Genomic DNA, 288,358 nt, shown 5'->3' with positions numbered 1-288,358 from the left:
AAGGTACTTGCATGACTTGCAGCAGTATTTGTATTATGAATTTGCATGCGTGGTCTCTATTTGGAAGTGTTGCTGCCTTTCTATGCCGCCACCTTTGCCAACCACTTTCATTGTGCTGGAGCAACTGCTTATAAACAAGGGCGTAAACAACAAACTCGAGTTCATTTAGATGGCAAAGGTTGGCGCGCGCTGAAAGGCAACAACCTTCAAAAAATGCAGGCTCGTCAATGCAACGCGGAGGTTCAAAAAAAAAAAAGTTTATAATTCGCGCCAAAGTGAACGTATGGGTGAAGTCATTTGACGTCATGGCCCCCCAATTTTCATTGGTCGCTGGAGCCCATGAGCCGCCATGTTTTGTACGTATGGGCGTCTATGGAGCCTTCGCTACCATAGTACATATACCTTGCCATGCCTAGGCGTCGATGCGTTGATGCATCGTCCAGCCCGCTCGCAGCGTATCTGCGCTGGCGCAGTTCTCTCGTTTTTCGCGCGTATACATTGACGAAAACTTTGTTACGAATGTGTCATGGAGCCTTTCAATTTTAGCTGGTTTTCCAGCCAAGACTAACCGCAAGGTATGTCCGAATTTTTTCACAATTTAGGTGTTGTGTTTACTACCGAAACGGAGTGTTGATGTTCTTGTCGCGTTCACAAAATGCGTTCCGTTCTACTTAGAATTTACGCATTGTGCTCGTGTAGATAGTTTGCTTGTTAAACAGTTCGAACGATGTTTCGTCACATTCACCTCTCGTGCATTGTGCGCAGGTGCAACATCACTTATTTTCGTAGTCAAGAAATTGTCTCCCAAGTCACCCACTTCTGTGCCTTTACTAAGGATGTATCATTAGCCCGTCAATAGAAAGAAATCGATCATCGGTAGTGTAGTAAAGCTATTAGATAGTTTTTGGGGTCCGGGCGCATGATAACGTAATCGCCCGCATACCGGCAAGCACAAGGAAAATGTCTGCGCGCAGCAGAGAAAATAAAAAAGAAAAGGGGGGGGGGGGCGGGGGGATTCAAGCCGGCATGCAAATAACATGAGCTAGACAGGCTAGACAGGGCAGAGGTGACGCGCGGCTCACGCCCCGCCGTTGCAGATTTAAATGTGCCGGTCAGCCGCTCAAATGATCTGGTTCATTTCAAACAGCTGAGCCGTTCCGTAGCGTTCACTGCAGTGAGCCGTCTTGCCCATTTCTAGTCTATTCGCTTCCGCCATCTTCTGCTGAGATTCCGTTTGCTTCCCATATTCGGAGAAATTGTCCGTGTACTTTGGGCGCTGTTATTGTTCGCTTTAAAATTGTGTGCATTTTTCTCTCGTTTCTCTCAGCATGCTCCTCCATTCCTCCTGTGACTACATTCCTCCTTCAGATTGGTTTGGTTTGGTTTGTGGGGTGTAACGTCCCAAAGCGACTCAGGCTATGAAAGGAGCCGTAGTATGTAGGACTCCGGAAATTTCGACCACCTGGGGTCTTTAACGTGCACTGACATCGCACAGCACACAAGCGCCTTGCTTTTCGCCTCCATCAAAAAGCGGCCGCCGAAGCCGGGACTCAATTCCGCGTCCTTGGGAACAGTAGTCGAGCGCCGCAACTACTGCGACACCCCGGCAGGGTTGCCTCCTTCATATGCTGTGCAAGCTCCGCGAAAAGCATTCCAATCTATGAGTTTTGCTTGTGCTATAAGGCGTGTTAGCCTGTAGAATGTTATTCGCGTCGAGATAAAAAGTGATCGCTGCAGAAGCTTTCGATTATATTTTCCCACCGTGGCTCCCTGTTCTTCCTTACGAACGTTATACCCGTCAAGTGTCTGTGATCACCCTATTCCCGATTCACTTTGTGTTCACACGCTCTGTCATTAGAATGCCGTCAAAATATTACTTCACATCCGCAAATCTTCTTCCCTTAATTAATATACTGTTTCTGGTATCTCCAGCAACTCTGTGGCGTAGAAATCTCCTACGATAATGAGTGGCACGAAGTTTAAAAAAATCAAAACGAAGGTAAAGCTGCCGTCCAGGTCAGCAAAGCCACCACTTCCATTAGGTAGATACCGTCGCTGATATCGACATAGAGAACGTGCTTATGGGAATCAGTTTTATTGTCCGGTTTCTAAGGATTCTTGTTCTTGCCAACTCGCGTTGGTCATGCTTCGAAGCATTATTCTGGAGAATAATCATTCAGAAGGGTAGATACTTGGGCTTGTTGGTAAATGATCGAAGGGAACAAAATGTCGAGCACCAAGACAAGGACAGAGAAGGAAGACACACACAGCGCTATGTGTGTCTTCTTTCTCGGTCGTTGCCTTGGTGCGCTACATTTTGATCCCTTCGAATAGTCATTCCTTGAGTTATGACTCGTAATTGTGCTTTTAGCTCTCGGTGAGACGTACCATGGAATGAGCCGCGGGGGAAGTCTTTTGTAACTGCCTCGAAAGAGTTTACATCGTATGCCTTCCCGCCAAATTTGAGATGTGTAATTCGCCGCACCAGGTCAGCCATTTACTCATGAGGGGTACTAGCGGTAATGGCGTTGGATTCAGTACGAAGCCTTAGGAGTAGTTCCTCCTGCTCTGATTGTTGGCCGCACGCAATTGCAACGGCGCACGCTCCATTAGTACTTTTTCGACCAAAAGTTGACATGGATGTCATTTTTGGGGAGTGGCGGCATTCTTCGTCAAGGCCTAATCTGCTGCCTCTGTCAATTCTTGTTGCAACCACTCACATCACCCGGCAATTTTATATCGTGAGATTAGGCGTCTGGCTCGGTTTCAGCGCCATTCCGTTGTCCTCGGTTCTGAAGCTTTTTCTGGCGCTTGGAATGTACAATCTGTGAGCTAGCAGCATTGTTGTACCCCATTAACCCCGACGAAGAGTCGGGCACCAGATTCCTACCTACCTTCCCAATTTGGCGTCTACTAAGTCGTCTTTATCCATCCCTTCGAAATAGCGTAGAGGGGAGCTTTAGTGACACACCCGTGGCTTGGCGCCACATGGCATGTTTTTAAAGCAGCGTCAACGCTAGGAGTCGACGTCGTCAATCGCTCTGCTGTTTCATGCTCTCCTGATGTCGAGCTGGTCTGCTCGTTTGGGTTAACGGGCTGGGGCCCGCTTTGCAACTTTTAAGTCGGGTAAAAAGCCAAAACGTGGTCCTACCGCTTCAAATTTGGCATCCACGTTATCCAGCACTTGAGATATCGAAGTTCCGAATAATATCAGGTGGCAGATATGAGTTGGTCCGGTGGAAACAGTGAAAAGTTGTAAAACCGAAGCGACTCGCGTCTGCTTACTTCAAACGCCATGGGCGAAAGCCAAGGTAATGAAGAAACAAAACAACTCTGGCCTCAACTGATTTGTTTAAGGGCGACAAGAAACAGCGCCTCTACCCACCACGGAGGCCGATTGGCGATGATGCTGCGCTTTGCCTGTCCTAGCGATGCCAGATATATAGGGCTACGAAAGAGTTGTACTAATTTATTTATTTATTCATTGTACCATCAGGCTGAAAGGCATTACAGAGGGGAGTGGGTTACATAGAATACCAAGGTAAATAAAATACAGTGAACATTATAAGAATTAAAAGCCAGTTTTCTTCAGAATAAACAAAAGTGGCTAGTGCATCGAGAAAAGTTTTGTTATCTTCAATGGTTGCAATGTCACAGAAAAGGAGGATCAACTCGTTGGATGTCCGGGGAAGGTATGACTGAAAAAAAGCTTTGGTACGGCATTCAGCGGTTCCAACCTTGTCACGATGGTCGATGCGACGGGAAATGTATTCTGGAGGTGAGACGAAGTCATCGTGTAGTTTGTCGTGATGATATATCTTGTAGAATAGATTTAAGCGATTGATTTTCCTTCGAGATTGTAAAGATGGAAGGGAAAGATTAGCTTTCATGGCTGTAATGCTCGCAGTACGGTTATAATGTGAGGGAATAACGTGAACAGAATTATTTTGGTCAAGTTCAAGAGAATGTATGCTAAATTATCAATTATCGTAACTAACCGTAACCAGGCGGTGAATTGAATTTTTTGCTGAATACCAAGTTTATCTATAATAAACCTCTGCTAGTTTATGTAGAGACGCGACACCTGGAAATATACATAAGCATGCGCAGAAGACCTTACGGGTTCGATTACTAACTCAAATTGCGTTGACCCCGAACTAGACTCCGCATTGTTATTTATAATATAAAACTGAATACCTCTGTTCATTTCTATACACACTCTTGTTATTTGAGCGAAAGACATAGCTACAGAGAAGTTGTGGCGGAAGCTTTAACTGATTTCAATCTGTGAAGATCTGCTAAAAATTGCAAAGAGAGAATAAGCAGGAAATAAGAGCTTGGACCACGACGCGCATGCGGCGCAAAATATTTCGGGTAAAAAGTATCATAAAACCACCAATTTTAATATCCAGAAAAAGGGAAAACCTTGTAAATTAAAAAATATTCAGAAACTTACTACGTTTAAAATGACAACACAACACAATTGCAACAGTGACAGCGCCCTTAAACAACCCCAGTAGTAGAAATTTCCAGAGATCTTCACTCCGCCGTCTCTCATAACCTGAGTGACTTTGGGACGTTGCCCGTAAGCCAAACTAAAATAAACCAAACTAAACGCAACCGTTGAGCGGTCATTCCTTGTCTCTATACATTATCCATGGTATGTGTGCACAGGTAGCGAATGCTCAATAGAGGGCCATACGTACAAAATATGGCATTTCAGACGTCTAGTAGTTGCGCGAACAAAGGCGCACACAAAACAGGGTACAGGACGAGCGCAAATCGCGAACATTTTATTGCAAGGAAGAAAAAGGAACATATATTTAAGCCCTCGGCCACTCAGATGTTCATAGCCTAATTGCACTCACCCCACCCGGTATCAAAATTCATCAGTGACAAGCCTAGACATGTATGACTAAACACAACAAGTTTAACGATAAATAAACAATACATATCTTAGCAACAACAGTCAATCGTAGCAAAGCAATATCAAGACTTCGAAGCAAAACCAGTCAAAACTAAAGAACGCAAAAAGTAAGAACACACAGCAAAGCAAAATCCAAAGGTAACTAGTAAAAAAACAATAGCAGTCAATCTCTCGTAGCAAAATCGGAGTCGCATAACGAAGCAAAAGGGCTGTGAACGCCTGAGTGGCCGAGGGTTTAAATATACATTCCTTTTTCCTTCCAATAAACAGTTGGAAGTTCGCGCTCGTTCGGTACCCTGTCTTGTGTGTGTCTTTGTTCGCGCAACTCTAAGATGTGTGAAGTACTGCACCAACTAGGCCGACTAGGACAACACATCTTACTGAAAAATATGGCAGCTCATGGGCACTCCAGTGCCACTGAAAATTGGAGAACAACTGAAGATAGTGCCATTGAATGACGTCATGACCAAATATACAATTTGTGCGAATGATAACGTGTCATTTTTCCGAGTGCACACGGCCGTATTTTCTATGCCGTCCTTTTGAAAGGCGCCTTTGAGCTCTCGCCAACCTCCGCCATTCTATTGGGTTCGAATCTTCTTTTTGAGCGCTGTTAGCAATCAAAGCTAGCGATTCCAATATTCCCATGAAGAGAGCAAACCAGCACCTCTTCCAACCAGGCAAGCCAACATGCTTGTACAGCATGACGGGCAAAGCGCTGATGTAACCGCACAGTTCTCAATAGAACGTCGAACAAGTTCACCTCAAAAATATTCCTGCTTTGTTATATCTAGGCCACAAATCAAGTCATAAATATACCACAAAATATAAAACCACCCTGGCCAATGTAAGTTACCAATGCGCACACGTAATGCAGACTACACATATAGACAAGAGTTCACGTGTAAAAGTCCGGCGCAAACCTTGTATTGTGGTACCGACGTTATTGAGTCCTCGCTGTTGCGTGCCGAATCTGTCCTCCGCATACCAGGAGCTTAATTTATTAAGCGCCAAGCGCTTTGTAAGAAACAAAAAGAGTGCCACAATAGCGTAACAAGACTTAGCGCTGGCCGCACGTAGACCAATAAATCGACGGCTTACAAATCTGGGAAACATCCTACCTAATAGCAATGACAGCGAAGCAACTTGGATGCAAAACAAAAACTTCGCGATCGCCACATTGCTCAGAGCGGGACCGCGTGATGGCAGCGATCAGAAACTGCTTCGTTGCTTCTTTGGCTGGCACCTAGCAAGACCTGCAAAGTCGCTCTAATGCCGTTGCAACAGTAATAGGGGACCTAACAAGACGGTTGTAATAAAAAATAAACGAAGTGTTTTAATAAATGACTTATTTCTTTCGTAAAAAAGGTAAAACATTTATTATTTTTATATTTGGCTGTACTTTTAAGTTTGGAGTTTATATTTCCTTTATTCTTTTGTTTGCCCCCCTCCTTCCCCCCCTATCTGTGGCGGTGGTGGAGTCGCGCTAACCCGCTTTCGGGCTCAGCCTTCGCAACCCCTTAGGTTCCGCCATGCATTATTTCCATGGAAAGCAGAAAGGAAGAACAATGCGCGCGTAACTTCAGTTTGCATTAGCGGGAGTCACAAGAATGCGAACTGCCGGCGTCTTCCTAGGAGAAATATATGTGACGCCAGTTAATGCTCTTGATATTTTGTAATTGACGGGATATTACTCGTACACAGATAAGCAAACTTCTGAAGATGGAATTAGTTCACCCCTGTAGCCAGTGCGAACCGCTAACCGTGCATTCAGGCCAAGAAACACGTTCGCCAAGCCCGGAGGCCAGTGGCTCAGGTTCACTTAGATAGCAACGATGCGACCGAGCGCCGTGCAGCGCGTTTTAGATGGGCTATAAGAAGAAAAAGGAAGCCTTGAGACTGCCCCCTTGAGTGATGCGCACCAGTGGGTGTGGCTGTATGCCCGCACCGACCTCGCGGTTTTGATTCCACACGAACGGCTATGACAGAAGTTGCCGCATAGCGACAGAGTCACATTTTATAAGTTCTAAAAAGTAGTGTGGCTATTACTAATAACCAGGTAAATATCTATATCTTCGTAGGTGCCTATTCGAAGTACTTAAAACGATAACTGAGAATTTAGTTGCCCAGTTTGCTAGTTAGCATGATTCGCCTGTTTTTGATGTCCGCCAACACTGGTATTTCTCTACAGCTAATAACATTTTACCTCAGGACACCTACTCTTGAAAATTAGTGATTTTCTCTGAAACACCTGGTATATACGTAGTCGGCTCATAGAAAGGTTTCTTGCCCCTCTTGCTTTGTGTATACCGAGAAAATCTTGTTTGCATGAATTGTGAATCAAGCTTTTGTTTCCTATCTGTTTTAAACGCTCTTTAACATTCTCGGGCGAAACCAGGATACCAAAAAGGTGACTTCTACGGTTAGTCACTTCAGTGTTTTCCCATGTCTTAGTCATTTGGTTAATTCATTGGTGAAACATGAGATTGTTACGTTTCAATCTGTAATATAAAAATTTCATTGTCGACGTAACAGATGCAGTGACATTTTACAAGTTGATGATTAAGAAGAAAAGGTACCAGATAATATAACGAACAGATGCGCATAGATCATAAAAGCGAACTATTCTTAAAAGCAGCTGTAAGGCCATTAGGGTTGACTCCCAAAATGGTACGTGCCATTAAAAATTCAAACAAAACACGTGCACGAATGAGCAGATAATTATATAGCTGCCACATGCGAACTCTTTGAAAGGAGGGATAAGCACTTGAGTATTTCAGAGAAATAAAAGAGTTTGGTATTTTTTTGAAACAGAATTTAAAAAAGCAGGACGCTGGATATTTCGGCGATGCCATGAAATTTGGTGCTTCAACTGCCATATTTTGCTTCATCTTCCTGATAAGTAAGTAGATGGGACCTTTATCCACGCCTGCTCTAATTCTGCATACTTACTAAAGGCACGGTAGGCAATCTACATGTCTGGTCAAACCAATGGGTGACAGAGAAGCGGCGTGGTATGCGCACATACTGCAGCTTTTAACTGAGCATCACAAGGCAATAGACAAGTCACGCACAGCGGAACAGGTCGACTATTTTATGCCTGATAAAATAAATATGTTTTTCAAGAAGCTCCTGTAGGCATGCATACCTACTTCTCAGGATAGGATTTTCATCTGGTCGGAGAATAACTGATAATGGCGCCTGTATATTTATTATGGAGGACGTTAAGCGGTGTAAACGTCATAAAAGTATATATACAGGAGCGTAATGTATCCTACCAAGAAACAAGGCTCATCGCATAGAAACTTTACAGGTTTCTCAATGTCATAGGGACAGCCGCTATGAGAAGGAGAACCCTATAAGGTTTTCTAAACTAATTTAAAGACTTGGAAAAAACAATTTCACGTAAGTAAAGTAGTGGATACCTGAAGGGGCTGAGGATGGCACATTGTCCGATCCACGTAATATTTAGGTTAAGAGAACTTCTTGTTGAGCTAGTTAGCGGATCACTGGAAATTTAGACAAGTCGACACACACACACACACACACGCGCGCGCACGCACACACACACACACACACACACACACACACACACACACACACACACACACACACACACACGCACGCACGCACGCACACACACACACACACACACACACACACACACACACACACACACACACACACACACACACACACACACACACACACACACACACACACACACACACACACACACACACACACACACACACACACACACACACACACACACACACACACACACACACACACACACACACACACACACACACACACAAAAGCGGTCTCTCCGCTTTCTTCGCTTTTGTGTGTGTTTGAGTATGGTTTTGGTGTCTTTAACTATATTAACTATGTGTGTCGTATGCTCATTCACCTCTTCGTTCTTCCAACGCTTTCAACAACGGCAAAGTTGTGAGTACATCGTAACGTTGATAAGAAGTTTTATTGCGAAACAATACTACGACAGCCAAAACGAGACCTCGGGTGGCCGCAGCTACACCATGAAGAGTCTCCTAAACAAATCAGCCTGCCGGAATTCGCGTTATCCCTATGCCACGGGCAGTAGCTGCCAGCTGGACTCGCTCCTTTTATGTGGAAGGGTGATATCACAATCAGCCTGCCAGAACAGTTCCCATTCTCGTTACCCCTACGACATACAGGCACGTCCATACGGCTTGGTTGAAGCGTGACTTTATATGTGGGCTGGTAGCTCACGCTCTCGCGTCATACCCTTGAAGGATGAGCTTAAGTGTCCCCAATAATGTAGCACCTACACTGATAGAGCGTGATAAGGCAGTAAGGTAGCCGGCAAAAAAAAAAAAAAAGCTTCCGCTGTTGTTTTCGCAATAGTGTTCACCAGAGCTAAACCACAGCAAACTTTTTGTAAAGTCTAGTTTTACAAAATTTCAAGGCACAGCTTAACACATATTTCTTTTACTTTATTTACATTAAATAACTACGTACTATGTGCATCACAGTAAAGTATGGGTAATAAAAAATGTGCATTGCTTTCTGGGTAAACAGTGGGCATTATGAAGGCGGTACCTCTCTCGTTTGTACACCTGAAATGTTGCTATACTTGCGGAAAAGATTTCCTGGCCATGTCAAGGCTACGGGGGCTGACCTTTCATCATGGGGTTTCTACACCATGCACTTTCGGCATGTCTGGACTCGGGTACGGCTTCCGTTTCAGTTCCGCCTTTGGTTTCCGAGACTCCAAAGGCACATTGTCTTTTTTGAGCCTACTTGAGGTCTAAGCGATCATATATTTGCTGTTAATGAATATCACGCGGTACGTACGTTGTAGAAACAGGCGCATTACGCAAGAGCACAGAAACCGACGGGTAGACAGCGGTAGCAGCCGACATTGTGATTTGGGAGATTCCCAGCAGATGGCGAGGCTATCTTCGTTGCACGGTAAAACAGAAGATAAAAATTGGATAAATTCAATGGAAAAGAAACAGCGTGTGGAATTATACCGAAAGTGGAAAATACAGATCAGGAAGGAAGATTTCTTTGATAACTCAAGAGGCAGTGCCCTACTTTTTGAAGCTAGATCAGGGTAGCTTAGAACACGCAGCTACAAGAAGAAATTTAACAATGGAGATGACGCATGTGCTGTATGTGGAAACTCCAGTGAAACCATTGACCATATTCTTCTCGAATGTAATGGTATTCATCCGGAAGTTGGTGCAGGCGCAATCACTGTTCCTGAAGCTGTGGGGTTTAAAGATAACAGTGGTCGGGTGAATAAACCAGCGGTGGAAACTAGCAAAAAACGACTGGAAGATTGGTATCTTAAAAGCAGAGAAGTGACATAATGTTAGTTATGTAGGAACAAAATTTAATAAATAGAGTGATAGTTTAGCTAACCATTCTAAATCAATAATTAAGATATAGGGTGAAAAATGAGCACGATAGCTACTGCTACCACCCCGTTTCAAAGGGGACGCTCCTATATTCCATCCATCCATCCATCCATCCATCCATCTACCCACACACCCACCCATCCGTCCGTCCGTCCGTCCATCCATCCATCCATCCATCCACGGTGTCGTGTACTGATTTTATATGCACTGCACTAACTTTTTACTGGCCTGTGCTGTAGTGCGATCTTGATGTATTAGTAAAATTGCATAATATGCAGAGCACGAGTTGCATAACTAATAATTTCATGATGAAGATGAGGAACTTAGGAGTAGGAGGACGAAAAGAAGGAGGTGTGAGTTGAGGTGCCGCCTGGCTTCTTCGCCTCTCCTTTGTCTCAGTAGCGTTGCATTATGTGATGATGTCAACAGTTACATTTCGGTGCAGAGTGGGATTTTGATCACACGGCATAACCTCGCGATCGACGCTCCACCGGAGCCTGGTCGTATCCGCAGCCTTGCTGGGTTCCTGCAAGTACTCATTCCCTTACAGCCGCTGACTCAGTCTAGCTCTGTGCTTCTCGCCACTTAAAGATAGACATGCTGGCGCTGCGAGTACTTACCACTGGCTACGCCACGCTATTAAGGTTGAGGCGCTACAATTGTTCAGAATCCACAACTCAGCTCGGCAACGTCGTATTTTCCTGACCGACGCAGCCCTTATCTGGTTCCTTAACCACGAGGACGTGATGACGATATAGGAATGCTTTATCACTGAAACAGTGTTTCGGCATCTTGTCAGCGCGCAAGGAACGTCCAAGCAAACCTTCGCCAACGTGCCCAACTAACTGGCGAAACCTACACCGCTAAAATTGTGCAAGACCATCGCCTCTCGCACGTCAGATAAGGGCAGTCAGGCAACTTGTTCTCGCCAAAGGTGATATTTCGTCTGTATTAAGTCACACCGCACTTTGGAAGCCCAGAAGACTCATCGAGTGACATCTAAGTTTGGAAAGCTGGCCAATGTGAAAACCGTCACTAGCTTTGACGAGCATGCCTCCGCGAACCTTACTTCAACTATACAGGAAATCATTTATGAAGAGCTCCGTCGACTGGATTCCTACAGCTGCGCGCCTCTCCAGTGTGCTTCCGCCCATTAGTTAAGTGCGAACTCGCCTACACGTGGCAATCTTAGACTGATATTCATCTTTTCACACAGCGTGCCCCGCCTCTTTCAACGTACGGTGGCGGGAACATTTCGCAAGCCAAGTTTTCTTTAGGCGTCTTGATCAGCGTAACGACCTTCTACAGTGAAGAATTAGGCAATCACTCCGGTTTACAGATAAGCGCTTCACTGATATTGAATCCTTTCAGGACCAACCCCTTCTCCACCGTGCTCCGTCTGTGACCGGTGCGGCATCCAGCTCCATTTTTCAGAACAATGCCGCCGTTGTCCACAATAGCGGTATGACCGACCAACGTAGCAGCCACAGCCAGTGATCGCACAATTGATGTCCCTCGGTACTCGCCAACTCCCCCCACCCCCTTCACGGCCAGTTTCAGCTTGCTAGCGTCGTAATCACTCCCCGGCTTCCGACCGAAGACTGACTCCATCGCTTGCATTTCGTGCCTGCCATTCGCCGTCCCCGCAGCGTCGCTCCTAGTCACCACCTCCAGAAATCTAGGCGCCATGGCCAATGAAGGTGAGCCGAAGGAGAACAATCGCTACTTGCAGAAATATTTTCTTCCGTTATTATACTCAAAAATGAGATCTCTTTGTCTGATCGCTGTATTTTCACAATGGCGTTAGTGGACACGGGTGCAACAATTTCTATTATATTATTATCGTTTAAAAACTGCTTGAACCGGAACTAGTGTTTTCTTGTGAACAAAAGGCAAATTTTTATAGCCTTAGTGGCTATTTGTTGTCCCGTGTTGCAGTGTGCAGTGCCAAGGTGTATCTCAGAGGAACCGCGTTTTCGCCGGAAATTATCGTACTGCCACACTCCACGCATGGTGTAATTCTTGTAATTGATTATCTGCGTGATACAACAGCGCAGCTAAGACGCGGAGGAGGAAGGAAACATTGAAACATGGTGTCTTAGCTGCGCTATTTTACCACAATGAATGACCAACAAGGTCGGTCATCCTTCTTAGTGATTCTCTGGGGATGTGTAGTGCAACTATAGACTGCGGCACTGGCGAGACCAGTGTTTAAGGCGGCCTTTCGCCTATGTTCCTATAGGGACATCTTGTTTGTGGTGGAGTGCTTTGCGTACTCAACGGTACCGTTGTGCCCCAGATGTCTGTGCAGTGCTTTCGGGTTTCCTGTTCTCGCCAGGCGATCAAAGCTTTTGATGCGTCCGTGACGCCCAATTATTCGAACTTGGTTCCTCATTGTTTTGTGTCGGTAACCCAGGGCTGCTTGCTATTGTGGACCATCATTTGCTCCATGCAGCCAGTTCTGTTAGCAGCTGGTATGAAGCATGCTTCTTATAGTGAAGACGTGAGACGTGCCAGTATCATTGGCCGTGGTTAAGGATTTACCAGAACTGCATGTCGCAGCATCCTCAGTGCATACTCAACTTCGTGGTATAATTAGCAGTTCTTGTAAAACCACAGAGGGTGGGGCTTTGGGAGACCTTTTATCGAAGAATTCTTCCGTCGTTGACTTTTTGAAGGCAACGAGCTCATGCTCTTTTCTCGAATCAGGCACCAATTATCGCATTTACACCGGATATGCGCCCCTAATTCGCCAAAAAACCGTGCCGTGTGGCGCCTTCTGAGCCCAACGTAATCATTGAGGAAGTTCGCGAAGTTTTGATGGAGGGTGTCGTGTAAAAGTCATGCAATGCTTAGAGGGTTCCAGTAAATGGTTTGCGAAATAAAAATGCCACATGCCGATTTTGTGTAGATTACCGCCGCCTGAATTCAGGCCCTAAAAAGGACGTCTACAAACTTTCACGCATTGATGACGTAATTCACGGCTTATACTCGACGTCATTCGTTTAATCTGTATACTTATGGTCGGGATACTGGCAGATGTTTATGCACGAGCAGGTAAGGAAAGACCGCCTTCATTACTCCCGATGGACTGTTCGAATTTATTGGTATGCTTTCAGTTCGTGCAATGTGCTTGCGGTATTTGAAAGATTCACGGATTCTATACTAAGTGGACTGAAATGAGAGGTCTCTATGTGCTATCTGGACAATGTAGTCATCTTGGCTGGACATTCAAAAAGCACGACGACCGCCTACTGCTTGTGTTGGACTGCTTCTGCCAAGGTGGCCTCATGGTGAATTCAAAGAAGTGCCGTTTTGGTGATCGACAGGCGTTGGTGCTTGGTCACCTCATCGATGGTGATGGTGTCCGGTCTGATACCAAGAAGGCCCTAGCCGTTGCCGCGTTTCAGTAACCTCGGAATGTGAAGGAGCTCCGCAGTTTAGGGGGGGGGGGTGCTTAGCTCTTACTTCCGAGGCTTCATCCCTCGTTTGCAGAGGTCGCCTGCCCACTCATGAGCTTACTACATAAACATTCTCCATTCGAGCGGACATCTGACTGTGACTCGCATTCCTGGCAGCTGAAGTTCATCTTGAAACAAACCCCATCTTACTGCCCTTCAACCCCTCTGATCCAATGGTATTGCATACTGACTCAAGTGGTATAGGCATCGCCGCCATCCTCGTTGAGCGCTATGACGACAGCGAACATATTATTGCTTACGCCAGTGAATATAAGGCAGACTGGGCGCCACTCCATTATCACAGAGCAAAAGTGTCTCGCGGTTGTTTTCGCCACGAAGGGGTTTCGTTGCTACTTGTACGAACGGTCTTTAGTAGTAGAAACCAATCCCCATTCCCTATGCTGGTTACTCGACCTCCGTGATCTGTCTGGTCGCCTGACCCGTTTCCCACTTCGCTTAGAAGAGTACGACTATACTATTTCATACAAGAGTGACCGACGGCACGCAGCTGCGGACTGCATCACCCGGTTGCCATTTGCCACAACGAAATGTGACACAGAAAACTTCGATCATTACATCTCTGCTTTATCTGGCGCCTTCTGAACTGGGCACCACAGCAACCAGCACCTGGAGCCGCTCTTGAATTCTGTGCAGGACCCACGCTGGTCCTGCATGGTATGCATCGTTTCCTGTTGGCAAGAAGGTTTGCGCAGACACCGACCATCGATTCCTGCTGGTAGTACCTGAAAGCCTCCGCCTTTCAGTTTTACGCGTCCTATGTGACAACCCAGCTTCGGGATACCAGGGTTTAACAAGACATTGCATCGCACTGAGGAGCAATACTACTTGGCCAAAATACGCCACACGATTGACCAGTATGTGGCGGGCTGTCCCTAGTGCCAGGATTATGACGGTGATGCTCGTGTATCCCCCGGAGAGCTCACCCTTTAGCGTCAGGAAAGCAAGAAAGCAATCTTTGAATTGTTCCATGTGTGGACCATCTTACTCGCTACTGTGAGACGTCCGCTCTTGCCGCTACAGCGTAGGATGTCTCACTCTTTATTCTGGATCCTGTCATCTTGCAACATATTGTCCCCAGAGTTGCAAAAAGTGGCAGAGGCCACCAGTTTACTGCCAATGTAATTGAAGAACTCCTTGTATGTGAATCTGATTTCAGACATTCTACCCTTACCCACCCTTAGACAAATGGATTAACAGAACGCGCCAACACAACTCTCACCAATATATTTGTAATGTACTTTGCTTCGGACCATAAAAATTGGTACTCTAGTTCCCTGTTCGTCACATAGGTCTTCAACTCTGCCAGGCAAGAAACAACAGGATACTGTCAGTTTTTCCTTCTTTTCGCCCGCACTCCTCGACACACCCTCGACACTATCCTACCGTTTTTCAATGACGACAACCCGTGCTTAGTGTAAACTCTGCCAGGCTAAAGGAGCGCGGTAGATAGCCCAGCTGTGGACTTTGACATCACAAGAGCGCTCAAAAACTCGCTATGACGACCACTATTGCCGAATCACCTGCCTCCTCGTTAACCTATTCAGGCTTTGCCAATTTACGAGAAAGCGTGGCTTGCACCAGAAAATGATGGCACGCTACAATGGCCCGTATGTGATTCTAGAACGACTAGGCGAACTAAAACACCGATTTAAATACCTTGTGGCGAGTAGATGACGTTCAGCGAAAACTTAGGTGATGCATGTCACTCGCCCGCAGAAGAGTAGTTGTCGTGACATCTGAATCGCCCGGATGGCTTTGTTTGGGAAGAGGGGGTTAGAGGTTAGGCGGATGAACAAGATGAGAAAATTACTGTAGGAGGTAGAAGAAGAACTGTGTAGAAGCTGAGGATGCCTTGCTAGGATGCACCGTTCTTTTTGTCTCAGTAACGTTACTTTACTTCAAGAGTGCTACACTTCAAGAGTGCTACAATACTTCAAGAGTGCTACAAGAGAGACACTTCAAGAGTGCTACAATAAATTATTGAAATCAGCTTTCCTCAAGCGCACTTACGTAATATGATATAATAAAAACATACTGCAGTCATGATAGTTTTGGTGGAGTTATATAGGTGTTTATTCCTGTGGAACGAAAGAGTCAAAATAACGAGTGTTTCTGTTTTTTTTAGACAGAGCTAGTTAGCCTAGAAGACAGGCGAGCCAACACAAAGCTAACCTGCCGTCCACCTAACCTGCAGAGCCTTGGGTCGAGCGTTTTGCTTAAGATCAGGGCAGCAGGGTTAGACACTTGCAATGTTTTGCAGTGGCAAAAACGATCTATTCCACCTAAAGTGAATACAGATTTTTCCCAAAAGGATACAGCATTACCTGGTCGTAAAGGTCCATTCCTCTGTGTCGAGAATTGTCCTCCATATAAAAAATTCAGTTGAAAACCTAAATCTCCATGACACCTCGAGTACAGTCCTTATATGAACAAAACGATATAAGTCAGAGAATCACCACAACTACCCTCAGAATAAGGACATCGTAGTAGGGGACTAAATATTATATAACAGATATAAAAGCGGCAGCAAATTACTGTCCTGTGACACTCCTGATGAAGATGTCCTGGAACACGATGAACGCTTTTCTGTTGGGAAGCAAGTTGTTCTAATGTTACGCTTTTTTGTAAGAGTTGGCGCACGATTTCTGCAAGAAAAACTTTCCCGAAAACTAAAATATTTAGGCTCCACTTGCCCTTACCAATTTATTATTTTTTAAATATATTCAGTGGTTCGCTGCGTCATTTTTAATCAGTCCATGCGAAAACTATGCGAAACATGTCCAAATAAGTAATGATTATGGAATGTATATTGTACTTACATTCTCGAGTCATTTCAAGCAGGTGCTTGTAAGCGAAATGTCCCGGTAGATGCCTGCTCGAGATGTATTTCTGCTTTTATGAATTCAAATTATTTGTTCTCGTTTGCAGGCTGTACAAAATTTGCCTTTGGTAAGTGATGGCGTCCGTACGTATTTCGGTGAGATATGCAACGCTTCAAATGGAATTGGTATGCAAGCATCAATCTACCTGCTGAATATTGTTTAAATTTAATTGTGCAGAAGATGCAGGTCTCTTCCCTCCTACAGTTGAGGGCTATTGAAGGAGTTAACAAAATTGGGAACTGCACAACTATCTTTGATGAAAAAGAAAAAGAAATAGTAATAATTTTCAGCATGGCCTGTAGTGCTTCTTTATTCATTAGGTTTGCTTTTGTTTGCACGGTTTGCACACATCTAATAATTGCAACAGACTTAATAAAGAACAGCTTTTCAGTTTATATATATATATATATATATATATATATATATATATATATATATATATATATATATATATATATATATATATATATATATATATATATATATATATATAAGATAATATATATAATGAAAATGTGAATTAGTTATAAAATTTTTAACTTCCTTTCTCAAGTTGAGAGGTTCTGCCATGTTCTCCGATTTTCAATAGGGCGATCGTGCTTTTTTTTTACTGCTAATCTCCCGCTCATTATGAATTATTTCTGAGGTAACTCAGATGTTTAGCTTTGCACCGTTGAAGCCATTGAATTTAAATATGGCCGATCGTGACAAGTATGATGAAAAGCTAGAATGCTAATATAAATTTAATAGTGCATGTTATAATCAGCGGTAGTTGCAAACGGAAGATCGAGCATTAAAATTGTATTAGTTGAAAAACTATCTTCCTCCGAGCTGCAAAGATGCTTTGGAACAAAGAACTTAAAATTCGATCTTCAGTTTTAAGCACAAGACCGCTTCTTCGCAGCATATAGTTGCCCCGAAGGTGTAAGTGACCGAGAAATCGAGCAGAACCTAAGCAGCATGTAATCTCTACTAAACGTGTGGATTTGTTTCCTATTCTGCCTTTTTATGCATACTAGATTTTTTTGCTGATAAGAAAATTTCATGAGTATTTTGGCGTCGATTTCTAGAATTACTTCAGTTTTGCTTTCGAATGCGTGATCGGCGTAAACGGGTGTATATCACTTCGTCTGGGCTTGTGGCGATTCACACTCCCATGTATAAATTATAAATAAATGTGCATCAAGGTTTGCCTAAGTTTCGTGTTTACAATAACGTAAGCCTTTCAGTGAGTTACATTTTTTAAGTGACTCAATATATGTTTGTTTTTAGGAATCATATCTTTGAGAGACTTATCTGCTATATTGTTTCAGTACATTTTAATGAAATGAACGGCTAACCTCCTTTCAAGTTTATGTCTAACCACTGAGAATCAAATAATTTAGCCTTTCAAATGAGTAAGTCTGTCATACCAATAAATCTTTACAGTCAGATCACTGCTGTATAATTAAAAGCGGCATTGATACATGATACACGGAAGCCAATATTGTTTTATTCTGATGGCGATTTTCTCAATAATGTTCACTACACCATGAAGCCCACGCTAATGAGGCTGCAAGCATGGATAAAATAAATAAATAAACAAACATATAACACAATAGCGCGCTGAACCTTTTTTTTATACATCCCTTCTAAAAGATGCGACTGAAACCAGTTTTGTGCTAAGCTTGTTCCTGTGCCTATGTATAAGCTTGTTTCCTTGGCATGCCTATAGATTTTGAGCGCAATGAAAATGTGATCATTTTTAATGGCTAATATATTATCAGTGAATTATATAAATGCGTACCATTTTTTGTTTCAAAGAATATCATGCATTTTTGTTTGATTGCAGAAAAATGTTTTGACTATATCTTTTCTCTAAAAGCTATATTTTGCTTAATTCCAACAAGTTATAGTACTAAATAGGATTAAGGAAATTAATACGGAGGTAGACGCTCATTCTCGTATTGAAGTCACGGTTCTGCGAGCAGTCGCATACACATTTGGCGATTTGGCACATATCGTGTGCAAGCTCATAACGATTCACTTTAAAAGACAGAAAAAAGGACGCAAAAAAAATGGGCCTCCAAGCATTCATCTTCCTAATATTATTCACTACACGTAGAGGAACTCAGGTTGTCGAAATTTCCGGAACCCTCCACTCTTGCAGCTCTCATATCTTGAGTCGTCATGGGATGTTAAACCAGATAAGCTAAAGGAGTCATATATATTTCGCAATTTGTGCAAAGGAAAGCCCTTTTTTGCATTTCACATATTAACGATAATGTGAACATTGAATAAATCGTCCCCCCCCCCCTCCCCCACCGGCTTCCTTGCTAATGTTGCTTATACGAGCTCTCGTAGACAATCGCAACAAAAGTTTTAAAATACACAGGCTCCAAACTAGGTACAATAATCGAAGTAGTGTTTATAGCATTTTCTTTATACATTGCAAAATACTTTTGAAACTGAAATAAATTTCATTCCTAGTTGCATTGCTATCACTCAAAGCAATGTAAATAATTACTCTTCCCAAAAATCAATAGCAACAATTATTCCTGCTTAGTGATGTAATTACTGTCGTATTACGTTATATTTTTCACGCATGCGAAAACTATGTGAACGCGCCGGAGCGATGGCGCAAACATTTGTGCGTCCGACTGCTGCACTCAAGAATGCGGGATTGTGTCTCGGCAGTGGCGGCCGCTTTTCGGTGGAGGCGAAAAGCAAGGCTCCCCTCTCCTGCTTGAATTTAGAGCACAATAAAAAACCGAGGTGGTCGAAACTCTTTTCTGCTTCCACTATTTCGTCTCTGATAGACTGAGTTGCTTTTGGAAGCTAAACACCATAAACCCAACTAAACCGAAAACTAAATACACCTGCAGTGAATAAAACAACTTCTCTCCAGAAGCGGCACGCACATTCATTTGGGCTCCCGCCAAATTTTGTCCCAGCAACTACTCTCTCTTTTCCTAGGGTATCGCCGTTACTCAAAAAGACAGCGGCAACAAAACAACAAAAGCAAAAGCGTGGTCGAATGCTTGTTACTTTCACAGCTCTGCGCAAAGAATCGAGCGGTGAGCCCAGCATCTTGCTGCAATGGAGCTATCTCCCCCATTTGAAGGCCGCGAAGCAACCGAGTTACTTATTGCCTCCGTGGTACCAATAACCGACATCGGCATATGGCGCTCAATAATGCTCGAAGAGTGGACCCTTCCATCTGTGTCCCCCCAACGCCATCTCTCTCTCGGCCCATCACAAAGATTGTAACAGGGCAACAATGCTCAAGCCGCCGCAAACAGGCAGTGCCTCAGCGCTCTCCCACATAGTTTTGAACTCCGGCCGTCTTGAACAATCGTTTCCTTTGGCGCCCCTGGACGTCTTACATCCTGCTTCTTGGGAATGGATAGCAGCAGCAAGTGCCCCAACTATACAGGACAGGACACTGGTGGTCTCAGACACAAACTTCTTCTCTATTATGTATTCTTTTGCCGATCTGTTACGTTGGCCCAGGCTTTACACACGCTGGGTTTAATGGGCGATGTTTCATCGTATTTTAAAACATGGGTTCGTTTGTTTGGACCCTTGCGTTTCTCCTGCTCAGAGAACTAATATGTTTCCCCGGAAGTACACGCTGTTGCTAAAATGGTTAAAGCTGGGAGAAATAGCTCGTGAGTTAAAAAAAAAAGACATTTGAGAGATGTAAGTTTTGTCCACAGATTTGAAACTGAGATTATTATTGCGAACAAAATAATTGACTCTCCGTAGCCGCCAACTATTGATTTTTTTCGATATCCTCGGGCTGGAAGAGCAATAATATTAAGCAGTACAGTAGCGCCACAGCCCGAGGCTACACTCAGTTCATAGTTTACAGTAAGAAAGCATCGTCATCATGTCTTAGAAACTTTAGTAGGAAGTAGTCAGAAACGTTATTCGGCACCCGCTAGATTGGAGTGTGAGGTCGAAGAAGAATGTATCTCCTCACCCGAACTAACGAGAAGAGTAGTTCAAAATTTGAATTCAATTATGGGCTGTTTGTAAAAGTTTGTAAAGCGTTGTGCTTATATATAGCAAGTAAAACATGCTCTTTTATAACCGTGATTCTGAGTAATAAATTATTACCGTTGTCGTTAATGCTGTCATGCAGCGTGCAGTACAGGGGAGCATTGCGTCATGAAAGGATACATATGCGTGCCTAGGCCCAGTTGTCCGAACAAGTTCAGGAAACCTTACGGCGGATGCTATGGAATATGCTGCGACATTGGTAAGAGCCGGTAGTTCGATTTCTACTGAAACTGAAAATAATAAAACTTTTACGGTACCTTTGAACGCGTTCGATGTATTGCGCTTCATGTGCTGTCTGGATTACATCAAAGCTCAAGACCGTGTCATTTCCCATGGTAATTTAATCGTGCAACGCGCTGCATAAAAGCAGTTGCATATATTAGACATGCTTTTGGACAATAGCGGCCCAGGGTTGGTACATTTATTATGCACATTATATGTTGTATGCCGACACATCTCTGCCCGCTTTCTTTTATTTTCCAAGATCTGCAGCCAGAGATGTCTTCGTGGTGGCTATCGCACTTCTACCACCTGCCACCCTCAGCCTATGGAACTCCACGTGGACCGCCCAGTAGCTCCCCAGCTCCGTGTTTCTGGAGTTTCTGGACTTAGCGCACTGATGTGTCCGTCAGTCTTCTTTAAAGCGAGCGCTCTGACTCCCGCTCAGTTAAACATGCTGCATCGTTGATGTCGGTGTCACGCTTGCGATCGAAAGATCCCGCGTACTCGAAAATGTTGATATTCGACAAGAGGAGTGACCAGTTGGTCAACTGAACAAGACGTCGAAAACTATTCATTAAATGTTCGAAACGCGACATAATCATTGCTGCGTCACAAATGCCTTCCATTGCCCTACGCTGTGCTCGCTATTTTTGCTGGCCTTTCCATGTTATTGGTCTCTAACGCATTTAACTCTTCTACTGCTTTGCGCCATGGTGAATGCCTCGGCAGTATCCAGCCAATTGCATCTCTCCTGATCTCTGAGCAACCTCACGACTCGCTGCACTCTGCTGTGACTGCGCTGAGCCCCCCTTCACCTGCGCCCGCTCCCCCCTCTACAGACTTGTTTCTCCGTTCCATTGACGCCGATCTTCCTCCAGCGCAGCGCACTCAGCTTTTGAATCTACTATATCACTTTCGCTTCCCCCTCGACTCTCATCAAAGTTCTTCGGGTAAAATGTCTACAGTCACTCATCGCATCGACACCGGAACCCACGCACCACTGCGACAGCGCCGCTCTGCAACCGAGCGCCAAGCTATTGAAGAGCAAGTCGACCTAATGATCGAGAATGGTGTGATTCAGCCATCAAGCTGCCATTGAGCCCTTGTTGTCTTCGCAAAAAAGCAAGATGGTTATATCAGCTTCAGTGTCGATTATCGCCGCATTATTAAGATTACTCGCAAGGACATCTACCCTTTCCCGCGCATTGACGACGCTCTGGATTGTTTGCAAGGCGACTAGCTTTTTCTTCTCTAGATTTACGTTCGAGGTACTAGCAAGTTCCCATTGAAGCGGCTAATCGCCTCAAAACTGCCTTTCTAACTCTCGACGGCTTGTATGAATTTACAGTTATGCCGTTTGGCCTTTGTAATGCTCCGACAACATTTGAGCGGATGATGGACACCATTTTGCGTAGCCTAAAGTGGAAGACATGCCTCGGCTACCTCTACGACATTGTTGTCTTTTCTCCTGATTTTGGCACACACTTCTAACGTCTGAAGCACGTTTTGACCTGCCTATCTGATGCCGCACTGCAGCTGAAGTTGAAAAAAAATGTCGTTTTGTCGCCAGCCAGCTCACCATTTTCGGCCAAGTTGTCTCCAAAGAACGTTTATCTCAAGATCCTGCCAAACTTCGTGCCGTAGCAGACTTTCCCAAACCGACGTCCATCAAAGATCTACGTAGCTTACTCGGGCTGTGCTCTTACTTTCACCGCTTTATTAGAAAATTTGCTTCCATTGCTGCTCCCTTGGCAGAACTTCTGTCCGGCAGTTCAGACCTTTCGTCGTGGTCGCCAACGTGCGAAGATGCCTTCAATGATTTACGGCGAATCCTCACGGCACTGCGTGTTGTACGTTACTGCGACCCCACAGCGCCTACCGAGGTCCACAAGGACGCCAGCGGTGTTTGTCTTAGCGCTGTGCTTGCTCAGAGCAAATCAGGCTATACTGAATACGTGGTCGCCTATTCAAGCCGTACACTCACTAAGGCTGAATCCAATTACTATGTCACTGAAAGAGTGCTTAGCGATTATTTGAGCTCTTACTAAATTCCGCCCTAACCTCTACGGCCGCCCTTTTGAGGTAGTGACGCACCAGCATGCACTTTTCTGGCTTTCTTCACTGAAAGACCCGTCCGGCAGACTGGCAAGATGGGCTCTTCACCATCAGGAATATGATGTCCGCGTTGTTTACCGCTTCGGCCGCAAGCATCACGACGCCGGTGCAGTTTCCCACTGCCACCTTACAGCTAATAAAACGAGCCTTTCCTCTTGCGTCGATTCTCCGCCATCGCTTCACATCAATGACATGCCGTCAGCACAGCGTCAAGATCGTTAGAAAAATTCTATTCTCGATTTTATCTCTAATCCTACAGCTGCTTCTCATCGCGTGTAATCTGCCGCCATGCTTCCCACTTCGCCATTCGTGATAACCTCCTCTACCGCCGTAACTACTGCCCAGATGGCCGCAAGTGGTTGGTAGTTATTCCCCGGCAGCTACTTTCGCAAATCTGTGACCTTTCCACGCTGACCCACAATCCGGTCACGCGGGTGTCTTCAAGATATACACTCATCTCCGGCTGCGTTACTACTGGCGGAGCATGTACACCTTCGTACTCAAGTACGTTCGCTCATGTCTCACCTGTCAAGGCCGTAAAACATCTCCTCAACGTTCTGCTGGAGAGTTGCGGCTGTTATCCAGCCCACCATGCCCTTTCAACCGCATCGGCATTGACTTGTACAGGCCGCTTCCCTACACTGCAGTCGGCAACCGCTGGGCGATCGTAGCCGTTTATCATCTGACGAGGTATGCAGAAGCCGCCGCACTTCCATCTACCACAGCGTCAGATGTAGCTTCGTTCATTTTGCAACGATTTGTTCTTCGCCACAGCGCACCTCGAGAGCTGCTCAGCGACAGAGGGTGCGTTTTCTTGAGTGGCGTTTTGAAAGCCTTGCTCACCAAGGGTAGCATTATTCATAAAACCACCTCCACCTATCATCCCCAGAGTAATAGCTTCACTGAGCGTTTAAATCGTACCCTCGGCGATATGCTCTCCATGTATGTCGCCCCCAACCACTCAAATTGAGACCTTGTCCTTCCGTATGTCACTTACGATTACAATACCGCAACGCAGTCTACTACTGGCCTGTCTCCTTTTTTTCTTCTCTAGAGCCGTCACCCTTCTGCTACAAACGACACTATACTCCCGTATCAGCCAGACATATTCGACTATACACATGAGTCTCAAGCAGCCCAGCATGCAGAAGACTCGACAAATTGCCCGCGCATTAATGCCCAGTACAGTCATACATCCAGCCATGACCAACAACACTCGAACCCAGACTTCTCGTCTGGCGTTCTCGTGTGACTGTAGATACCTTGCAATGCTCTTGGACTGCTTTGAAAATTTCTTGCTAAATACCATGGCCCATACCAAGTTCTGGAGCTCGCCTTTCCGCTTAATAATGTTGTGGAACTTCTTACGCCGTCTCATTTTCTAAGCCAGCTCGAATGCGAGATCGATCACGTCCAGCGCCTCAAACCCTATACGACCCTGCCGTCTTGCTCACGCCGTAAGTCGCCAGGATGTCTCTTCTTCGTCCCGCGGCTAATTGTGAAAAGGAAGAAGTGCACGAGGGACATTCCAGCTAGTGGCACCATGGTCGCTGCACGCGTTGGACCTGACTGTGTTCGCTGTCGCTCTTTTTGCTGCTGATCTGCCGAGTCCGAGTAGCTCAATAAACCCCCATCTTACAATGTATTCATATGGTTTGCGCTGAGAAGTGAGTTGGTGAAATTACTCGAGAATAGTGTCATGATTATTGGCTAGCTCGATGACGAACACTTCGATAGGTCGTGCACATATCTTTGCCTTCGTTAAAGGTGTGTGTGTGTGTGGGGGGGGGGGGTATATGAATGTACGCTGTGCTCTTTTTCATATAAAGATTAATACTGCTGAATAGAAAGTAGTATCTGTGCCAATGTGGGAAAGACGAAACAGCCTACGGGAGGCATCAAGGTTGTCGTGTTAACTTAAAGCGGATGTTTAGTGACCCCGAATATTTCCTTACTATCCATATCCAATACGCTGAAACTACTCGCCGCTCGACTCGCCATAGCGGTCGGTCCGCAATGTCTGGCCTATGTCATGTGTTCGCTCACATTAGCAGCAGTTACTTCACTACGTATCTTCAGATCCACAAAGCTGTTTTTTTTTTCCAATATAAAAGCTTTTTGTCTCCCCACTCGTCTAGCTCCCAGTTACGACATCAGACAAGGAGATGAAACATAACAATGAAACAGAATAAAATGACGAGGACAGTGTTTTGCAGGCGCACTTCAAGCTATGACGTTGCTGTGTGACTCTCCACAAATCCTGAGAGAAGGGAAAAAAGCATTGGTTGCTTTAACAAGTGAGACCTTATTGCGAAAGAAAAAAAAATGGAGGAGAAAGGTGCTGAGGATTGCCTCATAATTAAAAATTAACAAACTGCACAAGCTTGAGGGACAGTTATGGTCATTGAAGCGTGAAAAAGGTAACATACCAAATCATTTGCTTTCTTTCACCTTGTTCGCTACTGACTGCTTATCATGCTGCTTACTAAGACAGAGAGTTGCTTTAGTTCTTATATTGGGTCCGTCTTCTGCTATTAAATATAGTACATTATAACAGTGTAAGATTGCACTTAGGACACAGACATAAACACAGGGACACCACCGGCCCAACCGGCCTTCCCTTCTACCCGCTCTTGCGCCGCGCTATCGCAGCGCGCTTTATCTTTTCGTTACAGTATGCTTTCTAGCTACGGCCACTCAGTTTTGTTAGTAATTACTAACTTCTAATTAGCTTGCTCGTATTTGCAGTTATCCTCACGATATGTCTTCGGGATGCGGTGCTAATGCCTAAGCAACCGCGCATTCACTACTGCGCTGTTTCTCAAAAGCTTTTTATCCCTTATACTTCATGGCCTGTGTGCAGCTTTCCCTTCTCATAACAAAATTCTCTCGATATGACCACATATAGGCCTTTACAACATGCCCATTTATTTCTAAATTCGAATTTCAAAATAATTATATCACCAATAACGGATGCATTCTCAGGCAACGAGTACGGGGCAGGGATTTTTTGTATTTTTTTGTTACGGATTTTTTTGCTACAATGAGGCCTTGTCAAGCTCCCGCCATCATGTAAACGTTGATGGTCAATAAAGTTATTAATAATATTATTATTATTATGTTTATTAAAATAAAAAAAACTTGGAAAATTAGAGTTAAGCATTTCGACAGAGTGAATAATGATTCAACATACAGCGAAGAGAATGTGGGTGTAACGGTGTGGACAGAAATAAACGGAGGAGGCTATTTGTTTCTAAATTCTTTACATATGTTGCATAATTGAAACTGAAAATCATCGTATGTGCAGGCTAATAGTACACGTCAACGCACATTCACTTCGAAAATATTGTTTCCTTAACTTCGATAAAAAAGACGATATTGAAAATTTAACGGAAAATCGTACTCCATTTACTTATATTCGGAGGTATGCGAACCGTAGGCTTCTGCTCTTGTGGTGCGTTATATGTGCTACAAGATTTACTGTTATGCAGCCATTTATGTGTACATTAACCAGGCTTCGTTGCGAATGTGTGGCCGTGTTATTCCCAAGCGGCCATAGCGGGAGCTGGTTAGGTCGCCTCTGATTGCCATGAAGCTTATTGCTCGGGCCTTCTTGTTGCTCGGGCCTTCTCGGGCCTTCTCTGTGTCCAGTCGCCTATTGCAGGAGACACTGCAAAGGCACGAGTCCGAAGCGAGCTAAATTAGTAATTTCAAGGAAGGTTCAAGAAGGAAATAGGGCGCCAGAAGGCGCGGTTAACGCATTTACTCAGACACCTGCGCACCGATATTGCCTTCATTAGAGCCCTTCCCTCCATTTCTTCAGGTTTCGGTGATTACGATCCCGACTTTACCGGCTGATGGACTCTTAACGCTTCGGCAACAAACACCACTCAAGGACTGGTAGGTTCAATAAAATGATTGTTCACATTTTTCAATCATACGGTGTTAGCAAATTTTGCAATAAACAAACGTTCTCCTGTCCCTTGGTATTCCAGGCGGCATAAAGGAAGTACTGCTTGCCTGCTCCTCCCCGCATCCCTGCAGTCCTTTCTTTAAATACAGATGTACTAGAAGTCAGCGTGGTGCCGCTTCTTCGCTATTGCTGTTACGCCTGAGGTGTACTGGAGCTATAAGATCTTATGCTTCGAGGTATTAGTCGCCGAAGTTGGTACTTGCAGCTGACTGCGGCTGGGTTATAGCCGTCAACCCAGGATGACGTTGGCGTTTCCTTTCAGACCAACGTCGTCGTCTACGCCAACCAGCAACCACCTCATCGTCTACGCCAACTAGCCACTGATTGTCTCCGCTTCATCGTCGACTATAGTTTGTATCACCGCCGCCGATGCACCGAGACGCCAACCTGACAATCAAACCGGAGAAATGTCACTTCGGCTTTGAGAAACTTCACTTCCTTGGTCACATGGTTAGCGCAAAAGGTGTTTGCCCGGACCCTGGAAAGACAGCTACCGTTTCTGGTTTTCCGCGCCCAACTGACAAGAAAGCTGTTCGACGGTTCTTAGGTTTGTGCTCCTATTACAGACGCTTTGTAGGAGAGTTTTCGCACATCACGGAGCCGTTAACCACACTGACTCGAGATGACATGCCATTACTGTGGGGAAGTGAACAAGAAGCCACTTTCCTTGAGCTTCGCAGCCGCCTACAGAACCCCCCGATAATAGGCGATTCTCAAGAAAACGCCGCAGCTGACGTCCACATTGATGCCAGCAACATTGGTGTTTGTGTAGTACTAATTCACTGGCAAGATGGTGCAGAACGGGTCATCGCTTACACGAGCCGAACATATACCCGCTCCGAAACCAACTATTAAACAACTGAGAAAGAATATCTGGCGGTAATATTGGCCCTCACCAAGATCCGACCATACCTCTACGGCCGACCTTTCCGCCTTATAAGTGACCACCATTCATTATGCCGACTAAGGAGCCTCAGAGACCTCTCAGGACGATTGGCTAGATGGTGCCTTAGATTACAAGAGTATGACATAACAGTCGTATGCAAATCAAGACGGAAGCATCAGGATGCTGACTGTCTGTCGCGCTCGCCCATCGCCATATGTTCAGAAGAAACGGCCGATGATTTTTCCTTTCTGGGGGCTATTAGTACAACCCAAACGGCGCAGCTGCAGAGAATGGACCCAAAGGTAGCGCCACTCGTCGACCACCTGCAGGGCGTCGACGTCCGTATTCCCCGTGTTTTTCATCGTGGGCTTCAAACGTTCACTTTGCGTGGTAATGTGCTCTACAAGCGAAATTTTGCTAACCATGAAGAGGCGTTTCGCCTTGTTTTGCCCTCCGAGTTGCGCCAAGATATATTGAGTGCCTGTCATGATGAACCCACAGCCGGCCATCTGGGGGTGAGCCGTACGCTTGCACGAATTCGTCCAAAGTATTATTGGCCCAGGTTACTCCCATCGGTGTGGGCCTATGTACGCTCATGTTGTGACTGTCAACGTCGGAAGTCTCCGCCATTATAACCCACTGTATTTCTTCAGCCTATTGCTCCGCCAAAGACCCCTTTCCATCAAGTGGGCATGGATCTTCTCGGTCCTTTTCCGAAGTCCTCGTCTGGCAACCGTTAGGTAGTCGTCGCGACAGACTACCTAACACGGTACGCTGAGACCGCGTCGTATGTTAAAGGTACTGCAGCCGAAGTTGCTCAAATTTTCGTTCAGAGCATTGTCCTACGTCATGGCGCCCACGCTGTGATAATCACTGACCGCGGAACAGCTTTTACGGCTCGCCTAATCTGGTTGGTCATGACTCTGACTCACACTAGCCATCGACGTGCGATGGCGTGTCGTCCTCAGACCAACGGGCTGATTTCTATGTATTTGGAGGCAGAACATCGCACCTGGGAGGTGATTTTGCCCCTATATAACTTTCGCGTACAATACCGACACTCAAGAGACGACGCGACTGACCCCGTTCCAGCTTCTCTTCGGTCGCCAAGTGAGCACGCCGTCGGATGTCGTGATGCCAGTTAGTCCTTCTTGCGGCTCTGACGCCGAACGTGACGCCGACATCTTTGTTCAGCATGCTGAGGAAGCGCGGCAACTAGCACGTCTCAGAATTTACCACCAACAGGCGAGTGACGCTGCTCAGTATAACCTCGGCCGAAGAATCGTCACTTACGAGCCGGGCGACTTCGTGTGGGCGTAGACACCTGTTCGTCATCGCGGCCTATCTGAAACGTTACTAAGCCGGTGCTTCTGCCCTTACGAGATTGTTCGCCGTTGCAGTGACGTCACCTATGCCGTTGTTCCCGTAGCTTCAGCTCCATCCCGAAGGCCACAGCGTCCCGAAGTCGTGTACGTGGTTCGACTGAAGCCCTCTCATGATCGTGCATGACTGAACTTTTCATCAACGCCGCTGAGTCCTTGTGAAACTTTTGTGCATCCTTTCACTAGCTTCTTCCTAGTAGCACCGCGTCGCATCGAGTCGATGCTACAGGGGTGGGGCAGTGATGCAAGCTATAGTCGACGACGAAGCGGAGACAATCAGTGGCTAGTTGGCGTAGACTATATAGTGGTTGCTAGTCGGCGTAGACGACGAGGTTGGTCGCCTGGAACTGCGCTCAGACCGATGCTCGGACCGCTCTCAGACTTCGGCAGTACTCTAGGCTCAGGCCTGGACGTCTGGCGCAATATCCGTTACAATATGATCATAATGTTCACTAAATCAATGAAAATGCTTTTCTTACCATGTAAAAGAGATGCCTTCTATTATCTATCATTTCTTTTCTTTTATCAGCATACACAGTGAGCCGTTGTTAGACATTTCCCTTTTACTGGAATTCGTTTCTCATATGTTCTGCAGCATATGTATTTCTTATCCTTTCTCTCTATAACTGTTATTTCTCTTCTGCAAACACCTGTCAACGTTGAGCCTGTCTTTTGTAAAGATTCATCATGTTTTTTTTGCCACTATTAAGCTGACCGTAGCCTGTTTTTTTGTTGTACTTTGTATTGTACTTTGTATTTTGCAATATAGCCGGCTTTGCCCGCGGACATTAACGGTTCTCCGTTTAGATGTTAATCTTCACAGCTTCATATGAAGGTTGCATGTCACTGTTTCATAGCCTATGGCCACGGTGACTCACTCATTAAGGCGCGCGACTGCTGAACCCTAGGAAGCGGGATCGAATCTGTTCGCGGCAACCCAGCAATGCGCCCGTCTGCCTGCGATATATGTGTGCATTTTATGCTTCCATTTTGTTGAAATGTCCAGAACCCTCCGCGAAGGTGTCTCCCGTATCTCCAGTTATTTTGGGACATTAAAGTCAGTACACCATAAGAATCCTCATTAGACTTACCCACTCCCCGATCCTTCTTTTTTACGGGAAGCAAACTACTATCCCCCGTTTGAAATTACCGCACCAACCAGACAAAGAAAATTCGCCTTTTAGAGATACTGGCTAGCCACTCCTCTCTCCCGCAACCCTTATTGGTTGCTTTGACCATGAGAAAACTAACGATAGAATTAATTTTTAGTGCAGTGCAGGAATACACAATCTTCGCAGTATTATACCGCAAGAAAAACTCAAGGACAATATGTCTAGTTACAGTTTTTGTAAAATGTGTGTGTGTGGGGGGGGGGGCAATACACAGGTGGGAATTCATGACGAATAATGCGGGGTCAATCACATCTCCAAAACAGTTTTCTTAAGCTCCATGCTAACTAATGGGCGATCAATTTTTAATCTCTTTTTCATTGGAGTTTGATTTATAGCCTAGGCGGTGTTCATATGAGGTTACCGCTATGCAGATGGACCAAGCGCGCCATAGAAGTTTTTTCCGATATGCCGACGAATCCACAAGCCAGTCTAAATGTGAAGTATTAGCCGAGCCACAATTAACAGCCGGCACGTACTGTCCACCCAAGCACATCTGTTTTTCTTTTTGTGCTACAAAAACTACGCTGCCGATATTTTCCGCATGAACACTTTATGAAATTAATGATTGTTGCTTTTTCTGTATTGAAGAAAGTGTCTGAGGACGAACCAAAGCCTGCGTGACCAAGAAGGTATTTATTTCACTAAAATTAGCATGTTTAACGAGGCATCTGCAAGCCATATTTGCCAAACGTTGTCTAAAAGCGTGCAATACCAAGTAGATGCATATGTTGATTTTTGGAAATTATGTGTCAAGCTAGAATCCATAGTGAACACAGCATGCGTGTTATATGCAATGAAAATATCGTGAGACCACCTGTAACGGTCGCTGACAAACTGCTGCTTTACGAGTTGCTTATGAATGCCCAGAAAGCGTGCGGCACATCGCTTTCACCAAATCAAAAGAATATGCAAAGAAATAACAACTATAGCCTTTATAAATTGGGGATTGCCTTGAATGCTTAGAGGTTGCAAGGATAAAGAGATGTGAGCATTAATCTGACGCTTCATGAGGACATTCATTCTGAGGCGAAAACATTTCTAGGCTCATGGAACCAAATCCCGTCGTGAGTGTTGTGTGCGGAATCTGTGCACTTATGTGTCGCTTGCTAAAATGCATGCATGACGATGGAAAGTAGAATGGTAACAATTGATGGGTATTAGTAATAAATAAGATTTGATGCGGAGTGTAACGTTAGGCGATGCATGCGCTGATATGCGCATAAGAAGGTAAAAGAAGAATTTGAGTAGTTTTGGGCGAAGACGATGACGTTCGTGCAGTGTCGGCTGGTGCCTGCAGGAAAGGCCTTTTCTGTGAAAGCCTTGTGTCTCGTCTCCGCTCTCTGAAACCTCAAGCTGGACTACCCCGTAACATCTTGGTGGAGGCGCTTTCGATCCCCTTGCCACAGCTCCTCGTATTTCCGCGCTAGAAACCTGGATTTACGCAGTGGACGCCATCTCCCCTAGCTCACCCCACCGACTGCCACAGCAAGCATGGCATCCAAGGACGCATCACCAGCTACGCAAACTCCACCTACCCCCATGATCTTAGCCAAAATCCGCCATCCACCCATTTTTAACGGCTAAGACAAGACGGATGTTGAAGATTGGCTCGATGAATATGAAAGGTGCAGCAAGAACAAGCGGTGGGATGCTAGCATAATGCTTGCCAACATCATCTTCTACCTAGCGGGAACGGCGAAGACCTGGTTTACCAGCCACGAACAGGAGATGCCTACTTGGGACATTTGCAAACAAAAACTTCGGGACGTGTTCGGCAAGCCGATTGGGCGAGCTCTAGCAGACAAAAAGGACCTGGCTACTCGTGCTCAATCATCAACCGAATCATACCTCGCCTACATACAGGATGTCCTCGCCCTGTGTCAAAAGGTGAACACCTCTATGACCGAAGATGATAAAGTGGGCCATATACTTAAGGGTATCGCTGATGATGCATTCAACATACTTCTCTGCAAAGACTGCTCTACGATGGACTAAGTCCTACAAGTCAGTCGTCGTTTCGAACAGGTGAAGCAGGGCCGCATTGTCCATCGGTTTGAGCGCCTTCCCAACACGGCGACTACATCCTCATGTGAAGATCTGCCCACTTTGCAGCACCCTTCTAGTCAGAACAACCTCACTACTATCGTCCGCAGGGAAATCGAGGCCTTGACGCCTGTCCCACTTACATCACCTCCTCCAGAGCCAACAATAGCTATGATACAGGCTGTCGTCCGCCAAGAATTAGCGAACGTGGGCCTCGTCTCCAATCATACCACGCCACCCTCTGCACCACCGCCAATACCAGTGGTTGCTGCCGCTGCCACAAGACCGCCCTACACACCGCGCTACCCTACCCGCAATCCTGCAGAGTGGCGCAAATCTGACGATAGGCCTACTTGCTTTGCTGTCGGGATGGCCATACGTCCCGCTATTTTAGGCATAGACTTTTTAACAGCCCATTCCGCTCTCATTGACTGTTCCTCCGGACTTCTATGCCTAGTCCTGCCCCATTGTGTTCCCGACCTTAGTTCTGACCATTTCTAGCTTCGTCTTCGCTCCAGTGCATTTACTCGCCTACCTCCCAAGGCGGCAATATACGTGCCCATGTCCCCCTTTCCTTCCCTTCCTGACGGTGACTACGTTGTCAACCCCATCACCGACGTCACTCTACAGCGCAACATCGTCCTACCTCATATCATTCTACACGTCGCGAATAACCTCACCTACATTCCCGTACTCAGCTTCAGCATGCCTTCGCAAGTTCTCCCGGAGGGCATTTTTCTTGCCGAGCTATCACCTTTGCCCAGCTTTGCTATATCTGCAGTGCTGTCCGACCGTCACGCCGAAGTACCTGCCCAACCTGTCCAGTCACATAGTCCGGAGGACCGCATCTCAGCCATAGTTGCCTCTGACCTGGACCCTAATATGCCGGTGCCCTTGCCGGCCTTTTGCGGTCATACAGTGACATTTTTGATTTCGGTCATGGATCCCTGGGCCAAACGTCCGTCGTCATACATCGCATCAATACTGGAGATGCCCGCCCTATTTACCGACGGCCTTACAGAGTTGCTCTTTCCGAGCAGCTGGCCTTCAGTTGAACTCCAAGAAGTGTATAGCTTTGGTTGCCGGGAACTCAAGGTCCTGGGACATTTGGTCAATACCGATGGCATCCAGCCGTACAATTCGCGCTGTAAGTGGTTTTCCTACACTGAAATCGCGCAGCGACGTGCGTAGCTTCCTCGGACTTTGTTCGTATTTCCGGCGATTTGTACCAAACTTCGCCGAGATCGCCCGTCCACTTACGCAGCTTCTGAAAAGAAAGGTCTTTTCCTGGGGCCACGAACAATCGACCGTCTTCGCAGCTCTTACTGGCCACCTCACATGCCCGCCATTGTTGGCTCACTTCAATCCGTCAGCGGCCACAGAAGTACGCACAGACGCAAGCGGTCATGGAATTGGGGTCGTTCTGGTACAACGTCAGCTCGGTTCCTCGCGCGTCATCGCCTATGCCAGCCGACTCCCCTCTGCTGCCGAACAAAATTATTCTGTAACTGAACGTGGGTGCTTAGCCCTAGTTTGGGCCATTACGAAGTTCCGCCCTTACTTGCATGGCCGGCCATTCACAGTAGTCACTGATCACCACGCATTGTCTTGGCTTTGTACACTCAAAGGCCGCCTTTGACGTTGGGCTTTGCGCCTTCAGGAGTACAATTTTTCAGTGATCTATAAGTCTGGCCAGTTGCATCGAGATGCGGATCGCCTCTCACATCATCCAGTCGACCCGCGAAGCCAACCTGAATGTGACAACGACGCTTGCGTGCTCTCTATTTCTAACTTTTCCAACATTCGCCGTGAGCAACGCCAGGACTCTCAACTTCGCGAAATTATCAATCGCCTCAGCGCCGATCACCATGACCCTTCCCTTCGTTTGTTCACCACGACGGCACCTTATACCGGCACAATATGCGACCTGGTGGCCCCGACCTGCTACTAGTAGTCCCTCAGCACCTACGCACATCCGTCCTTGAAGAGCTTCATGACGTTCCAACAGCGGGTCATCTAGGTTCCTCTGGCACATACTACAGTGCGCGCCGTAGGTTCTTTTGGCTAGGCCTATACCGCGCAGTCCGCCGCTACGTGGCTGCCTGTGACCGCTGTCAACGCCGGAAAAAGCCATCAGGTTTCCCAGCTGGACTTCTGCAGCCGATTGACATCCCCATCAGTTCAGTTCAGTTCAGTCGTTCAGTCGTGTCCGACTCTTCGTGACCCTATTGACCATGTCACGCCACGCTTTCCGGTCTCTCACTATCTTCCTAACATCACATAACTTCATCTGCAGTGCCTCGAGGATGCCATCTAACCATCGCGTTCGCTGCCTACCCCTTCTCCGGCAACCCTCAACCTTTCCCAACATCAAATCTTTCTCCAGCGACTCCTCTCTTCTCATCAGATGACCAAAGTAGCTGAGCTTTAACTTTAGAATTTGACCCTCCAATGAGCAGTCAGGGTTTATGGTCGACAATATTGACTGATTTGATCTTCTGGCAGTCCAAGGAACTCTCAAGAGTCTTCGCCAGCACCACAATTCAAACGCGTCAATTCTTCGGCGGTCAGCCTTTTTCACAGTCCAACTCTCGCATCCATACATCACAACTGGAAAGACCATAGCACGAGTTATACGGATCTTGGTTGGCAGACTAATGTCTCTGCTCTTTACTAGGCGGTCAAGGCTAACCATTGCTCTCTTTCCCAGAAGCAGGCGTCTCCTAATTTCATGGCTGCAGTCTCCTTCCGACGTAATCTTGGAGCCCAAGAAGAGAAAATCTGTCACTGATTCCACTTCTTGTCCCTTGATGCTCCAGGACTTGATAGGGCAAGACGCCATGATCTTTGTCTTTTTAATGTTCAGTTTAAGCCCAAACTTCTCACTCTCTTCTTGTACGCGCATCAGAAGTCTCTTGAGTTCCGCTTCACTTTCTGCAATTAAAGTGGTATCATCCGCATATCTAAGGTTGTTGATACGTTTTCCAGCAATCTTCACTCCAGCTGAAGACTCGTCCAGACCGGCCTTCCTCATGATGCACTCTGCATATAGGTTAAATAGGCAGGGCGACAGTATGCAGCCTTGCCTCACTCCTTTCTCAATCGGAAACCAATCAGTAAGACCATGCCCAGTTCTGACTGTGGCCTCTTGCCCTTCATACAGGTTCCTGAGGAGACAGATGAGGTGAATTGGAACTCCCATCTCTTGGAGAGCTTGCCACATTCTGCTGTGATCTACGCAGTCAAACGCTTTCGCATAATCAATAAAGCAGAAGTAGATGGGTTTCTGGAACTCTCTTGCTTTTTCCATGATCCAGCGAAGGTTGGCAACTTGGTCTCTAGTTCCTCTGCCCTTGCGAAACCCAGCTTGCACGTCCGGAAGCTCCCGATCCACATACTGCTGCAGCCTACCTTGGAGGATTTTCAACATCACCTTGCTAGCATGCGAAATAAGCGCGATCGTGCGGTAGTTGGAACAATCCTTGGCACTGCCTTTCTTTGGAATGGGGATGTAAAGTGACCTCCTCCAATCCTGTGGCCACTGCAGGGTTGTCCAAATCTTCTGACATAATGTATGCAGAATGTTAACAGCGTCATGGTTGAGGTTTTGAAGCAACTCAGCTGGAATGCTATCAATTCCGCTAGCTTTGTTCTTAGCAAGGCTGGCTAAGGCCCATTCAACTTCACTCTTCAGGATGCCCGGCTCAAGATCAGTTATCACAACCGTCTTATGTTGGGTTTGCACATTCGAGTCCTTCTTGTACAGTTCTTCTGTGTATTCCTGCCACCTCTTCTTTATCTCTGCGGCTTCAGTGGGGTCCTTGCCTCGTTTGTCCTTTATCACGCCCATCTTAGCACAGAAGTTTCCTTTGATATCTTTGATTGTCTTATACAGAGCTCTTGTGTTCCTTAATTGGCTGTTGTCCTCAACTGCTTGGCACTGTATGTTCAAGAAGGCATTCTTATCTCTCCTTGCTATTTTCTGAAAATCCGCATTGAGAACCTTGTATCTTTCTTTTTCCCCCATAACTTTTGCCATCCTCCTTTCCTCAGCTATTTGCAAAGCCTCTTCAGATAACCAGTTTGCTTTCTTGCATTTCTTTTGCTTTGGAACTACCTTAGTAGCAACTTCTTGTATTATATCACGAACATCAGACCACATCTCTTCGGGCTCTTTGTCTTCTAGATCTAATTCTTGAAATCGATTCCTCACTTCCACAGCATATTCTAATGGAACTTGATCCAGATTATACCTGAAAGGCCTTCTAGTTTCCTGCGTTTTCCTCAATCGAAGCTTAATCTTGGCAACAAGAAGCTGATGATCGGTGCCACAATCGGCCCCAGGCCTTGTTTTTACTGCTTGTATAGCGCTTCTCCATCTCTGCCGGCAAATAATATAATCGATCTGATTCCTGTACAGACCGTCCGGTGAAGTCCATGTGTACAGGCGCCTCTTGTGCTGTTGAAAATGAGTATTCGCTATGGTCAGGTTGTTTTCTTGACAAAACTCTACTAGCCTCTGCCCAGCTTCATTTGGCTCACCAAGACCGAACTTGCCTGTAATTCCGGATATTTCTTCACTCCCTACCTTGGCATTCCAATCTCCTATGAGAAAAACGACGTCTGATGATGGGGTGCGGTCTAAAAGGCATTGTAGGTCCGCATAAAATCTCTCAACGTCAGCTTCTTCAGCAGTAGTGGTCGGTGCATAGACTTGGATAACTGTTATGTTGAAAGGGTGACCTTGGATCCGAAGTGAAATCATTCGGTCGTTTTTGGGGTTGTACCCTAGCACTGCTTTGCCCATTCTTCTGTTTACTATGAGAGCGACCCCATTCCTTCTCTTGGATTCGTGCCCACAATAAAAGACATAATGGTCGCCGGAGTTAAATTCTCCCATTCCGGTCCACTTGAGCTCGCTGATACCCAAGATATCAATGGTCGCCGGAGTTAAATTCTCCCATTCCGGTCCACTTGAGCTCGCTGATACCCAAGATATCAATGTTCAATCTGTCCATTTCTCGCTTGACGATATCCAGTTTACCTTGCGTCATAGATCTTACATTCCATGTTGCTATGTGATACATCTCCTTGCAACATCGGACTTTCCGGTCGCTTCCCGACACATCCACAACTGAGCGTCCTTTTGGCTTTAGCCCAGCCGCTTCATTCGTCCTGGAGCTACTAGGAATCGCCCTTTGTTCATCCCCAGTAACATGTGGGACGCCTTCCAACCTGGGGGGCTCATCTTCCGGCGCCATATCATTAATGGTATTGTGACTGGCCATAGGGTTTTCTTGGCAGGAAATACTGGAGTGGGTTGCCATTACCTTCTCCAGTGAATCACATTTTGTCAGAACTCTCTGCCGTGACCTGTCTATCTTGGGTGGCCCTACACAGCAGAGCTCACGACTTCATCGAGTTTCGCAAGCCCCTCCGCCACGACAAGGCAGTGATCCATGAAGGGGGACATCCCCATAGGCCCATTTTTTTGAGTGGCTCTGGATCTTTTAGGGCCATTTCCACTGTCCGCATCGGGGAACAAATGAATTGCGATGGCCACTGATTACACCACACGCTACGCGGTCACATGAGCACTACCAACCAGTTGTGCAACGGATGTCGCTGCTTTCCTCCTCAACGACGTTATACTTGTCCATGCAGCTCCCCGCCAACTGCTCACCGACCGTGACCGTTGCTTTCTTGCGCGTATAGTCGACGAGATCCTACGGTTGTGCAACGTTCGTCATTCTTTCACGACTGCCTACCATCCACAGACGAACGGGCTTACCGAACGCCTTAACCGGACACTAAGTGACATGCTGTCAATGTTCGTTTCTGATACAGCTCCGGGATATAACACTGCCGTTTGTGACATTTGCATACAATTCCCCGCGTCACGACACTATCGGCTACTCCCCCTTCTATCTTCTATACGGCCGTGAACCTCTGTTTCCTGTTGACTGCCTGTTTCCTTCTGTTGCCACTGCTAGCTCATATGCTCGTGACGCTATAGCACGAGCTGATGCTGCCCGCGTTGTTGCTCACAATCGACTCGCAGCCTCCCAGTACTCCCAGAAACGTCGCTATGATTTCTGTCATCGCAACACCCAGTATTCTTGCGGGTCTCTCGTGCTGCTTTGGACCTCAGCTCGCCGCGTCAGCCTCTCGGAAAAACTTTTGCCCCGTTATAAAGGACCTTACCGTATAATACGACAAGCGACACCAGTCACATACGAAATTGCGTTCTTGCTTCCCGCACGCCATACCTCTACACCACGCTCCGAGACGGTCCATGTCGCCCGCCTAAAGCCGTACTACACGGACCCTGGTTTGGACGCTAGTACGCACCCGGACGGTGCTTTTCAGCCGGCGGGGTAGTGTTACGTTAGGCGATGCATGCGCTGATATGCGCATAAGAAGGAAAAAGAAGAATTTGAGTAGTTTTGGGCGAAGACGACGACGTTCGAGCAGTGTCGGCTGGTGCCTGCAGGAAAAGCCTGTTCTGTGAAAGCCTCGTCTCCCGTCTCCGCTCTCTGAAACCTCAAGCTGAGCTACCCCCGTAACAATATTAATGAGTTAATGTATAATGATGATGAGTATTAAAATAATACTAAATTTACTAATATTCCTACAGAACAACCAATATGTCAAACACCAAATCCTAATGACACAAATGACTGGAAATGAGTAAGCATGCTTAGCTAGTGATTGGTAATGACTAAAGTCATAATCATCATCAGCCTGATCATACCCACTGCAGGGAGAAGGCCTCTCCCATATTTCTCCACTTAACCCGGTTCTGTGCTAGCTGCATCCACTTGACCCCCGCGAACTTCTTAACCTGATCCACACACCTAACTTTCTGCCGCCCCCTGCTACGCTTTCCTTTTCTTGGAATCTAGTTTGTTACCCTAAGCTACCATCGGTTATCCTCTCTTTGCACTACATGAACTGCCCATGCCCATTTCTTCTTCTTAATTTCCACTAGAATGTCGGTAATTTGAATTTGCTGACCCACTCTGCACGCTTCCTATCTCTTAATTTTACCTCTACCATTTTTCGTTCCATAGCCCTCTGGGTTGTCCTCAACTTAAGTAGAACTCTTTGGTTAGCCTCCACGTTTCAGCCCCATAGGTGAGTACAGGTGAGATGCAACTGTTGTTTTCTTTCCTCTTGAGCAATACCGGTAAGCTGCTAGTCATAATCTGCGAGTGATTGCCAAATGCGCTCCATCCCAATCTTATTCTTCTTGTTATTTCCTTTTCATGGTCCGGATCTGCGGTTACTACCTGTCTAAACTAGACATAATAACTTACTATTCGCTACCTAATGTAAACTGCTGTTCCTTCCCGAGGCTGTTGAACATTACCTTAGTCTTCTGCATATTAATTTTCAAGCCTACCTTTCTACTTTTCCTGTCTAGGTCATCAATCATTATTTTCAGTTAATCCCCCGAGTTGCTTAGCAAGGCAATGCCATCAGCAAATCGCAGATTACTGAGGTATTCTCCATCTACCCTTATCCCTAACTGCTCCCATTTCAATTCTCTGAATACCTCCTCTAAGCAAGCTGTGAATAGTACTGGGGAGATTGTGTCTCCTTGCCTTACACCTTTCTTTATGGGAATTTCGTTACTTTCTTTATGCAGAACTATGGTTGCTGTTCGGCCACTATATATATCTTCCAGCACTTTCACGTATGGCTTGCCTACCCCTGATTTCGCAATGCCTGCTTCACCGCTGATGTTTCAACTGAGTCAAATGCTTTTTCGTAATCAATGAATGCTATGTATAAAAGCTGATTATATTGCGAGAATTTTTCTATCACCTGATTGATGGTATGGATATAATCGATAGTAGAGTACCGTTTACAAAAAACTGCTTGATTGCAGTCTAAGGTTGCCCTGATTCAATTAGCGATTACCTTAGCAAATACCTTAAACGTAACAGACAGTAAGCTTATTGGTCTGTAATTTTTGAGGTCCTTAGAGTCCCCTTTCTTATGAATGAGGATAATGTTTTGCATTCTTCCATGATTCCGGTACCGTCGATGACATCAGGCACTGCGTATACAGGGTGGCTAGTTTCTCTAGCACGATATCCCCCCCCCCCCGTCCTTTAGCAAATCTGTATTTATCTGATCCTCTCCAGCTGATTTCTCCCTATTCATACTTTCTAAGGCTTTCTTGACCTCGTCCTTCGTCACTGGTGGAACCTCTGACTGTTTTTCCCTGCCGCTAATCTCGTTACGATCCTCACTACTTTGGCTGCTGTAGAGACCTGTATAGAACTCCTCGGCTACTTTGACTATCTTGTCCATTATCGCGATGATGTTGGCCGCCTTGTCCCTTATCGCATACATCTGGTTTTTGCTTACAGTGACTAGGCGTAACTCAGCATGAGTACAAAATGACCAGTATTTCAAACGACTACTTGTGGCCGCAACTGACTGGAAATAAACCATGCTTAGCTAAGAGTGGTAACGACTACGATGACTAGGTATGACTCACCATGATTGTGGAACGATCAATTCGTCAAGCGACAACATGTAATGACTTTAAGCAGCAGAAAATGTGTAAATATACTTAGCTTAGAGTGGCAATGACTAGGCATGACTCACCATGACTGCGGACCGTCCAAATTGCCAAACGATGGCTTGTAATGGCCCCAACTTACCTGAAATGAGCAAACATGCTTAGAATGAGTGGTAATGATTACAATGATGAGACCTGACAGCATAACTGCTGAACAGCCAGTATGTAAAACGACGAATTGCAATGGCTGCAAATAATTTGAAATGAATGTTTAGCTGGGAGAAGCAATGACTAAGCATGACTCAGCGTGACTACAGAAAGACCAATATACCAAAGGACTACCTGCAATGGTCCCGTTGACTGGAAATCAGTAAATATGTTTAACTATAACTGGTAATATTTGAGTGAATAGGCATAACTCAGAATCACTACGGTATAACCAAGAAGCCAAACTATGAATTGCAATGGCCGCAACTGTCTGGAAATGAGTAACTATACTTAGCCATGAGTGGTAGTGACTAAATAATTAGGAATGGCTCAGCATGGCTACGGAATGAGCAATGCGCCGAACGGCGACTTGTAAAGGTGTTAACTTACTGAGTGAGAGGAATATAATAGTTACGAGTGATAATGACTACCATGACTAGCAAACGATGAGATACAATGATCGGAGGTGACGGGCAAGCTTCCTCCGTTCTCCTCTTAAAAGACATCTAAGAGACTCTCTATTTGCTTTGTCATTTTCATTGCCTGCAGCTCATAATGATGCATTTTGGTAAACACCCAAGAAAACAAATGTGGATGGGCTTTTACGTAGGTTTATGTGGAATGCTTACGTGATTTGAAAAGAACCTACTGCACAAGAACGTTTTCAATGCTAGGAGGAAAATAAGTAACGTTTGCGGCGACACAATTGCATCATATCCGCAGAAAGTAGAAAATACATAGACAATTACTTCATACCATCAGAACAGCAATAAAATTACCATAACTGTGTTAAAGATCTCTGTGCGCTTTTGGCGCTTTCAAGCGCGGAAATGTTTGTGGGGAGGAGGCACAGGGGAGACCAATAGATTATTAGAATTAGACCAGTGAGAAAAATATTACATCAATTTAAGCCATTTCCGACTTTGCCACTCTGATATACACTCTGTTCTGAATGCACCCTACTCAGTATTCTATGCTGTAGCGAAATTGAACATTTCAGAATGAAGCAACTTGCAATAGTCGACGAATATCAGAAGTGGCGTACCTAAAATAGGATCGGTACTTTTGAGCATACCTATGTATACAAGCTCAAGCTGGAGCTATCGGGATAATTGCTACTATTAGAATACACAGTCCCTCTCGTGCTTTTTGCATTTATTGATCAAAATTACTAATTTAGATAAATACATGCTTGTAAAAGTAAAAAGCTTTATTTCTGCAACTTTATAACAGGTGACTATGGGATACTCAAGAGTCCTTTGTGCTGTAGTCTGTGTGTTCTAGCTGATGAAAAAGACAATGAGCTGTGTTCTCACTCAAGGATCTGGCTGCTCACAGAATACCAGATCCTGCATGATCAGCGACTCTAAGTCGTTGCGGCCCAAGTCAGGATCTTCATTATTCAATAAGAGTAATGAATTGAAGTTTTCAAGAGCGAAATGAAATGGCTTTGAATAGATGACTGCATCTAAGGAAAGGCACATGAAATAGAAGGGAAGGAGCAGACACGGGCAACACAGTACATTCGTGTGTTGGAAAGAGATGCAAAACATGACGACGAAGCTAAGAACAGTAAAGAAGAAAAAAAGTCGACCCATAAAAAGAAAAGTGGTGACGTGGACCACGGCCGGTTTGGAAGGAGAGCGCGCTTCTCTTCTCTTACGGCCTCTCCAATCGGGTCTGTTTCCACCGCCCGCCGCGCCTCGGTGGGGTCGCCACCGCCCCACTGCTTCTCCTCTGCTACAGCTGTTTACACGCAAGAGAAACGCGCGCTCGCTCTTAGCTACGTCCGCGTCAGTTGCAACTGGTAGGCAATTGCATTTCGCCCCTTATGGTTTATACAAAGGCCGTAATCAGCATCGAACAATTATCGTGCACGAGGAATAAAATACAGTCAACAATCCTCTCACACGCGCGCGCGCTTTCGTCAGTACGGCCGTGCACGGTCGAATGAAGCTTCGGTTACACTTGAACATTTTAACACGATAGCGTAAAGGAGCTCGTGTCGCAGAAAAGCCGCTGTCGTCGGCGTCGGCGGTGTTGGCTGTAAGCGATAACTCCCGGCATACACTTATAAATAAAAAGCAACTTCCAAGATGGGCTGGGTGGGAATCAAACCAGGGTCTCCAGAGTGTTAGACGGAGACGCTACCACTCAGCCACGAGTTTTTTTTCTTTATTGCCGACTTGGACATTGAAAACAAGACGATGAACAATAAAACGTGCCAGCACACTTTCGTGTGACACGGCGGGTTAAAACTTTTTCAGTTTTACCAAACTGCCAAGCACATGAATCTATTGTGTCTGCTCGGAGAGTGTCATATGCACTTCCCTGAACCGCACAACACTGTGTATGAAATGATCTCGTACAGGATTGACTTGTATATCGGCATTGTTAAACTGCATTCTGGTTTTCCACAAGCTGTGGAGGCCCAGGAGCATTATTGTATCAAAGGGAAACTCCTCTGTATTAGGCAAAGTTAAAAATCGTATGCCATATGCATCTAGAGGTAGCTCTTTTTTTAAACTTCTCTGAAGCACATCCCAGAAAAAATGGCATCCCAACAGTCCAAAAACACGAGTTCTATCGTCTCTGGTCTGTTACACAAGAAACATTTTGTTGACCAAGGAACAAACAGGCCTTTAGCGTGCATTCATATTTTGACTGATAATGTGCTAGTGTGGAGTTTAAAGAAAAATGATTTGACTGGTGGTGATATTGGCATCTTCTTAACTCTCTTGAGTACATCATCTCCTGGGCCTGGACAGTGCAACAAACGGTATATCGGTACAGGAAGCATTGTGTCCACTAGGTCCGCATACAATTTTTTCCGCTTAACACTGCACAAATACTCCAAGGAAAAGCGCACATGCAGCAATCTGTACGCGAGCACCACTTCTAGCAAGTACCCTCTTACTGTACCACCTACATTGAGACACGAACTGACAAGAAAATTAGGAAGGAGTCGACCAAGTCGAACTTGGATTACTGTTCTGAGGAAGACATCATTTTGGTCACGAAGGTACATGAAACGCGAGACAACTTGTCGCAAAAATAAATGCGCCAGACCAAGCCCTCCTTTTTGTACGGAAAGAAACAAATTTGTTCGGCTCGTCCTTTCCCAGGTCGACGCCCAAATGAAAACGGCAAAATCACGGTGAAGTTTTTGTATGTTTGTCCTCGAAGCATTGAGCCCATTCATCACGTACCACAATTTAGCAGTAAGGAACAGATTAAATATAGTGGCACGCGAGAACATGGACAACTGCCTTCCTTGCCTCACATCACTTTTTTCCTTGGCCCTCGATGTTTGGTCATGCCAGTACTTATCTGGGTCCCGGTAAGAATCAAGGGGCACTCCTAGATACAATGTTGGAATGGTTGACAAGCGCATCCGATAATTTCGGGTGTGACCTCCCAGCTACCATGCCAGAAACCGCAGCTTTTTCCCCGGTTTATCTGGGCACCTGTGCAGTCGCAGCTGAACTTGTACCACTTTGCACCTTGTACGAAGTTAGACCTGTGGCTTTCAGTGATCATGCCTTAGTGATTGCAAACTTTGGAAGAAAACAAAGCAAGAATCGGTTTAATTCGCATTTATGGAAACTTAATAAGTCGTTGGAGAACGAAAGCTTTTTTACGAAGCAGATCAAGAACTAAATATATTACTTACAGCGAAACCGTTGAGCTTCGCTGTAAAATGGGAGGATTTTAAGCAGGGGGTGAAAATGAGAGCGATAGAAAAAAGCACGAAATTAAGATACGTAGAGAAGCAAAAAGAAGCAGAGCTTCGTAAACAGCTCGAATTTCTGACGTGTATAGAAAATGCCCAACCAGGCGCATGATGTAATGAGATCAGGGGTGTCAAAGCCCAGCTTGAAAAAATGGACACAGATAAGTATAGTGCGGCAGTTATTCGGGCGCGGATGGAACAGCTGTGGGCGGGGGAAACACCAACAAAGCGTGCGTTATCAGACGAGAAACGATACGAGTGCCGAAAGGAAATACGAGAAATAAGAACTAGCACAGGTATTTCGGCGGACAGTAGTGTAATCAAGAATGCAATCAGTGACCATTTCGCAAATATGCTTTGTCAGTCGCGAAAAACTGAACGGGGCTTCTATAGTGAATACCGTAGCAGTCTGGGCGTGTTGGTTATTCATGATGGTAAAATACAGCGCAGAGAAGGACGAGGACAAAATGAAGACACATAGGACACACGAGCGCTGACTTGCAACAGTTTATTTCGAGCCTCAGAGCCTTATTATACAGATGAAACCCCCAACATCATACATGCGCAGTAGGCGATACATTCATATCTTGTCTTAAGTATATCAACTCCTTACAAGTAAGAGCGATAGAAGGCTTGGCTGTATGATGTATGATGTTGGGGGTTTCATCTGTATAGTAAGGCTCTGAGGCTCGAAATAAACTGTTGCAAGTCAGCGCTCTTGTGTCCTATGTGTCTTCATTTTGTCCTCGTCCTTCTCTGCGCTGTATTTTTCCTTCTATAGTGAATTCCTTTCACTTATGCCGAAATTGAGGAAGAAGTTAAAACTCGGCTTGAGCGGCCGGTTTCCGTGAAAGAAATTGAGGATGCAATAGATGCCCTGCCAGCAGGTAAAGCCCCTGGCCCTGACGGACTGGGTGCAGCTTTCTACAAAGTGTTCAAACCGGCAATAGCCCAGGCTGTGCTGAAGGTTGTTGACGAAAGCTATGAGAAAAAACGTGTTCCGCTGTCTTTCACAACATTCCACATAGTGCTAATTCCTAAAACCGATGACCCTGATAAGCGCCTGTTGGTAGGGTCTTATCGCCCGATAAGCCTCACCAACGTCGACTACAAAATTTTCATGAAGGTGCTAGAGAAACGATTGCAGGGTGTTATAACAACGCTCGTAGGCACGCACCAAACATGCGGTATAAAAGGGCGAAGTATCGCTACTAACATACATGCGGCACGATCCATACTAGAATGCTGTGACTCATTTGATGACCGAGTGGCGATGATACTAGACCTGGCAAAAGCCTTTGACCGCGTTTCTCACGATGTTCTGTTTGCCGTATTATATCATGCAAATGTCGGCCGAATAATATTAGAGGGCGTTAGAATGCATACAAAAACTGTACCACACGGATTGTTGTGAATGGAGAACTCACTGAAAGCCAAGTGCGATCTTCTGTGAGGCAGGGTTGTCCACTGTCACCATTGTTATTCACAGCCTACCTTGAACTGCTTTGCTTGGCCATACGGAATAATGAATGCATAACGGGATTCACGCTACAATCAGTGCATGTGAAAATCCTGGCTTATGCTGACGACATCGCTGTCTTTTGTGCAAATAGAGAAAGTATTTGTGAGGTGACGAATGTAGTACAGTTTCGTTGCCGCGCCGAACGCTGCGTTGCTCGGCGCTCTCCGCGTGATTCGTGAGTGCTAAGTCCGCCGCGGGGCGCCTCATCAGTGATTGCTGCGCCGTCGCGCATTGTCTTACTCTCCTTGGCAGGTCGACGGGTGTTGTATTGCAGGGCCTTGCGCGCTCGCTATTGAGACGCGTGTGATGGAAGCGGCGCCGTCTATCAGTGCGGGTAGCGCCACAGTGTCTTGCTCATCAGTGTCTTCCTCGCCGGCGAGCACTGATGGACCATCTCAGTCAACTGGTGTTCGACCACAAGGAAGGCCACGCAAGACGGAGGCACAGAAGGCGCAGACAACTATGTCTTGGTGTAAGTCAAGAGCATACCGAGCGAATGAGTGGGCGGTGCGAACGAGGTGCAATAACGCTATCGCGTTCCACTCTTGAAGGCGAAGCTTAAGCGTCCTCAAAATTTTTTTACCCTACGTTTTGCACAAAAATAAATTTACCAGGCAATGCAATGTGACTTTGAATGTTGTAAGCAGGTGTAGCGCGACCTGACGTGAGTGCATGGTGAACTGTTGGGTGGAGATTCTGCCAACCGCTACCGTTTTCGTTTAGATCAAAAGAGGCACCGGCGAAAATTCATGGCGCCTCTCAGATTCAGAGTAAAAAACCAACATCTACTCATGTAGTTAAAATTTCACTTGTGTAGTGGAGTGGGCTGTTCTAGCTTCGTTCAAAACATATCAGTCGGTTGAAAGACCGAAGATGTATATGCAGCCTTGCGACTACTTTTAATAAAGGAAATGGGCATAAACAGTTAAGCAGAATTCAAAAGAGCGGCAAACAATAAAAAAATTATCCGTCAAAGTTACACATTGCACTACATATTCATCAATTCATCAAAATGCGACCTGCGTCAAGAAAATTCAGTCTCAAACTCTTCCTGCACGACTTGTGCACATAAGGAGTTGGCCTGTCGTGAATATTCTTAATTCGTTAATATTCTCGAGAATATTGTTCTCGTAGAAGAGTATGCTACATGAGGCTGCTTCTTTCGCTAGTTTCAAGAAGAATAGCGCAAGCGTCACACCCGGAGTTCATTAACTTAATGTAACCATTGACGTAAGGTAAACTGGAATATGTGACAGTAGGAAATGGGATGGTAGGAGATGCCATCACTTCCTTCAGTTCCTCGGTTACTGATTGCGGCATAGCAGAAATGATTTTTTTTTGGCATCGACGCAAGGTGCCTTGATAAATTTGCTCTCAGATGAAACACTCGTCTTGACAATGTATAGTCAAGTGCGGCTAGATGTTACGGCCCTCGCATCTAGCATATGTCGTTCCCTTCCGCACATTAACCTTACTTTCCCGAAGAGAGCCGCAATGGGTCGCTTTATAGGGCTTGAAATGAGTCTTTAGTGAGAGTGTCCTTATTTAACGCATTAGAAGTTTCTTGAATACTTTCGATATAGCAGGTGAACTCATTTGTACCCAAGCAGCACACCAGCATTGGTCCAACAATGGTTCATCACTGGAAAAGAATGCCATCAATATTGGACTGATATTGGCATTTGGGCATTTTACTACATTCTCCATTCTTGGCCCATCTTTCGTTCCAAGTTTGGTCCAGTGTTAAAACAAACTGGAGCCACCAATGTATGCACAATATTAGACTTTCCATTCATGCACCATGATTCTTGCCAATACTGTCCAGCATTATACCATCATTGTATTACCAATATTTGTTTAATACCAGCTATTCCATTGATGGCCCATTGTCAATGCCAATATCATACCAATGGTTAGCCATTGCAGGTGCACTGGCTACTCCATTCATGCCGCATATTGTCGATACCAATATTAATTCAATGGTTTATGGGTACACCGGCTACTCCATTCATGTGCCATTGATGATGTCAAGATTACACATTTTGTGGCACTGCCTGTGCAGGCCATAAAATGCAGCCTTTTTCATTCTAGCCATATTCGTGAAAGCACATCGAACTTGCTGGGACAATAATGGCCTTTCAAATAGGAGTGGCCATATAAATTCAAATTGTTGCTCATGAGCAACCAGTAGATATTCACAAAACAAGGGCATGGTTCACAAAAAGATAATATTTATTGCAATTGTTACTATAGACGGCAGTTGTTACTAGCCAGCGCTGAGGGCACACACAGCAGCAGTTAGCGGGGCAGTGCCAGGGTTGGTCAGGGCAGGGCGGGCTCTCGGGAAGTGGAAGGGGCCAGGGAGCTGGAGGGCACACTCATAGGCGTAGTGAGGGGGCTGACCCTGCAATTGCATTCACAGGTGGCATGCCTGGTTCGCCAGGGGAGGTTTCAGCATAACGCCTTTTTCTTCCACCCCCCCTGTCACAGGAACCAGGCAGCCACCTGCGAATAAATGCGTGTGCCTCCAAATCGTCCACCCCAACTTTTTCGCAAATGGCACCTGCACAAAAACAATGAGGAAACAAAATTTACAACACTATTACGAGGCATATAAAATCGCGCGCATTATTTTAGGAAGATGTAGAAAATTCCAGGATTCATGTACCGAAATTTATGGTCAATGAGAAACACTATACTGATGAGTTCCAGACTAGTTTCAGCTGCCTTGGGTTTATTAGGATGAAAGACGCACATACATTGCATAGCATGTGCCCTGTTGCAATTTGATCGCCTCCACAGCAATGCGGCTGAGACAGCCAGTGTTTCATCCCGCACTAGGAATTAGTGCTTGATTATCGGCTGTCTCCGCATATGACTGGCGCGCTAGTTTTTTGCCGCTCCTACGCTTTCTGCGATGTGCAAACAGTTTATACTAATAATCGTTACCAAGAGAATGTTCGGCGGCCATTTTCATTTTTTTTAAATGGCTAGATATAATATACACAAGCGATCTAAGCCCACGACTGCTGCACTGGCCGCTGGTTAGCTGATATACGCTTTTGACTGGTTTTGTGGGTAGTTCACTTAAACGGGAGCTCACTTAAACGGGTAGCTCACAGGTGCATCATTTTTACACATATACTGGTTGTCCAAGCAAATTTGATCCAAGGGATAAAAAAAAAACATTTCGGAGGCAGCCAAAGGAAACCAGATATATATTGCTGGAAGCTACCTTGAGCCCCACAGAAAAGGTTTTGTTTGGAATCCTTATTGACATTATTTACCTAAATTACTGATTAATGACTTACACAATAAATGGTGTTGATACTTTGAAGAGTACCGGCACAATCCACGTTTGATTATTTGTGATAAAGAACCCTCACGTCTGCATTTTGAACGCCAGATACAATAGGAAACCACTAAAATACAGAAATCTGATTCCCGGACAATACAATTGAGGACTTGGCTTGGCTCGACAGCCCTGTGTAGCGTTAGACCTACAAGTTGCCTATGGTTTCTTCGTCCGCGCCAGCACATCGTCCAACAAGACTGCATTTGTATTTTACAGCTGAAAAATACTGTTAAACTCATTTATATCCCTACCGCTTTGTAGTCATTATCCGCATTGCAAAGTTCGGCGCGCTCATTGTAACTCGAGCCTTCATGTGCGCCAAAGGGCCGACGCGAAGCAACCATCGCCAGCATATCACCCTTACTCATGCATGGGGCTAGCAATCTTAGCGGCAGGTTGTTTTGTCAGCTCAAAATCATGTTGTGAGCAGCACAGTTGAGGTGCGCGAATGGGCTCGTAACGGTTTCGGTATCTACATAACCCGGAATTTATCTACAGCTGGAAAAAAAGGTACACATGAGGTTTCTAACCGCAAATATTGAAACAGGGATTTCCGAACGTGCTCACCGACTCTGTAAGTCCTATTTATCGTCTAAAGTGAATATTTAGTACTTGAAGCGAATAACCTGACTTCCCCACGTACAAAATAAAAATTTTCTGCGCTGTCCTAAGTGGCTGCCAGCAATGCACCACCGGTTTCCATCGTCTGTTTCTAATGGTTTATTTATAACCCTTGGCTCAAGCTATGGGGCGCAGCAGGTGTAATGTAGCTTGAATAAAACCTGCAAGAGATCATATATATGGGTAGATTTGTAAGGTTTACAGATTTCACTTACAAATTCTACAGGAATCGCGTCACTGCGGCCTTTCTTTAAAATTGACAAGTAATAGCGCTATATTCGTGGCTAAAATAAAGTAATCAACGCATTAATTCAGCTTAGCAAATGCAGCTGTAACAGAAAGTGAGGGCTGGCTACACCTAAGGTGTGCCTAGCTTTCTAATTTTCTTAGATGGCACAACCGTTCGAAATATGGAATATTAAAAAAAGCCCTTGATATTGGCTTTCTTACAGCGTATTATGGGTGCCTTAGATAAGAAACATAATCGAGGTCCCATGGCCATTTTCCGTTTCCAATGAAATTCTTATATGTGGTGGGCAAGTATCTAGACACAAAAGAATTAACCTTAGTTTTTCAAGATACGCGTAGTTTCCTCGAAAAAAAAAAACAATTGTATGGTATATCTCTAGAGGTAGAAAACGCTGTTTTTGCCATTTCAAAATGTTGCAAGTTTGGATGCCATGATTTTGTCATCTGCTCTTTTTTACTCACTAAATATATGCAGGTTTTATATTTACAAACACTATTAGAAACCTATTTTGTTTTTGCAGTTGTGTTATTAAAAAATCGCAAACTTTTCTTCAGGAGCGATACGCTGCAAAAATATTCATTTTTAACCTTATGTACAGGCATATGATGCATTAGGTTGGTTGCACTAAATATGTTTTCACTTCCTGACGCATGTTCTTAATTCCAGGCAGTATCTGGAGCTCCAGACCACTAGGTGTGTTCTCCACAACGCATCAAAATTGCTCAGAATTCGAAAACAGCAGTAAAGGGCAAATTTGCTGCAATTAAAAAAAGATCATCTTCGATTTTCATTCAAATCCCTCTCAAAAATCTTCAGCACCTCAAAAAATCACGGACTAAAAAGTGTTGCGTTATACTGTTTAAAAATATAACATTAAATATTAAACCGAGTGCTTGTGCTGATAATGGCCAAACTCAGCCTGCGTTCTTGCAAGATTCAATAATATCTTGGCACAGAAGCTATTTTTCTACATTATCTAGGTTCCATTCTTTATTTCTGAAAAAATTTGAAGCTCTAGATTTGTGTGTGTATCTGCATATTATTTTGAAATTGGACAAAAGTAAGAAAATGGTAAAATAAGTAAAACTGATTAGAATTGAAGAAACGGCCGCAACATCAATTTCATCAAAATCTGTGGAAACAATGCAAAGTACTTTGTTAATTTGAGTCAGTAAATATATTGAATTCTGCAAAATGTAATATTAGAAATATAAAAATGCTTGTTTTTGTTCTATAGATGTGCTTATATGGCTCCCCCTTATGGAATAGGCATCAAAACTTCAATTTAGTATTTGCTTAATTTAGTTACATTTTACCTTAAGTAAAATTTAAAACATTGTCAGCGCTTAACACCGTTTTTCTTCTTCTGGGACAAATACTTAATATAGCTTAAAATGGTATTAATTCACTATTTCTGTCAATTTCATGGCAGAACGCAAGTGAAGGCTGAACTTTTTCTCTGTCCTGCATTCTTTTTTATTGCTAGGTGCAATAGTATTCAATCTAGGTTATTAATATATTATTCCATTTGTCAGCTTTGACCACCACTAAAAATACTATATTTTTCAAGATGATTTTTCAATGTGTAATTTTTATAATTACAATCTTAAGCAAATCGCTTTCCAGCATAATACTTTTGGTGGCGTTACAGAGAACACACATAGCAGCTTAGAGCTCCAAATTCTGCCTTAAATTAACAATATGACCTGCGTAATAAACACAGAATATTTTAGTGCAAACAACGCAATGCGTCACGCCAGTATGTAAGGTTGAACATTAACATTTTTGTAGCGCGTTGTTCTTGAAGCAAAGTTTGCGATTTTTTACTAAATCAACTGCATCAATGAAACACACTTTTAATACTTCTTATACAAGTAAACGTTACCCAAATGCGGTGAGTAAAAAACAGTGGATGACAAAATTTTACGCAACCAGCCGGCCTCCAAACGTGCAACTTTTTGAAACGACAAAAACGGCGTTTTCCAGCTTTAGTGATAAGCGTTTTTTTTTTTTTTTGAGAATACTACGCCGCATCTGGCAAACCTAAGGGTCATTCCTTTGTGTCGAGACATTAGCCCACGACATATGAAAATTTAATTTAAAAAATGGTCATGGCACCACGATTACTGTTCCTGTCCGAAGACATCCATATTTGTTTTCATTTCGTCTCTTCAACAGGCTGGTTTAGCCAATGCGGTGAATAAAAATATCATCGCATATATTAAAGATTTTCGCGCTATATGTTATACCTAAAGCTACCTATATTGTCACAACTGTCATACATTATTTGTAGCTGAAACATCACAAAAGGGATTCTGTTGCGAATTGTTCGCTAGTTAAATAGACGTACGAGATGACACACGTATACTCTGTAGAATACAATTTAGGAAAGAGCAGATACAAACTACAGGCGAATAATGCTATGATATGGAGCATATGTATTACTCCGGTTAACAGTAAAAAAATCAACTTTTAACATATTAATATATTCGACAAACTATTGCATGCTCACATAGGAACACAATTAATGAGCTCATCCACGCATCTAATGTCTATGGGCATTAGACGTGTGGATGACTTCGTTTTATTCCAATTCGTGCGTCACTCAAAATAACTGAACGAGAAAAAAGTTAGTCTACACAATTTTCAGTGAGTATACCACAAATTATACTAAGGTGCTTCATATATGTCGCATCACCTAGCAAGTGAAATGGGATAACAGAAGTAATCAGACTCTAACCCTGATCGGCATTTCGCTTTTGCGCCATCTTTGTAAGTTTTTAGGCAGGCTTTTCCACTGATTATCCTCTTCTTTATACCCCTGCCACCCACAAGACACAAATCTTCTGGGGGTACCGAACTGTTGGTTTTCGCACCAGTGATACAACTTAATCGATCCATTTATACGTAGAAAACACTCTCGATGCGCACCTAAAAATAAATGAAAGCATGTATGTGTAGGCGAAATCATTCACCGGCGATTTAATAATATGATTTGAACAATAAAATCAAAGGATCACAGTCGAAGTAACAAAAAAGTGGTGGAGAGATAGGAATTGAAGCAATGAAAGGCGGTTGCTTTCTGCAAAAAGCCAATAGCAAGAGGTCCACCGTCTATAAGAATAGGCAATAAAAATAAGACATATTTAAAGGTGCATGCAGCAGTTACAGTGATGCAGTGCTACCTTTTTTTAGGCAGGCTTTTCCGCTGATTTTCTCCTTCTTTATTGCCCTTCCAACCACAGGACACATCTTCTGGGGGTTGTCGGTTTTCGCACCAGTGATACAACTCAATCGATCCACTTCTACGTAGAAAACGCTCCCGATGCGCATCTAAAAAAATGAAAGCATGTATGTGCAGGCTAAATCATTCACACATGATAAAACAATATGATTTGAACAATTAAATCAAATGATCACACCCAGAGCAACAAGAAAGTGGTGGAGAGATAGAAATTGAAGCAATGAAAGACGGTGGCTTACTGAACAAAGCCTATAGTAAGAGGTCCTGCGTCTATAAGAATAGGCAATAAATTAAGGCACGTTTATAGGTGCATGCAGCAGTTAAAGTGATGCAGTGTTACCTTTCTGTTTCACTGCAGTGATTGGTATAAATATTACAGCAATTGCTAGGCATCTCAGGTAACCCCATTGAAAACTTCATCCAAGGTACCGAGGAGCAGTGGCGTGTTATTTGCAGCTGTTAACGGAAAGACAGGCTATCGAGTGCATGCGCATTTCCTCCTTTTTGTATACTTGAATAAAAGCGACTGAACAGTGAGTGTTGTAAGAGGTGCAGCGTCCCTAGGAATGGGGAACAAAATTAAGTTTTAGTAAACAGAGGTAAAAAAAGAAGCAAATATGCCTGCAATAATAGCATGATGGCCTACCTTTTGATCAACAGCTGTAAACAACCTGTCACTGCCAGTCGGTTCTTTAGATAGGCTTATCAATGCCAGAGCTTAAAGCTAAGAGCAATATGAGTAATGTTTATTGCGGTCACGGCAGTAAACAATTCTAGCGGAACACTCCATTACTGTAACTATTCAACCGTCCATTTATACATATCGTTCATTAAAGAACCATGCACATCATATTAAGTTGCTCTTTTCTACTCCCAAATGATTTCCTATAGAATTAGAATACGTGGATCGCTGCTTCGGTTTCAACATTCTTGCACGATGGCTATGGCGTGCACTTCATGCATACGGTACGGCACATGAGGTACAAAGAGCTGTAATTGCCGAACAGGTGGACCTGACGTCCTGTCCCATTTCGCCTGAAAGTGCGCGCCGTCATCGAGCGCTTCGCGAGCAATATATTTCGGACGATATGGTTGCCTCATACCGGCCGTCAATGTTTTGTACATTGTGTCCCGCGTACACGTTGTTTACTTTGCAGTGACAGGGACGCAGTGCACACACGGCTGATGTGCCTTTTTGCTTGTATTGTTATTTTCCCCCGCCCTCGAAGCGCGTCTGCGAAATCGCTCTCCTATTGTCGCCGCTTTCTGATAACGCCCTCACCTGAAGGCACGTGCTCAGAAGGGGGGCGTCGATTAAGAAAATTTTGAAAAGGGGCTCACTTGCGCTGTTCACGGCTTTCAATTCCTCAATATGATATTAACCATTATAAAAGTGGAGGTTCATTATGACTTAATTATAGCCTAGTCATCAAGCAGCATCACGCACATGTCTGCCCCACTGTAAAATTCGCTTGCACAGACGGCACGAACAGTTTTCAAAACTTCGTCTGTACATCTGAAAACAAAAAACTGCCCTTAACTCTTGACAAAATCCAAAAACTGTGTGAACATGGCTTCCTGCGCGCAGAAGAGAGGCTGTCCAAAATATATGTACAATGCCGGGCGCATAGTATCTGGTTACTAATTGATTGCGGCGCGCTGCACAGTCAAAAAACTGCGCAAATGGCTGCCTGCAGTGTTCTGTCACGTGTTGGTGGCATACACACCTGTTACGCACGGCTCCTCTATTTTCGGCGCAAATGCTATTCATATCGCAGCCAGCAAATAAGTCCACGCACTTGCTTGCATGTAACCCGGACGAAAATTCGCTTAGTTCTTGAAGTCATGCTTCGCGCAGTTGTTTCGAGGAGAATAAGGAAAGAGAACATTTGGGACTGGTAGGAGATTATATAGAACCAATTATGAAGCAATGGCATGCTGCAAAGATATATACTCACGGTCTAAGATGACGGCGTTCACTGAGTCTGATAATGCCGATGGTACCCCGCCGTTGCTGTAATCCGTACTCCGGCGACATTTCACAGCTCAGCTATTCACTGATATGTAGCAAGCACCAACCGGAGCACATGGACATGTATATGCGCAAGAGAAAATTATGCACAGCACAATGAAAAAGAAAATTAATGAGGGAAGAAATTAAAGAAAGGTTTAAGAAGCTGTCATAAGTCTTGTAGCGTCTCCAACAAGCTCTGAAATGAACGCTTCGGGAGGAGGCCGCGCAGCAGCGCAGCTGGGGATGCTGTCTGTTGTGTCATGCACGTAGATGCGTAGGCGAGGGGGAACAACGACCCGCTCAACCAGCGTGTGATTCCCGCCGCGGTGTTGTGTTCGCAAGGGCTGCGCGTGGGAACGAAGGACCAACGACCCTCTCAACATTCCATTCCTCCTTTACCCAGCCCTCTTCTGCTTGCACCGGCCAGCCGTGACTTCGGACCGTGCCGATGAGCGGCCGCCGCGCGCACCGCTCGAGTCGAGTTCTAATAAATAGTTTTGTTTTGTGTGTTCGCAAACGCATTGTTTCTTCAAGCCAACCACGGACAAACATTTTCTAAAAAAATAGAAAGCCTCCCCATCTACCATCCACATTCTTGCGTAAATCCATACAGCTGGTGCATCGACAAATGCGCGCGTCCCCTCCCTTTCGCCACCTATGATCGAACAAAGGATGGTCGTTCCACCTTTTATATTTACTTCAAAATATTATATACTGTTGCGTGATGACTGATTAATAATGTCAAAGAGGCGGAGTTCCGAGCTTCTCTTCTATTCTGGCCAACTTTGGTTATAGATTGTACAAATTATGCTCAAGTTAGCTAGCTGAAAATTATCCGACTAAATATATACATGTTTTTTATTTGTATTCAGTTAATGTTCGCTTTTCGGGTATGAGTCGATGTTTTTATAAAAATTTTAAACATCGGCCCACGAAACGAAAATTTTCCTAATTTGCAGGCCTTTATTTCAGAAAAGGTTCATGGTAGAGCAGCAATAATTCCACAATATATTCTCAGCATAATTATCCGCAAACAGCTAAAGCTGATATTTTTATGACATTTGGATACAGAGATACGATCGCGCTAATTTACAGAAAACAGCGAACATTGAAATTTTTTGCAAAACAAAAACAGTTTTCACATTGTTTAAACTTTTTCCACCTATTCTACACTACCTCAGCTTTCAAAACCATTAAAACACCTTGCATAATTTTGTTGCGCAAGTAATTATGGCCACATCGATAAAGCCTTTGTCCAATTATAGCGCACCGCGCTGTTCTGAACATTCTACGGAATTTGTTAATTGTTCAAGGTTTTTAAATTTTGGCATATAATTTTGTAACAGGGAGAAATATATTTACAAAAGAGGATTAAAGATATATACATTGAGGAACAGCCAAGGAGCCAGGCTACGAGGGCCGCCCATTCGACGCACTTCTTTTTCTTAATCTTCCACAAACGAGCGCGCCACTTCGTCCCCATCATTCTCCAGCTGTAACAATATTTCTTCGCTCATGTTTTGTCTCGACTTCGCAAATCGACGGTGACAGACACAGCAATGAATGATTCAGAATCAATTTTGTGCGCGTCGAGGTCCTGAAGCGCTGTGGCATCAGGCAATACACAGACGTTTTTCGCAATCACCTTCACCTTAACGCGGATTGCACAAAAAGACGATAACGTTCAATGAGCAAGCAACGTATTCCAAATCATTTTAGTAGAATGAAAGAATTGGAAAGGGCATGGAAAACTGCCTCATTAAAACAGTGTTTGTAGGCTGCATTCGTTTTTTCGAATGACTCGACAGCGCACATTATTTTCATTCCTGTACAGTTTTTTTTTTTATTCCTTTGCCACCGCCTAGCGCGGTTGGAATGGTCAAACTCTAAACTAATAGGCGGAAAAAACTATTTTTTTTGTTTATTGGCGATATATATGTTGTGCGCCATATAAATGTACCGGGGCCTTCATGCTCGCAGTCTGTGCGAAAAACTCATTTTTTTTACCACCGTGTGAAGGCCCAAAACTAAAATGGTAACCTCGCGAGTCTTCCGTCTTTTCATTTTCCAGTGATTGCGTCTAGAAAGTACACACATCGTATTCGGTCCTTTCTCCAGGTAGACAGACGATGCTGCGCGTAGTTCCTTTTGGATAATACAAAAGCATTAGAACAAAAACATCGCTGAGAAAATTGTCATTTGTTCCTTCAACTTGAGGCAACGTTTTCCTTCTCGGCAATGAAAAAGCTACCTTCTAATCACTAATTTAATGTCACATGAACATGCTATGGCGACACGATTTCGTTTTTATGCGCGTTCTCACTGACAACTGGATTTGTACTATAGGTTACGTATAGATGCAGGGATGTAATCGGCGTCCAATACAGGCATATTGGGTCGTGAGTGCTAGCCGGTCTGGGGTATACATATGTGGTCGCACGGTCGTGCTATCATTAGATATAATTGTGCGACAAACGTATGCGCCTGCGACGAAATCTGCATGCATGCCAATAGGCTAAAACCATAAACACATATAGCTGACCCCCAAAGGTGCGCCGCATATATGAGCGCACCGAAAAGACGAATCGAGACAGTTGCAGCGGTACGTGCTTGAATGCGTTATAGTAATTGTCGTCCCGTACGTGGTACTTGGTGAGGTCCGAACGATCGGCTGAAATGTCGGAATTAAATGCCGCGGTTTGGCGTCCAGCGCACGTGTATTCAACCATAAAAATGGACAATTTGTTTTGATTGAATGGTCAACAGAAAATATTCACTTCGGCAGCCCATTAAAGCTGCGTTTTTAGGATGGCAATGATATTTGCGAGATCAGGGGAAAAAGTGGTCCATCGTGGGCAGTTTTCATACAGGGATAGCTAATACTGGAAAAACACAAGACAAATTGTATAAGTCACTGCATCGAGTATCACCATCATTTATTGGCCTGTTTTTACCACTTCGAGCACAAGTGGTGTCATGAATATCAAACCATTTTTATTGTTTTAATAATAAGAATAATATCATATAAAAATTTCATTAAAACAACTTTTATATGCAAAATAAAATAATGTTTATAATACCACACGTTGGCTAATATATGAATTGTAATAACATTTAACCCTCATCTCTACAACATTTACTTTGACTGTTATACTAATACTTTATATCATGCAAGCATTTTGCAATTTACATTACATTTTTATGAAATTATTTTCATCTTCGGTGCTACATGGATGGTTTCGCATCTAGCGCTGAAAGACGGTTTTGCTGTTGCAGACGAGTTGCTGTCATGTTAGCCTTGAAGAAGCTTGGATGTGATTGCTGCTCATTGTTTTTTTTTAATTCCTATTCTTGTACACGCTTGGAAAAAATTCGGGTTAAAATGGACAAAGGTAGCTACCATGCCACAATGTATGTCATGCTTGTCGAACGTTTGCTGAACCACAGTGTTTTTTATATCCGTTCACGTGTGTAGTACATTGACGACATGCCGCTGCTGCGTCTACCTTCCGTGTTTTTTTTTTTTCATTTCGGGGCTGCACTCACCACGAAAGTCGCGAGCGAAAGCCCGAAACCAAGCAAAAGCCACCCGACGCCACTGAAGCAGACGCGGAGCAATGGATGGATGGATGGAATGGATGGATAGAATATAGGAGCGTCCCCTTTGAAACGGGGTGGTAGCAGTAGCTATCATGCTCATTTTTCTCCATATATCTTAATTATTGATTTAGAATGGTTAACAAGACCATCATTCTGTTTATCAAATTTTTGTTGCTACATTACTAACGTTATGTCACTTCTCTGCTTTTAAGCCACCAATCTTCCAGTCGTTTTTGCTAGTTTCCTCCGCCGGCTTATGCTAGTTCCATCGCAGCGAACAGTGAGCAGGTCGCGCCCCTTGCGGCGGTGGTGAGCGTGACTCAAGGAGAAAAGTTCCCATTGTTCACGCGGCGATTGAGAGGGCCGTAAGAAAGAGCGCGCGCTCTCCCTCGAGACCGGCCGTGCGTGGACAAAGTAGGACCGGTTTACGCGCGGCCGTCGCTTGCAACTGGTGTTCAACCATGGGGAATTTCGGTCAGCCATTGAATGTGCCTTTCGTAAGATTCACTCTTTGTTTCCTCCCTCGCCCACTTTACATGTGAAATTAATCCACCCTTTGTTTTTCATAAATACTCTAAAGCATCATCGAAACATCTTTCTATGCTTGCCAAGGGGTGTGACATCAGGGAAATGCTCCCATTTTATGCATCCAGCATGAAGGTGTAAAGTGTGGCTTGATCTACTTCTGCTAGAAATTTTGCCAGTTTGAATGGAAACTGCTTCTCAGAGGTGGGTTCTAAAGGGGGTGCTCTAGCATTTGAGAGAGTGGTGAACAGGACGAGAATAACAAGTAGGTATGATTCAGTTTGATTGATAGTGGGAAATAATGAATGTTTCATGATTCCGTTTTTTCTGCAACAATAACAGCTAATGTTTGAGGTGTTGAGATGGCTAATGTGTAAAAATTCCTTGTTCAGTTCAGTTCAGTTTGTTTTATTCCTTAAAGGAATAAAACTGAATGTTTATCGGGAATAAAAGTAGAATTCAGAGCATAAGCACTGATAAGCATGGTCAGAATGGCTTTTACTCTCTAGGGGAGATTCTTGGCCTTCGCTTCTCAGCGTTTAGGCTTCCATGTTTTCGCTTCGCAGCTGCTTCTCGGCGAGCTATTTTGGCTGGATGACCGCACTCCGCTTCACGCCTGCTGAGAAGCGTTGACCCACTCAAAAGGGCACAGGGTACGCACCTCATGAATGGAGATAGGGCAAAACAGAGCTGCTCCACAGCAGCTGCTTAACCCAGCTTAGTACCCTGGTATCGTTACGTCTCGAAGCATTTTAAAGATTATTTGTTATTTTTGAACCGCCGCTAGTATGTGTTCTAATCTCATTGCACACGGAATAATTTGAACTTCATGTCCGGGCTCATTGTCGCCAGAAGGTGTGTTATCATTTTCTTTGTTTAACAAGATTCGCAGTCCTGTATCGCGAAAAGTCTCAGCAATGCACTTCTATTTCTACAATAATCTTCTTTGGGCTAGTAATATTTCGTGCCTTTATCTAGGTGTTTCTGAAGCGGCTTTAAATTGAGCCCTGACTACCGAGCATTCATAGTCGGACGGCAGCCGAGCACTCTTACTGCCATCGAAGCTGCCATTGGTCAGTCTCATAGAGTCAACTCCAGTCCTACACATGTCGGTCAGTTTGTCTCCCACCGCAATGTCACCAGCACGTGATATCTAGTGGAGATTCTGGCCTTCATGTTAAGGACTCTACAAGCCGAGACAGGATCCCTGTTCCTCTGTCCCGAGGAAACTTTCGCACAGCCCAACGAGTTCGAAGCCAAATCCAAGCGCTACCGCCTGATGACGGGTACCGTTGGGATCTCACTTGATTCCCTAAACATGCCTCAACAGCAATGGTCCAGATAACAAAAATCTGTTCCGCGGATATTCAAGCTGCCCATCATTCACTAATATTCAGTGGAGCACAGGAAGAAGATCCTGAATTCTGGTTAGATAGATACGAACGGGCTGAGTGTGACCGTTGATACGGCACCTCGTTGTTACAAAACGGGTTCTTCGAACTAAATGGGACCATTTGAACTGAGTATTAAAACCAACAGTCCTTCCTAACAACATGGAGAGAGTCAAGAAGGAGTTATCCCAGGTGTTTACCAGGGTTATGAAGATAGAGAGACCTGAACTGCTCCTTCAGTCAAATGTACCACTCCCTATTGAGTCAGTACTAACTTCAGTCAGTAGCTTTTTTTTTGTCCCGCGGATCAGTACAATTATAAAGAAAGAAAATGTGCACTTTCTAATCCGGGGCGTCAAAGAGAAGTTTTGACCGCCTTGTCAAACAACCACGCCGAGTTCATTAAGGAAGCCTAAACCATGGAGAGGATCACTGACTCCCGAACTCAGCAGTACAACTGCTCAGCTCATATTTTATCATTCCACACCGCCTTACCAAATGAACTAGCAGCAGTTGAGAAAAACCTCCTCACAAGGCTGTCTGCCAGGGCTTCAAACTCGCTCGGCCTTGTCTTTATTCCGTGAGCTTCGGAGCTGGTCAATCGGAGCTGTCGTTCTAGATGCCACCTGTTATAAAGCATGCATAGTGTTAGTACAGGCCTGTGCATGCAACCAGATGTCGCACATTAGGTGTAAAGTCTCTACCTTTGAGGTGAAGTAGAAGAGAACATTGCTGCTCCGCCTCGCGGGTAGTCAAACCCTTTCTCGCTTGTCCCGGAAACAGCTCGAGTGTCCGCTGTTTACGTATGTCTCTCTGTGCTGTCTTCTACAAGAACGGCAGATTGAGAGAGTTGGTGACGATACATAACAAGAGACCTGAACTGCTCCTTCAGTCAAATGTACCGCTCCCTATTAAGTCAGTACTAACTTCAGTCAATAGCTCTTTTTGTTTTGTCCCGCAGATTCGTAAAATTATAAACAAACAAAATGTGCACTTTCTAATCCGGGGCGTCGAAGAGACAAGTTTTTACCGCCTTGTCAAACAACCAGATAGCAGAGTTCAGCCAGGAAGCGCAAACCATTGAGAGCATCACTGACTCCCGAACTCGGCAGTACAACTGCTTAGCTCATATTTTAATATTCCACACCGTTGAAACATCTCTAAGCACTGACAACCTGCGGGATATCATCCGCGAGGTGGTCCGAGCAAAACGCCGCTGGTGGGTGTTCTCAGTAACAAAGCCCGAGTTAGCGATGCTCGCGGATGTCGTCTGTGAAGTTCAGCAGCCACTTGGTGTCGCCCAACAAGGGCTCCGACACAAGAGCCCATTGCGATTATCTACGCGGCTGCGTTAAGCAGATCCCCAAGCCCCATTGACATAATAAATAAATAATGTTTATTTGAGTGTGCCTCAACAGCAAAGTGGCCTAAAGGAGCGCACACTAGATAAGATACATCAGAACACTTAATAACATTTAAAACCAGGCATGAAAACAACAATTAGGTAAATATGTCCGTGTCAATAAGCGTTTTGTTATACAAGATTTGTTTACGAGTCATTGGACAGTTGGCGTGCAAATCTGGATAAAATGTGTCAAAACATTTTGCAGCCTTTGCATGCGGCACACGAAAATTCAGTGACATCAGTAAGGTCTCACAGTTAATGAAACCGCGTACAATTTTTTGCAGAAACTGCATGTCACGTATGAGTCGCTTGTCGCCAAGATTACACATTTTGAGGTCTGCCAAGAGAGAATCGTAGTCGTAGAAACGGCGGCGTCCAATATATCTGTCATAAAAGATGCGTATGAACTTACGCTGGACATTTAAAATTTTTGCGCAATAGGTGGCTGATAAGTTATTCCAGGCTACTGACGCGAACTCAAGACGCGGTCTCACAAGGGCACAGTATAGAGTGCGTAGACATTCGTGCCGTTGAAATTTTTTTGTTTGTCTAGAAATAAGACCGATATGTCTCAATGCGCGTAACAAAATTGAATTTACATGCAATCTAAAGTCAAGCCTTGAAGCAATAACAACACCAAGGTCTCGTACATGGGCCACACGCGAAATATGATCCGCCAAAAGTGTATAATCAAACAAAACTGCGTCGCGTTTCCTAGTTAGAGACAAGACGGAAGTCTTCTTAACATTCAACTTTAAGCGATTCAACAAACACCATTTCTCGATGTTGTTAATGTCAGCTTGCAATTGGTGGCAGTCCTCAATATCTCCAATATTACGGAATAATTTGAAATCATCTGCGAAGAGCAAAATTCTCGAGTCCTTGACATGTAACGGCAAATCATTAACAAACACTAAAAACAACAACGGTCCTAAGTTGGAGTTTCGAGGCACTCCCGAAGATGATAGAAATTCGTTGGACACACAGCCGGAAAATCGGACCATGTTACGGCGGCTGCCAAGGTTGTTTTTGAGCCACCTACAGTACATCGGGCAAAGTCCGTATTTTTCCATCTTCATCAGAAGTGCCTCATGGGAAACCGTATCGAAAGCTTTAGTCATGTCAAAGTAGACTGCGTCTACCTGACCGCGATTAAATACATCTGGGCCAGTATAATCAAGAAAGCTGCATAAATTCGTTTCCACAGATCGACCTTTTAAAAACCCGAACTGCAGAATGGAGATCTGCTTAAAGTATGAGCCCATGCGTTCGTACATAACCATTTCAAAAACTTTCGCAAAAGAACAAATCAGTGACACAGGTCGAAAGTTGTTCACATCACAAGCACCGCCAGACTTGAATACAGGAACAACTACTGACAATTTCCAATGACAAGAAAAAACACCAGTTCGCAATGAAAACAGGGCCAAAATTGTCAGCGCATCCTTTGATTACGAGGCTGTTAATTTCATCAACTCCTGTTGAAAGTTTTGGCTTAAGTTTCTGAATCGCCAAAAGAACCTCATGCTCGGTAACATTATCATAAGCCAAACAGTCAGCGCTGTCTTTAGAAGTGATAATAGCAGGTGCGTTATCATGGCGCACAAAATAAGAGCTGAAGTGATCAGCAAAAGCTTGGCACACATCTTGAGGTTCAAAACGGATACCATCGCGCGTCTTTATCACAGCAGCACTAACCTTATCATTTCGTTGCTTGCGCATAAAATCCCGAAAACTGTTTGGTTCCTTTTTGAAGTTCTATTCAAGAAGTTTGTGGTACTCGGCTCCATCACGTGCAATCAGTTTTTTCACAATTTTTCTGCACAATCCTATACTCACTTTCTGATTTCACGTAGAGTTTATGATACTTCTGTTTTTTCTTCAAGTAATGTCTCAAATCGCGCGAGAACCAGCAAGGAAATCTACACTTCGATTTACGGCGTGGTATACATGTTTTCATTATACCCTGTACAACTGATGTAAGTAGCTCGACGCCTGTGTTTACATCATCAATATCAAGCAATTCTGACCAGTCGTAGGCCTGAAGATCATTGTACAGCTTCAGGTAATTGCCATACGCGTATCTAAATTTTTCTGGCACCATCTCACGCACTGGACGAAAAGACAAAAAGAACGACAAGGTAAACGGGCAATGATATTTGTCTATCAGAACAAGAGGAGCGCGCCGCTTGCACGCCGAAAAGAGGCACATTAGATAGAATTAGGTCTAAAATGTTTCGAGCACAGTTCTTCATTGAATTGCATTGATGTAAACCATGGAAATTACTAAAATCTATTAAACATTCGGCTTTTTCTCGAGTTGCTGGGCAGTCACTAGTGACCAAACCAGTGGACCCATCGACCTTAGGAAGATTAAAGTCTCCGTAAATGTGAACCTTGTATTTCGAAAAATCGATTTTTTCCCAATATCTAAAAAATGATCGGAAAAAACGTTAAGAGCAGAATTTGGTGGAAAGTAGTAACAGCCAACTAGATAGTGCGATTTGTCACACGTTGGAATTTTCAACCACACACATTCTTCGTATGTCTCCAGGTCTGGTCTCCTAAATGCAATTAGCAAAGAACGGCAGGCTATCAGAACTCCGCCCCCGTATTTAATCTTGTCAGAATAGAACCTGTCGGCCCTGAAGACAGCATACTCATCTGTGAAATAAGACGCACTTGAGCATGATGAGTTTAGCCACGATTCTGTCAGGCATTAATGTCATGCTCACATTCGTATGCATTCGAGAAGAGAGCTTCCGTTTTAGTTCGCAGCCCTCTCGTGTTTTGGTAATACAGCCTAATTTCCTGTGCCATTTTCGGACGTAGCTAGAGCACCGTTAGGGTCATCGAAGCGCCGTGAGGACCACAGCTTTCCATAGAAAGGGCGAAATACACAACCATCAGGCCACACTTCCGTATTGTTCACAAGCTCAAATAAATGCTCATCCAGAGAAACGTGACTAGAGCAATATGTATCGTACTGCGTTTTGAGTTTCGCGCAAGTAACAACTTTGTCACCTATTCTATTCGACAAAAGTTCCTGTATGTCCGACGCCGTTGTTGTCGGGTCCAGGCGAGAAACAAATAAGCTTTTCTTCGCCGGTAGTTTGGGCGCTACTTTAAGCATTGGTTGCTTAGATGTGCCAAACGTTGCTCGAGGCCGAGAGGGTTGGCTCACCGCTTTCAACGGGCGTGGCAGATGAGTACTCCGGTCCTGAGCAGGAGGCTTCGGAGGAGGGGCCGACATTCCAGCGGAAAGATTTACCGCCACAGCTGAAGCGTAGTTGCGAGATTCCGAGCAGTCAGAATTCGAACACTCACACTGGCTGGCGGTACGAACAGATGCACTCAGGCCACTCAAAGATTCACGCAGGAGCGCGTTTTCCGCACGAAGCCGTCGCACCTCATCCGTCAACGCATCCATTCGAATAGCCATTTCCCGTAGCAATAAAATAACACTCGAGGAAGTCCTGACGGAATCTGAGTCTTGAAAATCCAGGAAAGAGCGTTGCGTTTCGGGGGGCGTTTCTGTGTTGCTAGTGCCGCAGATAAGCCCCTCCGCCGAAGGATCACGCCGCTTCACGCAATGAACACATTTGCACTTGCTGGCCCCGGATTCCATTAGGATGTTGTATTCCTCGGCCTGTATGTTGATGCATTTGCAGTGAAAACGCTGCTTGCAAGACGCGCACAGGCTTTTTCTGAAAGTCTCTTCTCGGCCTCCATTCCACGGTCAAAAGCCGTACCGTGTGTCACCATCAGAGCGTAAGATCATCACCGAGCAAGTCCAAGACATGTTGAACAGGGGCGTAATATAGGAATCCTCCAGTCCTTGGGCTGCTTCCGTGATATTGGTGAAGAAAAAAGACGGCACATGGAGGTTCTGCATTGACTATCGTCGCCTCGACTCCATCACTAAAAATAATGTGTATCCTCTCCCACGCATCGACGATGCCATAGATTGCCTTTTCTCCGCGTCTTATTTCTCTTCAGTTCATTTGCGATCGGGTTACTGGCAGATTCCGATGGACCCTGCTGACAAGGAAAAAACTGCATTTGGTATGCCGGACGGCCTTTTTGAATTTAACGTGATGCCCTTCGGCCTACGTAATGCGCCGGCCACATTTGAAAGATTTATGGACACAATGCTTCGTGGCCTCAAATGGGTAATCCGGATGTGCTATTTAGACGATGTTATTTTTGGCCGGACTTTTACTGAACATAAGACGCGACTCGCTGTTGTTTTAGATTGCCTACAGAAGGCTGGCCTTTTCCTGAATTCCAAAAAGTGTCGCTTTGGTGAACGTCAAGCGCTGGCACTCGCGCATCTCGTCGACCGCGGTGGAGTTCGGCCAGATCCACAGAAGACTGCAGCAGTTGCAGCATTCTAACGACCACAGACTCAAAAGGAGCTCCGCAGTTTTCTGGGCCTGTATTCCTACTTTCGACGATTCATCCCAAGGTTTGCCGACGTCGCCTACCCTCTGACATCCCTTCTACAAAAGGACGTCCCTTTCGACTGGACCTCAGATTGCGACTCGTCTTTCCGTCAACTAAAGTTTCTGCTTACGTCACATCCCATACTTCGGCATTTCAACCCCTCCGCTCCGACTGAAGTCCACACTGATGCAAGTGGGATTGGTGTTGGCGCTGTGCTTGTGCAACGTTCGACAACAGGCGAGCATGTAATTGCGTATGCAAGCCGTTCCCTCAGCAAACCTGAGCGTAACTACAACGTTACGGAGCAGGAATGTCTCGCTGTAGTTTTCGCTGTTCAGCGGTTTCGGTGCTACCTATATGGACGCCATTTTACGGTTGTGACGGACCATCATGCCCTGTGTTGGCTTGTCAGCCTTCGTGATCCATCTTGTCGTCTGGCACGTTGGGCCCTTCGTCTGCAAGAGTACGACTTCACTGTTGCGTACAAGAGTGGCCGCAAACACGCCGATGCAGACTGTCTTTCACGTCTTCTTGTTCCTACGACCGAATGTGACTCTGGTGATTTCGATCATTACATCGCCTCCGTCGTGCCCAAGTTTCCCGACGCCTTGGCTCTGCGGACTGCGCAAGAGACCGACAAGAGCCTCGAGCCACTGCTTGCGGCGGCGCGGAATGCCACAGCTTTCAGCCCATTCTGTCTCCGTGATGTTCTTCTTTTCTAAGTCTTATTCCAGCCCGGCACGAATTTTCTACTTGTGGTTACCCAGAGTTACCGTTCGTGCATCCTGTGTGCAATGCTACGACGACCCCACTTCCGGTCACCTGGGCTCCGCACGAACCCTCCACCGTGCCCGCGACCGGTTTTATTGGCCGAAGATGCGCCAGATGACTGAGCGATATGTGGCGAGCTGCACTGAGTGCCAACGACACAAACGCCCTACGTTCACGCCACAGGGCCTGCTGCATCCTGTGACTCCTCCACGTGGAGCATTTTAGAAAATCGGAAACGAGCTTATGGGTCCCTTTCCGAAGTCATCCGACGGAAATCGTTGGATAGTGGTTTGTGCCGACTACCTCAACCGCTACTGCGAAATGGCAGCTCTTCCTTCAGCCACCGCTCACCACGTGTCCCTGTTCTTGCTCCGTTCTGTGATCCTCCGCCATGGACCTCCGCGAGTGATCATCAGTGATCGAGGTCGCCAGTTGATGGCAGATGTTGTGGAAGAGCTTCTTCGTTGTGTGCGTCGCATTTTAGGCATTCCACACCATATCACCCTCAAACCAACGGCTTGACGGAGCGCACAAACCGCACACTCACAAACATGCTATCTATGTACATCGCATCTGACCACAAGAATTGGGATACTATACTGCCATTTATAACGTTTGCATTCAACACTGCAACCCATGAGACTACTGGCTACAGCCCGTTCTTCCTGCTATATGTCCGTCCTCCTCGGTATTGTCTAGACACCATTCTTCCTTACTCGGTCCATGATGAACCGTGCATCGCGGAAACTCTTTGTCGAGCCGAAGAAGCTCTCCGTCTCGCCCGTTTGCGAATTCTCGCTTCGCAAGAGCGTTCAAAAGCTCGGTACGACAGCCGGCATAACCATGTGTCTTACGCCCCTGGAGACTTAGTGTGGCTTTGGCGACCTCTCCGAAAGCGTGGTTTAGCCCAAAGATGTTAGCGCATTACGCTGGCCCTTACGTTGTGCTGGAACGCGTCAGTGAAGTGAACTACCAAATAGCACGTATGACAGCAAGTGGTCGTCGTTCAGTCAGAACTGAAGTTGCCCATGTCGCCCGGATGAAGCCGTGTCACTCTCGTGGAAACGAATAACTACCTCGCCCGGAGGGCTTCGTCTGCCAAGGGGGAAAATGTAACAGTACAGAATAAGATTAAGTTTAGAACGCAAGTGAAGGAGAAAGACGTTGGAAAAAGACTCTCGCGCCGGAAGCGCTGCCGTTGACCAGCTGAGCTCCCTACCCTATCGTCTTGTTGTTCAGCGCTCCGACGTCTTACCCCCTTCTTAACAATATTTTTGTGTTATGTTATCGCTTTTATAGCCTTGTCTCGATTTTCTTATGATCAAATTAGTCTTTATATAATATTTTTGTGTTATGTTATCGCTTGTATAGCCTTGTCTCGATTTTCTTATGATCATTTTTTTGTAGTTGTTTTGTCTTGGTAGAGGGGATGGAACTGAGGCTGACAATTGGGTCTCCTCACGATGCCCACTGCTTTTTTTTTTTTTTGCAGCGAACGGCCGGCTGGCTTTCCAGACCGACCAGGGTATTTAAGGAGAGAGGGATGTGGGATCGCGCGGCGTCTGCAGGCGCAGCCTGTGCTGTCCCTGCGACACACGCGAACCCTCTTCCGTGAGGCGCGGCAGTACTTTGTCTCTACCCGACTGCCCAGTGCGCTCTCCGGGGTGCCGCTCTGTGCCGGCCCTCTCATTAGGCACCATGAACGTGACGTAGGCACTGGGTTGCGTCCTGGAGGCCGGGGTTCCAGGGCGCGGAGGAGTTTGGATGCGGGGGCGACGAGCGCGGGTCACTGGTAACGGGGGCCAGCCGCAACGCCAAGGTACGTGAGCGACCATTTCCGCTGTTCGAAAGGCCTATGCGGACGGACATTCGCGGGCCTTGTCGGGCTGGTTCCTTCCCTCATATCTGCCGTGTGGCCTCCGCTGCTGAACGGCCCGGCGACGGGGTTTTACCCGCCGCACCAGTCCGCATTCTCCAACCGTTGTCGGGGCGCGCTGCCGCGGTGGTCCGTTACGAGGAGGTGGACGCCTGGGAAGAGTTACTTAGGGGTGTATTACCGCACAGTGCTTTTGTACCGTAGCCCTCGGCGATTAAATGTCTATATCGTGAGTGTCGCTGATTCCCTCGGTGTGAGAGTGCCCTAGCGTGGCGAGAGCAGACCAGACCCCTTTCAGCTCGGTGCTCGAACCCTGCGGTGTGTCTCCCTCTCCGCACGGCGTCGCGATACGCAGAGACCCACTTTTGGGCTGCATGCGAACGCCGGACGCGGAGGGATCTAATTAGACGCCCACAAGCTGCAGGGCATTCTGCGATCCAGCTTCAGACCATTTCTTGCCTGTCAACTGCCCTGTTGCTCACCCTCTGAGCTCTGGTATATTATGCAAGCAATCACCCTCCTGCAACTGCCTGGGACGTGCAATCAAGGTGCAAGAAGTTATGCAATCACGCTTTTCAACTAAGGTTAGTTAGAGACTAGTAAACAATTCTTAATTTCGGTATATCACTTCCTTTGACAGTGACATTTGTTGCCGATTATCATAATTCATACATCTAAATGGCATATCAGGAGACGTCGAACTAAGCCCTAGATCGCACATGGGAGCCTGCCTGCATTTTTTGGAATTTACCTGAAAAGCTTTATTGCAGCTGGAACTTACACAATACATCATCCTCTCTTAAATCACTCTTATTTCCTGCTCTAAGAGATATTGAAGATATGTTTGGCTGTTAGCTTTTTTGTGCTGGCACACTAATATTGAGCCCTTCATTCTGGCACAACTTTATTAATAAAGTGTTGCATCTGAAACTTTTCTCTTTATTATCCCGAGCTAACTCTCTATTTATGCCGTAATTGGAAGCTCTAGACTTGCTGGTTCTTTCTCCATATTATTTTTAAATTGGCAAAAATTCAAAAATATCAAAATATGACAATTTTTACTCGAATTTGAAAACTACCGCATCTTGCATATTTATCAAATTCTCCTCAAAGCAATTCTAGGTAGATTATAAACATCAGATACTAAAATGTATTCCACTATGTACACTTAAGATATTAACAAATACATATATACGTGAACTAATGTTGTTATTCTATTCAAGCCCTTAAAGCTATTCCTTAAGGAGTAGGCGTCCAAAGTCCGATTTAGTATTGCATTTTATCTCATGCAATATCGAGAGCCTTCTCAATGCTTGTAAAGTAGCTTTTTACTTATTGGTAGTTTTGATGAAGGCTTAAATTGGAATAAATTCGCTAATTCTGAAAATTTCATGGGAGAACTAAGTGTCTGTTGATATTTCTATATCCTGCATTTCTTTTGTTGCAAGAAGCTGTGCTATTCAGTCCAGTTCTTAATCATATTATTTCATTTCTCCTTTATGAAAGAAATTGACAATACTCTATTCTTGATCACCATTTTTCTAGTGTGGACATAATTACATTCATAAGCAAAATGCTTAGCAGCATGACAGTTTAGGTGGAATTTTACATTTCTTTAGAGCAGCAGCCCGAATGAGACGAGATGATGAGAATTCTTCTTGACAGAGCCGTCTAGCCCAGAAAAAAAGCGAGCCAACACGGAGCGAATCCGCCGTCCACCTAAACTGCAGTTTACGTACGCTTTGCAAGTTAGGTGGACGGCGGGTTCGCTCCATGTTGTCTTCCCTTTTCTTTCTGGGCTATATGGCTCTGTAAACAAGAATACATGTTTTCTCGGCTCATTCGCGCTGCTGCTATAATAAAATATAAACTTTTACCTATACTCTCATGCTTCAAATTGTTTTGTTATGATTGTAACTATGTGCACATTAGAAAAATAGTATTCAAGAATAGAGTATTGTCAACTTTTGTGGTAAGGAGAAACGAAATAATATAATTAAGAACTAGATTGAATAGCAGAGCTCCTTGCAACAAGAGAAATGCAGGATAGAGAGAGTTCAACAGACACTTGTGTTCTCCCATGAAATTGCCAAAAATAGGGAATTTATTCCATTTTAAGCATTCATCAACACTACTAACAAGCAGAAAATTACTTTACGAGCATTGATAAGGCAATGGATATTGCAAGAGGTAAAATGTAACTAAATTCAGCAAATACTAAATCGTATTTCTGAAACCTACTCCTTACGGGGAAGCCATAAGCACTTCTATAGAGAGACAACATGTGTTAAGTAGTTTATTATTTTAATATTTTTAGTTGACATATTTCAATTATTTTAGAACCTGATGTTTATAAAGTACTTTTGGTTGTTTTTATGCGACTTTGATAAGAAGGGAGATGCTGTAGTTCTTTAACTTGGAGTCAAAGTTGTGCTTTTTGGTTGGTTGGTTAGTTCATAGGAAGGGAAAGGCGCAGTATCTGTCACACTTGCTCTGTGGACACCTGAACCACGCCGTAAGGGAAAGGATGAAGGTGGGAGTGAAAGTGGATAGAGAGAAAGGGAGGTCGTAGTGGAGGGCTACGGACTAATTTCGACCACCTGGGGATCTTTAACGTGCGCTGACATCGCACAGCACACGGGGGTGTAGAGGCGGCAGACCAACACGCTGTCTCGACCCCACGGCATTCGTCTGCAGCCTCATCCGCGTCTGCGATGGGGGCTGGTTGTCGGACGACGCTGTTTCCACAGTGTTTTGAGGTGTGTTCCGTGCTGTCCGGAACTCGATTCCGAGCAAGTGCGCCGAAGACGCGGGCGTGTCCCGTCGTCTGGCGGCTTGGCCGTATCGGCAACGCAGCAAGCGCTGTCCGGTGCACGAACGCCACGGCCTCGTGCCGCGTGCGCACCGGTGAGCGCGTTACAAATGTTTCTGCCCAAAGGCACGTGCTCTCTTGCCGCGCGACGAGATCCGGCCCCACGGGGCGGACGTCGCAGCGAGCTCGAACGACGCACAAAATAAGATGCGTCGCGCGCTGGGGCGCCTAAAGGCGGCTTCGAAAGCGCTGCGACAAAGGCACCCGTGGCGGGGTATTGCCTATGCATCTACCTGGTTGATCCTGCCAGTAATCATATGCTTGTCTCAAAGATTAAGCCATGCATGTCTAAGTACATGCCGAAATAAGGCGAAATCGCGAATGGCTCATTAAATCAGTTATGGTTCCTTAGATCGTTTCTTTCTACTTGGACAACTGTGGGAATTCTAGAGCTAATATATGCATTGAACCTGAAGGCCTTTGGCTGACGGGCGCTTTTATTAGACCAAGACCCATCGGGTTCTGCCCGTACTTTGTGGTGACTCTGGATAACTTTGTGCTGATCGCATGGCCATGAGCCGGCGACGTTTCTTTCAAGTGTCTGCCTTATCAACTTTCGATGGTAGGTTACTTGCCTACCATGGTTGTTACGGGTAACGGAGAATCAGGGTTCGATTCCGGAGAGGGAGCCTGAGAAACGGCTACCACATCCAAGGAAGGCAGCAGGCGCGCAAATTACCCACTCCCGGCACGGGGAGGTAGTGACGAAAAATAACAATACGGGACTCTTTTGAGGCCCCGTAATTGAAATGAGTACACTCTAAATCCTTTAACGAGGATCAATTGGAGGGCATGTCTCTGTGCCAGCAGCCGCGGTAATTCCAGCTCCAATAGCGTATACTAAAGCTGCTGCGGTTAAAAAGCTCGTAGTTGGATCTCAGTTCCAGACGAGTAGTGCATCTACCCGATGCGACGGCTCGTACTGAACATCATGCCGGTCCTCTCTTGGTGCCCTTCATTGGTGCGTCTCGAGGTGGCCTGCGCTTTTACTTAAAAAAAAAAATAGAGTGCTTTTTTCAATAATTTTGAATTTCGGCCGATTTAAAGATATTATGGAGGAAGAACAAAACAGCCTAGAGCTTGAAAATCTCTTAGTAATAGAGAACTTGTCTGGATAATACAAAGTAAAAATTTTTTGTAGCAAAAATTTCTTAGGTCGTGCCAGAATGTTGGGAAGAATATTGACACTTTTCAAAAGCAGTGCTCAGTTTTGCACATAAGTATAAATTTCTTAACCATTTCTAGATGGCTCTTGACTATTTAACTGCAGCTGTATTACCTGTTTCTTTCTAGAAACATGCCAGCATTGAACCTGCTTTAGATGCCGAGTTATCCTCTACCCCATATTGTTGTTTTCCCTGCTGTTGCCATCTTTTCATTGTGTTTTTTGGCTAATGGGTCTGCCCAGGCTAAGGTGATATAAAATAATACCCAAGCAAGCATTCTTTTGCTCCTAGTTCTCCCCACTGTCCTCACCTCCATTCCTCAGTTTTCTTATTGGGAAGCAAATGTTTCTTTTTCCCTGCCAGTGATTCTATGCTGTGCAGATGAAGACAATCCTCTTGTCAAAATTTTGGCTTGGCTTGCAAACTGAGGCTTTTTTGCTGCCCTTTTTCAATTCTCTTTCATAATATGTAGCCACCTTATTCTTGTTCTACCCTGGATCATCTTGCAACAAATAAGTTGTATGTGATGTGCAGGTAATGGCAATACTTTATGGGCCACTACAGCCCAAAAAGGAGTCTGTAATCCGAAAAACTTACAGTAATCTTATTAATCGACATACAAAGTAAAGCCATAAATAAAAACTTATCTAAAGGACTGAAGACATTCCATGTAGAGGTATTGAACGTCATTTGGTTTCGTGGTATTTTGTCTTCAGGGTTTGTTATCAGCTTTGCCATCACTAGTATTTCAAATTGTATTGTGGAGAAGAAAATACTTCCTTTAGAGCTATGGTGATAAAGTAATGAGCAAGAGAAGCGCCAAAGAGCCTATGAACTGTTGGCAAGAGCAGGTGGCACACTTTATCTGCGGGTCAAGTAGTTTCCCTGTCATAAACATGAAAAAGCTAAAATTCTGCTTTCAAGAAAACGTTAATTTTTAAAATGTGCAGTATTTACCCACATACCTATTTGTCAGCATTCCACCTGCACTCATGCAATTTTTCTGCTCCAGAACAAATAAGTGACATCTCTAAATGATTTGCAGATTACTAATGACAAGGTAATTGTGTCGTGTTTGTTTTCTTCAACATTTAATTTAAATTACAACCATATTGACATGAGTAATTTGAAATAATTAGAAAACATGAGAGCTGCCAATTTCGAAACAGCAGTTATGCTGCCTTTACCGAAAACTTACATTTGGCTAAAACAACTATTGCATGCATAAATATCAAACATGCCATTTGTAAAGTTAACATCCTTTGTGTTACAATGAAATAATTGATAGCATTTCAGTAGCATTAAAGAGAGTGAGTTTGAAGGAATACCTCTTAAGTAATCCGTACTGATGCAATATTTATTGCCACCGCAGGACTCATGTTGAAGCTACTCCTGTCAGCATATACTCTTGAGAAAACATTGAAGATGTTGACCTGGTGCATATCCAGGTGAACCGTGAAAAGCTGTTCTGTGTGACAAGTAGAGACTGGCAGCTGTTTTGTCTACCAACATGATCTGCAACGTCTAGTATGACTGCCGGCTATTCAACTCGTGTTCTAGAATGCCTCTTGTTTCATTATGCATTCAAATTTTTATGTGCTAGAAGTTGTATGTTGTGCTACTTTTTCATGAATTTACTTGATTTTTTTCTGTATATGTACACAATGTCTAGCCATTCCTGTTGGAGAGGTTGCAGTTCAATAAATAATTGATGAAATATTTTGCTATGATATGACTTTACCTCGTGATATAAACTGGGATAAATTGCAGACATTCCTCCATCCTAAGTAATTTTTAAATTTCCAAACCTATAAACCAACCAAATAGTTTGCTTATAGTGTGAATAAACTTCGCTACCAAAACTGCAGGTGTCATTTGTATGCAGACATGGGCACCCTCATGAGGGTGAACACTCGTGATGGCGTCCTCACCCTCACCTCGTGAGGATTTGATTCAGTGAGGTGAAGGCGAGGGAGGATCGGCACTGAAATATTCGTGAGGACGAGGGTGACAGAGGGCAGAGGAGGTGAGGTGCGGGTGAGGAAGGGAAAGACAGAGTGATTGAGGGGAGATGGCAAACCTTCCACAAAAAGCATAGTTTCTGTATAGTAAGAAAAAGCACACGGCAACACGAAAGGCACGAGTGACCACACACTTTCTCCTCCATTAGGGTTGCGTTGTATAGAAAACAGATGGAACGGGGCACAGGCGCTGCAGTAAAAAGAAGCAGGAACGAAAGCCACAAAGTTGCCTCGGTGCTTGTGGGGAAGTGAAGTCTAAAAACGACACTAGAGAGCTGCAGGGAGTCACCGAAAGCGATGTCGCTGTTTCCAGCCTCACGGAACAGGACGGGACCGGGGAAATACACAGGACAGCCGTTTCTAACTTCTAATGTTTCTTTGCTATTCAAGAAGCAGGTCCAGAAAAAAAAAGCACGTCCGAAAGAGCTGGAACGCGCAGTAGAAAGGTTGAACAAAAGACCGAGGTGGGGTGATCTTATCTGCTGCGACCCTGCCACACGTTTTGTTTTTCTCCCTCCTTCAGAGTGGCTTGCATGAGTAATCGACTTATGAGAAGTATTTCTTGATAGCGTTTCGCGACTGTCTAGTTAGCAAGAATTTACATACAACTTTCATAAAAAGTGTATATTACAATTCGCAACAAAACCAACGGAAAATAAACAGCAGTGAAATTGTGCTTAAAAGAGCTCCAATAAAATAAACCACACTTCAATATTCGATGCAATCTTTGTCATCTGTTTGCAGAAACAAGCAGAATTTTCTTATTTCTTTTATTATTAGTTGCTTTGTTGTGAATAATCATATCGTGCATTAATATGTGTGGCACGTAATTACAATACATTGTTTTTTTTTCTGTAATTTCTATAACATTAGATTTTAGTTTATCTATCTTCTTAAGGTAGTTTTCTTTAGATGGGTCTTAATGTCGTTGGTGAAGTAATAGCCTGTGAGCATTGAGCGCAATTTCACGAAAGAGTTGTTTCATTTCCAGTACTCAAAGATTGTGTTCGCATTTCGTGTTAACATGTTGAAGTTCTGTACCGGAGTAAGGTTCTCCTATTCTTTATTTGAGTTTAATATCCGTTCTGTAGTCAGGTTATGTTTAATGCAGCGTAATACCCGACGATCGTAAGGTATTATGTTATGACAGACTCGCGCATTACAGGGGTATGACAATGCCGAACCGGATTCTGTGAATCTTTGCCGAATGCGCTTCCGGGTTGGCTTCAGCTATGAGGTGCCAACACAAGGGTGCTTTCAGTTCTTAGATACATTTGTTGCTGTTCGCAAAATCAAAGCGTGCTGGTGGTATGAGCCTCGCTAAAAAAGAAGGTATTTTAAACCACCAGTCAAGTTTCGAAAGGTATTGCTAAAAAACTACCTGCATGCCGCTCTTGACAAATCGTGCCTACATGAAATGATACATATCATAGATGTTTGGCTGCAAACACTGATCACTGCAGGATTTACTGTAAGTTGGTTGCCCTTTTTTAAAGGGCCTTGCTATTGATGCTAGGGATGCAAAGGAGCACCGCTGAGCTGAAGAAGCGCAAAGTACGAGACCTGTTGCCATTCCATATTACTATCAAATTTTCCACGGCTTAAAAAATGTGGCTCAGAAAGGTGACGTCCTTGTAGTCATCCCTGCACCAAAAATATTGGCTGATGTGTGCAATATGATGCAGGGAAAGCACAAGCAGGGATGTAGCATCAAGTGCGTAGGCAGGTTTGTTCCGTGGAAGAGTGCGTTTGTTTACCGTACACGGCTGCCCTATGCCAAACGCTACATAGAACAAATTGGACGTTGCAAAAGCGGCACACTTCAGGAGCTGCACACACGAGTAGGCGCACTGGCGGGAGGGAAGGAAAGGGGGGGGGGAGGGGCAACTAGACGTCTATAATTGCCGCCACTGCATCAGAATCGAGGCATGCGACTCGATTCCATGAAACGACAATCTTGAAATAGTTCGCGCCTAAACTCAGCAGAAAAGTATACGAAGCATACTGCATTAAGATGGAATTCACCACTTGTGTTAACAACTAATTGAGGCCTTGATCGCCTTATCCGATAACTTAAGGAGTTTCAGTATCCCACACATGTCAGCGTGTCAGTCTTCTTAGTTTGCCATTACTTTGCCAAGATCAGCTTCACTGTATTGGATGGACCATGTTTACGTCGGCTTTCAACGGCTTCTTATCCAAAGCATGGTTTCCTGTGGTTGGTACGCCACGATATATAAAGCGAAAAAGTGATGCTGGTTCAATGCTGCAGAAATAACGCAACCGCTGAAATGAAATTTTAACTGACACATAGTAGGGCTTATATCGAGGAAAGCTACAAAGCGTCTCTTCAGACTCGGTGATAGAGATCCGCACGGGCAGGGCCCGACCCGCCGTGGAGTGTTTTTTATTTATTGAGATTGGGGGGGGGGGGGGGATAGGGTGACATCGAAGTCCAGCCCTCCAAGACGCTTGGATCTTGAGTACAGGCGGTAATTTTAGCTTACAACTTAATGAGATCGTTTTAATAAGTATCCCAACAAGAGACTGTATGCCTGCCGCCAACGCTAGAGTCGCACCATAGAGCACCTGTCTCGCATACTGTTAAAATGTCTGCCAGGTCTGAACAAATTTAGAAAGACTTCGGGGAAGAAAGCTTCGAGGGTTTGCGTGATACCTGCTTTCGAACGCTTCCCTTCAGTGCCTAACACTCACTCTAAGACTAACGCAATAAAGCAGACCAGCTAATTCAATTTCAATCCAATCAAATCCAATTCCATGTAGTCCTTGGATCTCTAGCTGGCAGATTGAATTTATGACAGTACTGCTTTTTGTATTCTGCTTAGCCATTTCTGTGAAGGGAAAGAGACCTCCTTTCATGCGCGAATTCTCCGTGCTGTGTAAGAAATTGTTCGCTTATCGTGTGAGCGAGATGTCTGCTTTCAGATGTCCCTTTTTCTGCCTTATGCCAAACACACGTATACACCATGTGTGTGTTGCTAAACAAACTAGAAACGAAGCAACGAAACTCGTACTAGGCCGGGAAGATGTTTCATTCGGCGGGCTACAGTGTTCTAGAAGGCTGTCGCCGGAGCGTTGTTAGCAGAGGCGCACCTCAGCCTGCGTACACGAGAGCTTTTCGTGGCGGCGCTTCATTTGAAGACTGACTCGGCGCTGCTGGGAGGCGCCAGATAAAGCACAAAGCAAGTAAGTGTGCGTCGGGCTTTGCCCCCTGTGGTAATGCGCCGACGACAGACTATACTCCCTTCACAGCGAGGGCAGCTGTCAATAGGAAAACTGTAAAAAAAAAAAAACTCTTCTGCGGGGCGGGCAGACCACGAACGCTGGTCCATGGTCGGGCTCAAGCAGCGGCTGTGGCTGGTCTTATCAGATCTCCCTGAGGTGCCGGGTGGAGACATGGGTGCATGTGGCAGTAGTGCTCTCAGAAATGTACACACACGTCCACCGCCGTTCGTTTCTTTCCCGCTCTCTCTGTCCAAAGGGTCTTCAGTCCATTCCCCCCCCCCCCCACAAAAAAAAAAAACAGCGAACGGCAGAAACGGCTGGGGAAGCCCTTCAGTTTGTGTTGCTGTGTGCTTTCGATCAGACCACTCAAGTTGTTGACGCTTATGGTAAAAACAACGCATTAGTGCGCTGTTGCAAATTATATATGCTCAAGGACGTCTGTGTACAATGTGCGCAAATAAGTTTCCATTGCGGCAGTGCCCGAGAATATTTTCGGCAAATGCGTGGTCCAAGTGAAAATTTCATTCATGCAGGTTCAAGTTGAGTTTCATTTTTTTGCGGCTCTTGCCTTCTCAGTGTGGGCAATTCGGTTCTCGGATTTTGCATATGCGAGTACGGATTGTCCGGAATTAAGAAGATCAGCTAGGAAATGTGGGCTTAGGCGAACTGATACAGAGTGCCGATTCCGTCAAGTTGGCCCGTATGTGTTGCTTGTCTGTCCCCGTTCTAAGAGCTCCTTTTTTTGGTAAGCGAATTTAGGTTTAAGCACACAATCCAGGAAGCATAATCAAACCTTACGCACGAAATGCTGACCTGTTCACTTTCCACGTCGTACTGCTCTAGTTAGGCGCTGTCTCGTTCTGTTCTCTTATAACTTTAATAGAAATTAAAAAAAAAATCAATTAAGCTTAAGCTCTTCTGAGGCGGCGTTCGCGAAATTCAGAAGCGCAACAGAGTTACGCCTACCCCCCTCGGCGAAGCGAATAAGGGTCAGGAGCCACTGACCCCCTCAAAATTTATGCTTCAGTGTGATAGCGTTTTCCTGTTACTTGAATCACATTGTTCTGTTGCCAATATGCCGTGATGCCTCCTGCCTTCTCCAGCTGCGACTGGCTAGAAGTTCGCATCTCCTCCAGCCTCATGCGGTGTAGAGTATTTCGTCTATCTCCTTCAAACATATCAAGTGGGAACTTGGCGTACAGGTTCGCCCGGTAAACTATGCCAGTTGTTATTTTCCTTCCTCATGGAAGTTTCGCCTTTGATTGACAAGCCTATGACACTGTCCAAATTGTTTTTTTGCACTTTTCACAGCCCCTGGTTTCCTAGTGCAGTGCATATCTCATTCTCTGCAGCTGTCGGAACAAGTACCAGATGGCTCTTGCCAGTGATTCGCTACAGGATGAACGCAGCCACGCAGTTTATTTAAGTCCATTGTTAGCTCTGAGAAATTCGGATTGCTAAATAATCAGCTCGGCTTGACACCACCGAATACAGACGCAGAGAAGAATATTTTGCGCCTACTTCAACTCAGTATAACGTTGACATAGATCGAAAATAATGAACAGAGCTAGAATATAAAACTGCTGAACATGAGGTTGAGGGTGAGGGAGGGCAAACGAAATAAGGGTGAGTGAGGGTCAGCAATATTTTTTAGGTGAGGTTGAGGGCGGAGGGAGGACCAGGAAAATTTTTAATGTGAGGGTGAGGGAGGACCGCCGATTGGAAAATGAGGGCGAGCGAGGAAAGGCCAAAATGAGGGCATTTGCCCATCTCTGTTGGTATGTGATTGTAAAACTTCCTTTGAGTAAAATGTTGTCAAGTGTGTATTTGCCTTTGCTGCACTCAATTTCACTTGAGTTCGCAGGAATTGCCTTGCCCTGTTGATATGTTCTTACGCAGCACACTTGTCTCAACAGGTGCCAAACATCTCCATGGCATGCAAAGATAGGCCTTCAAATGGGGCAGTATACATGTCTAATTCTGCCTCCACAAAAATTACATGTGCCTAGAACATTATATATAGGACAAATATTTATTGTTAGATGCTTATAGGGTGCTACACATAGACGCGTCCTGAATTAGAAGCCTGGGATTGTCTGGCAGGAAATATTTGCACATTAGAATTCTTAGGACCATATTCTTTGTTTGCATTGTTTTTGCCCACAACGTATTGGTACAAACACAGGAACGCCCTGTCAATGCTACAGGAAAGACATCTCGGCAATGCTTTACCCAGTGCCGAGGAAAGTGAAAATGACACTTCGGACAGGTGAGGGGTGCATGAAAACTGATATTCAAAGCATTAATGCATCCCTGACCTGTATGAAATGTCATTTTCACTTTCTCCTGCACTGGATAAAGCATTGCAGAGATGTGTGTTCGGTTGCCAGTCAGCATAGATGAGGAGTTTACCAGTAAGTTTAGGGCGAAAACAATTCAAACTAAAAATATTGGCCAACAGGATTCTATATTTGTGTATACATTTCCCGCCAAGCATCAATCCCAGGCTTCTGCTTCAGATTGAATCTATGTGGAGCACCCTTTTAGCACCCATTTGGTTAGGGTGCGAAGGAAACACTGCACCCTTAGACAAAGGTGCAACCATCGCACCCTCTAAAATTTTAAACGTGGCACCCTTCTTTAAGGGTGCGGTATCAGCACCCTATTCTTTGAACCCTATTGGTTGCACCCTATTGGTTGCACCCTTCAGGCAAGAAAGGGTGAGCGTCTGGGGACAAGCCAGTTTCCACACTTAAGGGTGAGAAATTGTTTAGTGTTGCAAGATGGCGCCCAGTAAGGATGCATGTGCGCTATGCTCTCGCCCGTTCTTTGCCAAGCAGCCGTTTGTACGCTGTGCAGAATGTGCGAAACGTGTTCAGTCGAACTGTGTCACTTCGGCGGATGATGATGAGCTACAACTCTTGAAGTACGGCTCACGGCAATTTGTGTGCGTCGTGGTCTGACAGTGCTGGGCTTAGCGACGCTGGTGCACCGGCTGCTACGCTCCTTTCTTCCGTCGCCCCGATCCTGTCAAACCACCCAAGCGGTTTTCCTCCGACAACCCCGACCGGCAAATATGGCGGCGAGTTTGCCTCGCTACGGGCTCTCCTCCTCGACGCGCTTGAGGCGATCTCTTTTCTAAGCGATGAGGTTGCCCAGATGCGGGAGGAGAATGAGCGTCTTCGTGGGGAGAACTCGCGGGCCTTCGCACAAGAAGCCGAGGTCAATGCCTCTCTACGTGCCGACGTTCGCGGGCTACGCCAGGAACTTGTGCCGCGCGCTGCTTCGCAATGTGAGAGTCCTCTCGCCGAGTCCGAATCCGTGAGAAATCCTACCCGAGTTGAGCAGCCGTCTGTGGACTACTGCTCCACTTTTCATCGAGAGATGACTACCGGCGATGTTACCGGTCCATCTTCTGCATCTGCTCCTCCCCGTGCGGGTAACCCTCCTAGTGCAATGAAGAAGCACCGAAGTCCAACCATCACTGGCGCATCCAGATAATCGTCCTTAACATTGCCCACCAAAAGAATCGTCCGAAGAATATTTTCGTCTCTAGACTCAGTCCCGAAACAACATCGGTAGACCTCACTAACCATCTAAAGTCAATCAATGTTATCCCCCTTTCCTGCCGGCAGATGAAAACAAGGTACGACTCCCACTCGGGCTTCCATATTGCAGTTGACGAGGAATCGTACACTAAGCTTGTTGAGCTTGCGATGTGGCCGATGGATTGCATTTACAAGGACTTTCGTGGGCAGCTTCACGACGATATGCTACATCCCTCAGAACGTAGGCTAAACTGCCGTGGCCCCCAATTTGGACATCTATTATCGAAACGACTGAGGTCTTCGGACTAAGGGATCTGAGTTTTTTCTAGCGTTCTGTCCTGTTGTTATTCCCCTGCTGTAGTTACCGAAACCTAGCTGTCAAGTGACATCCCTTCTAGTGATTTCTTTCCTAACAATTACTCTGTTTTTTGTAGCGACCGTCCTGAAACAGGACCCAAACAAAGAGGAGGTGGAGTGCTCGTTGCTATTGACAGTTCTGTGCAGTGTGTTTGACGTTCCGATCTGGAAACTGTTGAAGAATGTGTGTGGCTTGAGTTCACTTTAAATTGACATAAAAAACTAACTTGCAGCTTTCTATATTCCTCCGAATCTTCTTCCTCCAGCCTGTGATACTCTGAATCGAACATGTTATAACTCGTCATAGCAAACACAAACTTCTTATTTTAGGCGATTTTAACACTCCAGGCATGAACTGGAACTAATTTACTTCTGACAGCGATCATTACATATTAAGTAAGTGTAACACTCTACTTGATTTTATAGCCTTTAACTCTTTGCAGCAACACAATTTTATTGAAAACTATTGTGGTAATATTCATGACATCTGTCTATCGAGTTTTGAAAGTGTTCGAGTCTCGAGTTCAGACATACCGCTTACTTGCTGTGACAAATTTCACCCTCCACTTCTAGTTACTACTCCTGTCTTTGCCTCACCTTCTACTAATTCAGATCGGATGAGGAATTCGCCCCGTTCGCGTATTCATGTTGTAATTATGTCGGTCTTTTCAATTTCTTCTCTTCCGTTGACTGGTCCCTTTTAAATGACATTGATTCCGACGGGCAAGTCAGTCGCTTCTCTGAAATAATTCTTGATGGTATGCGTCGGTACATACCTCTGCACGCTCCTAAGCGTAGGAAGTTTCCTTCCTGGTTTTCAAAGGAACTGGCAATGGCTTTAAAACTTAAGGAACGGGCCCATCGTAAAGCGAAACGCCCTGGGCTTGACAATTGGGTAGAGGAGATTCGCCGCTTGCGTTCTCTTTGCAAACACTTATACAAGGGGGACCACGACTCTTATCTTGAGTCTTCAGTGAGGAGTGCCTCAAATCGTCCTAGTTAGTTCTATCGATAAGTTCACAAGCGTTCTATTAAATCAGATTCGAGTATCAGCTTAGTTTACTCTCAGGGGTCGGAAATTCGTGATGTTGCCGAGAGTTCTGCCAAAAAGTTTTCACCCGTTTACAAACATCCACATTGTGATTCCGTTTGCCTCCTATCTGGTGCACCATCTAATGCCGTTCTCTTTGAAAAAGGGTTGATAACTGTGAGTCTTAAGCGTCTGAGACCCCCTTTCTCTCCTGGACCAGCTTGCATTCCAACCGCCCTAATGAAATCCTTCAGTTGTATTTTTGTACCAGTATTGACTGCCATATTTAATAATTGTTTAAAAAATGCTGTCTTTCCTCGCGTGTAAAAAATGGCACGCGTGTTTCCTGTCTTCAAGTCAGGAAACAAATCTGTTTTCAATTATCGTCCAATTTCTCTTATATGTGCAACCTCTAAGCTTTTCGAATTATCTTTGCGCAACGTACTTTCCTTCCATCTGAAAAGTATCATAGTATCGAATCAACATGGCTTTATATCGGGTCGCTCTACTTCTACCGACCTAGTCACGTTTATGACGTATGCCACTGCAGCAGTCCTTCAGGGAGGTCAGGTTGACACTGGTGTACTGCAATATGAGCAAATATTTCGACGTTGTTACTCAGCACTTTTTGAAAAGCTTCTACTCTGGCGTCGAAGCTCACTTGTAGCCCTCGTAGGAAATTGTCTCCTTGACCGCTCCTGCTTTGTCAGTGTCAATGGACAGACCTCCTTCATTTACCCTGCAACCAGTGGAGTTCCTCAAGGTTCTGTATTAGGCCCGCTTCTCTTCTCCGTTTTTTAATGTTTCCTCGGCGATCAAAAACTCCTCGTTTCTTCTTTATGCTGATGATATAAAAATATTAAACGTAATACATTATTTTCAAGACTGCTTGTTGTTGCAATCGGACATATCTATAGCCTTTTCTGATTGGAGTGCGAAAATTCAACTTACCCTCAATTTTTTTCAAAACTAGGGTTTTCTCATTCACTTGTAAAATACACAGCTTTCTCTACCATTATTCTGTGAATTCAGTGCTGTTGGACAGGGTTGATGAAATTAATGACCTTGGTGCACTTTTTGACCGCATCCTCAGCTTCTACTCTCATACTAAACGCATTGCTCAGCCGGCTATATGCGGCCACTCGGATTCGTTTGCAGACTTTAGAGAGAGTTCCGTACTCCACTTCCGATCTTAAAACTGTACCTGGCCATATGCTTGCCGCTCTTGGAGTACGCGTCGGTTGTTTGGAATAGCACTTGCAAATCGAACTTAGAGAAGGCTGACAGAGTACAAAAAAAAACGTTTACTGATATTTCGATATTGCTTTCCTTGAGCAACGTCCTCCTCTCGCTCCACCAGGAGCACCCAACTGAATCTTCCGTCTCTTCACTGCCGTCGTGTCAGATTTGATATCATTTTTGTGTACAAACTCCTTTATGGCCACATTATGTGCCCTCATCTCTTAGAGTACATCCTACTGCGCGTTCCGCGAAAGAACATGCCGGAATTCAAACCATTTCAAGTTTCTCCGTCTCTTCATTCCCATTCCCCTCTGGACAGAATGCAGAGGTTATTTAAGTATTTTTGCCCTCGCCTTTACATCTTCCAAAACTCGCTCTGTTCATTTCTATTGGATGTTCGTAGCGTTGTATTCTAAATAGTACTTTATCACATATAACTGCCACTTTCTTGACTAAAATATTGTATTTACTTCACTTTTACTTTTTCTCCTGTTAAATGCTGTCTGTATCTTGAACTACTTCTTATCTGTTTCTTATTTATATTTTATATTTTAACTTTAAGCTTTATATTTGATTCTTACTGTGCCGCGTTCAGTTCTATTTCTTTATTGTGTATTCCTGTATTTCTAGCCTGTGTTTAATGGTTTTTTATTTTATGTATATTTCTATATTACTATAATCGATGTTAGTTATTTGTTGTTTTTTTCTCTCTATCGTTTTTTTTTTCTTTCTTGATGTGCTCAACAATTCTCTCGCTGTGTATATAAAACATGCGACTCATTGATTTCTTTATTTTCGGGACACTTTTCGTCTCAGATTCATTTCATCTGTTATTTATTCCTGCTTTTGAGTTCTAAAACCTTCGCAAAGAAAGACGAAACCGCAGCTCTCATTCGAGTTACTTATGTCTTCGACATCGATAAGATAAAATGAATCACGGATCCTTCACAAATCCACAAGAGTTTACTGACTTTGCTGCTTTTAGGGCAAACCTTGGCCAAAATACAGAACAGGAATTCATGTTGGTTAACTTCAATATTTGTAGTCTTCGCAAGTATTGGGAACAATTCAAGATGTTGGCAGAGGAATCGGTAGGTTTTGTCGACATATTTGTTGTCACCGAGATAAATTCACCTGAATCCTGTTTACATTTGTTCGCCGTGAATGGCTATCGTGCTAGTTTTGCCACACGCGCAGTGCGCCGTGGTGGAGGCATTGCTGTCTTTGTGAACCAAAAGTACGATGTTTCTGTTGTCGACATCTCGTTTGCACAGGCGGAACGTTTAGTCTTAAAGAGAGATCTATTGCATGCGTCCCTTACTTTATTGGCTGCATATAGACCACCATGTGCTAGCATAACACGATTTGTCATAGACCTCGAAGAGACACTTCTGAAACACAAAGCAGAAGACTTGTTCTGCGTGGCAGGGGACCTGAACATTGATATTTTATGCTCAAATAAGATTCCTGTTTCTGATTACCTGTCGTCTCTTTCGGCATTTGCAATATAAAACATGATTATTGCCCCTATGCATGAAGATCTCATGAACTATCGAGTGGTGAGGTCGTGTCTTGATCACATCGCTGTTCGTGCACTGCATCACACCTTGTCCGCATGTATTATTTCACAGCGGTTAGCAGATCAATATTTCACTGCCTGCCGTTTTTCGCCTAAATATAAGCTGCCTGGAACCACTGCATCAAGTAGCAGGGATGCAAATATGCTAACTGTCACAATTACAGATGAAAGAACATTGAATAAGTTAATAGGGTCCTTTTGCTGGGCACTCTTAACTGAAGGCGAACCGGTGGAGTTAGTTTATACGAAGTTGTGTAATAAACTTGACGAGCTGAAAGAAACGTGTACTCAGAAATTAGTTCGTAAGAAAAGGCGGAATTACAACTGGTTAAACTCGGCAATCATGCGGGCAATCGCAAATCGAGATTGGCTTTGGAAACGCTCTAAACGTGCTCCTAATAACAATAACCTTCGTTCTGAATACAGAACCGCCAGGAACAGGGTTGTAGCACTTATTCGATTCGCACGACGACAGTACTTTCAGCAGAAGTTCCAACGATCCTATAAAAATCCTGACAAAATGTGGTCTCTGATTAAACACCTTCGGGGAAACGATGGGAACCTGCCTTATTCGGACGTTTTGGTAGACAAACCTGTGTCGAAAGGTGACGATTTCAATAAGTATTTTACGCTAGCGGCCGAAATGGCAGCAACTCGGCAAAGCTTTAAATGTACACCAAAAAATTTATCAGCTTCCGCGTATCTTCCAAGGCTATCACAGGAGGATCTTGCCAGGCTGGTGTTTAGCTTCCGACAAAACAAGCCCCCCTGAATTGATGGTATATCGGCTGCACTGATACAGCGGAATTTTCAGGCTCTTTCGGACATACCCCTTTTCTTGAATGACGGGTTTTTGGAAAACGCTGTAATACCTGAAGATTCGAAAACTGCTATCGTAGAACCCCTGTTCAAGGGAAGACAAAAGAATGCTATCGAGAACTACAGACCGAAATCTATCCTGCCTATTGTATCACAGATACTAGAGAAATTCCTATTTCAATGTATGACTTCTTTCTTAGAAAAATTCGGTGCCCTATCAAACCATCAATATGGGTTCATTAAGGGAAGAGGTACTACATTATTGCTTGAGGAATTTGCTGATGAGTTCTACGCTGCTTTCGATGAAAACAAGTTAAGCTGCGCACTTTTCCCAGACGTTAAGAAAGCTTTTGATACGGTTAATCATACTATTTTATTTGAAAAACTGTACCTTCTGGGCTTTCGACATCCGGATAAGATATTCTTTAGAACAGCATTTATGCTGTTCTAAAGAATATCTTATGCGGACGTTCACGAGTGGTCAGAATTAACAGCCAAATGGAGCACACTGGAAAGCTCCCTGTAAAAACGGGTGTACCACATGGATCCATTCTATCTCTATTCCTCCTTAATATATTTACAAATGATCTGAGCTCAGTAACATCCAAGTGCTTGGTTTTTCAGTACGCTGACGACACAGTTTTGCTCACGAAGCATATAAACTACGAGACGGCAGTGAATGTGTTGCAGGAAAACATTAATTATGTCATGAAATGGTTTTCCGATAATGGAATCTCGCTGAACATAAGCAAAACAAAAATGATATGTTTCAGAAATCCTTTAAAGACACTACTTATAGATAGACAAGTATTCTTGCACGATCATGATTCCCTCCCCTGCTGTTGCAAGCCAATTGAATATGTTAGCTCGATCAAATATCTCGGTGTTGTTTTTGACAGCAGCTTATTTTGGCATGACCACTTGGCATATCTGTGTGCTAAGCTACGGAAAGTTACATGGTTACTCTTCAATATGAAGTCTTTGGCGCCGATGTCAGTAAAAAAAGCCATAATTCATGCACTCGCGTACAGTGTTCTCAGACACAGCATAACTACATTTGGGCCATGTCCTTCACGCTCGCGTTGCCGTATTGATAGTATATTAAAAAACATGTTGAAGATCATTGCGTACAATAGTCACATACCATCAGGCACGGACGTCTTTCAGTTCCTAAGCCTTCCATCAATTCATTCTCTTTTTGTGCAGACAGTTGTTCACCGGCATTTTTGGAATCCTGACTTTTTAATTATTAATACTCCTGAACGAAAGTTAAGGAAAACATTACGTTATTATATACCACGGAGTGTAACTAGATACGGGAAAGCAAGGCGCTGTGCTTATGTACCTGAAATCTTTAGTGAGTTACCGGATGAAATTTTTGCGGTAACTTCTATGCGTAACCTAAAGATGCATCTGGAAGGCCTCTGTTGATCTTTGTATTCTTTTGTCAGAGTGAAGTTATGCTTAAAAATATATTGGTAAATTTATTTATTTTTATATTGATGTCTACTCTGGGCTTAGAGTTGAATTTCTCAATATACTCATGCTGTTAACCTGTTTTTTTCCACCTATTCTTTTTTTTTTGCTCTCGCTTGGGTGTAACGAGAAGCGTTGCAATATCTATTGCCTTTTTTGTAGTCTTGGCCGTAACTGCCGGGCGCAGTCCATCAAGCATCTTGTTGGCTTTGACGGGCCTGAACCATATTGTATTATTTACAAAGTGGCAATAAACATTATTATTATTATTATTATTATTATTATTATTATTATTATTATTATTATTATTATTATTATTATTATTATTATTATTATTTGTTGCAAACGCCAGCGGCCGGCGTTCGCCTGCAAACGGGTCGGCGGCGGCTAACCCGTTAGAGCCCAACGAGACTGATGGCTGGGGCAGAAAGAACTAGGTTTATTGTGTGGCTTGGGTTTTTATACCAAGCCAAAGAAAAAGAAAAACGAAAGGAAAGCTGCAAGCAGAGGCTGCCGTGACGCTTGGTGATAACGACGAGCAGAGCGGAGGCGGGCACACGTGGCGCTGACGAAGCATTTAGCAGTTCGCAGCATCCCCCTTTTCTTGGAATCCATATCTTACTACGGGCCTCCTGACACGTGTTGACCGCCGCAGCACCGGACCCTCGATGTCGCTGGCTGTGGGAGCCTCCGTTCTCTCCAGCTCCACGTCTGAGTGATCCGCAGGTACTCCAGGGCAAGCAGGGGGAGTTGAAGCAGCAATGGGTGCATCGGTGCTTCTTCTGCGGAGCTGGTCCATGTGACGGTGAACAACCCAGTTGTCTGTCTCCACTTTCACGACGCGCGAGCCCGTGGTTTCCTTGACCTTGCCCGGCGTCCATTTCTCGCCGCTGCTATAGTTGCGGATGTATACCGGATCTCCTGGGGCAAAGCTCCAGCCGGCGTCTTCCCGTGACTGGGCCTGGTCGACTGTCTTGCACCTGGGCGGGAAGCACATATCTAGTCTCGTGCGCAATCTGTACCCGAGCAACATTTCGGATGGCGAGCGCCCTGAGGGTAGCGGCGTGCTTCTATAGCTGCACAATATTCTTGCCAGGGCCTTCGTTATATCCCCTTCTGAGCACCTTTTAGGTCCATCTTTAATGGTTCGTACAGCGCGTTCAGCAAGAACCCCAGGTGGTCGAAATTTCCGGAGTCCTCCACTACGGCGTCTCTCATAGCCTGAGTTGCTTTGGGACGTTAAACCCCACAAACCAAACCAAACCATTGCTTTGTGGGTGATACGGCGGTGTTCGAATGTGTGTCACGCCGTTCCGCTCCATAAATTGGGCAAATTCCCAACCGATAAAAGGCGTCCCATTGTCAGAGACAACTGTGCGGGGTAGACCAAACTGACTGAAAATTGTCCGGAGGGCCTTGACTGTGGTGCAGGAAGTGGCGTTGGATAGGGGTATGGCCTGAATCCACTTGCTATGCGAGTCTACGATGACCAGGATCATCCTATTTTGAATAGGTCCCGCAAAATCAACGTGCAACCGCGACCATCTTTCCTGCGTCTCTGGCCAGCTAACAGGTGCGTGGATAGGCGGAATTGGAAGCGCTTGAACGCAGGTTTGACACCCAGCAGCCACCCGTTTAATATCTGCGTCGAGACTGGGCCACCAGAAAGTAGACCGCGCAACGGTCTTCATGGAAGAAGCCCCTTGGTGTGCTGCGTGTAATAACTTCAAAAATCTTCCTCTGGCTGCTACCGGAATCACAACACGGTGGCCCCAGTAGAGCAGGTTCTGACTAACGGACAGCTCGTGTCGCCTTTTCGAGTATTCCGCCATCTCCCTCCCTTCCATAACCAAGTGCCTCGGCCAACCCTCCAAGACACACCTACAGACCTTCGAGAGCACTGCGTCTGCTTGCGTGAGCACTTGCAACTCCTTTAGGGGCACGGCAGGCTGGTCCCAGGCGTCCAAGATCAACACGTACTCTGCCTCGTCCTCCGAATCCTCGGGAACCTGCTGAGATGGTAGCGGTAGGCGGCTTAAGGCATCCGCGACGAACATGTGCTTACCAGGCTTGTACTGTAACTTATACTTGTATGCGCCAAGCAGAATGGCCCATCTCTGTATTCGAGCAGCTGCCATGACGGACGTTTGCCTGTCATGCTTTAGGAGACCTAACAAGAGCTTATGGTCTGTAATGAGCGGGAACTCCCGCCCGAGTAGATAGTCTCGAAAACGCTGCACACCGAAAACTAAAGCCAGGGCCTCCCGCTCAATGTGAGAATAATTCCTTTCAGCGGCGTTTAACGAGCGCGAGCGAAATCCGATCGGACGATGTTCGCCATCTATGCGATGGGAAAGCGTGGCCCCAACACCATAGGGTGATGCATCGCATTCTAAAAAAAGCTCTTGTTTCGGGTCGAAGTGCGTGAGCACCGGGGCCGTGGACAGCGCCTCCTTCGCTAAGGAAAATGCATCTTCTTCCTTAGAACTCCACACCCACTTAACACCCTTTTCGAGCTACCGGTACAGGGGGGCTAGCAACGTAGCCATGTCAGGCAAAAACTTGTTGTAGAACGTTACCATGCCGAGAAACGAGCGCAGCTCGCTCACATTTTGGGGGGAGGGGGCTGATTTGATGGCATCAACAGCTTTTTCAGTCGGATGCAGTCCGTCCGCATCAATACGGTGACCGAGATAAGTGACAGACGTCTCGTGAAATCGACACTTGAAAGCACGCAGCTTGATGCGATGCTCACGAAAGCGCTGAAGAACCGCCCTGAGGTGATTGCTTTCGCCATCGTGGTTTTCCGCAATCAGAACGTCATCGAGGTATGCTTGTACCCCGGGCAAGCCTTGCAGAACAGTTTCGATACGCCTCTGGAATATGGCCGGTGCAGAAGCAATTCCAAAAGGCAAGCGATTGAAACAAAACAACCCTTTGTGGGTGTTGATTACGGCCAACTGGCGGGATTCTTCGTCTAGCTCAATCTGATTGTAGGCATCCCTCAAGTCCAATACGCTGAATCGTTGCCCTCCTCCCAACTGAGCAAAAATATCATCTATAACTGGCAGCGGGTACTGTTCCATTTCACACACTAAGTTCAGCGTAACCTTAAAATCTCCACATATGCGCACTGGCCCACCTTTCTTGAGAACTGGTACAATAGGTGTGGCCCATTCTGCGTGAGTGACCGGTGATATTATGCCAGCTGCCACAAGCCTGTCCAATTCCTCTGAAACTTTATCGCGTAGAGCGTAAGGTACTTTTCTTGCCTTGCAGAACTTCGGCTGTGCTTGTGGCTTGACCTGCAGGTGCACTGGTGGACCTGTCATGCTTCCTAGGGCCTCCGTGTATAAGTCTGCGAGTCCTCCAGAATGGCAGTCTGTACAGCAGGGGTCAAGCTGCGGTCCTGTGGCGAACGCAGAACATGTAGCACAGCTGCTTCTTTGGTTTCGAGTTTCTGCAGCAAATCCCGGCCACAAAGTAGAGGTCCTTCGCAATCTAAGACGATGAGGTTGCAATCGACAGCTGCAGTCTTATAGCGCAGCCGCATAGGCAACACTCCGAGTACCGGCAGTCTCCGCAGATAGCAAGACAATTTAATCGTCGGTTTCTGCAACTCTGGCCATTGATTACTGTGTGCTTCGTAGGTTGTCCTAGGAATGACACACACTGGCGATCCGGTATCTACATCCATTAACAGCTTGATGCCATTCCAGCTGAAAGTTTTTCTAATTGGTGGCACCAACAGTTCGTTTGTAGTCACTGACCATAGCTGGGCTGCACTAGTTTCGCTATCGCTCTCTGTATGCGCTGTGACGTTCACCGAATGGTTTCTTTCCTTTCGGCACATTCGAGCCAAGTGGCCTTGTGTGCCACAACTGTAACAGCGTCGGTGACGCATCGAGCAGGCGGCATTATCATGACCGCTGTTTCCACAACGCTCGCACTGCTTGTCACTCGCGTTCCGCTTCGCGCGCCAACGCCGCGGCATCTTTAATGCTAGCAAGTCAGAGGAGGCTTCTTCGTGGCTTATCTTCTGCGAATCAAGCTCTGCATGCTCGGATGCTATCGCAAGTGCTGCCGCTTCAGCTAAGGTAAGATCTTTTTTTGCTAGCAATTGTTTTTGCAAGTTCTTCGAACGGACGCCACATACGATGCGGTCTTTCAACATCCTGTCGAGCATTGTTGCAAAGTTGCAGTTCTGAGCAATTCGTCGTATTTTGACAATAAAATCTTGTACTGACTCCCCTTCGTGCTGTTGCCGGTGAAAGAACTTGAAGCTTTCGGAAATCTCGTTCGGCGTAGGGTCGTAGTACTTGCTTAACTCGTCTACTACTGTCTGATAGCTCAAAGAGTTGGGCTTCTGTGGGGCGACTTGTCCGCAAAGAATATCAGTGGTTCTTGACCCAAGCGCGGTGACTAGCAAGGCTCTTTTCTTGGCATCGTCAGTTACTTGGTTAGCTTCGAAATAGGCTTCAACTTTGACGAGGTACAATTGCCACTTATATTTCACTTCGTCGAACTCAGGCAGGTGGTGGCCCATGACTGCAGGAAGGTCCGAGGCCTGGATACTATCGACAGACCCTTGTGTTATGGGAATCCTCGTCGCCACTGTTTCAAACGCCAGCGGCCGGCGTTCGCCTGCCAACGGGTCGGCGACGGCGAACCCGTTAGAGCCCAACGAGACTGATGGCTGGGGCAGAAAGAACTAGGTTTATTGTGTGGCTTCGGTTTTTATACCAAGCCAAAGAAAAAGAAGAACGAAAGGAAAGCTGCAAGCAGAGGCTGCCGTGACGCTTGGTGATAACGACGAGCAGAGCGGAGGCGGGCACACGTGGCGCTGACGAAGCATTTAGCAGTTCGCATTATTATTATTATTATTATTATTATTATTATTATTATTATTATTATTATTATTATTATTATTATTATTATTATAGGCTCTCTCAAGCTAGTGCCGCGTCCAACATGACGCCCATTCAAAAAGCATACGCCGCTAATCGCTAGGCTGCTCGGCTCCTGGGGGCGGTAGATGTTAGTCAGAACAGATCGCTTTCTTCCTTTCTCTTAGTAGGTATTGAAGAAACCTTCCGATTGCAAGAGAAGTCCACAAAAGGCGTGCTGTAACATCCCATCCGTGCCGTAACATCCTCCCTGCACTACTCAGAATGACAGAAAATGCGTAAGCTTTAAACTTAGAGCAAGTACTTATCCTCGAAGGTTTCGCACATACAAATTGCAAACAGCTTCACGTTATTCAAAGCACATTCCAGAGCGTTGACTCGAACCGTCTACCATGTCATCGATGAATACGACAGCAGATTAAACTCAGGTAGAACAAATGCTTTTATGAAGGTGTTGTGCACGGCCCCGTGTCGGGTGATAACAACTTTTATTCCCGATAAGAAGGAGTATATATACAGTGTGCTGACGTATTGGGTCATGCACAGATTAGGCTAGAGCGAGCGATGTCAGCCTTACTCAGACCTGCTACATCTTTCTTGTTACGGAAAAACAAGGTTTAGCGTCGTTCGGGTAGAGAGTACCGACATGATTCGCGTCGCTGCCTTGTGCTTCGGGGTAGCTCTTGGCGGGCTTTGTGCGAGGGCCTTCTTGAGAGGCGGGACTTGTCTCAGGCTGTGGTCCTATCAGTCGTAGATGTTCTCGTGAGCGTCAAATTTCTCTCCCGTCCTCAGTTTGGATGATCGCTGAGCGAGGTTCGTTAACAAGCGTGAGAAAGATTGCTGGAGACCAGCTCCGCTGGGTTGCGTCATACACGGTGACCCGCTGTCCTGGTGTCGCAGGTGGCAGGTACCTGCTGTCGCGGTTGTAGTAAGTCCTCTAGCTGACAGGTGTCATCCAGCTATAAAATAGCCCTTACACCACCCCGACAGTTTTGGTAAAAAAATTGCAGCACAGAAATTCTGGACCGCATATTTGTATCAAGGCGAATGATAGCCTGTGCAATACGCTACCTCCACGTCCTTTCCCCCTATCGTCAGATCCGGCGACATATCATGTTGACCAGGATGCATGCCTCGTCGTGTCGGATAATCGGTGCCATTTCCCGATTATCCCGCTACCTCTGTTGCTGTGATGTGCAGACGTATTTCGAATAGACTGGAGCGGCTGTAGCCCCATGTTTGATGCTGCGCCAATGAGCATCTCATCTTTACGATGAGTGTCGCGAAGTTTTCGTATCCAGTCAAAACTGACTTCGTGGGGCTTTGCGTGGAGTCTGACTTATGCGCTGACAACTACAAGATGTTTGCGGTTGCATCGCACTCGCTCTGCAACGATTTCTTGGGCGGTGAACTGAACGCGGAGGTGTCAAGTTGGGCATGGGGAGTATTTTTATGAATAAATATAGCAGCCTGAGCGCGGATTACAGAGTTGTTTTGGTAACGAGGAGTGTGCACAATACTTGGAGAATAAAGTGCTTGTAGTGACGGAGTCCAAGGAAGGTCCCGTTTGTTTCTTGAAGAAGGAGAATTGGGGGGCATCCTATGCGCTCAAAGAAGAGATTGAGTTCGTCGCACAGGTTGCTAGGCTTCGGCAGTTCCACTGAAGGAGATCAGGTACGGTTGCGATTGAGGCAATACCCACGTTAGTCGGTGGGGTCAGGCGGATGTCTAACTACCGCAGCTATGTTGGGACGTTTTGGAGCGCGAGGGGTTGTGCGAGGAGAATCTACTCATTCCTCTTTTCGCATCGCGATAGGCATGATTTCAGGTTTTGCCACTAGACGGCGCCACAGTGTTTAGAGTTCCGAGAATGAAGAGATGATAGTGCCCAGTGACACTCGTCGACCAGGCGTAGGATATTGTGCCGAATAGCCATGAGTGCGAAACTGAAAAGGACGTTACTCTTAGCGAAAAATGTCGAATTACTGCCTGGCGAGCAAAATTTATAATTTTTTTAGTACGTCTTTTTTGTCGACCACCAGCCGTCATTGCGGTCGCTGCGCAGGGTTTCATAAAAACGGGCGCATGCAGCGGTGGAAAAATTGACGGTATAACTTTTCTACGGGGTCTCTACCAAACCCGGTATGGAATCGAACATTTTAGACATCAGTGTTCCCATTGCATCGAAAAAAAATTTGTGGCCTAAATTCCTGCATTCTTTCCCTTTAACAGACAGCCTCATTCTATGCCATATGGCAAGCCTTCGGATAAAAAAATAAGATAAGCACCCTCACGAAACTTGCAAAAACGTCCTAAAAAAGTGTGTGAGATTCGCTTTCAGCAGTAGAAACAGGTCGCAGGATTGCAGAGTTCCAACAAGAAAAAAAAACCAGCGATTATAGTAGATTTTTCTTTCTTTAAGGAGACAAAAAAGGCATTGCAAAACGCAAAAAGGTGCAAGGACGCAGAAATGAGTTTCTCCGAGGATTATTCGGAGACGTAAAGACGAAAACGGCTGCGCCGTTGGGAATTCGCAAGATGCAGAGCAGAAAGCCTTTGTAATGTAAAAGTGAAGCATGACGTGGCTCGGAATAATGATATCAAATATTTCTACAATAACTCTACTAACGAAGTGGTTGCGCTTGAATGACGGCACGACAGTGCACTCTCGAGGCTTTCGTGTCTCGTGTAGAATTGTCGCAGCAGCAAAAACAAGACTGATGAATTCAGTAGCACTCTTCACACTGCCAATCATCAGTAGTTATTGGAACGGAATTATGGTTCGCCAGCGAGATGGCAGATAATGAGGTATTTTCAGAATCATGCGCTGCTACCTGAATGACCGCAACAGCTATAAAGGTGGTTTATTCATCCTTGTAGACAAAACAATTGTGTCACCTCGGATAAACACCAATTGGAGATCGTGCAAAGGAGTATGGTGTCAGTTGAGGCTCCACAATTGCAAAACATTATCTATCTGATCCTTTTATTGGTCACCGGGAAGCCATATGATCCTATTACAAAACTAACGTATTTGACTGAATCATTTACAACTGATTATATATAGTTATTCACGGAGACTTTAAAGTGCCTAACTTCAACCTGCACCAACACGCTAGCATCTCAGCAACCGGAGGGCTCAATGAGGTTTTGGTGAACTTAATGCATCTATTTTTCTTGACCCAAAGTGTTCTTGAACCTACTCGAGGGGAGCATATCTTAGATGTATCATCCACAACAAAACCTGTGCTAGTTCAGTCAACACTAGTTGTGCCGGGCATTACCGATCAAGAGACTGTCTTATGTGAATTAAATGTACCAACTCGTGAAGAAATATTCTAAAAGCCGTCGCGTCTACAATTATGAAAGGGCTAACATAACGGAAATCACCTGAGACCTAGATATTACCATGTTTTGTTTGAAACTGTCGCTAAGACTAACTGCGTTGCAGAGCTGTAGTCATACTTTAAACTAAAAGTTTTGAGCTCCGTGACAGTTTTTTCCCATCGTGGGTATTAACTTCGGAAAGAAAGATAATCAAATCTTTGGTTTACTGTCTCATTAAAAAGGTTAAAACGAGAGCAGCGAGCTTGTAAAGCATTAAGACAAAATCAATCTGTTAATGATCTTCATTACTCTAAAATACTAGCTAACGAGGTAAACTCGCGAAGGAAGCGTTCTTTGATTCACTTTAGATTAAAATCAGACGAAATAATGAAGAACTATGGAAATTTGTAAAAAAAAAGGATAGCATATATTCATCATCAGGCTGACTATACCCACTGCAGAGCGAAGGCCTCTCCCATATTTCTCCACTTAACCCGGTTCTGTGCTAGCTGCATCCACTTGACCCCTGCGAACTTATTCTCATCCGCCCACCTAACTTTCTGCCGCTCCCTGCTACGCTTTCCTTCCCTTGGAATCCAGTTTGTTATCCTAAGAGACCATCGGCTATCCTTATCCTCTCTTCGCACTACATGTCCTGCCCATTTCCATTTCTTCTTCTTAATTTCCACTAGAATGTCGGTAACTTGAGTTATTTCTCTGACCCACTCTGCAGGCTTTCTATCTCCTGATGTTACCCCTACCATTTTTCGTTCCATAGCCCTTTGCGTTGTGCTCAACTTAAATAGAACTCTCTTGGTTAGCCTCCATGTTTCAGCCCCATAGGTGAGTACAGGCAAGATGCAACTGTTGTATACTTCATTCCATATATTCATTCCACCTATTCCAGAAGCCGGAACAGAAATCAGTGATAATGCACATAAAGATGAGTATTTCAATGCAAATTTTGCTCAACATTTTCTAAGCAAGCGAAAACCTTCAGCGGTTCAGCCACGCCCTTCGCGATTACAGCCTCTTTTTTTTAGCTTGCATGGCATAACGAACTGCTGTTAGATAGAGCCCTGCTTCCGGCTTCGGATGCTTTGCCAAATGCCTTTCTTCGGGGACGTTGAAGTTATATAGCTCCGTTTTTGAAAATAATATTCGCAAACTCACTGGCAGGTAGTTCTTTTCCGGATGATAGAAACGTTGCTTCAGTGTTTTCTACGTGTAAATCTTCCCCTCGAAATAAAATGTCTCACGAATGTCCTATCTCACTAATTTCAGTTCCCTAAAACTTCTCCAACATATTCTTTATTCAATTATTACAAAACAACTTTAGACTCCTGGCGTATGTCACTCAGTCGCCCGTATTTGTCCATCAGATTGCCGAAGCCTTAGATACAGCACTACTCTCCACTGTAATTGTTTTTCTGCGTAATATTTGTAATATTTCGATAACGTTTCACATGATTTACTTATACAAAAATTGTACTCTTATAACATTTATTGTCGCATAATGCATGCGTAACAGAAAGTGTGCATGCGTGATTCCAATTTATAATTGTGCATGGAGCTGATTCTAATTTATTGATGTGACGTTTGTTGTCCCAGAGGGTTCCGTCTTAACCCCCTTCTTTTCTTGCTGTACATCAACATAAGGCTGAAAATATAGCGTCCCAGATGGGAATGTTTGTAAATGACTGTCTCTTGTACAAACATATAACATGCAATACTGACTACAATGTGCTTCACAATGACCTTGATACTATGCATAGGTGGTGTGGAAAATGGAAAATGCAAACTTTGATAAAACAGAGTTCTTGGCATTTTTGAGGAAACATACAGAATTAGTGGCTGCATACACTATAAATATTAAAAATCTGAAAATAGTTTAAGAAATAATTATTTGGGTTTTTATTTCACGTCGTCGCTTTGCTGGCATCGGCACGTTGGTATGTAGTTGGAAAGGCGTGCAAATCCTTAGACTTTCTGTGTAGAAACACTCATTCCTTCTCGCAAGCTACCAAAAACCTCCTTTATAAAATATGTACGGTCAGTGTTGGAGTATGCTAGCATGGTGTGGGATCCTCCTACCATAGGTAATAAAAAGAAACTTGAGGTTCAGTCCTTGGCGCTGTGATACGCACCTGGGAAGTCATTTAAACGTCATAACCCCAGTGCAACAATTGCAGGAAAGGTCCTTGTTTGGGAATAATTAGAGCGGCAGAACTAAACGGAAGCTCGAACAATCCACAACATATACTACTCCCACAATGGAATTCCATGCAAAACATATATACATCCAACCATATTATGTATCCGCACCCCTTGCCCACAATCAAAATGTACGTGAATATAAGTGCAGGACCGCAGTATATAGCGACTTTGTTTCCGCAAGAGCGTTCGTAAATTGAACCGTTTGCCGGCACCTGTTATGGCTATCTCACCAAATGAATCTTTCTATTCTGCTTCTAGCAAAGTAACGTCATTTCACCGTAAATACTGCATCGTCATCTACTCGCTGCTGCCTCGTTTCTTTGTATGTGCTTCACTGTGTATTCCAGTATGCCTCCATCCTTGCGCAGTATACGTGCGTGAATTACACATTTGAAGTTTTTATGATCTGCACTTTTATATGTGAATGTGTACCGCGTTGGTGCTTTGTTCTTGTTTTTCACATGTATTTGGTGAATTACGCTGTAGACGTTTTTCTTATATCCTAAACGTCTGTATATATATGCGTAGTGCATCAATGTCGTCATTCTTTTTTATTTTGCTACTTCGTGCATGACGCTGCTGCTGTTGCGTTTTTTACCTGCATTTATATGCTGTTATTTGTATCCACCTCTACTCTATTTTTTTTTCTTGCATTTATATGCTACATTATATGCATCCACCTCCTGACCCTCCTGTATTGTCAATGGCGGTGTGGGTAAATGATGAACAAACAGTTGATGAACAAACAATGATGAACAAACAAACATGAACAAATGATGAAACAAACAGTTTAAAGTGTGCGCATTTAAAAACGCAGAATATTGGAAGACTGCCTTGTTCTCTGGATTCAGGTTAAATTTCAATGATTGGGTGAATACCAATATGCCTATAATGATACGTCAGAGGCGCTCTTCCCAATTTTGTTGAAGAAATGCCTTTGTTGTTCTCGCGGGAAGAATAGGAGTCTACTGATCTTGATGTCCAACTTATTAGATTTATTGCACACGTTGTCTGACGTACAGATTGCCGCCAAGTCCTATTAATGCCCTAAAAAGAATAAACACACAATTAAAAGAAAATAAAGACATCTCAAAGCTGTTGCTAGCGATCAAAAAACAGCTGTTCAACATAGTAGGGAGGGCTAGTTCCTTTATACTCCTTTATGCAGTAAAGAGTACCGATGGTGCTATCACGGTAGAGAACCATAAACCGCAATTGTCCAACTACTTGCTTTGTGGCAACGCGAACCCAAGCTGGAAGCTGGGAAAATGGAAAGGCCTCAGGTGTGCAGCTGTGCAACCAATGGAATCTTATGGCCTATCTGAACCAAACATTTACAGAGATCTGCAGAATGTACACTGCAGAAAGTCTGTGTGTTATAGCTGCACGTGGTATATCAGGAGCCCGTTGTAAATATTTTTCTAGCGAGGCTGGGGTTTGTTCCGAAAAGTGAAAACGTTCTTTCCTTGGCATGCGTTCGTTGCAGTGCTATATATAATTATAATTGGTGTACAAGAAAAGGAAGGGGCAGTATCCGTTACAGCTTTTTTGTGGACACTTCACCGCGCCGTAAAAGAAGAGTAGGAGGGAGGAATAAAAGCAGAACGTGAAGCCGTAGTTAAGGGCTAGGAGTACTTTCAACCGCCTGGATGTACCTAACGTGCTCTTTCATCACACTTCATACTGACGACTCTCCCTCTCGCGTCCGTATACTTATGCTTAGAATCCAGGAATTGATGGACACCTACATCCAAAAACGTCAAGATCTTGTTTTACTCTTGATTGTAGATTTATTCATAAAAAAGAAAATGTGTAAAGGACAAGACGATGGAAATGAATGCGGTAAGGGTGAAGGAGTTCTCGTAATTGAGGGCTCCGGAGTAAATTCGGCCACCTTTGGACGGTTAACGTGCTCTGTCATTGGACAATACTGAGCTGCTTCTCTGTTTAAAATAGCTTTCGAGGGAGGCAGGTGCCGTATACTTTCGATGAATACCAAGGAAACGTGGACACTGCCCTTTAATGAGTTTATGGTCACGTGAGGGTGAAACATTTTTCTATGCAAAGATCAGCTTTTAGCGGAGGGAATCTTTTGCTTCAATTTTATACATTGAATCATAAGAAAGGAAGGGTCCACTATGTGTGGCAGACATTGTCAGACACGTCATGCGTAGCTCTAAGCGTTCAGCAGGGCAGTTGATAATTCGGCCTGCATTGTTAAAGTAAAAGATCCACAGGCTTCCTCAGAGCTCCACAAGGCATCATCGCTGCGAATTGGGATTCCAGTAAAGGAGCCGGCGAGTCAACGCCACTGGGAAGCGGCTGCTCTCGCTTCTTCTAAATTGCACACCTGCCCCTTCTTCAAATACCTGGCAAATTTTATTCGTACCGATTCATACCTCCACAGATATACATTGCCCTACATATTGAAAACAGCTTTCCAGCTCCCTGCCTACAGTCCCCTCCACCGCCACCTTCGACTATCTGGCTACTCCTGAGACCTTCCCTTTCAAAATTCCCATGATACCTTTCTGTCATCTAGCCACGGCTATGATGTCCTTGAGGTTAGCAGATAAGATCGGAAAATTCCAACATTGAAGCTAGTGCATCGGTGGCGTTTTCATGTTCTTGACAGGCATAGAGGAGTTAAACCACAGGTAACCATGTCTGGCCATGCTTAATCGAGGTTCCTGTCTGTTAACTAGTTTATCTCTGAATATTACCTAGCTTAGCAACGCAGCATAACCAAGCATACAAAGTTCTTACTTGCGCATGAGCATAGTGGCGCTAAGCAGCATCTATTTTTTCACATAATAAATGATATGGAACGTCACGCACATCTCGTCAGCAGCTAAGCGCAATTGTTTAGTCGATATTAGCTTCCGCGAAAAATCACGACAGTGCCATAAAAATCAGTTCATCATAAAAAATCACGCCAGTGGCGTAAGGACACGGCATAATGCATAATTTGAAACTATGACTTCGCAACAGCTAAAGGAAAATTTCAGCATGTGTTGTGACAACTGCGCAGCGCACAGATGTCGCAAAATATGCTGGAATATCGCAGGTGACGTCCTTTAAGTGAATGCGTTTTCAGCGAGTATGTCAAGGTTCACTTGCAACCTCATTTTCACAGTTTAACAATTAGAGGTTTACCCTTAGCTTCACTTTCTTCATTATTTCTTCTGCTTCTATTGTATGCTTGTGTATTTGTTACAAATGTATTCCGTCATGATTGGTATTTGCTTGCGTTGTAGACAATATGGGCACCTCACATCTCCTCCCCTCGACATGCGAGACTGGTCTACACGAGGCACTGCAGGCCTTTTTATAGAGACTAGGCCTAGTCAACGGAACGATGATATTATGTCTACATGAGAACTCAGTGCAACATCCTCACCGGCGAAATTAAGTCAACACGCGAGCCTCATCTCGACACATCTCGCGCAACATCGCGGAATACCGCCTAAATATACCGCGGACGCGAGATTTTCACCATGAGCCTAGAAAAGCTTTCGTTTTAGCAATAATCACGATTAAGGAAGGAAACTTCGTAACAATCTCTAGCAAACCACCTGATAGCAGTAATGGCGAAATATACCTTCTTCAGCGTTCTCTGATATTAACCGCGCATCAACTGTTACATGTTCCCTCTGACTACTTTAATTGCAGACGCATCAGCCCGACTATACCCACTGCAGGGCGAAGGTTCCTGTACTCATCCACCTAACCCTGTGCAGTGTTAGCTGCATCCACTTGACCCCTGTGAATTTCTTAACCTCATCAGCCCACCTAACTTTCTTCCGCCCGATGATGCGGCTTCCTTCCCAATCGGACACATGCCGAGCAGTAATTGTGGCTTTTAGTGAATACGTTCAGGACAGTTTCGCTATCATTAGCGTGTGCAGTTTTCGTAGGAAATGTGTTATATTGAGCTAAGCCGTGGTTTTTCGTCAGCATGTATATATATTCTATTCGAGGAAAAATTATTCGACCTTGTAAAAACAAATAGTCGTACAAATCTATAGTGTGCACGTGTTTAAAGGCGGTATGTGACAACGTACATGGCTCCCAAAAACGCGATTCTGTTCTCTCCACAGTAGAGTCCTCTGTGCAGCGTCACCATGCGACAGATAGCGCAAATATCTTAAAATAAATAGGAGCACATTTAAAGGCTGCAGTACCCGTTGCTTCAATGGCGCACTTAATTAGCACTGAGCGAATAAAAGATCTGTTCGTATCCTGTGTAACTTTTTTTGTAATATTTTTTAAAACGCAACGTTAAAATAAGCTAACAATATCTATTCGGCGGGCTGTTCCCCTTTAGGTTGCATTATGTGATGTTTTTATTTCTTAATAGCTGCAAAGCCAGCCGTGATCACAACCACGAGGTGACGGTATAACAACGGTAACACTGTTCAATTAGCTTCACCGTAATCATTCCCTGCCATCAGTGAGGGCATGTTACCTTTTGGTTTCGTTAAGAGACACTTCTCGTTAGCAAACGCCGTTTAACCCGTTCAGAGATAACCAGTGAGGAGAAAGAGGTTGCGGGTCCCTACCGTTGAGCTGACGGAATTACGCCTCCCAAAACGGCTCGCTGCCGGAAGGCCTAGCCCTAGGGCTAACCTCTCCACATTGTCAATCTCCTTCTTCGCAAGATTATGATTAAGGCTTCAAGTTGGATTTCTTCAGTTTTCCTCAGCACAATTAAATTTCACGAGCAGGACAATGCTCATGCTTCGTCCGTTTTTTGTCCTTTCCCCTGAGCGAATCTCACATTTGTGCATCACAATGAAGGTTTGATGCCGAATGGCATAGAAAAATAAAAGGCGGAAGGATCTGACAGATGTAATTCCCCTCATGTTAGATGATGCGAGCAGGTACAGGTACCATCGTACTTTACTTTTTGCACAAGGTAAACTTTTGCAGAATCGGAGCTAGGATTTCATGGTTTGGTACTGAATTTGTCAAACCTAACCAGCCAAACATATTATTTTTTTTATGTAGCGAAGCATGAAAGCTCTAACTTCAACAATCTTTTTAAAGTGCGCGAATATTTTTAACGCTTTCGCGTCTTGCAGCTGACGTAATAGTTCCACTAGATAGCTGAAGAAGAAACCGTCTGGTTACTGTTTACTGACGAAACGTGGAGTTTAACCTACGGCATAACATCGCTCACGAGGCACGATGTGCGGAGAACTTCGCGCTTAATTTGGTAACCTGCTTTTTTCATTGCGCACTGACCTCGCATATTTCACGACGCCTTTTCTTTGCCCTATATATGCGATCGTTCTTTCCATGCTCTGAATTGAATTTTCGATGGATTTAGCAGTCGAGCACAATTTTCACTGGAGGACCAAAATGTCACTTCATTTTTTGACCTGGCCATTATATCGTTATTGACACTGTCCCTGAAGATCGCCATGTGGAATGAAAAACAAGTGAGCAACTAACACGGACGCCAATGATCTCACTCAGAAGCGTTTTATGCAGACAAGGGCAGATAAGAAACAGATGCAATCAAGCACTTATGCGGTCATATACACTCTTTGGGCTACATATATGCGGAGAAAAATCTGTTCTTCATGGTATGAAAGAGAGCGATTGCCGCCAATATTTATCAAGGAGAAATAAAGAATGAGAATCCGTTGTTAGTAATCATTGTTGCCTCATCCGTTTCATTGAAGAAAAGTACTGCGCAGTAGGATTCGGTATTATGCTAACACTCTGGCTGTGTAACTGTTCATGGGCCTTCCACATTAGCGTTTATATCTGCCAGTGGTTCTTTATGTATAATTTCCTCGCTAATAAATGAAACATATTATCAAAGGTAGCACTAGACCCACCTTAAAACGAAGGCTGAACAGTGAATACAGTAAACATTTTATAGACCAACACTAATCTGTGACGTAAGCAAGATGCGGTGGCGCTTCTGTCGCCAGGCTGGGCCGACTGGGGGTGAAAAGTAGGGTTAGAGCCCTTAGGGATACATCGAACCGAAAGAGTTTAAAGCATTTGTCTCATTTTACGGGGCACATATGATGTCATTACTCGGCACAGAGCAACCATGACCATCGTAGAACAGATCGTGAAAGTATGAAATCTCATTACAGAGGCGAAGTATCTTTAAAACGCCGCGAAACGGAAGGGGGTGCTACATGGTAGTGCGACCCACAGAAACACATTTAAAGAGAACTTGCCGCAACACAATTCTCGTTTCGTGGAGCACCAGAAGTGGTGGCCAGTCGTTAAACGTTAGCCAGCACTTTGAAAAGTGTGTGTAAAGTATTCTGCTTTCCTGCGGAGGCAATATATTTTAAAACTCCTCGTTGTCAAGAAAGTGAGTTAGAAATGCATTCCGGTTGTGCGGCCCATACAAAATATATGTAAAGAACGGTTCTCAGAGATGCTGACTCAAAGGAGAAGGCGAAAGCAGTCATTTGTAAAGAGCTGGTGCATTATTTCAAGACCATGAATATACGTATGAAACAACATTTCGCGTATGACATCTCTCCCTAGTGAAAAGTCCCGTATCGCGACAAACGGGTTTGATACGTTCCTGTATTATCGAGTTTAAATTTGATACCGGTGTGGCCAGTCCTGTATGAAGCTTAAACGGGTTTATATCGGACAGGTCATGTCCGGTATGAATCTCAATCCGACGGTCCAGTCCTGTATAGTTAATATAGGGCAGATCATTTCCAGTATGCAACTTATACATGACTACCCCGTCCGGTATGGATATGAAACAGGGCGGACCAGTCCTATATGAAGCTTATACAAGTTCATTTCGAACAGGTCATGTCCGGTATGAATCTCAATCCGGATGATCCAATCCATATCCTTAAGGAAATCCCATATCTGCTTCAGATATGGAACATATGCTGCCAGATACAAACATATAAGGCAGCAAATAAGTTCTTATCTGGGCCAGATAAGGTCATATATGTGCAAAATGTTGCCCTTATATGCCTCAGATTTGGCCATATCATGCAACATATAATCCATATCTGGACGGGTTACGGGGACCTTATATGGCTTGATCAGGGGCATATATGGTATCCTCGCGACCTTATATGGCCTGATAAAGGGCATATATGGCGTCGTCATGACCTTATATAGACAGACCAGGGCTATATGCCTGGCGTCAACAGGACTTTATATAACCTCATCGGGGCCTTAATTATGTAGGCGCCATAGCTATTGTATATTAGCAATATATGGCCTTCGTCTACCTTCTGCAAATATCCAATATTGGCATCATGTGGTCGAGCTTCAATTTTTCTACACTCAGCATGGCCTGCGTGTTAATTGTATCCAATTTAGAAAATAGCTACGACTCATATTTCAAATATTCTGCAGATTTCGCTGCACTATAATTATTACCATGCGTTCCTTAATCCAGGAGGGCGCTGGGTTATAGCTACATGCTCCTCTTTCCGCCTACTAACTCGCATTTTCATTTAAAATGCGGCCGCAGTCCGGTGCACAAAAGCATGGTCGGTTAAGTTGAGCAATTCAAAATATCAAGAAAATGATGGCAGTTCAGTATACGGCCCCCTCCGCGCTGTCAGACGGTGACTCACCCTCAGAGACAGCTGGCGGTTGCTTCGTCGAGGGCCGCAGTGGCTAGACAGTGACTCCTCCCCTCCCGCGTTCCCCTCTTCCCTCTCAGACAGCGGCTGCCCCTTCGTCGCTGGCTCGCATTTCATCTCTCCTCCTCGCTGCCACGCTCTATACCGCGTAGGCCTCGCGCTCTCCGTTTTGTGTGTGCTTGCTTCTTTCCCCTCCCCCTTTCAACTCCGGGCGCCTAAGCACTTGGTATCTCGTTCCTTTTCGGCGGCAGACATTGGAGTTCGGTGCGGCTGGCGGGCGTGCTGCATGTTGTGTGTGTTGGTGTGTGTGCGTGTGCCAGCGCCTGTTCGCTATTAGCTGTGTGCATGTAACAAAAATGCGACAGCAAACCTACAAGAGCTTCAGTCTGACCGTCAGCACAGAGGAAATTACTGTGTCCCATTGCGGGTGGAAGCTGCGTCCCCAGCCTTGGCAGTGAACCTGATGGTCGATTGAGCTTTTCGGGGATTCTGCGCTGGGTGGCCCGGCCAAATCTTCACCATTGTGTCGGATCGCACCCTCATCGTGCCGCCTCATCTTCACGCCCGATCACCAAAACCGTAAGCGTGATACTGTCGGGAACTAGCACTTGCCAGCCTCAGGATATTGTTCAGTTTATTATTTTGATGGAAAATTAATTTTCCAATCAGTAAATTGGATTTTATTTGCCAGTATGTGATATTTTTCCGTACATTTCGTTGCTAATTTGTCTTTTGCTCTAGCAATTTTGACAAATTTCAGTGAGTGGATAGGGTCCTTCGTTGTTTATTGTTATTATTATTAATATTAATATTATTTGCACTACCTAAGTAGCTTCATGCTTGATTTGGTTTAGGGGCAGAGTTGTCGCTGTCATGCAAATGCCATCGGACATGCTTTTTTTGTTTTCTCTCCTAATTTGAAAAGCAACCACGAGTTAGGCGCGTTCGCTCATTTTGCACTGCAATCTCTGCTTAAGGTAACACCAGTACTTCCTGACAGCTTATATGTACTTTGCTAAGGTTTAGGTATTATCAGCAGTCCCAGCAGTGCGTGTTTTATCGCCCTACGGTTTAGTGGTACCTTTTCCTGGTGTCGACAAACCTTTAAATTTCATTTAATAGTCTAGTTCGATTAATAGCCATCTATTTTATTTAGCTTTGCAAGTAAACCAGCTGAAACTAAAAGTATTTACTGGTTAAAGCTCTGTGTGCAAAAGAGCAAAATAAAAATGTAATATCTAATTTAATATCATCGGGAGTCGCTTCCTCGAGTGTTTACGCATGCAAAACACTTGGTCAGAAGTAAATTCAATGACGTCGCGGCTCCGCTGCCAGCAGGTGAAGCTAAAACAAGCAGTATTACAAGTGTTGGTGCACCGCATATATCTATATGTAGGAAAAATTTCATTCGTTCGAAGACGGTGACAAAACACATCAGCTCTAGTAAATTGTGACATTCTGAGGTTTGTCTCCAAGAAAGCGATACATTGTAAAGATGCGGGACACGGATAACCCTTCGTGATAGCCAGGGAAAAGATGCAGCGTGTTTAAAGGGTGATCGTTCAATTACGACCACAAATTCTACACCCTACAAAAAGTGGTTAAAGTGCGTGCTTGCTGGCTGAAAAAGCCGAAGTTCGAATCACATGTATTTTTTTTTCCTTTTCTATTTTCTTTTTGTTTCTTTTTCAAATGTAGTGGCGTTATGTAGTGGTCAGCCTGTATCAGTTAACCAGAAACCGGACGAACGCGTCATTTCTGGAACCGATACCGGGTAGAGTACTCCGCTTCTGAACAGAAGCCGGGCCGATCGACGAAGCTCAACCACAATTACCATGCCGGATACGCCGTCGCACTAAATCAGCATGATACCAAACATATTATACAACTGTTCTGTATATAAAGGGCACGCTTCGTTTCCCAAATACCTCAAAAATGCGAAGCCGTCGAAGTGTGCGCTAGCAAGCATATACGCGCGTCGCGTCGCTTTTGCGCGCACAACAGTCGCTGCAGCTCGTACGATCTTGTGGTGCGTCTTCATATCTGCGACTGAAGATCTGCAGCCCACAACACGTAAGTAGAAGCACGAACGTATCGTTTCGCTAGCGATGACAAAAAACTGTTCGCTAAAAAATTAACATCGCTAACCATCGACAGATGCGCACATAGCCGCACACCGGGCCGGGCGACGCGTTCTGGAATGTTTACATTTTGAAACCGCTCAGTCGGAAGTGTATTCATTGACATCGATGCTCCGCTGGTAGCACGTGAAGCTAAAACGCCCAGTATTACAAGTATTAGTGCACCGGATATCTCTGTACGTAGGAAAACTTACAAGCGTTCGTAGACGATAAAAAACACATAAGCACTAGTAAATTATGATATCTTGAGGTTTGCCTTCAATAAAGCGACGCATTATACAGATACGGCACATTTGTGAACCCTTGTGATAGCCTGCAAAGATATTCAGCGTGTTTAAAGGGTGATCGGTGAATTACGGCCACAAATTCTACTGCCAAGGAAAATATACAAAGTACGAAAGAGCAAAAGTAGCTACATATACTGAATAATAACCACTGTAACCATCATCCGCCGTAGAGTTGTGGTTTCCCTCCCAAGTTCTGGGTGACCTGGTAAAATTGAAGAAATTTTAACCTCACACGCGTCAGCTCAAGGGCAGCTGAAGTGTTTTATTAAGTGTGACCATTTGTTGTTCATGTATACTTCCTAAAGAAAAAAAAGCCGCAGAGTAGTGGTTAAGGTGCCCGTCTGAAGACGATATGAAGCGAGGTTCGCTTCCACATTCGGTAGTAAAATTCTTTTTATTTTTTAATTTATTTATTTATTTTAATTGTAGTCATTTTATTTTATATTGTTGCATGCTTTTTCCACCCTGGCGACGCGTTTCTTTCCGGAAACGAGGGCCATCAACCATACAAGCCATTCCAGTATCAGAGCACCGCGCGGTTTCATTCCGGACTTTCCAAGTCAGTACAGGAACTTCCTGAATAGCCCCCAATCCTGTATCCCAGATCCTGTACAGTAAACCTGTATATGTTTTCCTGTACGAATTTTATACAGGATTTTTCAGTAGGGCTTCAATGCATATTTATCAATAAATATGTGCGGCGCGTTTTGAGACGAAACCTCACGTCTAGTAGGCGAGTCGCCCAATCGGCGTTTATTTTTACTTTTTTTGTGAAAGTATTTGTCACGAAATCGGCGCACATTTTCATCAAGCCGGCACGGCGCGAGGCCCGCGCGGCGTCGCGTGGAAACCATGTAGAGAAAAGCCTCCGTCCCCGCGCGGGAGAGCGCGTAGCTTTGTACACGTTGCCGTCACCCTCTTTCCCATTGCCCGGGGAGGTCGGCGGTTCATCGGACTGGAACACGCCAGAAAATTCCAGAATCTTCTATGGGACCTAGCCAATGACGACGTGCGGCTCGACGGGAGGAGAAGGGAGCGCTATAACCAGCGAAGCTAAGTGTGTGTGCGCGCTAGCTTTGGCGCGTGCTAACAGACAGACGCGGCGCGCCCTATTTAAAGAGACCGCGCCGCTTGTGAGGCAGTTAGTCAGACAGTTCGTCAGTGTTTTGCGACGTGCTCGCCTGTAATTCGGCTGGACTCCCGGGGATCACCCGCTGCTGGCAAGCCCACGGACTTTCAAGGGAGTGGCGCTCGTCTCGTATGGCGGCCACATCGTGACTCTTGAGGCGTCGGACTGCAACAGTGCCCGGTGAACAATTTGGTTTTTTGTTTATGTAACTCTCTCGTGTTTGATTTGTTGTAAAGCCCCTGTGTTATTGAATCATTCTGTAGTTGCATGCTTAGCGTTTGTATTATGTGAACCTCTCGTTTGTTGTATTTCAAGTGGTCTTGTGTATTCATTTGTATCGCCTCTTGCTCTACATAAATTGTGTTTTGTTTGTTACTTCTGACTCCGATCCTTACTCTGGTTTGTACCGGCGACAGCTGGGCACCAAACGGCCACCCCCTTCTGTCACTACTAGGTAGTTGAATTCCGGGTGAGCTTGCCACGCAGGTCGAGGGCATCTTCTTCGCGACCGGAACAGCTACCCCCCTTCACTATAAGGGTGTCTGGGAGTGTGCGCACCGTTAAGGGCGCATCGTTAATAATACCTCATATTTATTAACGGGTGACAGTATTGTACTACGCCCCAACATTATGTTGCATGGCGGAAGTAAAAAAAAAAGCATTCCAAGTGCTGGCTATTAGCATGAGCCGAGTAATGATGCTGTGGACACAGTTAATTTTGGAAATTGAGATGAATAAAACGCAAAATAACAGGCACAACATCAATCGTGGCTAAGTAGAGGCGGTATTAAAATGAATGCATATGTAGTTGAGACGCGATGCAACAATGTGGTGGGTAAGTCATAAGTAAATATTTTCAGAGGCATTATATTCCGCTGTCCGTGCACGCGCTGGAACGGGCTGCGCCGTACGGAAAAAAAGAAAGGCAAGGAAGTCGCGCGATACCACGGGGAAAAAGAAAATAAACAAAAATAATGCTAAATAGCATATATTGCCAGGGGGCGCTCGGAGCGAAAGACGTTGAAGTGGCGCTCGGGGAAAAAGGACGAAGTGAATCGGCTCCGGACTAGAAGGACATACCCAAAGCTTGGACCGTGTAATTCCACCTGCACCGGCTCTGATAACGTAGTCCTAATCGCCAATATCGTGACAAATCTGGTGGAGGTCAGGTCTGATGTCCCGTACCCCTCCGCTAAGCAGGAGTGCTGGTCATAAATCCGAGGAAACGCCTGTTCACCGCACCAGCCGCAGGCAACGAGGACTACCACCTGAGTTTTCCCCATCGGCTATGACTACCGGCAGCCACGACGTCGTCGCAATGCCTGGAGCGGCCCTTACTTACGTGACGTTTCAGAACTCCCGCGTCCCAAAGACCTTTCGCGGGGACACCTATGAAGACGCCGACGACTGGTTGCAGCACTACGAAAGGGTAGCTACCTTCAACCTCTGGGATGACGCCGTCCGGCTTCGCAACGTCTACTTCAGCCTTGAAGATGGCGCTCGGACATGGTTCGAGAACCATGAAGACCAGCTGTCTTTCTGGAGTGAGTTCAAGCGTCATCTTGCGGCTGCTTACGGTAGCTCAGATCGCCGCGAACGGGCCGAACGCGCTCTCCAATCTCGGGTTCAGATGCCTAACGAAACAGTCGCGGCCTATACCGAAGACATGACACGCCTCTTCAAGCGGGCAGACCCTACAGTGTCCGAGGACAAAAAGCTGCGCTATCTCATGCTTGGCGTTAAAGAGCAGCTTTTTGCTGGCCTGGTGCGCACCCCACCGAAAACTGTCGCAGAATTCCTTGCGGAACATCCACGATAGAAAACGTGCTTCAGCAGCGAGCTTCGGCACAGAATCGTACCGTCCACGCCACCTCCGTCTCTGCTGAGTTACCATCGCATGGCATGGACGCATCGGCGCTACTTGAGCTCGTACGTTGGATTGTGCGCGACGAACTCAGACTGCTGTATGGCGCACATCAACCAGCTTCTACCTCCATTGCGAGCGTTGTCCTCGACGAAGTGCAGCAAGCGCTCCGGCCTCCGTTTCCAAGCGGTTAACCTCACCTTGCTCCTTCTCTTACGCCACCTGAGTGCCAGCGTCCCACATACGCCGAGGTGCTACAGTACTCGCCACCCCAGTCGTCGACCCTCATTCCTGCTAACGTAGCTGCACCAACAACACCGGCCCCGTGATCCAGTACGTAACGGATTCCCGACAGTCTAGACGGAAAGCAGACGAGTGGCGTACACCCGACTGACGGCCTTTATGCTTTCACTGCGGCGAACCGGGTCATGTCTATCGGCGCTGTCCCTACCGTCGACTGGGCCTCGAAGGTTTTTCCGCAGATTCTCCGCGGCCTCGCTACGGCGAACGGCCCCGAGCCATTGAAGATTTCCTCAATGACCAGCGCCGTGGTGTTCCGTCTCGTCTGCGGCAATCTCGATCACCGTCGCCCAGTGCTCGGCCTTCGGCATCTGCTGCGAGGTCCTCGTGGGCAGCGCAGGCCGATTGCCCAGACCCGAGCTGGAAAACTGAAACCAGCGACCTTCGGGGGTAGTCTCGCTTGACATCGCTACGCGGGAGACCCCGCATCGACGCGGACACGGAAACTCTACGAATCGACATTGGAAAAGTCCGCGGTTGCCGATTATAACGCTACCTCGACGCCACCACGACGCACCCGCAACGACGACGAATTGCCGGTAGAACCGACGACGCACCAACGCACCCGCAACAACGACGAATTGCCGGTGAAACAGACGACGCAACAATGCACCCGCAACAACGACGAATTGCCGGTAGAACAGATGACGCGACAACGCATCCGCAATGACGACGAATTGCCGGTGGAACGGACACCGCAACAACGCGCCTGCAACAACGACGAATTGCAGGTGAAGCATGCCGCGTACACCGACGCAGAGCACTCAAACACTCAGAAGGCTGATAATCGCGAGAAGCTGTCGTTGGACATACCAGTATTACTGGATGGTCGCCGTGTTCGAGCTTTGTTGGATACTGGCGCTGATATTCTATTTGGGCAGCTAGTTTGCCGCGATTTTCAAGAAGATTTTGACTCCTTGGGCTGGCACACACATTCGCACTGCGGGTGGTCGTCTGGTTACTTCTCTAGGAATGTGCACGGCCAGGGTTCAAATTCAAGAGTTGACATTTGTGGTAAGCTGCCTCGTTCTGAAAAGCTGCTCACATGACCTAATTCTGGGCGTAGATGTTCTTGTGAATATGGCGCAATTATAGACCTCCGGGATTTTAAGGTCTCGTTTTCAACTGAGAAAGCAGTGGCCCTCAGCAGTAAACAGCGACCACTCAATGTGCTTCGAGTTTATGCGGACAGTGTCACGCTGCCACCCCGAACCAGCACCTTCGTTAATGTCAAATGCAATGCACTTCACGATGGTGATACAACGGCCGAAACTAACCTCTCGTTACGGTTGACGCAGGGAGTCTGCGTGGTTGGCAGTTTGATCCATCTTAACTGTGGTCAGTCCAAGGTACTTGTTACCAATTTTTCGCACGAGTATCGACACCTTTTTCGGAATACTTCCGTAGCTTTCGCGGAACGCATATCTGAAGTCTCCGAGTGCTTGTCCACAGAAACCGTGCCACCGCCCACATCCCTCGACAACCTCGATATTAGCCCAGAGCTATCTGTGAGCCAGCTTGAACAGCTGTTTTCATTGTTACTCGAATTCAGAGAGTGTTTTGCATCATCGTCAAAAGTGCATCAGACTCCCATTGCCAGGCACCAGATCGTGACGTTGGATAATGTGCGCCCAATTCACCAGCACCCCTACCGCGTCTCTTCGACCAAGGGCGAAGTTATTAAGTCAAAAGTTAACCAAATGCTCGAAGATGATGTTATCCACCCTTCAAATAGCCCATGTTCCTCCCCAGTCGTTGTAGGTAAAAAGAAAGACGGCACGTTACGTTTTTGCGTCGATTACCGCAAGCTGACTGCCGTAACCAAGAAGGATGTTTACCCCTTGCCGCGGATTGACGACTTTCTCGACCGCCTTCGGCGTGCGAAGTACTTTTCGTCAATCGATCTGTAAAGTGGCTACTGGCAGATTGAGGTAGATAACCGAGATCGTGAAAAAACGGCATTTTTCACACCCGACGGACTTTACGAATTTAAAGTTCTACCTTTCGGACTTCGTTCCGCGCCGGCCACATTTCAGCAGATGATGGACACTGCCATCGCCGGGCTTAAATGGAAGTGTTGCCTAGTCTACCTAGATGACGTGGTGGTCTTCGCAGAATCGTTTTGACAACATCTTAAGCACCTGCGGTCAGTACTCAAAGCCCTTCGGTCCGCTAACTTGACACTTAAGCCACAGAAATGTCACTTTGGCTACCGAGAGCTTAAATTCCTCGGTCATGTCGTAAGCGCTGCCGGCGTGAAGCGCGACCCTGACAAGCTTACGGCTGTTGCGGAATTTCCGATTCCACGTGACAAGAAAGCTGTTCGCAGATTTCTTGGCTTGTGCTGTTATTACCGCCGTTTTATCGATAAATTCGCTGATCTCGCTGAACCGCTGACTCGGCTCACCCGGGGAGACACCCCTTTTTCTTGGAGTCACGAGCAAGAAGCTGCTTTTACCGAGTTGTGTCTCGTCTCCAATCGCCGCCTATTCTAGCCCATTTCGATGAGCACGGTGGAGAGAAATTCACACTGACGCCAGTAACATTGGCCCTGGGGCGGTTCTTGTGCAACGTCAAGGGGGTGCGGAACGAGTCGTCGCCTATGCCAGCCGTGCTTTATCCCGCGCCGAGATGAACTATTCAACTACTGAGAAGGAATGCCTCGCCATTATTTGGGATGCTGCAAAATTTCGCCCTACCTTTATGGTCGCCCATTTACCATTTAAAGTGGTCACTGACCACCATTCCTTGTGTTGGCTGGGCAACCTGCGTGACCCATGCGGCCGCCTGGCGTGATAGAGCCTTCGCCTACAGGAGTTTGAGCTCACTATAGTCTATAATACCCCAGTCACACGGTATTTTCAAAGGCGATTGAGTTGATACCCTTCGAGATTTTCAATCGCGATCGAACTCGAAGGGGTTGTGCCACTGCTACACGGCAAAACTCGAAGGCTATTGAAATAGTTCTAGTGTTTGGCGCCAAACATTAATGGCGCTATGAATCGTTGCTTTCGGTTTTGCTTAAGAGCTAAAAGCTCTCTATAAATGCAAAATAAAATATAACTGTTACCTTTTTTTTAGTAACTACAGGTGTTTGGTTGTTATGCAAAAACTTTTTTTTATGCGTTGGCTTTTTTATACGACTGCTTTTCATTGTGTTTGTTTTTCTCGGCGGCGCATGCTACAGTAGTAGAGATTATATAAATACTACGCCTAAAAAAAGAGCGACGCTATTTTAAAATTATTACGGGTATTAATATTTTACCGCGTAAATTAAAGAAATAAATTAATAACGCTTGTTCTCGTTTTTGTTTCGTCGTATATTGTATCGTTTTGTATATGCCGAGACCAAAGTGTTACCTAGTGGTACAGCATCGGAGGTTGCCCATTTCTTTGCACACCAGATCATGCTGCGGCACGGTGCTCCGACCTGTATTATTACTGACAGAAGGACTGCCTTTACTTCACAAATGATGGCCGAAGTTTTTCATCTCGGCGATACGGCGCATCGAAAAGCTACTGCTTACCATCCGCAGACCAACGGGCTGACGAAAAGGCTTAATAAGACCATTGCGGACATGCTGGCGATGTATGTCGACGCCCAGCACAAGACTTGGGATGCTATTCCACCATATGTGACATTCGCGTACAATACGGCAGTGCAAGAGACGACACGCTTCACGCCGTTTCGCCTAGTTTACGGCAGGAAGGTTCGGACGATGCTGGACGCAATGGTCCCTTGCGAAACAGGTACCGAGCTTTCTACCGACGCCGAACACTTTGCCCAAGATGCTGAGCGAGCACGCCAACTAGCACGCATCCACATCGCCCAGCAACAGGACAAGGATTCACGCCGGAACAACCTCCGCCACAGACAAGCTTCCTATAACACCGGGGACCAGGTGTGGCTGTGGACTCCTGTTCGACGCCGTGGCCTATCAGAAAAGCTGATCTGCCGTTACTTCGGACCATATAAAGTCTTGCGGCGCCTCAGCGACGTTAACTATGAGGTCCTCCCAGATGGCCCAGAGCAGAGAGGCCGTCGGCTACCTCGTCCAGAGACAGTTCATGTCCTACGCATGAAGCCGTATTTTACGCGGTAACTGAACTTTTTTTTTTCGTTTGCTTTTGTCCACCTGTGTGCACGTGTGCCGTGTGCGTCACACTTAAGGAGGGAGGAATGCCAGGGGGCGCTCGGAGCGAAAGACGTTGAACTGGCGCTCGGGAAAAAAGGACGACGTGAATCGGCTCCGGACTAGAAGGACGTACCTAAAGCTTGGACCGTGTAACTTCACCTGAAACCGGCTCTGATAACCTAGCCCTAGTCGCCAATATCGCGACAATATGCCCATTGATGACCTTGCGCGCCCACTTGATTCAATATAATTTAGGCCACCAGGAACTTGTATGCCTGGACAATGTTTGCAGTGAAGCTACTCGCTGCAAATACACTACAATGTTTGCCATGTCCAATACAGGCAGAGCGCCAGCGTCAGTTCAGAGGACTTCCCAATGTGTTCAAGACTAGCAAATTGGTGCGGGTGCGCCACCAATGCAGGTTTTCATTGTAGCGCTGTTTAGCCGATTCCGACAAGCTTTTCTCGCAATCCGACATTGCTGCAGCGCAAAATATATTCCCCTGTAAGTACTGCAAGTCTGACGGTCTACGGGACTGTTCACAACACGATAACCTGACTGTGCTTAGTGCAGACGACCATGCACCACCGGTGACGCCGCTAGCAGACGCTCCGGAGCTCCAGGCGTCGGGTATAACCTGCTGCGCCGTCGTCTGCTGCAATACGCGATTCACGTTCGGTCCATATTGTCGTATGAGGTTTGACTTTTGCTTTTATAAACGTAATTAATTCTAGGATTTATCATTTGAGCAACGGCACTATCAATTTAATTTACTACATGCGGCAGCATAGCAGACTGTAACCAAAACTGCGGGATTCGCATGAGCTTTTTGGGGGTGTCCAGATTCATAACATCGATTTTTTGAGGAGTTTTAAACGTTAGGTGCCTCAACAATGACGCAGCATATTTTGCCACACACTTCTTCAAAGCGTTGGCCTACGTTAAACGACCGGCCACCACTTCTTGTGGTCTGCGAAAGGAGAAAAACGTTGCTGTAACTTGTGTTTACTTGTGTTTCTAAGGGTCGCCCTACCATACGTTTCGCGGTGTTTTAAAAATAACTGCATCGCTAATGAGATTTCATATTTTCACGATCTATTCTAGGATGTTCATGGTTGCTCTGTGTTCAATAGCGACATCATAGATGCCCCGTGAAAAGAGAAAACTGCTTTGAAATATTTCGGTTCCAATGGGCGCTAACCCTACTTTTCACCCCCAGAGAGCTGCCGCGCCGCGATCGTCCCTTTTGTTTGTAAACACGGTGTTGCTCTATAGAAGGAGGCTCCGAAGTACAGGAATGTCGGGGGACCTCCCCAACAAAAGTTGGATAGAATTGCCAAATATGGGAACCAGTGCAACACGTAATTAGTATAAGAGATTGACCTACAAAGCCTAGTGTTAGCAAAAATATATCTGTGAAAACTAAAAAAAGATTCATTTACACAGCATCAGCATGAGCGCATAAAAAGAAATATAGCGCATTCAGAAATGGAATATTGAAAAGGTGCAGTATTTGTCTTCACTTTGCGCTGATTGCGAGCGTGTGCCTCCTCGAGGCGAAGAAACCGAAATTATCTCGTAGAGGCGGGTCCTGACAGTTTTATGCCGCTCTGTACACAGTGACGTCTGCGTCCCGCGGTGACGTCTGACAAGACTTCAGTCCGTGACATCTGGTTGCAGGTGCTAGGTAACGCAACCCATGCTCCGAACACATGCAACCAACCTAGACTTGAGCCCTCAGCGATCTCCAACCATCGCGATTGCCCCTACCCATCAGCGTAGCCGAAGGTGTTGAGACTGTGAGCCCGAATTCGCGCCTCTGCAATTTTCCCGTCTTGCGAGACCAATGCCATCTTCTCCAACATCACCTTCTCCGACTACGCAGTCACCCATAATGATGCAGGTCGATATCACTGCGCCTTCCTCCGTGTTGCAGCAGGCGCGGGAGATACCCACCTTTTAAGCCTTTCCAGGCGACGACCCAGAAGACTGGCTAGATAAATTTCAGCGGGTAGCTCAGTACAATCGCTGGGGCGACTACCAGAAACTGAAGCATGTATTTCTTTCGTTTGACGGTGCAACTCGCACATGGTTTGAAAATCATGAGACTACTATCGTGATTTAGAGGTCCTTCAAGGACCAGTTCCTGTGAGCTTTCGTCACCGTTCTTCTCAAAGAACTTCTCGAGCTCCTCCTCCAGACGAGAGCTCATCTCCCTGACAAAAGCGTCCCCATTTACATCAAGGACATGACGAGGCTATTCCGTCGCGCGTATCCAAACATGTCCGAAGAGAAGAACGTTTCTATTTCACGAGGGCAGTTAAGGAATCGACCTTCGTTGAATTAGTGGAATGTCCTCCCAAGAGAGATCGGAGAGTTTGTGTCCGAGGCCACTACCATTGAGAAGGCGCTAGAGATGCGATTCAAGAACAGCGAGTGGCCATCCATCCCTTTTGCTGCCGCCATCGCCGACACTGGTAGCACTGACGTGCTTCGCGAGACCATACGAGACCAACTATTTTTTACGGCAGCGCTCCAACAAATATCCCGCCTTTCGCTGATGGTCCGGGAAAAAGTCAACCAGGCACTCACTCCACCCGAGCCACTCCTGACGATACCACCACAGGTCATGATCTACGCCGCAGTAACTCGTCGTGTCTGTTCACCTCCCAGCCGGGACCAAGAAGCCCCCTGCATACATTCGTCCAGCACCTCCCGCTCGCTCTCCTCAGAGGCGTCCACGCAAAAGCGACGTCTGGCGCACTCACGATCACCGCCCGCTGTGCTTACACTGTGGCTATGCTGGTCACCTGCAACGCAATCGCTGTTACCGACGAATGGGTCAGCCCAGGTTTAGCGCCGACACGCAAAAACCGCAACGTGGCGAATGGCCCCCTGCCATTGACGCGTACTTGGCTGAAATGTCCGGAATGGCCTATGACTACTCGCGGTTGCCTTCGCCGTGCCACTACTCCTCGCAGAAAGGCCTAAATGCCGGTCTGGCGTGCGTCCGGTCAACTAGCCCCCGTAGGCAGAAATAGAAGCGGGAACCTTCGCAGGGCAGGTTGCTCATCGACGAAATTCTCAAGCTCCTCCACCAGTACAACCGGATGGTCACATCGCTTCATGACGACACGATGCGCCCCACAATTCTCCGACAACACGAAATCAGCTAGCGCAACACCGCAGCCGTGACGACACCCCCCAACCACAGCGGTAACCACCGACCTGAACATTTCAGTGTACGGAAACGATGTAACAGAGTTCGTGGGCCATGAATGGGACATTCGCCGCCACTCTGAAAAAGGTGACTACACCCTGGACAGGCCCGCAAATTCGAAATGCCGGAGGCCACTTGATCATGCCGACAGGTACCTGCACTTCTATGGTAACAGTGCAAGATGAAGCGTGCTTAGCAACATTCGTTGTAGTTGCCCAGCGTTCCCGTGACGTCTTCCTTGGCATGGATTTCTTAGCAGAACATGAAGCCATTATCGACCTTCAGACTAGGTCAGTGACCTTATCAACTAGGAAAGCAGTACACAGTCCTTCAGAGCGACAGACAGCACTGTACATTCTTTATGAGCACGTCAGTATTCCTCCCCATTCCAGTTTGATGACGTCTTTGGTAGCGAAGACACTGCGAGACTTTGAAGGTGTCGTAAAGAGCAAATATATCTTGCTTTTCGAACACAGTCTTGCTGTAGCCAGAGGAGTCGTTCGCCGCATAGATGTCAAAGCAGATGTTCTACTCACGAATTTTGGCTGCGAGCATCAGCATTTAGGCACTGGTACTGCAGTGGCTCATATTTGCGGTATCACGCACGCTTGAAACGCATCTGGACTTGTGACGCTGTCATCAACCGAGGTGGAGAGGATACCATCGATTTACACTCCGATATTAACCCTGCGCTTTCTCAACTGCAGCATCGCCAAGTGAACGAGCTTCTCCAGCGCTATCGGGCGACCTTGTCCATATCTTCACGTGTTGGCTGAACCCATCTCGCCAAGCACCGCATTATTACGGATGACACCGTGCCACCTCTTTGACAGTCACCTTACTGTGTGTTTCCGATGAACGCGCTAATATTACCTTCAAAGTGAAAGAGATTCTTCGCGGCGATGTCATCCAGCCCTAGTGGAGTGCGTGGGCTGCATCTGTGGTGGTTGTAAAGAAAAAGCACAGTACGCTGAGGTTTTGCGTGGATTACCACCGGCTAAACAAAGTTACGAAGAAAAACATCTATCCCCGTATCGACAATGATCTGGATTGTCTATGCTGCGCGAAATATTTCTCTTCAATGTACCTAAAACCCGGATACTGGCAAATAGAGGTAGATGAGAGGGACCGAGAGAAAAGGGCGTTTATTACTCCGGATGGGCTCTATAAATTTAAAGCCATGCCCTTTGGTCTCTGCTCTGCGCCCGCTACTTGGCATCGGCTTATGGACACCATACTTACAGATCTCAAATGGCAGGCATGTCTCGTGTACCTTGACAACGTTGTGGACTTCGCTCCAAAGTTCAAGGAGCACCTTCGGCGCCTTGAAACTTTTTTGCAAGCCATAACATCCTCTGGGCTTACTTTAAAGAACGAGAAGTGTCATTCTGCATATACCCAGCTCTAGTTCTTGGGGCACACCGTAACCAACGCCGGCGTGCTGCCGAATTCTTAGAAAACGGCTGCTATTGCTAAGTACCTTCCGCCCCAATACCAGAAAGCTGTCCGACGATTTTTTGGCTTGTGTGCTTACTACGGTGATCGATTCGCCGAGTCCCTAACACGTCTGACGAAGACAGACTCGCCTTTCACTTGGGACACATCACAGGTACAAGCGTTCCAAGAGCTTCAACGCCACATACAAGTACCTCCCATATTGGCTCACTTCGACGAAAACACCGACACGGCGCTTCACACTGATGCTAGCAACGTAGGCCTGGGCGCTGTTCTCGTTCATATCCATGGCGGCCAAGAACGTCTGATCACTTACGCCAGTCGCTGTCTGTCTAAAGCGGAATTGAACTATTCTGCAATAAAGAAAGGATATCAAGGCATTGTGTGGGCGATGGGAAACCGTTCAAAGTAGTTACTGACCACCATGGCCTATGTTGGCTCGCGAACTGACAGAACCCGTCTGCCCGTTTCATAAGATGGAGTCTCTGACTACAGGAATTTGACATAACTGTCACATACAGGTCTGGCTGCCTGCATTCGGACGCCGACTGACTCCAGCGTGCCCCTGTAGATACCCCCACATTCGAAATTCCTGATGACGCCATACTGTTGAATGCCATCAGCGCAGAGTGCCTCGCTGAAAGACAATCTGCGGATCCAGAACTTTTTCACATCATGAACTATCTAAACGTTGCATGTACAAATGCTCCGAGAGCGTTCAAGCGTGTTTTGTAATCGTTATATGTTCGCGATGGTGTTCTCATGAAGAAAAACCTTTCTACCAACCAAACGCCGTACTTTATTGTTGTACCTATGTTTCTGCGTGGTAAAAGTTTACAAGCTTGCCAGGATGAACCAACTTGTGGACATATGGGAGTCACCTGCAAACTTGCAAGGCTCAAGGAAAAGTACGACTGACCTCGTCTTAATTCAGACATTTCACACAATGTCAAAACGTGTCGCAGCTGTCACCGTCGTAAGGTGCAGCAGACCGAACCCTCCGGATCCTTGAAGCCAATAGACCCCCCATCGAGGCCCTTCCAGCAGATTGGCATGGCCATGCTGGGACAATTTTCCTTCTGACACTCCAGTAACCGATGGGTCATTATTGCTACGGAGCATCTTACACGATACGCAGAGACCTCCGCTTTACCCAACGGTGCTGCCCTAGAGGTTGCAAAGTGTTTCATCCATTGCATTGTCCTGCATCATGGCGCACCAGAGATTTTGATCGCTCACAGAGGTGCTGCATTCACAGCCGAAATGCTGCAGCAGATTTTGATTCGCAGTCACACTGAACACAGGAAGGCGACACCATACCATCCTCACACGGACGTCTTGACCGAACACTTGAACAAAGCACTAGCTGTCATGCTCTCAATGTACGTCGGCGTACAGCACAAAACGTGGGATGAAATGCTACCGTACGTTACCTTCGCAAACAATACGGCGGTTCCTGAAACAACGAAGATGCCGCATTTCCGTCTGGTCCATGGTCAGGACGTACCCACTATGCTTGATGCCATATTACCACATCTAGACGAGGGCAACCAACAAGCTGATGTCCACACCTTTCCGCACCTCACCGATGAAGCTCGTCAGTTGGCCAGGCTGCAATTAAGAACCAGCAACGCCGCGATGCCCAACGATACAACCTCCGACACCGTGATGCCAGGTACGCATCTGGAGACCGTGTCTTGGTCTGGTTTCCTATACGTGGACGAGCCCTCAGCGATAAACTTCTCTGTCGTTACTTTGTCCAGCACAAAGTGATAAGACCAGTTTGGAATCTAAACTACGAAGTCGTGCTTGATGGATTTAAAAAGACCCAACGCTCCGCGCTTCCTGAGGTGGTCCACGTGATCCGCCTGAAGCCGTATTATGACCGATAGTGTTGACTCTTTCTGTGGGCCGAGCAACTGAACTGTCTTCCGTGCAATGTTCTTTTTTTCTTTTCATATATCTAGCTCATATTTCCAGCATCGGGGTGACACTTCCCCTGCCCATGGGTGGGGGGAGGACATGCTGCAGTCATTGTCTTCATTATGCGCAAATCGCGAGTGTGTGCTTCCTCGAAGCGTAGACACCGAAGTTCCCCTGTTGAGCGCGTCCTGCCAGTTTTCTGCTGTTCTGTGTGCTGTGGCGTCTGCGACTTCTGACAAGACCTCACTCCGTGACAATATAAAAGTCGAAGCTTAATAAATCTGTCTAATAAATATACGATGAGGTTGCTAGTGAACAGTAGAAGTTGCTCCCTTTTAAGCTGGTCAAAATATCCGGTAAGAGATACCGGCGAACCATTATTATGCTGTCGCAATATTATACAGCCGCGAAAGATTGATATCGTTATCAATTTTCGTTTTCAAAAGCCTCGAACAGGCGGCATTATCGCTGGGATTAACGAACTTGTACATACTCGTCGCAAGATACGGTTTCATTACTTCCTTTGTATCGCGAGATGTGCCGAGATTTTTTCGAGTGGACGCATCTCCAAATGCATCCTTACCATTGCATAACTTCCTAGGTTCTATTAGCCGGTTATATAGATGCCGCTTTGCCGACCTTCGCCGATTTTAAATTGCGCATGACCTACATCTTTGGGCATTCAGAGTCCGACGACCACCGAGCGCGCTTGCTGCCATCGCCGATGCTAGTTTGTCAAGCTTTTTACCGGGCGTAAGCCAGCCGATTAAATTGTTTATTTTTGTGAAATAAAAGTCTCTTCGGTTGTAGACTACAAACGCTCACTACCACCCGACATCTGGTGGAGGTGCTGCCATATGTGTTCCGGACCTTCCCTGCCAGCCTCTCCCTCTGGGGGACCAGCATACAGGCCACTGAGCAGAGCCGACTCCAGGGACCGAATGAATAAACAGTGGTAAAGACGGGGACAAAGAGCAAGAAGCAAACAGAAGGGGCGCAGACTCGCAACCGAAGTTCAGTGAATAAAACGTATAATAAAAACCCAAGCCAACCCGCAAAAAAAAAAAATTAAATACCAAGTCATGACGACCCAGCACGCATGCCACGTTCAAGATATCCAACCTCATTATCTGTTAAAACAATTTACGAGTCACTGACACATTCTTAAACTAATCGCATGATATGCCTCGCCTCAATCATTTCTCTGTTAATCTGTCCCAGATGGGTACATAAGATACCTGCCTGTGGAAGAAATGCATGGCAACCATCACACCCCTTACAATGTGCAACAAGATTACAGCCTCCAGCAATCTCTAATGATCTCTCGTCATGTCACCGTATCAACTAGTCCAGATGTCCCTTCTTCGACTCCACGGACTACCATCTGAGCCCAGGTTACTGCGGCACCCAACTCAACACAGGATGGACACTTCAACACCAACAATGGTCCTGAATCAAGCATCTGTTTTACTGATCCTTCAGCAGCCCCAACAGCCGCGAATTTTCAATATAGCACAGGAAAATGATTCGGAGGACTACCTTTAAATGGGAAGCGCAGCAAGTAGAAACTTGCCACCAACATAACCGGAAACTACTTTCCCCTCCTCGCCTTGGCAACTGGATGAAAACGAAGAAACAGAACTTTACATCGACGCAAGCATTTTAGGCTCAGGAGCCATCTTCTCTAAAAGGGGGCTGGACAATAGAACGCTATCGTGTTCGCTATTACGACCTTCTCAAAAGCAGAAGCTACTTATTCGACGATCGAGAAGGAGTGCTCTGCGATCATCTGGGCCACTTCGAAGCTCCATTCATACTCAAACGTTCGACCAGTCAAAGTGTTAATCAATTAGCACGCGCCCTGCTGGCTGGGCGATTTGAAAGCTCTTCTCACTGCCTTGAACGATGGAGCTTAGGTCTTCATAAATTTGACATTTATGTAATGGGCAAGCCTGGCAATAAGCATTCTCATGCAGACTGCTTAACCCGAGCCTCCACTGACGCGTCCTCGAAAGGAGACGACGCCTTCTTGGGACCGGTAAGTGCCAGCAGTTTCACACTACTGCGGCGCTCGAATATTCAGGTGCAAGATCTAATTTTTCATCGTAAAGGCAAGAACGCTTCCACACCTGCTGCATTACGCGACAGTTATCGGCCTTCACTGTCCGCAAGGGTCCCCGTAAAGAATTTCCCACCCCATAGAACCACTTATCTCCTTCTCCCCAGACAATGTCTGCAAGAGGACCACGATGAGTCGAAAGCCGGAAATCGCGGGTATGCATGCATGCAGCACCGAACACGTGAGAAGTATTATATGGTGCAGGTAGGTTCTGACGTCCAAAATTACGTGAAAACTTGCCCTGAGTGCCGGCCATACAAGACGTCTCCGGTGAGAGTGCTACTGAATTTCATCCCACATTGTCTGAATCCTTTCAACAAATTTTTATGCATGCGCTTTGTTTCTTTTTATCTTCATCCACGGGTGACAATTGGATCATCGTTGCCACCGACCACCTTACGTGATACGCCGATGCAAACGCACTGTGCTATCCCATGGGAAGCTGCCATATATATGTAGAAGAAATTCTTGTCCGACAGAGCACCCCAGGAGTAGTCATCGCAGAATGGGGCTGAGCTGACTGAGCATCATAAAAAAACAGCACTGGCAGACGAAGGACAAAAAATTGAGGATACACAACTGCGATGTTGTGTGTCCTCCCTCTTCTCATCCTTCGTCTGCCAGCGATGAGCTGACGCAAGCCATCCTGGACTACATTCATTCTAGCCGCCCACAAACAACAGCGTACCATCCGCAAGCCAACCAACTCCCACTTCCGCACCAAACTATGGCCGACATGCTTGCCGTATATGTCGACACTGAACATAAAAAATGGGATGAGATCCTGCCATACGGCATATTCGCACCAAACACTACCATTCAGGAGAGTCCCAGTTTGACCCAGTTCAACTTGTGTATAGCAGGCAACCCACGACACCATTCGACGCGATGCTACCGCGTGTGACGGAAGACGACATACGATTGCCTACCATCACCGCGCAGAGGAAGCCCGACCCCTCGCTCTGATTTGCATTAAAGGTCCCCAATGAACTAACTGTCCGATGCTACAACTATGACGATGCGATGCTGCCCAATTGCCTGCAGACAAAGGCGGCGTTTGGACGCTTATTCGCCGCCGCAGACTCACTGAAATGCTTTTACGCCGATGCTTCAGCTCGTACAAGGTCCTTCGTTGAGGCGGAGAACGTGACTACGAGGTAATTCCTGGCGGTACGACAGCGTCCCAGCGGCGCCGCGCGTACGCGAAAATTGCGCCCGTTGTTTGCCTCCCTTAAGGCTCTTTATGCTTAATTGTTCGTTTTTATGTTCCAGGTGAATTTTATTTTGAAACTGCAAACGATGTTTCTAAGCATGTAGCAATAGAGCAAATGTCTGAAATATTTATTTTCCTTTGTTTTCAAAAGAACGTGGCCTTATCCCTGCAATTAAAGTGCAATGTATGCTCTTGTTCATACTCGTGTTCGCCAGACGCGACTTTATTTCTTTATTTGTACCGCCAGATGCGAAAAGATTTTTCTCGAGTTTTCGCAGCGAAGCGCAATTGTTTTCACATCATTTCTGACGTTTCTAATTTCCTTCGGTTGAATATCTATAAATTGTTCCCCGCCGACTTTAAGTTGAGCGCTCTGAAATTCTGCTAGCAATGCTAGTCCGAACCCCCGCGTACACGTGCTGTTATCACTTGCGCAAGATTGATTATATATTTTGGGGGCGTCAGTTGAATCGAATTCATTTCAGCAAAATACAACTCCCTTACCTTGTAGCCTAAGAACTTGTCTCTACACCACGTGACAATTCTTACTTTAAATCATGAATTATGGACTCATTATTTTGCTTTTATAGCTGTTCCCTTCTTATCCTATATCTTGCTTTTGAATGGAAGGTTTTTTTTCCTCGGCATTTCTTATTCAAAAGTTGTGACTCTTTATCGAGTTTGTCTCAGTATTCACCATCTTCTTTTAATGCTTAATGGCTTATGTACGTTAGAAATTGGCGTTCTTTTTGTACGCTAAGGCTCTATTCCTCAGCTTAACACAAATATGTGTTATGCTGCTTTATCTGAAATTTCTCTACCTTTCCCCATATTATTCGTGAAAATTTTGTCTTTTGTCTATGTTATGCGGAGAATACCTCAGTAATCTGCGATTTATTGATCACATTGCCTTGCTAAGCAACTCGGGGGATGAACTGCAAATAATGCTTGATGACCTAGACAAGAAAAGTAGAACGGTAGGCTTGAAAATCAATATGCAGAAGACTAAGCTAATATAAAACAGCCTCGGGAAGGAACAGCAGTTTACATTAGGTAGCGAAGAACTGGAATTAGTTGGCAAATATGTCTACTGAGGGCAGGTAGTAACCGCAGATCCGGAACATGAAAAGGAAATAACAAGAAAAATAAGATTTTGGATGGAGCGCATTTGGCAAGCACTCCAAGAATATGACTAGCAGCTTACCGGTATCGCGCAAGAGGAAGAAATACAACAGTTGCGTCTTACCTGTACTCACCTATGGGACTGAAATGTGGAGGGTAAGCAAGAAGGTTCTACTTAAGTTGAGGACAACGCAGAGGACTATGGAACGAAAAATGGTAGGGGTAACATTAAGAGATAGGAAGCGTGCACAGTGAGTCAGAGAAATAACTAAAGTTACTGACATTCTAATGAAGTCAAGGAGAAGAAATGGGCATGGGCAGGACATGTAGTGCGAAGAGAGGATAAGAAAAACCGATGGTCTCTTAGGATAACAAACTGGATTCCAATGGAAGGAAAACGTAACAGGGAGCGGCAGAAAGTTAGGTAGGCGGATGAGGTTTCGATGTTCGCAGGGATCAAGTGGATGCAGCTAGCACAGAACCGGGTTAATTGGAGAAATATGGGAGATGCCTTCGCCCTGCTGTGAGTATAGGTAGGCTGCTAATAATGATGATGATGTAGAAAAATTTATATTTGAATTTTCGTCAGTGCTCCCAACAAAACATTTTGCTTGGCGTTGAGATTGAATTTGGTTCGATTATAAGTAATCTTTAAGGCACGAGTATTCTAAAACATTTGCCCGTCCGGAGTTGTTACGGTCCGCACCGTTTCGGTACTCTCGCCTCTTCTGGCGCTGCAGTTGCTGCTAACCTGCCTGATTTCACAATGCGACTGAAGCCGGACTGTTTTCGGCGTTGCGTTAACAGCGCAACACACCAACTAAGCTCCAACCCTGCAGTAGGCGTGCGTTTGTCGTTGCGCCGTTGCGCGACACTCGAAAGTTGTATAAAAGTGCTGTCGACTATGATTGCATCTTATACAATGCCTATTCCTTTTGTTGGTACTGAAACTAGCTTTAGTTTGTAAATGGCGGTTGTTAAAACTGGCCAGCTCTTGCGCTTTGCGACTCGCGCAAATGTTCTGACGTTGCTTTCTCTGTCAACGTACTCGACAGCGTCTTTCGTAGCGCCGTTTATTTTATTGTTTGGAACTGTTGGTTGCTCCAACGCGTACGGTAAATCTCCAAGCTGTTTTACATTGTTGGAATAATGAATAACATTTTAAATTGAGCTGTCAAATCACCTGAAGCAACGCGCACGCAGAAACACCGGTGGCGCTGGCCTGTCATACCGCGAATGATGTCGTCATAGGACCGGCGAGTTACGAACAACAGCAGCGTCTGCTTGAATTCCAGACCAGCTGGTGCTCTTTTTCTTGTAAAAACGGCTGTTTTCTTTCATTTCTGCCATTTTAAATATGATAGTCATGTTCCGCAGAAAAAAACTATAAACTGTCACACAGAACTCATTTTTGTTAAACGTTACAGCTTCCCTTTAATTATGTATCCGTGATTGTTACTACTTTTCGATCGGCGAGCTCCACTTGTAAATTCCCCCTGCGATTTTCAGAATCATAAAGGGCGTATGGGCCTATGTTACAGTGGCTGCCACTGTAACTGATGCACGAAGCTGGTAAAAAGACTGCAGGCATGTCTAATCAACTTATCTTTATCTGTTCTAGATTGCAATGTATAAGCTGTGCCCAACACCATAACATGGCGCCCAGCACGTTTTTGAATGTCTCCAGTACCAAATGCACCCTCTACTTACTGTAAAGCCTGCATGTTGCCTGCATGCTGCCTGCCTTGTCATTGAAGTCTTCGATCAGCATAACATAGTTTCTTTTTTTTCGGCAGTGACTGCCAACTTTAGGTGTTTGTAGACGCTCTCCACTAAACGTTGATCATTAATACATGTACGTGTGCAGTCTTGCTCAGCATTTATTATGTTCAGCCTGTTTTGGCCTCTTGTGAAAGGTTGGCCTCATTACCCGCCATATCATCAACCAGGTGCCTTATTGCTAGTGCTACTTGGCAAATATACATTTTCTGCTTCGAACGCCGACACGTAAGCCGCATTTTAATGAAGAAAGAGCAATTAGCGATGTCGGTTTGACGAATAGAAAAAAAAACTCACTCGCTGATCACAGAATTATTTTTTCCCCTAATGCGATTTTATTCCTTCTCGCTGCTTCTAGAAATGTCCACTTTTAATGAGGTTTAACTCAACTTGCCTTTTGGATATATGCCGTTGGCGACACCGGGTTCAGGCATGACAGAATAATCAAATATCGAGTGAAATATATGGTGGTAATGTAAATTATATGCAAGCCTGGCGTTTTAATAAAGATAACTTTTTGCGTTAAGTAACTCACCGAACTTCAGTGGACCTTCAAGCTTCACTTATTTGCGGCGTAAATTTGTTATATGTTTGATAGGTGCGAACGGGTTCTATTTTCTACACAGTCAAAATGAGGTAATGGAGAGTATGGCACAACCTCGGGTTGACGTTTCCATTTCATTAAAGTTATATATACCATACCTAGCACTGTTCAATCTTTTCGTGTTGCGTTCCTGGTAGGAATAATAGAAATGACTTGAAGCCATATGCGTTAACGCCAAGATATGCTCTAAATGTTTCCTCACTGATTCTTCCAGATGCAAATGTATTGATAAATGATTTCTCCTCCTTCAAGAAGCAACTACCAAAGCCTAGCGGGCATTATTTAACCGAGAATTTGTTGCTAAGCCCCTGGGTATGGCTTACAAAGAGACTGTACATTGCTAATAGCTTCTCACTAAGAGTCTTTCATTATTTATATATCCTTCTTTTATTGTTGAAAGGCTCATTTCGTTTTTTTCTATAGATCTTTATTTTTGCAACCCTCTTTTAAGCTGAGTGATTATCAAATCATTTGAAACGCTGCACAGCGCTTCTATGATATGCACACACCTCGCTGCAAATAGGCATAATATGAAAGGCAAGGCCTTATTATTGATATTGCTGCCGGCCAGAAATTCTGCCAGGCGTAATTGATCTTCATTTTGACAGCGCTTAAGTTTATTCCGCATAAATTTCGAAGTCGCTGTTTTTAGAAATCATATTATTTTATGCTCACAATCAAGAAATGCATAATGCTCATTAAGAATTCATAATAACACTGTGCAAAAACAGAGGGCGCAAATAAATACACCCCGCTTCTTCTTGGCACCAGCCAGTAGCTTAGATCGTGAGAATTCGCACGGAGGTACACTAATAAGTGGATAGTATTATCATGGCATCTGCTGCTACCATCCTCGTCATTTGCGTCTTCCTCCTGATAGGTGAATTATTCTGCTTCAACTATGCTGTTTATCCTTATACAGGTTGTTTGATACCAGCTAGAAATTGTTTGTCGTCATGTAGTACTCTTCAGATTATTTTCATATCCCGCTCGATTAGCTGAATACCTAAGGTAAATTACTCATAATGGTAGTATTCATTGTAGGGCCGACAGCACTACACTACGTTGTAGAGGTGTTCAGAAACAACCGCTCCAGTTTTTTTTTTTCTTCTGTCAATCTGCCTCCTACGCGATCGCTTTATCCAGAATATAAACAAAGCCCGCGGAACACGGAAAAACTACGCGATTTTAGTCTTGCGCTACCGTATGGCAGCGCTGTCAAAAGTGTTTTGAATTAGTGAAGCTTGCATTCTCGCGCTTTGATTTTTTTCGTTTTGTGTGCGTGTTTTAAGATGCAGCGCGCAAAATGAACGGAGTCCGCTCACATGGGCACAATCACTGCGTACTGCCCATTCGTTCGAACGTTAGGTGCGTTGCAATATTATAACGCGCGGGGGCAGTCATGTCACATCCTTTTTTATATTTCGCGCTCTTTATTCGAATGCCGGGAAACCGACCATGTCCTTTTAGGTTTGTAGAAAAAACTGAATATGCGGTTTCCGGGTCCCCTCCACAACGTGACGAAACCCACTTGGCCTCGATGTGAATAATAAATATTCTGCAAAATTTATCCTAAATAATTAGCTCAGTGAGCCGAATGACAAAATCATTTGACGAGCGCTTCATGACCGAAAATGGTAAGCATTGTTTACAACAAGCATCGCTTTGCTGAATTTTATTTCTTGGTTCAAGTTGTGTGAAATGCACTGTATAGTCTTCTAGCTCCAGTATGGGCGTTCTCTTTGCTCATGTAAGAGCCTTCTGATGCGAAGGCGAAATAAAATTCAGGAAAGTGTTGCGTAGCCAGCACACCAAATTCCAATTTTTTTTTGACGCACACTTCTTTATCTGGCTAGTTGGGAATCCAGCAAGCTTGACTACAACTCGTAAAGCTTCTTCACAAATGTGTGAAGAACTTGAAAGCAGTGCAATAATGAATCCTAATCCCTTTAGGTCTCTCTGGGAATACTCTATTGCAGGATATAAGAAGAAAACCGTTTCCTAAGGCTTTAATAAATTTACCTGTGCGGTAGACGTAGAAGATAATTTATATTTCATCCATTGCAGCCCTAAGCGCTCTCCGTCCGCGTAGCATTCTACTGCAGAAGCAAGATTGGGTGAATAGATCTAAGCCCACAATCCTCAAAGGCGGTCAAATTACACTTAGATGGGCGCACTTCTGAAGCCGCATAGAAAATGGTAGTACGATTCGCAGCAGTACGGATTAAAAACTACATTTTGCTGCTATCTGTGTTTTGTAATTGATTTTCACAAATCGCCGACTGCTGTTAACTAACTTGCTTACGTCTAATGAGAAAACTGTGATCAAACAAAGCATGTATTTCGCTACGTTCTTAAACGTATACTGGAGCGATATGGCATCTTGAGTGTAATAGGTTATTTTTTCTTTTCCTTGACGCTATAGGAGCTCCAACGCTACATGATGCAAGCCGTAAGTATTCGATATCGTTGAAGGATAGCATGCCTTATGTATTGATCTTATCTTTCTAAGATACGTATTTATGTTTGGAAAAATTCTGAAAAGGTGTCGTTAGCCTAAGCTGATCATATTATGTTTACTGCATCTTGCCAAGTGATACGTTAGTGGGTCCTTTCTAGCCAGGCCTGCAACTATTGCTCGTTTTTTTTTTTTTCAAAACTGCCATTATTCAATTTGGGTAAGGCTGTTCCGGTTTCTAGTTCTCGAATTTACACAAGAAATGTTTTCATTGAAACAGGATTCATTTGCAATATTTAAGTACATATTAATTACAAATATTTTCGAATACTCATTCCTTAAAGGTTACTAATAAACGAACCAAATTCAATGTCAGCACCAGGAAACATTTTTTGCTGGGGGCGCAGACGAAAATTCAAATATAAATTTTTCTACATCATCATCATCATCATTATCAGCCTGGCTATACCCACTGCCGAGCGAAGGCCTCTCCCATATTTCTCCAATTAACCCGGTTCTGTGCCAGCTGCATCCATTAGACCCCTGCGAACTTCTTAAAGTCATTCGCCCTCCTAACTTTCTGCAGCTCCCTGCCACGCTTTCCTTCCTTTGGAATACAGTTTATTACCCTAAGCGACCAACAGTTATCCTCCCCTTAGTACTACATGTCCTGCCCATGCCCATTCCTTCTTCTTGATTTCCACTAGAATGTCATAACGAGTCATTTCTCTGACCCACTCTGCAAGCTTCTTATATCTTAATGTTACCCCTGTTACACTCTACATATCTGAAGTTAAAAATAAATAAGGAACTTTTTTCACAAAAGTCTCATATATACTACACCTGCCTGGCATATTGCAGGGAAACGTTCAAAACTATATTTGTTGTTTTTTTAACAGCCGCCGGCGTACGGCCTTATCATGCTGAATCTGGAGCGCTTATCAGTTCTGTATTCTTTGTTAATGCTCGACGTCGCGAGTCACACCTTTATCAGTTTCGTTGCAGCGCAAGATGCACGGAGAGCTGTCCCGAAGATTCCGGCCATTCGTGTGTCATTCTACAATGTTCCAGCTTGTGCTGGTAGCAGCCTTTAAATTGAGCGTTGACGAGTGTGACGGGCATTCTTTGTTCGACGACCGACCGCCGCTGCGTTACGCCGCTGCATTACGTCGCCCTGCGCCCCAACGTGATGACTTTCCAAGCCCTCGCCGCTACCGTCCTGTTCCTGAAAGCCGCCCCTTGGCCCCCGCCCGCCAGGCCTATCAACGACCACCGAGCCCCAGAAAGTGCGACGCCTCGAAGTCAGCGAACAACCAGCCATTATGCTTCCACTGCGGTGAGGCCGGTCACATTCTGCGGCACTGCCCGTACCGACGAATCGGTCTCCGCGGATTTGCAGTCAAGGCTCCACGACCACGCCGCGGTGAACGACCGCAAGAAATCGACATCTGCGTAGCGGTGAGATTGCACCACCAAGCCTTCGGTTCAGATCTCCATCGCCGTACAGGGCCCGCTTTGCGTCGCCAGGACGTAACTATGATGAGAGTATGCGCGGAAGGTCCCCAGCATACTGTAAGGCAGCAACTAAGCCAGCAACCATTGGAGGTGAGGTTGCTCAACGGCGAAAAGACGAAGATCCTCCGCCGCCGACGACCACTAACGACGACGCAGCTATTTCATTGCCGCTCCACACGACGACCTCAACGACAACACGACCAGAGTGCAAGCCGGCACCGACGCCCAGCGAAGTAACAACGGTATGCCCCGGCCATGATCTGAAGAAACGACGGAGCCGAGATCGGACACCGAGGCCTACGTGCAATGCGAGGACGCGAAAAAGTGACCGTGAAGTTGATGTCGACGGCCGCAGAGTCACTGCCCTAGTAGGCACCGGAGCTGACTATTCAGTCATCAGTGGACCGTTAGCCTCCCATCTCAGGAAAGTTACAACCGCTTGGGTTGGCCCGCTGATTCGCACCGCAGGTGATAACCTGATTACTCCATCGGTACGATGCACTGCAAGAATAACCGTAAATGGGCGTACTTATCCCAGCAGCTTTGTGGTCTTGCAGCAGTGTTCCCGCAACGTGATTTTAGGGTGGATTTTCTAAATGAACATAGGGCTATCATCGACCTGCTATCCAAGATCATCAAGCTCTCTACAGACAGAGCCATTTCTGCTACGACGACTTCGAAGCCACACATAGCTCTCAACGTCCTCGTTGGATATTTTGACCGTGCCGCCCCGGTCAAGTGTCGCAGTCTGCGTAGGTACCGCAAATATGAAACCGCTGAAGGCATCATCAAAGGAAATATCAAATTGCTCTTAGAACGAGGTGTCGGCATCGCAAGAGGCATCGCGAAATTCCGGAGAGGTCAAGCTTAGTTGCTGTAACCAACTTCACCCAAGAATACCGGCATCTCAACGAGGGCACGACGATCGTTTTTCTCGACGAATTAGCGGACCTCAAAGATGTATTCACCCTCTACGACCAAACGCTGCAAGACGCACCGGACCGATTCCGTCAGCCCACATTTCACATCAACCCGGCATTGAACCACACCAGGAACGATCAGATTCTCAGTCTTCTTCGAAGCTACGAGGAGTGCTTCTCGTCATCACCGAAGGTACGACAAACACCACTGGCACCAACACGCCCGACCTCTGCGCCAAAGCCCCTATCGTGTATCGCCGCGAGAACGCAAGGCCATACGCGATCAACTTGAGGAAATGATGCCTGATGACGTAAACCAGCCATCGAAGAGCCCCTGGGCGGCACCAGTCGCCTTGGTGAATAAGAAAGACGGCACACTTCGCTTCTGCGTTGATTACCGCCGCTTGAATAGCATAACTAAGAAGTGAAAGGTGGATTTAATAGATGGTCTGAACGTCTAGCGCTGCCAGTAATTCAGGCACAGCAGAGTCGATTTGCCAGCCGCAGGACACAGCTTCAGCGCGAGAGATGGGCGCCGGAGACCAGCGATGGTGATGGCGATGCCGCAGCGTTTTCTGTTCTTTGTCTTTACATTTCCCCCACGTGAAGTCGCCATCCTGGCGACTCAGGGAGAAGAGACGACCAGAGGGTTGTAATATGGCTTGAGGCGGCTAACGTGGACAACCTCGCGGCCGCGACGGCGGTGGTCGGAAGAAGGGGTGACTCGCTAGAAGGGGATGTGCGTTCCGAGACGCGATAAGGTCCATGGTATTTGGTTTCTAGTTTGTTGGTGGCAGGAACGCATAGCCAAACGAAGCTGTCGGCCAGGAACGTGGGAGCAGGGGTATCGCTATCATGCTGATCTTTGCGATAGCCTTGAGTGAGGTAAGCGTGCGAGGTAGCTGACGTCATTCCTCGGCTTTCTGTACAATATGTGACAAAGCACTGTACTCAGAGGCATCTGGATGGTAGGGCAAAATTGTGCCCAGAGTACAAGGTGGTTCACGGCCGTATAAGAGAAAGAAGGGCGAAAAACCAGTTGTTGCTTGGGTGGCAGTGTTGTACGCGAACGTTACGAATGGCAGTACCTGGTCCCAGTTGGAGCTCCCAGATTCAGATGTAACATACATTGCGAGCATGTCCCCAAGCGTACGGTTGAAGCGCTCCGTGAGGCCGTTTGTTTGCGGGTGGTACACAGTTGTAGCCCGATGTATCCATTTGCAAGACGACAGGAGCTCTTGGACTACTTCGGAAAGAAAGACACGACCTCTATCACTCAGTAGCTCGCGAGGGGCGCCTTGTCGAAGAATGAAGTGGTGTAGAAGAAAATGGGCTACCTCTCGGGCTGTCACCGCGGGAAGTGCAGCAGTCTCGGCCTAACGGGTCAGGTGGCCGACAGCGACGATGACGCATCGATTACCAGCGGCACTGCATGGTAGCGGACCATAAAGGTCGATTCCCACGCGATCAAACGGGCGAGCTGGACACGGTAAAGGCTGGAGAGGGCAAGCGGGGTGGCGAGAAATCTTGCGTTGTTGGCAGGCGGTACAAGAGTGAATGTAGCGCCGTACGAAATTGTACATTCCCCGCCAGTAGTACCTCTGACGAATTCGATCATAGGTTTTCAGAACGCCGGCATGAGCGGTTTGAGGGTCAGTGTGATGGTGGGCACAAACCTCGGAGCGGCGGTGGCGCGGAATGAAAAGAAGCCACGTTCTGCCGTCTGAGTTGTAGTTCCTTCCGTGGTGATGGCGATGCCGCAGCGTTTTCTGTTCTTTGTCTTCTTTACAGAAGGATGTCTACCCGCTTCCCCGCATCGACGACACTCTCGACCGGCTCTGCAATGCAAGGTACTTCTCATCGATGGACGTGAAGAGCGGATATTGGTAAGTTGAGGTCGACGGAAGAGATCGCGAGAAGACCGCATTCATCACAATTGATGGTCTTTTTGAGCTCAAGGCGATGCCATTTGGCCTCTGCTCCGCACCAGTCACATTTCAACGAGTAATGGAGGCTTGAAGTGGCAAATTTGATTGGTATATTTGGACAACGTTGTTGTCTTCTCGTCAAACTTTGAAGATCACCTAAAATGACTGCAGACAGTGCTGGAAGCCATCAAGTCATCGGGACTAACACTAAAAGTAGAGAAGTGCCACTTCGCTTTCGAAGAATGCGTTTCCTAGGTCATATCGTTAGTAAGGATGGTGTTCACCCAGACCCGGAGAAAACAGCTGCAATCGCACAATTCCCACCGCCTGCCGACAAGAAAGCTGTGCGCCGATTCCTTGGGCTGTGCGCTTATTATCGACGATTTGTCAGAAACTTTTCGCGGATCGCCGAACCGTTGACGCAGCTTACAAAGGCTGACGTACCTTTTAAATGGGAAGCGCCGCAAGGAGAAGCCTTCGGCGAACTTAGGCGCCGCCTGCAATGCCCTCCTTGCTTGGCCACTTTGATGAAAACGCAGAGACTAAAATTCACACCGACGCGAGCAGTGTGGGCCTAGGAGCCGTTCTCGTCCAGAAGAGTGCCGGACAGGAGAAAGTAATCGCCTACGCTAGCAGGTCCCTCACGAAAGCCGAAGTAAATTACTCGACGACCGAGCAGGAGTGCCTTGCAATCATCTGGGCCACTTCTAAGTTTCGTCCATACCTATATGGCCGACCATTCAAGGTGGTAAGCGACCATCACGCGCGCTGCTGGCTGGCTAATGTGAAAGATCCCTCCGGCTGCCTTGCCAGATGAAGTCTACGACTTCAAGAATTTGACATGACTGTAGTCTATAAGTCGGGCCGGAAGCATTCTGACGCAGACTGCTTATCACGCGCTCCCGTCGACGCCCCCCCCCCCGTAGGACGATGACGATGATGCCTTTTCGGGACCGGTAAGCGCAGCAGTTTCGCTGAACAACAGCGATCAGACCCTGAGCTGAAAGCACTAGCCGAAATTACTTCGAAGGAAAGACCGCTTCCTCTCCTGGTGTATTCAGACGACATTTATCTTCGTTCGCGTTAAGCCACGGCGTCCTCGGGAAGAACTTCGCACACCCACCAGGACTGTGCAACTTCTTGTAGTACCTAAAAACCTCCGGCAGGACGCAACGTGCTCGCACGTTGAGTTGATCCAGGAGAAGTACTATTGGCCGCGACTGCCTGCCGAAGTTGCCCACTACGTGAAGACATTTCGTGAGTGCCAACGACGAAAGACGCCGCCTATCAGACCAGCAGGACTACTAAATCCGATTCCGCCTCCAGACCTGCCCTTTCAACAAATTGGGATGGATCTCCTCGGCCCCTTTCCAGCTTCGTCTATGGGTAACAAGTGGATCATCGTGGCCACTGACTACCTTACCTGCTACGCCGAAGCAAAACCAGTACCAAATGGTACCGCGGCAGAAGTCGCCAAATTTTTTGTCGAACAAATTCTTTTGCGACACGATGCCCCAGAAGTGCTCATCACGGACAGGGGAACGGCGTTTACGGCAGAGTTGACGCAAGCCATCCTGGAATACAGTCATACAAGCCATCGACGAACAACTGCGTACCATCCCCAGACCAATGGCCTTACGAAGCGCCTGAACAAAACGATAGCGGACATAATCGCCATGTACGTCGACGCTGAACGCCAGACCTGGGACGCCATCTTGACGTACGTGATCTTCGCGTATAACACGGCAGGCAATCCAGGAGATGACCAGAGCGACCCCGTTCAAGATTGTGTACGGCAGGGAGGCCACGACGACGCTCGACGCAATGCTGCCGCACGTAACCAGCGAAGACAACCTTGACGTCGCCGCCTACCTGCAGCGTGCAGAAGAAGCCCGACGACTCGCACGGCTGCGTATCAAAGACAAACAGCGCACCGACAGCCGACGATACAACTTACGACGACGCCACGCAAAATACAATCCAGGAGTCCAAGTGTGGGTTTGGACACCAATTCGCCGTAGCGGATTAAGTGAAAAGGTGTTGCGTCGATACTTTGGACCGTACAAAATCATTCGCCAAGTCGGACCACTGGACTATGAAGTGATTCCCGACGGAGCGTCAACATCACAACGGCGACGCGCATGCCCAGAACTTGTACATGTTGTACGACTGAAGCCATATTACCCGCGTTAAAGAAGCTGTGGTGTTTAAACTTTGTATTATGTTTAAGTTGCTTTGTTGTGGAACATTGAGGCGATGTTTTTTTAAGGTGGGAGTAATGGGGGCCGCAAAACGTTCAAAACTGTATTTGTTGTTTTTTTAACAGCCGCCGGCGTACGGCCTTATCATGCTGATTCTGGAGCACTTATCAGTTCTGTATTCTTTGTTGGTAATGCTCGATGTCGCGAGTCACACCTTTATCAGTTTCGTTGTAGCGCAAGATGCACCGAGATCTGTCCCGAAGATTCCGGCCACTCGTGTGTCTTTCTACAATGTTCCAGCTTGTGCTGGTAGCTGTTGCGACGTTATCTAGATTGTTTTGAGCAACCTTTAAGTGTGACGGGCATTCTTAGTTCGACGACCGACGAGCACGTTTGCTTCTATCGCCGCCGCCGAGTTGTTTAGTTCTTTTGCGGGCGCAAGTCAGCCCCAATAAAGAGTTATTTCAGTACCACCACGCCTGTCTTCTTTTGGCGTGTACGGCTTTGCCACCACTACGTGACAATATTTATGCGTAACGTGCCCCGGGGTTATCTTTAGCAGTTTTAGCTACTCGAACGCGAAAGCGACACTTACAAAAAAAACCATTACTGCACATGCGTAAATTGGACAATTGCTATTGAGATGTGATTAGAGGGCCCTGAATTATTTCAGAGTTGCTTTGTAAAACAAAAAGGCTTTTGGATAAGTTTCACTTCACAACACCGACTTCAGTAAGAATAAGATAGTCATTCTGATTTCAATAAATACAGAAGGCCCCCGCCTGCGGTTCCCAGTTTTAAATAGTTTTTTTTTTAAAGTGGCTTTCACGTATATGGTTTTCCAAAAATAATAATATAGTTAATAAATAGAATATTATATTGTATTATTTCCCTTAAAACCATTCTTTGCAGTCATGCAAAGAGTACATCTTTTTGGAGAAGGATTGCGGTCATAAAAAAGCAAATATAATACAGAGTTTGGGAGCAAGCCTTAGCTGGCGCACCTTTCTAAAGCGTAAAGGGCTATTAATGTTAGCTTTTGAGCCTAGCTAAATATATCGCGTAGCCTTTAATTAAATATATCGCGTAGCGTTTGTTGTAGTCCTTCCTTTTTGAGGGTGAATATGAGTGCTCACAGACTCTTGAATTTCAGAACGTTTTCATACGCAGAAGTCCACGCGGCATCCCGCAGAAGAGGGCTCTTTGGCTCTTCGCAGTAGATAAATTGAGAGCATTACATAAGTGCCATTAAACGCCCGTATATTCTTAAAATAGCTTTCCTGCAAAAGACGTCCTTCGAACGCCATTACGTCATCGTCCTTTAATGCACCTGCCTTATGCGTTTCAATATTATCCTATAACTACTACAAAAAATCTGCTTCTTTAGGGATTTTATAGACACGAACGGCGCTGTTTTGGCGTCATTTAGCTCCCTACTCGGCTATCAAATGCACCTCTCAATATAACTTATAAGTAACAAAAGCACGGAACAAAGAAAAAAATTTTCAGATATGTAGCAATGGTATTATTTTAGGAAAATATCCTGGATAGACATGGGTTCAGGGGACGTCTCAATTCCTTAGACAACGTTTTTACCTAGAGTACTTGACCTTCAAAGTAGTTATTGAAAGCAACTGAGATAAAATTGTATAGGCGCATACGTGACTTCAGCAGAAAAAATTCCGTTGTTGCCATACAATCATCATTCTAAAATATTCGTCTAGTAACTGTAGTACGAGGTTTGTTTGAAGCATTCGCATTTTAGCGCACATGTGTGTTTTAATTCCTGTATTACGCTATATACTGCAAGGTACATTGATGGTTTATTCTGTTGAGCGGCGTGTGTCCTGAAATTGCGTTGCTAAAATGAATATTTGAACTTTGACGAGCGCACTCTAATAAATTTACGCCTGAAAATTCAAAGTTTCCTGACAAAAAAAAATGCTTAGTACGCTCGTTTTTCTGCAGTGTGAATAGTACTTGAAATATAGAAATTTACCGCGACTGCTGCTATGCCTCATTCGAGCACTCTCCCGAAAAACAATAGAAAATTTGTGGATAGCTAAGCGCTAGCTCTGACTGCGAAACTATACCGTTTCGCAGTCATCCCAGGGTAATGAAACAAAAAACGAACTACAAAGAGTTGCGCTGCCTTCAATTTTAGGTGCATTATCACTGGGCGTCCAAGTAGTAATTTAGTTGTTCCCCTGGTAAGCAGAAGATTCATCCCGCAGTACGTTATTGATAGAAGACTAGAAAAAAAGAAGTGACTCGATACGTTTTCCATACCACCCCACTCGGGCTCGTCTCATCATTCTCAGGCAACACAAAGCCATCGAGTAATCAATAATTCCGCCTTGCGTGATGCTGCTGAAAAGACGTGATCCAAATTCGAAGCCCGCCGCAATTGAACGTGTCTGAGTCTTGTGCTAGTATCTCCAGTTGCTTTTATATTGAGCCACTAAGATGTGAGTTTTACATCGTACTACTGAACTCAAGCAGCTAATAATCCTTTACACTCAAGTGACTATAACACACCATCACTCATCGTGGCGGCATGTCGGAGCGGCGGTACGGGAAACATTGGCCCAATAATGGAGCTTATGAGCTCTTTAAGGGCACGCCTTAGTTTGCTCCTGACTAGATCATATCTCCAGGACTTTTATTCGTGATTTTTTTCTCGACGTTCACACGTCCCGCTTCCCCCCCGTCGCTTACTATCCTTTACACCGTCGTTTATTGAAGGCAAAAATAGGTAGTATAATTGCCCACTCTATGGTCCTATGCTCTCTGATCTTCTCAAACTCCCTGCCATCACACTTAAGCAGCTGACGAGTCAAACGCAGGCTGTGAAGATTTCAGGTTACTGTTTGAAAATCAGCACCAGCGCCAAACAACTTTTCAGCTGGTTCGCGTCGAGAATGGGCGTTTGCCTTCACTTGCACATCTGATGTAGCATTTTTAAGAAAGCTTGAACAAGGTTCCTGGTTGCACTGAGTGCACTGCATTCACGGGTGAAGAGGCTTCGCTGCGGCATAAGGCGGCACAGCACGTTTTCGAGCGTTCAGATTCACATCAAGCGCAGAAAATGACATCAATTCATTTTGCCCAAATTCTGCAACTTGTGTCGTCTGTGCAGAGCTCCGTCACTAAAGCAGAATAAATAAATAAATTGGCCACCGAAGACTTCGCACGTTTGCTAAATGTCGGTACTTTATATGCATTGGTTTTGTCTCTGAAATATGGCGTTTAAGAGACGTTTTATATTTAGAGCCATTTAATGCTAGTCAATTGATCCGGACGCCTCTATGACCAGTACTGCGCAGGGACACGTTTTCATAATTCTGCTAAACAAGTCTTATCAAAAGGAAGCTGCTTGCCGCTATCATTCGCCTCCTTTGGAAAAGTAGCAGCCTGGAAATGTAAGCAAATAAAAATGCGAAAAAGCAACCGCGAGCTTACGACCATAGTTTTCATATTACGCATTATAGTTCTCAGTGGGCTGTTAATGCTTTAATAAGAAGCAAGGTCACTGAATGCAGCCTCGGAACGCATTCGTGCTATGCTAACATAGCTTTCGCGCTAGAATACGCGCCATCTTTGGGTTATGAACCCCAACCAATACGAAGAGATCAGCTATCCTGTCTACTGCGGTACACCGCTGCGTCCTCTCTTTAGCTTTCTTACTGGGCGAAACTACTAGTCTATCATGCAAGGTTTCGATGTTCAGATCGTCACCTCATTTGAGAAAGTTCACTGACGTCTACTTGCTACTTTCCAATGAGATCCGTTTATTCAAACTTTTTTGATTGCTTAGGCCTAGAACGCCCAATAAATTCTTCATTAAGCGTGGGAAGACTCGGCAAGGCACCCCTAGCAGCAAAGCTAAGCAAAGCCAAACTTAACCAAATAAACGTGCGCTAAACACTGCTTCTGTTCGCTTATAGTGCTGAGCCAGTGTAAACTGTCGATAAATGTAATGGTGCTTTATCCTAACACAAAGGCGCCTAGAGGTAATGCTGCAAAATTATCGGCTGAGTTGTTACAGACTCTTATATGTAATTCATTTATATAGATATTATTTGAGTCACCACTTGACGGCAATAAACTTTGAAGAAATTAATAAGTATAAACACACGCAAGCAGTAGGTTTCATTTCAGTTGCAACTATTACATAAATACACAGACACTCGATCATAGCAAGAAAAAAGTCACTAAAAATATAGATAAGGTACCTATGTTTAACTTGCTTAAATAGCCAAACTGAAGAGAAATATTGGGATACTTTCGAGCTATGATATAACTTGAAAAAGAAGATCATTGCGCAGTATGAAAGAGCACTAAATAGGGGCTGACCGGAAGCCTTAGTTCTTCAGGCGAGCAATCGTTTAGACAACAGGACTTAAGCCTAGGCAAAAACAAATCCTTTTTTTGAAGCGTTGGCTCCCCCTCAAGCCTTGTTCGGTGCCTTTAGTAACTTGGAAACCGGTTCCACTCTATTCTTCCTCTGCAAAGCAGCGAATGTGTAAATACATGTGCTCTCCATTCTATGCTCCGCTTCCTCGATAAATATGGCTACTCTGAATGCCCAAGAGGGTTCTTCCTGTTCGCCAGTGCTCTTTCGCATGCCGGAAGCATTACTGCCCCTCGCCGATATCATTTGTTTTGAAATTCATTGATAAACGGGATCTACGAAGAAAGACACAAAATAAGCGTTGCTATTGAACGTTAGGTGGGCAAACACTGCCAAGATAAAATACTGCCGTTGCATACACACGCACAAACACACACACACACGCAAACACGCACACATACACACACTCAGGGATGAAAGACATAATAATAGCAGGATTGGTTATCTTATCTTGTCTTGTGTCTTGCTTTGTGGGTGTGTTTCTCGTACTGTTTTCCTCTAACAATGAATGCGAACTCGCCCAAATCCAAGCCTTAATTAGCCAGTGTACTTTATGCCTTAACTTGAACTGAACAAGAAAACGTCAAGGTGTACAGCCAAGAGGGTTTCATTTCGAGTTAACTGCTTTAAAATAAATGTATGTGACCACTTTTAACTCAATAGCAAATAGAACTCAAGCTGGACCCATTCCTATTCACCCTTTCCTAAATATCATTAAACACAGCCTGCCTGCTTCTGGATGCATTTTTCGGTCACAAAATAGTGCTTAAATCAACGTAACTTGCAAGAGAGCCCCATTGTGAAACTGTGCTCTTTTGCGGTTTGTTGAACTGTATATTTTGTCACTATTAAATACCTACCTACATTTGCTCAGTTTAAAACATTACTGCTCACAAGCCACAGAAAACAAATGTTTACAGCAACTTTTCTCAAGGCCTCAGGAAAAGCAGCACCTTTCGATTTTAAATGATTGTTTCAGTACAAACTTTGAACATTTTAGTCTAAATATATTGTCTTACAATACTATGTTCTGTGGAGCATGTCGTTTGCCATTATTTTACGCAAAATATTTCTTCAAAGCTAAAACTAACGTCAACAATTTTCTTTATGTCTCCACGCAGTGGGAATCAATGGATGCAAAAAAATGGAGGAAAATATGTAGACAAAGGGTTGTGCTTTTCCAGCACAAATGCGCTCTGGAGTTGTCCCGGCAGAAAGGTGTGCTGTGTCGACCTTTAATATGGTATCGACATAGCAGGCGCTCCAAGCCAGCGAAGGATTATTGGTACGACAAAGATGCTATTGTAGTAAATCTTAGTGCCATAAGGAAATAGGGAAAGTAAATAAAATACACTTATATATATTGACGCATATAGAAGACGACGCAAAAGATGACATCTGAGACGACAAGCGCGAGCCTGGAAGCGAAAGAAGATTGAACGCAAGACTTGTTCTGGTCGACCATTCAAACCATCTATCGCTAGGTTCTCCTTGGTGTTCTACCGAGACGTGACACTGGTGGAAGTGCTGGGTAAATATATATATATATATATATATATATATATATATATATATATATATATATATATATATATATATATGTAACATACAAGGTAACAGAACACCCTCGACACGCAAAAGCCCATGTAACGAGATTGGGTTATCAGTGAAGTGTCGGTATGACTTCTATTTGCAAGACTAAGCTTCTCCAATCCCTAATTGTATCATAGCAATCCTTCGAACCTACGAGCCGCTATTTCTATTCATGTACAAGCCAATATGTATACGAGTCGGATTACAACAGATCATGAAAAGCGGACAGCTAAATATAAGCGAAACAGTCACTAATTTTCTTTTCTATATTCAACCACACTGAGTAGAATAAATATAATCTTTAAATTTTATGCAAACATGCTTTTATATTCAAACCTTTATTGCGTTTCATGCTGGAACCAAACAATTTGCTATCTCCACAATTTATAGGCGGCACCATACAAAGGCGAATATATTCACAGTAGGAAGGTGTTAGTGCTTAATAAATTAAAGCCGATGACACCACGTTAGAGATAACAAGGCTCGGACGGGTACATCCAAGATATCCTCAAAGAAGCCTTAGAGTTCACAGAGTACTACGCAACTAAAAGCGGGCTGACATATGAGCCTGAGAAGTCGGTCTCCTTGTTATTCGCGCTCGCTTGAGGACGCCAGTGTCCACCCCGAAATAGACCTCAAACTTGAAGGCACTCCCATCCCTAGATTGGACAGATTAATGGAGCTGGCCTGTACCATCCGTCAAGCGGCTGATCGAAGTTTGCAATACAGCTGCTACAGAGTCAATGTTTGCAGGTGACGCACTTTATCCGCTTTATTTCCAACAGACATGGGGTGCTCGAGGAAAGTGACGCGATGAGGATCGTACAGGCTCTGTAATCAGCCGTGTGTCTTTTCGTGCACCCTATCAACGGCTGAATCGAAGTGAGCTTAATTACCTGAACATTCGGTAGTCAAGACAGCCATCGGATTGCTTCCGTACACTTCGATACAACTTCTCCAGCTCGAACTACACGATATAGCAGAAGAGCTACACGAAGCCAAAAGAACCAGCCAGCCTACGCGCCCTCGAGAAACGAAAGTGGGCCGGACCGTTCTTGGTCGATTTGGCTACCTGGAGCCAACTACTCCGCTGCAGCAGAGGTGCCATGCCATCCCGCCTAAACTGGTCGATAAAATCAGTGTAGCGTCAGTTATAAAAACATGCACCCCAAACTCCACACTGGCCGTGGGACAGCAAGAGTCAAAGCACTCCTACGACAATACAGCTGTGACAAAAATGCAGTATATGTAGGCGCTGCGAAATACCCATCTGACAGAGGCACTGTGGACCTAGTGGTCAGAGACACAAACGGCTTAGTTAGAATTACGGCCTCCTTTCAGGGAATAAACTCAAGTACGACGGCTGAGCAGACCGTCATAGCAATAGCACTGGCTGTTATGCAAAATATGAATACACATCACGACCGTCACACTAGTCTAACATACACAATTATTAAAGATTATCAAGCTTTGTGCTGCGCCTTCGCGAGAGAGAGAGAGTGACAAAATAAAATACAAAGGCAGGGAGGTTAACCTGGCGATTCTGAGTAGGCTAACCTACACGTGGGGAGGGAAATAAAGGGAGAAAAGGGAAAGAAAGAGCTCCAAGGAAATGAGTCTGTAACATTCCCAGATATCTATAGTGAAAGGGGGTAAAGTGCATTCAGTTAAAGTCCTGAACACAAAACCGAGATTTTTAAAAACTGCTTTCGCGATAAATGCAATATATTTTCAAGCTGCGCGCGTACTGTCTTCTGTATATCATGATATACTCCCCAACGTTCGCATTGTATGGCCCCCGATCACGCCTTCCTTCCTGAAAACGAGACTGCGCTTGTGCTCGCCCGAAGAACAACTTTCCGGTCGCTGTCGAAGGAAGCGGAGGACGGAGTAGAAAGAGAGGGTACCTGCGCGGTTCTCTACGCTTGCATTCACATCGCGTAATACTACCGTACAAAACGAATAACATTGCCACCACTGCACCCACAACTCGCCAAGGCCGAAGTTGTGGCATGGCTTCAGCTACAAAACTAGTACGTAACGTATACCACAACCACTTGTTCTTCCCTACCTGCTTTTTTTTCCTTTATTGCCTGACTTCGGCACAATACATTAAACCACTTACAGGGCACAATGAGCATTCATTAATACGACAATCAGCCAGGTGGGTGGTGGCGTCGTCATGCTAAAATTCTCTTAGGGTCGCTAATGGCTCCAATCTTCCGAGCCACTCGGGAGCTTCAGGAGCAAGTTTCTGAATTTCAATATATCTATTCATGCTTTCCCGAAAATAGATCCGTGCTGGCCGTGCGTCAGGATCGCAATGGTATCCTGCCATTCTCGAGCGCCAAATACAGTGGAGGGCCATTTGCATAATAAGGTCAAATGGCACCCCATCCTCATTCTCTACTGGCAAGTACCTAATATTGTGCGAGTCTAAGGGAAATTCCTTTTTTAAAGTCCTTTGTAAAATATCCCAAAGGTATACCCCTTCCCAACAATGTAGGAAAACGTGGTCTATAGTTTATGGCTGTTTACAAATTAAGCAATGCGAACCCCAACGTAAAAATAAATTCTTCCCTTCCAAGAACTTTTTTACTGGCAGTGTTTCCGTGTGTAACTTAAGAAAAAAAGATTTTGCATTTGACGGCACCTGCATCGCCTTCACTCACTTAAGTACGTCGCATCCTGGTCCTCCACTACAAAGAGAAATGTCTTAGTTGCCAATAATGGAGAGCTACATTATACCATTCAGTTCGGGCCTGTACAACACCACCCTGCAAACAGCACTACCCGAAAAAGCAGTGGAGAAATTGTCTCTGGATTGAGAGATCTTTATATTTCTTTTGACCGCTCTCTACAGACTCACACCGCGAGGCCAGCGCCAGCTGCTCTAGTGATGCTGCAGGATGTAGGCGGCACATGGGGCCCTGGACGGAGCGCTCCTCACAGGAAGAAAAACACAACAGTTTTTTCTGCTCCTCCTCCTTCTTCTATCATCATTTACATAATTTAGTGTGTTTAGGTCTAAAGCCTCTAAACTGGTAACGAAGTGTGTCACATAATTAGCAGTATAATGAACATATAGATTTAGTGTGGGGGCCATTCCATATGAACCGTTCCAAGACCCAAAAAGGCCGTCTTGACAATTGCATGTAAGGCTTTTCATCAAGGAATTTTTTCTCCAATTCGTTTTTTCTTTCATAAATGCTCTTTAAAGTTTTCGTGAAGAAGACGAAATGTACCTGCGGAACAAAGTTTTAAATTATGCGTGAAGTAAGATGCAGCGACGTATGTAACCAATATTTTCACTTGTATTTCTCAGTCATATGACTTCCTAAATGAAACAACACAATAAATTTTCACAGTATTTGCAGTCAATAGTCATGCAAAAAATGTGGCGTTTTAAGAAATGTTTTACGCTAACCTCCAAAATATTTTAACGAAAATTGTTTTTTTTTTACTTTTTACTGGCATCTCTACACAATGCTCACAATTATTTCAGTTGGAACGAATCGGTTTTAGAACGATCTGCTGTGAGCTACGCAAAATAGAGGTTTTTTCTTCTAATTCTGGCCTGTACTGGAAATCAAGGTTCTCGAGACAACAACATTTGAAATGGCTCCCCATTGTGCACGACTTATCTTCTAATCTTTAAAAATCTACGCCGAAAGGGTGTATTTGCCGAGAGAAAATATTACCTAAACTCCATAAGCAGCCATTGAGGTGACATCTGTGACTGCGACTTGATTGCAGAACCTTACGTGACACCACATAATATTATTATTCGCACATTCAGTCGAGCTCTATACGAAGTTAACATATGATTTTGTCGCTTAAATTAATGCAAATACATCATAAGCGGCGTATGTTCATTAGTTGGCTACACCCAATTGTGAGGGCTCTGGACGCTCAGGCAAATCAGCACAGCATCAGTACTCGTTTTAACGTGAAAGTCCTTGCCTAGCCTTCCTTACCTGTCTGACATAGAGTTAAACAGTCTAGCTCCCGTTTCATAGCAGAAATATTCCTATCAAAAGCTTTACGGTTATTCATAGTAGGCGATTATCTTCCAAAAACATGATTTTTATTACTGTTTATATGTACGTATTTTTTTGTTTTCTCATCAACTCATGTTGAATTTTTTAACGGCTGGATCTTTGTGCGATACAAAGTGAGGTCTCTACGTCTCATGCCCATTCTTTGACATCACTGTATTGACAGTTTGAGTAATATAACATTTATTCATGATAGTTAAATATGTAGATTGTCTTAAATGGATGAATTGCGATAAACTTTTACTGTGGTTGCCACAGACACAATTTCGAATTTGCACAATTTTTAATCAAATTATTTTAACGAATTCAGTTGTCTTATTTCTGGCTCCGGCATATACATCCTGTTGCGATTTTCCCCCTCTACATATTCACGCAACAACCTTGATCTTGCTGATGAGCCTTTCAGTATGCCGCACACAACGTTCAAAGCACATCGTGATTTAAGTACTAAATAAATGTTATTCTCCAGTAAACTGTGGTTTCCTCGCGATATCAGAGGCACAAGAAGGTATTTTATTCCTCTATTTTCATGAAACCTGATTAGGAAATATTTTAATTACTTCAGGCAATTCCTGCTTCCTTAAATCCCCTGGTACTGTTCTCTGCAATGTGATGTGAACATATCAAATGCACCAGTTGGTTCAAAAGGTAGCCTTCTCAGCAGCTTTCTTCATCTTCATGCTCGCCACTTGCAGAAACTGGCCACACGGGAATATGGGAACCATAACGCGCGTGACATGCCAATCATGTACAGTATAGTTGCACTTAGGCAGCGCGCCACTGTGGCTTGTAATTAGTTTAAAAATATAGGCAATTTCTGCTGACAAAAAATTTAGACGATAAAATCCGGAATAAAAGGTAAGACGTCGGTGTGTATCACGAGGCATATTTTCTTTTTTATCTCTGGGTATCGATTTCTAATTCAGGCCTAGGTTTCAAGAATGGCCCTTTCCTCAGGAATATGAAGCATTTTTTTCCATAAATCGTCTCGTTCAACTAACTTGTCATTTCGAATTTTCTATATGGTAACCTAATATTGTCTGAGGTGAAACGTTAATGAAAAAGTTACTGAAACTCCGCATGTTTTGAATATTTAGTCACCAAAGGAAATGCAAAAATTCTTATTCTTTCATTCAAAAAATAACATAAAGAGCAAAGCAAGCGAAATAAAATAATATCCGCAATGCAACTTGTTTTGCGCATAATTTATTATTTGTTTCTGAGGCGAATTTGTACTCCTTACCGGAAACATAAAGTAGTGCTTAAGTCGGAAAGAAAGGATTGTCTCGATAAAAATACTTTCACAAAACACCTTCGTACAATTTCCAACAAGCAAAATGTTATTGAGAGAAATGACTGTCAGTTTTGGAGCCTGGAAAAAGTTTGACATGGAATAATTTTGTGCAATTTAGCGTCCGGTTAAGAATAGTAATCAAAGCTTTGAGATAATCGGTTGCAGGTAGTACCAAAGAGGGAGTATCAGGATAGCCTGTTTTATTTGTCAAAAACGAAAGACAACATTAAAAAAAAAATACATGACAGCACATTCTGCTGCCCAATGCACCACGACTCGTGTGCTCATTATTGCGGCTTGATGAAGCTTAGCTTTGTTTCTGTCGCAAATAAACGACTATGGGTGCTGACAGCGCGCCTTTCCGAGCTTACTACAGCTGCTGGCGCTTATCTCTTAGCAAGAAGCAGTGGACAAATGTCGCACTAAAGCAGCTAAGGAGATTTCAGTACACTCTGTGCAGGTGGATTGTAGAAGGCGGTCGTTACGTACGTAACAAATATCGCTGGAAATTTCGTAATGATAAATACAAATGAGAATTCTTTGTTGTTGCGGGACGCGAGTATAGGCCGAAAGTAGAAACCCTCAAAACTGACATCCAGATGAAATTATATTTTTCATAAGTAATGTTAGAGATATCAAAACACCAGAAATAATCGGCAAAACTGTGTCAGTGAGCACAGCGGCATCGCCTAAATCGGCTATTCTTTTTCATCATCAAATTAAAATATTTGCAGTAATGCATGAAAAGTGCAATGGAAGCTATTTTATAAATACACGTGGGGGAATGCCCACTCGACATGATCTGAAGAGCGCATTTTTCGTGTTCCATAATGCGAACCAAACTGTCATTTAAGAAAATTTGAAAACGGCACAGCTTTGGTATTGCCAGCTTCGCTTTTTGTTACAGCTGTACTTGCTGATCTGCTGTATTCTAGTCACGAATATAGTATTGTTACGGATGTAAAGTTCTAAAAAGACCTTCATTTGAGTTATATGGTACTTCCTATTTTAAGGATAAATTAACAGCGCGCGTCATCGCGGACGTTGATCTTCCCAGCTAAGTAAGGCTTATGTTGAACCAATGCCCAAAGTTGAGCCATGAACCCCCAGTAAAGACACATGAGTTCCTGGCTTTGAACAGAAGCATCGCAGGAAGTGCTTCAAAAGAAAATGAGGAAATGTGCCTACTGGTTGGTGTGGATGCGCTGATCAGATCTACAACTCACTTTGCCATTGAGCCTGGCAAAGTTCCCTTGAGAAAGTTTTGTCCAACTTCTTGAGAAGTAGGACAAACCTGTAGTTTTGTCCTCCAAGCTGAGAAGGAAGGCTGAGGAAGAGTTCCCAACGTGACCACGTGAAGCGATTGCCAAGATCTTTGTTTCTTATTATTACATTATACTATATTATATTAATAATAATAGTATGTTGTAATATATTGGTCATATGACTGCCTAACTGCCTAACTGGCCGGCTCCCCGAAACACACACACACACACACACACACACACACACACACACACACACACACACACACACACACACACACACACACACACACACACACACACACACACACACACACACACACACACACACACACACACACACACACACACACACACACACACACACACACACACACACACACACACACACACACACACACACACACACACACACACACACGAAAACCCGAGCAAATATGCACTGTTCACTACTATACAGCGCCATGATCAAATTGTAGCGGAGGTTCGACATCTGACCACCAGGCCTTACAGGAGGGTCACGAAATTATCTACGAGTGGATACCAAGCCATAGTGAAATAGTTAGCAACAATTTAGCTGTCTATGCTGCTCGAAAGGCTAACTATGTAACCAACATTGTCGAGACACATTGCCAAGATCCGAAGCAGCAAGCCACCCTCGAATGATCGCCCGAAACATGACAAGACAATCATGGTCAATGCCTAGAGTGCGGACGTCCAGTTCGCACCACTTTGACCAGTTGCTTCAACTTAAAGTGCCGTACGGCCTCCCCCGCTGTGATGCTACAATGTTGTTTTTCCTGTCGCCAGGAGTGGCGCTTAGAAACGCATATTCCCATCTCATCAGCTTGGCAGACTCCAAAGTGTGAGCAGTGCGGGTACGTGGAAACTATTGACCACATGTGTGACTGCCCTCAATTTGAGCGTGAGCATGCTTTCCTGGCTGCTACACTCCACCCCTTGGACTCTTCCGGTCTTACAGAAGCTACGGTTCTAGGCCCTTGGGTGACTTCTTCATCACAAAGGAATCAGTGAATGTGCTTCTTAAGTTTTTAAAGGACTCGGGGTTGAGTTCAAAACCTTTCACTATAGACATCTGGACATGTATGACTCCTTTTCTTGGCGCTCTTTCTTTCCTTTTTCTCGCTTTGTTTACCTCCCCACGTGTTGGCAGCCTACTGGGCATCGCTTGGGTGACCTTCCTGCCTTTCTCTTGTATTTTCACTCACTCAGTTTTCTATTCTTTATTTACCACGCCCTAGAATTACCTTTAACATGCAAGGGAATACTAGCAATGTTCAAGTATGTTGACAATTTTTATTAGCAGAAAGACGTGGCCTACACAGAGGCTGTAAGCGCAGTTTTAGCCAACTTCCAAGAACACGTTTCGGGGTTTGGTATTAAATTGTGAACTCTCTTTTCGTGGGCGTCTGTAGTTTTCAGATTGGAATATTACTTTAAGCGGGGACCATGTGCATTGGCGATGCTCGCCTCGAGCTCAAAAGGAGCTGCTGACTTTTATCTCATTTCATTCACAAACTGTAAAACACACCTCAGCTACCCTTCTCATCGAGTGTGCTCCCTTGATCTCGTGTCACCATGCCATGCAGGCGAGTTTTGAAACGCAAGTTGATCGATTCGTTCCGACGGGGCTCCTATGCTCGGTCATCACTGCTGTCGTTGAAGCCCTCCTGCGAAAAATGAAATGTATAGATGTTTTGAACGTCATGTGAGACAAGAAAGCAAACCGTGAAGCCAGAAGTGTTATCATATGCGCACCGAGTTCTACACAATGTGAAGAAGGTGGCGAATCGATATGGCGTGCCAGTCATGTTTTCTGCCGACAAAGCTTGCACAGCTATGTGTGCGCTTTGCGGGACATAAGAAGAGTTCATGCACAAAACGCATGGACAGGAGTGCGTAAAAGTGTTGCACTGGTGTGGTCTATGAGATACCACTTCCATGCAGAAAGCCTATGCGGACCAAACGGAGCGGTGCGTAAATGACCTTGCAGCTGAACATGCACGATCGTTAAAAGAACTGTGAGGTGCGTATCTTTCACAGAATCGGGCTGAATGCTTTGCGTGCCGGGGAAAACATGTGCTTGTACTGCAAAACATTGAACCATGACTTAGGAGAGAACGATTCTAGGCAGGAGCAGTGATACGAAGTCACAGGGGTTTTGGAAGCGTTAAAAATAAAAAAATTAAGGGAGATGATTGAGTGAGTGATAGTTTATACGCCTTTTCAAAACAGAGATATTATTACTGTTTGTGTGATGCCACGTACGTGTTCTTGCATTCTTAGCATGCCTTGAATCTTATTTATGTTTACTGCCTTGCCAGTGAATAATGCCAGATAAAATTAGCCCTTGTCGTACGTCGGTCTTGTGTTTTGTCTTAGTTTTGCGCTTTTTCTTTATCCTTCAAGTATGTAAAATCCATTTCCTAGAAAGGCCACAGGGACGTGAACCTTGTAGTATTTATATGTAAATTATATAAAGGAAGGATGTCTTCTCCTATATATTATTTCCTCATGCAGCTAGAATTTTAGTTTCATTATACCTGCTGTGCCCGCTAGATGAAACTAAGGGCTGAAAATGAACTATTAGAAATAGGTGATGGAAGGCAGTCGCACGTTGCTGGCAGCCACTGTTCAGCTCAGGAATCCTTTGTTTTTTAAGTAGTGAATTAAGGTTATTAGCTACAAGTACTAAATATTGATATCAGATAATATTGTCAAAGGAATTCAGAGATTTCATATCAGAGGAATTCATAGATTTGGAGAACACATTCACAAACCTCTGTTTCATTACTGGCGGTAAGAAAACATATATGTATCCTTTATCTATATACCGAAAAAAAATAAGTGAAATGTAGATAACAAAGATTGTTACCAGCCTATTCGTGCGCCGCAATTGGGATGCTCTGAACCATAATTTGAGCGAACGAAACAACCTGCAGCCACAAGGGATGGCCCCCTTGCTGAGTAAGGCTGACGTTCTGGCGACGGTTGCTTAGCGTTTGTCGTTTGAGGAGCATGAAGGAGCAATTTGGGAAGAGTTAATGCAGAGTAATTAATTATTACATTCATTTCAAAATACTGCACGCATTATGAACGAAGCGGGAGGTGCATGCAAGTTAACAATGACAAAAAAAAATGAAATATAGGGACCAATTCGGCGAGTACAAAGGAATCAAACTGGTAAAAATAATAAAAACTTGGAAAGCCTCGAAAATGAAATATTGGATCTGTAATAAAACACTTAGCACAATTCGTCGTGAACAAAGGAACCTAAATAGACTACTAATAATAACAGTAAAGTAGCAGTATCAATACCCTAACAAAGAAAATGATTTTCCACTACTTGAAAAAAATTACCATTCTCGAAAGCAATTCTGGTAGTAAATTGCAATCGGGGGATAATCTCGGGAACACTGTACTTAAATGAATTTTATCGAGCAAATACAGGTTGCAGGGTGTGTTCCCTACTGTGTCCTTTTAGCCGCGCAGCAGACGGTTAGACATAGTTACGTATTTGAACATTTACTTCTTGTAAATATCTTGCCAAAATCTTTGGAATATCTTTGTAAGAATCTTTCCAGGGAATAAAATTTGGTTTATTTTGCTTAAGACCGAAAGGAGCGGTATGTTACTTTTATGACTGTGGCATAATCTGATCTGCTGTAGTCCTGTGGAATAAATCTGACTGTTTTCCTTTGAATCATATTGTCACGTGGTGGTGACCAGGCTCGATGACACAAATGTAGCCACACGCTCGATGGTACGGAAAATAACTCTTTATTGGGCTGACTTGCGCCCGCAAAGGAACTAAGCAACTCGGTGGCGGCGATAGCATAAAACGTGTTGGTCGATCGTCGAACAAAGAATGCCCGTCACACTCGGCAACGCTCAAATTAAAGGCTGCACAGAACAATCAAGATAACGCCGCAAACAGCTACCAGCACGGGCTGGAAATTGTGGAAAGACACCCGAGTGGCCGGATTCTTCGAGACAGATCTCGGTGCATCTTGCGCTACAACAAAACTGATAAATGTGTGACTCGCGAAATCGAGCATTAACAAATAAAGATTACGGAACTGATACGCGGTCCAGAATCAGTGATAAGCCTGTATGCCGGCGGCTGTTAAAAAACAACAAATACTGTTTTGAAGGTTTCGCGGCATTGCTCCCCCCTTAAAAAAACATCGCCTCGATGTTCGAAAACAACGAAACTTAAACATAAACACTGCAAAGTTTAAACACCACAGATTCTTTAACGCGCGTAATATGGCTTCAGTCGTACAACATTTACAATTCCTGGGCGTGCGCGTCGCCGTTGTGATGCTGACGTTCCGTCGGGAATGACTTCATAGTCCAGTGGTCCGACGCGGCGAAGGATTTCGTATGGCCCAAAGTATCGATGCAACAACTTTTCACTTAATCCGCGACGGCGAATTGGTGTCCAAACCCACACTTTGTCTCCTGGATTGTACTCTGCGTGGCGTCGTCGTAAACTGTATCGTCGGCTGTCGGTGCGCTGTTGTCTTTAATACGCAGCCGTGCGAGTCGTCGCACTTCCTCTGCACGCTGCAGTTAGGCGGCGACGTCAAGGTCGTCTTTGCCGGTTACGTGCGGCAGCATTGCGTCGAGCGTCGTCGTGGGCTCCCTGCCGTACACAAGTTTAAACGGGGTCGCCCTGGTCGTCTCCGGGACTGCCGTGTTATACACGAAGATCACGTACGGCAAGATGGCGTCCCAGGTCTTGTGTTCAGCGTCGACGTACATAGCGATCATGTCCGCGATCGTTTTGTTCAGGCGCTCCGTAAGGCCATTGATCTGGGGATGGTACGCAGTTGATTGTCGATGGCTTGTGTGACTGTATTCCAGGATGGCTTGCGTCAACTCTGTCGTAAACGCCGTTCCCCTGTCCGTGATGGGCACTTCTGGGGCGCCGTGTCGCTAGAGAATTTGTTCGACAAAAAATTTGGCGACTTCTGCCGCGGTACCATTTGGTAGTGCTCTTGCTTCGGCGTGACGGGTAAGGTAGTCAGTGGCCACAATGATCCACTTGTTACCCATAGACGAAGATGGAAAGGGGCCGAGGAGATCCATCCCAATTTGTTGAAAGGGCAGGATTGGGGGCGGAATCGGTTTCAGCAGTCCTGATGGTCTGATCGGCGGCGTCTTGCGTCGTTGGCGCTCACGACACGTCTTCGCGTAGTGGGCAACTTCGGCAGGCAATCGCAGCCAGTAATACTTCTCCTGTATTCGACGCAACGTGCGCGCAAATTCGAGGTGGCCTGCTGTGGGCTCATCGTGCAACGCCTGCAGAATTTCTTGCCGAAGGGGTTTGTGCACTACGAGAAGCTACACGGTCTTGTTGGGTGCGAAGTTCTTCATGAGGAGGCCATTGCTTAACATGAAGGACGATAAATGTCGCCTGAACAGACCAGGAGGGGAAGCGGTCTTTCCTTCCAAGTAATCGGCTAGCGCTTTCAGCTCAGGGTCTGATCGCTGTTGTTGAGCGAAACTGCTGGCGCTTACCGGTCCCAAAAAGACATCATCGTCATCGTCCTTCGGGGGAGCATCGACGGGAGCGCGTGATAAGCAGTCTGCGTCGGAATGCTTCCGGCCCGACTTATAGACTACAATCATGTCAAATTCTTGAAGTCGTAGGCTCCCTCTGGCAAGGCGGCCGGGAGGATCTTTCAGATTAGCCAGCCAGCAGAGCGCGTGATGGTCGCTTACCACCTTGAATGGTCGGCCATGGACGAAACATAGAAGTGGCCCAGATGATTGCAAGGCACTCCTTCTCGGTCGTCGAGTAATAGACTTCGGCTTTTGTGAGGGACCTGCTAGCGTAGGCGATTACTTTCTCCTGTCCGGCATACTTCTGGACGAGAACGGTTCCTAGGCCCACACAGCTCGCGTCGGTGTGAATTTTGGTCTCGTCGTTTTCATCAAAGTGGCCAAGTACAGGAGAGCATTGCAGGCGGCGCCTAAGTTCGCCGAAGGCTCCTCCTTGCGGCGCTTCCCATTTAAAAGGTACGTCAGCCTTTGTACGCTGCGTCAACGGTTCGGCGATCCGCGAAAAGTTTCTGACAAATCGTCGATAATAAGCGCACAGTCCAAGGAATTGGCGCACAGCTTTCCTGTCGGCAGGCGGTGGGAATTGTGTGATTGCAGCTGTTTTCTCCGGGTCTGGGCGAATACCGTCCTTGCTAACGATGTGACCTAGGAATCTGAGTTCTTCGTAGGCGAAGTGACACTTCTCTACTTTTAGTGTTAGTCCCGATGACTTGATGGCTTCCAGCACTGTCTGCAGTCATTTTAGGTGATCTTCAAAGTTTGACGAGAAGACAACAAAGTTGTCCAAATATACCAATCAAATTTGCCACTTCAAGCCTGCCAGGACTGTGTCCATTACTCGTTGAAATGTGACTGGTGTGGAGCAGAGGCCAAATGGCATCACCTTGAACTCATAAAGGCCGTCCGGTGTGATGAATGCGGTCTTCTCGCGATCTCTTTCGTCGACCTCAATCTGCCAATATCCGCTCTTCAGGTCCATCGATGATAAGTACCTTGCATTGCAGAGCCGGTGGAGAGTGTCGTCGATGCGGGGAAGTGGGTAGACATCCTTCTTCGTTTTGTTATTCAAGTGGCGGTAATCAACGCAGAAGCGAAGTGTGCTGTCTTTCTTCTTGACCAAAACGACTGGTGCCGCCCAGGGGCTATTCGATGGCTGGATTACTCATCACGCAGCATTTCCTCAACTTGATCGCGAATGGCCTGCCGTTCTCGCGGCGATACACGATAAGGGCTTTGGCGCAGAGGTCGATCGTGTCCGTCCGTTATAACCCGGTGCTTGGCCAGTGGTGTTTGTCGTACCTTCGATGATGACGAGAAGCACTCCCTGTAGTTTCGAAGAAGACTGCGAATCTGGTTTTTCCTGCTTTGGGTCTATACTGGGCTGATGTCAAATGTGGGCTGACGGAATTGGTCCGGTGCGTCTTCCAGTGGTTGGTCGTGGAGGGCGAATTCGTCTTTGAGGTCCGCTAATTCGTCGAGAAAAGCGATGGTCCTGCCCTTGTTTGAGATGCCGGTATTCTTCAGTGAAGTTTGTTACCTGTACCTAGTTTGTCCGGTTCAGAATTTCGCGATGCCTCTTGCAATGCCGATACCTCGTTCCAAGAGCAATTGGATATTTCCATCGACGATGCCTTCAGCGGTTTCGATGTCTGTGCTACCTACGCTGACGGCGACGCTTGATCGGGGCGGCACGGTCAATTCTCGGTCGAGGACGTTTAGGGCGACGTGTTGTGTCGAAGTGGTCGTAGCAGGTATGGCTTTGTCTGCAGAGAGCTTGATGAGCTTGGATCGGAGGTTGATGATAGCCCTATTTTCATTTAGAAAGTCCATGCCTAAAATCACGTCGCAGGAACACGGCTGCAAGACCACAAAGCTGGTGAGGTAAGTACGCCCATTTACGGTTATTCTTGCAGTACATCGTCCCGATGGAGTAATCAGGTTGCCACCTGCGGTGCGAATCAGCGGGCCATCCCAAGCGGTTGTAACTTTCCTGAGATAGGAGGCTTACGGTCCACTGATGACTAAACAGTCAGCTCCGGTGTCTACAAGGGCAGTGACTATGCGGCCGTCGACATCAACTTCAAGGTCACTTGTTCGCGTCCTCGCATTATACGTGGCCCTTGGTGTCCGATCTCTGCTCCGTCGTTTTTTCAGGTCATGGCCGGGGCATACCGTTGTTACTACGCTGGGCGACGGTGTCGGCTTGCACTCTAGTCGTGTTGTCGTCGTGTGGAGCGGCAATGAAATAGCTGCGCCGTCATTAGTGGTCATCGGCGGCGGAGGATCTTCGTCTTTTCGCCGTTGAGCAACCTCGCCTCCAAGGGTTTCTGCCTTTAGTTTCCCCTGCGCTGGCTTGGGGACCTTCCGCGCATACGCTCGTCATAGTTACGGCCTGGCGGCGCAAAGCCGGCCGTGTACGGCGATGGAGACCTGAACCGACGGCTTGGTGGCGCAATCTCACCGCTACGCAGATAGTTGTCGATTTCTTGCGGTCGTTCACCTGTGCGTGGTCGTGGAGCGTCGACTGCAAATCCGCGAAGACCAATTTGTCAGTACGGGCAGTGGCGCAGAATGTGGCCGGCCTCACCGCATTGGAAGCATAATGACCGGTTGTTTGTTGTCCTCCAGGCGTCGCACCTCCTGGGTCTTGGCGGTTGTTGGTAGGCTTGGCGGGCGGGAAACAAGGGGCGGTTTTCAGGAACAGGACGGTAGCGGCGAGGGCTCGGAAAGTCATCTGTTTCCTTTCGGACGACGCTTGAAAAAGCAGTCAAAAAACGTTTCCTTGAAAGTCTCCCAATCCTTTATAGTTGCCTCATGATTTTCGAACCAAACTCGGGCATGTACTTGAAGAACAAAGTAGACTTTCCTAAGTTTCGCGGCGTCGTTCCAGCTGTTGAATTCTGCCACACGATCGGAAAGGTCCATCCAGTCTCCAGCATCTTCATCCGGTCGTCCATGGAAACAGGGGGGCTCACGCAGTTGGACGAAAACAACCGGTGCTGCAGGCTGGGCCATTGTCAGCGTCGATGCCTTCCGAGATCGAATGGGGTCAGCCAGCAGACCGTGTTCGGGTTTTAGGCCTTGAAGTCGTCGACTGGCTCAGTGACCTGTAGGCTGGTCTTCCAGGGTGACAAGAACACGGCTTGGGTCTTCGCTTGAAGGAACAAAGGCAGCACCTCCACCAGATGTCACGTGGTGATGACCAGGGCCCAATGACACAAATGTAGACACAGGCTTGATGGTACGGAAAATAACTCTTTATTGGGCTGACTTGCGCCCGCAAAGGAACTAAGCAACTCGGCGGCGGCGATAGCTGCAAACGTGTTGGTAGATCGTCGAACAAGGAATGCTCGTCACACTCGGCAACGCTCAATTTAAAGGCTGCACACAACAATTTAGATAACGTCGCAAACAGCTACCAGCACGGGCTGGAACATTGTGGAAAGACACCCGAGTGGCCGGAGCCTTCGACACAGATCTCGGTGCATCTTGCGCTACAACAAAACTGATAAAGGTGTGACTCGCGACATCGAGCATTAACCAACAAAGATTACGGAACTGATACGTGGTCCAGAATCAGAGTGAAAAGCCTGTATGTCGGCGGCTGTTAAAAAACAACAAATACTGTTCTGAAGGTTTCGCGGCAATATCAAGAGCGGTTTTGGTCTTTTTCGTGGGCGGATCCCAAAATGAGAGCTGTACTTGAGCTTAGTTCGATATGTGTCATCCGCCTAATGTTGGAGTGGGCGCGATTAGGTTTTAGTTTTAGGAACAAAGTATTGAAAATTCTGGAGAACAGATTTGTGCGATATGCGGCGACCAGTTCATTTGATCGGTAAGTGTTCATCAAAAATACTTATGGCTTGCTACTTCTTAAAATTGGAAGCTTTGTAGACAGTAATTGAATGGGTTAAAATGTTGTTTCTTCTTTATATCTAGGAGTACAGTTTTCTTGACAATATGTTCCTTCCTTCACTCCACACAGCATTGGTCAACAGCTATCATAGAGTTTAGGAGTATACCATGATCAGAAGTTCCCCCTCTAGCGAAAAATTCCCTATCGCGCCAAACGGGTTCTAACCGGTCCTGTATTATCTCTTGCAAACTTCATACCACTGTGAGCAGTCCTTATGAAGCTTAAACAGATTTATACCGGAAAGTAAAGTCCGGTACCCAAACCTAATCCAGATGGTCCGGTTTGGTATGGAGCTAATGTAGGACAAACAATTTCCAATATATATCTCAAAGAGGAAATTCCATTCCTGTATCGAGCAAATACCGAACAGACAATTTCGTGTATATATATATATATATATATATATATATATATATATATATATATATATATATATATATATATATATATATATACCGGGTGTCCCAGCAAACTTGAACCAAGGGTTATAAAATAATATATTTGAGGTAGGTCAGTGAAACCAGTTGCATACAACTACCAGCCTGCTTGCGCACTACAGGCAATTTTTTGTTTTGCAATTAGTTAATTGGCTAATTATGTTAATTTTTCTAATTTAATAAATATTCACCTTAGACCAAAAATGTGAATTGGAAAGTTGTAGAGCACCTTCAGAAACCCCCATTCCATTAATTGCGATAAAGAAAGTCTCACGTGTATCTTTTTTTCCGGGCTCAAAAGAAAGCCCGCGAAATACAAATAATACCACGTGACTAGCGCATTTGAGCGCAGCGATCGTGGTGCTCTCAGTCGTGGTTTGAGCGAACGAAATCAGCTGCGGCCGTGACCCGATGGTCGCGTTGCAGCGGCAGGCAGAAATGTTAGCGATGGTTGGAGCGAGCTCGAGCTCGCCCGTCGTCACCGCGATCTTGGCCAGGCCTGTGCACCGCAGCAGCCTACATCATGACAGGCGGATGACGATAAAGAACCGGCAAATGAAGGTGCAGCGCTAATTTTAGTCGAGTCACATGTCATCTCGCCCCTTTACCCAAGCCTGTATGCGCAGATTCAGTGGCTGATACCTTATCGCTGATCCGTTTGCAGCAAAGTTCGCTGATGGGAGAGAAGGAGGGTTTGTTAGAATCCCGGTGGTGTCGGCTCGCCGCTCTCGTTGCTACTGCACCATCACGTGGGCCGGCTGCCGGACGCGGACGAAGAAACCATCGCAGGCATATCGGCCTGCCGCTTTAACGGGGCAAAGGAGACACGGCCGCAGCTAATTTCGTTCGCTCAAACCACGATTGAGAGCACCACAATCGCGGCGCAGAACTGCACTAGTCACGTGGTATTATTTGTATTTCGCGGGCTTTCTTTTGAGCCCAGAAAATAAGATACACGTGAGACTTTCTTTATCGCAATTAACGGAATGGGGGTTTCTGAAGGTGCTCTACAACTTTCCAATTCACATGTTTGGTCTAAACCCGATATTTATTAAATTAGGAAAATTAACATAATTAGCTAATTAAGTAATTGCAAAACAAAAAATCGCCTGTAGTGCGCAAGGGGGATGGCATTTGAATGCAATTGGTTTCACTGACCTACCTCAAATGCATTATTTTGTATCCCTTGGTTCAAGTTAGTTGGGACACCCGGTATATATATCTCACATGATATCCCAGTCCGGTATGGATATGAAATCGGGCGGGCCAGTCCTATATGGAGTACGTAACGGGGGTGTTTATATGTAGTCTAAGCGTTGCGTGTCCACAAGAAACACCAGCACACACCAAAGTTCTGTTTCCTCATCTCCCTTCAACCTCTGCTTTCTTCCCTTGACGCCCCGAAGCACGTGACACCTCCGCCCTCACAGACAAAGCCCCCAGGGCAAGTAGTTTTATGAAAGGTTCCGGGGAAGGAGCCTTTTTAGCCGAGCCAAATGCACCACCTGGGTCGGGCGTGAGCATCGGCAACTTTCGATACGGCGTGAAATTACGTCACCCAGGCGCTCCATAACGACAAAAGGGCCGCATAGCGAAACAACAGCTTCTGGGCTAAACCACGCTTGCGCAGCGGCATCCCCAGGAACACTAAATCATCGAGCACATAGAAGACCTGTGGGCGTCGATTGTCACAGCGCTCCTTCGAACGTTCCTGTGAGTCCAGGATGCGGAGGCGGGCAACGCGGCGAGCAACTTTGGCTCGACATAAAGTGGTGGCGATAGAAGGCTCGTTGTGGAGAGAGAAAGGAATGATGCTATCAAGACAGCTGCGGGAACTCGACCATAAAGGAGGTACGGACCGTAGGCAGTCGTATGAATCTGTGCAGTGTTATACGCATATGTAATCAAAGATAATGTCATCCCAGTTCTTATGATCAGAGTCCACGTACATCGCCAACATCGTGGTCAGAGTGCGGCTGGTCCGTTCAACAAGTCCATTCGATTGCGGGTGATACGGCGTTGTATGACGGTAATCGCTGATGCATAGACGAAGGAGTTCTTCGATGACTTTCCTTGGAAATTGGTGCACGCGGTCACTGATCAGAACTCGAGGAGGGTAATGGCGCAGAACGGGAAATCACAGAAGAAAAAGGGATACTTCGTAAGCAGTTGCTGACGGTATTGCGGCTGTTTTTGAATATCGAGTGAGAGGGTCAACACATACCACTACCCACCGGTTACCATTCGAAGATCGCAGAAAAGGACCCGAAATGTCGATGCCTACCTGCTCAAAGGGTGCGGTCGGATGCGGCATAGGAGGTAACGGTCCGGAGGACGGGAAGTACGGAGCTTGTACTACTGGCACTTAACACAACTGACTGCGTAGCGCTGAATGGCTTGGCGCATTTTTGGCCAGTAAAAGCATTCCAGAGTGCGATGAAGGGTTCGTGCGACACCCAAGTGGCCCGACGTGGCATCGTCGTGCATTATTTCGAGAACGGGAATACGGAGGTTTTCCGGAACGACGAGAAGAAATTGTGCACCTCCGAGGTTGAAATTCGTCTTGTGATGCAGGCCGGCACGAACGTAAAAACGCGCATCTCTTGAGTTATGAGCGCCAGAGAAGAGCGGTGTCAAAGTCTGATTGTTGCGTTGTTCTGTCTGAAACAGTTGAGGGTCAGGAAACGGTGCCGTCATAGGCGCAAGGTAGTCATCAAAGTTTTCATCATCACTACCAGTTGAAAGCGGCCAGCGTGAAAGACAGTCAGCATCATCATGTTGACGGCCGCTTTTGAATGCCACAGTGAAGTTAAACTCTTGCAACCGCAATGCCCATCGAGCGAGCCGGCCGCAAGGTTGAGGAAGATTTACGATCCAACAGAGCGAATGGTGGTCGGTGACAATGGTAAAAACATTGCCATAGAGGTAGTAACGAAATCGTTGCACCGCAAAAACCACTGCGAGGCACTCATGTTCAGTAACGACTAGCATAAGCTATAACGTGCTGGTCGGTGCCATGACGCCGGATGAGCACAGCGCCAACGCCCACGCTACTGGTATCGGTATGAGCTTCGATGGGGGCAGAAGGACAGAAGTGACGTAGGATAGGTCCTGATGTCAGAAGGAATTTGAGGTGATGGAAGGCAGAATTGCCGTCAGCAGTCCAATTGAACGGTGCATCTTGGCACAAAACGACGAAAATAGGAACACATCCTAAAAAGCTCCGAAGCTGCTTCACTGATTTCGGTGCATTGAAGCTGGTTACAGCCGCAATCTTCTGAGGATCCGGCCGAACACCATCCTTATCGACCAAGTGACCAAGCACAATTGTTTGACGATTGCCAAAGTAGCACTTAGATTTGAGGGTGAGGCCTGCTCTCTCAATGCAGTCGAGAATGATGGCGAGGCGACTATTGTAGTCCTGAAAGGTCTTGCCAAGGAACACAACATCCTCCAAATAGCACAAAAAAATTTCCACTTGAATCCGCGCTGAATGGTATCCATGAATCGTTCGAACGTGGCAGGCGCATTGCACAATCCAAAGGGCATTACGTTTAACTCATAGAGAGCATCGGGTGTCAAGAGTGCCGTCTTTTCTTTGTCGCTTGGGTTCATCGGTATCTGTCAGCACCCCGATCTCAAGTCTACCGAGAAGTATGACGCCGAATGAACACAGTCTTGCATCGTCAATCCGTGGAAGCGGATATACATCTTTTTTGGTTACGGCGATAGGGCGACGATAGTCCACACAGAAACGCCATGTTTTGTCTTTCTTTTTAACGAGAATAACTGGAGCCACCCAAGGACTTGAAGATTTCTGAATAACGCCCCATTAGAGCATGTCATGAACTTATTCCTCAATAAGATGACGTTCGGTCGGAGACACACGATAGGGCTTCTGTCTGATCGGGAGAAAGACGCCAGTGTAAATCGAATGATGGATGCGTGAATATTGAATCGGTGGCTGATGATTTCTGGCGAAGTCGAAAACCGAGGCATGCTTGGATAGCAGGTCAGTCAAACTTCGGCGCTCCTGTGCTCTCAAAGATGTGTTTATATTTGCCTGGATTCGAGCCCTGTGCAAAATGGAACGTTTTCTCTTCAAGAGCATATCTACTTAGTGCCGCCACGGAATTCGTCACAACTTCCTCGAAATTAGCGAGCCTCATGCCACGAGGCAACACGGTTGGCTTGTCTGAATAGTCTAAAATCTACAGGAAGGCGTGGCCTCCGGTGACTGAACCTATGCAACGAGGCACCATGACACTCTTCTTTGCACAGGCAAGTGTTGTAGGCTCCACTACGGCGTCGAACTCCTCGCACAAATTTGTAGATGAAACAATTCGAATGAATTCTCCGGACATCGCAGGTACAACTGTATCTTCAGACACAGAACACGCTCCTACGTCGAGCGACGAGGTTTCTACAAAAGCTGCGATCAACGCAGCATTAAGCGAGATCTGTACACCACAGCAGTCTAACGTTGTACCACACTGTTTCAAAAAGTCTTTACCTAGAATTACTTCATGTGCGGAACGAGACAACCTTGTGTATTCGGTTCGCACCGCTTGGCCACCAATCACAATTTTCGCACAGAATACATCCGAAGGCACCAATGATTCACCGCCAACACAAGTAAATACCACAGCTTGATTCACGCTAAACATCACTTGAATCGATTCTAGAATGCTAAACTCATGGTGGGCTCGGTAGCTGTGCCATTATGCAGCCTCTTCATCCACTGATTTTCGCTACGCAGGTGCTCGCGCCTGCCTTTGCCTGTATCTTAGCAGCCATCTTCGACACTTCGTGGCTCGTTCTACGAGACCCAGGACAGCCGTTCTACGTCGAGATCAACGGACCCTTCGTTTTGAGCAACGCTGATGCATCGGTGAAAACAGAGCTCCCTTCCTGTACCATCGACACCGGATTGCAAGCGCAAGCGACAGCGACATCATCGACCCTGTCAACGTATTAAGAGCACCGCCTTCCGCCTGCGCTCTGTGGGCTCGGTAGCTGTGCCATAATGCAGCCTCCTCATCCACTGATTTTCGCTACGCAGGTTAGTTCTTCATACTGCCTTTTTTCCAAAAAATGTAGTGACCGTTGCCTGGTACAGCTGCCGAGCCTGCAGTGCTGCATTTATATGGCTGGTGAATGCTTTTGTGTTGTAAAATCTCTTCTTCTTTTGTCCGGCGATATTGAAACGAACCCTGGTTTGGACAAACTTGATAGTGTTCTTGCTGAACTCAAGAAATTGTCAGGCGGTCACGGCCAAATACTGGATGATGTACAGGAACGTAAAGGTCAGATGCGTTCTGTCGACCAAACCATTTCCGATCTGAGTAAGAGCCTAACAGACCTGGAATGCCTCTTTCAGGACATTCCTACTCTAAAACTTGGCATAGAATCCGCCCAAGCCGTTGCCGCTGAGACTGCTGCTCTTGTTACCAACCTTGAGGCTCGAATAGGCAATACAGAGAACAGGTCACGCCGCAGCAACTTGATATTCTATGGCCTTCCTGACACCAATCCCAGCCAGTCATTCACAGAATCTGAAGAAATACTATTTAAGCATTCTCAGGATGTCTTAGAGTTTACCTTGGAGCCCAGTCAGAAAGAGCGTGCTCATCACTTGGGGCGCCATAACAAGGACCGCCAACGTCCTATTATAGCAAAATTAGCCTCTTTTAAAACAAAAGGAACCATTCTTTCCAAAGGTCGTGTGCTGAAACACACGGACTATAGTATTGGAGAAGATTTTTACTAGCTCTGTTCAAAAAGCCCGCAAACATCTTGTCGCATTTGCAAGAGCAGAAACCGGACCGTTTTCTTTGCGGTACAAGACCCTATTTTTCGGCAAGAAACGCTACACTTTTGATGATGCTACTGAAACGGTTAACAAATTAGCATAAGCGCTTGCAGCACCGTCAACACTTATCTAATCCTCGCCGTAACTCCCCTCGACAGAATATTTCGTTTTCGGTTATCTTTACTAACATACGCAGTCTGCTCTCTAAGTGCGATAATGTATCCAGCCTTGTTTCTTCAACGGGCAGTAACCTGCTTGTACTGACAGAGACTTGGCTGACCGATAACTTGGCGACACTGAAGTTCTGTACAACTTACGAAATTTCAAAGTTTTCCGTGCTGATCGTAAAGGCCCCCGAGGAGGAGGCGTTCTTATCGCTACCAGCAATCAACTACAGTGTTCCCACATTCACATAAAATCCGACCTCGAAAAATTATGGCTGCTTTGTCGCGCCACACCAGTATCTATACTAATTGGTGTTTGCTATAGACCCCCCCACAGTAACCCCGAATTCCCTCGAAAGCTGCACAACATCCTGAACAAACTTACAACAAAACTCCCTAATGCACACGTTTCACTTTTTGGAGATTTCAACTATCCTGGTAATAAATGGAATAATCCTCATCAGCCTATATTTAGACTGGATGAATCACGGGAGTTCATGGATGTGTGCTTAAATTTGAATCTAACTCAATTAGTAACCCAGCCTATACACGCATCGCAGGAGACATTGGTAACATTCTTGACCTTATACTTTCTAGCCACCCTGACAGCCTCAACTCCATTACTTATCTTCGGGAAATTAGCGATCACAAAGTCATCAATGCGTCTTTCACCTTCACTCCAACAGCAAAAGAAACAAAAAAAAAAACAATCACCCTATATAACAAAGGAAACTACGAAGCCATAAATATGGAACTGGAAGCTTTTTTCCCAACTTTTCAGCGCTCTTTCCAAGAACAAACGATCCACGAAAATTGGTTGATGTGTATCGATAAAATGAACGAACTTACTAACAAATATGTTCCCAAAATGCAGCTTCCGCGCGAACAAACAGAAACCATGGTTCACCAATGCTCTGGGGAGATTAGAAAACAAAACGAAACGTTTGTTCCGCAGTGCCAACCGGACTGGATAGGACTGCGCATGGGAAAAATATTACACCGCGGAAAAGACATACCGGGTTCCAGTAAAAAACGCCAAACACTCATTTTATCATATTGACCTGCCCAACATATTTAAGATAATCCTACTAAATTCTGGCAGCTTTTAAACCCGCAATCTACACGCACTGTTACCCTCACTGATGATTCCGGACGTGCTGTTTCCGATGTTGAGTGTGCTAACATCTTTAATTCTGCTTTCGCATCTGTATTCACTAAATAACAAGAACCGCCTCCCCTCACGACAGCAAATGACCAAAGAACTTCAGTGCCAGCCGTTACTTTCTCGGAAGCCGGTATATCATGTCTTATAGAAAAACTAAAATTTTCATCATCCGCCGGCTTTGACGAAATTAACACAAAGGTTCTGAAAAATGTTAATCATACTTCTGCTAAGATTTTATGCTTGCTTTTCTCGCAGTCTCTCTCTACAGGTGCCATGCCCCATGACTGGAAAGTGGGGAAGGTCGTTCCGGTCCACAAGTCGGGTAACAAAGATACACCACTTAATTATCGGCCCATATCACTCACCAGCATACCATGTAAACTCATGGAACACGTTATTTACTCTTTAACAATGAACTTTCTGGATTCAAATAATTTTTTTCATTCTTCGCCGCACGGATTTCGCAACGGATACTCCTGTGAAAGTCAACTAGCACTTTTCATTCATGACTTACATGCTAACCTTGATGCTAGCCTCCAAACTGACGATATTTTCCTCGACTTCGCCAAGGCATTTGACAAGGTACCTCATAACCACTTATTTTTGAAACTTTCTCGCCTAAACTTGTATCCCGATATACTAGCATGGATAAAAGAATTCTTAACTCACCGCTTCCAATCAGTCATCGTCAATAATCAAATGTCTAACCTCCTACCAGTCTCCTCGGACGTGCCCCAAGGATCCGTTCTTGGGCCACTTTTGTTTCTAATTTATATTAACGACCTTCCTGAGATTTTAGATTCTGATATTCGGATGTTTGCTGACGATTGTTCTGTTTACAGAACAGTATCTAACACTTTCGAAACAACGATTCCTTCATAATAATTTAACTCGTGTGAAAGACTGGTGTAATGATGGCTAATGACACTTAACACAGGTAAATGTAAATATATGTCGTTTCATCGTCGCCATTACCCCATCCTGTTCAGCTACAGCATATCTAACGTTCCTCTCGACATTGTCCAATCATACAAATACCTTGGTGTTCATCTTTGTCAGGATCTTACGTGGAATTCGCATATCTCAAACATCCTATCATCCGCTAACAGAACACTAGAATTTTTAAAGCGTCACCTACGCTCTGCACCTAAGCATGTCAGGCTCCTCGCATACAAATCACTAGTTAGATCAAAATTAGAATATGCATCTCCCATCTGGTCTCCGAAACAAGCATGTCTGCGTAATTCAATTGAAGCAGTTCAAAACCGAGCAACTAGATTCATTCATTCATCGTATTCTTTTGATATCAGCATATCATCCTTAAAATCACAGTCCAACCTACCTACCCTTGCTCATCGTCGCTACATTGCTAGTGTATGTTTCACAAGTTTTTTTACTCCGAGCTACGACAGGAACCTTACATCTGCGCACCCCCACCACGTATCTCCCTCCGCACCGTCATCAGCAGCAAGTGTCCCGACCTCGCGCCCGCACCACTACATTTTCTTCATAATTCTTCCCCCGGACTCACATGTCCATCTTTATTTCTTGAGCGAATCACACGTGTACTTGCGCAGTGAAAATCTTGTATTTGTATAACTTACTTACACATATATGTTACCTATTCTGTTTTTCATTTCTGTGCGCCCCACCCCTTATGTAATGCCCTTTAATGAGGGTCTTTAAAGTATTAAAGTGAAGTGAAGTGAACAGAGACTGTCGCTCCAGTGTCAATTAGTGCCATGGTGTGGATGCCGTCAATCAATACTTCGAGTTTGTTTTTTTAACATAAATACAGGCAGAGGTATTGAGAACGTTGGTTCTCCGGTGACAGAACCCCCATCAGCCGTGCGTTCTACTTTCTCGAAGGGGAAGAACGGCGCCGAGGAGACGGTGAACGCCGCTGTCTTTGGGTTGGCGGCGTCAGGCTGCGGTCCGAAGCAGGCGATCCGTTTCGCATCTGTGCCGGGCGGTATGTATCCAGAGTCGGTGTCGAATAAAGTTAAGTGTTGAAACGATCAGAAACGTTGGGCAGCAGGCGATGACTATGTAGAAGCAGGCCCCGCCGACGGCAATACCGGGAGATATATATGTCTGGTCATGCCACAGCTATAACACACAGGTTGCGGGCGCCACCGATCAAAGTAAAAGTGAGTGGAAACTCGTTCTGGTTGGCGGTAGTGATCGGGCCGGCGTTGCTGACGAACCACCTCGCGTCTGTAGGAGGTTCTTCGGCCAACCCGTGGCTGGAGTGCTTAAATCGTTATACTGTCTGCTCTCGTCAAAGCGTGACGCATTTAAAGCCGGAGTCCAGGAAGTTGATAGGATCACGGGTTCTGCTTGAAGCGCGACCGTCATACTGATGTTCATCCCGGCACAAAGAATCTTTGTCACGCAGCAATTCTTCCCGCACGATCCGGCGTATCAGATCAGCCGTGAACACCGGAGCACTGACGTCAACGCTCGCAACAGATGTGACGTTGGCCAGTCGCCCAAATTTAGCTGTGATGCGGCACAACTTCAAGGCTTCTAAAGTGCGGCAGTACCTATTAAGTCAGCTGTAGAGTTCAAATTGCCTTTACTGATAAGAAATAATGGACATCTACAGCGGTACATTTAGGCAAGTGCCCCATTTTATCTTCCTCGAACATTCGAGGGTTTACAACCTTGCACAATTTCAAAATGTCTTTGATATATGTGGTGCAAGTCTCCTCAGGTGCCTGGGCCCGCTGCATCAACATTTGCTCTGAGCGTTTCTTCTTCGCGGATCCGTCGCCAAAGCAGTCCTTTATCTCTTGTGTGAAACAATCCCAGCTGGTGAGTGAGTCTTCATGATTATCAAACCAAACTAGGGTAGTGCCTTCCAAGAAGAACACTACGTTCGCTAGTTTCACGGTCGAATCCTAATTGTTGTATCGGCTCACCCATTCGTAGTTGGTTAGCCACTCGTCGACGTCCTCGTCAGATTTTCCACCAAAAGTACGTGATTCGCGGTAATGCTGCCAGTTGCTCACCGCAGGTATTGTTTGACCAGCGTCACGGTCGTGAGCAATATTAGATGGTAGCGGTTTAATATCCAGCGAGTCGGCGCCTTCGTCTAAGACAACGGGGATCCGTGTTGATCTACACCCCAGGCTCCACCACAGCTGTTACGTACCCAGTACATAAAGGGGGTGTTTATTTGTAGTCTAAGCGCTGCGAGCCGCAAGGAACACCGGCACACACCACTGTCGTTCTGTTCCCTCTTCTCCCCTTCAGCCTCTTCTTCTTTCCCTTGACGCCCCGAAGCACGTGACGTTATTATACGTTACAACTTTTCTGTTGTTTCACAAATACCTCGAACATAGCAAGCCGTTCATGTGTGCGCTAGAAGTACATACGTGCATTGCGTTGCTTTTGGGCGTGTAACAGTCTTTGCAGCTTTTACGATTTGGCGGTGCATCTTCATCTTCATAATCTGCAATTGATTGTGTATTTCTTTACATGACTTATGGTTTAAAATGTAAGAAACAAAACTCACATGTCTGATATAGGGGATTTGTACTGTGTATATTTCTTTTACTTTCATTATTTTTGTATGCCTGTGATGCTCATCGTAAATTTATGCCTATTAATTGTCTTCATTATATTCATATTGTACCTACACATAGTTCTTTTGCACACACTGTGCACAAATGTCACTATTTTTTGTTTTTTTCCTTTTATGTCCTGATCAAGGCTACTGTTGTGTGCCAGCCTGCCGCAATATTGTATTTTCGATGCTTACTGACCATGTATCAGGGGGCTGAGGCCCCGTCAGGCGATCCCGCCTTACGCTTAAGCGTCCTTTTAGGCAAATTTCTTTCAAACAAGTAAAGAAAGAAAGAAATATATCTGTAACTGCAGATCTACCACCTACAACGTAAAAGGTAATCAAGAACGTAGAGTTTCGTTAGGGATGGTAAAATACGCTCGAGAATAAATGAAGCACACTGCTAACCACCGAAAGATGCACATATTACATCCGGATATCGGGCGTTGCTTCCTCGAGTGCTTAAGTATGCAAAACACTTAGTCGGAAATGAACTCATTGACGTCACTGCTCCGCTGCAGCAGGTGAAGCTAAAACAAGCATTATTACAAGTGTTGGTGCATCGCTATCTCTGTATGTAGCAAACATTACATGCGTTCGAAGACGATGACAAAACACATCAGCACTTGTAAATTGCGACATTGTGAGGTTTGCCAGCGATGTATTGTAAAGATGCGGTACACGGGTAACCCTTCGGGATAGCCATGAAAAAGATCTAGCCTGTTTGAAGGACGATCGGTTAATTACTGCCTCAAATTCCACATCCCACGAAACTATGCAAAGTATGAAATAGCAAAGTTTACTACATAAACAAAAATATAACCCTTGCAACCAAACACGTCGTGTTATAGTGGTACTCACAACTACACCACGACGGGTTTGGTTGCAAGGGTTATATTCTTTATTTTTAAAATCTGATTATGAATTTGGCAACAAAGAAAAAAGAATGTCGTGGTGTAGTCATTAAAGTATATGTTAATAGAGCATGAAGATCTGAAGAGTGAATTGAGTTGTCTTAAGTTTAGTTTTGCCTTTAGTTTTATTTTTATTTTTCAAATGCAGTCGTGCTATTTTATATCTCTGTGTAAGTTTTTTCAGTCTGGCATCAAGTTTTATTTTTTTTTTCGGAAACAAAGTGTCACGGACCATACCGGAAATTCCGAAATCAGAGCCGTGCGCGGTTTTATGTCGGTTCACCCTGTATCAATTAATCAGAAACCGGACGAACCCATATTTTCTGGAACTGATACCGGAAAGAGTATTTCCGATTCTGAACAGAAGCCAGGCCGATCATAAAGCTCCATAAGAATGACTTTGCCGGAGCGCACCCGTGCGCTAAATAAGCAATGAAATCAAACATATTGTTACGCGATGACGACGACTAAGAGTGTCCTTCTCTTGCCTCGCTGAAGGGAGAGAGAGAGAGAGAAAAAAAGCTTTTAATTAATAATGAGTAAGGATTCGCAGGAGCTGGGTGGTCGGTGCCCCTAGTCCAGGGCTCCGCTGGCAGCAGCTGACTTGCTGACTAGCTGGATAATCCAGGCTTGCTGGTCCAGGTTGTCGCTGGTCAGGGCCGCCTCCTACTGCTCGTGTTTCGGGCATGGCACTAATAACGTTGGGTCAAGCTTGTCCTGGCATTCCCAAGAGATGTGATAGAGTGTGGGGCTTGCACCGCACCAAGGACAGTAACTGGTGTATTTTGTTGGGCTTATCTTATTTAAAATGTGAAGATTAGGGAATGTGTTTGTTTGTATTTTTCTCCAGTCTATAGCGCTGAAGGGACAAAGTGGTGATGATTAAGTGGGGTTGGTTCTGTGTTGCTGCTCCCTGCTATGCCAGTTCAAGCTGTTCTGGAAATATAGAGTAAATACATGAAGTTTTCACGTAACAATATTATACAACTATTTTGTATATAAAGAGCGCGGATCGTTTCACATATACCTCGATAATATGAAGCCATCGAAGTATGCACTGCCTGATACGACCTTGCGGTATATAGGGACCTTGCACTGAAGTTTTGAGTGGGGTGGCGCCGCCTCGTAGCGGCCAAGAAAAGCCTGACTGGGTAGAACAACGGCGGCTCTGCCTATGCAGCAACGCTTATCTCGCAGGCTTTCTACGTTGATTCGCACTTCATTTTACCGCTTTGTGAGCGTGCAAAGAGTCGTCACGTATCATGGGCATCATTGTGAACCAGCAGTGGCGTAACATTAAAAAAAAGAAGCGCAGCGACTGCCTTACGGCGAAATGTTCAAACCATGCGGCATTGATCTTGCCGTGTACCACATGTCCCGACACATCGTCACCGCTGCTATTTTCGCTTGCTTCGTAGGGTGCCACGGACAAGTTAACAATTTCCTTGTTCAACTCTACTGTTTTCTTTCAAGCCGCACGGAACGGGGCTACGATGCGATTGGTACGGGCGGTCATGTGCATGCATGCACTGGTTAGAGAAACGCCGTTCGTTGCCCGCTCCATCGGCTCAGAGCAGAAATTATATAGAGTAGAGCCACATGTTTATCTGTGATTGAGAGCGAAACCGTCCGTTATGCTACTCTTTTCAGCAGCTAGCTGTGTAAGTAAGAACTGCACATGCGTACGTGAAGCAACGAAAGGTGAAGACGATAAACCAGAATTTACTTAAAACGTTTGCTCTCTTGATGAAAGCAGCCATTCACTTTCAAGAGATAACAGTAATAGACGTCATTTGGGGCTTGTTTATAATTACTAAGCAGCCGACAATAGTATTGCGGTCATGCACCGCTTGTTCTTGACATGACAGAGAGCTTAATTCTAATATGCAAAGTCTCCACTGCCCCCAACAGGCAAAAGATCTGGCTCGAGATCTGCAAGCATATTAACCAAAGGCTATTAGCAGTTGAGCAGTGAAATGAGGTCAGCGCGCTTTCTGATATCTGTACCTAATGACGAACACAAGCGCCTGCCACGGTGTAATTCGAACGTTTCTGCAGTCCCAGCTCCAGCTTTCTGTGGGATTTTCCAGTACGTGGATTGTACTTCCAAACATTATGAGTGTGATTTATCAGCTACGCGGTGCGTAAAAAGCAAAAACCAGCTTAGGATCAACTTACAAAATCACATGCATGCATTGAATGCCAATCCCAACGGCCTATGCATGGCCGGCTCAAGGTACCCATCGAAAGGACTTTTTGCGCCTCAGGGGGGTTGTTTACGCTGCCTATATCCGTGTTGCGGTTTCGTGTATTCACTTTCTTGAGCTCAGCTGTGAGTAAAGTTTTCGGAGAGCTCCACGAATTCGCACGACTCTCGCCTGGCTATATCGACTGGCAGCGCGCCGAGACTTCGCCTCCAATTGCTGCATGTCGTACAATGCCTGACGTTGGATTATTTATTGCCTTTTTTTAACGTCATGACATCCTTAGATGAAAATTAAGCGCCTTAATTTCGTTGTATTTCATACATACTAGAAATTAAAGCGGTGGATCCATACTGACTCCATGCATTCTAATGCAGACACCGGCGATTTGTACTACCCAGCAAACGACTAGGGGGCGCTTTTTAGCACCGTTTTTGCGGCGCCCCCTGGGCAGGGCAAGGCTCCTATATCTTCATAATCTGCGACTGAAGATCTGCCACCTCCAACGCGAAAGGGCAAGCAAGAACGTAGCGTTTCGTTAGCGATGACAAAAATATTGTTAAGGAAAGAACACAGTAGTAAACGCTAGTTTACTGTTAGACGCACACCACACACCGCACACCACAGAACGAAGTCAGCTAGGCTTGAGCGTCATCTTCTTCCCTACTTCACATCAGCACGTCGTCGTCGCCTCGATATACTGTGCTTCGTAACAGTATTCCCCGCGTCGAAGAAGCACCGCCCCGGTGCGTCCTACACAAGAGGACTCGAATGATATGGTTGCAGACGGGCGACATGCACGAGTTCTGGATGAGGGGTTGAGGAAGGATTCTTGGGCTGTAAATGGGCGATCTGATAGGTCACATTGGTGACTTGCCGCAAAACGGAGTAAGGGCCCACGTAACGAGGCAAAACTTTCTCACACATACCTACACGGCTATCCGGGTGCCAAACAAGTACGAGGGAACCAGGGGGGTAGTGGACGTCTCGGTGATGAAGGTCGTAACGGCGTTTTTGAGAGCGCTGAGACGCTGCAAGACGCTCTCGAGCAATATGGCGGGCGGCACCAGCGCGGGCGATGGCATCCGAAGCGTAGCTGCAGGAAGAGTCGTCAAGAGGCAGCAAGGTGTCGAATGGGAGTAAAGGGTCACGGCCGAAGCGTAGATAAAAAGGAGAGTATCCGGCAGTATCATGGCGTGAGGAGTTGTAGGCGAACGTGACGAAAGGTAAGGAGACATCCCAGTCACGATGGTGATCGGACACATACATAGACAGCATGTTGGTCATAGTGCGATTGAGGCGCTCAGTAAGACCGTTCGTTTGCGGACGGTAGGCCGTGGTAAACTGGTGACGAGTAGCGCATGAGCGGAGGTCATGAACCACTTGAGAGAGGAAAGAGCGGCCACGATCTGTGAGCAGCTGAAGTGCAGCACCATGAATCAAGCTGACATCATGCAGAAGAAAGTCGGCAACGTCGGAGGCGCAGCTGCTAGGCATAGTCCTGGTTACCGCATATCGGGTGGTATAATCAGTCGCCACTGTAATCCACTTGTTTCCAAAAGCCGATGTCGGTAAAGGCCCAAGAAGATCAACGCCCACACGGAAAAACGGCTGTGTCGGCACTGGAATTGGCTGCAGGGTCCCACTAGGTTGAAGCGAGGGTGTCTTACGGAGCTGACATAGCTCACAAGCGGCGACGTAGCGACGGACAGAGCGGTAGAGACCAGGTCAGAAAAATCTGCGTCGCACACGGTCATACGTGCCTGATAGTCCCAAGTGTCCTGCTGTAGGAACGTCGTGAAGTTGGGCGAGAACACTAGAGCACAGAATATCCGGAACGACCACTAAAAGGTTCGCGCCATCTGGACGCATATTGCGTCTGTATAATGTCTCGTTATGGAGTACGAACATGCTGGCGGAAGGATCGGGTGAGGTTGCGCAGCTGGTCAATAATTGGTTGCAGGGCAGGATCACGACGCTGTTCGCAGCCGATATTGATAAAGTCCGAGATTGACAAAACATAGTCGTCAGCAGTATGGTTGGACAAATCGGGAGGATCAACGAGATGGCGGGACAAGCAGGCAGCGTCTTGGTGAAGTGGCCAGACTTGTATACCACAGTAAATTCATACTCTTGTATTCTTAAGGCCCGGCGACCTAATCGGCCAGAGGGGTCCTTAAGTGAGGGCAGCCAACACAAAGCATGATGATCAATCACTACACAGAAGGTCCGCCCAAACAAATAAGGGCGGAATTTGGTCAGCGCCCAAACATGTGCAAAGGCATTCCCGCTCTGTAATTGAATAATTGCGCTCAGAGGAAGAAAGCAGGCGGCTAGCATAAGCAATGACACCGGAGAAACCATGCTGGGACTGGGCAAGGAGAGCACCAATGCCATGTCCGCTAGCGTCGGTGCGCAGTTCGGTAGGTGCAGAAGGATCGAAGTGCGCCAGAACAGGTAGGCTGGTGAGGGCGGAAATAAGCGTCGTGAAGGCATAGGCTTGGTCACAACCCCATGTGAAACGTACGTTTTTTTGCAAAAGAGAGGAAAGTGGATGAGCGATGTCTGCGAAGTTCCGAATGAAGCGGGGGAAGCAGGAACAGAGGCCAAGGAAGCTTCGCACGTCACTTGAGCTACGTGGGGTAGGAAAGTCGCGCACGGCTCGACCTTTGTCAGGGTCGGGCTGCACATCATTTGCGTCAACCAAATGACCCAAGACTTTGATTTGGCGCCGGCCAAAGCTGCATTTTTTGGCGTTCAGTTGAAGACCGGCGCGGCGGAAAACGTCCGGACAGTAGAAAGTCGATCAAGGTGGGCTGCGAACGTGGAAGAGAAAACCACGACGTCATCCAAGTAGCATAAACATGTTGTCCATTTAAAGCCACGGAGGAGTGAGTCCATCATACGCTCGAATATCGCAGGAGCGTTACAGAGTCCAAATGGCATCACCTTGAATTGATAGAGTCCGTCGGGGGTGACAAATGCGGTTTTCTCGCGATCCCGTTCGTCGACAGCAATTTGCCAGTAGCCTGAACGCATGTCAATGGAAGAAAAATAGCTGGCACCATACAAGCAGTCAAGCGCGTCATCAATTCGCGGAAGAGGGTGAACATCCTTCTTTGTTATTTGATTAGGGTGGCGATAGTCGACACAAAATCTCCAACTTTGGTCTTTCGTTTTGACCAATACGACAGGAGATGCCCAGGGACTGCAGGGGGGCTCAATAATATTTTGAGCCAGAATCTTGTCCACTTCTTTCTGTATAACATGCCGCTCAGTAAGGGAAACGCGATAAGGCCGTCTGTGGATGTGTCTGGCGTCACCCGTATTGATTAGATGGTCAAAACTGATGTTTGGCCCAATGGTCGGTCCCCGAAATCGAATATATCACTGTACGACAGCAAAAGGTCGGAGAGAGCTCTAGCTTGGTCATCTGGCAGATCCGCGGCTATCATGCCAGAAAAGAGGTTCGAATGAGAAGAAGCCGATATATGCTGCTCCGACAGATGCTGAGGGGTTAGAGCAGCAACTTCGCAGTCCGCCAAAGGAAACAGATCAGCGAGTGCGATACCATGGGGTAAAGCTTGAGTCGAACGGCTGAAGTTCAGTACGGGAGGACAGGTGCGGTTAGCAGTGACAGTCATGACGGTATGAGGGAGTATAACGTTGTGACGGAGAATAACATCGGCAATTGGGCAAGTGACGTATGTGCCGTCAGGAACTACGGGGATAGTGGCCAGCGGGACATAAATAGCAGCTTCGGGTGGTAGACAAACAAATTCGGCGGATCGGAGGCGGGGCTTGACATCGGTGTTTTCGGAGCAGTAGGACAGGTCTAAGCAAAAAAGACCAGTTGAGCAATCTATCGGGGCAGAATGGGCCGTTAAAAAGTCGATGCCGAGGATCACGTCGTGAGGGAAGCGGTCGATAACAGTGCAGAGGACAGGGGTAGTGCGACCGGAGATACTCACGCGCAGTGCACAGTCCCACGACGGCAGCGACACTTCCATCGGCAACACGAACGGCGGATGAAGCGGCGGGTGTGACAACCTTTTTGAGACGGCGGCGAAAGGATGAGCTGAGGGCTGAAATTTGGGCACCAGTGTCAACGAGGGCAGTAACAGGGGCACCATCCACATAGATGTCTAGAAGGTTGCGGCGATGACCGAGGGTCAGCAGAAGATTTTCGGGCCGGGTCGTCATTGCAGCGCCACCTCCGGGAGCTGCATTGGTTAGTTTTCCGGATGAGAGCCGGAGAAGTGGGGAGATGAGGAACGGCGAGATTGGGGCGAGCGGGACCTCCTAGTCTGAGGAGACGGTGAGCGGCTGGACATGCGCGGGGCTGGCGAGTTAATTTCACGAGTGCGCGTATCATGGACATAGGTTGGGTGTGAAACATAGTCGGCGCTGCGATCAGAATCAACACAGAACACTCTGCAGCGACTAACCATCTAGAACCAGCGTCTTCAAGGCCAAAACCGCCGAGCCTGGACCCGCCTGTAATTGCCACTCAGAGTGCTGTGCTTGCTGCACAGGAGCCACCTGTCACTGAAGGACATCTGGATATGCCTTCTGTGGAGCCAGTGGAGAAGATTATGCCAGAAGATGCTTGCCTACCTTCCTTCGTAGTTGGTTCTCCTTCATCGTTGGAGGGTAACAGTGAGGCGTGTGCGGCGCCGATGTCTCGCGTGTCCGGTTCTTTGTCGGCTCTCAGCGTGGCAGCGAGCGATGTACTCCAAGTTCATGGGCCGAAGCGTTGAGTGCCACAGAGGAGGGCATGGACAACACAGCGCCTTTGAACTCTCCCGCAGATGAGGTGTGTATCGATGGTGCTGGGCAGAAGGCGCACTGTATAGAGGCCACTGGAATGGTGACATTAAAGAGGAGGTCGATGTCTTCCCGAAAGGCCGCCAATAGGACTGGTACCAAATATGGCTAGCATCGCAGCAAATCAAGTCGCTACCCTTATTGCCAAGAATATGCGTATTCGTCTGCGATAGCAGCAGTTACGTAATCTGGTAAAGAAATGGAGCGTGTCTGTAGCACCAATTCAGGAAACAAAGTTTTCCTCCGATGAAAAGATGGAAGCGGCTCTTGAGCAGTTTTTGCTGGTACATAACATTATTGTTAACCACGCTAAAGGCTTGTCCGGAGGGTGTATGCTATTTGTGGTCAAAACCATACAGATGACAGCCATGTCTCATTGCATAGATGACGAGGGGCGACTTATATGCTGGGACCTCACAATTTCAGGTGTGCAGTGGCGAATTATTTGCGTTTCAGTTCAGTTTAGTCGTTCAGTCGTGTCCGACTCTTCGTGACCCTATGGACCATGTCACGCCACGCTTTCCGGTCTCTCACTATCTTCCTAACATCACATAACTTCGTCTGCAGTGCCTCGAGGATGCCATCTAACCAACGAGTTCGCTGCCTACCCCTTCTCCGGCGACCCTCAACCTTCCCCAACATCAAATCTTTCTCCAGCGACTCCTCTCTTCTCATCAGATGACCAAAGTAGCTGAGCTTTAACTTTAAAATTTGACTCTCCAATGAGCAGTCAGGGTTTATGGTCGACAATATCGACTGATTTGATCTTCTGGCAGTCCAAGGAACTCTCAAGAGTCTTCGCCAGCACCACAATTCAAACGCGTCAATTCTTCGGCGGTCAGCCTTTTTCACAGTCCAACTCTCGCATCCAAACATCACAACTGGAAAGACCATAGCACGAGTTATACGGATCTTGGTTGGCAGACAAATAACGAGATAGAGTTTTTTTCTGTCATTAGTGAATTATTTGTGCACAGAAATTATAACTGTAAAATCTCCCAATCTGCCAAATCTCCCAACTTATAATGTTGGAAGATTTTAATTGTGTTTGTAATGATGAGGACCGATCAGTGTTATGCATGAGACATGACCCTAGTGCTGTATTACTTAACAATCTGGCTTGTGAATATATTCATGTGGAAGCGGTTCAGGGTAAAGGCGACAGTGTTGATTTCACTAATTTGCAGTTTTCCTGTAATGCCCGCCTTGACAGAATTTATGTTTCTGCAGACACGTTAGCAAGTGTGTTTTGTTAATGGGTGCTGCCCTTCTTCTTCAGTGGCCACTGTGTGATGTGTCTTCAGGTAGGGAGGTAGAGTCGGCATATACTTCACCCTCGGTGGGAGCTGTGGAAGATGAATAACTGTCTTCTGTCAGATAAAATCTTTAAGCGTGCGGTACCTACTTGTTTGAAAGACATATGTTCATGCCATGATATGTCAGTTTTTTTCAAAAATGGGACTTGTTCAAACATCAGACCAAGAACTTGGCAATTGAAGCCTCTGCAAGAATCGCGTTCCTGAAGAGGCACCACCTTCTTCAACTTGGGCGCACAAGCTACATGAGCTAGAGAGGGTTAGCCGGGTGCCTATGTTGCAGGCATAATAACGTAACGACAGATCTTCAACAAATTACGACGAAAAGACACAAGGGGCCCTGATAAGACCTAGGACCCAAACGTTTCTTGGCAAGCAACCTTCACGTCAGGCCCTGAGTGATGAAAGTTATTGCTCTTACAATGGAAATATTGAAAATTCTCTATGGCTATTGCACAACAATGATGCTCCTAGCACTCTTGCTGCTTTCTATGATTCTTACCGAAAACTATTCGGCAGTTGTGAAGATCCAAATCAGGGTTCCGATTATATTTCCTTACTTAAGAACTTTCCTCGACTAGGCAATGACTTTGGACGAAATAAATAAGCCATTTCAGGCCTTCAGAGCCAAAACTATCTTGGTCCAGATGGTAATACTAGCGAATTCTATAAAACATTTCCCCCTTGCCTACCGCCTATTTCGATGCAAGTTTTTCAAGTGCCTTATGATGTAGGTTCCTGCGCCCCTTTCTAATCAGGCCACAAAATATTAATTTCCAGAAGCGAAGATACTAATCGGTTGAAAACTGTGGAAGGGTATTATCCATTTTGCCTCTGTAATGTTGATTACAAAATTTTTGCCAAGATTCTTTGTTTTCATCTGCAGCTGGTGATCATGGACTTGGTTCGCATCAGGTATGAGGTATCATAGGGCGCAGCATCGAACACACATCCATATTGCACGTTCAGTAATCGAGACAGTATCACATGAGACGGGCCAAGTAGCTCTGATTCAAATTGACCTGGCGAAGGTGTTTAATAAAGTTTGCCACAATTTCTGGTTTGCTGTCTTGGAGCATGCAAACATTGGTGCAGTTTTGCTCAAAGGCATAAGGCTGTGGTATGTAAAGCCGTATACAAGACTAATCGTTAATTAGGAGCTAACGGAACCAATACTACTAAAATTATCTGCTCGTCAAGGATGTCCACTGTCTCCATTGTTGTTTGCCTTATATCTGGTACCCCTCTGTCTCAGTATAATTAACAGTGCAGCCAACCGTAGGTTTTCTCTGGCTCATTGTTAAGATTTTAGCCTACGCGGACGATATCGCCCTCTTTTGCTCTGAGAAAAAGAGTGTACTTGAGGCATTACACTTGACTGAACAGTTCTGCCATGTATAAGGCGCGGCGCCTAATTTAGATAAATCCAAAGGCTTTTAGTTGGGCCATTGAGGATCTAGACTGAGCCTGTTTGAAGGCATATGCTGAGACTTTAGCCCTCTTCAGTACATAGGGGTTCCGCTGCACCAAGTTCACAACAGTGCAGCCTGCTGAGATTCACAAATCGTACCTATGCGGCTACAAGCACAGGCTTGGATGGGTAGGGAGCGCTGTGCTTGCTGGGACACACGTCTGTAACATATTTTTGTTTGCAAAGCTTGCGTATGTCCTTCGAGTCCTGCATTGTGCGAGGAGGAAGGTACAAGTTATACACAGAATATTTGCAACATTTGTGTGACGCTCTCAATGAGAGCCCATGCGGCGTGATAATTTGTTCCTTTCCTCAGGTTTGGTGGAGTGGGTCTTGTTCATTTCTTTGTGCATCAACTTGCTTCCCGTATTTTCTTTTTCAATAGGGCAAACCACTCGTTTTTTGTAGCTGTGCTTATTAGGCGTCTTAGTCTTCTCATTTGACTTACTTATTCGAACTGACTGGGCAGGCTCGTGAGGGGCCTTCAGGGAGATTCTTTAAGAAGATTGCTGACCTTTTCAATTTTTTTACTGTGCGTTTCTCTGTATATTACATGTATAGCGTCTCGAGAAAGCAGATGACACAGGTTCTCACTGAGTCTTTGTTCTCTACACCGTTGTATCGGCAACCTTATCTGGGTTTTTCGGGCACCAGTGTTCTAAAGCGTGTTAGGCAAATGGGCATTCAGGCAGCTGCTACAACTTTCTTTTTCAAACCACACAGCGACGTTGCCTGTTAAAATATCTCTTCGTGATAAGGAGATGTTTGTGCCCTGGACGGCGAATTGCCGTCTCTGTAACTTGGCTGCGACGATTGATCATTGCTTTATTCTGTGCCGTGAAACTATGTTCTTTTAGGACATACTACAAAGAACTATTAAAGGGGACATTTAAATTACTCCAGATACTATTAGATCTTTGCCTCCTGACAAAAACTCTTTCGTACCTTTAGGTCTATTTGTGTTGATGGGACAGTTCAGTCTTTGAAAAAGCCGTATGATGGGCATGCATGTCGAGCCACCATGATAGTCGAAAACCGTGCTTCAGGGGCAGTGTGCTTTGGTGCGGAGTGTATATGCTGCACGCGAAGAACCTCCAAACTGGATACCGTACCTACATGTATGTGTTTGCCTCCCAGAATTTTGATGTTTTGATGATTGAACATTGTCGAGCTAGAGATATGGCGGGCTTGTATTAAGCAGCCGGGTATATTTAGACATGGACAAGTTTAAGTTAGTGGAGTTTTTCTTTCTGTACAGAAGTGTTAACAAAGACCACCGCGGAGTACTGGTAAATCATCTGTCTCACTAGTGTGAAGACCAACGTTCGAATACCAATTTGTCGGCGGAAGTTTTTTTTTTTCAAATGTCATGTTATTTTATATTTTAGCAAGCTTATTCCAGCCTCGCGTGCGTTTTTTTTTGTGGAAACGAGGGCCATCAACCTTGTAAGAAATTCCGGTATCAGAGCTCCATAACGTTTTATTCCGCACTTTCCTGTGCAATAGAGGAATTTCCTGTAGTACCCCACATCCTGTATTCCAGATCCGGTGTACAATTTCTTGTATGGATTTTATACAGAATTTTTCAGTACGTCTTATCTGCATAAACAATATGCAATCATCGAAAAAGAATGATATGAATTCGAAATTGCAACAAAATTATGCAAATAACATATACAAGAAACAGTAATGGACCCACTATGCTTCCCTGAGTTACACCGGAAGTGACACCCAGTGTTTCGGTAACAGCCCCATTCACCTCAACAAACTGACTCCTTTTTTCTAAGTATGCATCAATCCATTGAATTGCGTATTGTGGAAGACCTATGACCTTTAGTTTATATATAAATTTATTGTGTGGAACTGTAGAGAAGGTCTTGGCAAAGTCCAAGAAAAATATGTCCACTTGGCTGGAAATTTCAAGAACATGGGATAAGCCATGAATTGTTGACACCAGTTGGGTAACACTTGCCATTCCTTTTAGAAATTCATGTTGATATTGTTATAAAATGCATTTGTTAGTGAGAAAATCTGGAATCATATCCGCAATAATATGATGATAATTTTGCAACAGCAGCTAATAATTGATACAGCTTGGCAATTAGAATTGATCGATGACTTGATTTGTGAATAGACACTGCACGTGCTACTGTCAAGCATAAGGTAGATCCCTCGAACGGAAGGAAACTGCGAACATGCTGGCTAAATACTCAGCTACCTAAAGAATTGTTTGAAATTTCCTTCACTCCGCAGCCTTTCTTTGAATCAAGATGACATAGCATTGATTATGCACCTTCTGCTATGTTGGAAGAAATATTACAAGGAACTATACATTTTTTAAGAATATATAGTTCTTCCATGACATGGGCAGGACATGTAGTGCGAGGAGAGGATAACCGATGGTCGCTTAGGGTAACAAAGGAAAAGAAAGCGTAGCAGGGGCGGCAGAAAGTTAGGTGGGCGGATGAGGTTAAGAAGTTCGCAGGGGTCAAGAGGATGCAGCTAGCACAGAACGGGGTTAAGTAGAGAAATATGGGAGATGCCTTCACCCTGCAGTAGGTATATTCAGGCCGATGATGATGACCAATTTTTTCGGCTTAGAAAGGATGGGTTTTCGACTGAAACCAATTTGAATGTAATGTATAAAGGAATCCGCAATTTTCTGCCTATCAAGTACCAAGGTTTCATGAGAATTTGCTCTATCACTTTCCTTCTCTTATATGCCTCCAAACATGCTGGGATCAGCATTTAAAAATGAAAAAAGAATAATTTTGTAGTAATGGTTCTAAGCCGTTGTCAATTTTTGTATTTACACCTGCTTTATTTCTTGAAAGTCGGGAGTGGGAATTTTGTGCGGCCTATGTTGTCGTTATATTTTGCGCTTCAGGTGTAGAATTTCCCTGATTATCCAAGGATTCCTTCGATGCGTTTTTATTTTTTTTCAGTGGAATGAAACCTGCCATAGCAGATAGTATTGATTTTAAAATCTTTCTACAAAATATGCTTATCATAGCTCTAGTTACTTATTAAAGAAGTTTCTAGATATTCTATTATGGCCATGTCGTCTGGTCGATGAAGTTCAAATGCATGCAGGTGGTATATTCTCAGAAAACCCTCATAGTTAAGAAACCAACAAAAAGATAAGTCATGATCTAAAACGCCGCACTCAATACTTAAAAAGCAATTACTAAAAATTTCACTCACAAAAACAAAAACAAATGAAGACGAGCAGTTTCACGGGTGGGTTCTCTAATCATTTAATTCAAACTGAATGCTTACGTGATACCCAATATAACATTATTGGCATCACAATGACCATAAGCCAACCGTGTCCAGCTCACGCTGGGTAGGTAAAAATCACCAGTTAATATGCGGTTGCTTTGAAGCTTTGCCAACAGGTGATCATACAGGTTTTGAAGGTATGAATTTACAGTCGGGTGGAACAAAGTAAGGAGAATTTAGGCCAGAGAGATATATTAAAAAATGAAGCTCTCGTGGTCAGGTATTTGGTTTAAAACAGTGGCAGCAACAGAAGGCTTCACTATAACGGCTATGCCTCCACCACCAAAACAGCGGTCACGTCTGTATACTGTGTAACCAATAGGAAGAATTGTATCGCTAGAGATCCCATCATGGTAGCCATGTCTGTAAGGATAACTATATGAAGGCCATATGAAAGAAGCTGACATTCCAGGCTATCAGATTTATTTAAAATTCTCCTGTCATTCAGCGAGAGCATGCGCAGCTAAAGCTTTTGAGTGTGATGGAACGGCCCGCCTAAGTGGCATTTGCATAATAATGCAAAAGTCTTTAATTTCTCATGCTGGCCGCCGCGATCGTGTTTGTCCGCCAGTCCGTAATGCTTGCGTTAGGTAGAGAACAATGAGGTAGTAGCAATAACATGACTGCATTCGATAGAGACAAAATAAACGTCTATATATATAGCGACGAGACTGTTGTGGCGTCACATCTACTGGAAGTCGTCTCCGGTGATGTCTAATAACCAAAACTGTCATAATGACCTCAAATATGACCATGTCGTGAAGGCTGGTCCTAACATCACCAGGTGATTCACGCATATATGAACCTGACCCCACCGTGCGTCCGACCCAGGCATCCGTGCGGCACCTTTCATTGGGCACTTCCTCGAACGCCGCGCCAGACAGCCTGCAGGAGCTGACGCAGTACAGCAGGCATCAGCGGCGTTTCAAAACAGTTTACAAAAAAAGAAAAGGCGCAGTATCTGTCACAATTCTCCGCGGACACTAATAAGGAAAGGTGAAAAGTGGGAGTCAAAAGAAAGAACGAGTTGCCGTAGTGGAGGTATTCAGACCATCGCGCGGTAGAGATTTTCGTTTCATTGTAGTTTAGAGGTTTTTCGCATTAATTTTCGCAGAATTCTGCGAAAAATTCGCAGAATTTTTCGCATTAGTCATCCCAAACATAAGAGGCATTATCAACACGTAATGTATCTCCATCTAAGTTTAACTTTTTAGCAGCGTCTTTCTATACTTTTCCGATTTACTAAAGTAATTTGCGCTTCCTTAACATTTAAGCCGAGAATTCATTGTGAGTAGAAATCCCTGAATCTGTTAGCTACCTTACGTTACACCACACCACACCATTTGCTTCTCGCGATAGTTCAGGAAGTAAACAATACTTGGCGAATGTATGCACCGTGCATCGTTCTGTGAATACGTGCTACTGACATGCCATGTACTCATAATTTTTTATTAATGACCTCATCAATTACCTTCCGTCGCAGGTCCCTCAGTGAAAAATTCCGTATCGCGCCATACAGGTTTTAACCGGTCATGTATTATCCCGTCTAAATTTCATACCGGTGTGACCAGCGTTCATGAAGATTTATTTATACTGGACAGATTTATACTGGACAGGTCTTGTCCGGTATGAATCTCAGTCCGGACGGTCCGGTCCGGTATGGAGCTATTACAGGACAGATCATTCCTGAATGCATCTCATACAGGACACCCCAATGCAGTATGGACATAAAACAGAGCGAACCAATCCAGTATTGAGCTCGCATACAGGACAGCTCATGTCCGTTTCAACTGAAACCGGACAAACCCGCAATGAATGAAACATACGGGCAGAGTATTGCCGCTTCTCAGCACAATTCGGGCGGATCGTGAAGCTATACCAGAATGACCACATCGAAACATGCCTGCGCGCTAAATAAGCATGAAACCATACATATGATTTGTTACAACTTTTCTGTATATCTACAGTACGCATAGTTTCACAAATACAGAAGATATGAAGCCGTGGATATGTGCGCTGGCAAGTACTACATACGTGCATCGTGTTGCTTTTGCACGTGCAACAGTCGTTGCAGCTTGTAAGATCTTGCGGTGCATCTTCATATCTGCGACGGAAAATCTGCCATCGTCAAAGCGCAATTGCAAGCAAGAACGTAGCGTTTAGTTAGGGAGGATAACAATACACACAAGAATAAATGAAACATATCACTGACCATCGAAATATTAGACAGATTAGATTTACGTAGGGCACCGCTTTTTCGAGCGTTTACGTATGCAAAACACTTGCTCAGAAGTAAATTCATTCACATCACTGCTCCGCTAGCAGCAGGTGAAGCTAAAACAAGCCATATTACAAGTTTTGGCGCACCACATATGTCTGTATGTAGCAGAAATTGCATGCATGCGAAGACGATGACAAAACACATTAGAAGTAGTAAATTGTTACATTCTGAGGTTTGCCTACAAGAAAGCGATGCATTGTAAAGAGTCGGGACACGGATAACCTTTCGTGATAGCCAGGAAAAAGATTAAGCATGTTTTAAAGGTCGGTCAGTGAATTACAATCACAAATTCTACAACCCACAGACACCCCACAGAAATACGCAGAGTACGAAAGAGCAATGTCGACTACATCAACAGCAATATAACCACCAGGACTATATCCCGGCGTAGTGTAGGGGTTGTAATGTGCTTTTTGATTGTGAAGACCTCTGTTTGAATCAGTTCGAGTCACTACATGTAAAAGTATTTTTGTTGTGAAATGTAGTCGTGTTATTTTATAGCTCTGCATGCTTTTTCCGGCCTGGCGTCAATTTTATTTTTTTTTTCTGCAACGAGGATCACGGACCATACAGTAATTTCCGGAATCAGACCTCCGCGTGGTTTCATTGCGGTTCAGCCTGTATCACTTAACCAGAACCGGAACAACCCGTCATTTCTGGAAATGAAAGCAGGCAGAGCATTTCCGCTTCTAAACAGAAGCTGTATGAGCCGCTCGATGAAGCTCAACCAAAATCACCATGCCATACACGCCAGCGCACTAAATATACATAAAACCAAACACGAATTGCAACTATTCTGTATATAAAGAGCACGCTTCGTTTCACAAATACCTCGAAAATATGAAGCCGTCCATGTGTGCGCTAGGAGGTATATACGCGCAACGCATCGTTTTTGCGCGTGCAACAGTTGCTGCAGCTCGTACGATCTTGCTGTGCATCTTCAAAGCGACTGAAGATCTGCCGCCTTCACCACGAAAGTGGAAGCACGAACGTATAGTTCGAGGACCAAAATATGCTCGGGAAAAAGTAAAGAAATATCGCTGACCACCGAAAGATGCACAGATAGCCGCACACCGGGCGATGCTATCTCGAATTTTACATATTGAAGCCACTCAGTAGTAAGGATATTGATTGACGTCGCTGCTCCGATGGTACCATGTGAATCTAAAACGCGCCGGATTACAAGTATTAGTGCACCGGATATCTCAGTATGTAAGAAAACTCACAAGCGTTCGTAGACGATGACAAAACACATCAGCTCTAGTAAATTATACCTTGAGGTTTGCCTGCAATAAAGTGACGCATAATAAAGATACAGGACATTTGTGAACCTAAATTATACAATGTACGAAAGAGCAAACTATCTACATATACTGAATCACATTACAACCATAACCGGCCATGTATTGCTACCCCTAACATTAGACGCTTGCGGAATCGACGACGCTAGTGCCAGAATGTAGCTGAAATTCAGGAAACTAAAGTTGCTACGGATGAGGATACTGAAACTGCTCTTCAGATGTTTTTATTTCATTATACTGTTATCGTCAGCTATTCCATATAATTGTCCGGAGGGTACATGCTGCTTTTGAGCAATACACTAGACATGACTGACTTGTCATGTGCATTGATGATGAGGGGCGGCTCATATGTTGTGACCTCGCCATTTCGGATAAGCAGTGGCGAATTGTGTGTTTCTATGCGCCTGTTAAACAGCAAGAAAGGAAAGTGTTTTCTTGTCATTGGAAAATCACCTTCGCACAGATCGGGAAATTTTATTGCTGGGAGATTTCAAATGTGTATATTGCCCGGAAACATTCAAAACTGTATTTGTTTTTTTAACAGCCGCCGGCATGCGGCCTTATCACTCTGATTCTGGATCGTGTATCAGTTATGTAATCTTTGTTTGTCAATGCTCGATGTCGGGAGACACACCTTTATCAGTTTCGTTGTAGCACAAGGTGCACCGAGATCTGTCTCAAAAATTCTGGCCACTCTTGTGTCTGTCTACAATGTTCCAGCTTGTGCTTGTAGCAGTCGCGACGTTATCTAGATTTTTGTGAGCAGCCTTTAAATTGAGCGTTGACGAATGCGACGGATATCTACCTTGACGGGTATTCTTTGTTCGACGATCGACGAGCACGTTTGTTGCTACTGCCACCGCCGAGTTGCTTAGTTCTTTTGCGGGCAAAAGTAAGCCCAATAAAGAGTTTCTTCAGTGCAATCACCGACTCTTCATTTGTGCCATCGCCCCTGGTCACCACCACGTGACATCTGGTGGAGGTGCTGCTCTTGATCATTAAAGTGAGGACCTCAGCCTTATTCCTGTCGCCCTGGAAGACCAGCCTATAGGTCAACGAGCCAGCCGCCGACTCTAAGGCCTTCAACCCGAACACGGGCTGCTGCCTGACCCCATTCGATCTCGGAAGGCATCGACGCTGACAATGGCCCAGCCTGCAGCACCAGTTGTTTCTATCCAATCCCGAGAGCCCCCCTGCTGCCATGGACGGCCGAATGAAGATGCGGGAGACTGGATGCGCATTTTTGACCCTGCGGCTGTAACATTTTCGATTTCAACGACTGTAACGACGCTGCGAAACTCAGGCAAGTCTACTCTGTTCTTCAAGAACATGACCGAGTTTGGTTCGAAAATCACGAGACTTCTTTCAAGGATTGGGAAATATTAAAAGCACAGATTCTAATGGCCTTTGCAAGTTCTATCCGAAAATAAAGAGCTCAGACTCTCCTCCAATCAAGAATTCAACTATCAAACGAGCCCGTCCTGGCCTACGTAGAGATGAAGCGCCTGTTTCGCCGCCCCGACCCTAACATGACCGAAGGTGAGAGAGTGAAATTCGTAATGAGAGGCGTTAAAGAGTCGCTTTTTGCAGGGCTAGTCCGGAACCCGCCGAAGACTGTGGAAAACTTTGAAAGTGAAGCATCGACTGTCGAGAAGACGTTGAACACCCGAATGCGCTACTACGAGCAACCACTTCAACCGGACTACTCATGCCACTACCCCAGTGCATCTGCAAGCGGTGAGAACCTTCGGGAACTCATCCGGGAGATCGTGCAAGTGGAGCTCCGCCGATTGCTGCTGTCATCGAAACAATCCCAGGTGGCGACGCTCGAGGACGTCGTCCGTGAAAAAGTCCAGCAGGCGCTGGGCGTTCCTAAAGCGACGACTCTGACGGCTCCAGTGCATGAATCAGCAGCGATGAACTATACAGCTGCATTATGTCGTCCTGCACCCCGACGGACCCCCCAAGCTGACGCGACCTTCCAAGCCCTCATCGCTACTATCCTGCCCCCGAAAGCCGCCCCTTGGACCCCACCCGCGAAGTCTACGAACGATCACCAAGCCCCAGGAAATGCGATGCCTGAAGGACATTGAAAAACCGACCGCTCTGCTTCCATTGTGGTGAGGCAGGACACATCCTCCGTCACTGCCCGTAGAGGCGGATCAGCTTCTGCGGTTTCGCTGTCGACGCTCCACGACCCCGTCCTGGCGAGGGACCACAGGAAATCAACGACTTCCTGCGCAGCGGGGAGCACTCGTCGCCAAGGCGTCTGTTACGCTCCCCATCGCAGTACAATATCCGATTTGCGTCGCCGGGCCGCGGTTACTTGCAAGCACAGTCTCTTAGTCACCGTAGTGGAAACTAAAGGCAGCAACCTTTAGAGGTGAGATTGCTCAACGGCGAAAAGATGAAGATCCTCCGCCGCCGACGACCACTAAATACGATGCAGCCATTTCATTGCCGATCCACACGCCGATATCGACGACAATGCGACCGGAGTACAAGCCGACACCACCGCCCAGCGAAATAACAACGGTATGCCCCGGCCATGACCTGAAGAAACGACGGAGCCGAGATCGGACACCAAGGCCCACGTGCAATGCGTGGACGCAAACAAGCGACCTTGAAGTTGGTGTCCACGGTCGCAGGGTCACTGGCCTAGTAGACACCGGAGCTGACTATTCAGTCATCAGTGGACACTTAGCCCCTCAGCTCAGGAATGTTACGACCGCTTGGGACGGCCCACTGATTCGTACCACAGGTGGTAACCCGATTACTCCATCGGGACGATGAACTGTAAGAGCAACCGTAAATGGGCGTACTTACCCCTTCAGCTTTGTGATCTTGCAGCAGTGCTCCCGAGACGTGATTTCAGACATGGACTTTCTAAATGAACATAGGGCAATCATCGACCTCCGATCCAAGCTCATCAAGCTCTCTGCAGACAATGCCATACCTGATACGACGACTTCGATGCAACACTTCTCTCTAAACGTCCTCGACGAAAAATTGACCGTACCGCCCCGATCAAGGGTCGATGTCTCCGTAGGTAGTGCAGACATCGAAACCACGAAAGGCATCGTCGAAGTAAATATCCAGTTGCTCTTGGAACGAGGTGTTGGCATCGCAGGAGGCATCGCGAAATTCCGGAGAGGACAAGCTCAGGTGCTGGTAACAAACTTCACCGAAGAATACGCGCATCTCAACAAGGGCACGACGATCGCTTTTCTCGGCGAATTCGCGGACCTCAAAGACGTATTCGCCCTCCACGACCTACCACTGGAAGGAGCATCGGACCATTTCCGTCAGCCCACATTTCACATCAACCCGGCATTTACCTACAGCAGGAAAGACCAGATTCGCAGTCTTCTTCGAAGCTACAGGGAGTGCTTCTTGTCAGCAACGAAGGTACGACAAACAATACTGGCCAAACACTGCAATATAACGGATGACATGCCCGACCTCTGCGCCAAACCCTTTATCGTGTATCGCCACGAGAATTCCATGCCATTCACGATTAGGTTGAGGAAATGCTGCGTGATGACGTAATCCAGCCATCGAACAACCCTTGGGCGGCACCAGTCGTTTTGGTGAACAAGAAAGACAACACATTTCGCTTCTACGTTTATTACCGCCGCTTGAATAACATAACGAAGAAGGATGTCTACCCGATTCCCCGCGTCGACGACACTCTCGACCGTCTCTGCAATGCAAGGCACTTCTCATCGATGGACCTGAAGAGCGGATATTGGCAAATTGAGGTCGACGGAAGAGATCGCGAGAACACCGCTTTCATCTCACCGGACGGCCTTTTTGAGTTAAAGGTGATGCCATTGGGCCTCTGCTCCGCACCAGCCACGTTTCAACGAGCAATGGCTTGAAGTGGCAAACTTGTTTGGTATATTCGGACGACGTTGTTGTCTTCTCGTCAAACTTTGAAGATCACATAAAATGACTGCAGACAGTGCTGGAAGCCATCGAGTCATCGGAACTACCGCTAGAAGCAGAGATGTGCCACTTCGCCTACGAAGAACTGCTGTTCCTAGGTCACTTCGTTAGCTAGGGTGGTGTTCGCCCATACCCGGAGAAAACGGCTGCAATCGCACAGTTTCCGCTGCTTGTTGATAAGAAAGCTGTGCGCCGATTCTTTGGGTTGTGCGCTCATTATCGATGATTTGTCAGAAACTTTCCGCGGATTGCCGAACCGTTGACACAGCTTATAAAGGCTGACGTACGTTTGAAATGGGTAGCGCCGCAACGAGAACTTTTCGACGCACTTAACCGCTGGCTGCAGTGCCCTCCTGTACTTGGCCACATTGACAAAAACGCCGAGACCGAAATTCACACCGACGCGAGCAGTGTGGGCCTAGGAACCGTTCTCGTCCTGAATAGTGCCGGACAGCAGAAAGTAATCTCTTACGCTAGCAGGTCCCACATAAAAGCCGCAGTCAATTACTCGACGACCAAGGAGGAGTGCCTGTGATCATCTGGGCTGCTTCTAAGTTTCGTCCATACCTATACGGCCGACCATTCAAGGTGGTAAGCGACCATCACGCGCTCTGCTGGCTGGCTAATCTGAAAGATCCTCCCGGCCGCCTTGCCAGAGGGAGCCTACGACTTCAAGAATTTGACATGATTGTAGTCTATAAGTCGGGCCGGAAGCATTCCGACGCAGACTGCTTATCACGCGCTCCCGTCGATGCTCCCCCGAAGGACGATGACGATGATGTCTTTTTGGGACCGGTAAGCGCCAGCAGTTTCGCTCAACAACAGCGATCAGACCCTGAGCTGAAAGCGCTAGCCGATTACTTGGAAGGAAAGACCGCTTCCCCTCCTGGTGTGTTCAGGCGACATGTATCATCGTTCGCATTAAGCAATGGCCACCTCGTGAAGAACTTCGCTCCCAATGAGACAGCGTATCTTCTTGTCGGGCCTAAAAACCTGAGACTGGAAATTCTTCATGCGTTGCACGACGGGCCAACAGCAGGGCACCTCTGTTTTGCACGCACGTTGCGTCGAATCAGGGAGAAGTACTACTGGCCGCGACTGCCTGCCGAAGTTGTTCACTACGTGAAGACATGTCGTGAGTGCCAACGACGCAAGACGCCGCTGATCAGACCAGCCGGACTACTAAACCCGATTCCGCCCCCAGACCTGCCCTCTTAACAAATTGGGACGGATCTCCTCGGCCCCTTTCCATCTTCATCTATGGGTAACAAGTGGATCATCCTGGCCACTGACTACCGCTACGCCGAAGCAAAAGCACTACCAAATGGTACCGCGGCAGAAGTGACCAAATTTTTTGTCGAACAAATTCTCTTGCGACATGGTGCCCCAGAAGTGCTAATCAGGAACAGGGAAACGGCGTTTACGGTATAGTTGACGCAAGCCATGCTGGAATACAGTCATACAACCCATCGACGATCAACTGCGTGCCATCCCTAGACCAATAGCTTTACGGAGCGCCTGAACAAACGGATCGCATATATGATGACCATGCACGTCGAAGCTGAACACAAGACCTGGGACTCCATCTTGCCGTACGTGATCTTCGCGTATAACAAGGCAGTCCAGGAGACGACCAGAGCGACCCCGTTCAAGCTTATGTATGGCAGGGAGCCCGCGACGACACTCGACGCAATACTACCGCCCGTAACCAGCAAGGACTTCCTTGACGTCGCCGCCTACCTGCAGCGTGCAGAGGAAGCCCGGTGACTATCACGGCTGCGTATTAAAGACCAACAGCGCACCGACAGCCGACGATAGAACTTACTACGACGCCACGCACAGTACAACCCAGGAGACCAAGTGTTGGCTTGGACACCAATTCGCCGACGAGGGCTAAGTGAAAAGTTGTTGCCTCGATACTTTGGGCCGTAGAAAATTATTCGCCGCGTCGGACCACTGAACTATGAAGTCATTCCCGACGGAACGTCAGCATCACAATGGTGATGCGCGCGCCCAGAAATTGTACATGTGGTACGACTAAAGCCATATTACGCGCGTTAAGAAACCAGCGGTGTTTAAATTTTGTAGTGTTTATGTTTAAGTTGTTTTGTTTTGGAACATCGAGGCGATGTTTCTTTTAAGGGGGGAGTAATGCCGCGAAACCTTCAAAACTATATTTGTTGTTTTTTAACAGCCGCCGCCATGCAGCCTTATCACTCTGATTCTGGACCGCGTATCAGTTATGTATTATTTGTTTGTTAATGCTCGATGGGTCGTGAGACGCACTTTTATCAGTTTCGTTGTAGCACAAGATGCACCGAGATCTGTCTCGAAGATTCCAGCCACTCGTGTGTCTTTCTACAATGTTCCAGCTTGTGCTTGTAGCAGTTGAGACGTTATCTAGTTTGTTCTTAGCAGCCTTCAAATTGAGCGTTGACGAGTGCGACGGGCATTATTTGTTCGACGATCGACGAGCATGTTTGTTGCTATCGCCGACGCCGAGTTGCTTAGTTCTTTTGCGGGCGCAAGTCAGCTCAATAAAAATTTATTCAGTGCAATCACTGACTATTCATTTGTGCCAACGAGCCTGGTCAGCACCACGTGATAATGTATGAATGAGGATCCATCAGTATATCGCGGACGTTATGACCACAGTGCTGCTGTTTTCACTGACTTAGTTTGTGAGCATAACCTTGTTGAGATTGGTAGACTAAAAAGCGATAGTATAGTACATTTCGCGCACTTCCTATCGTCTTCGAATGCCCGGCTTGACAGAATCTACGTTTCGGCTGGCGCATTACCTACTGTTCATGAATACTGGCTAAGACCGATACTTTTTAGCGACCACTTCATGATATATGTTCAGATAGGAAAGCATAGAAGACGTTTACTCCTACCGCAGTGGGAGCTATGGAAACCAAATAATTCCCTTTTTGAGAATGGAATTTGTCAGCGGTCTGTAGTTGCGTGGCTCAAAGACACGTGGGCTCGTGCCGATTTATCAGTCTTTCAAAAGTGGGATTTTTTAAATGAGGAGGTTAAGAGTCCTGCAATTGAATAATCATCAAGGATTACATTCTTAAAGCGCCTTCACATTCGTGAAATGAAGCGCATCTTAAGGAACTATATGCGTTCGTTAAAGAATTTCTCCGGGGTCGTATCTTGTTGGCATCAACAATATTAAAGCACGGTTACAGCAGTTTTGTGTAGAAAAATATCAGGGTGCCTTCATTTGGTCGCGAACACCGAGGTTCGCTAATGAAAAACCATCTCGCCGTGCTTTTAGTGATGATTGGCAAGCTACTTTTTTTAAGCAGGTTTTAGAAATTCGTTGCGGAAGTGATACGTACACTTACACGCATGGTATTCTGAGTGCCTTCTCTAACTATGTTGCGTGGCTCTTTAGTGCTGGTAATACCTTGAACAGTGGGTCTGATTTCGGTCATTGAACAGAACATTTTCTTGTCTTGGGGATGAGCAGCAGACAACCATTGAGGGATTCATTACTTTATATGATATTAAATCGCTTATTTGTTCAATACAGTGCCAGAAGTCTCCTGGCCCGGACATTCTAAATAGCGAATTCTTTAAAACGTTTATGCCTACCTTGGCAACTGCCTTATTGGAACTTTCCAGTTCAGCTTATGATAACAGCTTTTTGCCTCCCACGCTCTATACTGGTAGCCCCATACTAATTCCGAAAACCACAGACGCATGTCGGTTGAAAACTGTTAGAGGTACCGCCCGATATACTTATGCAATGTGGATTATAAAATATTTGCGAAGGTTTTTTCTTCTCATCTGCAGCTCGTGGCATTAGATTTTTTAGGACCACACCAAGGCTGTAGAATCAAAGGCCGTAGTATTCAAACCCATATTCATATTGCACGTTCTCTGATATAAACTGTGTCAGATAAGGTCAGTCAAGTGATCCTAGTTCAGATTGATCTGGCGAAAACTTTAGATAAGGTGCGCCATGATTTTTTTTTTGCGAAGTTTATTGCCTCAGGGCATAAAAGGAATGTTATGATGGATGAAGGGTGTGGTCAAATAAATGAAAAAAGGCGTCATGATTTTTTGTCTGCTGTATTGGATAGTGCAAACATTGCTGATGTTTTGCTTAAAGGCATTGAACTATGCTTTAAAGCGGCCACTACAAAACTGGCTGTTAATCAAGACTTAATCAAACCGATTCCTCTCAAATCATCTGTTCAACAGGGCTGTCCTCTACCGTCTTTGCTCGCGTTATATCTTGCGAAGTTTATTGCCTCAGGGCATAAAAGGAATGTTATGATGGATGAAGGGTGTAGTCAAATAAATGAAAAAAGGCGTCATGATTTTTTGTCTGCTCTATTGGATAGTGCAAACATTGCTGATGTTTTGCTTAAAGGCATTGAACTATGCTTTAAAGCGGCCACTACAAAACTGGCTGTTAATCAAGACTTAACCAAACCGATTCCTCTCAAATCATCTGTTCAACAGGGCTGTCCTCTACCGTCTTTGTTCGCGTTATATCTTGAGCCCCTGTGTTGTAGTATCATCAAAACAAAGCAGTTCGTGGCTTCTCACTATCGCAATGTGAAATTAATGTTTTGGCTTATGCTGATGACATTGCCCTTTTCTCTACTTATAAAAAGAGTATGACCGAAGTTTTGCGCGTATTTGAACGTTTTCGTGACAGTTCAGGGCCATCTCTTAACCTTGATAAATCAAAGGGGTTCTGGTTAGGTCACTGGGGTACAAAGCCTAAATGTTTTGCCGGCATCAGGTGGGATTCCGGAAACATACAGTATCTGGGTTTTTTTTGCATCAATATCGCGATACTGGGCCTCACTGGGATTTTCAGATCTCATCAGTTAGGCGACAAACCCAGGCATGGATGGGTAGAGAGCTGTCTCAATTTCACCAGCACAAGTTTGCAATGTCTTCCTGATTTCTAAGCTTATGTATGTATTGCAGGTGTTCCATTGTGCAAGAAAGAATGTACAGTCCATGCATAAAATGTTTGCTACTTTGGCGTGACGCTCTGAGAGAGTCTATGCGTTGAGATAATTGGTTCCTCCCTCTGGAGGCTGGTGGAGCTGGTCTTCAGCACTTTTTTGTTCATCAGCTTGTTTCAAGGTATTTCTTTTTAAAACCGCAAACTATCCGTTCCTTCTATCTGTGTTTAATAGACGATTAAGTGCCCATTTGCCTAATTTATTTGCGCCCACTGGTCGTATGAGTGGGGGTCCTTTGTGGGGTTTTCGTAAGGAAGTTGCCGAAGCATTCCATTTCCTCACTGTGCGATGTTCCTTGGAATACTATAGTCTATCCAGAAGACAGATGACAAAAGTTCTTATTGAGATATTATTTACTGTACTGATGCATTGGCAGCCTTACCAACCCTATCAACGAATGTATATGCAATCAGCCGCAAATACTTTTTTTTTAATTCACACATCAACCTTACTTGTAAAAACATGGCTTCGAGCAAACGTGACTTCATTTCGATTGTCAAAAGACTGTCGCCTGTGTCAGTAGCCAGAAACTATACATCATTGCTTTGTGTATTGCCGTGATACAGTGCTTTTTTGGGACATTCTTCAATGGACTCTCAAAAAGTACATTGATATTGCGCAATATACTATAAGATTTTTGCCTACAATGGAAGCTTCTGAGGCGCCATGTGACCTTTTTGTGCTCATGGGACGTTTTAGCCTGTGAAATAGCCGCGGCACAGATCGCCACGCAGAGCCACCTTGTTCATCGAAGTCTCTGTTCAGAGAACAGTCTGCGATGGTGCGGAGGGGTATATGCTGCGCAGGGTCGACCTATTGCCTGCTTATCTTTAGCTGATGCATGTATATATCTCCCGGAATTTTGACGTGTGGTCAAAGTAAGAGCTTGATGCTGGTGTAACTATGTTTCGACAGGTTGCGGAAGGCGACCTGGTTAAATTGCTCGAATGAATTTTATGCAATAACGAAAAAAAATTGCCGTGGAGTAGTGGTTAAAGCGGCCGTCTGTAGAACATGAAGAACCGAAGCTCGAATCCAGACTTGCAGCTAGAAATTGATTTATGTTTTGTTTGTATTATTTTTTTATGTAATCCAGTGATCTTAAATTGTGGCATGCTTTTTCCAGCCTGGTGACATGCTTTTTACCGGAAACGAGGGCCATCAAACATACAGGACGTTCCAATATTAGAGCTCCGTACAGTTTCATCGTGTACTTTCCTGAGCAGTACAGGAATTTACTGAAAAAGCCCACAATCCTGTATCCCAGATCCTATACAATGAACCTGTATACGATTTCCTATATGAATTTTAGACAGGAGTTTTGGGTAGAGTTCTCTGTCTTTGTCATCCAGCTTGTTAATGCCAAACACAACTAAGATATTTTTTGACTACGATCTTCCAAACCTGTTAGACGCAACCTTTTTCAGTTGCGGTTTTCTTGGTATTTTGCAACAATTTCTTGCAACGTTTGTATCCCCTGTGAATGGTGGTGCACGTACTTAGTATTACCGACTGCCTTTTGCACGCGCAAGCCAAACTCAAGCACAGTTTTCTCAGCCTTTTCCAGTCTTTGTTTAACATCCGGTAGATCACTGCGAATTGATTTCTGATTGTTCACTAGATGCTCTAACATTTCCACATGCGAAAGACAAGGGGTTTCCTCTATATCGCCGCAGAGAAATAACTTACAAAGAAGCAGTCAGCACCACTATGTGCAAGAGAGCGTGGGCTAAGCACAACGAAAAGCTTTCTTTCATTCCTGGTACCTCATTTCTATTAGAGACGCCGGAGAAATCGGTGACTCGTTGATATAATTGCTTTGCTAAGTAACTTAGGGAATTAACTGCAAAGACCGATTGATGACCTGCACAAGAAAAGCAGAAAGTTAGGCTTAAAATCAATGTGCAGAATACTAAGATTATTACCAACAGCCTAGGGAAGGAACAGCATATTGCCATACGTAGATAAGTGCTGGAGGTCGTAGGCAATATGTCTACTTAAGACAGTAACAGCAGATCAGGAACATTGGAGGCAAAATAACTAGGAGAAAACAATTGGGATAAAGCTCACCTGGCAAGTACTCAGATTATGACCAGCAGCTTACCGGTGTTGCTGAATAGAAAAGCATAAAACAGTGGCATATTACCTGTACTCACATATAGTGCTGAAATGTGGATGCTAACGAAAAGGGTTCTACTTAAGTTGAAGAAAACTCAGAGGGCAATGGAGAGCAGAATTGTTGGTGTAATGCAAAGATATATAAAGCGCGCAGAGTGGGTCAGAGAAAAAACTCAAGTTAAAGACATTCTAGTGGACGTCCAGAAGATATGGACATGGGCAGGCCCCGTACTGCGTAGAACATAACAAATTTAGCTTAATGTAACTAACTAGATTCCAAGGAAAGAAAAGAGTAGCAGGGGGCGGCAGAAAGTTACGTGGCAGGATGAGGCTAAAAAGTTCGAAGGGGTCAAGCGGATGCAGTTAGTATAGCAACGGGTTAACTGGAGGAGTATGGGAGAGGCCTTCGCTTTGTATTGGTATAGTCCGGCTGATGACGATGTGTCTGTTCACTTTTAATGCATAATGCTACTCTATTTCTATCAGTAGGATGAACAGTTGGGCGAGTTCGTACAATTGCATAGTTAGTGGTACAGCGCGAAGTCACGATGCAAAAAAGAAGAGAAGCGTAAAAGACAAGCGCTGACTCGCAACTGACATTTTATTTAGAAGAAAGTGGATTCTTATACACAAAATATTCCCCCTCCCCCCCACACATGATGTTACAAAGAAAAAAAGCCCTAGACCAGGCAAATTCAAGAAATATCTTTTTCGTTCATCAGCCACGTCGAAAACCCTATCACGTGAGGAAAAACATGCATACCCCCCTCCCCCCCCTCCCAACGGCTCGTTTTTAGCAAGTATAACTTATCACGAAACATTATTCTAAAAACACCTCTTTATCAAAAATCACAAAGAAAGACTGGCTGACACACTGCGGCTGCTTCTTGCTGATGTAATAAGCCTCAGTAATTTCTCTCGTCGTTTTGATCCTGTTGCGAAACAAAATCATTGTTTTTGAAGACAAGGGACAGCAACTTTTTTCCCCCTTTCCCATAAGCACTACAATGATCGTTCAGGTAAGAATATCATGTGTCCGACTGCGAATGAGGTATTCACGCAGGCGAATGTTCATGCACCGACTCGTTCGACCTTTGGATACCTTATTGTATGACAGAGGAATTACGTACACAACAGCGCAGGCGAAATCTGCCAATCTTGGCCTGTGTGAATCTTCGCATTTTAACCTTTTCTGCGGGTTTCTAATAGCGCAGCAGAGCCCGCCCAACTTATGCGGAGCCGAAAAGAAAACAATAACCTCAAGTAGTCCTAGTACATGTTTTAGGTTATGTGCAATCCAATGCATGTAGGGAATCACCGCTAGTTTTTTTTTGTGTGTGTGTTATCCTTTATTCTAATCGAAACATCCTTCTTACCCATCTGCAAAAAACTTTTTACATGTTGCCGAGATAACCAAATCTGGGTATCCTGCGGTTTTTTAGCCTGCGACCCTGTAGCAATACACTATCATGGATGCAATGATGACATCAGCTTAGTTAGCTTGTGCGAAATCAACTACTGGCAATTCCATTTTTTGCGATTTCATTTTTTGCAATTCTTGATTGTCGAGAAGAATAGCTTAATACCTTCTTTTGGGACCTCGAGGAGAACATGCAACCTAAGTGGTCTCGTTTAAAAAAAACAGTTTTATGCTCAGAAACTGGAGGGTATCGTTCAACCGCTCTTCAAAAGTGAAAGACAAACCTTTTGCACACTCGCGAAAGAGCTTTAAGACGTCCACCATTCTCCTGTTGAAGTCGCCTTTTCCCATTAGCACTAAAAATCAACATATTGCAAGATACGTTGCAACGCGCGCTGGATTAGTAAGGTTAAAGTTTAACCAATGAAAAGGACCCTCTGCAAAAGGAATACATTGAATTACGATGGGCAGTTGGGCGAGTTGGTACAATTGCATAGTGGGTGGTACAGCGCGAAGAAACGAAGCACACAACACAAGGCTCTAAGCGGTGTACGTATGCAGAGCACGAGTACTTGCTTGGAATTTCAAGAGGAACTTTTGCCTTAAGGATCTTCAGCTCTTCTGTGGGCCGTTACAGGCCTATGCGGGGCATTCCAAGAGGATGTGCCGCATCCTGCGGTCTGAGCTTTGGCGACAAGCTCATTACTTCAAAGAGTGCTTGTAGGTGGCATGTGGGAGGTATGGCAGCCAACGTCAGCGAGACAGGATGTACAAGGAGTGGGTTGTCCCTTCGCAACAGACGATATAATTTTTATGGGCATCCGCCTTTCCTCATCATCCTAAAAAGATGAGGGACGGGCCTACCGAAAGCGTAGAGCTGCTGGGTGATGCCCATTTACCTCCGCAACATCGAAAAATCATTGAAAGGGGACCAAAGTACGGTAACGAACCTGTCCTTTCACCTGTGGAGAGACTGACCCTATCGAGGAACGTCTCCAAAAAAGTCGCCGAGGGGGTACGCCAGAGGTTCCTAGAAGAGAGCGTCAACGCCCTGTTGGAATCCCCGGCGGCATCACGAAGATATAAGGACTTGCGTTCCCTTGTAGACTACTTTGAGTGTAATAGATTGCGAATAGTTCTGTCGGAAAAGAAGGCGATTTTGTTTGAACACCGAAGACTTGTTTGTCGCAAAGGCTTTACAGGCAGTCAAAAAGTGTTTTAAACGTGTAAGTGTGGATTGCAGAACTGTAAAGGAGCAGGCCGTATTATTACTGTACCAGTCTAATCTAGAATCGTTGGCGGCGGCAGTTCTGTAGACAAAGGCTATGAGTTGGATTTATTTTTTTCCCGGAAAGACTCATAAATTTAACATTCCTTTCAAAGCCATCGTACCGGAAGCTGGAACTTGGCAGTACTCAGTGTCTAGCTATCTGCAGAAGCATCTGTCATTATTGGTTGTGGAAGATCCTTTCATGGGTAAAAAAACGGACAGAGTGTATAATTTATGAAGCACGCTAATCCTGGTTCGTGTTCAGGTTTTGCGTTGATGTAGATGACATATATTACTCTCTGCGTCACAAGGAAAATATAAAGGTGGTTCAAAAATGTATCACCGAGGAGAATAATGAAGTAGGTTTCACTGGTCATAGCGTAGTTTCTATTGACTCTTTCCTGGAACAGTTGTCCTTTTATTTGAGATCAACATCCGTAGGATGACAAGGTGGCGTTTATGTACAGAAAAAGGGCATTTGTATTGGATCGAAGGTGGCGCCTGTGTAAAGCAATATTTTTTTGGGGTGTCGTTCACAGACAAATTATTAAACATGTCGATGGTTTAGTGATACGCATCTTCCGATATGTGGACGATTTTGAAGTGCTAATGGATAAAGACAACTTCAACAGGAGAATGGTGGACGTCTTAAAGCTTTTTCGGGAGTGTGCAAAAGGTTTCTTTCACTTTTGAAGCACCGTCGAACTTGAGTTTCTGACCAGAAAACTGTTTTTCAAACGTGACCACTTATGATTCACGTACTCCCCGAGGTTCCAAAAGCAGGTGTTAAGCTATTTTTCGAGGCACTCAAAATTGTAAAAAATGGATTTGCAATAGTTGTATTCGCTCAAGCTTACTGAGATCATGTAATCATTGCATTCATGATAGTGTATTGCTACATGTTCGGAGGCTGAAAACCACAGTATTCCCTGATTTGGTTATCTTGGCAACATGTGAAAAGCTTTTGCTAATGGTTAGGAAGGATTTTTCAATTAGAATAAGGGACAACACACAGAATAAAATTCTAGCGGTTATTTCCTACAAGCATAAGGTTGCGCATGACATAAAAACTGTAGCTGGACGATTTTAAGGGAAAGTGGTTTTTTCGGTGACGCATAAGTTGGGCGAGCTCTGCTGCGCTATTAGGAACCACCAGGAAAAGCTAAAGAACAGTAATCCGTTTAAATACCAGGTTTCGCACAGGTCGAGATTGGTAGATTGCGCCTGTGCTGTTGTGTACAAAATTCCTCAGTCATACAATAAGGTATACATAGGTGAAACTAGTCGGTGCATAAACATTCGTCTGTGTGAGCACCTCAATTCGCTGTCAGACACACAATATTCTAACCTGAAAGATCATTGCAGTGCTTGTGGGAAAGAGGGAAAAAAGAAAAACAAAGTTGCCGCCCCTTGGTTTCAAAAAAATGTTGTTTCGCCGCAAGGGCAAAACGACCCGAGAAATTTCTGAAGCTTATTACATCAGTAAGAAGCAGTCGCAGTGTGTCAGCCGGCATTGCTTGGTGCTTTTCGATAAAGAGGTTTTTTTTTCTGGATTATGTTTGGTGATAATTTATACTTGCTAAAAATGGGCCGTATGGAGGGGAGGGGGGAAGGCTTGTATGTTTGGTTTTGCTTGATATGTTTTCTACGTGGCTGATGAAGGAAAAAGATATCTCTTGAATTTACAAGGGTTCCACTCTTTGTAACATCATGTGACATATTTTTTGTATAAGAATCCGCTTTCTGCTTAATAAAAGATTAGTTGCGAGTCAGCGCTCGTCTGTTGTGCTTCTCTTCTTGTGTGCTTTGTGTCTTCGCGCTGTACCACCCACTGTCCTATTTCAATCACCAAGAATATAATGGCAGCGGAAAACCGATTCAACGCAAAACATGTTTTTTTTATTTTTTGAAGCTTCTGCCATTGGCAAAATGATGACAATGCCTCCCGTATTTTCACTGTACACTACGTCGACGTACTTGTGTCAGTGGTGCTTCACTGCAGATGCACGCAGCATTTCTTCCCATGTCGGCATTGCCCATTCGTCTCGTTAATGCTATCTTTGCAGCTTTTCCTACATTCTCCTCCCTGGGACTCGCAACTTCTTGATCCACCTGTGTATCGAAGAAATGTCAATACAAGTTAAGTCTGTATATTGATTCGTTTTATGCCCACAAAGAAATTTCCCTCACGGAGAAGCAAAAAGGCATGGAAACCTTGCAGAATAGACTTGCAAATCTATAATTAACTTTCGGTATAGTCATAAAATTTTTGCGGTATATTATGGCTAAAGATATAGGAAGTTTTTAGGAGAGCACTTCTGCTTTATGTTGGACCGCTCTTGCATAGACCGCCTTGAGTAATTAAAGAAAGGCTGAAGTGGATTGGACATTTGCACGGTATGCAATCGATTCGAATGTACGAAGGCTGCAGATAAAGCGCGCGAACTGTTTTCGCGTTAACATTAAGAATGATCCAATGATACAATAATACCACATAAAACGTATGACTGCTGCCAAATGCTTCAGAGCAGTACAGAGAAATTCGTATTATTGTGATGGTTGCTGAATATTTAGATTTCCGCTGGCACCCCCAAAATGTTGTCGAGAGTCGTCCGTTGCTAGCGAGAAATCATTTATCAGCTATATGTTCGGTGGCATTCTGTTTCTACCTTCAAGCGAAGCTTTGGTCGCTTAAAACATAGCGCGGCTATAAATGACGTGATCGTTGCTGCCCCATTCCGGTGCTGGACACTGCGGAAAAGCCTGAACGCCCACCTTACTTAAATTGGTGATTACATCGTAAACAAGCTAGCACAAAATGACTTCGCATTCTTAACAAGCAGGTTTTGTGCATTTGTTCCCATTAGCTCGTTGAATTTGAAACTTCGTCAGCTGCCCTTTAAACCTAAGCAAAGCTTCACGTACGATTTTGTGTTACATGTAAAACCCTGCGTACTGGACGAACTCAATACGGCCTTAATACGGTCTTTGAAAGCAACCTCTCAGTGAAATGTAATGAATGGCATTACTCTGCAAAATCTTTTTTTCTGTGCAGGTAGCAACACATACGCCAAAGTTGGCCGCAGATTAGGTCATACTATTGGTTGATATTAATCGAGCATTGTGTTTTTAAACTCTGCGCAAAACATCATGTCTGCATTGGTGTAGATTTCTTTACTGCTATTGGCGCCACCCCCAGCCTGCATATGGCTGATGATAAAAATTCATAATACCAAAATCTCTTCGAGTTTAATACAAGTTTGGTCTATATATTTTCGCGTTCAGAGTCAATTTCACGTTCACAGCAATACTATAATCGGCGTCAACTAAATGTATCGCTGAATAACGTCTTGAAAATATAATCAAGTAGTCACAACGAACCCAGGACTACTCAGAGTTTTTGCTAGTACAATATCAAAGATGATTGATGAATGGGCAGAGCGGTGTTTGGCCTGCAGCGTCAACAAACCAACAAATCATGTGTTTAAAGCAGCATAATATAAACCCGTGACAACCTGCTATACTAACATGTCGCGGGAGGTCACTAATACAAAAATACTTTTAAAATACTAAATAAAATAAAAGATATTCCAAAAATACTAAACACCTTGTCCTGCCTGAGAGAGTTAGCGGCTTTGGTGACCGAGAATTCATCTAAACACTCGGGTTGAGTCCCGATCTCAGAGGCCACTTTTTTATGGGGGTAAGATGCGAAGCACCCGTGATCAGTCAGCTGTCAACGCACTATAAAAAGCCTTGGTGATCGGTAATTATTCTCAAATGATGTAGTATGTCCCTCCTAATGCCCATGTCGAGTTTGAAAAATATGGCTCGTATAAAAATCAACTCCAAAAATCATTATTCCCAAAACAAATTTCACTCATAGGCTGTGTGAAAATACTTTGTCTTCTCTACAGAGCTGCGTGGATAATGATTTGCATTCTTCCATTCATAGTTCTGATTGAGGACCTCTGAGAAATTCAAAACATTATGTCCAAAATAATACTTAGAGAAACAGGTTTTTTTATATTTCTCTTTAAGGGAGCCTAGACAGACCCAAAGTGGTTTGAATGTGGCTTTGTTATTTGAATTCTTACCTCAAAAAGCCGGACTGAAATCCCGCATACAAGGTGAAATGAAGCGGGAATCGAAATTTTATTCATCACATGCATGCAGACTATAAAGCTCCGGGTTGTGGGAAATATAGTGACCCTTACCTCCGCGTTCAACGTCTGACGGGCATCTGCTGCAAGGCTTAATATGTTTTATCATTTCACATTGCTGCCCGAGAAATGTGTTAGTGGTGGATACAATGCAGCTGCATTGATACTGTCATAAATCGTATTCGACTTTAATAACTAGATATGCATTCTTGAAATAAACGTTAGATGTTCATATTTTGGGTTCACAAACTTTGTTTACGTTGGCTGAATGGTATTTTCATAGTGTTTACTACTCAAGTAATATAGCCTTTATTAGTTTTATGCTTTACTTTCTGGGGCGTTCTGTTATTTTGGAGCCAAAATAGATTCCGGCTTTCGGCTTTCACAAAGGATGTGGTAAAAAAATTTCGAAGCCTATATTTATATTCCTTTTGCTTGTTGCGTTGTTGCGGTAAAATAGACAGAAGTGAAACATCATTTTAAGCAAAGTCTTGGTGCGTTTGATATAACCCTTGCCAGTCAGGTCTCAGGCACCTCTATTTCATAAATTTGTTGTGGCGGTCAAAAATTACAGAATTGATTATTTCTTCCAATAAACATACCAACGACGCCAATACTAAACCGAGACGCGTAATTTCGGCTGTGCAGACGTCAAGACCAGCAACCCGATAGAATACCACAAGGCTATGAAATACAAATCTAACGAACGCCGCACCTTAAGGACTGGTCCAAATGATTTCGAGACACCTTGTATATGCGACAATATGCGAGCGAAACTGCGCAAAACAACTACGCTCCTCTTAAATTCCCACCTGGCTATTCACGAAAAATGTGAATTGATTTGAAACATTTTAATGCGAAAGCATTACTTCGCTATGCTCACCGTGTCCGCAGAACGTGTCCGCAAAATTGTGTCCGCAGCAGTTGTGAGTAATTGGGTAGTGGTAAAGGTTAATGAGTGGTGTCAATCAATAGAGGGTGTTGTAATGTTGTGTATAAAAAATAATAGGCCCATACATTAACTAGGTAATTAACCAGAATAACAGGTTCACAAGAAAAAGAAAGCCGTCATATCTGCCCCATTTGTTCTGTGCACACCTAAACAGCGCCTTAAGGGAAGGTAGGACGGTGGGAGTAAAAACGGAAAGAGAAAAAAAGGGTGCCGTAGCGGATATGACGTTAAGGCTGTGACGTCAAGCAACCAGAAGTAGAGCCGAAAATAAGGCATAAGAAGGATTTGGCGCACAATTTGAAAAAAAAAAAAAAAAACAGACTAAAATGGGTAAACAAGAAGTGAATTATTGTGAGGTGGAGGATATGACGTCGCGCAACCGGGAGTAGAGCCGAAAATAGGGCATAGAAAGAGATAGATGCACAATTTAAATGTACCAAAAAAAAATGGCAAACAAAATATAAAATAAGCAACTAAAAGCAACCAGAAGCAACCAACAGCAGCATCCTTGCTTTCGCATTACATCAATGCAGATTCGGCACTGCTTTTCAATTTTTGTTAGTCCACTTTTCTCATACATAAACTCATTTTGTTTACTTTAGTTTAACTTCTTTCTCTCGCTTTACGTAAGGGCGAGCTTTCGTCGTGTTAGGATGCTCCCAAAGAGCTCCGTTGTACACTATATTACGGCAGCAATGTCTATGAAAGCCGGCGATAGTAAAAGCTAGTAGAACTTAAAGCAATATTAAATAAGTGCATTCATGGCTCCTATCCAACAATTCCCGATAATATTTTGCTCATTACCTGTGCCTAATTTGCGCTGCTGCTGGTGCATATGCTCACCGCATATGCACATGCACACCACAGTGAGGACGGGGGTGGTGGAGGGGGGTGCGAGTACTGCGCCAATCAGTTGCCTAGAAGCAGTTTAGTGGAGCAGCAGATAGTGGAATCATATTTTATTTCAACGGACAGTAACTGTGTCAGCAAGACTTCTCTTGCACTTTCAAGCAGAGAGATGTCTTTTTTAAATGATTTCTTTTTGTGCAGCAGGGGTTGTTTCACGTGACTGAACAACCCAGGGGTTGTTTCACGTGACTGAACAACCCAGGGGTTGTTTCACGTGACTGTTTTGTTTTCTTGATGTTTTTTCGGGGCCTTGGAGTAAAGGGCTTAGGCATAGTTGTGAGTCAGCGCTTGTACTGTGTCTTTTTTTTTATCTTGTCCTCTGTCTTAGTGTTCGCGCTGTTTAAATAAATAATGAATAAGTGCCAACTCGCCCAGCAAAGTATCTTGATAAGCCATATTTCTTGTGCAACGGGCTCTTCGTGTGTCCTACAGAACATTTCGTTTAATGACCCTGAGGCGTTAGCGCCTGCCATCGCTGTTTGTGTCTGCCAAGCAAGAAAGGCCTCTCGGTATTTCAAGCTCGGCACAGTGCCTCCGGAATTCCTGAAGACCTTGGGGTTCCTGAGGCCGTCTACTGGTCATTGCAGAAGAATCTGCCGTACAATGGTTTCTGATATGTGGAGGCGAGCCCGCCACTTCAAGGATTGTTTACGACTCGTGTGTGAGTGCATGTATAGCAAGCAACGTGCGTGTCGCAAGTACACAGAGTGGAGGTCCTGAGTGAAAGATTGACGGAATTTCTTTGGAAGGTGGTTCTACCTCGGTTTGCACGAAAAAAGAAGATGAACAAATATCAGCAAGGCAAGGTATTGAATTTCAGCGCTTGTCTTTGTGTTCGCACTGTTTATATTAATAATCTCTATTTCTCCTGTGTTCTGCCTAAAATACCACTTCATGCATATATGCCAGCAATAAAAAGATTTGAAAATCTGACATCTATTTAAAACAAGATGGGCGCGTGTCCTAGGTGACATAATTTTGTATTTATTAAAATAGAAATACTGTGAGCGTAGTGAGGAACATTCCACCTCTTTCACCTGTATAGATCCATCATCATCATCATCGCTGACTGCTGTTCGGAGCGTCACGCGCTGTGTGCCAGCTGGTTCTAAAACAGAACAGACGTTCGTGCAAGTGCTAATTTACAAGCGGTGGAGGTGCGATTCATATTCCCCACCTATCGTTTCAGACCCACCTATCGTTCTCCCTAGAGCTCCGTTCAGGCATTCGCTTGCGTCAATGGCCCAGTGCTATGGACGAGGGCAACGGTGCTTGCTCACCCCCGGCGTCTCCTGCTTCTACTGCGGCTGTCTTTGCTTGGATAGTCATCAGCCGCCAGCGCGATCCCCAGATCTTTGCCAGCCTTCGCGGTGACAATCTCGACGACTGGCTCGACAACCACAACACGGTCAGTACATTTAACCACTGGGATGACGCACACAAGCTGCTCAACGTCGTCTTTTACTTGACCGACGTCGCCAAAACCTGGTCCCTCAGTCATGAGGATGATATCGATGACGGGCCTACATTCACAGACCAGCTAAGGAAAATTTTCGGCACTCCGGCTGGTCGCTCAGAAACAGGCCAAGAAAAAACTCGAAGCACGTCTACAGCAGGCCGGCGAGTCCTATACGTCTTATATCGAGGACGTTCTGGTCCTTTGTCGCCCTGTCAACGTTGTTATGGCGGAACTTCAGCATGTTCGCCACTTTATTAAGGGCATCAACACTGCTGCTTTCAATGCCTTCGTGGTTCAGAATCAATCGTCCGTGTCTGACATTACATCCACCTGTCAGCGTGTGGACCAGCTACAGTCGTGCCGCCTCATGCAAGACCCCTGTTACAGCGGCTCTCTCATAGATTGAAATTGCCGTTCCTTAATACGCACCGTTATCCGAGAGGAGCTCTACGGCATCATCAAGCTTACTGCTGTATCTCCAACTCATCCGCCAACAACCGTGAATTTGCGCAGCATCATAAAAGATGAACTGACAATTTCAACTGCACTGTGGCACCTGCTTCATCTCCGATTGCCTTCCAACCTACCTTGCCAATCTCTGCCAATATTACTTCACGTCCACCTGCCCTGCCTTCTCAGACGTGTTCGACACTCGCGTGCGGTCACGTTGCTGCTATGGCACCATATCCTACAGTGCTCCGTCCCATATCAGCCTGGCGCTCCTCCTGCCTGTTGCTACTATTGTGGGATACGTGGCCACATTACCCCTGTCTGTCGCCACCGCCTGCAAGACGAGCAACGGGGTAATGCTCCCTTTGAACATGCCCGCGTGCGCCAGCCTGATGATTCTACACTGCCCTACTCAGACGTTTGCCGGCGTTCTTCTTCTTCTGCGGATTCTACCGCTGTTTCATGGCCCTCGTGTCCCTCCCGACGCCGATCCCGTTCGCCTTTTCGCTGCACGTCACCGCTTCGTCCTACCTCCCAACCTTTCGAACCTAGAGCGGAAAACTAACCAAAACAGTTTTTGGAGGGAAAGCTGCTTCGAGTTTGAAATCTACAATTCCTCCTGGACGAGCGGCGAATATGTTAGCAGTGATTGTTGAAGGACTGTACATTGATGCCCTCATCGACACCGGCGCCGCTTATTCCGTCATGCATTTCTCTCTCTGTTGTCACCTGCACAAAGCTTTAACGCCATACATCGGTCCGCCACTTCGTGGAGCTAATGGCAGTCTTATCAAACTCACCGGTCAATGCACAGCACGTGTCCTGATCGATAACCAGCGGCATCATATCGAATGTTTTGTGCTCCCCACGTGCTTTCATCTCATATTCTTGGGGTGGGATTTCTTATCGTCGGCATCCGCCCTGATCTCTTGCCATGAGTGTCTTATTCTACTTGCGGACCCCGATATATTACCAACTTCTGACAGTTCACTACCACGCGTCTCCGCAGCAGTTGAGTTTTCTCTGCTCCCAGGACGCAAACAGCTGATCATCGTGGCACTTCTCTACCCTCTCGATGGCGAGGCCTTCGTTATGCCCGCTCATCGGTGGAACTCCAACGATCTAGCTCTTAGCTCGTGCCTCACCTCCTTCACCAGTGGCTGCGTGGTGGCTGCGGCCCTTAATACAGCTTTACAGCCATTCTTACTGCTTAGAGGCGCCACAGTTGGGTTTATTTAGATGACGATCCTGTTCCCCTCCAGACACTTTCCTGTGCACCACCAACTGCTGCCAAGCCTCCATTTCCGACGTGCTCTACGCTCGCAGCGCCGCCAGCTTTGACCTCACATCCGAGCAGTCCACAGCTCTGCTAGACGTCCTCTTGCGGCACCTAGAATCTTTTGAAGTGCGCGCTTTAGCGTTAGGGAAGACCTCCGTCACCTCTCATCGCATAGAGACGGACGGCTCTGCTGTTGTTCGACGACGGCCGTGTCGCGTTTTGGCAGCAGAACGCAAAATCATTGAGGAGCAAGTTGCTTACAAGCTTGCTCGAAATGTCATCCAGCCATTAATGACCTCTTGGTCCTCGCCTGTGGTTCTCGTTCGAAAGAAAGATGGCTCAGTCTATTTTGCGTGGATTACCAGGCTCTTAACAAGATTACGCGCAAGGATGTTTACCCTTTGCCTCCTATTGAGGGCGCATCAGACTGCCTCCAAGGCGCCGAATATTTCTCCAGCCTCGACCTTCGCTCGGGGTACTGGCAAATTTCTACGCACGATGCCGACAAAGACAAGACTGCCTTTTCTAGCCCCGATGGTCTCTACGAATTTAACGTGAAGCCTTTCGGAGTCTGCAATGCACCGACCAACTTTGAACGCATGATTGATACCATGCTTCGCGGCATGAAATGGAAAACATGCCTATGTTATCTTGACGACTTCATGGTCTTCTCGTCGAACTTCGCTCAGCACTTACAGCTTCTAACTGAAGTCCTCACGTTCCTTGTCTAGGCGGGGCGTCAGCTGAATACCAAAAAAATGCCACTTTGCCAGTAAGACCATCAAAGTCTGTCGTGTCGTCAGTCGTCGTCTGTCGTGTCGTCGGTAAGGCAGGAATCCAGCCTGATCCCGAAAAAAATTATGGCTGTCTTTAATGTTCCTCGTCCCCAACATCAGAAAGATCTTCGCAACTTCCTTAGCTTAGCCTCTTACTTCCGACGTTTTATTCGGAACTTTGCAACCATTGCGGCCCCGTTACACAAGCTCGTGTTTTCCGAAGTGCTTGACACCTGGTCCATTGAATGTTAAAACGCCTTCAAAGCTATCAAGCAGGCACTCACTTCCACTCCTGTGCTTCGCCACTTTGATGCGGACGTGCCCACCATAGTTCACACAGACGCCAGTGGCCACGGTATTGGCACGATTTTCTTGCAACGCAACGCAGTGTCTGAATAGCAAGTCGTCGCATATGCTAGTCGTACGCTTACTGCAGCTGAGCGTAACTATACCATTACTGAGCAAGAGTGCCTCGCCGTTGTTTGGTCGATTAAAAAATGTCGACCTTATATGTGTGGCCGCCACTTCACCATTCTAAGGCCCGTTTAAACTAGGCCGATCTACGTCGGCGGACCATCGCCAGACGCGTTTTGTGCGTGGTCGTTCTGCTTGTCACACGGCGCCGACGCCGACAGCGCGCGGATGGCCGACCGAAGGAGTTGTTGGTCGGCCGACGCCGAGAGCAAAGCAATCGTGCTGCCGTCGGCCGTTTTCCTAGTCACACTACGACGACGCGATGCCTCACTACCCGCGCCAATAGCAGTCGCTGCCTTCACCTCGCCCCGCCCACAGCCGCGTCTCTCGTCTGCTGCAGACCCCGGGGCTACTGATTTCAATACCTGCTTCTCGCTTTTACCACTTGTTCACCAAATAGCGCACGCATTCGCTAAATGAATATTTCATGATAATAGTACATGCTTTGCCATTTCCCGTGTAAGCGAGAAGTTTGATCGGGAATGCACCGATGACGACGAGCGCATGCCATCGCTGCTGCAGTTTACATATCTGTGTACACACACACGCTGCTCGTTTTCATGGCAATACAACTGCCTGCCGGGCTCTACTTTAATGGGGTAATTTCTGTTCTCACGCTATGGCTGCACATTACGCATATACATAATGCGATAACTCCGCAAGAAATGCCGATCAGGCGATATATGATATATATCGGGTGAGAAATGTTTGGGATTTGGTTGTTGACATCGCACGAGAGCGGCGCTTCCTGCTAACTGTATTTGCTTTCTTCGATGCCATCAGTGCTCGATTCTGATTCGTTTTATCCGGAAGTATGCTCGGCAACCATTTTCATGAATTAAAACGGTGTTATTTGTGTCCCAATAGGGCCGCCGACTACTACCAGCCGCCCTCAACACTGCTCGGCAAACCGGGTTATGCCGGCGCTTACCGCTCTCTGTACTGGCGTCCCGTGATGAAAGCAAACGTCGGTTTTAGGTCACTGTAACTAAGCCTACCCTCGATGACCATTCGCAATCGCTAAAACATAATAATTTGCTCCCCACAATCGCCGAAATCGCATACACGATTCCTGCGGGCTGGCTAGGCCTACTCGCCTTCCACGGGGCCGACGTCGACTCATGTTCAACGAAAAAAAGCACACCCGCGAGTCTCGGAGTGTGATAATATGAACCGCGTCCTTCCTTGCCTATATTTTAGCATGTATACGACACAGGAAAGCACAGCCATGCACAGTACGTCGTTTGTCGGCATTTCATTTTCGCTTGCTCGACGATATTCCGAGGGCTGATTGGGCGACCATCGGCCGACGCGTTTCGTCGGCGTCGCTGGTCTGGGAAATTGTCACACTACGTCGACAGGCGGTCGTTGGTCGTGCTGGCGTCGTTGCCGGCCTATAGTGGGAGTGACCGGTGCATCAACGACAGGATCGGCCGACGAACCCGCCGACCACCGACGTCGGCGTCGCATCGAAATCGGCGTCGCGTCGTCTTAGTGTAATCGGGCCGTAATTCTGTTGGCGGTCATTGCTGAAGAACGTAACGGGTCGACTGGGTCGCTGGGTACTACGTCTTCAAGAGTACACCTTTACCATCACCTATAAATCTGGGCGAAAACACCTCGGCGCTGGCGCTCTCTCTCGCTGCCCATTGCTTCCTACTGACGCGGCTACACATACGGATTCCTCTCCCTCCTGTCATTCGAGTCAGCCTTCTCCTGGCCACCTGAATGTTGCACCCATCGCTATAGCTCCACGCCAGATCAACGCCGATTTCTCATCCCTGCAGCTGACTGACTCCTACTGCCGCACAATCATCGCTCGTCTCCGTGGAGAATCAGTTTTCCCAAACAGTCGCTTGCACCGTCCGCTTCGTCGGTTCCGATTTCACCATGGAACACTTTACCTCGAAGTGTATCACCCTGCGGGTCAACACTGAGTACCCGTTGTACCTCGCTCTCTTCATTTTAAAATTATGCAGGTTTACCACGACAACCCTACTGTTGGACATTTAGGCCACTTTAAAACTTAACACCATATCAAGAGCCGCTACTTCTGGCCTGAGCTTTCTGCCACCGTCGCCAAATACATTTTATCATGTCCGTCTTGCCATCATTGCAAGCGTTCAGCATCACCTCCTGCTGGCTTACGGCAGACTCTACCTTGCCCATCAGTGCCTTTTTATACAGTCGCCATTGACTTGTTTGGTCCTCTTTCTTTGATGTCAGATGGCAATCGTTGGGTTGTCACTGCCATCGACCACCTAACGCGGTACGCTGAAACCACCCCTCTCCTCTCCGGTGCCGCTCTGAAGTCACTGATTTTTCCTGCATGCGATAATTTTTCATCATGGAGCTCCCCGTATTCTCATTAGTGACAGTGGAAAACATTTCTTTTTAGGTCCTTGAGGAAGTACAGTGTGCAGCCAACACCGTCCATAAGACTTCTAGCTACCACCCTCAGACTAACGGACTCATCGAGCGGTTTCATCGCACTTTGTCCGACATGATATCTATGTATATCGCTCCTGATTACCGGAATTGGGACGTTTTACCTTTCGTCTCCTACGCCTACAATTCTGCTGTTTAGCGGACTACTAGTTATAGCGTTTTCTTTTAGTTTATGGCCGTCAACCATCGACAGTATTCGACACTACTTTCTTCTCTGCTCCCCCCTCTATGTCTAAATCTCTGGGCGAAGCGTTTGCCACTCGTATGGCCCAGTGTTGCCAACTTTGCCATTTGAACACTGAAGACGCCTAACAAGAACGCAAAGCCCTGTATGATCAACGCCATCGAACTTCCTTCTTTTCCCCGGTGAAGTTCTCCAGTGTACACCAGCCCGCATTCCTGGCCTGTGTGAGAAGTTCCTCCGTCGTTACATTGGCCCTTATACAGTGCTCCAACAAACGTCTCCGGTGAACTATCGCGTTATGCCCTCGCACACCATCGCAGATCGACGTCGCCGCTCCGAAGAGACCGTCCGCGTATCACGCATGAAGCCATAAGCTCATCGTTCCTCATCGCTGTAATCAGCGACCAGGGTGACCGATCTCTTGCCGGGGGATTTGTGTGAACGCAGTGCTCGAACTCTCACCTCTTTCATCTGCATAGATCCATCATCATCATCATCATCATCGCTGACTGCTGTTCGGTGCGTCGCGCGCTGTGTGCCAGCTGGTTCTAATACAGAACAGACGTTCGTGCAAGTGCTACCTTACAATACATAGGTTTTAACCAGCATTCTATAGTAAGCCATGAATGAACCCAAGTAGCACAAAGTGGGCTATGACATGGAGGCCTGCATTGGGCACGTGAGGGCAGCCCACACGGGCCCCATGCGGGATTTGCAACACGTACCCAGAGGGGCCCCGCGTGGGCTGCCCAATTTCGCCGCGATCGGTCCCAAACTGTATCCGCGTGGGCAGCCCAAATGGGGCTGCCTGCATTCAGCCCAAATAGGGCTGCCCGCATTCAGCCCAGGTAGACGAATGTGGGCAGGACACCAGAACCAATAATGGGTCCCACGTTTGTGCCGGCAGTGACATCCATTGATCAAGGTTTTAATTTTTAGGTCGATTAATCGCTCCATTGCCTGAATTCTACAGGCACGGGATTTGCGAAAGCCAGTTAACCCACGTGCTGCCCTCATGGGTTGAATCGGGCATTTTCAGGGCTGTCCAAGTTCCAATAATCAAGTGCGAAACATTAGGCACTTATTTTTTTTGCTTGTATGCTACACTCAGTAACATGAGATAAATTTATTCACAACAATACAATAATATGGGCTGGCCCACATCACCTCAACATATTGGTCTGAATATTTATTTCGGTGCTGCAGAATAGTAATGCCGTAAGAAACATTTGGAGGTTGTTCAGTACATACTCGTAAAGCGGAACAGTTACTGTTGCATATTTTCTGTAGATACTGCATAATTAACGTAGTTTGTAGAGCAAACATAGATAGTCTTCATTCATTGCATATATATGCTTAGGACAGTTATGTGAAACCTCCAGAAGAGGCAATTAGTGGCCGGTATAACATGATTTACATAAATAAAATGGTGTCTTAAAGATAGGATGGAGACGTTTCAGAGTGGTATACCCGCTTACAGCCAATTTGGGGCCCACTGCGGCCTTTCATGGCCGCCCCAATTGGGCTGACCTTATTTTTACCGCATGGACTACGAATATATGTTGCATTTTCCCGCAAGTTCCCCCCAGAAAAACCCGTGTAGGCAGCGTGGTGGCGTGCTCGCTTTTCAGACCGGCCGCAAACAATGTGGGACCTCTTCGGTTTTTGCGTGGGCAGCCACAATCGGACTAGCCCATCATATATTTGCGTCAGGCCCACATTTGCATCGCATCTGGCCTAAATTGCCCCGCAAGAGACCGATGCGGGCAGAAGCGGGAAAGAGTACTTGCCTGCCCCGCTAACGGCCATGCGAAAATTATCTAGGTTTTTGGTGGGCAGTCCTATTTGGGGCAGCCCAGAAATTTTCTGCATGAATTCCACATTTTCGCCTGACCTTCCCTCAAGTACCCCTCAAGGGTCCCATGTAGGCAATGTGCGGGCATACTCGTATTTAGCCCCGCCGCGGCCCATGCGGTGCCTATTCGGCTTTTGAGTGGGCAGCCCCAATTAGATTAGCCCAGGCTTTTCCTACACAGAGCCCAAATCTTATTTGCATCGGCCCTAAAATTTCCCAAGCGGGACCCTTGAGGGCCAGATGTGGGAATATGTGATCATTTAGCCCTTTCCGCGCCTATATGATGCCCAGATGGAAAAAGCAGGGGCAAGCCCAATTTGGGCTTGCCCGCTTGATCCCTCATGGGTGTTATTGTGGTTACCCAAGCCCAACTTGCCCATACGGGCCCCAGGTGGGCCACGTAATGTGTGCTACTTGGGAAGGAGCTGTTGATTGCTCTTATACAACCGGGGTTATATATTTGTTGTGGAATTGTCATGGTGTTGGGTATAATGCTAGTGTATGCTAAAGAGGACGAGTTCAATAAAATGATTTCTATTTTCAGAAACATCAACTGGGCTAGTAGCAAACTGCATATAGACGATCCTTTGCTTCATGGCGAGCAGGGGCGTGGCCCCCCTCAACGCTTTCACGACTGAATTTCTGACGTTATGGCAGGCAGCTACTACAGGAAGCGATGATATTTCAATTCAGGGTTCTGGCTTGCCGTGGGCCAGTGAAGCTGTTCAAAGGCAATTTTAATAGCGGTGCCGTAGCGTCTGCAAATTTCTAGGTGGCAAAAAAAATGATTTGTTTCCACTTCGAAGGTGATTTTCACGTTATAGACAATAGAACAGACAACAAAGAAGGACAGGAGTTTCGACACAGTGAGCACTGATTTCAATTTGCCCGCATTCCTTATTGCCTTTCCAACCATGAACTTCCTTCTTTTAGCCCTTCCTGAATGTTTACGCATTCAGTGGGACAACAGTGGGACAACATAACCTTAAGACAGTCTTTAATTATCAGCCTTAAGGTCACGCCTATGAAGTATCTTTTGAAAACTAAGGTGCTAGTTATTTGGACACCGAAGTACGAGACTCCTACTTCGGGGAAAATGTTATTCCTAGTAGACAATCAAGGCTCATCTTACTGAACAAATCTTACTGAAGAGGGCATTTGAGCTACACGTGTACTATAGTGACGACAAGGCCATCGATGACTATGACGAATGAAGCAAAGATCGTCCATTGGGAATGCTTGCGTTTAACAGCTGTTCACGTTATCAGTTTGCTTATTTTTCTGTACACGTACGTTGGGGAGAAATTTTGGGGCCTTCAAATAACTGGTGTAGCTTAGAGCAGAGGAATGCGTAGACCCAACTATGCTGCATTGCGGCGTGAAAAACGGTAGCGATAGTCCTGAGGACTCTCAACCTCCTATTTTGACATTGATGCACGTAGTATAAACTAATCTTGTGCACCAGCTGATACAATTCGTTCAGTATTGCCCTTCAATAACTAAGGTTTCTTTCTGAGATATTTTCTTCTGCCTTGGTACGCGCGCCGGCCGTTGTTGTTCATTCAAGGTTGGTAGGCTGAGTTGTCTAGACACTTCTGCACACATCCAACAGAGGCTGCCAGTCTAGATCAGGACCACCCCAGCACTGCCCTTGTCACCTGACGAGAATACTTGCTGGCTACCCCCTGGTAATTTGGAGACGTTACGTACTGCTATAATGTCAAGGACAAAGTGAGAACTTTGGCAAATATTTATGTCATCGCCTCTGGGATCACAACGCGACAATGTCAGCGTACGCTGCAATGCTGCTCCAATGACGGTTCTCTACTGCAGCATAAACGAAGCAGAGGTGGTGTGGAAGACTGCTAAAGATTACGAGTACTATGCAATTTACCGCGCACTCAGATTAAGCAAAAATCAGTATATCGCGCTCTCGAGAACAGAAGAAACACAATTAGAATTAGAAGAAACAGAATTAATTACAGGAGAAGTTTCTGCTTTCAAAGCCATAATATTTCTTCAGCAAGCGACTTCTTTGGTTGTGAATGATAGGCGCGCACTGATAGTAAAACACTTCCCTCCTTTATAGTTCTCCTACAGTTGCTATTGATTTTAAAGGTGTGTGTGGGGTTCTCACAGAAAATTAAGGTGGCAAAATTCCTGTTAGATTCCGCGTCTTTAACTATGCGGAGTAACGAATCGCACTTGTTGACCAATGCGCTAGTCCAGTCGCAGCAGGATATTTGACGGTTACGGAGAAATATGAGACAGTTTTTCGCAACATAGTACTTAATTGACGATCTGTTGCACCTTCGACAGCGCAGCATTTTACGCCGTCTAACTCACGATTTGATTTACCTGTGTGCTCAATGTGGACTTGGGATCCTTCACTCTGGCAGGCGATAAAGGAAGCAGAGAGAATTTAACGTTTAAAGCCAATTTCAAGGCTAGCCTGTCGAGCTTCGCTCACAAAACAGAGAAATATTGTTAAATCTTGATCTTAGCCGTATAGCCCTGTATTCTGCAGTGCGACATTCCTAAGGTTGCGCATATTTTGGCCCTCTTCATAAGCACTCTCTTTCAGCAGTGTGACCTTTCCGTCTCTCCCCTCGGATCCATTTTCTTGCTGCTCGTGTGTACGCTGTCCCTTAACTGTGCAAGCAACTAGTGCATCTGTGGTCTCTTTCCGTCTCTCACCTAACCATTATAATTCTAATTTCTCCCTGCCCTTACAGCGTATCCAAAGCATTATCTGCCACCAAGTCCCCAGAATTCTTGCTCTTATGGTAAGACTTCCAATGAAAAAGGCGGATCCGCTGGCGTCGGGTTGCGCATCTTTCAAGCAGCTGCTTTTGGCCATTGGTCAATATTTCCTTCACCACGGCCATCATAACACAGCACCGGGACACAAATATAACGGACATTCTTCAGTCTTCAAGTTGATGGGTTCATCGTGAAGACAATATTACTCCGTATCCGCTTCCCATCATTTGTAACATTTTTGCGGCAGTGTAATCCATTTTATCTTTCCCTATGATTTGTTGTCTAGTACTTGACGCCCCCAAAACTTGTCGGAACCCGCAATGCGTACCAGGCAGTATCTCCTTTCAAAAGATCACATCTGTGTGCAACCTTGTGCGCTCGTCTACCCCGCTTCAGTGACGCACTACTACTCCTTCCCTCTTGTTCTTCCTGAACGTATTATGACAATTTACACATCGATCTCGTTCGCATTTCTCCAACTTCTGATGAACGGAACTTTCCTATCAACGTCTTTACATCGACCGTTATGTGCATTAGCCCAAAGCGTTCTATCAGTCGGATTTCACCAGATACGCAATCGCCACAATCTTAGTCGTTTGCGAAGGGTGAGGGTGCAGAAATCCCTAATTTATTCAATAATCAAGGTCTCAATTTTGAATCACATCTTTTTAAACATTCCACGTATCTGCTAGAGCTTCTCGAACTCAAACTGCCATATACCGTCACATCATGAACTGCACCACTGAACGGCATCGTTCGGTCAAAGCATTCCTTAAGGCGGAAGAAAGTACCATTCACGGGACAATATCTCAACCCCTTGTTCTATTTTTCCTTGGTTGGCGCACAGCGAATCGGCATTGCTTGATGACACGTTGCTTCCGTGCTGCTACCTGGAAAAGCCTACTACATTGCGGCCTTTTTACAATTATGCCTTTTATTCGTAAAGCATTAGAGAAGATTATATGTAAAAATTTATCAATCGTGAGGTAATTACAGGCTACAGCGCTACAAGCAAGGCCACTTATGTAATACATGTTTGAAAAATTTGATTGTATTTGCAGACTCTTTTCAATACTGCGAAATCGCCGTTCCTGCTTCCAGTTCAGAAAGTTATTCAGCACTATCATATTAAATAATTCTTTCAGATCTAGCTTTCTGTCAGAAACAACTAGGAAATAGCACTGAGTGGTGAAGTTTTCTTGCTCATTTATCCTCTTACACACAGCATGCTCATTTTGCTTGATTTTCTTTAACTGGTTCAAACCGTTTGATGCGCTGAAAAGAAGTGCCTGTTGTTATTTCGCTTTTTCAAAGCTCTTACGTGCGGCGAAGGTTGTGTACGTTGTTCATACAAGTTGCTGAATACTGACACACACAAACACCATGCAGTGAGTTAGGATAGTATCTTACTGAGGTCGCAGCAGACAGTGTCACCCTTGCAGCCTGAAAGGTTTACCGTATCTTCTTTTGGGCATTTACTTTTAGGGATGCATCCATTGCCTTTGGACACGCAAATGTTAGCCTCGCAGTAGGCTGCAAAGTAATACAAAGAGGTTTACAAGAAGTCGTTTTCAGAAGCCATTATTTTTTATCACCTTTTTAAATCTAGGAAAACATTAGAGCTTCACAAATATATTGTGGTAATACGCAATCCCAGGCATTATATTTTTATATGCAAATTGGCAGAAAAAAGGTATTTCTGTGTGGTAGTGCAAGAAAACTTCAAAGAATAGTCCTGGCCTATATGGCGATTTACGCAATCTATTTGGTTGTTTGCAATATTCCGACAGAACATATGCATGACCATAATTTTGTTTTTATTCCGAATTTTAAAAATGTTTGCTGGTAGTAAACGAAAACAACGGGGGACAAAGAAGCTCTACGCACAGTAATAGGGCCGATTGATACCACGCAAGATCCATAGAACGTAACGAAGCAGCACGTAAATGAAAAAACCTCCCTGATGGCTATAGATTACGTGATCATGAAGCAGCGTACCAGAAAAATATAGAGAGAGGAAAAAGGGATATACGCCTGTCTCTTCTTGTAGTCTGTGTATTTTCCTGCGTCGTAATCAATGACAAACGAACTAGCCAACTTATCCGCCTTACTGAATCAGATTTCTCGAAAAACAGCGGTAGGTTAAGCTCAGACAATCCTGCACACGCCACTTCTCCTTTCTTCGTACTTCTCGCTCGCAACAATGTAAGCAGCCCACAAAACAAGCGTGAAAAAGCCTCCAGAGTACTGCGCCCGCTAAACACCATGTTTAGAGAGGAGAGCGGAAGTTGGAACCTTTATCGAAACTTGCGATAGCTGTTTCAGGGAGAAACTTTCATACGCCTATGCGGCGATTCAACCACGTTTGTGTTGTCCGTAAAACCCAGTGAAACAGAGTCCGAAGCCACGAGAGGTCTCCAAAGAAATAACATATCTCAGAAGCCTCAGAGCCACTAGCTCTGATCCGCTTGCTTATGGCTCCTCTTTCTCTTGCTTTGATAAAATTTCTTTCAGCTGTCCAGAAAATTAAGACCACATTATAACTGTACATATACACTTACATGAATGTCTAAGATTTGGTGCCAGAATATAAGTATTAACGCTTAAAACACCGCTCTCAAATTTTTCATTATGAACCATCGCAATCGTCCTTAGACGTTTTTTAATAATATTGTTACGAGTGGAAATCAAGCACTGATGGACAACACCACGCTGGAATCGATGGGCACCACTTAACCGCCCAACTCAACACTCCGCGTATTCTTCGTCCACACACCCAGACACTTCGTTCTTTACTTGCTGAATGCCAGCATGGTACACCGCACAATATTACTCCCGCCGCAGAAGCACAGAAGTACTTTGCTTTGGGCTAGTTGGTTCATGGTTGAAGTGGATTATGAAGACGGCGCGAAAGGGACGAGGACAAGGAAGGAACACCAAAATAACAGGACAGGCGCCATTTTGGTGTTCCTTCCTGTTATTTTGGTGCTCCTTCCTTGTCCTCGTGCCTTTCGCACCGTCTTCATAATCCACTTCAACCAGAGGCACAGTCCTGGTGCTTTCTAGGTAAACGAAGCAGTGAGTGAATAATACGGCTTGAGTCGTATCACATGTAGTACACTGTCGGAAGCTCGTGGTAAAGAAGACTTAAGGATCAAATGTTGGATTTCTTATGTGACGTCGGTGATTTGGTGCAAGATACGGTTGGGGCCTGTGTAGCGCGGTAGTTCTTCGCGCAAGCCCTCCAGGCGGGATGAGAGCCAGAGCAAAACGAAAAAGCCTGGACCGTAGTGCACAGCGCGGTAGCGACTGTTGTAAGGGGATCGATGGGAGCCTGGGGAGGTAAAGAGCCGGTCGCTAGCATGTGGCGCGAATCATTGGCGCGGAAGATGGCATCACAAGCGTAAGTGGTAATGGCGGAGTCAGTAGTTGGCAGTGATGTATCAAAGGGGAGTAATGGGTGTCGGCCAAAGAGCAGATAAAAGGGAAAATAGCCAGCTGTATCATGACGAAAAGAGTTATCGGCGAATGTTACGAAGAGTAGATTAATGTCCAAATCCCTGTGGTTGCTGGAGACATACATTGAAACGGTCTGTGAGCGTACGGTTGAAGCGTTCTGTGAGGCATTTGGTCAATGATGATAGACGGTGGTATGTTTGTGGCGGATGGTGTACACATGAAGTAGCTCGTCAGCCACTCTGGAGAGGAAGCAGCGACCACAATCCGGGAGTAGTTTACGAGAGCACCGTGTTGTAGTAATGCGTCATGGAGGAGGTAATCAGCGGCGTCTGAAGCGCAGCTAGTCGGGATTGCGCGGGTAATGGAGTAACGCGTATCATAGCCGGTCGCTACGGCGAAACACTTGTTGCCAGAGGCAGAGACCAGGAAAGGTCCAAGCAAATTAACACCAACTCGAAACAATGGGTCAGTTGGAATGAAGATTGGCTGCAGGTGTCCTGATGGCAATACGTGGAATTGCCTTCCCATCAAGTCTTGTACGATTCCGCAGCGGCTCAGCGATAGTAGCTGCCACGAACACATCCCGTGAATGCCTCGTGCTGACTAAAGGAACTTCCCTGTTATGCATAGTGGATGCTCACCCTATGTCCATGACGGTGCTCACCGCCCCGCTACCTCAGCAACGTGATTCATCGCACGTCTCTCTTCTCATGCTGTCGAAGACAATCAGTCCGGATCTCATGCCGCACCAACGCAAAGAATTGCTGGAATTGCTTCAAGCCCATCAAGCCATTTTTGACGCCACTTCCCCACCACTGGGACGGACTAGTGTTGCACACCACCGCATCATTACTGAAGGTAACTCGATCGTACGCCGACGACCTTATCGGGTTTCTCTCTCGGAACGAAAAGTAATCGAAGAAAATGTGAATGACATGCTCCGTCGCGATATTATTCGTCCATCAACAAGCCAGTAAAAATCACAAGGTTCTTCTTCTTCTTTAATCTCTTCCGCACCTCTCCAAGCTAGGTGCTCCTCGATTCGGCGGGCGACGTGCAGTTCACACGCAAACACACCGAGACGAAGGCCAACTAACTTGTAGTAACAAAACGAACATTAACTTTATATAACAAGAACACGAAGCACAAGGTACAGAAAACTTAGTTACACGAGACAGAGAGGCGACACACTTTACAAAAGAGACTGGGCTAAAAACTAACATCAAACTGAGCGCATCGCTCTTTTTTACGACTTCTCAGTCGGGGCCTGCCTGCTACGCTGCCTTCTCCGAGCGAGAATTGAATCAGAACCAGAACCAGAACCGTCCGTAACTGCGCGGCGCGCTCTTAAATATCCAGCGCCGAACTTTCTAGATGCGGAGGAGGAACCGAAAACCGCTTAGCGCTGCCAATGCTATGCCTTCCCCCCTTGGCCTTCTGAGAGGCCTCGAACTTTCTCGAACGTGGTCAACACGGGCGGCCCTGCCGCGAGAAGCGAGGAGGAGGGCCGGGACCGTGCGGGGGGATGCACGCTTGACTCCGCGCATGGCGACGAGGGCGAGGAGGCGCAGCACGGTGGCCGAGATGACGCAATCGGTCGCTTCAATTTCTCGTAGCTCGGGGAACCTTCCATCGCCGTTTTCTGCGGCGCGCGCGCCGAAACATTAAAGAAAGGACCACCACGGCCTTACAAAGCCCATGGTCCTCCCCAGTAGTATTAGTTAAAAAAAGGACGGATCGGTACGATTTTGTGTTGATTATCGCGCACTCAACAAAATTACCCGTAAAGATGTCTACCCTATGCCGCGAATAGATGACGCCCTTGACTCTTTACAAGGCGCCGAATATTTCTCGGCCTTGGATCTCCGCTCAGGTTATTGGCAAATACCTATGCATGAGAGCGACAAAGAAAAAACCGCTTTCGCAACTCCCGATGGACTTTACGAGTTTAATGTTATGCCCTTCGGCCTGTGTAACGCACCAGCGACATTTGAAAGAATGATTGATACGGTACTTCGTGGCCTAAAATGGAGAACCTGTTTATGTTACTTGGACGACATTGTTATCTTTTCGGCAACTTTTAACGACCATCTCACGCGCCTGAATGAAGTCGTGACATGTCTTTCTTCAGCGGGCCTTCAGCTCAATACCAAGAAGCGCCACTTTGCACAGAAGGAAATTAAAATATTGGGACATCTGGTTAGCCATGATGGCATTCGTCCAGACCCTGATAAAATCAGCGCGGTCTTGAACTTTCCTCGCCCACAACGGACTACAGATTTGCGCAGTTTCCTCGGCCTGGCGTCATATTTCCGGCGTTTCATAAGGCATTTCGCAGCTATTGCGGCGCCAATTCATGAACTACTTGAGGCGCGAAGCTCTTTCGTGTGGACTGAACAGTGCAACACTGCTTTTACCGACCTAAAGCACGCCCTCACATCAGATCCCGTTCTTGGCCACTTCAGCGACAGCGCTCCTACCATCCTCCACACTGATGCCAGTGGTCACGGTCTTGGCGCTGTCCTTCTGCAGCGCGATGCAACTTCGCGTGAGAAAGTTATATCCTTCTCTAGTCGGACCTTGACTCCAGCTGAGAAAAACTACACCATTACCGAGCAGGAATGTCTTGCCGTCGTCTGGGCTGTTCAAGTTTCGCCCCTACCTCTATGGTCGGCACTTACAGTTGTGACCGATCACCATGCTCTTTGCTGGTTGTCTTCACTGAAAAATTTGACAGGCCGACTTGGCCGCTGGATTCTACGCCTGCAAGAATACAGTTTCGACGTCGTTTATAAATCGGGTCGCCAACACCAAGACGCCGACGCTCTTTCTCGCTGCCCACTTACGGAATCAGCCTACTGTTTTTCTTCGCAAAGCATTTCTACCTCTGACCACAGCCGACCATCTCTTCCCCCGACGCATATCACAACAGTTTCTTTTGACGATTCTGAGCACAAACACGCACTCCGCTCGCAGCAATTAGCTGATGCCTACTGCCGGCCCATCATCGACCGGCTTATCGGCGCTTCGAACCCGCCCAACGCTAGGCTTCGCCGACAGCTTCGCAATTTCAAGCTCGAAGATGGCATAAAACGCCGCTACGTATATTGCCCTGATGGAACTCGTTGGCTACCAGTCGTGCCGCGTGCGCTTCGCTCACGTATACTGGCGACTTTCCACGATGACGCCACTGCTGGTCACCTTGGTTTTAACAAAACATATGACCGCGTGAAAAGACGATTCTTTTGGCCTGGCCTATCTTCTACCATAGCTAAATACGTCGCTTCCTGCCATCTGTGCCAACGTCGCAAGCGGCCGACTTCTTCGCCCACTGGCCTCCTACAGCCTCTTCCATGTCCCACCACGCCATTCGACGTAGTCGGCATCGACTTATATGGTCCCCTACCTCTCTCCGACGGGGGTAACCATTGGATTATAACAGCTGTCGACCACCTTAGACGCTATGCTGAGACGGCCCCTGTACCGACTTGTTCCGCTGAAGAAGTAGCTAATTTCTTTTTGCGGTCAATTGTATTGCGTCATGGCGCTCCTCGGGTGCTTCTAAGTGACCGCGGGACGGCCTTCTTATCGACAGTCGTATCCGAAGTTCTTTGGGCCTCATCCACCCTCCATAAGACAACCTCAAGCTACCATCCCCGGACTAACAGACTGACTGAGCGATTTCATCGCACCCTATCGGACATGATATCCATGTACATCACACCGGATCATCGAAATTGGGATAATGTTCTACCATTTGTCACATTCGCCTATAATACTGCAGTACAGCGGACTGCAGTATTTCAGAAAATTCAGAAAATAGCAAGGATAGATAAGAATGCCTTCCTGAACATACAGTGCCAAGCAGTTGAGGACAACAGCCAATTAAGGAACACAAGAGCTCTGTACAAGACAATCAAATATATCAAAGGAAGCTTCTGTGCTAAGCTCGGCGTGATAAAGGACAAACGAGGCAAGGACCTCACTGAAGCCTCAGAGATAAAGAAGAGGTGGCAGGAATGCACAGTAGAATTGTACAAGAAGGACCCGAATGTGCAAACCCAACATAAGACGGTTGTGATTACTGATCTCGAGCCGGGCATCCTGAAGAGTGAAGTTGAATGGGCCTTAGCCACTCTTGCTAAGAAGAAAGCCAGCGGAAGTGATGGCATTCCAGCTGAGTTGCTTCAAAACCTCAACCATGACGCTGTTACATTCTGAATACATTATGTCCGAAGATTTGGACAACCCTGCAGTCGCCACAGGATTGGAGGAGGTCAGTTTACATCCCCATTCCAAAGAAAGGCAGTGCCAAAGATTGTTCCAACTACCGCACGATCGCCCTTATTTCGCATGCTAGCAAGGTGATGTTGAAAATCCTCCAAGGTAGGCTGCAGCAGTTTGTGGATCGGGAGCTTCCGGACGTGCAAGCTGGGTTTCGCAAGGGCAGAGGAACTAGAGACCAAATTGCCAACCTCCGCTGGATCATGGAAAAAGCAAGAGAGTTCCAGAAACCCATCTACTTCTGCTTTATTGATTATGCGAAAGCGTTTGACTGCGTAGATCACAGCATATTGTGGCAAGCTCTCCAAGAGATGGGAGTTCCAATTCACCTCATCTGTCTCCTCAGGAACCTGTATGAAGGACAAGAGGCCACAGTCAGAACTGGGCATGGTCTTACCGATTGGTTTCCGATTGAGAAAGGAGCGAGGCAAGGCTGCATACTGTCGCCCTGCCTATTTAACCTATATGCAGAGTGCATCATGAGGAAGGCCGGTCTGGACGAGTCTTCATATGGAGTGAAGATTGCTGGAAAACGTATCAACAACCTTAGATATGCGGATGATACCACTTGAATGGCAGAAAGTGAAGTGGAACTCAAGAGACTTCTGATGCGCGTACAAGAAGAGAGTGAGAAGTTTGGGCTTAAACTGAACATCAAAAAGACAAAGATCATGGCGTCTTGCCCTATCAAGTCCTGGAGCATCAATGGACAAGAAGTGGAAGCTGTGACAGATTTTCTCTTCTTGGGCTCCAAGATTACCTCGGAAGGAGACTGCAGCCATGAAATTAGGAGACGCCTGCTTCTGGGAAAGAGAGCAATGGTTAGCCTTGACCGCCTAGCAAAGAGCAGAGACATTAGTCTGCCAACCAAGATCCGTATAACTCGTGCTATAGTCTTTCCAGTTGTGATGTATGGATGCGAGAGTTGGACTGTGAAAAAGGCTGACCGCCGAAGAATTGACGCGTTTGAATTGTGGTGCTGGCGAAGACTCTTGAGAGTTCCTTGGACTGCCAGAAGATCAAATCAGTCGATACTGTCGACCATAACCCTGACTGCTCATTGGAGGGTCAAATTCTAAAGTTAAAACTCAGCTACTTTGGTCATCTGATGAGAAGAGAGGAGTTGCTGGAGAAAGATTTGATGTTGGGAAAGGTTGACGGTTGCCGCAGAAGGGGTAGGCAGCGAACGCGATGGTTAGATGGCATCTTTGAGGCACTGCAGATGAAGTTATGTGATGTTAGGAAGATAGTGAGAGACCGGAAAGCGTGGCGTGACATGGTCCATAGGGTCACGAAGAGTCGGACACGACTGAACGACTGAACTGAACTGAACAGTGGACTACCGGTTACTCCCCATTTTTTCTCGTTTTCGGCCGTCCTCCCACTACAATCCTCGACACTTCCTTCTTCTCTACGCCCGATTACTCCTCATCATTACCAGCCCAGTTCTTATCCCGTGTGACCCGATCCCGTCATCTTGCCCGCCTCAACACAAAAGCGTGCCAGCAAGACCGCAAGAGTCGCTACGATTCGAAGCATCGCGTGGTCTCTTTTCGTCCTGGTGACGAAGTACTGCTCTATACACCACTGCGCACCCCTGGCCTTAGTGATAAATTTCAGCGCCGCTATGTTGGTCCCTACAAGGTCATCAACCAAACGTCCCCAGTAAACTACCAAGTCACACCTGTTGATCCCCCCGCCGACCGATGCCACCGTGGAGCTGAAATTGTTCATGTATCTCGCTTGAAGCCGTTTGTGCGCCGCGGTACATCGATTGATTAGGAGCGGCCAGGCTGGCCGCTTCCGACTCCCCGGGCAGATTGTGTGAGCCCTCCACGAATCTTCTTTCATTTGTACATACCATGATCTTCTTCCTCTTGTACATACCATCATCATTGTCCCGCAGCGCTGGCTCCTGCACAAGGCTTGGGTTCTGTCCATCGGAATAAAACGCCAGACACGGCATCCGTTGCCTTGCCGTCTCGACCGTGCCGTCTCGACGTGGCCTTCTTCCACAATATATATATATATATATATATATATATATATCATTCTGCTTGTTTCTGGCAAAACCTGCAAGGAGTGGGCAGGTTTTGCGACTGCGCAATTTCGGGGAACAACCATGAGCCTAAAAAGTATTTCGTCTGATAATATTGTACGCAACTGTGCTACGACTGAAAACTATATATATATATATATATATATATAGAGAGAGAGAGAGAGAGAGAAATAGATAGACAGACAGACAGACAGATAGATAGATAGATAGATAGATAGATAGATAGATAGATAGATAGATAGATAGATAGATAGATAGATAGATAGACAGACAGACAGACAGACAGACAGACAGACAGACAGACAGACAGACAGACAGACAGACAGACAGACAGACAGACAGACAGACAGACAGACAGATAGATAGATAGACAGATAGATAGATAGATAGATAGATAGGTAGATAGATAGATAGATAGATAGATAGATAGATAGATAGATAGATAGATAGATAGATAGATAGATAGATAGATAGATAGATAGATAGATAGACAGACAGACAGACAGACAGACAGACAGACAGACAGACAGACAGACAGACAGACAGACAGACAGACAGACAGACAGACAGACAGACAGACAGACAGACAGACAGACAGACAGACAGACAGACAGACAGACAGACAGACAGATAGATAGATAGATAGATAGATAGATAGATAGATAGATAGATAGATAGATAGATAGATAGATAGATAGATAGATAGATAGATAGATAGATAGATAGATAGATAGATAGATAGATAGATAGATAGATAGATAGATAGATAGATAGATAGATAGATAGATAGATAGATAGATAGATAGATAGATAGATAGATAGATAGATAGATAGATAGATAGATAGATAGATAGATAGATAGATAGATAGATAGATAGATAGATAGATAGATAGATAGATAGATAGATAGATAGATAGATAGATAGATAGATAGATAGATAGATAGATAGATAGTGCATATGCGGTTTTGCATATGCACAATCTCAGTTGTGCATATGCAGCAAAAGAACTCGGAAGGTGTTAGTTACTTTGAAGCACCTGATCAGAATCCACATTTTTCAATTCCATTCATCACTCTCTCTTTATCCACACCACATACACTATAAAGACGTTTTGTGAATGTCACGCTGTTCTAACGTATTTCGTTTACAAAATGATCGCTTCCATTGTCATGATCATGCTAATCATATCCATTTTAGTCGAAATGCCTTTCCAATATTGTCACCATTTTGTTGTTTTCTACTCCTACTGCGGATGCAAGATCACCATTCACTTCGTTTTGATTTCGCTAAACTAGCTCTCTCCAACTCCAATCACTGCTTCCTGTCTATTGCTTGACGATGATATATTAGCTTACTCTCTCAATAGGTGGTCTTCCTGGGTCAATTTCTTCGTAATTGAGGCGATAAGGGGTTAACCCGCGCTGTATCTTCGTAACATGCATTCTGTCCTTGAGTTTAATTGTTACATCAGTAATGTATTTTTATATTCGCTAAAGTATCTCCAATTTAATTCACATACTTTCGTCCAATTTCTCTTTCGGAATAATTGTTTACTAGAAACCATACTAAATATTTCTCTTTAATCATATAATTGTATTGCTATCCATTTCCTATACGTGCTTACCATGTCCAGTCCGGTCAATATTTATTAGTATTCACTTCATTGTCATTGTCAGAATTTCCTTATAAACGGGAGATTTTTATTCAAGTTGTTGACTAAGGCTATTGATTGTAATGTAACGGGGTTTTTTGTAGCGACGAGAACCAGAGAGAGAGAGAGAGAGGGTTTACAAAAGCGTCCTTCCTAGGCTTTGGAGCCTACAACTCAATCTCGTGACATGCGCTCGCGGTGCGGCTGCTCTTGAAGCTCATCTCCCACTTTACAGTTATCCAGGTGAAAACACGAGCCATTCTGGTGGTTTAGGGTGACACCAAACACAGTGGTCATAGTATGGCTCAAAGCAGCAAACGTGGACAGTTTCTCGTTTACGCCGGCGGATGTCAATGGGTTACTTCATGGGTTCCACGATAAAGTTGACAGGGGAAGTGCGCTCGAGGATGCGATAGGATCCATGATATTGGGGCGGAAGTTTGGAGGAGAGACCGGGAAGGCGTATAAAGCACGAGAAGCCAGACGAGAGAGCTGGGTTGTAAGATGCGGGCCTAGGGTGTCGCCTCCACCGGGAGGTCAGACAAAACCCACCTGGCAAAATGCACTACACCTGGAGCAAATAACGTTGTTTTTCTCGCTTGCTCAGGAGTATGGGTAGAGTCGAATAGTGATTTTTGGCATCACCGCTCTCCAGACGTCAAAGACCAAGCTTAGCGTACATGGAAGCTTCAAAGATACTGGTGGATTCAGATACATCTGGCCGATAAGGAGAGATCCTGTCAAACAGAGAGCAAGGTTCGCGTCCGTAGAGCAGAAAAAACAGTGAAATGCCTATAGTGGTCTGTGGGGTGGTGTTGCAAGCATACATTACAAATGGTACGATACTGTCGTAATCGTAATGGTCAGGTGCGATGTATATTGTAACGAGTACAAGGCGGCGATCACTGATCGTTACAGTTCCACGCGCTACACTCAGTTTCGTCCTGTTTGTCCTCTGTTCTTCTTTTTCCTCTTTTCAGAGGGCACGCGGCATGACCCCCCCTCTTCGAAAGCGGCGACTCGACGCTGGAAGTGTCCTCAAATTATGTACACAGGAGAAGCAGGGAACACAAAGTTACACACGCGCAAAAGATCACTGCCTCTCATAATTTGGTTTCACCCGCACTATATGAACAGTTTCAGCACTTCAGCGCCGCCGTGTTGAAGGTCGTGGGCCCCGAGCAACAACCTCGTAAGTCACGGTACTAAGACGCCGAATAACCTCGTATGGCCCAAAGTAACGGCGAAGTAGTTTCTCGGAGAGTCCTCGACGGCGCACTGGTGTCCACCCCCATACAAGATCGCCAGGTTGGTAGTGAACGTCTCGGTGTCGGAGGTTGTACCGACTGGCATCGCGATGTTGTTGATGTTGAATACGGCATCGTGTGAGCTGGCGCGCTTCTTCGGCCCGCTGTAGAAATATGTCGACGTCTGCATAGGCGATGGCGACATCGTCGCCATGACTTATAGGTAGCATAGCGTCCAACATTGTGGTGACAGGACGACCGTAGACTAGCTGGAACGGCGCAAGACGAGTCGGCTCCTGTTCAGCGGTATTGTATGCAAAAGTTGCATACGGAAGGACTGCATCCCACGTGCGATGCTCAACGTCGACGTACATGGAAATCCTGTCTGCAAGCGTTCTATTGAGGCGTTCAATCAGTCCGTTTGTTGGCGGATGGTGAGAAGTAGTCCTACGATGACTTGTGCGGGTAAGACTGAAGAGAGCCAGCATTAGTTCAGCCGTAAAGGCTGTACCGCGTCAGTGATAATAACCGATGGGGCACCGTGGCGCAGTACGATGGTCCTAAGAAAAAACTGGGCTACTTCTGCAGCAGTTGCACGGGAAAGTGCCTGTGTCTCGGCATATCGCGTTAAGTAGTCCGTAGCCGCTACTATCCATCTGCGCCCTGATGCGGACGTTGGGAAAGGGCTAAGAAGATCCATACCCACTTGCTGGAAAGGGGCTGTTGGCGGAGGTATCGGCTGAAGGAGCCCTGCAGGCTTCAGCGGAGGTGTCTTTCGCCGCTGGCAATCTCGGCATGTTCTGACGTAGTGCTGGACTGAAGGCAGCAACTTAGGCCAATAGTATTTTTTCCTATGCGTGCTAATGTTCGCGTGACTCCTACATGACCAGCCGAAGGCTCATCGTGGCATGCGTGCAAGATTTCTGTCCGGAGGTCGGACAGCACAACGAGAAGGAAGGTTTCCTTGTTGTGTTGAAAGTTTCTCTTATATAGGAAGCGATTGCGAATGCTGCAAGCGGATAAACCCAGTGCGAAAGCAAGTGGGACAGCTACATCAAGGCCTTCGAGATGCTCAATAAGCAGGCGTAAACCAGAGTCAGCCCGTTGATGCTGGCCCATGTCGGTGGTCGTGACGACAGCAAGAAACGGGAAGTCATCATCTTCTCGGTCGAGAGGGGCTGCATCAACTGGTGCACGAGACAAGCAATCGGTTTCACTGTGCTTAGGGCCGCTCTTGTATACAACCTTAATGTCGTATTCTTGGAGACGGAGGCTCCACCTTACAAGCCGTCAAGAGGGGTCTTTGAGGTTGGCTAGCCAGCGTAACGAATGGTGGTCGCTCACAGCCCTAAAGGTCGGCCGTAAATATAGGGTCGGAACTTATTTATGGCCCAAACTACCGCGAGACATTCCTTTTCCGTGGTTGAGTAGTTTGTCTCTGCTTTTGAAAGAGAGCGACTTGCGTAAGCGATAACTTTCTCAGTGCCATTTTGCCACTGAATCAGAACGGCACCGAGTCCGAAATTGCTGGCATAGGTATGGATATCCGTAGCGGCGCTTTCGTCAAAATGGGCAGGTATCGGTGCGGCCTGCAGTCGCCGGCGCAGCTCGTTGAAAGCATCCTCTTGATCATCTTGCCACGCAAAAGGAACATTGTCTCGGGTAAAACGCATAAGAGGCTCGGCAACCACTGAAAAATTCTCTACGAAGCACCTGTAATAGGCACAAAGCCCCCAAAATCTTCTAACGGACGTTTTGTGGGTTGGACGCGGAAAATGTTTCACATCACCAGTCTTGTCGGGATCTGGTTTCACACCCTCAGAACTAATAACATGGCCAAGAAAGCGGAGCTCCTGGAATCCGAAATGGCATTTCTGTGGTTTTATCGTCAGTTGGGCTGAACGCAGTGCCTGTAGTACCATTCGCAGTCGGTCAAGGTGCTCCTCGAAATTAGCCGCGAAAATGACCACATCGTTGAGATACACTAGGCACGCTTGCCACTTCAGTCCAGAGAGAACGGTGTCCATCATTCACTGGAAGGTTGCTGGTGCAGAACAGAGACCGAAAAGAAGCACTTTAAATTCATGAAGGCCGTCGGGGGTGACGAACGCTGTTTTCTCTCTTTCCCTTTCGTCCACTTCTATCTGCCAGTAGCCATTCTTTAGGTCAAGCGACGAGAAATATTTGGCATTGCGTAACCGGTCCAATGCTTCGTCGATACGTGGGAGCGGGTATACGTCCCGTTTCGTTACCTGATTTAACTTACGATAATCGACGCAAAAACGCAAGATGTCTTTTTTCTTCACCAACACTAGAGGCGAAACCCAGGGGCTGGTAGACAGCTGTACCACATCGTCGGTAAGCATTTCCTGCACCTGGCTTCGAATAGCCTCTCGTTCCGTTGACGACCCTCGGTATGGGTGTTGGGAAATCGGCTTGGTCTCCACGTCAACCATAATGCGGTGTTTGGCTACTGGGGTACGCCCAACTTTCGAAGACGTTGTAAAGCATCCAGCAATTCCTGAAGGAGGTCTAGGAGTCGCGGCCACTCAATTACCGACAGATTGGGATTAATGTCCACAGTTGATAGAATGTCGGGTGCATTACATCTGGCTTTCGACGGCCGCGCCAGAGTACAGATGTTCCCTGGCTCAATAAAGTCGGCAACATACGCGATGGCCGTTCCTTTCGCAATGTGCTGAAACTCGGTCCAGAAATTCATAATCGAGAGCTTCGCACAACCGTCCCATAGGCGAACAAGTCCTCTTTCAGCGCGGATCCCTTTCTCAAGAAGCAAGCCCACGTTCGTCTCTGCCAGTACGTTTCTGTCGTATGGTGAGTCGCTTTCTACCAAGACCATAATGCTGCACCGTGGCGGGACCGTAATGTCAGCAGCTTAATAGGTAAGGCAGGCGTTGATGAACCGTCGACGCTAGATCTCGCAATGGCTTGGCTCGGCGAAAATGTAATTCGTGATTCCTGAAATTAATTATCGCACCATTAGCCTGTAAGAATTCAAAGCCGAGTATGACGTCTCGCGAACTGTGTGGGTAAGTACAACGAAGTCGCAAACATAAACAAATCCGTCAACTGCAACTCTCGCAACGCATCTTCCAGCAGGGGTAATAAGGTGTGCCCCTGCAGTGCGGATCTGAGACCCCGTCCACTCAGTTAAAACTTTCTTCAATTTTCTGGCTAACCCACTGCTCATAACTGAAAAGTCCTCCACCGTATCAACTAAAGCTGTAATGACAAAATCGTCGATAGAAACCGGTATGTCCGAAACTGCGCACTCAGGTTCATCGTTACATGACACCGTCTGATAGTCGTTATCTTGTACTAAACGTGACGGAGGATGTTCAGCACTTCGCTCGTCTGCTGCATCACCTGCGCAGGTCGCTGTTCCTAGTTTTCCAGAAGCCTCGGGGAGCGGGTGCTCGTCGAGCGGCTAGTGCGGTATGTAGAATGCCGTGGACTTGGAGAACGATAACAGGAAAAGGTAATGACGCGGGACCCGTATTCTGGACGTCCGGAGGATTCGTATGCGTCGACAAATACTCCTCGATTTCGGGTGGTCGTTCACCACTCCGAGGACATCGTGCACGCGGATGGAAGCCACGAAGTCCGGCGCGGCGGTACGGTGCAGTAGTCCAGTGACTCATGTTGCATTTTCGCAATACAGATTCCACTAGCACCGAAAGGAAGACACAATCTTTGTCACCCAAGAGTTCTCGGAGTGCACCGTGGCGCATAATGAAGTGGTGTAAGATGAAAGATGAACATGTGATGCCATAGCCCCAGGGAGAGCCGCGTAAAGAGTCAACATAAGGAGGCAGGTGATCAACGGTTACAATAATCCAACGGTTACCGGCAGCACTCTATAGAAGCGGTCCATAAATATCGATCCCAATGCAGTCGAATGGCCTCCAGGGGCAAAGAAGAGGCTCCATTGGGACGACTGATGCGTGATGGTGAGACTTGCGTCGTTGCCAGTCGACCAACGAGCGAAAATACTTTCGAACGTAGATGAACATACAAAGAATGTTTTAAAGGCGCTGGCATGAGTGTACTGTGGGGGTCGTGAAACAGTGCGCAGACCTGAGCTTAATTTGACAGGGATGACAAGTAGCCACTTTCTGCCTTCCGATGCGTAGTTAAGGCGGTAAAGGAGGCCGTCGCGAATGGCGAAGTGGGCAGCCTAGGGGGGGATAGCACGAGGTAGTGGTGGGGCCAACGCATCCGAGTGGAAGCTAATAAAGCAACTTATTCAAGGATCTTGTTATTGCTCTCCGGCCATGTCGCACAAGGGATGTGTCCCTGAAGAGCATTCGACGAGGTCATGACAGGTCCTCAGAGGTGATAAAGTAGTGCATAAGAAGGCGCCGGCGTCGCTGTGCTTCCAGCCGGAGCGATAGGTGGCGGGAATATCATACTCTTGGAGACGGAGGGTCCATCAGGCTTGCTGGCCGGCAGCGTCTTTTAAAGAGGACTACCAACGCAAGGAATGATAGTCCGTGACGATGTCGAAAGGGCCGCTGTACACGTAAGGACGAAACTTAGCGTTCGCCCAAATAATGGCTAGGCACTCATTTTCCGTGACGGAATAATTAGATTCTGCATTGATCAACGAACGGCTTGCGTAGGCAACAACGCATTTTTCAAAACCGGATTTGTGTTGTGCGAGAATAGCGCCCAGGCCAACGCCATTAGCATCGGTATGAATTTCACTGGGTGCAGTTGGATCGAAGTGGTGTAAAATTGAAGGTGAGATGCGGAGACGGCACAGTGTTGTGAACGCGGTGTCACAGGCGTTCGATCAACCGCTCAGGTCGTTTTTACCGCGCAAAAGATTCGTCAGAGGCACTATGATAGTGGCGAATAAGAACATGGGCCGACGAAGCTGCGTAATTTCTACATATCTGAGTCCTTCGGGAACTCAGCAGCGGCGTGAAGCTTGGCAGTATTAGGAAGTACGCCGTCCTTAGAGACGACGTGGCCTAAAATTGTGAGATCATGAGGGCCAAGGCGACACTGCAGGTTCAATTGGAGCCGGGCTTGAGTCAAACAATTTAACGCCCACTCCAAACAGAGAAGGTGGCTCTTGAAATCAGAAGAGAAGATGACAACGTCATCTATGTAGCAGAGACTAGTTCTGAACTTCACGCCATGGAGTATCGAATTCATCATAACATCAAACGTGGCGGCCAGGCACATTAAATTTCGAAGGGCATGGCATTGAATTCGTATAGGCTATTGTGTGTGACAACAGTGGTCTTGGCGCTTGCGGCAACCGCTAGAGGGACTTGCCAATATCCTAAGCGCAGGTCTAAAGACGGAAAGAATTCAGCTCGTTGTAAGCAGTCGATGGAATTCGAGTCAGCGGATGGGCGTCTTTGCGTGTGATGTTAAAGCACCGATTATCGACGAAAAACCGCACCGAAAAACCGACTTCTGCTGAAGCAGAAGAAGGAGGCGCTGGTAAAATGAGTGAGTGGGCTGGAAGAGAGGAGAAACTAGTGCAACATTCCGGCACGATCAAGGTATCAATGATCTCCACATAACCAAGGCACTCACCACGGAGAAAAGAGCAGCGGTTCAGGCAGAATTTAGACCCGAATTAGGCTGCAGGCGTCTTGGACAGTAAGCACAGCGGAATGTCGAAGCACGGTGTGATGAGATGCGAAGCTTTCGGACGGAGTAAAAATGACGGCGCCCTCAGGTACGGAGATAGTGCAGAGAGTAATGACGATAGATGAGAGTGGCGGGACCGTGATGTCGGCAGTCACAGTTAGCTTACAGGGCGGAGGAAACAAATCGGTATCCGAACGGTCGCTGACCGGCAGAAGTTTGAGCTCGGCGCGAGCGCAGTTGATGATGGCATGATGGTCACAAAGAACCCCTCAGCCAAAAATTAAGCCATGTGAGCAGTACGACAAAACTACAAATTTCATGGTATATAATGAGCTGCGAATGACAACCCTGGCTGTGCAAGCTGCCAAAGGCAAGACAATCTGCACATTTGCGGTGTAAAAAAGGTCAAGCAAATCCGTCGTCATTTTGCGTAGCGTACGGCACAGTATTCAGCTGATCACAGACAAAGCAGCACAAGTATCGACAAGGGCCAAGACTGTCACACATTCCACAAAAACGTCAAGCACATTCCCAATGACAAAACGAAGCCTCATATTTGCCGACGAACTCGCAGTTATTGCCTCAGGATCCTCGCCAGTTATTTTTCCAGAGGCACGTTGTTGTATCAACACAGCGGTGAAACCGCGCACATCGACTATGGAGAACGGGGCCGAGCAGGCTGTCTGTCAGCACCGAAATCAAAGTCGGCGGAATAGGAGTGACGTTGCGTGTGTTCAGCCGGCGCGTAGGCGTGGGTCTTGAGTAATCCGTAGGTAGCGACAAGAGTAAGCGTAATAATTCCAGATACACCATACTTGTAACAAATCGGGATATTGTCCCAAGTGCGTCAAGGGTTCGAACGAAGAGGGGTCGGCCGAGGGGTGAAAGATGCTTTCGGCAGTGGAGGGCGGAACCGGATATCCGAGTCGGTGCGGGGCGTCTGAGGACGTCGGTGTACATGGCGTGTGTTGCGACAGGAGTCTGCTGAGAAACAGTTAGTAGTACCACTGCCACTTGATCCCAAATCAAAACCTGAAGGGTTGAGGTGAGTTCTATTAGGATTTCTGAGGCGAAATCTATTACCATGGGAGGTCCCACCTGCGGTCTTGTACCATGGGACCTCTCGCTGTATATTCTTGCAAGTTGTTTTTTGATTCAAAAGTAAACTTTTAACTTCAACTTCAACTTCAACCCTGAAACTATGAAGGGAAAGTTCCCATACGCCCTCCTCGCGCACAAAGTCCTTAATGCGGGCGAACAGCGAGCTGCTCGGCGCCGATGCAGCCAGGCTGGAGAGTGAATCGGATTGCGTCAATGGTATTCGGGCTGGTATGCGCTGTTTGAAGTGCTCACCATAGCTCTGGCAGTGCGTGACGACATCTTCCAAGTGGTTGGAGTTGCGGGTGACAAGCATCTGGAATGTGTCTGCCTCAATGCCTTTTAAAATGTGCTTATTTATTTCCCTTCCTGCATGGACGCGTCTACACGGGTGCACAAGCTCACATCTTCATATAGCTTGTGATTGCTTTACAATGTAGTTGGCTTTGAGATTTCAGGCGCTGATCGGAGCGCAGCTTGCTGACACGAAGGCGGCCTAATATGTCAGACAAGACCCGCTTAAAGGCAGACCAGTGGGTAAAATCTGCTTCGTGGTTGCGGTGGGTGCAATAGGCCGGGGAGGAGCTCCAGGATGGTACAATAAGGGTCGTCACAGTAGCTCTACCAAGTTGTAACGGGGTTTCTTGTAGCGATGACGACGCGAAAGAGGGAGAGAGAGCTTAGCAACAGCGACCGTCCTAGGCTTTGGTGCCAACAACTTTATCTCGCGCCATGCGCTCGCGGTACGGCTGCTCCTAAAGCTCAGCTTCCTTTTTACAGGACATTTAAAGCATACGCATTCTATACATCACTGCGATTCCTCACATAAGCGCTATGTGACGAGCTACCCACATTAGCATAACCGATCACGTCATGTGTCTGCACTGACATTGAGAGAGCAATACACCGTCATCACTGACTACGTGCTCAACACAAAAAGGCATCTCCTGATATCTGTCCAAAGAAGCCTGTCATTCACTAGGTGCCGCCAGTGTATGCTACAAAAGTTCCGAAATTCCTTTCATCCATTTTCGGTAGCGTCCTCTTATGCCCGCATATTCATAGAACACAATCGTCATTCTCAATCGCCAATAATTATCGTACCTTTGCGACAGATTCCCGGCCCATGCGCATTAATTTGCCTGAATATCAGCTGTTTTTAACAGTTGTTTCTTCTCCGAATGAATCAGCTCGCTTCCTACCTATTACGTCACACTTAAAATTTTAACCCCGTGATTGTTACCTGTGTTAATGGGCGGAACATACAGTGTTGCAAATGCAGCATATTATAACCACCGTACTTTGTGGAGCAAGAGCGCGACCCCATGAAACGGCAGCATTGCGACTAATTACAATATTTACCCCTGCAAAACTGGGGTTGTATGATTTAGTATAATTCTAAATCCCAAATTACAAAGATCACAAAAAATAATTCTATGACAACTTGCCAACCAAGTGGTTGAAATGATCTCGCGACCCTTACAGTACTCTGCGCTCAGGCATCTAAAGCACATTCGTTCTGCTTAGTTCAACGAAAGCCTTTTGTGAGTTTTGGTCATTTTGCGGTAAACTGGGTAAATATGAGTTGCATTTACGAGATCTGCTGATGAGTATCATCAATGGGCAAGGTACTGTTAGGAGACCGCCGAGGGTCCCATGATCAGGCTCAAAGTTTCCTAAGCTGTCATATTCCAGTCTTAGCTTGATACGTTTCCCGAAGTGTCCTTTGTTATAGAGCCTTGCGTCGACATCAGTTTAATCAAAACTGACGAGCATCTCGTTACTGCACAAAGTATGCAACATGCAACTAATTCAACGCATCAGTAGTAGTAGGGGTTTTGAAAAACGTGTAAGTAGCAGGCGAGAATGTATATATCCTTTGGAATATCGATGTCAGTCCAACAGTGGCAATCGTATTTCGTAAAATAATATTAGAATACTGATAACGAATGATAAACTAGGGTAAAACAAGAGGAAGAAGATGACGACGCAGTATGAAACAGCACCGAAGAAGTGTTCTAAGAAGTGTTGCAAGACTTTCAGAAGCCGAGCCAATGTTGGAAAGTCCCCTTGTCGAAAGCCAGTAAAATGGCCAAGATGAAGAGAAGTCCCCTTACCGAAACGTTAGCTTGACTTGTGGAGAGGCTCCACATCACAGTTGTTCAGTGGTGTTTCGTAATAACAATTTATGGTAGGCAATGCATTATATCTCTAGCACATTTTACGCTTTTGTTGGATAAAATCACTCAAGACAAAATATACCAAATACTATATTTGAATTTAAGCGCAGATGACAATGTCCCATGTGTGCCTAAGGAATTACCGGAGAGAGTAGACGAAAAAATAAGGAGGATAAGTTTATATTATGATCAACGGCCATGGCAATATGACAGATTACTATTTGTATTGAAATAATGAAAATGATAATAAAATGCATCTGCTTAGAGCTCGAAGACGACAGAGATCCTGAACATCAGAGTGGGATAAATAGCCAAAACTATTATGCGGGGTGTATTTCACAGGCAGATAAAGTTATTAACAGGAATTGGCAATCATCGGTCAAAGAGAAATATATATATTCTAAGTTTGAAACAAAAACTAATCTACCGAGCAAAACCATGTAGGCTAAAAACAATCATCATCATAATCATCATCAGCCTGATTATACCCACTGCAGGGCGAAGGCCTCTCCCATATTTCTCCACTTAACCCGGTTCTGTGCAAGCTGCATCCACTTGACCCCTGCGAACTTCTTAATCTCATCCGCCCACCTAACTTTCTGCCGACCCCTGCTACGCTTTCCTTCCCTTGGAATCCAGTTTGTCACCCTCAGCGACCATCGATTATCCTCTCTTCGCACTACATGTCCTGCCCATGTCCATTTCTTCTTCTTAATTTCTACTAGAATGTCGGTAACTTGAGTTATTTCTCTGACCCACTCTGCGCGCTTTCTATCTCTTAATGTTACCCCTACCATGTTTCGTTCCATAGCCCTCTGGGTTGTTCTCAACTTAAGTAGAACTCTCTTGGTTAGCCTCCACGTTTCATCCCCATAGGTGAGTACAGGCTAAAAACAATATTGCATCGTAAATGAGAGTAGAAGAGCTTGTACCGAAAAGTAAATTAAAAATTGTGACATTACGAGGAGAAAAACGAATAGCCGCTGGAAACAAATATTTGCTCGTTAGGAGACATTCCTAAACAAAATGTTCAAGAAATGAATGTGGCCAGACCATGCAATACAAATATAAGAAAACATGTCACTTACATTGTACCGAAGTATATTTACAAAATAAGGAAGCATTGTATGAGGTGATGAGACCAAGTACAGCGGGAGAGACTAGAAGTGGTGCGAAGATGGGATTACCAGGGAAGGCGCAGGAAATATAAACTTGCAACAATAATTTTAGGACCTTTCACTTGCGGTGAATACATATGGTTTTTGTTGAAGATGATAACGATAACTTAATAAGGGAAAAGTACACCTTATAGCAGTGTCCACCTTAGCAATAATTTCAATCAGGCTTGAAGAAAAAAATTCAAACTCAATGAAAAATTCGCCTTGATGAGGACTGTGATCTGACACACGAGACCTGGGGTTCTTTAACTTACGTAGAAAATATAAAGCGTCAGGGTATCTTTTCTGTTCTATAGAAAACAGTCCCTACGGTAAGCATTTGACCCCATGTTATCTGACTGTAAACGCAAAAGTAATTTGGTTTAAAATAAACGAAATGCACATTATCTATCCCGCTTTCAGCATCAACACCTGTAAGGGAAATGGGAAACTGCGCACCATCGTTGACTACATCCCTTCTCCGCTTCGAGCCCTCTCGAACTATCTCCATCGAATCCTTTCCGTCAGGCTAAATATCGACGCAAGTCCGCAACTTCCGCCACCTCGTCGAACATCTTTCCCACGTACTACTGGAAGCAGATGAGTGCATGGTTTCTTTCTACGTGGTCTCGCTCTTTAGCAGCATTCCTGTGCCATGTGGCATCTCTGCAGCGAAACAAGCCCACGAAGCGGATGCTGGCCTCGGTGCGAGGACAAGCTTGAACTCAGAAGAACTTTGCCATCTCTTGGAGTTTTGCCTGAGCAGCACGGCCTTTTCCTTCAAAGGGGATTTCGACAAACAAACAAACGGCACGGCTTTAGGCTCGCGATTTCAGTGACTGCTGCCAACTTAACGATGGAGGCCATTGAAGGAAAAGCTCACCAATCTTTCCAAGAAACGCCAAAGGTTTTCATTCGGTACATCGACGACTGCTTTTTAATAATAAAAAAATCAGAAGTTGAAAACTTCTTTGGGCACATCAACGTGGTCGAGCCCTGTATCGAGTTCACTTTGTAGCGGGAAATGGACAATCAGTTGCCATTCCTTGACATCCTGATTTGCAGACAAGGGGGAGACCTAAAATTCAGTGTGTACAGGACGCCAACTCATACCACCCGCTGCTTAAATTTCAATTCAAACCACCTCCGTCGGCTCCCCTCTTCTAAGGAGAGCTGAGTAAATGTGCTCATCCGAGGGGGAGAGAAAAGCGGAAGAGGCCACCGTTTTCGACGAGCTGAAGAATAAATGGCTACATAAGCGCCTTTCTTCAACGTGATTGCCGCCGTATGGCTCACAGGACAAGAGGGTCGGTCAGCACGGAAACGACGAAGTGCCCTCGCATTGTGCTCCCATACATGGCGGGCACCATTGCGGCGTTTGTTGCAGATTCGCATAGGAGGAGGAGGAAGAAACATTTATTTACGATGATAGGATTTGGGAAGGGAGGTGTGTTTGTTTGTGGAGGTGAGTGGCAGACCCTATTCCGGACGCCATTGGCCGCCGCTGCTGCCCAAGCTCTCTGGACCAGGACACGCTGGGCCTCCAGGTCTGAGCTGGACAGGGCTCCCGGCCCTCCCTAGTTGGCTGTTTTGTAACTTTTATTTTTGTTTGCTGGCAGGCCCACACCATGGGGTATAGGTCAGCATACTGCCCGCAGAGTTTGCACTGACCCGGGAATGTCGGGTCCATGTGTTTTATATGCGGGATGTAGAAAACACCCGGTTTGTAGCCCTCTAAGGTGGCACTCCTCAGATCTGTCTAGACATTTCGCATAGGAGTCTGCAATAAGAACTATGAGAAGGAAGAAGAGGGACTAGAAGAGGTGCGCGAGATATAGACTGAGCGCCATGTTGGCATATTGAGAATCCTGTGGACAGCCGGGGATTAAACACAGTGTAGAGGCGGCCTTCGTGCCTGCCCTACTTATTCTATAATTTTTGGCGTCGAAACCCGGGAGGGTAATGTGAGCTCCTCCATCGATCCTTCCGGGAGGCTCTAAGAGGAACGATAACGGCCCTCCAGGCAGATACCAGGAGCTCCGCCATAGAACCCTCCCGGACAGAGAGAAGAGGGCTTCAGCGATACGCCATCGACGGCATCATGGGGAAGCGCGTTATTCAACGAGAGTTTCAGACCCGGCTTTGCCTTGAAGAAAGTAAACTACTGAAGTCAAACGAACGAACTATTCTTGACTTAAAGCTAATTAACGCCAGGCTAAAAACCTGCAACGGCAGTCTGCGCGTGCTGTTAGCTGTGCCGGAGTGCGGGGAGACTGTCACAGAGACAAGGAGACTCCTCAGCCACCACATCGAGAGTCTTCAGGCGCCTACTCCCGCTGCCGACAGCCGCCATTTTAGGAAGACAGCAGATAAGCTCAGTGCAACAGCTGCTTCGTCTAGAAACGGAGCTTTATCAGAAATATTCACCGAACCACATTTCGCCTTTGCCACCGACTCCGTCATTGAGCTTAAAGAGAGGGAAGTCGTAAGTGGCACCGTTTTTACGCCAATGTCCCATTTTCGTTTATTCGAGTGAACCCCAATGGCATCAACGGAGAAAACACAATACGAGGCATCGCGGAAATTCATTGATAAGAGTGATGATTTTAAGTGAGTCCAGAGTGACTTCAGCAGTCAGAGAGGAGCGCCTGCCGTGCTGCAGCAAACACCTTTATGTGGCTGTCATTTTAATCAAGTGGAGGTCTCCCAGAGTAAAGAAACATTGATTCAATTACACGAATCAAAAGGCGGACAGAGGATTCTGGGCTGTGTACAAGCGAGATGTTTTCCGGCTGCAAACGGAAGAAGACTGAAAAAGCGCAACATCTTGGTCCTGTACCTGATGAAATACCCTTGGATCGAGAATTCAAAAGAATCCAGGTGCAAATAATAGAGAAAGACGAAAGCGCATTCAATGAGTCTGTGCAAGAGAGAGAAAGCTAACAGCAAAGAGGCGGCCTTAAATAATTCACAAGTGGAACTTCTGAAAATATATTGCGGACGAAAGACGCCTCGACAATGATTCTAGCCGACACGCCGACCAGTGTATTGCTTGCGAAAGAGGCCGAGATGGCAAACGAAAAGGTTCTCTCCAGTGCTATTGTGGAAACGAAAGAACGAGGTCGGGCGATGCCGCAAGCACTTATGCAGGGCGCTAGGGAGATGAAGAAAGACAATGAACCATCTAACAGCATGAAAAAGTGAAGCCCACAGTACCGCAAGCACAGAAAGAAGCCAAGGCCAGTGTGCAGAAAAAGAACACGATGGAGAGCCAGTGTTTTGCCAGTGTTCTGTTGTGCCAGATAGTGTACATGAGTGTGCCAGTGCTGTCGTCGAAGGCGTCCATCAAAAAGTAGAGCTGCGGCTGTGTATTTCCAATACTGCGCACTGTTGCTGCTGGTGCGCCAGCGTCTTGGCACAGAGAGCTCGACTCAGGGAGTCACCAGGAGAAAGACAGAGCACGCGTAAACCTGTCAAAATGGCCTCAAGTCAAATGAGCAGATCAGTCATATCTCAAACAATTACAAACAACAAGAGGACACGCCACGAAACTGAAGCCAATGCTGGACGAGCGCTATGAACTTCGGGTCTGCAGCTCTTGCGAGAACACCTTGGACGCCATCCACCAGCCGCAGATAGTCATGACAGTGGTGCCACAGGCTGCGAGATGACTACGCAGGTGCCGCAGTGCATAGTGGGCTTTTACATGTATCAAGGAATTGAAGTATCGTGGTAACTCAGTCCGACGAATCAACGTAGTCTGTTGCAGCGCGTATAAGAAAAGGTGCGGAAGATCTTGGTCTCGAGTATATGATACAGTCTACGATTTTATTATGTGCTGCCACGGCCGTCGTTGTTATGCCCTGTTTGTGCTCCTGTTGCGGAAGTTAGAAACCGGTTTTTGTGGATTATCTCAAGTCGTCATTGACGAGCGATGCGTTAGTATAGACTTCAACATAGTGGTCATCAGAGGATATTGAGGTGTGAACTATTTCAGCTTCTAGCTATTGCTTACCTCAGGGCGCGGAGCGTGTTGCAGATTCACATAAGAATCTGCAATAAGAACGATGAGAAGGACGAGGGACTGGAGAAAGTGAGTGAGATAAAGACTGAGAGCCATATTGGCACATTGAGAATCATGTCGACAGCCGGGGATTAAGCACAGTGCAGAGGTGGCCTTGGTGTATGCCCTGCTTGCTCTAAAGCACTGGCCCGAATTCTACGAAAACACGTCAGTGTGTCTCACAAATCTGAATCAATAGTCGGCCGTTTCCTACTGCTAACAAAAGGCATCATCCCTAGAGCAAAACAACAAATCGTTGTTTATAAAATCCCGTTCTCGATGCGCCCTGCCTCGTATATCACAACACAAAAACGACGCCCGGAAAATTAACTCAGAGAGCAACCCCCTGTACGATCACTGCGAACGCACCACCCCTCAAATCGTCTTTGAGGAGGTCAGCGTCCTTGTTGTGTCGAGTCGTGAATCATCCGGCTGGCAGCCAAACAGGGAATAGGAAACCGGGGGCGCTACCCTCCGCGTACACGATTGGGCTCCGCCACGTGTTGGGAAAGGGGAAGCAAAGGCCGCTGCTTGCTACTGCGGGTCTCGAACTTTAGTCGCGCCTGAGGAAGGAACCGAGTTGGTCTCGAAACGTTGGGTGCTAATAAATATTTTTGGTTGGTTATATTGCTCCTCTAACTTTCTTTTTTTTTGAAGTATATAGCTGAAAGCGAAAAGGTGGTGCGTAAAGTGGAGGGCTGCGGAGTAATTTCGACCTAATGGCAATTTTAGCGTACACTGTCACTATACAGAGCATGAACGCCTCTACAGCGTACATCGAAACGCAGCCGCTGGTGGTCGAGTTCGAACACGGGCACTACAGACTAGTTGCCGAGCGTGGTAACCACTGAATCACCGCTGTGGTGAGGGAGGGTATATTTTACTCCAACAGCTCTGAGCCACTATAAAGACTCGAACTGTTCATGGGCTGAAACGTTTCCGATGACTAACAAGCGAGTAGGCCGTGCTGATATGAGGGGCATATTAATGCGCCATATAAAAACGGAGACGAGTGCAGGGCATCAACAATCGCACAACAGTGGGAAGACGAAGGACAAGAAGAGTGAAATGCACACACAACGGCGAGTGACTATCAACTGTGCTTTATTGAAGAAAGCACCTTCCCAGCAAGGCTCACAAGATATGCTCAAGACAACCACATCAATCATCGGACTACCACTGACAACGCAAAATATTGGCAGCAGATCTTTTGCAGTCGGGCCAAGAAAGCAAACTCTTTGTCAAGTAAGTGCATGAAAGTTGTGATATGTAATTTTCACCAAACAACCTGATGTCGTATGCTCCAAGAAGTTCGCGTTCGTCTTTGCTTCTGCCTCTACAAAAGAGGCTAACATTGGCGAAAAGTGGGAGCAACCATACTAATTGCTATGACGAGGCAAATTTGCTCTGTCATCGAACCCAGGGAAGCGCGGTGATCGCGAAGCCGGTCATAGAGACATCCGCCTGTATCGCCAATGTAAACCTTTTCCCAAGTGAGGGGGCACATATAGACAACGTTTGTGTAGCATTCCCTGAAAAAGTTTTTATGCAGAATCCTACATCCATAATTTTTACCTGCCTCGTTAAGTACTTGAACGCAAGCCCGAGTGCTTGCAAAGAGAAGAAACACAAATGTTACACCATGGTTGACCGGAACCGTCTTAATATTGTGGGTTACCCTGTGCAGATATGGAATAAAGACAAAGCTTCCTCGTCCAGTTGCGACCATGTCACCCAACCATCTATTTTCGTCATTCTCTGAAGCAGGGATTTAGAAACAGCTGATACAAGTATCAAGGAAATTCATCAGCTTCCAAAAGTTGTAACTGGTTCTCGAAACTAGTCTTCATAGCATGAACACAGCTGTCATCATTGCACTAAGGAAGCTGTTAGTAGTAATTGCCCTCTTCACAATCTTGGAATGTGAAGACGCTAATGGCAACAGTGCCTTTTTGCTTCTCGGTGAAAACATCTAGCATAAATGGCGATCGTCAGAAAAGGTGACTTGAAGGTATAAACACCTAATTGAATATTTCCCAGGCCGTTCACGAGTGAAGTTAAGGGTATTTGAGGAAGCTTTAAAAGCTTTTAAACAGAATCCGCAACCACAGGCAGGGAGTCATTAGATAAAAGTTCTAAAAGTATCAAAAAATTGTTAACGCACAGAAAAACCCTGCATGCGCACTTGTCTACAAGGAAACCTTGAAGTGAGTTCTCAAACTTGACTAAGCGAACTTACACAACTCACGACCTACGCTAGCGCCAATGCAGATGCCTTTTTCCCGAAGGTACAAAGAGCGCCTAAGTTTTTCTTCCCACTATGGTGGAGTAGAGGTAAAATGAAAGAATTTTTAAAACGGCGTCTAATGATAACCCGCAGGTGTTCTGAAACTCCACAGGATCGGAGTTGAGAACAGCTTTCAGGACAGATACGAAATGTTCGTCATGAGGATTGCTGCACACGCCTTCAATGTCCACCAAAAAGGCCGCATCGGCCCCCGGGATCCTCTTACGGAGCACTTCTACCACAGCTATTGAGCTAGCCACACTGAACGGATTATGCACAGCTAGGGACATTAGCGGTCGCCGAAGAAACTGACCTACAACTTTTTGCTAAGTACTTGCCTCTGTGACAATGGTTGTTAACGGGCAACCTGGCTGGTGAGCTTGTAGGTCTTCGCGAGAAAAAAACAGCCGTAAACGATCTCGGCAGCAGTTCTTGACTCTTTGACAAACCCTTTCCAAGCTTCTGGCTTCCAGGAGTTTAATTTCGTCCGTCCTCAGTTATGAGAGTTTCCTTTTCATAGTCACGATGTTCGTCGTAAGGGCAACCAAAGCGTTCCCTCCAAACGTGTCAGTGGGAAAAAGTACGAAACCGCTCTCCTTTTCCGCTTAGAGAACGGTCAAGTCATTTTGGACGAAGTGGTCGACTACACGGGGAAGGACACGATAAGCATGGCCTAACAGCTTTGCATCCAGCTTCAATAAGATGTCAACTCCCTCTGACGCACGGCGCTGTTCCTCATCATTGTGTGCTTTGCTGGCCACACGATGTACGGTGGTGTGAAGCGCATGGTTTCTATCATTTGGTGTTGGGCTATGCTTGAGCCCATACTGTAGCATGCAGTGAACATGCTTAGTCCCAGAAGCACCTTCGAAATAGAAAACTGTGCCTCGGTTCGCTTTAGGACTTTCCTTCTTAGGTATGTGCGGCCTAACATGGTTTCAAGACACTTCTGCTGTTTGAGCTGCCAAGCGGCGGTGTTCCTGAAGGAAAGGCACACTTCACAGTTCGTCAAGTCCAAAGAGGCAAAACGCTCGTAGCCAGTCATAGAGAAGACTCGCCTGTTGCCAGCACTACAATTTTAAGACCTTGACCATCCGCTCCTAATTCTTTGAAGAAGGATCCAATAGACCAATGAAGGCCGCAATCATATTTCAAAATTCCGTCACTGTATCTGTCCACCATCGTAGTGGATCTTAAGGGCTCCATGTACCTTCAGAAGAAAGGCACCTGCACTGTCGGCAGCGTCGCTCCTGTGTTGTACAAAATCTTTTTAGACAAGTTTGACAACACACTTCAAGGTTTCCTTGTTGACAAGTGCGTGTGTAGGGTTTTTTTGGTACGTCGATTATGTTTTGATACTTTTATGCGTTTTACCCATTGAAGCCTTGCCTGTGGATTCGCTATATATTTTAAAAGCTTTTAAAGATTGTTCACAAACTGTTATGCTCACTCATGAACTACCCAGTAACCATTTTATGAGATTTTTGGACCTTCAACTATCCTTTTTTTGATTATGGTCATTTATGCTAGGTGTTTTCTTCTTGAAGCAAGACAGCACTGTTGTTTTTGCAGTCCTCACATTGCAAGATTGTGAAAAGAATTTCTACTTACTGTTTCCTTAGTGCACAGGCAAAAAGCTGCCTGCATTCTATGAAGATTATTTTTGAGAAACAGTTTCCGCGTTTTAAAGCTGCAGGATTTTCTAGAGCCATTCTATAATCCGTTGCTCAATTCGTGTTTCAGAGAATGAAGACAGAAATCGCAAGCTTGTGTGACATGGTCGCAGCAAGAACGAGCAAACATTGTAGTTATCTCATATCTGCACACTGTAGCCCCCGTATAAAGAAGGTTGCTGTCAATCTGGGTATATTAATTGTGCTTTCCTCCCCTTACAAGCACTCGGGCTTGTGCTCACGTATTTCAAGAGGCACGTCATAACATGAGTGTCCCCTTACTTGTAAATAGGTTTACATTGGCCAAAGAGGCCGATGTATGAATAAACGGCTTCGCAACCATCACACGTCTCTGGCTTTGGCTGGCGAAGCAAATCTATCTCGTAATTGCCGTGAGTGTGGTAGCTACCCGCTTTTTGGCAATGTTAGCATCCTTACTAGAGGCAGAAGATAAGAGGAATGCGAAATTCTTGAAGCATACCACATCAAGTTGCTTGGTGAAACTTTTCTGTACGCACAACTTCCATGCACTTGCTCGCCAAATAGTTTGCTTTCGTTGCCCGAGGACTATAGATCTGGTGCCTTTCTTTTGCGTTGTTAGTTGTTGTTCGGTGATTAATCTGGTTGTGCTGCGTATGTGTTTTGAGTCTTGCTTGGAAGGTGTTTTCTTCTATGAAGCACAGTTGATAGTCCAGTAACTTTTACGTGTGCAGTTCTCTCTTCGCGTCCTTCATGTCTTTGACTGGGTTTCCACCTAACATTAACACGTATGACCAAGTGCAATAGCAAACACATAAGCGATAAGTCCAGGAAAACTTCGGTATAAACGGAATGGTGCCGCGACCCTGCTGTCTATTGCACAGCATGGTGCTCGTCTGTAACGCAGATAATTGCCGCCCTATTAAGCTTCTCACAATTACTGTGTTAAGCGTTTAAACTCTGGGAGATGTAAGTAAAATTGTTACATTGGTTTATAGGAATACAAAACGCGTTAACTGTAATTCTGAAAATTTTAGTCTTGAGAAGAATGATATATAGTATGCAGCGCTTGAATAGCGTCCAACGGGAAATAAGGAAATTGCTGCTAGTCAGAGAGAAAGTGGGGTCTTTATTCAAGGCTACAGAATATTTGCCACACTCTCGGGATTATTACCCTACTACTACATCACAAAGCACACAGACCACTAGGTGTTTTACTTCAACCGTGAAGCCGTAGCCACAGCGCTGTTCGAACCTGGATACTCAGGTTCAGTATCACAGCGTAACGATTACTGAGTTATGGCAACAAGTGTACGATGCAAATGAACTTTTGTGAACCGCATACAATCAAATAATTCCTTAGCTTTTCGTTAATATTGACGGATTCTTTTATTTATCTTAAACATTCATGCATTGTCATGAGGTGCAGTTATAGCGCCCATCAAAGGCTTAAAATTATGCCACAGAAAAGGTAACGTATAGTCTGACGTTTGATATCTCTGCAAAACTCATTCAACGAAAATACCACACGCCATCTTATTTGCTTCAGCGCGCTCCTCAGTTTCTATCGGAGGAGGGTCTTGGTCGGTTCGTAGGGAAGCGACCGCACGTGCAAATGTTGGTATATTCAGCTTCCCGCGGGGGATCGGAGACTGTCCGCGAACTTCAGGTGAGTGATATTGAGATGATTAACATTGGGCCTGTAAATAGGAAAATGACCTTAGGTTTTTGCTCTTGTCCTTCTCTTGACGATGCTAGTCTCCAACTGCGGGAGAATCGCACGAGAAATCATGAAAAGCCATTGTTACTCATGGGCACTGCCGAAGAAAGTTGCCTCGCCAGCCTTACCGTAATTAAAAACGAGTTTACTGTTGTTGAACGTCCTCCAGGCGTACCATTTACATCAGTTCGGGCGTTGCTTGCAGGTTGACTGGCGGGGACCGCTGGAGGGGGGGGGGGGAGGGGGGGCGGAAGAGTGCCTGCGGCATTGCCCAAGAGTGTGTGACTAGGTATTTCACGGGAGTAATTCCTGACTACTAGTTCTCTTTCAGCTGTGCTCGAAGATGACGGGTATCTAAGAGTATGCCAGACTTCTTCACGGACAACATACACAGGCATTGCTAATTGAGACTTTGGAGACGAAGGAGGCTTCAGCGTATTTCTTTGCATACAAGCTCGAGCGGTTAAGCTTCTGTTTCAGGTGAGGCGTCGTAGTGGCTTGGGGAGAATTCTTGAAGTGGCCGGTACTACAGTCTTTTTCAGGAGTTCGAGAATTTCTCGACGGTCGCTGCTTCTAGTGTAAGGCCTGAAGACGTTTTGAGCGGCTGGCTTGCGGTTCCGAATAAGGGTGTCCTCTTACAACGGGAATTATTAGGTTAATGTGACGATCTCTCCCATGTGTCCCCGCCAGAGCGTCTTCTCTACGGCAGCCGAACCGGTCTGCGTGGGGGAAGAAGCGGGAAGGGAAAGAGTTAATAAACGCTCTCCCCGCGTACAGCGAGGAGGGCCAGTTTGTCTCCCGCTAGCAATGTGTACAGTCTCCTGTCTGGGCGCCTCATCCCGCGCCCTTCTCAGGGCACGTTGGTGACCCGGGCATAGACGTCTTCGGGCTCGGCCCCTAACAACCCCATAACAATTCTGGCGACGAGGTAAAACCTAAAGCATTGCATTACAATTTCTGCAACCATGCCTACCTACGGAGTTTTGGAGCCGTTTCATGGGGAAGGAGCAGCCTGGATCTGGTACCCGGAGCTTGTGAAGCTGTTTTTCGACGCCAACAGCGTTCCCGGGGAAAAACAAAGGTCTGTGTTCCTCACGTGCTGCGGACCACTCACATACTCCTTGCTGCGGAGCCTAGTGATGCCCAAGACGCCCGACCAAGTCTCCATCGACGAGATATTCAGCGTACTCTCCAGCCACTTCATTCCAAAGCCTTCAGTGGTGGTGTGCCGCTTCAAGTTGAACAGTCGCCAACGCCAGCCAGATGAGTCCGTCAACGACTACACGGCATCACTAAAAAGGCTGTCGGCGAACTGTGAGTACGGCACCTTCCTTTCTGACATGCTGCGGGACAAACTCGTTTGCGGCATTAACGATGCGCCAATGCAGCGGCGATTGCTTGAAGAGCCAAACCTGACGTTCTAGTCAGCAGTACAAATTCTTGTTGCGATGAAGACCGCCAAAACTGACTCAAGCATGCTGATGCAAGCGCAGGAGAGGGCCGAAGCTCAATCAGTTCACACTGCAATGCGAGCGATGAAACAGACAGTAAGCTGCTATCGCTTTGGAGAGCCACACTACGCGACAGCATGCCAACATGCCAAATCCAGGTGCAACGCTTGCAGCAAGATAGGGAATTTAGCAAGAGTATGCCGCTCTGCGAAAACTAAAGACGCGACGCCGAAGAACGTGTGGAATAAGTACAGCAAGCAAAGGCAACAAAAGCAGCCCGTGTATAGTCTTGGAAGCAATGAGAATGTTTCTGCCCCCAATCCGCAGGTCTACGAGACGTGGCAAATGAACGGCGAGCAAACAATTCCATCCTTCATTGCAGTTTTACAAGTTGCAAGCAGGTCTCTCCGAATGGAGCTGGACACGGGGGCCAGCGTTTCCGTAATGGGTGAAACTGCATTTCAAGAGCGATTTCCCGATCTCCCAGTAGATCCTTCAGACGTGATACTGAAAAGCTACTGCGGAAGACTTACGCCCGTTAGGGGCAAGGTCATCGCGCCAGTCCAATTGGGACGGAGAGAGGCTACATTGCCATTGTTTATAGCTCCTGATCACTGTCCGACTCTTCTCGGGAGAAATTGGATCAGTGCGCTACAACTTGACTTCAATGACGTCAGAGCTGTGGAATACCTTACAAATATTGATAAGCTCCTCGCTATATGCAAAGGTGTATTTTCAGAGGGACTTGGAACAATGAAAGGTGTGAAAGCGAACATTGTTGTCAAGGCAGATGCAGTCCCCAAGTTTTTCAAGCCCCGGACAATTCCTTTCGCGCTTCAAGAAAAGTCGCAGCAGAGTTTGCAACGAGAGGGTCTCAACGCCCGTCAGGACGTCAGATTGGGCAGCCCCTATTGTTCCTGTGCGCAAGCAAGACGGCCGCGTGCGCATATGTGGCGATTTCAAAGTAACAATCAATTCTGCAACAGTGCTGGAAAAGTATCCCGTGCCGAGAGTCGAAGGCCTGTGGGCGAAGCTTTCAGGAGGCCAACAGTTCTCAAGGCTAGATTTGAAAGATGCTTACCAGCAGGTAGAGCTTCATATCGACTCACAGAGGCTTGTGACAATCAACACACCTCAGGGCCTTTTTCAATACACTAGACTGCCTTACGGAGTAGCTTCAGCGCCAGCCATTTTCTAGAGAGAAATGGAAAATTTGTTACAAAGCATGCGGCACGTCACTGTGTACTTTGACGATATCTTAGTAACTGGTCTAGACAGGGCAGATCACCTAAAGAACGTTGCCAGTGTGCTACAGCGCCTACAAGAAGCAGGTCTCAAGCTCAAGCATGCAAAGTGTTCATTCTTAGCTCAAGAAGTTGAGTATATTGACCATGTCATAAATGCAAATGGACTAAGGCCGACACCAAAGAAAGTAGAAGCTGTCGTTAATGCTCCGAGTCCGAAGGACATCAAGCAACTTCAACGCTACCTCGGACTAATTAATTTTTACAGGCGTTTTCTGCCTAAACTCTCGACAGTGCTTCACCCTTTGAACCTCCTGCCTAAAAAAGAAACTGCATGGAAGTGGACAAGCGTTGAGGAACAAGCATCCAGAAAAAGTAAACAACTATTCACCTCTGCGCATATACTGCAACACTTTGACTCCTCAAGACAAATTGTTCTCAGTTGCGACGCCTCACCGTACGGAATTGGAGCAGTCCTCGCACATCGAGATGAAACTGGGGAACATCCCATTGCATTTGCATCGAGAAGCCTTCTTCCGGCAGAGAATTATAGTCAACTGGACAAAGAAGCCCTTGCCATGATTTTCGGTGTCATAAAATTCCATCAGTACTTATGGGGTCAAGATTTCCAAGTGATTACGGATCACAAGCCTCTGCTGGGACTCCTTGGGCAAGACAAACCTACTCCTGAGAGATCATCGCCCAGATTGATATGCTGGGCAATTACTCTGTCAGCGTACAAGTACAAACTTGTGTAACGCCCTGGCACCTGCATCAGCAACGCCGACGCGCTGAGCCGTTTACCGCTTCCTACGGAGCCCGGCGCAGTGCCCAAGCCTGCTGAGATTTTCATGCTTGAAAATGCGTATCCACGACTTCTTTCGCCATCCGCCATTGCCAAAGCCAGTTATCGTGATCCTGTGTTATCAAATTTACGTCGTGCGCTACTTACTGGGGATGAACTGCCAAAAGGAAGCGAGTGGGCGATATTTCAGAAGAACCGCACAGAGTTTAGCGTGCACGAAAACTGCATTCTACGAGGAACACGCGTCGTCGTTCCCAAGCAACTACAAACAGTTCTCGACCTACTTTATGAAACCCACCCAGGCGTGGAGAAAATGAAAGCAGTTGCAAGAAGCCATGTCTGATGTGATGGACTTGACAGCAGCATCACAAAGAAGGTGCAACTCTGCAAAACCTGTCAAGAACATCAGATAATGGGACGGAAAGCAGAATCGAATCCTTGGCCATTTCCGAAGAAACCATGATCGAGACTGCATGTGGATTTCGGTGGTCCATTTCAAGGCCACTGCTTCTTCGTCTTAGTCGACGCCTACTCTAAATGGGTAGAGGTGGTTCCTGCTCGTGCGCCATCAGCGGACGCCACGATCCGATGCCTGAGAAACATATTTGCAACTCATGGGCTTCCAGACTTCATTGTCTCTGACAACGGCACCACATTCACCAGCGAGAATTACGCTGACTTCTTAAGCAAGAACGGCATTCGACGTACCCTGATCCCTCCATACCATCCAGCGTCCAACGGTGCAGCGGAACGTGTTGTACAAACAATTAAGGGGAAATTGAAAACAGCGGCTCCTGGAGACTTCCAGACTAACATTGACAGGATCCTACTTTCCTACAGAACCACGCCACACGCGTTTACGGGAACCCCTCGTGCAGAGCTTCTTATGGGCAGGCAGCTGCAAACTCCCATTCAACGAGTGCATCCCGACATGAGAGCACGCATGGAATTCAAGCAGTTAGGGCAAAAGGTGCGCTCCGACAGAAACGCACGGAGAAGCACTTTGCCTCCAGCAGGAGAGCGCGTCTTTGTTCGGAACTTCCGATCAGGCCCATCTTGGTTTTCTGGTACCGTCAATTGTCCCACAAGTTCTTCGTCTATTCGGGTAGAACTTGAAGACGGAACGCTGTGGAATAGACACGCGGACCATGTGCGACCGCAAACGACGCCTGCCAGTACCTACGACGACGAGGATCATTTTCCGGCATCAGCCGCGACAGCGGTCAACGAGCCGCCGCCCCCGTCTTCCCCGTATCCCTGCTCGAGTACCGAGCCACCGACAAAAGCATTGGCGCGCTTTCAAAGGTCAAGCGGCATCCCCTCGGAACGCCAGCTTCGAGGGTCTTCGCGGGTTCGGAAGCCTGTGGATTACTACGGACTATAGAAGACAAACAAGGCATTGTTGTGCGCTTGTGCTGTGCTGCAGGCTTCATAAGAGAGGGAGGAGTGTGACGATTCCTCCCATGTGTCCCCGCCAGAGCGTCTTCTCTACGGCAGCCGAACCGATCTGCGTGGGGGAAGAAGCGGGAAGGGAAAGAGTTAATAAACGCTCTCCCCGCGTACAGCGAGGAGGGCCAGTTTGTCTCCCGCTAGCAATGTATACAGTCTCCTGTCTGGGCGCCTCATCCCGCGCCCTTCTCAGGGCACGTTGGTGAGCCGGGCATAGACGTCTTCGGGCTCGGCCCCTAACAACCCCATAACAGTTAACCTTGCTCTCGTCGACAATGTTCACCTGGAAGCAATGTAAGAGGCGTGTACTTTATCGGGAATTCAATTACTGATAAGCGAGGGAGGGCTGAGTTATTTCTTTCAAATACACTAATAAAGGTCGACGACTGGAATAGTTGGTATTGCTTCATCTAAAAACAGAAAAATGACAACACATAGATGTGAAGCAAAAAAGAGGAGAGTGCGCTACAATCAGAAATTAGTTTTTTAAAAAGAAGACAACAAAGACTCACACTGCGAAGTACGCGCACAGAACCCAAATCAGTCAAAGGGCAGAAAGAACAGAAATTCATGGCCATTTGACCTTCAAAGTAAAAAATTCGCTTTTCAGATAACTCGATAGTACGACCGTGAGATACAGTCTTGGTAAATATTTCAACTGGAATTGTTCCCATCGCATCAATAAACTCCTAAATCAACGGGACTATGCTGGATATAAAAGCAATAACCGCGGCAGAATCAGCCGCAACTGCTGCGTCTATGCAGTACAATTGTTTCAACGCCGCCTCACAATTCCTCTGTTACTTCTAGCGCCGAGTAAACGACGAGGAACTGGAAAGAGATTTAGGAGATGTACAAGACTGAAGACAGCAACTTTGTAGGGGCGCATTGAATTACGAATGTTTTCCGGGTACCCCTGGCACGAGCCGACAGAGCACATGTTCGAGTTATTTCTCGAGAAAAGACCTTAGCTATATGGCAGCACCTCAAGTCAAAACTCCTTGGCGTTTCATGTACCCCTAGTGACCATAACAAATTCCTATTCTAATCTCACCACAATGGTACACTCAAACGCATGAGACATGCCAGTGTGGGCAGACGACTTAACATTTTGGCAGTGTACTGCCTTGAACTTATTAACTTGAGTGCTGGCCTCCGCGTCTTTGATCCTCGTCTTCTCGGGCACGTCAGGATAAAAGGGCTTAGGAGAAACTATTTACGAAAACGGAAAACGCGCCACGAGGAATAATTACCTGATCAATCGTCATGGCATCACAAAATTATAAATTACCCAGGTAGCACACATTGCCTGGCCCACCTGGGGCCCGTATTGGAAAGTTGGGCTTGGGCAACCACAATAACACCCATAAGAGCCCCTTTAGAGATCAAGCGGGCAAGCCCAAATTGGGCTTGGCCATGTTTCTTTCATCTGGGCATCATATAGGCGTGGAAAGGGCTAACTGAGTGCATAGTCCCAAATCTGGCCCTCTAGGGTCCCGCTTGGGGAATTTTAGGGCTGATGCAAAGAACATTTAGGCTTTTTGTAGGAAAAGCCTGGGCTAATCTGATTGGGGCGGCCCACTAAAAAGCCCAATAGGTCACGCATAAGCCGCGGCGGGGCTAAATACGGGTATGCCCGCACATTGCATATATGGGACTCTTGAGGGGTACTTGAGGGTAGGTCAGACGGAAATGTGGAATTCATGCAGAAAATTCCTTTGCTGCCCACCAAAAACCTAATATAATTTCCGCATGGCCGTTAGCGGGGCAGGCAAGTGCTACTTCCCGCTTCAGCCCACATCGGTCTCTTGTGGGGCAATTTAATGCAGATCTGATGCAAGTGTGGGCCTAAAACAAATAGAAGACTGGCTAGTCCGATTGGGGCTGGCCACGCAAAAGCCGTATAGGTCCCGCATGGTTAGCGGCCGGGCTGAAAAGTAAGCACACCCCCCCGCTGCCCACACGGGTATTTCTTTGGGTACTTGCGGGAAAATGCAACATATATTTTTAGTCCATGGGGTAAGATTAAGATCAGCCCAATTGGGGCGGCCATGAAATACCGCAGTAGGCCCCAAATTGGATGTAGGCGGGCTTACATCTCTGAAACTTCACCACCCTATCTTTAAGGCACCGTTTTATTTATGTAAATCATGTTATACCGAGATACTTTGTTGGGCGAGTTGGTACTTATTCATTATTGATATAAACAGCGCGAACACGAAAACAAGGGACAAGCGCATGTACTGTGGCTTTCTTGTTTCTTGTCCCTTGTTTTCGTGTTCGCGCTGTTTATATCAATAATGATTGTTATACCGGCCACTAATTGTCTCTTCTGGAAGTTTCACATAACCGTCCAAAGTATAACCATGCCATGAATAAAGACTATATTTTTACTCTAAAAACTACGTTAATTTTGTAGTATCGACAGACAATATGCAACAGTAACTGTTTCGCTTTACGAGCATGTGCTGAACGACTTCCAAATATTTCCTGTGGCATTACTATTCTACACACACCACCGAAATAAATATTCAGACAAACATGTTGGGGGTGATGTGGACCAGCCCGCATTATTGTAGTGTTGGGAACAAATTTCTCTCATGTTACTGGGTGTCGCATACAAGCAAAAAAAAATACTGCTTAATATTTCACACTTGATGGATATTGGAACTTGGGCAGCCCCGAAAATGCCAGATTCAACTCATGAGGGCAGCACGTGGGTCAGCCCGAAACGGACTGGCCTCCGCAAATGTCGCGCATGTACAATTTAGGTATTGGCGGGATTAATCGACTTAAACATTGAAACCTTGATCAATGGGATAGCACTGCCTTTACAAACGTGGAACCCATTAATGATTCTGGTGTGCTGCTCACATTGGTCTACCCGGGCTGAATGCGGGCAACCTTATTTGGGCTGCTCGCACAGATACAGATTGGGACCGATCGCGGCAAAATTGGGCAGCCCACGCGGGGCCCCTCTGGGTACGTGTTGCAAATCCCGGATGGGGCCCGTATGGGATGCCCCCCCGTCATAGCCCCATTTGTGCTACTTGGGTACCTTTATTCGCACTGCAAGTATGGGCGGTCAAAAATGATAGTTCTGTTCTCCCCTTCAGTCGCGCCCGCGGCGACACGCAAAAAAAGTCAATAAGCCGCCATTGCACCCTAACACGCCTTAATTCTCCCACGTATCTTGGGAGTGTCCAATGAGCGGGCGCGGCCAGTAGGCCCATGTGACATAAAAATGGAGGCCGTGTGGCGCGCGCGCGAATGTATCGCGCAAATGTTTGGTAAGCGGTCGCCAGGATAAAGTTTTAAGAAATAATTGTAATTTATGCATGCGCCACGCAAACCTTTCAGGTGCATTTGAATACTGATAAAGACAACATTTATGCATTCTGTGCATTCAATATAACCGAAATAGCTTTACAGGGACCATTCAAGAGCCCAAGGAAACGCAGTGAAAGTGATATCAGTACGTGTCCATATCCTAAAGCTGATTATAAGATACACCCCTGTTATGTGTGCAGTAATTACCCCAAACTTGATAGGTGGCTGGTCATCACCGGCATATGGTCGTAAATATGCACTGCCCTCCTACATCTCCAGAAATCTATACTGTGAAAAAATGGGTGCAGCCTCTCATTGCGAACGTTTTCTTAACCTCCCCCTTCCTTATTGAAATTGAACCTATTCGGAGGGAAATGTAGGAGGCCAAAATTAGCTATCTCGAAAATCCCAACCTGGCCTTATTGAGTGCACATTGGGGCTTTCCCTGCATTACTCGCGTTGCAAACTTCACTTTTTAGGTTTTGCTAGTTTAAGACATTTAGACATGGTGGTTGCTTAGGTGTCTTGGTGTCGGTGGTCCACATCGCGATGTCGGCCTAGATGTTCTGCTTCGGAGTGGGGATATGTGACGGTTTTTTAGCCAGCGTGAATAAGGTTGTGGTAAAGAGTAAAATGGTGATGACGAACCCTTGCTGGGTTCTAACACTGTCAAGCATGTAGGAAGAGAGCATTTCTCAGCCTTGTGTTCAGTCAAGAACGCTCAAAATTAGGCCTACATGCACGCACAACATTCAGTTGGGAGGAGAACCAAGAAAAATAAAACAAACTGGTATTGAGACGAAGTATTAAGCTCAGAAAATATCCTGAGCCAAGGTCACCCAGGCAAATCTGCCAATCAGAACGACCGACGCAAGCATATGCTTGTGGTATGCTTGTCTCGGACGAGACAAGCATACCACATTGAAGATACGCAATCATGATCACGTGGGTTCGATGCGATCAAAAGCTTTTCTCACAAACAAAACTAACTGGCATGGTCTGACCAGCACAAAGTTGGTCAGAAATATGGTGGGTGAGGTGCGGCCCGTCGTCTGACCAAAATGTGCAGTTATATATTTTTATCTACCGTATGCACTCCGATTATTGTAACACAACATATTAGAAGAGCTTTCCCACGCATGAGACTGGCGAAATTTGGGAAAGGTTTCTAATTCTTAATGCGGTTGATCGACTGGTCATTCGTATAACAGCACAAGTGTTCTGGCTCTGGATTGTCTAGCCGCCGATTTAGTTTGAAGATACACGAGTGCTGCTCTGATTTCCGTTCCCTAGATGCCGGTATGGCGTATCGAATTGGGTTGGCCTGTATACGGTCGTACAGGCGGGAGTACCAGGAGAATGGTATATGTTTTCAAGTGTCACTCGAATGATATTGGGATCTTCAATATGTTATTTCGTTAGAATTCAACTGTCGACTGTGATGCTGACTAGGTGCTTGGCGTCAATTAGATCGTAGTGTTACCATGCGCAATTATAATATGAAATCGCACTTTTCCAGCGATGCTATTAATAACATACCAGCCCCCAATTTAAACGGCAGAGCCACTCAAGTTGTTGCTGGTTCTGAGCCTGCAGCACAGCCAGACACTTTATTTAATCTGTTGCGTTTAATATTTTTGAATGTCCCGCAATGCAGTAATAAGCGTCCCAGATGTCACCCAGACGAGACCCAAGGGTAGAGGTAATATCTTGAGACGCGTTGTGGTGTACGCCATCGTTAGGTGTTTTTAACGCAGTCGCCGATGCCTTTGATGGCAGCGTCTGAGTGGCCGATTCAAGCAGCTCGAAAGGAAGTTCAGATAATGAGTTTGTGTTATCTGAATGTGAAGGAGCGGTATGTATGCGATAATGATTTGTATATTGTAGAAATGGTATGTGTCACTGCCGCGTACGTCATGTGTTATGTTCCAAGTAACACACCGGAGGTAGGGGCTTGTCGAAACAATAAAGCCGGTCGTGGTCGAAACACTGGTCATCTGGAACGTGTTGTGGGCATTCAGTTGGGGATTCTGCAGAGGTCAGAGCCTGCGACCTATGTGCATGGTCGTTGGCTATCCCTAGTCCGTAGGCTAGTATTGAAATCCTCTATGATAAGCAACAGATGGCTCCTCTGTGGCTGGTGAACCTTCTAAACAAGGCATCCTAATGAGGCCATCGACCAGAATGAGGGTGATATACTAGCTGCAACAGCTCCTCCTCTATTTTAAATTCACTACTGAATTGGCCGCTTTCCATTAGGGGCCATCGGTACGCCTCACTTCGATCGATTGTCGTGATGAGATGATACGCTTATGGTGAGACTACTAGAGCGTCTCTCATAGCCTGAGTTGCTTTGGGACGTTAAAGTCCACAAACCAAGACTACTAGAGTGATGCTTGCGTCCAGGTGGGTGGCCTAGAGTTTGGGTGATTGCACGCTCCCACTCATATATCCGCGTCTGCCAATTTTCGTCATCCACTTTTTCTACTGTGCTTCTCGTTTCATCCTAGGCGCGGCGCTGTTTTGAGCAGCAATCGGTTGGAAGAGCAGCATAGCTCATTATTTGCATAGGGTGCTTGCTTGCTTGTGTGATTCCATAGAAAAGGAAACGATGGAGTGCACGGATTTGTAACTGCATGCGGTACCGATACCCCCCCTGCCAGCTTGCGGATAGTGGGAGAAGGGGGAGGGGAGAAAATATTAGAGAGCAGAGTTTTGCTCACGTCACGCTGCGCCGATATTGAGTCGTCGTGCACCTCAGGCCACCTAGAGGAGATCGGCCAGGCCGGTGTCCGCCAGGAAGTCGTGGAGGAGATAGAAGGGCTTTTCGGCGGTACAGCCTCGAAGGAGAAGGACCTCTTTCAGGGTGGAAGAGGGCAAAACGAAACAGCGGATGCCAGTAGAGTGTATGACACTCTACGCCGTGAACTATGGACGCTAACATAGGAGGTGGTCGAGTGTCTTAACGTGATCTCCACACCGCAGGCCGGCAAGAGGATGAGGCCCCACCTGCGGCGACGGGAAGCCGGCCGACGGAGCCTACTCGCAAACGAAGCTAGAAGGCCCAGCCCGTGTAGGAGAGGCCCTTTGTTGGGATCGGACGGGGGAAAACCCACTCGCCACACTGGGAGCCGGATGCTCCAGTCCCAGGTGGCGGCGCATGACGCCCCTAATCACGCCCAAAGGCCCCATTGCGGTGCTGATGAGGGTGGCAGGGTCGTGGGCAGCCCTAAATAGAAAGTTGGTTGCCTCGTTGCCAGCCAATGGGAGCTGCGGCATTCGATCTGCTTTCACGTGGGCATCACGAGTGGCATATTATGGGCGTTGTTTAAAGTGATTTCGTCGCTTGTTGTAGTTTCTTATGATACGCATAAAGGGATGCAAATAGCTACGTTCGCTAGTTTAGCCCAGAAAAACGTCGAAGTTGTGGAGTTGTTTCTTTGCGTCTATTGTGTAAGAATTTAGACTGACCAAACAAGAAATGAATTACTCAGCTCAGAGAGTAAAAAACAGATCCCTACCAATAGCTTAAATGACAGCCGGTAAGTGCTATCGTGTCAGTTGAATCGCCATGCATTCCGCTTCTTTAAACTTTCCGCTTCTTTAAACAAGTGTAGCTGCAAGATACTTTGGACAGCAAAGCGTTTTGTTTTTCGCCGTAAGCATAACAGCTTATCCTGGCAAAATTGGAGACATGACTTGATATATTTTTATACCTGGTATTTTCGAGAAATCACTTCTCAGAGAATTTGCCATTGTTTATTTGTTTTGTTCTCAGATTTCGGGATTACATTTAACTGAATCGGAAAATGATGTATATAGCTAAACTTATCACTAATTACCTTCTGCTTTCATTTATTATTTCTGCCCAGCCGTTTCAGTACGACTTCAGGAATGGTTTAGCCTCTAGAGAAAAGACATGTATCATTCCGAGAAGTCGCCAAAGCTTTTCACGCCAATGGCAATGCCTTTGCTCCACACTACGCATTGCCTTTTAAAACTAGCACTTCCAGCAGCTCCAGCATGAGCATCGTAACAAATAGCGCGATGAATGATGCATCAATACCTGGCAGTCAGTTCGATTACCCTTAGGGATGTAGAGTAGCACCCCACGAAGAGAGCAATTGACCAAAATGCCTTTTAAGCTGGCATCTCCAATATACACCTAAAGCAGGGCGGAAAGCTAGACAGCGGGAGAGTGTAGGAAATTACAGGAAAGGGCGTGGACGGTCCAATCGGCAGTCATCTGCGGTCGTTGTAAAAATAGGGGAGGCGCTGGCTGTGAAGACTGATGCGAGGGTATGTGTTCAATGAATAAGTTCGGTATTCACAAATGGGTGCCTTGAATGTGTGTGCATCTCTTGAAAAGTATTGTAGACCTAGATTTCAGGTTAGGGATTAGCAATTGTGAGCATTCGCACTAGCATAAGCTTCAGCGTCAAGCGATGGTTGTGACTGCTGAGGGTTACAGTTCAGGGAGTGGAAGGAGTGAAAAGTTGGGCTAAGCAATTTTGCATGAAGCCGAGCGCCATGTTTTGCACAACCTCCATGCGCTGCTCTAGAGGTTTGGTAAGGACAGCGGTATGATGATTGAATTTAAATTGGAGGCAGGCGTCGAGTTCTGATAGATTGTAATCAAAATGTGTCCCATTACAGAAAATCTAGAGTCCGTTTCCGGAGCCGTGAGGGAGAATTGGCGCCTTAGTTTTGTTACCGTGTTGCGGGGGATCACTCGTAGGGTCAGTGAAGGAACAAATAGGGTAAACGATGGAGGACCGTGTGGAGAGGTTAGAAAGGACTATTTAGAACGAATAGGCAGAGTAGATTGTCCTGCAACCTCCGAAGTTCCTGGTCTCCGAACTTCATGGAAGGATAGTCTGGGAGTAGATGGGGGCGGCTTTGACGGATGCGCGACCATTCCAAGTGATAATTGTCTTGCCTGCGTCCAGAAGTTGATCTACCGTAAAATTCCGAGCAAGCCCCCCCCCCCCTCCCACACGTCGAAATTACGCGAAAAGTGGAGGGGGCGCTTTCCCGGAATGGGACCGAAATTCAAGATGGCGGCGACATTTGTATACCAAAAAAAACGGCACTCATCGATTCAAAATTCTATTTATCTTCAGCAACATCCAGTTTATTGAGCGAAATAATTGACTGCTACGTCAATCACTCTCAAAACCATCGAAAGACTCCTCCGAGTCAGTCGCAAAAACAAGTTCACAGCATTCTGCTTGAAGTCCCCCCCCCCCCGGTCTTCTGGCGCCACGGCTCTAATATCTACCAGTCCACCATACAGGTCGCCTTGTTCGAAGCCATCGAGCGCGTTAGTAATGCCGCAACCCTTGAAGGAGCGTGCCACTGTTTCTTCGGGCACAGCAGCCCACGCCTCGGAAACGAAGTCAAGAACATGCTGCCGCGACGGCGTCTTCAGGTTCTCTTTGGGTGTCCTCTCTTCTTCACGCATATATGGTGGACTTAAATGGCCTATTCCAGAACACATCGGCCGGCTGCAGGATGCTTGTGCATCCCGCAGGCACGTAGAGCACTTCGGTATTGCGCTCCTCAAAAGCATTTTTGGCAGCTTGCGTTTTATGAATGGGCGCCTGGTCCAGTGCCAGTAAACGCCGCACGTCATCGACGTTTGGGCCCCAGACTCTCAACAGCCACTCCTGCATTTTTTCTGAATTAATCCAGCCATTTCTTGTGGCGGTGAGACGAACATTTGCTATGAGTGAAAGAAAAAAATAAAAGCAGCATTTTAATAAAACGAACTCCCAGACGACGTAATTTCTCGCCCCACTGAAGAAAAATTTATTTATTATCACCTGGTATGCGAAGGCTGGCAAAGGCCCTGGCTAGAATTCTCCCGCTCGGTTCTTTGAAGATGACGAAGGCCGGGAGCATGTGGCCGCTGTTTGCGATCTGGATGGTGCTTTCGCCGACCACGTTGTTCGTCCTGTTGGCCGGGTTGTCTATTCGGACCATCGTTTGATCTATATTGGCGATGTTGAACAAGGTGTAGTCGTTGCGCTGTCGTAGGGAGTTTGCGGCCGACCGAAAAGCACTTGCTGCCTCCGAAAATTCCCCAGGCGCATTGACACGCCGAACCGCTGCTTCCACCGGCATATGTAGTGGCTGGGAGCTACAAAGTTTGCCAACTGCATGCCGTTTGCTATTCTGACAACCTCTTCAGACAGAAACCGGTTGCTAACGGCACGCCCTGCTGTTCTTTCGCGCTCGAAGAACTCGAAGATCGCATCGTCCACGCTTTCACTAAACACCGACGCGCCGTTACTTAACTTTCTTCGAAGTTTTCTTTTTCCGTAGTTTTAATGCAGCAACTTCTCGAAATTCTTGTCCCATTCCCGTATCTGTTTCTGGTCGCGCTTGAAGTGACGAGACGTTTGGTGCACGTTCTTTCCGTTTTCTCGGTGCCATTCTATAACCTCAATTTTCTTTGCCACTGTGTAGGAATGCATTGCCGACCGGACAACGTCAAAGCAAGACAACAAATGGCTAGTAGCAAACGGGTATGGAAAACGGGCATGCGAACGGCTTGAAAAGCCGGATTGGATTGGATTCTAGGACTGGATGGGGCAGGCCAGTGTTGCCTAGGCGCGGTGCGTGCTAAGGCTGGGGAAGGCAAGGCGGGGGGGGGGGAAGGGCCGCTTTTCCGAAACGGCGCGGAAATATGAAATTAACAGTGAAGTTAGGTGAGGGCCCTTACGCGGGTAGGGGCGCTTGATAGGAATTTTAGAAGTAGCGCTTCAGCGTCTGCTCGATTTTGCTAGTGGTTGATCGCTGTAACCCGGCCGCACCGTCGACGGCGGGGAAGGTGCATTCCTGGGGACCACATTTTATGGCAAACTGCCTTGCAATTCCCAGTTCCAGTCATAGGCGTCCCTACACAGCGAGTGCATCTGGGCGTGCATGTGACAGCAACCTCTCGACAATGGCACGTCCAGCATCGAGGACATTTGTTTGATATTTGATCGACAGAAATGTTGGCTTTTTGTGTGGGGACTGGGCAATTGGTGCTGGCCTCTGTATACACTCGGCAAGGGTAACACCTATTGAGAGTTCTGCATGCATGATAGGGGAACAGTATTGAATGTGTGGCGTCCATCGGCGAGTGTCCATGACGCTGGCGTTTGGGTTGCCGACTATCAGATCAGCCCTGGCAAGGTCTCGTTCCAGGAGCCCCTCCGCTCTGGCTGGAGGGGCTACCTAGGCCGCAGCTGTGGTATACTTGGTTTCATCATCATCATCATCATCAGCCTGATAATCAGCCCTGCTGTAGCTGGGTCTTATCCACAACAGCATTTTCTATCTTCCCCACCGATATACTATCGCTGCGGCATCGAAGGTCACATCGCCAGGTACTGCCGAAGTTCCCGCCCCGCTATAACCGCCCGGCGCCTCCAACAGCACCCAACAATCGGCAACACAACCCCGTGTTTCAGCAATCAAATACTCCGCATGGGTATTACCGCAACAGCCCTAACGAGAATCTCCGCGACTACTCCCCTGCAACTGGCAGAAGTGGCACTCCTCCACCCGGCTCCCGTGCGCGTCGTTCTCCATCACCGCGGCGGGGTTCCATGTCGCCTCGGCAGGAAAAGTAACCAGCGAGCCCAATGGGGGTGAGGGCACTGGAAATGTGCTGTGTGCCAACATCTCTCCAACCATAATGCTCATGAACAAGATTCGTGCGTTCATCGATGGTGTGTGTACATTAGCTTTTGTGGATACGGGTGCGACTGTGTCTGTGATGAGTAATCAGTTTAGGCGCTTGTTGGGACGCAAAGTGATGTTTGATTATGAACGTGCTTCAACGTTTGTGGTGTGAGTGGAGAGGCGTTGCGGCCTCTGGGTGTGTGTAGTGCGCAAGTGCCTGTGAGTGGTGCAATGTTTCAAGCCAAATTCGGCTTATCCCACTACGCATGGCATCTTTTTAGGAATGGACTTTTTGAAGTTTTGTGGCGCTACTGTGGACTGCCGAAGTCAAGAGGTTCATTTTCACGTCTTGCATCTGCCGACTCTTTTTGAAAGCGGCCGTAATGAAGAAACAGTTCTTTTACCAAACACACAGTAGTTCCACCTTTGTCTGCCATGTTCGTCCCCAGTGTCCGCTCCAATTCTTGACCAGGTATCATTTCAGGCAGTGCTGCAGCCAGATCACTCGGCATGCCTCAAGAAAAATGTTATGTTTCCTCATTGTCTGATAGCCGTGCATCACGGTAGTGCCTCGTTATGGACAATCAATCCAGCGTTCGAGCCCGCAGTTTTGCCAACCGGATTGAAGCTTGCCTTCTGTGGACCCGATACGCCCTGCGTCATTGTGTTGGTCACAGGTGCTACACGTGCCACCGTACCTGCGGCTGCTGATGAAACTTCGATCTTCCACATGATCAGCGCCGATCTCAGCTGACCTCAACGCCGTAGTCTTGTGGATATTCCTCTACCCTTTTCGCCTATGTTCAACTCTTCTCAAACAGATGGACTGACCTCTCGCCCTGCACATCGGACCCAAAATACCATCGACACTGGTTCGGCTGGTCCCATTCGTCAAAAGCCATATCACGTGTCCCCATCTTAGCGCAAAGTCATTCATGAGCAAGTGGAGGACATGCTACGGAAGAAGGTGATACAGAAGTCATCGAGCCGCTGGGCTGCCCCTGTTTTTTTGTACGCACGAAAGACGGTTCGTGGAGATTCTGCGTCGGTTATCGGCGTGTAAATTCTGTTACAAAAGTGGACGTCTATCCTCTTCCTCGCATAGACGACGCCCTCGACTGCCTCTCTGGTGAGTTCTATTTTTCTTGTCTTGATCTCAGATCTGGCTACTGGCAAATTCCAATGGACCCTGCGGATAAGAAGAAAACAGCCTTTGTAACGCCAGATGGCCTTTATAAGTTTAATGTTATGCCATTCGGGCTCTGCAATGCGCCTGCCACATTTCAACAATTTATGGACACAGTTTTACGCGGCCTAAAATGGGATATTTGTCTTTGCTATCCGGACGATGTCGTCATATTTGAGAAGTCCTTCCAAGAACACAATGACCGTCTAGTAGGCGTCTTGAATTGTCTGCACAACGCCACCCTAATTATAAGCTTGAGAAAGTGCCACTTTGCAGAGCGCCAAGCGCTGGTGCTAGGACACCTTGTCAATGGTGATGGTATTATGCCGGATCCCCAGAAAACTGCCGCTGTTGAGCATTTTGCACCCTCGCAGACAGTGCAGGAGTTGTGCAGTTTTTTAGGGTTGTGTTCGTATTTTAGATGCTTTATACGTCGCATTGCTGACGTTGCTTACCCATTGACGTGCCTTCTCAACAGAAACTCAACTTTTCACTGGACACCAGACTGCGACGCGTCTTTCCGTTAACGGAAGTGTCTGTTAATATCGAAACCCGTCCTACACGTCATTTCAACCCTACTGCAGTGACAGAAGTTCGCACGGATGCTAGTGGAATTGGTCTCGGGGTAGTCCTTGTCCAATGACACGATGAACGAGAGCATGCTATCGCGTACGCAAGTCGTACCCTGAGCAAGTTGGAGCGAAACTACACAGTCACCGAACAAGAATGCCTGGCTGTCGGTTTCGTTGTGCAGTTTCAGTTCATATTAATACGGACGGTCCTTTACCATCGTAACTGACCATCATTCACTATCTTGTCTGCGGAACCTTCGAGACCCATGTGGTCGCCTCGCACGCTGGGCCCTCCGGTTACAGGAATATGACTTTGCCGTGGTGCACAAAAGCGGGAGGCGTCATGCAGACGCAGATTGTCTTTCTAGGATGTCAGTGGCCACGACCGGAATCTGACAGCGACAATTTCGACAATTACTTATCGACCCTCAAGCCAGCGTTCCCCGACACGAATATTTTCAAAAATGAACAGGAAAGGGATAGCAGTCTGCAGCCTCTCTTTGCCGCCGCCCAAGCCGGCGGAGCTACAAGCCGTTTTTGTGTGCATGATCGCCTCCTATGGAAAAAGAGTTATTCGCCTGTCGGCCAGCGATACCTACTCGTAGTTCCCAAAAAGCTTTGCACGGACGTATTGCGTGTCATGCATGATGATCCAATTTCGGGGCATTTGGGATCGGTTCGAACACTCCTTCGTGCTCAAGAAAGATTTTACTGGCCCAGAATGGGCTCGAAGATTGAACAATATGTTGCTTGTTGCAAGCAATGCAAACGCCGCAAACGTCCCACTGCAACTCCATCTGGCTTGCTGCACCCTCTGAAGACCCCCACAGCTCCGTTTGATCAAGTCGGCATTGACCTCGTAGGTCCGTTTCTGAAGTACGTGGATGGAAATCGCTGGATTGCAGTCTACGCGGACTATCTCACGCGTTACTGTGAAACCGCCGCTCTTCCATCTGCTATGGCGCATCAGGTGTCGCTTTTCCTGCTGCACTCAGTGAGCCTACGACACGGGCCGCCACGAATTGTCATCACTGATAGGGGTCGACAATCCACTGCTGATGTTGTTGAAGAGCTCAAGCGTTTTGTGCAGTAATGTCCCGACATTCGACGCCATACCAACCCCAGACTTGACTGAGCGCGTCAACAGAACGGTGATAAACATTTTCTGTGTACTTCTTTGCATAGTATAGTCCCTCTCATCCGCATCTCAATACTCACGTGACATATACCGCGGATACGTGCACCCCTCTGGCACTGGAACTTCAAGCCATTTATAATACCATACATTCCCTTACACCAGTTCCTACATTCAATGCAGTCCATCTTTACACAGACTCTCTCACTGCCCTTGAACAGCTTAAGGCCGTTCGACGCACATTCCAATAACACAGTCCATACACTTGCTCTGTTCAACGTACCCATGTCCTGTGCGCATACACTGGATTCGCGGCCATGCTCGCGATCCACATAATATTCAAACGAATGCTGTGACGCACATTAACACATCAGGCGATCCACCATCTTCCCCTCTTCCCTCAGATCCGTTCCTGTCCCACGTTTCCGATTCGCAAGTTCTGCGCCAGCGAACACGCGCTCTCATTCCTCCGTGTCCGCACCCTCTCCAACTAGTCGTACTCGGCAGGAGGAGGTAACAGTGCGCCGGATCCGGGCAGCGGCGGCTCTGACCCCATCTGTTCGACATCGATGGCGGGAAAACAATCTACCAGTGACTGACAGGTGCCCTCACTGTGACACTCCACCTGACGTCTGCGATGTGCGTCACTTGTTGTGGACTTGTCCATCAACGACTCACATTAGGCAACGGATAATCATGAAGGTGGGCCTGCGGTGGAATCGCGATAGTGATTATGAGAAAGGAACAATGGACAATCGCTACACTGCCAACCTTCTCGAATTCATAAGCGCAACTGGACTTCACCCCTTCTTTTAACTTTCTATCTCCTGCATCCCATTCCCCCTTTCTCAACTTATGCCTTATGGCACACTTTTCGAAAAAAAAACAAAACATGCTAGCCATGTATGTGGATGCAGGGCATAACGACTGGGACACCATATGACCCTTCATCACGTATGTGATGAAGGGTCATATGGGCCACGCATGAGACGACTGTGTACAGTCCATTCTTCCTGCTGTATGCCAGACCGCCATGCTACTCCCTGGATAATATCCTGCCCTTCTCAAACTGTGAAGATCCCTGCCTGGCTGAGACCCTCTGTCTCGCCGAAGAAGCTCGGAGAATCACCCACTTACGGTCTGGTGCTTCACAAGAACGTTCTAAACTGCGATACGATGCCAGTCACCTGCGAGTCACGTACTCTATAAGCGATTTAGTCTTGCTGTGGCGTCCGATTCGGCACCGCGGCCTACATTAAAAACTCTTGGCCCACTATAACGGCCCATATGTGGTTGTCAAACGCATCAGTGATTTAACTTACGCAATAGCCCGCTTGACAGCAGCGTATCGTCGGTCTGTCAAAACTGAACTTTGTCATGTTGCCCGCTTAATGCCGTGTCAGCCTCGCACGACTGACGAACACCCAGAGGGTTTCGGCTGAGTAGGGGGAAATGTCACGCTACTGACGACAATGAAGGATTGTGATGGTTTCAGAAGAAGAGGAAGAAGCGTTGGTTTCCGGGGGCTAGTAAGTTTCACCCTCTCCCGCTGCAAAAGCACTGTAAATAAACACCCCCTTTCTTATTTTACCGTAACAATATACTCGTAACGTCTATGCTGGTGCAGTGTGTAATATTCGCTTTCGAAGTCCGGTGTCGGGAACTGTCGCCAACACACGAACACCTAGCAGGATTTCACAAATGTTTTCTTTATTCAGGTGGACTCTCATGTTCGAATTCAGTTTATACGAGATCATCAAATACAAATATGATTATGTGGCCCTGAATTTAAAAGGCTTTTGTCTTCGTAGTGATACCAGCAGGATTTAGAGGAGTTGTTTCATTAGCTTGTGTTGGAATGAATATATCCACGAGTCTTTGGATATCTATATATATTGTAACAGTACAGAAGAAGAAGTTTAGAAGACAAGTGAAAGAGAAAGACGTTGGAAAAAGACTCTCGTGCCGGACGCGCTTCCGTTGACCAGCTGAGCTCCCTACCCTATCGTCTTGTTCAGCGCTCCGACGTCTTACGCCCTTCGCAACAAATTGGTGGTCGGGCGCTGGGTACGACTACCCTCAAGACGCATCCTATATCGCTGGAGCTTCGTCGGAGCTGTCGCCTCGCTGGTCTCCCACCCTTTTCAACAAGAATGCAGCAGACTACCGAGCAGCCCCGAACATCAACACGGGACCCTCTACCCCCGTCTCGCGATGCGCCGCCGACCACCACGAATGCGGTGCTACCGTTTCGCGAGCCACGTTGCTTCGCCAGCCAAGCAGGAGAAGATGTTGATGACTGGCTCACTCATTATGAACGTGTGAGCCGCTATAACCGCTGGGATTCAGTGGCTAAACTAGCCAATGTAGTCTCTTTTTGACGCAAACCGCATTGATGTGGTACGAGAACCACGAGGACTCCCTGACAACTTGGAAAAGTTTTGTCGATGCTATCAAGGAATGTTTCGGTGACCTAGCTGCAAAGAAGAAAGAGGCAGAGCAGACACTTGCTCAGAGGGCCCAGGCAGCTGGAGAAACTTGCACCACCTACATAGAGGCCATACTCAATTTCTACAAGACCGTCGACAGCAGGATGACTGAAGATTATAAGGCAGGCCATCTGCTCAAGGGCATTGCGGAAGATGTCTACCACTTCCTCATTGCCAAGGAAAACTTGAGTTCGGTCTCTGACGTTATCCGGCACTGCCGAACATTCGAGGCCCTAAAGACTCGCCGCATTACACCGAAATTTGGACGGCTCGGAAATGTGACTACAGTGGCTAGCATTGAAGAATTGCCATCTCAAATCCTCCTGTGCGCCATCCGTGGAACTTTTCGAGATGAGATGCCACGACGTGAGCAGCTTGTCTGGCCCAATGGCTTCGGAGGGGACGTATATGCTCGTCCAACTTATGGGGGTGCGTGCCCGCCGATGTCCGCCAATGTCACCGACTTTGTCTGCCGCGAAGACCTATACACTCCGCGACCAAGGCCTGAAGAGAATTTCCAACAATCATCTTGCCATTAGCGTAGAGATCCTCGCTCTTACTCCAGTCGTACATCGCGCCGACCGCCGGACAACTACATCGTCCCGGAACCACCATCTGGATATTCGTTGCGGCCTACCATGCAGGAACCAGCTGACACGCCACTTTTTGAGCGACCTCTTCCGGTGTTCTACCGGTGTGGTGCCGCGGGTCACATTTCCCGCTACTGCAATCGGTCCACATCGTTCCGGAATGTCCCGACGGCACCGAGCCGAGGACTGAACGCTCAACGTGTGCTATTTCCCACAATAACGGCCGATCGCCCACGACAGCCGTCAGTGTTTTGTACAGTTGGCCAGTGCGTGCGTTGTGAACAGTTGCCTGGACGCAGAGCTATTGCGGAGGCCCGCCCGATGGGCCGAGCGCTCAGTGACTTAAGGAATTTGCGGGTGGGCCTCAAGCAAACTACTGTATACTGTACCATAGCGTATATATTTCTTTTATTTTTACCTACCCTTTTCTTTCTCCCTATCACTCATCTCTTTGATTTCCTCTACCTTCTCCTCGCTATCCATTTATTTCCGCCGCCCCAGTTCAGGTGCTTCAAATATAAGATAGCAGATACCGGGGCTGGCAAACATCTTTTCTTTCCTTTTGTACATACAATAAATAACCACTACAACAACACCGAGCCGACGCATCGTCCAGCCCTACCTCGACAACTATCGGCCAGAACATCCTTCCCGGAGGGGCCGTTTTCAAAACGAAGGGCACCGCAGCCATTCGCCAGCGTCTCACCGTAGTGTGACACCACCTCCGTCATTTCGTGTGCGCTGCTCCCCGTCTCCACGGCGCCGATCTCCACCACCAACGCAGGAAAACTAGCCAGCGCGGCCAATGGAGGCGAGGTCGCTGGACAATGTGCGCTGCTATCTATTATCCCTCCATCTGTGTTCATATTAAAGAACAAGGTCAATGTGATTGTTGATGGTTTGCCAACGATGGCGTTGGTAGACACTGGTGCTACACTTTCAGTAATGAGTTTGAATTTCAAGAACCTTTTGAAGAACAAAGTTATGTTTGGGACAAAACTGCAAATTTTTATGGAGTAAGTGGAGAGTTATTTATCCGGTTGAGGTATGCAGCGTTAAAGATTCCTTGGGGGGCACAGTATTTCCGGCGGGGTTTTGCAGTGCTGCCCCGATCTACACACGACGTAATCTTGGGAATTGACTTCCTGCGTATGTGCGGCGCTACAGTTGACTGTCGAACGCAGAGCTAAGTGTTAGTGGTTCTCTTCCTCGTGAACTTTTGGAAGAGACATCAAATTATGAAGACGTTTTGTGTGTGTGTGATGAAGTTGTCATACCGCCACATTCAGCAGTGTGTGTCCAGGTGTCCTGCTCCCGTGCTATTAACGACTCTTTTGAGGCTACTGTGGCGCCTCCTAATTTACAGTGCGTAAAGAAAAATGCGTTAGTGCCTCATTGTTTGGTTCGCGTGAAAGAGGGCCGTACCGGACTGTGGACTATAAATTGCTCATCGGAACCAGTTGGTTTTCCAGCGGGTTTCAAACTAGCGTCATGTAGCGCAACTCTTCCGAATTGTGTAGCTGTCGTTACTCCTTCCCTAGACAACCCCGCTACTAACTCACCGGCTGACGAAAAGCTTCTTCCGATGATCAGCGCATCGTTGAACACCTCACAACGACAGATATTGAAGAACCTCTTGTCCCAGCACCCATCCGTCTTGGATTTCACGCAGTCCGACGGCTCGCAACGTTTTCCGCTGTCGCGCGCACGCCACAGGATTGACATGGGATCTGCCCATCCGGTCCGTCAAAAGCCTTACTATGTGTCACCAACAGAGCGTAAGATCATCACCGAGCAAGTCCAAGATATGTTGAACAGGGGCGTAATACAGGAATCCTCCAGTACTTGCGCTGCTCCCGTGATATTGGTGAAGAAAAAAGACGGAACATGGAGGTTCTGCATTGACTATCGCCGCCTCAATTCCATCACTAAAAAGGATGTGTATCCTCTCCCACGCATCGACGATGCCATAGATTGCCTTTTCTCCGCGTCTTATTTCTCTTCAGTTGATTTGCGATCAGGTTATTGGCAGATTCCGATGGACCCTGCTGACAAGGAAAAAATTGCATTTGTTACGCCGGACGGCCTATTTGAATTTAATGTGATGCCCTTCGGCCTATGTAATGCGCTGGCCGCATTTTAAAGATTTATGGACACAATACTTCGTGGCCTCAAGTAGGAAATCTGGATGTGCTATTTAGACGATGTTGTTATTTTTGGCCGAACTTTTACTGAACATAACACGGGACTCGCTGTTGTGTTAGATTGCCTACAGAAGGCTGGCCTTGTCCTGAATTCCAAAAAGTGCCGTTTTGGTGAACGTCAAGCGCTGGTACTCGGGCATCTCGTCGACCGCGATGGAGTTCGGCCAGATCCACAGAAGACTGCAGCAGTTGCAGCATTCCAACGACCACAGACTCAAAAGGAGCTCCGCAGTTTTCTGGGCCTGCGTTCCTACTTTCGACGATTCATCCCAAGGTTTGCCGACGTCGCGTACCCTCTAACGTCCCTTCTACAAAAGGACGTCCCTTTCGACTGGACCTCAGATTGCGACGCGTCTTGCCGCGAACTAAAGTTTCTGCTTACGTCACATCCCATATTACGGCACTTCAACCCCTTCGCTCCGACTGGAGTCTACACTGATGCAAGTGGGATTAGTGTTGGAGCTGTGCTTGTGCAACGTTCGACAACAGGCGAGCATGTAATTGCGTATGCAAGCCGTTCCCTCAGCAAACCTGAGCGTAACTACACTATAGCAGGAGTGTCTCGCTGTATTTTTCGCTGTTCAGCGGTTTCGGTGTTACATATATGGACGCCATTTCACGGTTGTGACGCACCATCATGCCCTGTGTTGGCTTGTCAACCTTCGTGGTCTATCTGGTCGTCTGGCACGCTGGACCCTTCGTCTGCAAGAGTACGACTTCACTGTTTCGCACAAGAGTGGCCGCAAACACACCGATGCAGACTGTCTTTCACGTCTTCTTCTTCCTACGACCGAATGTGACTCTGGTGATTTCGATCATTACATCGCCTCCGTCGTGCCCGAGTTTCCCGACGCCTCGGCTTTGCGGACTGCGCAAGAGACCGACATAACTCTCGAGCCCCTGCTTGTGGAGGCGCGGAATTCCACTGCTTCCAGCCCATTTTGTCTACGTGATGGCCTTTTGTACAAAAAGGCTTACTCAAGCACCGGTACGAATTTTCTGCTTGTGGTTCCCGAGAGCTACCGCTCGTACATCTTACGCGCCATGCACGACGACCCCACTTCCGGTCACCTGGGCTCTGCAAGAACGCTCCATCGTGCCCGCGACCGGTTTTATTGACCAAAGATGCGCCAGACGACTGAGCGATATGTGGCGAGCTGCACTGAGTGCCAACGACGCAAACGCCCTACGTCCACGCCACAGGGCCTGCTGCATCCTGTGACTCCACCACGTGGCGCATTTGAGAAAATCGGAATCGACCTTATGGGCCCCTTCCCGAAGTCATCCGATGGAAATCGTTGGATCGTGGTTTGTGCCGACTACCTCACCCGCTACTGCGAAACGGCAGCTCTTCCTTCAGCCACCGCTCACCACGTGTCCCTGTTCTTGCTCCGTTCTGTGATCCTCTGCCATGGACCTCCGCGAGTGATCATCAGTGACCGAGGTCGCCAGTTTATGGCCGATGTTGTGGAAGAGCTTCTTCGTTTGTGTGCGTCGCATTTTAAGCATTCCACACCACATAACCCTCAAACCAACGGCTTGACGGAGCGCACAAACCGCACACTCACAAACATGCTATCTATGTACATCGCATCTGACCACAAGAATTGGGATACTATATTGCCATTTATAACGTTTGCATTCAACACTGCAACCCATGAGAGTACTGGCTACAGCCCGTTCTTCCTGCTATATGCCCGTCCTCCTCGGTATTGTCTAGATACCATTCTTCCTTACTCCGTCCATGATGAAGCGTGCATCGCGGAAACCCTTTGTCGAGCCGAAGAAGCTCGCCGTCTCGCCCGTTTGCGAATTCTCGCTTCGCAAGAGCGTTCAAAAGCTCTGTACGACAGCCGGCGTAACCATGTGTCTTATGCCCCTGGAGATTTAGTGTGGCTTTGGCGACCTCTCCGAAAGCGTGGTGTAGCGCAGAAAATTTTGGCGCATTACGCTGGCCCTTACGCGTCAGTGAAGTTAACTACCAAATGGCACGTATGAGAGCAAGTGGTCGTCGTTCAGCCAGAACTGAAGTTGCCCGTATCGCCCGGATGAAGCCGTGTCACTCTCGTGGAAACGAATAACTACCTCGCCCGGGGAGCTTTCTCTGCCCTGGGGGAAAATGTAACAGTACAGAAGAAGATGAAGTTTAGACGACAAGTGAAAGAGAAAGACGTTGGAAAAAGACTCTCGTGCCGGACGCGCTGCCGTTGACCAGCTACGCTCCCTACCCTATCGTCTTGTTGTTCAGCGCTCCGACGTCTTACGCCCTTCGTAACAATATATTCTTTGCATTCATTGACGAAGGCCAGGCCCCGGTCAACATGTCGGAAATAAACCATTGTTTTCGCTTGTGCGCCCCTACCTCATCGTATATATATATATATATACATATATATATATATATATATATATATATATATATATATATATATATATATATATATATATATATATATATATATATATATATATATATATATATAAAGAAAGACTTATAACTGTTCGCAGCTGGAGATGCCTTGCAATCTGTATCGTAGCTACTTCACTGGCCCTAAATAGTTCTTTCAAGACTGATAGCTAAGAGTGTTTTGTTGCACCTAAAGATAATAATGAACGCAAATAAATTCATTTTGAGATCACAATACGCGCTCTGTTATCCATCAATAAGATCTTGGAAAACTGTTTTGCTTTTTCGCGCATTATTCGTTGTAAAATTGACGGTATTGACTGCTGTTAAAAAGCTCGCATGCATCACAAAGAATTTTATGTACCCACGAGCCATTTATCCTTCCTGAGGCGAGTTTTCTGGGAAATCTTTTTAATATGCTGCAATCTAGACATTCTTTCATAAAAAGCCATTTGCAGTGTTTCGTAAGCAATTTATTCGCTTGTGGTAATATGATGCACGACGAAAAGTAATACCTGACGGTAAGTTGCGAGGAAGAGGAAACGGCTTCCGAGAGCACATCCGTAAACCTTATTTCTTTATTCATAAAATAATTGCTTTTTGAAACGTTTCTACATTTTCTTTTCTTATTCAAATGTTGTCTATTACGTTTCTTTCCCAGTACCTCAAATACTCTTAATAGAGTAGTACCATATGCTTATTATTACATTTTGGGACATCACGTCATTGAGACATTCTTTATTAGAATGTTGGATACATTACCCCATAATAAAAGCTTCCGTTACACAACCAAATCATATATTTACAGATAAAATGCATTGCGTAAATTTCTAGAGGAAACATAGTTTGATCATGTTGAGTGTGTCTGCTGCTGTCTGTTGGTTTGGTTTGGTAAAACTTTATTTCCCACAGTAGGGGTCCTGAAGGACACTCGGCTAGGCTCCAGGTGTAGAGGGCGGCTCCCACGTCGGCACAGAGAGACCGAAGGTCTCCGCTGCCGCGCGGGGCTCCTGGACAGCACGAAGCTGATCATGTAGAGAAGCACTTTTTAACACATTGTCCCAATGTTCATCTTTCTTGGCGTAGGCCTCGCTCGATGTACAACCACACAGCATATGGTTTATGTCTACACGGTCATTGCCCCGTTCATACACATGTTGTCCATCGTAGTCTGGGTCGCTGTGCTTCATGCGCCAGGGGTTGGGGTATGAGTTCGTTTGGAGTAAGCGTAACGTGACTGATTGGCTGCGGGTTAATTTCTTATCCGGGAGGGTAAATGCTCGTCTGCCTAGCTGTCCATTGATTTAAATTCATTTGTAAATCTGACAAATGGCTACAATTTCCAGCGAATCGGTTATTGAAGAATGTTATACAGCCTTGAAAATATTGACCTAAAGTTTTCATTCCTCTCGAATGCAGCTTCCCTTCAAAAGTCCTCTTTAACATGCAGGATTTTTCTGATATCTGAATCAATCATCTATGTCAATGTGCAGCCCGTCATCATCGCCATCAGCCTGACTATACCCACTGCAGTGCGAAGGCCTCACGCACATTTCTCCAATTAGCCCTGTTCTGTGCTAGCTGCATCCACTTGACCCCTGCGAGCGTCTTAACCTCAACCGCCCACCTAACTTTCTGCCGCCCCCTGCTACGCTTTCCTTCTCTTGGAATCCAGTCTGTTACACTAAGTGATCACCGTTATCCTCCCTTTGTCCTACATGTCCTATATGTCCATACGAAGACATTAACAGCCTGCCGACCATTCAATACGCGGTCATGGATGACCGCATAGTGAATGGCAATTATGGCTGCATATAAAGTCCCTATGGCGCCCATATAAGGCCCTGATCTGGTCGTATAAGGCCCTGACAACACCAAATAAGGCCACAATCAGGACTTATAAGTTCATGACGAAGCCACATATTCCATTATCTGACCATATAGGGTAAGATTACCCGTTCTGATATGGATTATATATTGCCTGATATGACCAGATTTGAGCCTTATAAGGGAAACGTTTTGCACATAATGCCCATATCTGCCCCTTCATGGATCACTGCCTTCTCGTGGCGGAGGGGCTTGCGAAACTCGATGAAGTCGTGAGCTCTGCTGTGCAGGGCCACCCAAGATAGACAGGTCACGGCAGAGAGTTTGACAAAATGTGATTCACTGGAAAAGGTAATGGCAACCCACTCCAGTATTGCCTGCCAAGAAAACCCTATGGCCTGTCAAAATACCATTAATGATATGGCGCCGGAAGATGAGCCCCCCAGATTGGAAGGCGTCCCACATGTTACTGCGGATGAATAAAGGGCGATTCCTAGTAGCTCCAGGACGAAAGAAACGGCTGGGCTAAAGCCAAAAGGACGCTCAGTTGTGGATGTGTCTGTAAGCGACCGGGAACTCCGATGTTGCAAAGAGGTATATCACAATAGCAACATGGAATGTAAGATCTATGACGCAAGGTAAACTGGATGTCGTCAAGCGAGAAATGGACAGATTGAACATTGATATCTTGGGTATCAGCGAGCTCAAGTGAACCGGAATGGAAGAATTTAACTCCGGCGAACATTATGCCTTTATTGTGGGCACGAATCTAAGAGAAGGAATGGGGTCGCGCTCATAGTAAACAGAAGAATGGGCAAAGCAGTGCTGGGGTACAACCTCAAAAACGACCGAATGATTTCACTTCAGATCCAAGGTCACCCTTTCAACATAACAGTTATCCAAGTCTATGCACCGACCACTACTGCTGATTTTATGCAGACCTACAATACCTTTTAGACCGCACCCCATCATCAGACGTCGTTTTTCTCATAGGAGATTTGAATGCTAAGGTCTGGAGTGAAGAAATATCCGGAATTATAGGCAAGTTCGGTCTTGGCGAGCCAAATGAAGCTGGGCAGAGGCAGGTTGAGTTTTGTCAAGAAAGCAACCTGACCATAGCGATTGCTCATTTTCGACAGCACAAGAGGCGCCTGTACACATAGACTTCCCCGGACAGTCTGTACAGGAATCACATCGATTATATTCTTTGCCAGCAGAGATGGAGAAACGCTATACAAGCAGTAAAAACAAGGCCTGGGGCCGAGTGTGGCGCCGATCACCAGCTTCTTGTTGCCAAAATTAGGCTTCGATTGAGGAAAACGCAGAAAACTAGAAGGCCTTTCAGGTATCATCTGGATCAAATTTCATTAGAATATGCTGTGGAAGTGAGGAATCGATTTCAAGAATTCGATCTAGAAGACAGAGAGCCCGAAGAGATGTGGACTGATGTTCGTGATATAATACAAGAAGTTGCTACTAAGGTAGTTCCAAAGCAAAAGAAATGCAAGAAAGCAAACTGGTTATCTGAAGAGGCTTTGCAAATAGCTGAGGAAAGGAGGATGGCAAAAGTTATGGGGGAAAGAGAAAGATACAAGGCTCTCAATGCGGATTTCCAGAAAATAGCAAGGAGAGATAAGAATGCCTTCCTGAACATACAGTGCCAAGCAGTTGAGGACAACAGCAATTAAGGAACACAAGAGCTCTGTATAAGACAATCAAAGATATCAAAGGAAGCTTCTGTGCTAAGCTGGGCGTGATAAAAGACAAACGAGGCAAGGACCTCACTGAAGCCTCAGAGATAAAAAAGAGGTGGCAGGAATACACAGAACTGTAAAAGAAGGACCCGAATGTGCAAACCCAAAATGAGACGGTTGTGAGTACTGATCTCGAGCCGGGAATCCTGAAGAGTGAAGTTGAATGGGCCTTAGCCAGCCTTGCTAAGAACTAAGCTAGCGGAATTGAAGGCATTCCAGCTGAGATGCTTCAAAACCTCAACCATGACGCTGTTAACATTCTGCATACATTATGTCAGAAGACTTGGACAACCCTGCAGTGGCCACAAGATTGGAGGAGGTCAGTTTACATCCCCATTCCAAAGAAAGGCAGTGCCAAAGATTGTTCCAACTACCGCACGATTGCGCATATTTCGCATGCCAGCAAGGTGATGTTGAAAATCCCCCAAGGTAGGCTGCAGCAGTATGTGGATCGCGAGCTTCCGGAAGTGCAAGCTTGGTTTCGCAAGGGCAGATGAACTAGAGACCAAATTGCCAACCTTCGCTGGATCAGGGAAAAAGCAAGAGTTCCAAAAACCCATCTACTTCGACTTTATTGATTATGCGAAAGCGTTTGACTGCTTAGATCACAGCAGATTGTGGCAAGCTCTCCAAGAGATGGGAGTTCCAATTCACCTCATCTGTCTCCTCAGGAACCTGTGGACAAGAGGCCACAGTCAGAACTGGGCATGGTCTTACCGATTGGTTTCCGATTGAGAAAGGAGCGAGGCAAGGCTGCATACTGTCGCCCTGCCTATTTAACCTATATGCAGAGTGCATCATGAGGAAGGCCGGTCTGGACGAGTCTTCAGCTGGAGTGAAGATTGCTGGAAAACGTATCAACAACCTTAGATATGCGGATGATACCACTTGAATGGCAGAAAGTGAAGTGGAACTCAAGAGACTTCTGATGCGCGTACAAGAAGAGAGTGAGAAGTTTGGGCTTAAACTGAACATTAAAAAGACAAAGATTATGGCGTCTTGCCCCATCAAGTCTTGCAGCATCAAGGGACAAGAAGTGGAAGCTGTGACAGATCTTCTCTTTTTAGGCTACAGGGTTACTTCGGAAGGAGACCACAGCCATGAAATTAGGAGACGCCTGCTTCTGGGAAAGAGAGCAATGGTTAGCCTTGACCGCCTAGTAAAGAGCAGAGACATTAGTCTGCCAACCAAGATCTGTATAACTCGTGCTATGGTCTTTCCAGTTGTGATGTATGGAAGTTGGACTGTGAAAAAGGCTGACCGCAGAAGAATTGACGCGTTTGAATTGTGGTGCTGGCGAAGACTCTTGAGAGTTCCTTGGACTACCAGAAGATCAAATCAGTTCATATTGTCGACCAAAAACCCTGACTGCTGATTGGAGGGTCAAATTTTAAAGTTAAAACTCTGCCACTTTGGTCATCTGATGAGAAGAGAGGAGCTGCTGGAGAAAGATTTGAGGTTGCGAAAGGTTGAGGGTCGCCGGTGAAGGGGTAGGCAGCGAACGCGATGGTTAGATGACATTCTCGAGGCACTGCAGATGAAGTTTGTGATGTTAGGAAGATAGTGAGAGACCGGAAAGCGTGGCGTGACATGGTCCATAGAGTCAGGAAGAGTCGGACACGACTGAACGACTGAACTGAAGTGCCCATATCTGGCCTGATTTTAGCCTAGACCTACACAGATACGGTTTTATTTGCATCTTTATATATTTATATCTGACCATATATAAAGCATATATGGTCCAGATATAGAATTTTCGTAAATGTGACCTCCACTCACAGCCTTAGTCCCTTTTTCGAAATGTGTAAAGACAGAATGTGCCGAATTGTTGGATATTTAGGTTCGGTTTAGGGGGTTTTATGCCTGAAAGCTACTCAGGCTATCAGAGACTCCGGTAGAGGGCTCCGGAGGTTTTGACTACCTTGTAATAAACGTTCACTGAAATCGCACAGCACGGGTACCTTGTTTTCCGCCTCCATCAAAAATTGCAGCCGCAGCTGGCATTTGGTTCTACATCCTTGGGTAGAGCAGTAGAGTACTGTAGCCACAGAGCTACCACGGAAGGGCATGTGCGGCTTTTAAAAATCATGCTAAACCGTTGACTGCATTGAGTTTTTAAACGCTCGCACAAGAAACAAATCTCTCAGTTGAGATATATGCTACATCAGCATCTCAAACGGAGCATAGAAAAAGAACCGGTACTTTTTCTCAAGCACTTCCGCAGATCGGAATTGGCTTGTGCAGGCGAGAATGAATTTGTTTGAGAACTTAGTAGCGTGACAGATTTTTTAGGGCAACTAAATAAACCAGCTTGGCAGGTATCTGTGTGTGACTGGTTTGAGTAGAACCTCTGAACGCAAGCTAAGCCAATGTCTTGACAAGTAGACTTGTCTTTGCCAGTGCCAGATGGAGTCCTCGTCGAAACTTTGACGCGGTTTGCGAACTGAGGCTCCCCTCAACTATTGTTAGTGCTCTCCCATACTATGTAGCCATCTCCTAGCTCTCGTTATTCTCTGGTACGACCACAGTCACCCACCTCCCCCCCACCGAGAGGGTTTACCACTGCTCACTTCAATGTGCTTCGCAATCATAACTCAAGAAGGGCCATCCTTTTCATCTACTACTAATAGCATAATTATTTAAAGCAACAACGCTGGTAACTAATTTATGGAGGTCTCCAAATCGCCAGCGTTATCTTTCCTGGCAAAACTGCATCATCATCATGGGTCTGACTATACTCTCTGGAAAACAAAGGCCTCTCTAATTTCCTTCAATTGGCCCGATGCTGTGCGAGCTTCATTCACGTGACCCCTGCTAACTTCTTAACTTCATCCGCCCACCTAACTTTCGGACGCCCCCTGCTACGCTTTCTTTGCCTTGGAATCCACTTTTTTACCCTACGGGTCCATCGGTTATCCTCTCTTTGCACTACATATCCTGCCTATGTCCATTTCTTCTTGGAATATCAATAACTTGATTCATTTCTCTGACAGTCTGCACGCTTCCTATTTTGTAATGTTACCCAATCATTTTCCGCTCTATAGCCCCCCGCGTAGTCCTCAACTTAACTGGAACCCTCTTCGTTAGCCTCCACGTTTCAGCCCCATAAGTGAGCACAGGTAAGGTGGAACTATTGTATACTTTCCTCTTGATCGATGCCGGTGCTGCTAGTCACAGTCTACTAGTGCTTGCCAAATGCACACCGTCCCAATCTTATTCTCCTTGTTATTTTTTATTCATGGTCCGGATCCGCAGCTGCTACCTGCCCTAAGCAGAGATATTCGCTGACTAATTCCAGTGCTTTGCTACCTTATGTAAACTACTGTTCCTTCCAGAAGTTGTTCAACATTACCTAAGTCTTTTGCATATTGAGTTTCAAGCCTACTTTTCTACTTTTCCTGTATAACCCTACTGAAAAAACTGTACGTGAGCTGTACAAGAAAGTGTGAGAGTGAATGAGAATGTATAAGAATATCTGAGTTCTTGGGAGATTAAATGTGGATTTATGAGAGCACGTAGAGCCACTGTGCAGGAATGCATGAGACTGTACAAGTTCTTCTGAGTTTGAATAAGCCCATGAGCGAGCTCACAGAAGCACGCAAAGCCACTGTGCAAGATTGAATGAGAATGAGCTGGTCACGTATTTGT

The 288,358-nt window shown here is 46.1% G+C and overlaps 1 protein-coding gene and 1 pseudogene across 1 annotated transcript; both read left to right on the top strand.

Moving 5' to 3' along the window:
* Positions 1–73,137: 73,137 nt before the first annotated feature.
* Positions 73,138–74,028, top strand: LOC146193321 (small subunit ribosomal RNA; annotated as a pseudogene; the record flags this gene model as incomplete).
* Positions 74,029–255,555: 181,527 nt separating this feature from the next.
* Positions 255,556–256,014, top strand: LOC146193320 (uncharacterized). Its single transcript, XM_084600516.1, has one exon. It carries the CDS (start codon positions 255,556–255,558, stop codon positions 256,012–256,014), a length of 459 nt encoding a protein of 152 aa, XP_084456642.1.
* The last annotated feature ends 32,344 nt before the right edge of the window (positions 256,015–288,358 follow it).

The sequence above is a fragment of the Amblyomma maculatum genome, chromosome 4 (genome assembly GCF_055883805.1).
Source record: "Amblyomma maculatum isolate TAMU_Amacu chromosome 4, ASM5588380v1, whole genome shotgun sequence".
Taxonomy (NCBI): Eukaryota; Metazoa; Arthropoda; class Arachnida; order Ixodida; family Ixodidae; genus Amblyomma; species Amblyomma maculatum.
The sequence above is the reverse complement of the archived record's forward strand: the minus strand, read 5'-3'. Positions and strand labels throughout refer to the sequence as shown.

Excerpts from the sequence above, each read along its gene's own strand:
- LOC146193320 (XM_084600516.1), top strand. The coding sequence starts at position 255,556 with ATGCCTACCTACGGAGTTTTGGAGCCGTTTCATGGGGAAGGAGCAGCC.